Source organism: Schistocerca nitens, chromosome 6, assembly GCF_023898315.1.
Source record: "Schistocerca nitens isolate TAMUIC-IGC-003100 chromosome 6, iqSchNite1.1, whole genome shotgun sequence".
NCBI classification, from domain to species: domain Eukaryota; kingdom Metazoa; phylum Arthropoda; class Insecta; order Orthoptera; family Acrididae; genus Schistocerca; species Schistocerca nitens.
Window position 1 is genome coordinate 574,499,355 of NC_064619.1, and position 288,358 is coordinate 574,787,712.

At 39.2% G+C, this 288,358-nt stretch overlaps 2 protein-coding genes and 1 long non-coding RNA gene across 3 annotated transcripts; 1 reads left to right on the forward strand and 2 right to left on the reverse strand.

Moving 5' to 3' along the window:
* Positions 1–55,802: 55,802 nt before the first annotated feature.
* Positions 55,803–223,747, forward strand: LOC126262854 (CWF19-like protein 1). The gene is made up of 12 exons (XM_049959721.1): positions 55,803–56,043; positions 68,143–68,303; positions 105,240–105,341; positions 133,579–133,799; positions 152,757–152,869; positions 159,069–159,282; positions 188,968–189,088; positions 189,179–189,246; positions 189,334–189,449; positions 205,640–205,784; positions 213,561–213,721; positions 223,540–223,747. Exons 1-12 carry the CDS (start codon positions 56,024–56,026, stop codon positions 223,676–223,678), a joined length of 1,581 nt encoding a protein of 526 aa, XP_049815678.1. The 5' UTR covers positions 55,803–56,023; the 3' UTR covers positions 223,679–223,747.
* On the reverse strand, positions 114,767–215,893 carry LOC126262857 (uncharacterized). The gene is made up of 3 exons (XR_007546769.1): positions 215,765–215,893; positions 151,179–151,390; positions 114,767–115,132 (listed from the first exon to the last, which is right to left on the reverse strand). It is a non-coding gene; the product is annotated as an uncharacterized LOC126262857 (long non-coding RNA).
* Positions 223,748–225,640: 1,893 nt separating the features above from the next.
* On the reverse strand, positions 225,641–236,492 carry LOC126262858 (uncharacterized). The gene is made up of 3 exons (XM_049959723.1): positions 236,352–236,492; positions 226,156–226,300; positions 225,641–226,064 (listed from the first exon to the last, which is right to left on the reverse strand). The coding sequence occupies exons 1-3, from the start codon at positions 236,415–236,417 to the stop codon at positions 225,928–225,930; spliced, it is 348 nt and encodes a 115-aa protein (XP_049815680.1). The 5' UTR covers positions 236,418–236,492; the 3' UTR covers positions 225,641–225,927.
* Positions 236,493–288,358: the final 51,866 nt, after the last annotated feature.

Here is a 288,358-nt window from a genome sequence, read left to right on the forward strand (position 1 = left end):
TGTATTATATCCTTTAGATAAAAATTCAGGAACGGTAACAATATATAAAAAGAGTTGGTTTTGATCTTGATCAAAAACTCGAAATTTTTAAAACTTCCTATACTGGTTGATCATATACCAAAAACCGAAGCTATAATTTATGTAACTATCAGTGTGTATTCGTTTGATGTAAAATATCAGGTGAATCCATTAAAAATAACGAAATGTAAGAAAGAGAATCTTGTAAACACACTCTATTTCAAGATAGAAAATAATTCACACAGCTGTTATATAAAAAAATACGTAGGCTTGTTTGGAGTCAAATTAATAAACGCTAAGAAGTAAAATTTATTTGTGGTATATGTTTACTCCATTTCCCTAGTGAAAAAAATTAGATAAATGTCAAGCCGTTTAGTTAGCAAACAACTGAAATTTGAAATAACAGAGAAACTTCATACACATTTATTAAAAGTTAACAACATACACAAAAAGTTCCATGTTTTATTTATGCTGAATTTGAGGTTAACAATTGAGAATGGACAACTGTCTACCAAATCCCGAAAATTCATACGAAATGAAATATCAAAAGCAAGGACATATGGTTTTTGTTGTTACATCAAATACATTAATTGACATTACAAAGATCCAGTTGTTTATAGAGGACCAAATTAACACAAAAATTTATTGAATGTATAAAAAAGAGGTTGGACAAATTGGAAGAATTTATTATGAAATTTAAGAAATGGAGCAATTAACTCCCCAAGAAGAATCAAGACATAATAAATCTAAAGCTTGTGTGCTATATAGATACATTTACTCGCCATCATGATCATTTAACAGGAAAATAAGTAAATGCTATATATAACAATAGCAATATAAAGAATCAATGTATTGTACATATTTATTTACATAATTTATCATGATATAATTCACATCTGTTTGTGACTGAACTTGGAAACGATAAAAAAGACATAAAGTTAAACCCCTACAATGAAGACAAAAATATTAGTTATGTTAAGAGGACAGAGAATTTGAAAATGAAATTTGAAATACAAGCAAATGGCAAAAAATAGGAAATTATTCTCACAAGAGTTATACAACTAGTGAACAGCAAAGATGGCTATCCTTATGATTATATGGATTCTTGGAAGAAATTTGATGAGACACATTTATAGCAAAACAAGAAATTTACAATAAACTGAATGACTGTGAATTAAGTTACAAAGATTTTAAACATGGAAAAGATTGGGAAAAATGTAGTATGTGAAATCATGGTCAATATCATGACCTATATCTTAAAACTGATTGATTTAGATCTTTCTTGATATTTTACTGCATCTGATTCTTCTTGGGACGTGATGTTGAAAATGGCTAAACATCCACTAGATTAATTAGCCTACATGATTATGTTATGATTTTAATGGTTGAAAAAGGAATAAGAGGTGGAGATCTCAGTGTTATGACTTCCGCAAGGCGTTCGATACAGTTCCCCACAGTCGTTTAATGAACAAAGTAAGAGCATATGGACTATCAGACCAATTTTGTGATTGAATTGAGGAGTTCCTAGATAACAGGACGCAGCATGTCATTCTCAATGGAGAGAAGTCTTCCAAAGTAAGAGTGATTTCAGGTGTGCCGCAGGGGAGTGTCATAGGACCATAGCTATTCACAATATACATAAATGGCCTGGTAGATGACATCGGAAGTTCACTGAGGCTTTTTGCAGATATGCTGTGGTGTATCGAGAGTTTGTAACAATGGAAAATTCTACTGAAATGCAGGAGGATCTGCAGCGAATTGACGCATGGTGCAGGAAATGGCAATTGAATCTCAATGTAGACAAGTGTAATGTGCTGCGAATACACAGAAAGATAGATCCTTTATCATTTAGCTACAAAATAGCAGGTCAGCAACTGGAAGCAGTTAATACCATAAATTATCTGGGAGTACGCATTAGGAGTGATTTAAAATGGAATGATCATATAAAGTTGATCGTCGGTAAAGCAGATGCCAGACTGAGATTCATTGGAAGAATCCTAAGGAAATGCAATCCGAAAACAAAGGAAGTAGGTTACAGTATGCTTGTTCGCCCACTGCTTGAATACTGCTCAGCAGTGTGGGATCCATACCAGATAGGGTTGATAGAATATATAGAGAAGATCCAACGGAGAGCAGCGTGCTTCGTTACAGGATCATTTAGTAATCGCGAAAGCGTTACGGAGATGATAGATAAACTCCAGTGGAAGACTCTGCAGGAGAGATGCTCAGTAGCTCGGTACGGGCTTTTGTTAAAGTTTTGAGAACATACATTCACCGAAGAGTCAAGCAGTATATTGCTGCCTCCTACGTATATCTCGCGAAGAGACCATCTGGATAAAATCAGAGAGATTAGAGGCCACACAGAGGCATACCGACAATCCTTCTTTCCACGAACAATACGAGACTGGAATAGAAGGGAGAACTGATAGAGGTACCAAAGGTACACTCCGCCACACACCGTCAGCTGGCTTGCGGAGTATCGATGTAGATGTATTAGATGTAGATGTTGTAAAAGATATTTGAAAACAAATAATAAATTTATCACAAACATTGATAAAAATGTTGTTGATGTTGTGGTCTTCAGTCCTGAGACTGGTTTGATGCAGCTCTCCATGCTACTCTATCCTGTGCAAGCTTCTTCATCTCCCAGTACTTAGTGCAACCTACATACTTCTAAATCTGCTTAGTGTACTCATCTCTTGGTCTCCCTCTACGATTATTACCCTCCATGCTGCCCTCCAATGCTAAATTTGTGATCCCCAGATGCCTCATAACATGTCTCTTTTTCTTGTCAAGTTGTGCCCAAACTCCAATTCTATTCAATACCTCCTCATTAATTATGTGATCTACCCATCTAATCTTCAGCATTCTTCTGTAGCACCACATTTCGAACGCTTCTATTCTCTTCTTGTGGAAACTATTTATCGTCCATATTTCACTTCCATACATCGCGACACTCCATACAAATACTTTCAGAAACGACTTCCTGACACTTAAATCTATACTCGATGTTAACAAATTTCTCTTCTTCAAAAACGCTTTCCTTGCCGTTGCCAGTACATTTTATATCCTCTCTACTTCGACCATCATCAGTTATTTTGCTCCCTAAATAGCAAAATTCCTTTACTACTTTAAGCGTCTCATTTCCTAATCTAATTCCTGCAGCATCACATGATTTAATTAGACTACATTTCATTATCCTTGTTTTGCTTTTGTGGATGTTCATCTTCTACCCTCCTTTCAAGACACTGTCCATTCTGTTCAACTGCTCTTCCAAGTCATTTGCTGTCTCTGACAGAATTACAATGCCATCAGCGAACCTCAAAGTTTTCATTTCTTCTCCATTGATTTTAATACCTTCTCCGAACTTTTCTTTTGTTTCCTTTACTGCTTGCTCAATATAGAGATTGAATAGCATCGGGGAGAGGCTACAACCCTGTCTCACTCCCTTCCCAACCACTGCTTCCCTTTCATGTCCCTTAACTCTTATAACTGCCATCTGGTTTCTGTACAAATTGTAAATAGTCTTTCGCTCCCTGTATTTTACACCTGCCACCTTCAGAATTTGAAAGAGAGTATTCCAGTCAACATTGTCAAAAGCTTTCTCTAAGTATACAAATGCTAGAAACGTAGGTTTGCCTTTCCTTAATCTTTCTTCTGAGATAAGTCATAGGGTCAGTATTGCCTCATGTGCTCGAACATTTCTACGGAATCCTAACTGGTCTTCCCCGAAGTCGGCTTCTACCAGTTTTTCCATTCGTCTGTAAAGAATTCGCATATTTTGCTGCTGTGACTTATTAAACTGTTAGTTCGGTAATTTTCACATCTGGCAACATCTGCTTTCTTTGGGATTGGAATTATTATATTCTTCTTGAAGTCTGAGGGTATTTCGCCTGTCTCATACGTCTTGCTCACCAGATGGTGGAGTTTTGTTAGGACTGGCTCTCCCAAGGCTGTCAGTAGTTCCAATGGAATGTTGTCTACTCCTGGGGCCTTGTTTCGACTTGGGTCTTTCAGTGCTCTGTCAAACTCTTCACGTAGTATCATATCGCCCATTTCATTTTCATCTACCTCCTCTTCCATTTCCATAATATTGTCCTCAAGAAAAACGCCCCTGTATAGACCGTCTATATACTCCTTCCACCTTATGCTTTCCCTTCTTTGCTTAGAACTGGGTTTCCATCTGAGCTCTAGATATTCATGCAAGTGGTTCTCTTCTCTCCAAATGTCTCTTTAATTTTCCTGTAGGCAGTATCTATCTTACCCCTAGTGAGATAAGCCTCTACATCCTTACATTTGTCCTCTAGCCATCCCTGCTTAGCCATTTTGCACTTCCTGTCGATCTCATTTTTGAGACGTTTGTATTCCTTTTTGCCTGCTTCACTTACTGCATTTTTGTATTTTCTCCTATCATCAATTAAATTGAGTCTCTCTTCTGTTACCCAAGGATTTCTACTAGCCCTCGTCTTTTTACCTACTTGATCCTCTGCTGCCTTCACTATTTCATTCTTCAAAGCTACCCATTCTTCTTCTACTGTATTTTTTCCCCCATTCCTGTCAATTGTTCCCTTATGCTCCCCCTGAAACTTTGTACAACCTCTGGTTCTTTCAGTTTATCCAGGTCCCATCTCCTTAAATTCCCACGTATTTGCAGTTTCTTCAGTTTTAATCTACAGTTCATAACCAATAGATTGTGGTCAGAGTCCACATCTGTCCCTGGAAATGTCTTACAATTTAAAATCTGGTTCCTAAATCTCTGTCCTATCATTACATAATCTATCTGAGACCTTCTAGTATCTCCAGGGTTCTTCCATGTATACAACCTTCTTTTATAATTCTTGAACAAAGTGTTAGCTATGATTAAGTTATGCTCTGTGCAAACTTCTACCAGGCACCTTCCTCTTTCATTTCTTACCCCCAATCCATATTCACCTACTACATATCCTTCTCTCCCTTTTCCTACTGTCGAATTCTAATCACCCATGACTATTAAATTTTCATCTCCCTTCACTACCTGAATAATTTCTTTTATCTCGTCATACATTTCATCAATTTCTTCATCATCTGCACTGCAGAGATAGTTGGCATATAAACTTGTACTACTGTAGTAGGTGTGGGCTTCGTGTCTATCTTGTCCGCATAAATGCGTTCACTGTGCTGTTTGTAGTAGCTTACTCGCACTCCTACTTTTTTTATTCATTATTAAACCTATTCCTGCATTACCCCCATTTTTGATTTTGTATTTATAACCCTGTATTCACCTGACCAAAAGTCTTGTTCCTCCTGCCACTGAACTTCACTAATTCCCACTATATCTAACTTTAACCTATCCATTTCCCTTTTTAAATTTTCTACCGTATCTGTCCAATTAAGGGTTACGACGTTCCACGCTCCAATCCGTAGAACACCAGTTTTCTTTCTCCTGATAACGACATACTCTTGAGTAGTCCCCACCTGGAGATCCGAATGGGGGACTATTTTACCTCAGGAATATTTTACTCAAGAGGTGGCCGTCATCATTAAATCATACAGTAAAGCTGCATGCTCTCGGGAAAAATTACGGCCGTAGTTTCCCCTTGCTTTCAGCTGTTTGCAGTACCAGCACAGCAAGGCCATTTTGCTTAGTGTTACAAGACCAGGTCAGTCAGTCATCCAGACTGTTGCCCCTGCAACTACTGAAAAGGCTGCTGCCCCTCTTCAGGAACCACACGTTTGTCTGGCCTCTCAACAGATCCCCCTTTGTTGTGGTTTCACCTACGGTAAGGCTATCTGTATCGTTGAGGCACGCAAGCCTCCCCACCAATGGCATGGTCCATGGTTCATATACTAAAATTGGATATATTTTCGAAGTTGACCTAGAATATCCAAAAAATTTATGTGATTTACATTAAGATTTACCACTCGCTCAGAAAATAAAATAATACTTGGAGCTAAAGAAGATAAGTTACTGACTGCTTTGAATAACAGACATAATTATGTAGGTCCCTCTCTAAGAATGAAATTAACAAAAATACATAGTTTTAACATTTAAACAATCTGACCTGTTGAATAAGTATGTGCATATGAATATTCAAATTGAGATACAGTTGAAGAATGGTTTTTAAACAGATTATATAACATTATCGGTTGTGAATATTTACCCATGAGATATGGAGAAAAAGTACATTTAAAATTCAATAATGAAATTAAAGTTGAACTGCCTAATAGATAGTAATTAGGAATTTCAATTTTTTTGAAAAAGGGATTATTAAATTGAGATATAAGCAAATGAAGGAACTTCAAAATAATGATACTCAATTTCGTGATATGGAATTAACTCTGTGAATAATTTTCAAAAATTTTTATTGTTTCCCTTCAAATATCATATCTTCAAATGGACAATGCCAAACAGCTAAATCAGTCTGGTTATTACTTGAATAAAAAGAATGTTAATGAATTTTGTAAAGATAAATATCGAACAGTTCGATGGTTTTGGGTTAGTAAATATATGTAAAAAGGAAAAGAAATCCGAGAAAGTAACATGTGAGGAAGGTATAACTGTGAACAAGCCTAGTCTCAAGAAAGATTTACAAGCAATTGTTCATAAAAATCTTGTGGCTGCTAAAGAAGAAACAATTAGAAAAATTTGGGGTGAGGTAATAGAACAAAAAAAAAGTTTTCCTTTTATTTTTATGTTCGTCTTTTGTAGTAAAATACACTGGAATAGAGAGCCAGTAAAATTTTAAGAAACATATAAAAAATAAAAACTGCTTTTATTTAGTTTCTTATGTTCAGCATTTCTCAGAATATACTCAGTTCATATTATTATGTGCACCTTTTGTCAAAAGATATTAAATTAATTTTTTTATGTGCAACTTTTGTGAGAAAAAATAATTTTCTATAATAACTGAACGTGATAAGAATAATATTCAATTTTCTTAATTTTCTAAGTAATTTTTAATAATATAGGCGTTTTTATAGTAAAAATAGGTGAGTTAGACCTGAAAATTGGACTATAGTAGAAAGAAAAGTGAGTGAAAAAGTGAGCTAGCTTGAAAAAAAGTGAGCCAGAACCTACATTTACCTGCTGCTCTTATAGGTATACATTTTATAACAAATGGTCAATTTGAAAGGTTAAGTACGCTACCCATACTAATAAAGAAGTGCAGTCAAATTCTTTGAATGCGTCAGCTATTTGTGTGTTCTGTGAAGGTTGCTTAAATTGGTTTTTGAAAACAAATGTGCAGCAAGGCAGTGATAAACAGATATTACTTAACATTTTCAAGTTTTCAGAAAAATATTGGCATGGTGCATCACTACTGCTTCCTAATTCCTAGTCAATGTATTTTCCACAGAGCTATCTGTGTTCAACCATAGGATGACTTTGCCTTGGGTAATTTTACTTACTTACCCCAGCAGAATGGTGGCTCATTCTGCTGCTTACTTCCACAGACTGAAATTGCATTGCATTGCATGTTCTGAACGAAGAAAAGCAAGTAGAGGTCCTTGGTTTAGCTGAACATTAGATGAACCCTGATTGCATTAACTTGACAGGCAGTCCAGATTTTAAAGTAGCCTCTTACTTTTGCCGTAAAGATAAGAAACGATATGGCTGTGCCATTTTAATAAAGAACCACCTGGTTTTTGAGCCACTACCTAGTGTAACAAATTTATCTGTGGAAGAGACTTTGAAATATCTTCCTGTTACATTGTGACTTATGGAACAGCCTTTATCTGTATTTACAGAAATCCAGTACTGCACAATAAGAGAGAATTTTTGAAAGGTTGGACATCTTACTAAACACATTGGTTTTTATGAAAGTTAATGTAATTCTAATGGCTGATTTTAATATTAATTTCAACTCCAGTACTTCTGACAACTTGGAAATAATAAATAGCTTAGTTAAAAGCTATGGGATGAATATCATGCTGAAGAATGTAATCACCAGACCTAGTAGTGTAAACATGGGTACTTGTATAGACAATATTGTTACAACTTTTCGTTCTTCAAAATACGATACAAATGTGATTGAAACTCTTCTTTCTGATCATCATGGAATTATTATTCATGTAAATATGGATGCAATGATTTTTAATGTCACCGAGCCTTCTGTGATTTATAAGACACAACGTACAATTAGTGACTGTAATATATCTGTTTTTCTAAAATGTCTCAGAGAAATTAAATGGTTCTGTGTGTATGGTAACACCACAGCAAAAAAACCAGTTCAACAACTTTCTTGAATTATTCATGTGGGCAGTTAACATTGGCCTGCCAATAAAGAACAAATGTGTTAAAATGAGCAGGGTATCGACTATCAATAAAAATAAGTGGTACACACAGGAACTACGAAAACTTAAAGATCAATGCAACAATTTCTACTACCTACCAAAGAATTCGTCTTGTCTGCATGCCAAAATAAGATATAAAGAATGGAAATATCAGTACAAAAACGGTATTAAGAAAGCTAAATTAGAATATAATTTCAAATTGGTTGCACAAGCTATTAATAAACCAAAAGAAATGTGGAAAATCATTAATGAGTATCTGGCATGAGGTAGCAAAGAATTTATATCTAAATCCAAAATTAGTGCTGATAGTTTTAATAATTATTTTGTAAACAGTGTAGATAGTGTAGTTACTAAGATACCTGATAGTAAACATGAACATAGCTACTATTTGGATATTGCCTATAAAAACCAAAATGCTATGGAAAATGTGTTTTATTTTGAACACATTTGTGTAGAAGATTTGCACTCTGTCATTCCATCTCTTAGCAAAAGTGATTCACTGAAAATTTACAATATCAGCTCTAAATTATTGAAACTTAGTAGTCATAATACAGCAGAGGTTCTCTGTCACATCCTAAACTACTGCTTTGATGAAAGTTGTTTCCCTGAAAAATTAAAAGTAGCTAAAGTAATCCCAGTCCACAAAATAGGTGACAATAATTTGCCTAGCAATTATAGGCCGGTTTCTCTTGTACCACTTTTATCCAAGGTCATTGAGAAACTCAAGAGTATTCAAATAATCAATTTTCTAGATTCTCATCAATTACTTTCAAATAGCCAGTTTGGATTTAGGAAAAATCTATCAACATGTGATGCTGTTATGAGCTACATAAGTAACTGTCTTGAAGCAAAAGAAGAAAAATTTATTGTAAGTACAAAGTTTTTTGATTTATCAAAAGCGTTTGACACTGTGTGCCACAACACTCTGCTGCCGAAATTAAAAACTGTAGGTTTCTCAGTCTCGGCTGTTAAAATTATTCAGTCACACTTATGTAATAGATTTCAAACTGTTTACTTCAATAACCAATATTCTAGTTTCTTACCCAATAACCATGGTGTTCCTCAAAGGTCAATCTTGGGCCCTCTCTTGTTCATATTATATATGAATGACCTACCTAGCAATGTAATAGATGACACTACAAACTGTTACTTGTATGCAGATGATATCAGTTTAAGTGTTACAGTGCCTACGAACAATAACGTAAGTAACTCTACCTCTCTCAAGGTAGATATACTTTCTGACTGGTGTAATGCCAATAGCCTGTCTATGAACGTAAATAAAACACAGGAATTAAACATTTCTTATAAGAATAGAATCACCTTAGAGACACTTCCTGTAAAGTTTCTTGGCATTGTTTTGCAAAATAATTTATGCTGGCAGACACATGTGAATTACGTAACACCAAATATTTCTAAAGGAATATTTATGCTCAGAAAATTACAAGTAACAGTAGATGAGAAAATTTTGCTTTCTGTCTATTATAGTTATATTCACTTTCATTTGACGTATGGGACAATCTTGTGGGGAAATAATTGCTACTCAAAATGCTTATTTACAGCCCAGAAAAAAGCTGTCAGACTGATATCTAAAGTACCACCTAGAACTCACTGTAGAGAATTATTTATTAAACTTAGTATTATGACCTTGCCATGTATATACATATTTCAATGTCTCTTGCACATTGAAAAGAAATTGTCTAGTTTTGATCTGAATTCTGATGTACATAGTTATAACACACGACACTGTAATGATGTAAGAAGACAGCTTCAAATACACATCTGTAAAGCTATTTAATAAACTACCAGAGTCAGTTAAGAGTCTGGAGCTGAAAAAATTTAAGATATTTGTAAGAACTTTATTAATTCAAAATTGTTTTTATGCAATGGAAGATTTCTGTGAGCATAATTTCTAACATAGATTAATTATTTGTGTATTTATTCTCATTGTTGTTTGTACATTTATTGACGTTGCTTATACAAGCTTTACATCCCTGTAAATGTTTTGTTTTGGGCAATAAAATCAATCAATCAATATTATTTTCTTTGTATGTTTATGAAACACAACATTACATACCAAAAATAATACAGTAATGTTACAACCAGTTTTGGTTAGCATAAGCCATCCATTTTGTAAAGTTACATGAGATTATTTATGACGTTTGTTCATGGGTAGTGTGAGTCAGATACATAAACCTTAGAAGAAGTGATATTGTCAGCGCACATAAGGTGAGCAGGTGAGCACAGTACGGTTAATTGACAAGTGATTATTACCACTTCTCTTATGATTTTTGTATGTGACATATGCTGCTCATGTTCAGACATGTCATAAATTTTTCTCAAGTAACTTTTTGAAAAAGCTTATGCTTTGATTAGATTAGATTAGATTAGTTTTTCGTTCCATAGATCCGTGCTGAGGAGATCCTCGTGGATGTGGAACATGTCAATTTTTTTTCTTTTTTTTTAAGCTGAAATAACAATACTAATAGTATGAATATATACAATACATCATTTGTTTATATTAAAAAATTCGTCAATGGAGTAGAAGGAGTTGGCCACTAGTAAGTCTTTCAGGCTCCTTTTAAACTGATCTTTATTTGTAACTAAATTTTTCATGTTTACTGGCAAATTATTGAAGATGAGTGTTCCTGAGTAGTGGACCCCTTTTTGAACTAAAGTAAGTGCTTTTAAGTCCTTGTGCAGATCATTTTTGTTACTGGTATTGTATGTATGAACTGAGCTGTTTGTTGGAAAAAGAGATATATTATTTAGGACAAATTTCATTAATGAGTAAATATGCTGAGAGGCAGTAGTTAGTATACCCAGTTCTTTGAAGAGGTTTCTACAGGACGTCCGTGAATATACCCCACAAATAATACGTATTACACGCTTTTGGACTCTGAAAACTGTTGTTTGACTTGAAGAGTTACCCCAAAATATTATATCATATGACATTATGGAATGGAAGTAGGCAAAGTATGCAAGCTTTTTCATTTTTGTGTCGCCTATGTATGCTAACACTCTAATTGCAAATAGAGATTTGTTAAGGCATTTCTGCAATTCTGTGGTGTGCTCTTCCCAACTGAATTTATTATCAAGTTGTAATCCTAGGAATTTAAGACTGTCAACCTCTTCTATCTGCTGTTCTTCGTATTTTATGCATATGCTGGGTGGAAACCTCTTACAGGTTCTGAATTGCATATAGTGAGTCTTATCGAAGTTTAATGTCAGTGAGTTGGCTTTATACCATTTATTAATATCCATGAAAATGTCATGAGCAGATCTTTCTAGAACTACACTTGACATACTATTTATTGCAATACTTGTGTCATCTGCAAACAAAACGAACTCTGCTTCTGGCAGTGTAACTGATGAGAGATCATTAATGTAAACAAGAAAAAGCAATGGCCCTAAGATGGATCCTTGTGGGACACCACATGTAATTTCTTCCCATTCTGATGATGACTGATGACTTAATTCACTAGTCCCTTGCACTGACACCCTTTGTTTCCTGTTAGTGAGGTATGACTTGAACCATTTTGCAGCACTGCCCGTGACACCATAGAATTCTAATTTACTTAAAAGGATGTTGTGGTTCACACAATCAAATGCCTTTGACAAATCACAGAAAATACCTGCTACTTGTAATTTGTTATCTAATGAATTAAGTACATTTTCACTATAGGTGTAAATAGCCTTCTCGATATCAGAACCCTTCAGAAATCCAAACTGTGTTCTTGATAATATGTTACTTGTGGTCAGATGGTTGAGCAGCTGCCTGTACATTACTTTTTCTAAAATTTTTGAGAATGCTGGCAAAAGTGAAATCGGTCTGTAGTTTGATGGTATCTCTTTATCCAATTTCTTGAATAGAGGCTTAACATCTGCATATTTTAGCCAGTCAGGAAATGTCCCAGTTATAATTGACTGGTTACACAAGTAACTTAGAATTGTACTAAACTCACAAGAACATGCCTTAATTACCTTTGTTGATATTTCATCGTACCCATTAGAATGCTTTGTTTTTAAAGATTTTATTATGGAAGTTATTTCTTTTGGTGAAGTGAGTGATATATACATGTACTTGAAGCTATTTGTGAAGGCTAGTTTCAGATATTCAAGGGCGTTATTTACTGATCCTGAAAGTCCCATTCTATCAGTAACGGATATAAAGTACTTGTCAAATAGATTTGCCACACTATGCCCATCAGTTACCAATGTGTCATCTACCCTTAGCGCTATTTGCTATTGTTCCTTTCTGGTTCTACCAGTCTGCTCTTTCACTATATCCCATATTGTTTTTATTTTGTTCCCTGACATTGCTATCTTCTTCTCGTAGTGCATTTGTTTAGACGTCTGAATTACTTTTTTTAATGTTTTACAGTATTCCTTGTATTTAGCTAAATCATCAGCATTGGAGCTATTCTTGGTCGACAGATACATTTTCCTTTTTGTCTTACAGGAAATCTTTATTCCTTGTGTAATCCATGGTTTTATTATAGACTTCTGTTTAATTTGAGTAATTTTTAGAGGAAAACAGTTTTCAAACATGGTACTGACATTGTTCATGAATGTGTTATACTTTTCATTCATGTCATGAGCACTATAAACATCTTTCCAGTTCATATCTTTGAGCAGTTTTCTAAAACACTCAATTTTTGGTTGATTGACTACTCTCTTGTACTCAGATTTAGCAGTCTTGATAATCTGCTTAGAATTTACATCTAAAACAAGGAGCTGCATGTCATGATCTGATAGGTTTTATGATATGATTTTGTTCCTTTGATTTGTCTATAAAAATGTTATCAATGGCTGTCCTTGAGGATTTAGTGATCCTAGTTGGAAAGTTTACAGTGTGAGTTAGATGGAAAGACAACATTACTAACTGCAGTGAATGTTTAATGGAAGATTGCATTAGAAAATCTGTATTAAAGTCACCAGCAATCAAAATTTCTTTGTTTCTTCCTGTTAAATAACCCAAAAGAGCGTCTAGATGATCTAAGAATAGATTATAACTTCCTGCAGGTGCTCGGTAAATAGTTATTATTATATAGGATCTGCTATGGAACTCTACTTCTGTTCCACATGCTTCTAGATGCTGCTCTAAACAGAATTTATTAATGTCAATGTTCTTGAATTTATGGCAGTTTTTGATAAATGTGGCAACTCCTCCTCCATCCATATCTACTCTGCAGAAGTAGGAAGCTAGCTTAAATCCTGAAATGTCTAACATATCTATATCAGTGGTCACTTGATGTTCAGAGAGGCTGATTATGTCGATTTGGTTAGATGAATTCATTTCATCGATACAAATGAGTAGTTCGTCAACTTTATTTCTAAGTCCCGGAATGTTCTGGTGTAATAAAGATAACTGATACTGCATACTAATGGGACTGTAACTGCTTTGGCAAAGATGAACTGGCAGTTTCTGATTACCTTCTGTTAAACACTGTTTAAATGGAGGCTGTATGAAAAAATCCGACTCCTGTTCATCTGTTTTCTCAAACTGAGTGTGTCTGCCAATCTCTCTTAAAACTCGTTTTCTGTCCCCCTTCCCTATCCTAAAAAAGGCATCCCTCTGACACCTGTGACCACTGGTATTTTACCACTTGTGACAGTGTCCCCCCTTAAGTTTTCTGCAATCAACCCACACAGTTTTCCCTTCCCCTTCCTATTGAGGTGAAGGCCATGCCTAGTGTAGTCCCACCTATTGATAGCATCCACGGGAATCAAATCAATATGGGACCCTATATCCGTCCTAAGCAGCCACTCCAACTCTAAGTTCACCCTCCCTACGGAAGAGTTCAAATGAGGCCGATCATGGGGTTTCAACACAGACACAAATCCCACACCCGTGTGCTTCGTTGCTGATGCTATCTTCACCAGGTCACTCTCTATGGAATATTCAGAGTCTCTGTCAATGCTATTTCCCGGACCACCCACTATAACCACGGCATCCTCCTTTGTGAAATCCTTGCATAAAGCACCTACATCCTCTGTTACCTGACCCAGATCTGCACTAGGCTTGAAAAAGTTTGTGACCTGGTACTCTGGACCTAGATTTTCCTGCAGCAGTTGGCCAACACCTATACCATGGGAACTACCTAACAACAGAACTTTCTTTCTCTTTACAAATTTCCCTACATTTTTCAAGTCCTTGAAAGCTTGTTGTGCCCTTTCTACAGCTTCAGCTACATGAGGCTCATCCAATTCTGACTGAGGCAACAGGTCAAATCTATTTTCAAGATTTATGACAAAGCTGTCCGATGCTCTCCTTTGCCTGTTCCCCCTATTACCTGTTGCCACTTCCCACCTCTGTTCACCCTTCTCCCTCTTTAACCTGTCCAGATCCTCCCTTGCCTTGCCTAGGTCATCTTGAAGAGCTGCAATTTTCCCTTCCTGTTCCAGTATTTTCCCATCTCTACTGCAGATCCTACAGTACCACTGGTGAGCCTCATTTATGTCCCCATTTCCCACGCCACTACATTCGCCCCAATGAAAGAAACTACAGCACCCATCACACCATACCCCGGAACTAACGATCCTACGGCATGTCACACACTTCTCACTCATGGTAAAAACAGAAATCGTATAAGCTGATTTAAGTAGTGACTAAAACGTAAACAAAGGACCCTAGAAACTATTCAGGCAGATATAAATAAATTGAAAGAGTACTGAATAAAAAAAACTGGTGATTACATATAACTCACTGTTTACTTACGATACGCGCGCGTGAAATTAAGCCTAAAATCCGTGCTATAGGCGCGAGAAGGAAAATAAACTTATTACCCCGTTTAATCTTCTTTAACACTTCACTAACACTTCTACTAATGTAACAACACTTATATTATATTTATACCAACTGGAAACGTTTATCTATAAGTATAATTCACTGCTTACTTACGATTCGCGCGCGTGAAATTAGGCCTAGGATTCGTGCTACAGGCGCGAGAAGAAAAATACGCTTCTTACCCCGTTTAATCTTATTTTATACTTCACTAACACTTCCACTAATTCAACAACACTTATATTTATAACACCTGTACACGTTTAAAAATTGCTTAATAACAACGCTTTTTATAATAATTTAGTGCGGCAAATACTCGAAGAGTCCGCGTCGGCCTAGCCATGAACAAATTCCTTTTCGAGCACAACTGTGGCTGTATTTATCATCCTGAATTATATAGTAGTTTCTGAAGTGATGATGATCATGTATGTAATACTGACTTATTTTATTACAAATTATTAAGTTGTCCAATTCATTTACCTTGGTTTTAGTTTTTACAAGATATCTTTTCTGCTCTTTTATAACATCCTATTGAAATAACAATGATTTACTTCACATCAGTCACAGTTCATAATGATAAAAAAGTGGGAAATGAAACAGACAACAAAAGACAACAATTTTTGTGTAATCCTGACCATGTCATAGAATTTGAAAATAAAAACAACAGACAGGCTATTCATTACAGTCTGTCCAATCGTAAGTGAGCTCGAATGCTGAAGTTCAATTCTGTAGAAGTCTCTGTACTTCGTGCCTTCTATCACAGCTGCCAATGCTAGCGATCTATTGTTTGCTACAATTCATTCAGATAACAGTGGTGCGAAATATTGCACATGAACTGTCTGTATCGTTGTTGCTGCCATATAGCACCGCATTTAAGCGTTGGCGATTTTAAAATTCGCTTCCACAATTGTTCTATATCTGTGAGGCATTTTACCACAGCAGATGATCAGCACAAATTGTTGGCATTATTGAATGAGATTCTGTCCCCCACATGGCCAACACAGGCTTGTAGTAGATGTAGTCTTTCCCCTCTCCATGTAAACTCCACTGAGGTGAGCTCACTGTAGACAGACAGTTTATACATCTGTGTCACTAATGTACCTACTCTGGTGGTCTTGAACATGACGTTAATCAAACGAAAGAAATAATGTTCATTAGTTATAGCAAAAAAGATCAATTTCACTTGCATTTGGATGTCATCCTCTCATGGGTGGCGGACTGCCCCCCCCCCCCTACAGCTGTGCCACTGAATGTGTACAGGTAATTGGTTTGGATATGGGCTGCTGAAGTTCCTTGACAATGTTCACTTCCTGAAGGAAACAATAGACACTGTGAAAAAAGAGGTCAAAAAATTATGCTTACTTGTCTATATTTGTTTTTATTTTGTACTGTAACACTCATCCATAGTTATTTTGCGATGGTACACTTCCTTACGGACTTAAAAGATAATATGCAAACTCGTCTCTAATTTTTTGTTTGTGTTAGAAGCATTCCTTAGTACATTCCGGGGCACAGTAAAAATCAATGCAGTATCATCTTGTCTCCATATTCCAGGGATCACCTCACCTGTCTGTATATCGTAAGAATCCAAGGTCCCTCGTGGGCTATATTGATTCCTTGCCTCAGCATTTCGTCTTAAAATATTGTGGATACACGCAGTTGTAAGTGTGGTTGTTCATCCTTTTTTCAGTAACATATGAAAAATCGAAGCCATAATGCCAAATGTGTTCTCAACAACCTTTTCTGCCCTTGACAGTCTGTAATTAAAAACTCTTTCCTTTGAACATTCATCATGTCGTCCTGGGTATGATTGCATAATTCTGTCAGAAACATATGACAAGGGCTTTTTCCCTCCAGGTAAGCATTCAGCTTATGTTAAGTTCAGGTCCTTTCTGTCAGTTAATTCACTTATGATCGTGTCCTTGAACATCACCACCGTAAATTCTTCCTTGGCTGCCAACATCTATATTCAAAGAGTTGTTCGAGGCATTAATGACAGCAATCACCAAAATGCTGAATGACCATTATTTTGTAATTATAAAATTCGCACCCACTAGTAAAGTGCACTGTAGAACTAAGTGTTGCCTATCAATTGCTTCCGCACAATGGAGGAAGTAATGTATCTGTGAGAACACTCCTGCTGTTTCACGCCAGTCGTTTTGAGTTGTCATCATCTGAAAGAAATAAATTTGATTTCAGGTTTTGGCAGAAAAACATTTGGTTGAAAGAACTGGAGATGAAGAGGTCTTTGCTGGCCCTTCGATATCGACTATTCCACCTAGAAAAGTGAGACGATTGGTTGGGAAGCAGGACAGCTGTGCACATAATGCTGCCATGAAATTATTAAAGATAATTCTTGCAAGATAAGACGACCAGTAAGTGCAATGCCTATGGCGAGTATGTTGCAGCCATCCTGCGAAAACCTCCGCAATGGAGGTGACCAAGAGTAATGATGCAGCTAATGAATCTAATAATGCAAGAAGAAGAAGATTATTTAGAAAGTCTGGAGTCATCAGTGGGTGTGAATATGTCAGGGGAATCAACCTGAAGTGTTGATTCCCTTGTCACATTGTAAGTAGGCTGTTTAGGTTTTTATATTGGTAACGCCACGTAGCGCTCTGTATGAAAATCACTGGTTGTGCTGTGTGCAGTCTGTGGCTAGTTTGCATTGTTGTCGGCCATTGTAGCGTTGGGCAGTTGGAGGTGAGCCGCCAGCAGTGGTGGATGTGGGGAGAGAAATAGCGGAGTTTGGAAATTTGTAAGACTGGATGTCATGAACTGCTATGTATATTATGATTTTTCAACACTATTAAGGTAAATACATTGTTTGTTCTCTATTAAAATCTTTCATTTGCTAACTATGCCTATCAGTAGTTAGTGCCTTCCGTAGTTTGAATCTTTTATTTAGCTGGCAGTAGTGGCGCTCGCTGTATTGCAGTAGTTCGAGTAATGAAGATTTTTGTGAGGTAAGTGATTTGTGAAAGGTACAGGTTAGTGTTAGTCAGGGCCATTCTTTTGCAGGGATTTTTGAAAGTCAGATTACGTTGCGCTAAAAATATTGTGTGTCAGTTTAAGCACAGTCATGTACAATTTTTCTAAGGGGACGTTTCATACGTCGACCCTTAGCCGAAGATACCTCACTGGAATCTTCTGACTTTTTCTTGTAGTTTGTGTAATTAGTGTAGCTTTTGTTTATTGCTAGCTCGTAATTATAGAGAGAATTTCCTTTGTAGTTGTAGTTTTTCATTGTTGTACACAGTTGTGGCATGCATGTAGATTTGCACCAAGTATTTCGCAGCTGCGCTTGCAATTAACTATATATTATTTTCAATGCTATGTTAATGTTTTTGTTATTTTGCTCTTCAAATTGTGCTTTTCTGTGTTGTCGTGTGAAATATTGTGACAATAATGGCGTGTGAAAAACGTAATACTAGGCTCCAAAGTAAACTAAGAAATGACAGTGAAGACGAAAGCGTGTGTTAGCGCCACCGTGTAATCAATTAACTCATGTTCAACATAGTAATTTGGTAATTGTGCATAGGGAAATGGAGCAGGTGGCAAACAATGGCGTAGACAGTGAAACAAATAGTGAACAGGGAAGCATTATCGATCGATCGGCCGGCAACAGCTCGCCTCAGGAATCCGAAATGACAGGACACAATCTTGCAAATACTGCAGATTCAGGTTTTGCGTCCTCACCGTTTTCTCAAATAAGTCAAGACACATTTTCTGCTTTTCAAAATGCGAATGTTGCAGGTGAAAATGCACTGCCAAAAAGCATAGAGAAACACATTCCAGACACTAATACATTATTATTGCAATTAATGCAACAAATGGAACAAAATCAGAGACAAACACAGCAAAAGCTTCAAAAGTTAGACACAATGGAACAAAATCAGAGACAAACACAGCAAAAGCTTCAAGAGTTAGACACAATGGAACAAAATCAGAGACAAACACAGCAAGTTAGACACAATGGAACAAAATCAGAGACAAACACAGCAAAAGCTTCAAAAGTTAGACATCACACTTGAACAAACACGTGAAGATTTAACTACTGAGTTACATAACATTCAATCGAAATGTCAAAAAGCCTGTAATGATGTAAAAACACAAATTTGTGAGCATTTTCAACCTATTTGTTCATGGCATGAAAATGCATTACAGAATCACGAAGCAGCCATAAAAGAACTGCAAATTATTGTTCATGAAAATCATGACACCTTGCAAGCTAAAATTGACTCAGTTGCATCTACCGATTCAGTTACGCAACTTGCAAAAACTCAGGAAAACTTAAAGGACACAGTAGATACGATTTGAACACAAATGGACACTCTGAAACTTGGTTCAGAAAAACACACAGAGGAAATAATTTCACTATCAGATAAAGTAGCCGAACTTTCAGATCAGTTCACTAACTTATCTACAAAGGTGGATGATGATCTGAATGACACAAGACCTGTAGCTTTCACTGACACTGAAGAGTATGAACAAATTAGAAAATTCAAACAAAATAAAAAATCAAATCAATACACAGTACAAAAGAAAAATCCGGGAAGTACAAGATCAGTTGGCACAAGTAATACAAGAATTACATATTTCAGAGGACACTCGCGCTCCAGTACAGGAAGAGGGACATAGAAATACGGAGCAACCACAAAATAATAACACAGGACACTTCAGAAATTATGAAAGAAATTGGCAAGGCGCATTGAATTTTGAGATGGAACCGCCGAAACGAAGTAACAATGAGCGATGAGCGATTCGCCGACACGATGATTTTGACTATAAGCTGTTCATTACTACACGTAAATTCAAAACATTTAAGAATTCTGGCAATGACATTCATCCACGAGCATGGCTTCATCAATTCTCTCATTGTTTTCCTCCCAACTGGTCATTGCAGCACAGATTAGAATTTATGTGTGGCTACTTAGAGAATGAACCAGCTGTAAGAATGCGATCGGTCATTCACGATTGCCACAGTGAAGGAGAATTTTATCATGCCTTCCTCTCAGCATATTGGTCTCAAGCTACACAAGACCGAGTAAAACATAGCATCATAATGATGAAACATTTCGAACAATCTGAATTCTCCAGTCTTGTGAAATATTTTGAAGACATGTTGCACAAGAATCAGTACCTGTCAAACCCATACAGCCCCTCAGAACTCATCCGCATTTGCTTAATCAAATTACCTGAACATTTACGACATATTATTTTGGCAGGATGCTGCAAAGACGACACTGAAGCTTTTCAGGGACTCTTACAAGAATTAGAAATTGACACTGATAATCGCGGAACGCGAAAACAGCAACACAACAATTACAGGTCACATCCGTCGCAATTCCGCGATGAAAGAAATAATAACTGGACACGACAAGGCTATTCTCACAACACAAATTGTGACCAAAACAGACACCACCCGTATGACAACTGTTGGCAGAGTAGTAATAACTACAGGGAAAGATCACCTCTCCACAGTAATGACTATCACAGAGACAATCAGAGAAACAGACAATATGGGAACCAAAATAAATATTATCAAGGGAGACAGAATAACTTTAGACGCAACGGACCAGCGTGCAGTTACGATTCAGGGAGCAGTTCTCCACCACGTGACCGACAAGAAAGTAACTATGGAATCTACCGACATGACGACAGACGATGTGATTATAACGACAGACCTGAATTGCATCAGAACTGGCGGGATTCAAACAGAGCAGGGCCCTCTCGACAAGGTGAATTTGTAGAAGTTAGGTCTCCAAATCCCAATAACGACGCGCGCCAACAAAGAGACAATAGGCAATGACTCATACCGCTGGCAGCCACGAAACGTACGTATGAAACTGACGACGCAGCTGCCGTAGCTAGTAATTACGTAAAAATGGAAGACATTAGAGACATCTTACTCCAGGAACACGACGTAAAACATAACAACATTGCATATCCTGTGATTCACATTACAGTAAATGACGTAAGATTTACGGCAGTACTTGACTGGCAGTCCCATTTCAGTAATTAGTGAAACAGCCTTTAGCAAATGTAACAAATCGAACGATTGCCCCACACTTCCGTTACGTAAGATTAAATTACAAGGTGCAATCTTTGGAAAAAGTGTAGATGTACGCCAACAAACCAACTTAGAATTCTTTTGTCAAAGCCACAGCTTCTCTATGAACTTTCTTATTGTTCCATTATTGTCGACGGAAATTATACTGGGAGTAGACTTTTTGAATGAATACAAAGCAAACTTAAACTTTCACGATGCTGAAATAAGTTTAGAGAAAGAAGGTAAGTCAATAGCTTTGAAATTTGAAGATTGACTCTCAAACCATGACGAGGAAATTAATAGGCTTTACCTTCTGTTAGACAACAGTTCGGAATTTTCTACGGAACTAGACACTAACAATCACTCTGCAAGTACTGACAGGGATGATATCGACGGCATATTTGAAACTAATGAGTTAATTCAGAATAAAATTCAAACAATTGACAATTGTAATGACAGTGGTAGGCAGGACCTTTTTGAGATTTTACAAGCACATTCCACAGTTTTTACTCACAAAACAGGAACAATCAAGGGATTTCAATACCAATTTCGTGTTTGTGAGCATACTAAATTTTGCGTTAGACCATACGTAAATTTAGCACATTATACGGACCGTGTTAGAACAGAAATACAATCTATACTTGACGAGGGCATTATTGAGCCTGCAGTAAGCTCATAAAACAATCCATTACATGTTGTTGAGAAGAAAAATGGATCGATCAGGCTTGTCTTAGATTCGAGACAAATCAATACTATCATTATTCCTGAAACAGACAGGCCGCAAACGTTGGAAGAACTTCTTCAAAATTTTAATGGTGTAAAAGTGTTGTCTGGATCTACTGATTTATTTTTCTTGTTTGCTGCACATTGCCTTATATTAGTTGTAATGTTGCATTTGCTTTGCTAATTTATGCTGCTTGCTTTGCCAATTTGAAATTTTTGTCATTGCTGTTTGTGTTAATTTGTTATGTGCTGCTGCATTGCCTCATTCCTTGGTACATATATCTGAGCTCAGTAGATTTAAGTTAGCTTAAGAGGGGGTAGACTATATAAGAAACTAACTATGATGAATTGGAAGAAATGCATTGAGAAGCTATAAGAAAATGGTTTGGCCAAAAAAAAGTAGTGTACAGTGGAGAAAAACTATTTTTGAAAGAGGATGTGAACAGAATACAGAAAGCAGGCTTAGTTAGGACTTTTGGGAATAATGGTGAAGGAAGGGAGATCTCCACGCAAAATACTGCAGTAAAACAAACCCTGTCCTTTCCTTTTGTGTCATCCCTCTATGTGTTTGTGTACCCTTGTGTATTTGTGTTTTTCCTGTCTTTATGTGTTTAGCTGATGAGAGCTATGTTGTAGAATTTTTCTAATACTATGTTATTTACTTTGTAAAGATGTTTAGACATTATTTATTCTGTTTTGTTGCTCATATGTGAAGGTGATGTTTCAAAAGTTATTCTGATCTTTATGTATGTACTTATGTCATTATTTTTGTAACACTGATGTATATGTTTATTTCTATTCTTTTGTAAAGCCTGTGTTACTACAAATGTTATCTTTATTGTTATGTTCTTTAATGATGTATTTTGTACCTTTGTTATTGTATTTTTATGTTATCAAATTGCAACTGTTGCCAGTTCTTCAAATTAAATATCATTTCACTGCACACGTTTCTGTTGGTCATAATATATGCACAGTATGTGAGAAGTTGGGACTGTTAGTACTTGCACGTGTGTTGGTAATTCAGCAAGGGACTGGATAACAGAATTGCTGGTTCTAAAGACATTTCAAAAAAATTTTTTGTGAGTGCACAAGTGGTGGTTAATGGACTTGCTATATTGTCCGCAAGACTCTTCGATGGTGATTGTGCACCTGCACAGTCGCAACAGATGGTTGCTGGCCGTCTCTACAAGGACTACAGTGGGTCTACACCTTTGATGACTCACCAACACCATTATTTCTACAAGGACTGCGGTGGGTCTGCACCTCTGGTGGCCCACCAATACCATAATCTCTAACAAGACTACAGTGGTCTGCTCTGTGATGACCTACCTACCAATATTCTTCAAAACTTCGACTGACTCTGCTGTGGGTTTGCTCTGTTGTGGCCCATTACCTGTCTGCATGTCGAGAGTCAGCACTGTCTTTCCGTTGGAAGGACACCGTTACTTCTTCAAGACTGCATGGAAATCCACTACTTCCATGTGCATTTTCTTTTACTGCTCACACTTTGAGAAAAACACTGCAATTTTACTGTGATGAACGATCAGGACTGTCTTCATTGTATCAATAAGTTTGTGCATATGATTTCTTTGTTGTTGTAATTATGATAAATTTTTGAATCTTTTATTTAGCTGGCAGTAGTGGCGCTCGCTGTATTGCAGTAGTTCGAGTAATGAAGATTTTTGTGAGGTAAGTGATTTGTGAAAGGTACAGGTTAGTGTTAGTCAGGGCCATTCTTTTGCAGGGATTTTTGAAAGTCAGATTGCGTTGCGCTAAAAATATTGTGTGTCAGTTTAAGCACAGCCTTGTACAATTTTTCTAAGGGGACGTTTCAACATTCATTAGTAAATCCAACACTGGTGACACAGTACAAGAAATTATTTTTGATGATACATATGAGAATATTCCTAAAGAATAAAAATTACAGCATATCCATATATAACGATATTTTTCGTTTGCTGACCTTCACGTAATCCTCTCAGTACTACCACCAGTGTTCAATGAACTTCAGATACTGTTTGAGATATGGCTTGTTTCAAAATGTGAAACAAATAGGCTAGACTTTAAATGAATCTCCCATTGCCCAGAAACAAAGAAGAACAGAAGTCTTTGGTTGATTGTAATTGCTTTCCTGAAATTTGTACCTTTCTTTTAAACAAATGGTGCTTCCATGTTTACCAGAAATTGAAACTCGGTAGGTGACATCTGAGTAAAGTTACGGAAACCAGAGCAGTCTCTCAATCTCAGCTCCTGTAGTAAGTTATTCCCTCTAGTTCTTTTACAGTATGTTTTCGCCTTTTAGTATCAATAGTACAGTACCACACATCATTACAGTTTCCTTATCACTACCCATTATGGCAAACAAATAACATTGCTGATGATGCGAATGCTCTATGAGAAAAGTTTCCTGTCAGTATGGACAGAACTGGACAAGAAACATAGTCGAAAACGTTTGAGAAAACCATCAGGAAACAATGTTCCCAACAGTAACATTTGGTGGTGTGTACACGACTTTAGCTTCCTCCCTAACGACAGCCTCGGAAGTCACGACTTATCCGGAAAAACGGTCAGATATTGTGACAAGAAGATATATAAATGTCTCTGCTGCTTGTTTCACTCGCAAAAATTACATCTTTCGATGTTTAATCAGAGTGAAGTTACAAAATGGAAGGACCTCATTCCAGATAGAGCCTGCTCTTTTATAAAAATAACATCGAATATTGTAGAACCTAGTTCTGGTACATGAATGAGTAGCTCTGATTAATGTGTCACAGACGCTAAGATGAAAAAAAGGACATATTTGCATGTACCCAATTTCGAAGCTACTTTATTCCGCTCCATAACTGCACATCTGTAATCCCATAACCACAGGAAACAAACATCAGATAGTGCTTTAAAACTGTTCATAATAAATTTTCTTTGCCTTTTAGAAGCGAAGTTTCATTAACTGACAATTAATTACAATAAATAGCACCCATGGTGATGTATCTACATTGTGCCTTTGTCTTAAAACGGCATACTGTTATAACATACAAGTTATAATGTGGAAACAAGCGAAACATGACGAATCCATATGGTGGCTCACAATTAGCGAGCGAGACACATCACGTGACCGCTTTCCATTTTTAGCCGAGTGCTATACATACATATCGCCGGTGAAGAAACAATACCACACGAGTAGGAAAACACTAAATTTACAGGAGAGACAAAAAACTATATATAATCTGATATGTTTCACCAAGACGCTAAATTTGCATTGTAGCACTACAATGAAATTGCGGTTCATACCTAAAAGTGAAACAAAGGTCATATTTTTAGAGAACTTAAAACGGCAGATACGCGATAGTCTCTTGGCATATATGGCACGTTATGCTACTAATGCAGTATTTGTTAGTCTACTATACGACTTAGCTCTTTTACATTGTTTTTGTTGTTGTAAAATCGAGCAACAACACCAGTTTGGGGCATTAATTACTTTTTTATTGACATACTTCACGGAAACAACTTCAAATATACCTACTGTTCACATTGTTCTGACACAGTCTGTATAGTTATTCAAGAAAAAAGTACGAAACGTCAGCCTGGCAGCAAAGAAGAACTACAATGCACTCTCAGTCCTGAAACAGTAACCTTAAAGATGATGTCTGTTCATTAGGTATGTCTTCATAATAGCAATGACAATCTTTAGGAAGAATGGCTTTCAGTTGTTAAATGATCCAATTTGGCTTTCTTGATTTTCAGTCTTTGTTTATTACTTCCAGGAAGTAAATTTTACCAAGGAATTTTCCCAGGCATCTTAGTATTTCTTGCCACACTTCGTAGAAAATGCTCTAGAAGTAAATAATATCATTTGGATGTTACTGTATCGCCATCAGGTCCGTAACAGTACCCTCATTTTTACAGCTCTTTTTACATTTTCCTTACTTGTTTTGAATAGTTGTCCACAACACAAGAAACAAAACTTCATACAACCAATCTACTTTGCATTTTGTCGAACCAGTAATATACTGCATCACTACTTTCTAAATTATGCATTGTAAAGTTATGAACAAGTAATTTTATTTTATTTGAAACTGCACTTGCATGTAAAACAGAACTACTTTTACAGCCAGTGAGTCCATGGTGTCCACTGAGCAGAGCTTCTTCTGCTGTGCATCTTTCACGTCTATAACTCTTTGTACCCTTGCCTGGTCTTTACGTCATATGTGATGATTCCACATGTCTTCACTCAAGTGGGAAAAATAAGCTAAGGTTACCATCTTCGAAAATCAAGTTAAAGGTGGCCCAACTTAATGATGGAATCTTTCCCATAATACATTTTTCCTTGCAGAGTCCATACAGCTGATGTTTGCGTTGTACAACAGGGTCAAGGTAAAGCTTGGAAGAGGATTTCCTGCGGTAATTCGATAGCAGTTTTGGAAAGTGGTCCATGTTTCTGTCTCCTTTTTCTTCTTTTCATTTATTTGAGAACGTTACGATTTTGAATCAGATCTCATCCCCTAACTGGAATTATCCAGCCAATATCTGACCATCTATTCTTTTATCCTATGGGGACATCCACTGCTATTTACATTGCTGCCTTGCTATGATTGCAATATCTGTAACTTTACCAGAGACTTCAGTTTGTTCTTAGCGTCCATGGTGAACAGTTATGTGTGTTTTACCCACGTAGATGTATTCATCGAATAAAGTATAAATCTACTGTACTGTGGCGTACCTCTTTTATACAGTACCTGTACCATACCCAAATTTCACACTGGTGATCCTGACAATTCGTGATGACACTACGGCAATGTGATCTGTGTGTAACCGTCATGCGCCAAAATTTGTACACTACGCCGACGTTTGGACAATGTAGTGTTTTTCAATCGACACTTCGATCGTCTACAGTGATCAATTCAAGTGATGTGCTTCAATAGTGTGCTTCGACTGATGCCGTTAGTGCCAAACAATCGAAATCAACAAACGATCTACAGTGAGACCTCACTGGCATTCCAGCTCTGCAGAAATATATTCAACAGCTGAACTACAGTATTCTGGTACCTCAGATTCACCGTGTCTTCCGAACCACGTGAGAATTTGTTTGGTCCACCTTTGCTGCCAGTAATTGCCAGGATTTCGAATACTCACGGCGCATTGTGAACATACTCAATTTTATCCGGGACAAACTCAAGCCTGGTTCACGTATTTCGATAACTTATTTGTAATGATTGAGATCACGAATGAACAATTACATCAAGAAACATTCCTTGGAATACCAGCATGGTATTCACATTATTGACGACAATGCTGCATGGAATGTGCTGCAACAACATCCTTAGCACACTTACTTCCGCATAGTGGCTGAACCTGACTGACTTCGCCCAGTAGCTGCCTATTCTGACGTCACTGCATCTAGCTGGAGCAACGACCTTTGACCGCCTACGCTTGTGTAGAACATAGCTATCTGCAACTGGCCCAGACCTCCATAGAACGCTACTGAGCACACTGCGCACACGCCTGGACAAAGTGTCAGCATCTGTGTGAGGCCCGCATGGTGGCTACAAACGGCCGATTACGCCGCACCTAGGCAGAACCACTTCTTCTGGCATCAGCCAACATACATCATTGCTACCGCTCGCTGCAGTGGCCATCACACGGACACAATAAACGACTGTGCACCACACAGCAATGTCATCCATCTGTATGGGAGCAGTTCGCCAACACTGTGCGTGACTATCACCATATTTATGACTTTTCAATATTGCTCACGGTAAGTTGATCTGTTCGAGAGAAATATCCTAGTCGCCTCAGTGTTCCATACAACAGCGAATTTTGCCTAACTCCACTGACAATGATTGCTGATTGCTCTGGACTTTAGATCTCCGGTTGTCCTCATGAACGTGAGCTTTTCATCGACATCGATTCTGACGAATGTTCCATAGGGCTTCCACCTCTGGTGCTCCCATTTCGGATAATGCATTTTCAATCACACTGCCTGTTTCATCTCCTCAGATGGATCACATTTCGGCAGATATCAGTTCTGGCATCAACTCTCTACCACTTGACCGCTCATCGACAATGGATGAACATATGACATTGCCGCTGCAAGAAGTTGTCAGCTTGTCGATTGTAGTGCATAGATTCATGACCTGGACCATACAATTGTCTGTGTCTCACCACCTCACATGGACATTCTCTGTTAAGGAGCTCATAAAACCAGACCTAGTGATAGATATTTTACGCCAATTCCATCTCTCTTTGGTCATACGACATATGACACTCCTGCACTTTGACACAGACTATTGCATCCCAGGATCTTTTGCCCTGGCGACTCCACCCCTACATAGTACGTCAACCATTCAAGACAAACCACGAGAAGGCAACTGTAATTCCATCTACACATTCATGCAGTGTGCCTCCTCAGCTGATGAGCTCTTGGTGATACACCAACACTGTGCTTACTGCCGTGTATCATTGGATTCACTCTGTACGAAGAACACTCTGCTCCCACAACATAATAATGACATCACTGCTGCCCTTGCCCTGCTGTGTGAGCAGCTCACTACCTTGACACATAATCATCTTGATTATGAGAGTGGGAGCACATGGGCCTTGCCCCACTGATTGGTCAAGCACACATACATGCTAGTACACTATGCCCCCACCTTGCCACCCTGCTACCCCATCACAGGTATCATCATGCTTGCCCTCTGGCTCTGCTAGCATACTGTCGCCACATCTCTTCCGTCTGACTCACTGCCATGCAGACCAACCACCGTCCACTGCCGATCACCATATGATGAAACAAGCCTCAGCTGCTACATTCACCAGGTTCCACAGTCGACTACTATACACCCACCACAGGTTGACAATGTTCTGCAATACAATATCCAGAACATGTCAGGGGAACTGATCATAAGAAGACGCTTTTTCGATCAGTGTCAGTTCCACAGTTCATCTCCAACCATCACTGTCAACTTCGACATCTTTTCCACACTCGAGCTCAACACAACAACGCTGGACTCTACAGTTGTATCTCTGTCGATGTTGACTTCAACTATGACACCAAAATGCTGTTGCTCCCCATGCACATGCCTACCTATTGCCCCAACTCTACTGCACAGGCTGTGTTCATTGAAGTTCACTCCCATAAATAAATTAATGGCTCATGTGAACCCACTGCTCCCTCAACGTACGCTGTCACTTCGATCAGATCAAAGTCTCTCTGGCCTGCTTAGCCTCCACATACCGACGTCTTTGCCATCTAAACGCCGTGATCACCTTTTTGGTGGCACCACCAGTGTCCCTTGTGGACACACTGGACACTTCCCATGTCAGCCACAGCTATATCACCTGTTCAACACTCACACCACATACACTGTAACTTCGGAAATAGTCTTGTGAAATTACCAATCACAGCACAGCTGTGCGCATGTCCACAGCATAACTTCAAGAAACGACTAAGTTGTGTCTTGTGAAAATGCCAGCCTCATCATGAACCTGTCATGTACATCTGTACCTACCATTTCCGCAGTGGCCGGTCCCACTCTCGTCTTCCCTTCAATGCTCTGCACAGTGGTGACCTGTGTGGAATATCCACTGTGATATGTATCGCTGACATACCTTGAGTGCAATATCTGTGACTTGACTTCGTTCATAGCGGCCATGGTGAACAAAAATGCATTTTTTGCCTGGTGTATATTCGTCCAATAAAATGTAACCCTACTGTACCATGTCAGGCCTCATTTATATTGTACTTGCGCTGTACCCAGCTTCACAATCCCAATAATATTGAGAAACATCTTTTTGCATACTATATGTTTTCCCACTTCATTTCTCAAATCATAAATCAGCATGCACTTTATCCTGGATTTGCCAATGATTTTGCCCAGACGTTTGGTTGGGATTATGTCCACAAGACTGATTACTCAAATAATCTTCTGACCCCATGAGATAGTTTCACAGAATGTGTTAAGGATACAGGGTATTTTTCCAGCTCAATATTATGTACAAATCAACACCTATTTCTTTCAGGCACTGTTTATAATACATATGTTTTACAGATTTTTTGTTGATATCAGGTATTGGAGCACACTTTCTAAACAAATTAGAAGTATTTTGAATATTTTTGAACCCGCTTACCGTTATTAAAGAAATTATAAAGAAATTCATGCAATTTTTTTTCCAAAATGATTCCTCGAATTGAGGTACCATTTAATCCAATGTTAAACATTTGAAGGAGACCAAATTTTTACCAGATATGCATGACATGAGGGCTGAGGTACTAGACCTATTTAATTCCACCTATTATGTATACTACAAGGATAAAAAATATCGTATCTTACATATTAATTTTTATAATTTTTTTCCTAATAAAATTTGGTTGGTTCTGCAATAAAGCTCAGGTCTACTACATAAGTATGGACTGTTGGAAGTTACAGAAAAAATAGAGCAATGCTTTATAAACTTTGGGAAATATTTGTATCTGAATTCTGAAAAATACAACTTGCTGGAAATTGTGAACGAAGATATGAGTCCAATTAAACTGTATCTCAGAACATTCCTGAAGCATAGTCTTCATTCTGCAACATTTCTTCATCTTCAAGCTTCCTCTTGGCCTTACTTTTAGGAGGTCTGGCTTCTTTCGTAACTTGAAGAGCGAATCTCTCAGCGTCATGCACCTGTTGTTTGTCACATGCAAGCAACTGATCTTCCATATTAGAGCCACATTTTATGCCTAAATTTCTCAGGACTTCCAACCTTCCTATCACTCCATCACTGAAACATTTCTCTGCATGTAGTACACCAAATTTTAATGTATCTAGTCCTACAAAACATTCTTGGGTAATCTTTCCCATACACAATGGTTGAAACTTTCATTTTTATTCTGAGTGCCCCCATGAAGACATTTACTAAGCAAAACAGGGTCACTCAGGTCCCTAAAAACTGGTTTTATTTAATTCATAACAGGCTCAGGAAGAGATTGCTTACGGTGGTACATTTGACCACTTTATTTTGCTTTTTAGTAAGCACACCAAGAATCTGCTCCTTTAGGGCGAAGTCCGTGAACAGGGTGGTCATCTGTGGACAACTTATGAAAGTAGGTGACCCATACAGCTTTTCTCATTGCTGTAACATCATTCAGAGGTGCAGTTCTTCTAATGGCCAGTACATAATAACTCTGAAGGGGATCTATTTCAGTTTCTGTCAATCTGCCTCAGCCAGACAGAGATTGTCAATCAGATAGCAACTTTCGTTTCATTTCTTTTTCTAGCTTCCTCAGTCTAGCATTCATCCTCTTTTGCACATGTCCACAACACTCCAGTTTTGTTACCATGGTATCACCATAAACATTGAACTCATTAATTTTATTGAAAACTTTAGAGTCCCCATCGCCTAGGTACTTCGTACATCTAATGTTATAAATGGGCACTGACCACAGAAATATTTTTAGAGCTTCATCACACTCCATACCTCCACTGTAACCATCATAATTCTTAGAACACTGATGTTCAATATGTCCTTCAGTGTTACCATGGCAGGTGTGGCAGTACTTAGATAAACACTCAACATCAACATCTTTTCCAATCTCCAGAGAAGTAGCACTTAAAACACCATTCCAGGAACGATGTCTTCGACGTTGCCATGTCCCATAAATTGCAACAGCAATGCCCCTGGTTCCGCTGATATTTACAGTTTCTTCTACTGCACATTTCAAAGATCCTTTAGACACAACCGTCAAGGCACCTAAAAGTATTTTTATGTACTTGCTGAAGCTACTGGGAGGAGGAGGAAGATATATCAAACCACAAAACTTTTGAGTAGCCTGTTTTTTTTTCCTACTGTACGCATTGCAAACACTAACTTCAAATTCACATCATATGAATTATGCACAATGTTCAAAGTCATTTTCGAGGTAGATTTATTGCAGGATCTTCACAGAACAACTAATTTTGACACTAAACCCTTCCTACTACTTTGTTGTTCAGTTATTTCCAGACAGCCTAAACTATCACATTGTTTGCATTTCGCCACTTGCTTTATCAAAGAAGATAAGATGCCCACATCAACAACAACAAATCCACTACAAACAGCGTCACTGTTAACACAAAAATTTGAATCACCAAGGGGCGTTCCATGTAGGAGTTTCTTCCCCCAAAGATACATAGGTTACTTTCAACAGTGTGGCTTGCGTTGCTTGTGAACTGGTTACCATGGAATTTCCTATTATTGAATTTCTTGATGCATGGCATAGTTCGTATTTATTGCACACTAAAAGTTATGTACTTCCACAAATATATGTAGCACTTAGGCAATAAACATTCAGTAACACGTGAACAAAATGCTTCAGCGAAACAACAGTAAATCCTAGCAAAGATAATGATTTACAGACACTAGAAACCAGCACTGTTACCAACATATACAATGTATCATACATATAAACTTTCTGTTTCCAGCTCTTTTCGAATTAATACAGGTTTATGCAACAGAAATAAAGAGGGCATGGCGGCATACATGTCCGTAACTTTAAAATTTTCTATATATAGGTCATTTTTCGTTTGAAACACTATAATGTATGTATCAATGTAATCAGGAAAGACTATAGAATTTAATGAAGTCATAAAAACGTTCCGATATTTCCACCATTTATAAATACCATGTATCCTTAAATACTGTCTGTCTACCACCAGCAGAAAATTGATTACACTCCCTTTCATAGGATTTCTGATACATCCTCGAAGTAACGTCAGACATTATTTTGGTGCCTCTCTTGAAATATTGTGAGTAATTTTGCGTCTTCGGGTTTTCTCATACCCAGTATACACTTGTCCACGTATTCTCAGAATTTTATTAGCATTTTCCTTCCAATTTTCAGGGCAGCTGTATATTTCCTTTTCCTGTCACTGCTTGCGTCACCATAAAATTCTTGGCCTCCAATTTCGTGATCTTTCGATAAGTTGTCTGAATTTTTTGGTAAAAAATGAGCACCATCGCATAGTAATGAATGTGAAGAAGTAGTGTCGTCTCCAGAGGCAACTGTGACTGCTCTATCGTTCTGGACACTCTTGAATGCAGCCAGATAAGTTCCTAGATAAAAAAATTTGTAAATCAACTTAAGAGGCCCAAAGCTGAAACTCAAATTCATGTATTTACAATAATGTTGATATCAATAACATTATTATTATTAATTATAATTACTAGTAAACTTACTTTTGTCATTAGATGGTGTACGAAAAGTAACTGAGAACCCTATATACGAAATTAATCCTCCTTCTGTGCACATAAGTTGACAGTTTCTACTGTTTTCACCTGTTGTTCGTTCTGCATTTACAATTAAGTAGGATTTATAAAAATCTTTGGCAGAAACCAAAGCACAGAATGACTGAAGTTGTACGATCTGATTTACATCAGAATAAAGCAGTTGTGGCACTACTAAGTTTTTATTGTTTTAGTGTATTGCTGTTAATTGGAGGTAAATAACAAAACAATTTTATTACTGCTGTCAATCACTCTCAGGAAGGAAATTCGACTTTCATATGCTAATTTCAGCCAAGAAACAATTTCTTCCTCAGTAAAAAGAAAAGACTTGTAAAATGCTGTCCATTTCCATGAACTGAGTCTACAACCAAGGAACACTGGGAGATTGGCAGTACGCAATAACCATATGTTGTAGCTGCAAGCGCTTTTGCCTTTACCACATCAAAAACACGCTGTTATGGTATTACACTGTTTGCAGCTCAATGACAGTTCCATCTCTTTTTTTCTCTGTACCACATATGCGGCCTTGTGTTACTCTATTTCCTTTGTAAATAATTAAAATTTCGGCATTCTGCCAGTAAGAGCATCTGCGGAATCAAAGATGCCAACTGACTGAGAAACGCAAAATCAACAATTTGTCAGTTAAGCAGTGTTGTTCTGTCAGTGACAATATAGAGATAAGGACATGAGATATCGCTAGGCTGAACGAAAAATTCTTCCCTGTTGGCGGACTATACCAGCAACACCTCAGCAATATGGGGACAACTACATGCAACAGCCTGTTCCCCCAGCAACACTGCCTAGATATATTATTATTATTACCTAGTTATTACCAATTTCATGCCGTTCACCACCCATGGCTGTACAGACAGCGTCAAGATTACAGTAACATTAGCACAAGGAAATTAATACAAAATTGCAATTTAAACTATAATACTAAAATGGTTACTATGAAGTCCAAGGGCCATTGTATGCTGGACGTCAGGGCACTGACACATAACAGTAGCATCAGAGCAGGGTGTATTCAAACTAGCCATCATGTCATATAACGTCAAGTCAATTCAAGTCACGTGATCTCAGCCTGCATAGCTGTCACTAACTGTTTTCAATCTATAACAAACAATAAAAAATAATAAAGAACGAATAAAAGAAACAAAAAACAATTTATATCAGCCACGAAGAATATGAACCAATCAAAGCACAATAAAATGAAGTATGAACGATGAGAGCATGGTGGTGTATCAGGAGGAAATGAACTCGGGGTCACGTGATCCACAGTGGATGATGACGTCAACCATCACAACTTTGTTCCCCTAGAGATGTTGACAGTACCGTGTAGTGACATGATGGCCACTGTAGAAGCCGCCAATAGAAAAAAACTGTGACATGTTTTGACATACCATAACGTCACATCGGAGCATTCCACAATGCATTTGAAGTGGCAGCATCCACACTGGTGATCATATATGTCACATCATGTCATAACACTGTCAACGTTTCTTGGGAAAAAGTTTTCATGGCTGACATAATCGTGCATTGTTGATCACATGAACTCCAAGCTCATTTCCTCCCGATACTCAGTCATGCCCTCATCTTCCACAGTTTGATTCAATGTGCTTGTCATGGTTGATACCAGCTGTCGATCTAAATCTTTGTTATTCATTATTTGTTACTTGTTAATTTTGTCATTTGTTATAAATCGCTTAGTTTTGTTATTTCGTCTGTCAAAATTTATGCATTTATAATGAATGGTAGTAGATTAATTGAAAAAGTGAGGCAGCTGTCTCAACAGTATGACATGAGCCATACAGATACTCAAGATCAGTTTGGAAAGAAGCTTTGTGGAATAAAATAGGAAAGGTGATTTTTGTGAAATGTACATCAAGTAACATGTTAGAATTGTTTGTTTAAATGTTGTTGTCGTTGTGGTCTTCAGTTCAGAGACTGGTTTGATGCAGCTCTCCATGCTACTCTATCCTGTGCAAGCATCCTCATCTCCCAGTACCTAATGCAACCTACATCCTTCTGAATCTGCTTAGTGTACTCATCTCTTGGTCTCCCTCTACGATTTTTACCCTCCACGGTGCCCTCCAATACTAAATTGGTGATCCCTTGATGCTTCGGAACATGCACTACCAACCGATCCCTTCATCTAGTCAAGGTGTGCCAGAAATTTCTCTTCTCCATAATTCTATTCAATACCTCCTCATTAGTTATGTGATCTACCCATCTAATCTTCAGCATTCTTCTGTAGCACCACATTTCGAAAGCTTCTATTCTCTTCTTGTCCAAACCATTTATCATCCATGTTTCACTTCCATACAAGGCCACACTCCATACAAATACTTTCAGAAACGACTTCCTGACACTTAAATCTATACTCGATGTTAATAAATTTCTCTTCTTCAGAAACGCCGCCCTTGCCATTGGCAGTCTACATTTTATAGCCTCTCTACTTCGACCATCATCAGTTATTTTGCTCCCCAAACAGCAAAGCTCATTTACTACTTTAAGCGTTGTGGGGCGGCGAGTTTGTTATAAATATTGTTGTTGCTGTATAAAAGTTTGAATGTTGAATCAGTTTCTGGCTTTTAGAATGTTGTTAATGCTGTCTTCCGCCGTTCTCAACACTGGCTCTCTATTTACTTTTTAGCACTCAGAAAGTGATTTAACAAAACGTGAAGCCTGTAATTAGGGTTCCTAGTGCCCACTTCATCTGAGAATACAATTATAGCTGCAGCTTATAGCTCTGAGAAATTAGGAGATTGTCCGGGATTTATAATCAAAAACGATATTCCAAAATAGTTGAGTATATTCTGAAAGTCACTGATAAAAAACACAAGTATCCCTACAACCTAACTAACAGAGCAGTTCAGAGTCTAATGCGCTGATGCAACTATAAATGTCCGAATTAAATGTTAAAAAGAATGCTCGCCATAATTTGATGAGAGTATTTCATCAAACGCCACGCTAAATAATTGGTAGAATGTCTGTCCCGCGACGGCACGTGAAAATACGACAATACGCAAACTGAAGCTAGATAATGAAAATCATCCCAGAATTAACACTTCACTTGAAATGATTTCATGGTTCCGCGTATCTCTAGTAACTTAATACGGCACCCGAGGCTGTTTGTCGCAGTGATACCGATGCGACGCGACTCCCGACACAGATGGCGTGTTATTCAGCGTCTGGAGAGAACTGGGGCCTTGCTTCCTCGCGCAGCGTTCTTATATATAAAGCCGCGGTGCGGACGGCTAAGGGAACGCCTGATCAAATCGGCTCTCCCGACTAGCCGCTGGGCTAGTAACGCACCACTTCAAGTTACATAATAAATTATAGCTTCTCTTGCTGATGGCCGAAGAAGCTCCTAATTTAAATGTGCATTCAGCACGCAGGTAAGTATTGATAATAAAATTTTGGCGTGGCCAAGTTAAATATTTTGGGCGAGAGAATTAATTTAATTACATTGCACGCAGTAGATGAGCTCTGAACTGACCCTTTTGAGATCCGCTATCGCTATAATTTTATAGGTATTCAAAAGAAACTTTTCACATCTTCATAGTCATAGCGGACCTCCAACCTATTTAAATCTAAACGTCCTAGCCTTATTTATTAGCCTACTTAATCTATCTTGCTTCCTTCAGTTTTGAGACGAAAACCAGAAAATCATGAATTTCCACTAAAATCTTAATTTGTGAAATCCAAAGTACTGTTTTTATTAAATCATTATGAAAGATGAATCTAAATATAAATTTTGAAGTCTCTAGCTCTTTTCTGTTGCGCCAATGATTTTTACAGAAAAACGTCCAAATTTCGGAAATGGCTTAAGTTATCGAACTGATATTCAACACACATTAATTTAGTATTACTTCTGACATGCTAGAAAAGTTTTAGGTCATTTGCTTGATTTTTAAGGTATTGCGCAACATTTATGATGTCAGAGCTAGTTACAGCAGAGTGGCTGGCACACAATGGAAACTGATGTGAATTTACTACAGCGTGAGTAGGCTGCTTCCCTACATCACCCTCTACTTAAATTTTTTTGTTTATGAATGTTAATGAATAAAAAAAATTTAATTACAAAAAGGGAAGCAAGAGTATAGTTTTACTCCCTATGAAAAATCAAAATTGAAATGTAAACATGTAGAAACATTAAAAGAAAACTGATTACCTACATTAATTATTTAAATTGTGGGCATGTTCACTGCCTCTTAAACAACATCACTCAAATTTCAAGCAAAGTCAATGAAACACTTTGGCATACATATTGCCTTAGACAAACAAACACATAAAATTATGTAAAATTACGAAAATCTTAACTCCATTAAATACATTTTTACATACACAAATTCAAAGAAAATAACATGATACATAAACAGATGATTATCTCTTAGCAATCTTTTCTAAACCTGAAAGAAAAGTTCACAAATAATTTGTTACACACGTGGTTGTAGCCGCTTTGGCTGGCGTCCTACACTTCCATTCACAAGGGTAGAGGAGGGGAAGTTGCTATGGTGTCCGTCCTTCTCGATCACTCTACATTACATGGGGAAAGGGGAGGGGTCACTGTGAGTTGTGTCCAAGTCACTCCACGCTTTCACGCAGCTACCAGGCTGCCATTATCTGGTTTGTCCTGTAGAACAAACAAAAAGAGTGCCTCAGACTCTGTTCACTTAATATCTAAGGGTTGGTCACAATGAAATGGGGATATATACATTTTATCCTTTAATATGTTGCTGGAACAAAGTTAACAGAACTTTTTCAGTATTACTCTCGCGGTTACTTAATTGTCATAAAATCGTTAAACAAATGGCTCAAAACGCCTTTAGTCATGTACTAGAGAAAATTTATGCTCCTAAGGCATAAAATCATAAATCATATTTAATCTGAATTTATTATTTCTGGGCCGGAACACTGAACCAATGCTCGGCACATTCCTGATACATTTGTATTTTAAGCACTTAACTGACTCATCTTTGATTACCTTATTCTTAGAGATAGTATGAGTATGATTAGTGGTTGTTTTCTCAGCTTCTTTGTACATGTGAGTAACTTTTGGTAATAGTACAGTTATGAGTGTTCAAAACACACTACTTTTAGTTGACTACTAAATCCACTTATTGGTCCTCTGCTGTTGTCAGTTCCACATCTGCAATTAGGTACTTACTTACTTTGAAGTGTATTTATGCTGAGCTAAAATAATGTTTTACGTCTGCCATTATGTTACTTATTTACTTTGCTAGTGTATGTACTTATTTAACACTCACTCTGTTAATATTTAAAGCATAGGATAGCACATTTATTTCATATCTTTAGTGTATTGCAGCTGATCAGTTTGCTCACGTGGCAATCCATTTCCACTCGATCGGACGCTGAAACCACAGGTAGTCTCTCTCAGACCTACCACTAAAGTGCATCAAGTAATTATGGACGAGCGTAATGCTAATTTCCTTAAACCTATAGGACACCATGAGCCGCTCTGTCTCATCTAACATAAGGGTACCTATGGTCGCATTCACGCCTCCAACTCATAACCTCAATACGTGTAAGTGTATCCTGTCACACATTACACCAAAATAATGGCCAGCTCCAACCTTATAAATACATCAGGGACGTGTCCTTCACGTCTCAACCACAAACACTGCTCAATTCTATTACACTGCCATTTCTTGCTACAAAAGGTGAGTCTATTCTTACAACTTATCTGCATAATTTTCCATAACACTAAGCAATCTCTTTTACTATTAATTAGTTAGCTCTACAGCATACAATAGGTTTCACTGCCACTTCAGATCCTGCTTGTACATGAATTTGTACATCTTTTTGAAATATTATTGTGGGACCATTTCCAATAAAACAACACTTTGTACTTACTATATTACCAGGGTTCTATACATACTTGTTACTCAAATACATTTTACCTTAATTATGTCATACTTCTCTATTGTTTGTCACTATTAGGTTTGTCACATCAGGTATTTTTCTTCACTAATCGGTAGATAGAATGGTTCCAGAACTCATGGCTTGATAGCCATGACAGAAAATTTTCGTATTGGAAAGAAGAGATCAAAATTTTTGTGGATAGGAAAGATGAAGAATGAGTGAGACCTGAAATGGAAAGAAGATCTCACACAGCTGGGACTGCACAGCTGCCACACTGTGTAGAGGTTACAGAACAACCTCCTCCCTACAGCATTCATTCATAACCTTTGACCACGCCACGTCGATCTGAAAATACTTTATGATGCCTTTTTAGAACCTGTCTCAGTTCTTCCTTCTGATTAGCGGAAATTTTATCGATTTCCTGCAATTTAGCTTCTATTTTGTCCACAATAATTGCTTCTTCTTCTGTGTTTAGCTTACTGTTACTAAGATTAACACTTTCGTACCAATACCTCCTATTTTTCAGAACTCGTATAGGCAGCTCCCAACTTACATCATCAGTTACTACATGTTTATCACTAAAAGGTACTATAATTACTTCGGTTATTGGCAAGACCATTTTTAACTGGCTTCTTTCAAAGTCAACAACACTCTGATATTTTGACAAGAAATCTATGCCAATTAAAACCTCAATACTGAGATTGTTTACAATTAAACATGGATGATCAATTAAATTACCATTAATGTTAAAGGGCAGTAAAGCTTCTTGCTTTACCGTTTTTGACACCTTGCCAGTAGCACCAATTATTCTTAGTCCTGATACCCTCATTACTGTAAGCTTGTTTTTACCAGGTAATGCATCAAAGAAGGTCTGAGATATTGCACTCACCTCACTTCCACTGTCTAAGAGACAACGTACATTGATACCCAACATATTCACTATTATTATAGGGTGGCTTATTCTAGGTTGTACAGGTGGTTCCTCAAATTCATCTAATAATTCCTTTTGGATTTGTCTCCAACTAAAGTGATCAACATCTGTCTTCATTAAATTTAGGTCACAGTGTGTAGGGGTTTCCTGAATTACATTTTCAGCTGCCTTTTCCAGTCGGTCTATTAATTTTAAATCGAAACAGCGCACGACTTCATTACATTTAGTTTGCTGAACATGACCCAAATTACTGTAGTCTGGGCGATTCTGCGCTTCCAGACCGGGCATAACACTAATTACAGCTAAACCACTTTTACTATTATCGCCGGTTTCCTTCTCAAGTGACAACTGGTCACAGCTACTGGGTTCATCGACCCCCAACAGCTTACCCTCTACATTCTCACGTATCGCCTGTCCTAAATCTATTAGTACATTATCAACATCCTGCACAGGCACTTTAGATAAGAGCACATCATCTTCATCGTAAATATAAGCATGAATGTCTTCTGCTTCTTCACCTGACAATTCAGTATTTTGTAGCTCTTCCCTACCATTACACTGCTGCGCCTTCTCTTTCTCTTCCCACTTAGAAAGCGTCTCTAACACGGTATCTATCAAATACTGTGAGTGATCTAATATTTCTGTTGTATCCTTAGGTGCTACCGACTCTTCATCCACATGTTCAGTTTGAGTATTCTGATCTGTCTTACCAATTCCCTTAACTACTGGCTTAGGAAAAGTAACCGCCTGGTGAGCGCCAGTGTCCTCATAGACGGGAACTAGTTTTCCTGCCTCGGCCTACTGCTGTTTCCTTTAGTTTCATTATAGTTAGCTGGCATAGCATTGCTTTCCGCGCTGTTGTTTACCTGCATAATTCTGTTTGGAACAACATTACTGTCATTTAGCTGCCATTGTTGGTTCTGATAATTATTTCTCCAATTCCTACCTCTCTTAGGATGGCGAACACCTACTGTTCTGATGTTTACATTACCATTTTGCTCGTTCCTAAAATTACTACTATTGTTATTAGCATTTCTGTTATTACGTGCTTGCTCCTCATTGGCAGCAACACGTTCTACACGTTCCAAATACTCAATGAAACGATCCAGATTGTCTCTAGGGGCAGATATAATTCTAGTTTGGCAATACCATGGCAGTTTGGCTTCAAGACCTAGTATAATCATTTCAGGTTTCAGCTTTTCGGCCAAATGTGACAAACGTGAGATCCATGACCTAGCAAACTCTTTAATTTATTCCTTGCCTGCATTGAAGCGTTTTCCACTCCAAAATTCTCTCAATACTTCATTTTGCTTATTGCCAGACCAATACTCATTAATGAAAGCTGTTTTAAACTCCGCCAATGTTTTACACTTCAACATAACATCAGCTGACCAACGCATGGCGTCACCTGCTAAATGGCTTCTAATAAATGAGATTTTCTCTCGTTCAGACCAAGTTGGTGGAATCACATCTTCAAAATCGTTCCAGAAATCTAGCGGGTGGATATTTTTATCTGGATCAAACCGCAAGAACTGCCGACACCCAATAAAAGCGGCGTTTGCAGCTACAACTTGTTGTATACTACCATTACCAGAAGTTACTGAAGCTACTTTACTCTCAATGTTAGCAATGTTAGTACTGATATTTTCTACTTTCATTTCAACATTATCTACTCTTTGTACAATATGAGTAGTATCAGTTTTGATTGCATCTATGTCAGCTTGACATAGGTTTACTTTTATATTAACATCTTTAAATCTATCTGAGCACAGTTCAGATTCCGCCTCGATCTTTTCTGTTAACTTGCGCTCCAGCTTCGCATCTTCCATTTGGAAGTCTTTGCGAACCTCAGCAACTTCGGATTTAACTGTTTTATACATTTCAGAAAACTGTTGAGCAACCTTTTTCTTAATATCCTCATGATTGTAATCAATTTTACAATTCAAACTGTCTAGATCCTCTTTCAACTTATTGCAACCAGCCTTGAAGGTATCGTCCATTACCTCCAATCGTTTATTAAAATTAGTTTGACTGGCCACAATCCTGTTATTTACCTCAATTATATCAGATTTTAATTCAGCATTACTGCTTTTGACCTGTTCACTTATTTCAGACTTTAATTCAGCATTATTGGATTCTAATTTATTGTCCATTGCCTCAAACCGTTTATTAAAATTTGTTTGGCTGGCCACAATCCTGTTATTTACCTCAATTATATCAGATTTTAAATCAGCTGTCATTCTAGCATTACTGGCTGACATTTTTGCATTACTGGCAGCTATTGCTTGTAATATAACATTTAAATCAACAGCCCCAGCATCTTTGGGTTGCTCACTAGCTGGCTTTTCATCACACTCAGGTGACGAAAAACTAGCTCCAATACCAGAATCATCAAAACTAAATGAAACTTCAGATTGACCAGTTATATCTAACTTCTCCTTCTTAAACTCTACCATCTCTGATGACTGTTTCATTATTAATTCATTAGAGAAACTATCATCCAATAAATTTACAATTTCTGCTTTCTGCTTTACTACAGGGGTCTCTATTATAGAATCATTGCCCCTTCGCACACTACTGTCAGGAGACAATACTTCATATTTCACTTTAACATTACTACTTTCATGCATGTTTATACTTGAAACGTTGTCTGAATTTACAGTTCCCTCAACAGACATAGGTTCTAATTTAAGTTTAAGCTCAGTTTCTTTTGGCGGTTCCATCGCCGACAGTCTTTTAGTGCAGGTTAGTAAAATTTTTAACAGCTTTTCACTTAACTTAGTTCCCTCTGCACGACGTTGTCGGCGCGGCGTACCAGGATTACTGATGCGACGTGGCACGTTGAACTGCAGACGGCACTCCGACGGCTGTTGTGTGTTTGCGTGGCCTGTAACTGCAGGCGCGGCTCCGGCTGCTGCGGCGGACGACTGCGGTGCGGCAAAACTGGTTTCTCGCGATGCCGGCAGCACTGCTAGACTCAGTGCCAGCTCCGTCAATCCAGATGCGTTGTTAATCCAATTGCGTCATCCACATGCACACGTAACACTTTCACTGTCTATTACTCAGCTGCGTGTCGCATTTCACTCGCGAATCCGAATAGTTAAAAATCACTTTCACTTCAGTATTTCCCGGCCGATGCACCATATGTGGGGCGGCGAGTTTGTTATAAATATTGTTGTTGCTGTATAAAAGTTTGAATGTTGAATCAGTTTCTGGCTTTTAGAATGTTGTTAATGCTGTCTTCTGCCGTTCTCAACACTGGCTCTCTATTTACTTTTTAGCACCCAGAAAGTGATTTAACAAAACGTGAAGCCTGTAATTAGGGTTCCTAGTGCCCACTTCATCTGAGAATACAATTATAGCTGCAGCTTATAGCTCTGAGGAATTAGGAGATTGTCCGGGATTTATAATCAAAAACGATATTCCAAAATAGTTGAGTATATTCTGAAAGTCACTGATAAAAAACACAAGTATCCCTACAACCTAACAGAGCAGTTCAGAGTCTAATGCGCTGATGCAACTATAAATGTCCGAATTAAATGTTAAAAAGAATGCTCGCCATAATTTGATGAGAGTATTTCATCAAACGCCACGCTAAATAATTGGTAGAATGTCTGTCCCGCGACGGCACGTGAAAATACGACAATACGCAAACTGAAGCTAGATAATGAAAATCATCCCAGAATTAACACTTCACTTGAAATGATTTCATGGTTCCGCGTATCTCTAGTAACTTAATACGGCACCCGAGGCTGTTTGTCGCAGTGATACCGATGCGACGCGACTCCCGACACAGATGGCGTGTTATTCAGCGTCTGGAGAGAACTGGGGCCTTGCTTCCTCGCGCAGCATTCTTATATATAAAGCCGCGGTGCGGACGGCTAAGGGAACGTCTGATCAAATCGGCTCTCCCGACTAGCCGCTGGGCTAGTAACGCACCACTTCAAGTTACATAATAAATTATAGCTTCTCTTGCTGATGGCCGAAGAAGCTCCTAATTTAAATGTGCATTCAGCACGCAGGTAAGTATTGATAATAAAATTTTGACGTGGCTAAGTTAAATATTTTGGGCGAGAGAATTAATTTAATTACATTGCACGCAGTAGATGAGCTCTGAACTGGCCCTATTGAGATCCGCTATCGCTATAATTTTATAGGTATTCAAAAGAAACTTTTCACATCTTCATAGTCATAGCGGAACTCCAACCTATTTAAATCTAAACGTCCTAGCCTTATTTATTAGCCTACTTAATCTATCTTGCTTCCTTCAGTTTTGAGACGAAAACCAGAAAATCATGAATTTCCACTAAAATCTTAATTTGTGAAATCCAAAGTACTGTTTTTATTAAATCATTATGAAAGATGAATCTAAATATAAATTTTGAAGTCTCTAGCTCTTTTCTGTTGCGCCAATGATTTTTACAGAAAAACGTCCAAATTTCGGAAATGGCTTAAGTTATCGAACTGATATTCAACACACATTAATTTAGTATTACTTCTGACATGCTAGAAAAGTTTTAGGTCATTTGCTTGATTTTTTAAGGTATTGCGCAACATTTATGACGTCAGAGCTAGTTACAGCAGACTGGCTGGCACACAATGGAAACTGATGTGAATTTACTACAGCGTGAGTAGGCTGCTTCCCTACAGCGTCTCATTTCCTAATCTAATTCCTGCATCATCACATGATTTAATTAGACTACATTCCATTATTCTCGTTTTGCTTTTGTTCATGTTTATCTTATATCCTCCTTTCAAGACGCTGTCCATTCCGTTCATCTGCTCTTCCAAGTCCTTTGCTGTCTCTGACAGAATTACATTGTAATCGGCGCACCTCAAAGTTTTTATTTTTTCTCCATGGATTTTAATACTTACTCCGAATTTTTCTTTTGTTTCCTTTACTGCTTGATTAATATACAGATTGAATAACATCAGGAATAGGCTACAACCCTGTCTCACTCCCTTCCCAACCACTGCTTCCCTTTCATGCCCCTCGACTCTTATAACTGTCATCTGGTATCAGCACGAATTGTAAATAGCCTTTCGCTCCCTGTATTTTACCCCTGCCACCTTCAGAATTTTTAAGAGAGTATTCCAGTCAACATTGTCAAAAGCTTACAAAAGTTTACAAATGCTAGAAACGTAGGTTTTCCTTTCCTTGATCTGTTTTCTAAAATAAGTGGTAGGGTCAGTATTGCCTCACGTGTTCCAACATTTCTATGGAATCCAAACTGATCTTCCCTGAGGTCAGCGTCTACTAGTTTTTCCGTTTGTCTGTAAAGAATTCATGTTAGTATTTTGCAGCCGTGGCTTATTAAACTGATAATTCGGTAATTTTCACATCTGTCAACACCTGCTTTCTTTGGGATTGGAATTATTATATTCTTCTTGAAGTCTGTGGGTATTTCGCCTGTCTCATACATCTTGCTCACCAGACGGTAGAGTTTTGCCAGGTCTGGCTCTCCCAAGGCCATCAGTGGTTCTAATGGAATGTTATCTACTCCCGGGGCCTTGTTTCGGCTTAGGTCTTTCAGTGCTCTGTCAAACTCTTCACTTAGTATCATATCTCCCATTTCGTCTTCATCTACATCCTCTTCCATTGCCATAATATTGTCCTCAAGTACGTCGCCCTTGTATAGACCCTTTATATACTCCTACCACCTTTCTGCTTTCTCTTCTTTGCTTAGAACTGGGTTTCCATCTGAGCTCTTGATGGTAAAACAAGTGGTTCTCTTTTCTGCAAAAGTCTCTTTAATTTTCCTGTACACAGTATCTATCTTACCCCTAGTGAGACATGCCTCTACATCCTTACATTTGTCCTCTAGCCATCCCTGCTTAGCCATTTTGCACTCCTGTCGATCTCATTTTTGAGACGTTTGTATTCCTTTTTACCTGCTTCATTTACTGCATTTTTATATTTTCTCCTTTCATCAATTAAATTCAATATTTCTTCTGTTACCCAAGGATTTCTACTAGCCCTCGTCTTTTTACCTACTTGATCCTCTGCTGCCTTCAGTACTTCATCCCTCAGAGCTACCCATTCTTCTTCTACTGTATTTATTTCCCCCATTACTGTCAATTGCTCCCTTATGCTCTCCCTGAAACTCTGTACAACCTCTGGTTCTTTCAGTTTATCCAGGTCCCATCTCCTTAAATTCCCACCTTTTTGCAATTTCTTCAGTTTTAATCTACAGTTCATAACCAAGAGATTGTGGTCAGAGTCCACATCTGCCCCTGGAAATGTCTTACAATTTAAAATCTGGTTCCTAAATCTCTGTCTTACCATTATATAATCTATCTGGTACCTTTCAGCATCTCCAGGATTCTTCCATGTATTCAACCTTCTTTTATGATTCTTGAACCAAGTGTTAGCTATGATTAAGTTGTGCTCTGTGCAAAATTCTACCAGGCGGCATCCTCTTTCATTTCTTCCCCCCAATCCATATTCACCTACTATGTTTCCTTCTCTCCCTTTTCCTACTTTCGAATTCCAGTCACCCATGACTATTAAATTTTCGTCTCACTTCACTACCTGAATAATTTCTTTTATCTCATCATACATTTCATCAATTTCTTCGTCATCTGCATAGCTAGTTGGCATATAAACTTGTACTACTGTAGTAGGCGTGGGCTTTGTGTCTATCTTGGCCACTATAATACGTTCACTATACTGTTTGTAGTAGATTACCCGCACTCCTATATTTTATTCATTATTAAACCTACTCCTGCATTACCCCTATTTGATTTTGTATTTATAAGCCTGTATTCACCTCACCAGAAGTCTTGTTCCTCCTGCCACCGAACTTCACTAATTCCCACTATATCTAACTTTAACCTATCCATTTCCCTTTTTAAATTTTTTAACCTAGCTGCCCAATTAAGGGATCTGACATTCCACGCTCCTATCTGTAGAACGCCAGTTTTCCTTCTCCTGATAATAATGTCCTCCTGAGTAGTCCACACCTGGAGATCCGAAAGGGGACTATTTTATGTTCAGAATATTTTACCCACGAGGACGCCATCATCATTTAACCATACAGTAAAGCTGCATGCCCTCGGGACAAATTATGGTTGTAGTTTCCCCTTGCTTTCAGCCGTTCGCAACACTAGCACAGAAAGGCTGTTTTGGGTAGTGTTACAAGACCAGATCAGTCAATCTTCCAGACTGTTGCCCCTACAACTACTGAAAAGGCTGTCTCAACAGATACCCCTCTATTGTGGTAGCACGTAAGGTACGTCTATCTGTATCGCTGAGGCACACAAGCCTCCTTACCAATGACGAGGTGCATGGTTCATTTGTTTCAATATGGTACATAAGCAATTATGGTACAAAATGTTTGTGAAAACTAGGCAGTCATGGTACACACTCTATTGCTTTGATAAACTTTTGGGAGGGATTGCTGTATATAAATCTGCTTAGTGCTGGCAGCTTTCAGCTCAGTGATAATCAAAACTTCAATTTGTGCATTGCAGACAGTTAAGACATTCCTGTGTTACTTTATATGCTCTCAGAACCACTTAATATTTCATAAACTTTAGTTTGTTGTGGAAGGCAGATCTATAGAAAATAATTCTTAGATTTCATTTTTCGAAATTTGTAAAACCAGCAAGCTGAGCTGATTTTCACTGGATTTTTAATACAGGTAATATCAAGGCATGGCTGAATCAGGATGGAGGCAGGATATGGCTATCTGCTGTTGTCAGGAGGTTTCTTAAAATGAAGGCCATAACCAGATGACTAGCTGTCACAACTGGAACTTATCGCCTCAAAATCTTAGTGTTATGTGGTACAAGTCACGTATTCTGCAGCATCATGGTTTTGCCACAGCCAGACTGAAGTCGTCCCTCTGTCCGCAATGCCTTTATTATATTTATTGTAGTGTCCCTGCTCAGCAGTACTTGCTGTGGGAATGCTACCTATGTGAACTGAGCATGGGTAGGTGTGAATCTAGTAACATCTGGTACTGCACCAGCCCATGCCCAGCAAGACACTCTACCAGAATCATAGAATAGAATGGAATAAAAGTTTTGAAATCCTTTAGATAATCTACTCTATACCAGCAGTGAGGTGTCAGTATAGAGGGGTTTACAGATAATTGTGGCACAAATTGTTTACGGTAGTAGTTTTTAGTTTTCTCTCAACGTCTTAACGACAAATGTTTATAAATCTGAGTTGGTTACTAACCTTCGTTTTTCTTCTACGTTTAAATCGTATACAACATTAAGAGTTGCCTATGGAATCCTACTCCTAATATGGGACATCACACTGTTGGGAGTTGATCAAGTGTAGAGGAGTACTCCCATATTATTACATCCCCATTATACAGGGTGTTACAAAAAGGTACGGCCAAACTTTCAGGAAACATTCCTTACACACAAAGAAAGAAAATATGTTATGTGGACATGTGTCCGGAAATGCTTACTTTCCATGGTAGAGCTCATTTTATTACTTCTCTTCAAATCACATTAATCATGGAATGGAAACACACAGCAACAGAACGTACCAGCGTGACTTCAAACACTTTGTTACAGGAAATGTCCAAAACGTCCTCCGTTAGCGAGGATACATGCATCCAACCTCCGTCGCATGGAATCCCTGATGCGCTGATGCAGCCCTGGAGAATGGTGTATTTTATCACAGCCGTCCACAATACGAGCACGAAGAGTCTCTATATTTGGTACCGGGGTTGCGTAGACAAGAGCTTTCAAATGCCCCCATAAATGAAAGTCAAGAGGGTTGAGGTCAGGAGAGCGTGGAGGCCATGGAATTGGTCCGCCTCTACCAATCCATCGGTCACCGAATCTTTTGTCGAGAAGTGTACGAACACTTCGACTGAAATGTGCAGGAGCTCCATCATGCATGAACCACATGTTGTGTCGTACTTGTAAAGGCACATGTTCTAGCAGCACAGGTAGAGTATCCCGTATGAAATCATCATAACGTGCTCCATTGAGCGTAGGTAGAAGAACATGGGGCCCAATCAAGACATCACCAACAATGCCTGCCCAAACGTTCACAGAAAATCTGTGTTGATGACTTGATTGCACAATTGCGTGCGGATTCTCGTCAGCCCACACATGTTGATTGTGAAAATTTACAATTTGATCACGTTGGAATGAAGCCTCATCCGTAAAGAGAACATTTGCACTGAAATGAGGATTGACACATTGTTGGATGAACCATTTGCAGAAGTGTACCCGTGGTGGCCAATCAGCTGCTGTTAGTGCACGTACACGCTGTACATGGTATGGAAACAACTGGTTCTCCTGTAGCACTCTCCACACAGTGACATGGTCAACGTTACCTTGTACAGCAGCAACTTCTCTGACGCTGACATTAGCGTTATCGTCAACTGCACGAAGAATTGCCTCGTCCATTGCAGGTGTCCTCGTCGTTCTAGGTCTTCCCCAGTCGCGAGTCATAGGCTGGAATGTTCCGTGCTCCCTAAGACGCCGATCAATTGCTTCGAACGTCTTCCTGTCGGGACACCTTCGTTCTGGAAATCTGTCTTGATACAAACGTACCGCACCATGGCTACTGCCCAGTGCTAATCCATACATCAAATGGGCATCTGCCAACTCCGCATTTGTAAACATTGCACTGACTGCAAAAACACGTTCGTGATGAACACTAACTTGTTGATGCCACGTGCTGATGTGCTTGATGCTAGTACTGTAGAGCAATGAGTCGCATGTCAACACAAGCACCGAAGTCAACATTATCTTCCTTCAATTGGGCCAACTGATGGTGAATCGAGGAAGTACAGTACATACTGACGAAACTAAAATGAGCTCTAACATAGAAATTAAGCGTTTCCGGACACATGTCCACATATAATCTTTTCTTTATTTGTGTGTGAGGAATGTTTCCTGAAAGTTTGGCCATACCTTTTTGTAACACCCTGTATGTAGTTAAATCAATTATCCAGCATAGAATACATATAAATTGAAATATTTCATTTAAAAGAAAAATAACTAACTGCAGTGAACAATTAATTTCTAAATCTTAAAACTAGAAAGGAGAAGCATGCCTGAAAGGTACCATGTTACTGCGTCAGGCGATATTCACTAACAATTAAAATATATTTGGTGTTTCTGAGCAACTGTACATGCAATTTGGAGAGCGTGGAGATGGTAACATTCCAAGTCACATAAATGATTCATGTTACTAAGTGTTTTAACCATGATATTCACTGGATAACTGCTGCTCAGGTATGGCTTATGGTTGTGATTCACAACATCTACAGTGACATTACAGATGTATAACCCATATAACAAACAGATAATGATCATCATTAGAGGAACAAACGTTGCACCAGGAATAATTACTCTGTGTAGGTAATCCTTAGTGTTCCAGTCATCAATATGGGCATTTGCATGGTCGAGAGTAATTTGCCCTTATTCCTGAACTAACAAATCACTGATAGACTGCAACGAAGGAATCATGGTGTTATTTTGCAAGACAGGGAGGCTGTCTGTGTGTGGCAACACAAGGAGTGTTTCAAGTGGTTAAAGTTCAAAGGACTTGATACTAATGTTATGTGCATATGCTAGATAGGTAGATAGTCTGGCAGTGTCCACTATTAGCCAAAGTGACCTAATAGGTCTCAGACATAATTGCATGATTATAGCAGAGTAGAGTCTCTACAGTGGGTTGTGGTACAAAGTATAGTCGACTGTTAGTGACATGGACGAAGCAGGTTTTATGTATCACAACGTTAGTATGGGGCAAGGAGATACTTTAGCTTCCTCTAGGAACAGTGCGATTTCACAGCTGCTCACGTTAGTACTAAGGGATGAGGTAGGACACATGCATTAATTGGAAAGCAAGATTGATAGGTATCAAGTGGCGTAGCTGAATGCGTCAGGCGATCTTCGCTAACAATTAAAATATATTTGGTGTTTCTGAGCAACTGTACATGCAATTGGGAAAGCGTGGAGATGGTAACATTCCAAGTCACAGTTTGCCCAAGTGACAGGCAATGATATTTGCATTCAGGGACCATGAGCAGTTGCTCGGCCACCATTGACCAGACGTTTTCAATTGGTGAGAGATCTGGAGAATGTGCTGGCTAGGACAGCAGTCAAATATTTTCTGTACCCAGAAAGGCCCGTACAGGACCTGCAACATGCGATGACGAATACACGCTTCCAATGTGCGTTCACCGCGATGTCACCAATCACTGACGCGACCATCATGATGCTGTAAACAGAACCTGGATTCATCCAAAAAAATGGCGTTTTGCCATTCGTGCACCCAGGTTCGTCGTTGAGTACACCATCGCAGGCATTCCTGTCTTTAATGCAGTGTTCAAATGGCTCTGAGCACTATGGGACTTAACATCTATGGTCATCAGTCTAATGCAGTGTAAAGGGTAACTGCAGTCATGGTCTCCGAGCTGATAGTCCACGCTGCTGCAATTGTCGTCGAACCGATCGTGCAGATGGTTGTTGTCTTGCATACGTCCCCAACTGTTGACTCAGGGATCGAGACGTGAGATAAGATGTCTGTCATCTCGACTGCTATTGACACGAGGCCGTTGGGATTCAGCACGGCGTTCCGTATTACCCTCCTGCACCCACCTATTCCATATTCTACTAACAGTTATTGGATCTCGACCAACGCGAGCAGCAATGTCGCGATACGATAAACCGCAATCGTGATAGGCTACAACACGACCTTTATCAAAGTCGGAAACGTGATGGTACCCATTTCTCCTCCTTACACGAGGAATCACAACAACGTTTCACCAGGCAACGCTGGTCACCTGCTGTTTGTGTATGAGAAATCGGTTGAAAACTTTCCTCATGTCAGCACGTTGTAGGTGTCGCCACCGGCGCCAACCTCGTGAGAATGCTTTGAAAAGCTAATCATTTGCATATCATAGCATCTTCTTCCTGTCGGTTAAATTTCGCGTCTATAGCGCGTCATCTTCGTGGTGTAGCAATTTTAATGGCCAGTAGTGTATTTACCTGTGTGTTAATATGTGGCTAGTGGTTCAAAAATGGCTCTGGGCACTATGAGACTTAACTTCTGAGGTCATCAGTCCCCTAGAACTTAGAACTACTTAAACCTAACTAACCTTAGGACATTACACACACCCATGACCGAGGCAGGATTCAAACCTGGGACTGTAGCGGTGGCGCGGTTCCAGACTGTAGCGCCTAGAACCGCTCGACCACTCCGGCCGGCTGTAGCCAGTGGGAATGGTGGTGTTTGCACTACACTGGAGTGGTATGTGAAGCATTCGATTAGTAACTGAATATTTCAAGTTGAACAACATTTGTAAAATGGCGGCAGAAAACTGAGTCAGTTCAAGAGTGGGGTAGAGTAAGTAGGAGGCATTGTGTTGCCTTGAATGCTTACGAATCATACGAGTCAGCACATATGTGGATGCAGGTGTAATGTGACACCTGAAGTTTTTTTGTCTTATGAGAAAAGTGCTCTGTCAGCAATGTGGACCGGGTGGGCACTGATGGCCCGAATCCTAACACAAATTGGATATCTTGCAATAGAGTTAGAAATGGTGGTGTAGCTGTAGCCAAGCACAGGATCAAATAATGGTACTGTCAGACTCATAGATAACAGTAAAAAGTAATGGAGTCTAAAGTAGCATAATGTAAGAAGAATTCTCTTGGACGATCTCCCAAAAAAGCTTATGAACTTTTCAATGGAACAGGGCGATCAGTAATATAGACATACGTGTAAGTGTAGATGAAAGTGTAAGTAGTATCATGTTTAGCTGTGTAAAGTTAGATGATGGAAAAGTCAGGTCTTAGGGTTTAGGACATTGCTCATCATTGAAGCAGGTTCAGTTGCTGAAGCTTTGTGTAGATTACATTGTGTGCAAATCGAGCAAAAACTATGGGATGACACTGGACTCACATTTGGGAGGACGATGATTCAATCCTGCATCCAGCCATCCTGATTTAGGTTTTCCATGATTTCCCTAAATCGCTTCAGGAAAATGCCAGGATGGTTCTTTTGATAGGGCACGGCCGACTTCCTTCCCCATCATTCCCTAATCCAGTGAGACCTGTTTGGTCTCTTCTACCAAAACAACCAACCAACCAACTATGATATGATATTGCTCAAGAGCAGTAGAGCGATTGGTCCGAAACATGTCATAGGCAATGGCAGATAGTGAATAGTATAGGAGTGCACATGTGCAAGATTTGTGTATTAATAGAAAAACTATGTGACACTAAGTCTTATTATCTAAACAGTATACATTACTCAATATGGTTCAAAGTTTTGATATGGTACTGTATTTCCTCTGAGAGAACAGGACATGAACATGCTACCATATATGTTTTGTCAGTAGGGACTTCGCATTGCTCGTATCTAAGTTTCTTTTGAAGGATTGCATTAATTCCAATCCAGAACCTCTGATTCAAAGTAGACAGCTACACATGTTCATCTTCATAAGTTGAAGTGTGTGGCCCGATTTCGGTGAGTCAAATACGAGACACCAAGAGAGAGAATAGAAGAATACATGGTGGGAGAGGCAGTGGTACTTGAATTAATCTCGCCATCAAGATGAGTTGAATTTAATAATTTATGCATCGTATTGTGGAAACATATGGCAGTCCATTGCACAGTAGAAGACTCTACCAATAATATGAATATCTTTTATGTTGTGACCAGGCGAAACTACTTTTATCTGGCCAGAACTGGGTTTTCTTTGACTGCTCCTGGGAGAAGGCTCATTTTTAACTACAGCAGATGAAATATTAGTTCATTTTACTACATAAATGAATGAACGATTTACTTAACTTTGACACATTTTTTCTCCACAGGATTACTGGATAATTTACATCTGTCATTGACCAGTAAAACATCACTTGTTGAAGTAATTAACAAACTATTTTCTTGAGGTACAAAATAGAACATTTGAAAAGTAAATTTCATCATAAACTTTAACGATCACTGTCCTACTTGATGATGTTGAATGCTGTAGCTGATGTCTCGAAACTGTGGCAGCTATCTTGCTGGCTCGACACTATACTGACCTCAGCATAAGAGCGCCACTATGCTGAGAGGAGGGTGTGGTCTTCAGGAGCTCTACCATATGTCGCAGACTGCAGCGAGTCATCACTAATATCTGTGGTACCGATTCACATTCCCAGAATCAGTGTGTTAACATCGATCTCTCTACGAAACCACGTTTTCCAAATGAAAAGGTGGTATAGATTACATGCATTGTGACAAAATCAAATGGCAAGTGAATGACAAAAACGCGCATAATGTAGTCAGATGGATAGGAGAATGGAAGTAGGGATAAAATCAGCTGGGAAAATGGTTGCTACCATATGTTGGAGCTCTCAGCGCTCTGAGCATACTGGAGCATTGCGCACCACAAACACGTCATTTGTCATGTCAGGTGCTCACGGCTAGACACAAGGTAATGTTACTGGCGCTAGGTTGGGATCAGAGAAGTGAACCAAAGGTTGCACCTTCGCAAGAATATATGCCAGAATTAACTAGATCTGACAAAAAGAACAGCAGGCAAAACACCATGATAGGGCCGGTTCAGAAGACTCAAGAAAAGCGAAAATGGCTAGTAAGTAACGCAGCTGTAATGTAATTCTTACACTGTATGGATGGACCCATGAAAGAAAACAAAATACAGACATTTTATCCCTCAAGAGGGGCTAGGACGATGGTAGTTGGAGGGGATGTGTAAGTGTAATGTGTAAAACGCAAACTGTAGAGTTCAACAATGACCTTACGACATACAGAGTATAGGTCGAAGTCATCAGACTAGATGAGGAGGAACCTCCTGATGTACACCAAATTGTACTGTCGAATAGCATCACTTCATGAAGTCTTTCTGGTCATTATTCTTGTATTGCGTCTGCAAGATGTCTCAGTTGTTAACCATAAATGACAGCTGTGAAGGTTAGACCTCAGGGGAGCAATTTGGAGTACACCACATTGTCACTGTTTCACCAGATACATAACATTATCTTTTGTAGATGGACACGCGTCTTTGTACAGGGAACTGCTGCTTTGTTTGGGTCAGCCTTCCTTTCTTCTCCTTATGTTAGCATAAAACCCAGCCAGTAACGGTAAAGGCAGGAATGGTCGGTGCTGTTCATGAGCTACTTATGATGAGCAAGTAGATGTAATCACCTGCCGATATTTGTGATTTTGGCTTAGAACATGTGGTACACAAACAACCGATTTTTGAACCTTCCCCATTAGTTGCAAATGTCGCACGATGATGGAATAATCACAGGTCACCACTTTTGCCAGACCTCGAGGAGTCTGTTGTGTGTCATTGTGGACTAATGCGTTTACACGATATTCATCAAACTGCGAAGGTCTTCCTAAACATGGAGAGTTATTAATGTCAAAACGATCCTCCTTAAAACGAGAAAACCATTTTCTTTCCGTGCTCTGCCCAAAGGCATTATCACTATACATTGCGCCAATGCTTCTGGCAGCCTCCTCTGCCGTCAACCCTCTATTAAACTCAAATAGAATAATATGCTGGAAATGTTCAGGTTTCTTTACTTTCTAGTGTCCACAACTCCACTCACTATCTCCAAATGACAATTTGTAAACTCAAATAGCAACAGTGAATTACAAATAAAAATGACAATTCATAAATAAACCCATAACGCCTGGAACATAGATTGGTCTTTATCCCAGAAACCAACACGCAAAAAAAAAAAAAAAAAAAACGCTACGAACTTACGTGCCAACCTAAAATTTGCGACAACGAAGCGAAGACTCGCAGCCACGTACAAATACGAGAGTTGAAAAAGCATAAAGCATAATCATTGCTAGAGCTGCACTATTCGCCAGTGTGACTGTGCAGACAATCAAAATACTGTAGCAATTTTGAAATTGTAATTAAATTAGTGACAGCGGATTGGCCTTATGCGATTTCCCCCCCAAACTCTCGATTGATTTAGTTACCTATCGATAGTTATATCGTTAAGGGCATTGTGTTTGTTGGTAAACAGATTAGCGTCAACCAAAAGGCAGACGGGCGTTTGCGTTATCTTACTTACTAGTGATGTTAGAATGTCTTTCTATAGAGAAGCACATTGTTTCGAATTATTTCAGTAATTTTAACTGGTCTACTGACCCTAAAGTTATCGAATCATGACTGAGAAGATAAAAATGTAAGTATTTTTTATGTGTAATGTATTTGAACGTTCGTTCTTTCTGACAGGCTTCAAGTATTGCAGTGTCAGATATGCTGTCTGAGACTTTACTGACGTGGTAACTGCTTCATTGGTTCACAGGCGACGCAACGGATAATGTTGTGGAAGCTGCTCGTTATCTTCAGGAGCATCTGGAGATGATGATTAGGTGTCTTGCTGAAATATTGTGCATCTTCCACAACATTATCAGAGGCGACCACTAGCCATTGAAGTGTCTGGTTGAAGATCCCCTGAATTCTCAGACAAAATAATTGCAGTTTTGTTAAATGAAATTTGTTTTTTTTTTTCTATGCCTTTAAGCTTCTTCAAGTGTGTAGATGCCCACTTTGCAGTTTGGGTACACTGGCTGCTATCTCCATCTCTACCTTTCTGTTTAATGTTGCAAAGTGTGTACCGCTACTGCCTGCAGCGATGCCGCACAGGTCTGGAATTGCTACAGACTGGCTCCAGGAACACTCTGCTGAGTTAAAACACTCCTGCTGGCCACCAATCTCCCTGAATATGAACATTAGTGACCATATCTAGGGTACCTTGCAACATGCTGTTCAGAAGAGATCTCCACCTGCTCGTACTCTTATGGATTTACGGACAGCACTGTAGGATTTATGTTGTCAATTCCCTCCAGCACTACTTCAGACATTAGTTGAATCCGTACCACGTCGTGTTGCGGCACTACTGCGTGGTCACAGGGCACCTTCATGATATTGGGCAGGTGTACCAGTTTCTTTGCCTCTTCAGTGTGTTTGTGCTTCCAGTAAGTGCTTTCGTCTTGCCTTACCCATCAACACTCAAAGTTGATTTCTTAAGACAATATTACAAATGACTGAGAGTGTATAGGCTGTTCTTGGTTAAGCATATGGAGATCTAACTCCCCCCCCCCCCCCTCCCACACATAATTGCCAACTGTCTATGTTGAACAGGATGTAAGAAATATCAGAACAGTGACAACTCTTTCCCCCTCTTCTCTATTGGTCTCCTTTTGCTCTTAACATTTAACATTCTCTTAGCAGTCTTTTACATTTCTGATAAATAGTTCCATTATATACTTGTGTGACACAACACCACTGTATGAGTTTAGTGTGAGACACAGATCAACTGTAGCTGAAAAACATTTTAACATTTTGAGTTTAGTCTCCCCACCCTCCCACAAATTAACTTTATATGAACACCAGCTCAGCCATTTTCTGTCATTCTGTCAACATTGAGATTCTCAGTAAGTCATGTTTGGCAAATTAAAATGTCTATAATAGCAGTGACAACGTGACATGACATCATGCTATCCATTTCCCAACAGGTCACAAAACTTGAAACAGCAAAATTGGGCTGTCACCTGTGTAAATGAGGTGAAAGTAAAACTACATGCTCATTACTCTTCAGTAATGTGCACTATATCCCCAAATTGTGAACATGGCAGTGTCATTTGTGTGTGCTATTCAGCCTGTCAAAATGTCTCAAAGAATCCTTTTAAACTTAGGCTGTATGCACCGTGTCACTTTTCACAAAAAGTATTACCAGCATAGGAAGATTCCGCCGAATTGGCATACAACAGTGACATCATTTGAATATTCACCTACTACTGTGAGGCATAAAACATTGAAGATCAGCCTCTTAGTGATTGTCCACAGCCCCCCCCCCTCCCCTTCCTCCCTTTTTTTCCCCTTGAGACAACTGGGATGGCTGTGTGAATTCAAACAGTATACAGTCATCTCCTCTCAATCAATTTTGCCTGAAAGTGTACATTACAAACAACAGTACGAAACCTCCAGTGCCTTGCTGTGCAAAGAGGTGGGTAAGAGAGACCAGAAGTGAAACTTAGATCAGTGGGTCTTCACTGATTAGTCCAAGATTTGTCTGCCATCTTATGTTCATCGTTGAAGGGTGTCGATTGGCTGGCTACCAATACACTTCTCTGGCATGCAGTCTTGTAGGCTCAACAAACATGTTTTGACCTGTAACTGAGTATGGATGTCAGTTGCCTCTCGTTGTTATCAAGCGTAATTTGAGGGCTTTGTAGTATCAGGACAGGATCCTACAACTTATTGTCCAATGCTGCCTTCAACATTATGATGGTGCTTAAGTCTTTCAAGAAAATAATGCACAAGCTCACCACGTCTTGTAAAGACCTTCCTTCAGCAGGCAGGAATCATACAAGTGGACTGGCCTGTGGTATCTGCTGGCTTGAAGCTAATTTATCGCACTTGGAACCAGTTACAACAGTTTATTGAACACTTGGTGGACAGTCTTGTATCCCAGCAGAAGCAAGAGACATACATGTGAGCTAGATCTGGAGACAGACTACAACAACAAAGAGGGTACTACACAGGCAGGTTTTCAGCCAGCTAATGTAAACAAGGAACTGATCACAGAGCTTGTGGAAGATAACGCAAAGGATGCCTCCCATCAGATTTTAGTTCCCAGACTATCTGAACGCAGCTGAGAAGACTTTGTTGTTCTTCAGCTGATCTCTGTGCCACACTGATGGTGCCATGGACTGGGCTGAATCAGCTACAAGCACAATGTGTTTGATTCTCACTGTGCTCCATCTTTGTTTTGCACTCCATTGTTGACATTGCTGTGACCTGTACTCTGCTTGCGGCTTAACCTTTGGATGTGAGTGACTGCTCACTTGGATTGCCTTCTGGAATCTGTGGTTTAATGAGTGATTACAATGTATTGGACTCTACCTCAGATAAAAGAAATCAGAGAATGATCTTGGTGTCATTTTTCACTTGTGCTACTCAAGAGTGGAATTGTCAAGAAATAACCTGAAAATGGTTTTATGAACCCCCTGCCAAACAGTTAGACACGTATAGAGTAGTCATGTAGATGCAGGTTGCCTTACAGGCAACCCATCTAACTTAGGAGTTAGTTCTGCTCCTGGAATCTGCTTTGGATTGCTGCCAGACTCTACATTTGTTTGTGCTCTTTGCTAATGTGAGTCTGGAATAAATACTAGTGGAAATATAAAAGACAAAATGCCAAAGAATATCCAGACATTTCACGATGCACAGTTTGGGGCAGTGTGGTATTGAACATTATCCAGTAGTAGATTGTAATGGCATTGACACTGCTGGGTAGTGTTGACCCCATTGTGTGGTGGTTGGGGGCAGGGAGGGGGGGGGGGCAGGAGAAGAAGACTATTCATCATTGAAGGTTCCACTCTGTCACCCCAGATTCCGGTCTCTTAGTGGAAGCAGATGCAAATCCAGTCGCACTCAGATTTGAACTAGTTATCTCTTAGTTTTGCTATACACCAAGATCCAGTGCCTTTGTACAGCCGATGGGAGTGGGCTTGAACCTGCGATTCCTGATGGCAATGCATTGTCAGTATCCTGGCTGCAGCTTGTAAAGCAGTGCAGTGTGGCTTGAAGCAGTGTGTGTTTGCTAGTCAGGTACTCCGCACAATTGATGCTGAGTATCTGGCACTGTGATGCAGTCGCCCCTTACTTTCTAGCAGTGGCCGTATGATATTGCTGCTTGGCTGGCGGCACCTTGCAGAGAGGGCAGTGTCATCCAGGGAGCAAACCCTGGCTCCCAACATTTGAATGGCTGTGGCTCTCAATAGTAAACATCAAGTGAGTTGGTGACTGTAAGGACCTTGGTCCAATCCTACATCTACATACATACTCCGCAATCCACCATACGGTGCTTAGCGGAGGGTACCTCGTACGACAGCTAGCATCTTCTCTCCCTGTTCCACTCCCAAACAGAACGAGGGAAAAATGACTGCCTATATGTCTCTGTACGAGCCCTAATCTCTCTTATCTTATCTTTGTGGTATTTCCGCGAAATGTAAGTTGGTGGCAGTAAAATTGTACTGCAGTCAGCGTCAAATGCTGGTTCTTTAAATTTCCTCAGTAGCAATTCACGAAAAGAAGGCCTCCTTTCCTCTAGAGACTCCCACCCGAGTTCCTGAAGCATTTCTGTAACACTCGCATGATGATCAAACCTACCAATAACAAATCTAGCAGTTCGCCTCTGAATTGCTTCTATGTCCTCCCTCAATCTGACCTGATATGGATCCCAAATGCTCGAGCAGTACTCAAGAATAGGTTGTATTAGTGTTTTATAAGCTACATGAACCATGGACCTTGCCGTTGGTGGGGAGGCTTGCGCGCCTCAGTGATACAGATAGCCGTACCGCAGGTGCAACCTCAACGGAAGGGTATCTGTTGAGAGGCCAGACAAACATGTGGTTCCTGAAGAGGGGCAGCAGCCTTTTCAGTGGTTGCAGGGGCAACAGTCTGGATGATTAACTGATCTGGCCTTGTAACACTAACCAAAACGGCATTGCTGTGCTGGTACTGCGAACGGTTGAAAGCAACGGGAAACTACAGCCGTAATTTTTCCCGAGGGCATGTAGCTTTACTGTATGGTTAATGATGATGGCGTCCTCTTGGGTAAAATATTTGGGAGGTAAAATAGTCCCCCATTCGGATCTCCGGGCGGGGACTACTCAGGAGGACGTCGTTATCAGGAGAAAGAAAACTGGCGTTCTACGGATCGGAGCGTGGAATGTCAGATCCCTTAATCGGGCAGGTAGGTTAGAAAATTTAAAAAGGGAAATGGATAGGTTAAAGTTAGATATAGTGGGAATTAGTGAAGTTCGGTGGCAGGAGGAACAAGACTTTTGGTCAGGCGAATACAGGGTTATAAATACAAAGTCAAATAGGGGTAATTCAGGAGTAGGTTTAATAATGAATAAAAAAAATAGGAGTGCGGGTAAGCTACTACAAACAGCATAGTAAACGCATTATTGTGGCCAAAATAGACATGAAGCCAATGCCTACCACAGTAGTACAAGTTTATATGCCAACTAGCTCTGCAGATGACGAAGAAATTGAAGAAATGTATGATGAAATAAAAGTAATTATTCAGATAGTGAAAGGAGATGAAAATTTAATAGTCATGGGTGACTGGAATTCAGTAGTAGGAAACGGGAGAGAAGGAAACGTAGTAGGTGAATATGGATTGGGGGGAAGAAATGAAAGAGGATGCCGCCTGGTAGAATTTTGCACAGAGCACAACTTAATCATAGCTAACACTTGGTTCAAGAATCATAAAAGAAGGTTGAATACATGGAAGAACCCTGGAGATAGTAAAAGGTTTCAGATAGATTATATAATGGTAATACAGAGATTTAGGAACCAGGTTTTAAATTGTAAGACATTTCCAGGGGCAGATGTGGACTCTGACCACAATCTCTTGGTTATGAACTGTAGATTAAAACTGAAGAAACTGCAAAAAGGTGGGAATTTAAAGAGATGAAACCTGGATAAACTGAAAGAACAAGAGGCTGTACAGAGTTTCAAGGAGAGCATAAGGGAACAATTGACAGTAATGGGGGAAAGAAATACAGTAGAAGAAGAATGGGTAGCTCTGAGGGATGAAGTAGTGAAGGCAGCAGACGATCAAGTAGGTAAAAAGACGAGGGCTAATAGAAATCCTTGGGTAACAGAAGAAATATTAAATTTAATTGATGAAAGGAGAAAACATAAAAATGCAGTAAATGAAGCAGGCAAAAAAGAATACAAACGCTTCAAAAATGAGATCGACAGGAAGTGCAAAATGGCTAAGCAGGGATGGCTAGAGGACAAATGTAAGGATGTAGAGGCTTATCTCACTAGGGGTAAGATAGATACTGCATACAGGAAAATTAAAGAGACCTTTGGAGAAAAGTAAACCACTTGTATGAATATCAAAAGCTCAGATGGAAACCCATTTCTAAGCAAAGAAGGGAAAGCAGAAAGGTGGAAGGAGTATATAGAGGGTCTATACAAGGGTGATGTACTTGAGGACAATATTATGGAAATGGAAGAAGATGAAGATGAAATGGGAGATACGATACTGCGTGAAGAGTTTGACAGAGCACTGAAAGACCTGAGTCGAAACAAGGCCCCGGGAGTAGATAACATTCCATTAGAACTACTGACGGCCTTGGGAGAGCAAGTCCTAACAAAACTCTACCATCTGATGAGCAAGATGTATGAGACAGGCGAAATACCCTCAGACTTCAAGAAGAATATAATAATTCCAATCCCAAAGAAAGCAGGTGTTGACATATGTGAAAATTATCGAACTATCAGTTTAATAAGTCACGGCTGCAAAATACTAACGAGAATTCTTTACAGATGAATGGAAAAACTAGTAGAAGCCGACCTCGGGGAAGATCAGTTTGGATTCCGTAGAAATATTGGAACACGTTAGACAATACTGACCCTACGACTTATCTTGGAAGCTAGATTAAGGAAAGGGAAACCTACGTTTCTAGCATTTGTAGACTTAGAGAAAGCTTTTGACAATATTGACTGGAATACACTCTTTCAAATTCTGAAGGTGGCAGGGGTAAAATACAGGGAGCGAAATGCTATTTACAATGTGTATAGAAACCAAATGGCAGTTATAAGAGTTGAGGGGCATGAAAGGGAAGCAGTGGTTGGGAAGGGAGTGAGACAGGGTTGTAGCCTATCCCCAATGTTATTCAATCTGTATCTACATCTACATTTATACTCCACAAGCCACCCAACGGTGTATGGCGGAGGGCACTTTACGTGCCACTGTCATTACCTGCCTTTCCTGTTCCAGTCGCGTATGGTTCGCGGGAAGAACGACTGTCTGAAAGCCTCCGTGCGCGCTCTAATCTCTCTAATTTTACATTCGTGATCTCCTCGGGAGGTATAAGTAGGGGGAAGCAATATATTCGATACCTCATCCAGAAACGCACCCTCTCGAAACCTGGCGAGCAAGCTACACCGTGATGCAGAGCGCCTCTCTTGCAGAGTCTGCCACTTGAGTTTATTAAACATCTCCGTAACGCTATCACAGTTACCAAATAACCCTGTGACGAAACGCGCCGCTCTTCTTTGGATCTTCTCTACCTCCTCCGTCAACCCGATCTGGTACGGATCCCACACTGATGAGCAATACTCAAGTATAGGTCGAACGAGTGTTTTGTAAGCCTCCTCCTTTGTTGATGGACTACATTTTCTAAGCACTCTCCCAATGAATCTCAACCTGGTACCCGCCTTACCAACAATTAATTTTATATGATCATTCCACTTCAAATCGTTCCGCACGCATACTCCCAGATATTTTACAGAAGTAACTGCTACCAGTGTTTGTTCCACTATCATATAATCATACAATAAAGGATCCTTCTTTCTATGTATTCGCAATACGTTACATTTGTCTATGTTAAGGGACAGTTGCCACTCCCTGCACCAAGTGCCTATCCGCTGCAGATCTTCCTGCATTTCGCTACAATTTTCTAATGCTGCAACTTCTCTGTATACTACAGCATCATCCACGAAAAGCCGCATGGAACTTCCGACACTATCTACTAGGTCATTTATATATATTGTGAAAAGCAATGGTCCCATAACACTCCCCTGTGGCACGCCAGAGGTTACTTTAACGTCTGTAGACGTCTCTCCATTGAGAACAACATGCTGTGTTCTGTTTGCTAAAAACTCTTCAATCCAGCCACACAGCTGGTCTGATATTCCGTAGGCTCTTACTTTGTTTATCAGGCGACAGTGCGGAACTGTATCGAACGCCTTCCGGAAGTCAAGAAAAATAGCATCTACCTGGGAGCCCGTATCTAATATTTTCTGGGTCTCATGAACAAATAAAGCGAGTTGGGTCTCACACAATGGCTGTTTCCGGAATCCATGTTGATTCCTACATAGTAGATTCTGGGTTTCCAAAAACGACATGATACCCGAGCAAAAAACATGTTCTAAAATTCTACAACAGATCGACGTCAGAGATATAGGTCTATAGTTTTGCGCATCTGCTCGACGACCCTTCTTGAAGACTGGGACTACCTGTGATCTTTTCCAATCATTTGGAACCCTCCGTTCCTCTAGAGACTTGCGGTACATGGCTGTTAGAAGGGGGGCAAGTTCTTTCGCGTACTCTGTGTAGAATCGAATTGGTATCCCGTCAGGTCCAGTGGACTTTCCTCTGTTGAGTGATTCCAGTTGCTTTTCTATTCCTTGGACACTTATTTCGATGTCAGCCATTTTTTCGTTTGTGCGAGGATTTAGAGAAGGAACTGCAGTGCGGTCTTCCTCTGTGAAACAGCTTTGGAAAAAGGTGTTTAGTATTTCAGCTTTATGCGTGTCATCCTCTGTTTCAATGCCATCATCATCCCGGAGTGTCTGGATATGCTGTTTCGAGCCACTTACTGATTTAATGTAAGACCAGAACTTCCTAGGATTTTCTGTCAAGTCGGTACATAGAATTTTACTTTCGAATTCACTGAACGCTTCACGCATAGCCCTCCTTACGCTAACTTTGACATCGTTTAGCTTCTGCTTGTCTGAGCAAGCAATGAAGGAAACAAAAGAAAAATTTGGAGTAGGTATTAAGATCCATGGAGAAGAAATAAAAACTTTGAGATTCGCCGATGACATTGTAATTCTGTCAGAGACAGCAAAGGACTTGGAAGAGCAGTTGAACGGAATGGACAGTGTCTTGAAAGGAGAGTATAAGACGAACATCAACAAAAGCAAAACGAGGATAATGGAATGCAGTCGAATTAAGTCGGGTGATGCTGAGGGAATTAGACTAGGAAATGAGACACTTAAAGTAGTAAAGGAGTTTTGCTATTTGGGGAGCAAAATAACTGATGATGGTCGAAGTAGAGAGGATATAAAATGTAGACTGGCAATGGCAAGGAAAGCGTTTCTGAAGAAGAGAAATTTGTTAACATCGAGTATCGATTTAAGTGTCAGGAAATCGTATCTGAAAGTATTTGTATGGAGTGTAGCCATGTATGGAAGTGAAACATGGACGATAAATAGTTTAGACAAGAAGAGAATAGAATCTTTTGAAATGTGGTGCTACAGAAGAATGCTGAAGATTAGATGGGTATATCACATAACTAATGAGGAGGTATTGAATAGAATTGGGGAGAAGAGGAGTTTGTGGCACAACTTGACTAGAAGAAGGGATCGATTGGTAGGACATGTTCTGAGGCATCAAGGGATCACCAATTTAGTATTGGAGGGCAGCATGGAGGGTAAAAATCATAGAGGGAGACCAAGAGATGAATACACCAAGCAGATTCAGAAGGATGTAGGTTGCAGTAGGTGCTGGGAGATGAAGAAGCTTGCACAGGATAGAGTAGCATGGAGAGCTGCATCAAACCAGTCTCAGGACTGAAGACAACAACAACACAACAAGCTGTCTCCTTTACAGATGAACCACATCGTCCCAAAATTCTTCTAATGAACCGAAGACGACTATCGTCCTTCCCCACAACTGCCATTACGTGCTTGTCCCACTTCATATCGCTCTGCAATGTTACGCGCAAATATTTAATCGACGTGACTGTGTCAAGCGCTACACTAGTAATGGAGTATTCAAACATTACAGGATTCTTTGATTGTTTTTCCTATTCATCTGCATTAATTTACATTTATCTATATTTAGAGTTAGCTGCCATTCTTTACACCAATCACAAATCCTGTACAAGTCATCTTGTATCCTCCTACAGTCACTCAACGACGACACCTTCCCGTACACCACAGCATCATCAGCAAACATCCGCACATTGCTATCCACCCTATCCAAAAGATCATTTATGTAGATAGACAACAACAGCGGACCTACCACACTTCCCTGGGGCACTCCAGATGATACCCTCACCTCCGATGTACACTCACCATCGAGGACAACGTACTGGGTTCTATTACTTAATAAGTCTTCGAGCCACTCAAATACTTGGGAACCAATCCCATATGCTCGTACCTTAGTTAGGAGTCTGCAGTGGGGCACCAAGTCAAATGCTTTCTGGAAGTCAAGGAATATGGCATCCATCTGATACCCTTCATCCATGGTTCGCAAGATATCATGTGAAAAAAGTGCGAGTTACATTTCGCAGGAGAAATGCTTTCTAAAGCCGTGCTGGTGCATGGACAGCAACTTCTCTGCCTCAAGGAAATTCATTATATTTGAACTGAGAATATGTCCGAGAATCCTGCAACAAACCAATGTTAAGGATATTGGTCTGTAATTTTGAGGATCCATCCTTCTACCCTTCTTATGTACAGGCATCACCTGCGGTTTTTTCCAGTCGCTCGGGATTTATGTTGGGCAAGAGATTCGCAATAAATGCTAGCTAAATAAGGAGGCAATGCAGTAGAGTACTCTCCGTAAAACCGAATTGGTATCCCATCAGGACCTGGCAATTTATATACTTTCAACCCATTCAGCTGCTTCACAACCCCAGGGTTGTCTATCACTATTTCCATATGGGAATCTGTACGAGACTCAAACGGCGGTATGTTTGTACGATCCTCCCACGTGAAAGATTTCTCAAATGCTAAATTTAAAATTTCAGCTTTCATTTTGCTGTCCTTGGCCCATTGGAGTTGGTACTGGACTGTGTAGTAGGCAGTCCCATAGAATGGTAGACATTGATGATTCCACCAGCAGAAGATGGTAGAACAACATTGCTTCTATGGGCTACATGGCGATAACTTGCTCCACAGCGGTCGTCAGTTTAATGCCTCTTGTCAGCTGGGTGGCCAGTACTTATACATGCTAGGGTAGGGATATTGACATGCAGGTGCCCCAAGTGTCACGTAACTCTTGTGTTGCAACACTGCAGGAGCATCCAGGACTTTTAAGAATACTGCTGGTTTCCAACTGAGTGGTTATACCAATATACGGAGATCAGCCATGATGGCAGTTACAACAGCTGTGGTTTATGCCAGTTAGCACTGCTAAATTATTTTGATTTCACAGATGTGCAAAGAGATATTCACTTGTGATCAGACTGTCTTTAGCTTGGTTATTGTTTGGTTTTGGTATATGCCGAAGATCCGTATTTTTTAGTTTGATAAGGCTTATTCTTTCATTCCCTGTTACCCTTGAATCACAGCCCACACACATTTGAGATACACAAGTACCGTACAGCTTTTTTTTTTTTTTTTTTTAATTATTTGCAGTGCCACTATGGTTGCTGAAGCACTGTCAGTGCTTTTTTTTTTTTATTAGGGGACACTAATGAACCCTAATTTACAGCCTGGTTTGATTTAGCTCTCTGTGTGAGGAGCATGTAATTGAGGGAGCACTGCAATTGTGATGATTACTGCAACTCTCCCTCTTTTTAAATGCCTTAGTGTAGTCACGGGATAGAAGTAAAGTAATCTGAACTTGAAAAAAAAAAAAAAAAAAAAAAAAAAAAAAAAAAAAAAAACTGTCTGTTGTGTATATGCATATCTTTTTAATGGTGTCGCTTCCTTTGTATATTGCACAATTTGAAATTCCAAATTATGCTTTTACACCATATGTATATGTAAACAAGTTTGTCAGACTCCTGTTAAGTTTGTGTTAATCAGTGTTAAGTATCACCACTTTCTTAAGTTTGACTGTAGATACAACCTTCAGAATTTCAAGTATTTTCCTCTTTATTGTTCATTTTAATTTGTTATTTTCTCTTCCCATTTAACATGCTGATCTCGCCTGTCTAGTCCCTACTACATACTGTAGTTATTTGTTCATTCTAAACTCCAGAACTCTTACTTATTAATCAGATTTTGTAGTGAGGGATGCCTTGTTGAATATTTTGATGTCATAACAGTTTTTCATTTGGACTCTTTTAGTATCATTAATTTCATTTCACCCTCCTCCCATAGATAGCCACAGATAAACAATGCCATGTTACACTACACTCTTCTCATCTTATAGTTAGAGCTTCAGGATTGTATATTTTTAATAGTAAATTTATCATATCCCATTTGGAATTTTTCTCTGTCACTAATTTCAATGCATTTCTTCATTTCTCATGCTTTCCTCGTAGACACACACAAGTCGATAAACAATATCATACAGTTAAAGTTCTCCTCCCCCTATCCTGTGAATGATTCATCTGTCAAAGTCTCACAACTAAGTTTTTGTAAATATGTAATCACAAAATCGTTGATATTGTGATAGAATACTATCTGAAATTACTGTCCAGTGGCTTTTGGTGTGTGTGTGTGTGTGTGTGTGTTTGTTTGTGTGTGTGTTACTTTTTTGTTTCTATGATACAAATTGTTTTTACAGTTTAGTTTGTGGCAGTGTGGATGGAGATTTCACAACTCTCTTTAAACGAGTGGAAATTGTAAATAAAAAAAACGGACCCTTTGAATTCCTTCTGTGTGTTGGAAATTTTTTTGGGCAATCAGCTGACTCATGGCAGCCATACAAAGCAGGAATGTTGAAAGGTAAGCAGAGTCTCTAAGTATGGATGTTGGTACTGTTAAAACATTTAGTTTACTAATGCTTATCAGGTTGTGGAAATATTTACTGTATGTGTAATGGATCATGGAACTTCCGACATTTCATAGCTGTGCTCTCTTGTCCTTTCCTAATAAAGAAAACTGCTATTGTTAAACAGTATAGTGATTGTGGTTGCCTTTTAAGGGCACTCAGCAGCAAAGTCGTTAGTACTTGAAGAATTGGAGAATAGAATCAGTATAATAAGTCTCAAGAGACAGGGGAACAAAGAAAAACACAAGCAGAAGTGCAATGCAGAACAACAGGCGTTGAAAGGTAGATTAGCTTCACAAAGCTCTTCAAAATAGCAGGAAATTTTGCTAAGCATTATGACTGTTCATAACTGTGATTCTTGTAACAGTTTTGGTATAAGTAAAATAGAAGCAGCATCCAGTGAATAGCTGTTTTAAGTTAATTGATTGGACATGTAACCCATGCCCTAGTCCATCCAAAATGTGTTTGATGGCTCCAAGGAGAGATTTTTTGCCAAATTGCCCATCAAATCCATTCTGTTTTCTGCAAACCATGATGCAATGAAGCTTCATTTATGAAAAAGACCATTATCATGCTGATTTGGGTGGGGCTAGACCCAAATGATTGCCACATTTTAGGAAGCATGATTTCTCCAAAATGTTTCCATAGGCATCTATCTTCATATTGCCACTAAACAAAACTAAAGGCATGAAGCCATACCAGAAACCATTGACCTTGACAATCACTCTGAGCCCAGCTCTGAAGTACTATGGAAGTCCTTTACAATAGATGATAAGGAGATATGAAGATGGTTCATACGATAATCTTTAGAATTAACATGTCCTCCTAAAATAATTTTTCTGATATATCTGACCAATAAACAGGTTTAATGGTTCTCTAATGTTTTTCACTTTACATTAATTGGCAAACACTGAATCTGAGCACATATAATGCCTGTGAAATCTGCCTGACATAAGCGTGAACTTATGGGCCTCTGCCTTAGTGCCTTGGCTGAACCCAGTCAGTTCCCTCTTTGTAGCAAAAGAGACATATATAATATTGTCTGAAATTATGTACCTTAGATATACATGCTATGGAAATAAAGTTTCAAAACTGATTTTTTCCTGAGTAGCAGTGCACGTGAAGACCGGTGTCATCACCTGCGCCTGGTGGTGGTGGTGGGGGGGGGGGGGTGTTGGCTAAGTGAGCCAAGCATTGGCATTCACTGGCAAAATGCTGGAGTGAAAACATTGCGAGTGCAGGGAGTGTTTGTTTTGAAACATCATTGAGAAATCGGAGCGGCCAAAATGCAGCGTCTCTTGGAGCAGTGGTGTTCGATAAAATTTTGTGTAAAACTAAACAAGACCTGTATGGAAATGATTCAAGGGGCCTATAAAGAATATGCCATGTCATGTGCCATGGTTTTCATGTGGCACAAGAGATTCAAAGATGGCTGTGAAGACTTGGAGGACAATGAATGCTCTGGAAGATCTTCTATGAGTAAAACTGGTGAAAATCTGGCCAAAGTGTGTCCAGTTTTAAACAGTGACAGACGTCTCAGCATCAGAATGATGGCAGATGAAGTGGGTTTGAATCACTAAACTGTGTTTCAGTCAGTGGCAGAAGATCTGACGATGAGGAAAGTGTGTGCAAAACTTGTTCTTAAAGTGCTCTCTGGTGAACAGAGGGAGCAGCGCCTGGCTGTTTTGCAGGAAATACTTCAATGTTTACAAACTGAGCCTAATTTTTGGGACAGAGTGGTCACTGGTGATGAGTCCTGGGTCTTCGAATACAAGCCAGAGTTGAAGAGGCAAAGCTTGGAGTGGCACATCTCCGCTACACCAAAGATGAAGAAAGCCTACAGGAGCAAGTCAGGTGTGAAAAGCATGCTCATTGTTTCCTTTGACACAAAAGGAATGATACACAAAGAGTTTGTGCCTGCCGGACAGACTGTCAATGGTCAGTATTATACTCGAGTAGTCCTCCGTTTGAGGGATCGAGTCCGCCTGGAGAAGAAAGACGACTGGGTGCTCCACCATGACAATGGGACCGTTCACACCTGCTTCGCCGTCACGTAAGTTTTGACCCAGTTCAATGTGGCAACACTGCCGCAGCCTCCCTATAGCCCCGACCTCGCCCCCAGTGACTTCTTTTTGTTTCCCTGGATGAAGAGAGACCTGAAACAGAAGCAGTTTGATAGCATCACAGTGGTCCAAAAGGCTTCGACAAGGTTTTTGAACAGCATTCCAGTTAAGGAATTCTAGGGAGTTTACTAGCAGTGGAAATCTTGTTGGGAGTGGTGTGTGCATTTTCAAGACACCTATTTTGAAGAATTTTATTCTGATCTATGAAAGTATTCAATAAATTTTGTGTTCTGAGACCAGTCTTTAAACTTTATTTACACACCCTGTATAACCCAAATGGCAATTTCAATGAAGAAAACTAACAAATTATGGGACAGAAACGCTGGCCAGTAATTAACTTCAGGAGTCAAAAGAGTCAATATATGTGTACAAATAGAATGTGGAAGTATGTTGTTACGATGATAGGACATGTGGTTGGCTGTAGCTGTGCTCCAGGAACCATCCCGGTGTTTGCCTGAAATGATTTAGGAAATCTGGGTAAAGCTAAATCGGGGTGCCAGATAGAGCTAATTCAATCCTCCTGAATATGAGGACAGTGTCTTAACAGCTGTACTACCTCATTTGGTTTGTTCCTATTAAACAGTGACATTTTGATCACACATAATTTGCACCAAGGATATTATAATATAAAACATAATTTTGCACTGCACCACTGCACACGGTATCTACATATACATCCATAATCTGTGAACCACTGTGAAGTGCATGGCAGAGAGTGCATCCCTTTGTACCAGTTATTAGCATTTTTTCCCATTCCATTCATGTGTGGGGTCTTCATGATGTCAACGGCCTTGCTGCTGTGGTAACACTGGTTTACATCACATCACCGTAGTTAAGCACTGTTGGGCTTGGCTAGCACTTGGATGGGTCACCATGCGGGTCTGCCGAGTGCTGCTGGCAAGAGGAGTGCACTCAGCCCTTGTGAGGCCTAGTTGAAGAGCTACTTGATTGAGAAGTAACAGCGCTGATCACAAAAACTGACAGTGGCCGGGAGAGCAGTGTGCTGTCCACATGCCCCTCCATAATTGCTGCATCTGGTGATACCCAAGGGCTGAGGATGACATGGGGGCCGGTCAGTAACATAGGGCCTTCATGGCCTGTTTGGATGGTGTATGTTTTTTTTTGTCCTCACGATCCATATGTGAGTGATATAGAGGGTGTTGTTGTATATTTGTAGAATCATCATTCAAAATATGTTTTTGAGACTTTGTTAGTAGACTTTTTCAGGAGAGTTTATCTCTATCTTCAAGAGTCTGCCAGTTTACCGTATTTACTCGAATCTAAACCGCACTTGAATCTAAGCCGCACCTGAAAAAATGAGACTCGAAATCGAGGAAAAAAAAATTCCCGATTCCAAGCCGCACCTGAAATTTGAGACTCGAAATTCAAGGGGAGAGAAAAGATTTAGGCCGCACCTCCAAATCGAAACAAAGTTGGTCCATTGTAATATGACACCCAGTTTTGGTCGAATGAATGACGATACAGCTACAGTAGTTTGGTTCGAGTCGTAAGCTTAGCAGTTAAGTTTTACTAGGTAGCCGTTGCTATGCGTCAGGTGCTCCGTCCGTATTTATACGGGTACCCTCCCTTTTTCACGTGCTTCGTCTGGTTTGAATTGATTGCTTATTTTTCTTTGATCTGATAAGTGCCGTTCTCTTTGTTATAGGTGTTTACGTCACTCAAAGCTGAAAATGCATTACTTTACTGTGTCATGCATTGTTTGTCGCATTCTGATAATGAGTGTTTACGGCCTGTCGCCGCTCGCGGCATGGCTTGCTTTTGTGCGCGCTACCGCCACTTACAATTAAAAAAAAAGAGAGAGAAATTGTCTCATTAGCGAAACAGTGGCAAGACACTGCTATTTGTTGTTACTTACACTGCTGCTTTCTTTGATAATGATCAACAAGAACCAAATAATAGACTGCGTATGATAGAAGATGTGAACGAGAGTTTAGCGAAAATTTTTCTCCGTTTGGAAATCTTTGCAGACGCCTCTTTAGTAAATTAAATTCAGCACAGAAATTAGAGTCATCTTAGATTTAAAAAAAAACTAGTCAATTGCCGTGCTTCATTTCTGACTGTATCACTATTAGGCATAAGAATAAGACGAATACAAACATGACATGATACGTACATTCTTCCACGTTTGCTGTTGTCTCACTCTAGTTTCGTAGTTTATTAGGCAGACAGGATTTAAATGAGATAGCAGCAAACACGAAAGAATACATGGCAAAATGTTTATATTCGTATTATTCTTATGGTGAAGAGAATACTGCCGGTGATTCATAATTCATAAAAGTTCCTAGTAGCAACCATCTCTTCTCACAGGTGGGAAAAAATTCAGAATGCAGAGTTGGCCATATTGACAAACATCCCAAACTGTCTTTCCAGTCGGATTTTCGTAGTACATTGCAACGCTGCTACATTCCAAGATGAACAATACGGAATTTGTATTTACTTCGTTGGATAATGTATGAAAATGCAGTGGTCGAAACTCGGGGCGGAGAAAAAAGCTCGTCTTCCACCTTTTTTTTAAATTTATTTACTGACGCAGAGGTTTTGGCGCCAGTATTTATCTTTGTGCATGCATGCATAGAGCTACATATATTCGACGACAGAAGTTAGTTGTGGCGGCATCTACCAACATTTTTCAGAACTTCCGCTTACTTTGCACTCGATTCTAAGCCGCAGGTGGCTTTATGGATTACATAAACCGGAAAAAAAGTGCGGCTTAGATTCGAGTAAATACGGTACTTTCTTCAGCATTGCTGTAACATTCTCCCACGTGTTGAACAAACATGTAACCATTTCTGCTGCTCTTCTCTGTGTACATTCAATATCCCCTGTTGGTCTTATTTGGCATGGATCCCACACACTTCAGCAGAATTCTAGAATGGATGACATGAGTAATTTGTAAGCAATCTTCTTTGTGGACTGATTGCACTTCCGCAATACTCTACCAATAAACCGAAGTCTACCGTCTGCTTTACCCACAACCATTCCATTTCATATCCCTACGAAGTGTTATACTCAGGTGTTTGTGTTAGTTGGCTGATTCCAGCTGTGGCTCATTGATATTATAGTCATAAGATACCACATATTTTCATTTTGTGGAGTGCACAATTTTATGTTTATGAACATTTAAAGCAAGGTGCCAGTCTTTGCACTGCTTTGAAATCTTGTCAAGATCAGACTGAATATTTGTACAGCTTCTTTCAAACAGTACTTCATTATAGTTAACTGCATCATCTGCAAAAAGACCAAAATTACAATTAATATTGTCCACGAGGTCATTAATGTACAACATTAACGGCAAGAGTCCCAACTCACTTCCCTGGGACACACCCTAATTTACTTCTGCATCTGACAATGACTCTCCATCGAAGATAACATACTATGTCCTGCCCACCCAGAAGTCTACAATCCAGTCACATAGTTCACTTGATACCCCATATGCCTGAACTTTTGACAACAAGCACTGGTGTGGTACCGAGTCAAATGCTTTTTGAAAATCAAGAAATACTGCATCAACTTGAGTGCCTCGATCCAAAGCTTTCTGTATGTTTCAGAATCCATGCTGGTTGGCATGGAGGAGATCATTCTGTTGAAGATGCCTCATTATGTTTGAGCTCAGAATATGTTTTAAGATGCTACTGCAAATCAATGTCAAGGATATTAGAAGGTAGTTTTGTAGATCACTTCTACAATACTAACTTTCTTGTAGATGGGTGTTACCTGTACTTTCTTTGAACTACTGGGAACGGTTTTTTGTTTTAGGGATCTGTGATAACTTTTAGTTGGAAGAAGGGCTAACTCAGCACAGATTTAATAAAGAACCTGTTAAGGATTTCATTGGGCACTGCAGCTTTGTTCAGTTTTAACGATTTCAGTGGTAGGAGCAATGCTTATGGATTTTCCTATGTAAAAGAACATTTGAAAACAGAGTTAAGCATTTCAGGTAATGCTTTGTTACCGTCAATTTCAGTTTGCTAGGGACTGGACACTAACTTTGGTGCACTGTAGATCTCTGCATATTTGCTTGTGAAAGCATAACATCATAATTACGTTTTGCGGTGACCCCTTTTCTATGTCATTCAGACAATTTTTAATTGTGAAGTGTGTGCTTTTTTAAATTATATTTTAGCTGTCTTTTTAAATATGTGGATTTTAGTAATGTTTTTTGTCTTCGTGGGCAATTTATTACACAGTTTTATTCTCTGATATAAAATGCTGTTTTGAATTTTTGATTTATTTTCCCTTGTTAAATGTTGAGTCCTAACTGGCTCCTGTCCCATGATTGTGTATAAAAGTATTAGTGAAATACTTACTAATGTTTGCCCTGACATACACAACTGAATGGCACACACACACACACACACACACACACACACACACACCAAAAGGCACACATGCCCTGTAGGGCCTCAGGCATTTGAGTGGTCTTCTTTACCCTTAAATTATTCAGTTTTTTGAATAGTTCTTTGCAGTGAGCCTGACTGCTACTTATAATTATTATTCTTATGACCCTTTCTGCAGTTTAAAAATTGTGTAATTGTGTCCATGTTTTTTGCCTTTGATCCCCAGGAAAGAATTTAACAGCTAAGAATTGAATGTATGTATGAATAGTAAGTCACCACAAGACATGGGTTGTTGTTTGTTTTCTTTACAGTTACTGTTAATTGATTACATACTGTTCAATAATAAACATGACTTGAGATTTCATTTGCCTCCTCTATTAGGAGTTCTGGTCTTTTATCAGTGACTAGGATGTTGCTGTCATCAGCAAAGAGAGCTTTTTCACCAGGTTATATGCTCTCTGGAAAGTCATTGCTGTACAGTGTGTAACTAAATTCCCTTTACAGTTTTTGAGGACAGGTTACTTAACACCAAAACAAGAAAAAAATTCTAGTAAACAAAGGCTCTCAAATGGATGCCTTAAGAGCTGTGAGTACTTGCTCGTCTTTGATTCTGTGAAATACATCTCTTCTACTGCAAGCTCTTTGCTTTTCATATTTTGAGGGGAGATAGTATGCACCAAAACAAGAAAAAATGTCCAGTGGACAAGGGCTCTAAAATGCTTACTTTAAGAGCTATGCGCACTTGCTCATCTTCACTACTGTGAAACACGTCCCTTCTATTGAAGAAGTGCTCATAGCTCTTCAGGTAAGCATTTTAAAGCCCAAATTTACTGGTCAATTTTTTTCTTGCTTTGGTCCATGCTACCTACTCCAAAATTTGGAAATCAAAGAGCTTGCAGCAGAAGAAATGTTTCACAGTATCGAAGGTTAACAAGTGCTCATAGCTCTTAAGGGATGTATTTAGAGCCCATGTTAGCTAGACTCTTTTTCTTGTTTTGGTGTAAGGAACCTGTCCTCAAATTGTGTAAAGGGAATGTAGTTACACCATGCATATTAAGAACAGATTCTGATGCAATAGACTAACCTGAGGCACACCTACATTTATATATTTCTTATCTGATAATTTTTATACTAAAAATTTTATCATCAACAGGCAGATGAACAATCTCTACCTTTTACGTCCTGCTTTCCAGGTAAGACTAGAACCACTTATTTGCCGTTATTCTTACACCTTGTGCTTCTTCTTTATTTAGTAGCATTTTAGGTTCAGCAATGCCAAAAGTCTTGGACAGGTCTGAGAATATACCTGTGCCATAGTCATCCTTGTCAAGAGCTTCAAATTCCACTTTTGTGAACTCTGTAATAGCTAATATTGTACTTCTGCCACTGCGGAACCCAATTGTTCTTCATTAAACAGGTTGTTTTTATTCATGTAACTCATTACTCTGTTTTTGATGATTGATCCAGTTATTTTTTAGAATGCTGACAGTAGTGAAACTGTCCTGCAGTTTTCTGTATTCTCCCTGTTCATTTAATTAGTAAGGGCACAACTTGGGCATGCCCGTTGTGCCTTGGAAAAATACATAAACAAAAGAACTGATTAGATAATTATATGTTATGTTTGTTAATGGAATTTGTATGCTGTCTGTGTGCATCTTCAGAACAGAGACCAAAATCTCATCTATGCCTGCTGACCTCTTATATTTTCAATCTCTATATTGCCTTCCTGACTTCAAGACCTGTTGTGGGGATCATCATCATTCTTTCTGCTGTGTAATTCATTGTGAAGGCTATATGTCTCGAAGGCAAATCATGGTGTGCAACTTCTTCACAATACTATTTAAAAAATTTGTCACTTCATGAGGTTTTTCTATTACTCTGTACCAATCTTTGATTTGTGCGCTCTTATAAGTGTTTGTGCATTTTTCAACTCCATGGTCTATGACTAAGATGAAATATGTGGGTCAGTTCCTCTCCAAAATTGTGTAGACTTTATGATTTTCAGTGTTGTGATACCTTGATTTGGGAATGCTCTGCTCATGCTTTTTGTTCAGCAGTCCCAAAATGTTATAAATTGTTGGGCCCAGCTGATGTAACAGTTTTTAATTTCTAGACACTTTTCATTCAGTTTATTTCCTCAGCCCTCTTTAATAAAGGAAATGTGCACTTATGAAATATTAGACCAGGTATGTTAATGGACTGATGATTGTGTAGCAAACATAACTCATTACATCACTGTCTTTGAGGAGACATCATCAAAGGTGAGAATTTGTTGTGACTTACGAGAATGTGATAGCACCATTACTGTTTGCACAATAAAGGGTTATTCTAAATGATGGACCCATTTTCAAAAATTTGTATGTATTCAAGTACAAATCCAAAATTAACAAGCTTTATACCAATGAAAAGAGGAAGTTTCAAAGTTTTTGGCAGGCGGTGGCAGGCAGGCAGGCGGGCGGTGATGGTTTCAGAAGTGGTTGGTAGAGTTCGCACGGCAATAGGGCCGTCATTCCATTTCACTGTCAGTTGTGAGTGTGATGGCGACTGTGGAGCACGAGGTTTTCTGCATTCACGAAAAGTGAGTCGCAAATTGCAATGCAGTGGGCATTTTGTACCAAATTTGGAGTTCAACCACCAACTCGCAAAAGCAGTAGCTGTTGTTTTAAGCAATTTAAACAGACTGGGAGTGTGTGCAAAGGAAAAAGTACAGGCTGATTGCATGTGTTAGAGGACAGATTTGAGAAAGTTTTGTGTGCAGTCCCAATAAGTCTACCAACAGAGCCAGTCTAGAACTTGGATACCCCAACCTACTGTATGTAAAGTTCTGAGACGGCATTTACTGTGCAAGCTCTATTGATTACAACTTGTGCAGGCACTCAACACCAATGACAAAGAGAAGCATCTCACATTTTGTGGTTATGTGCTAGCAAAGATGGAGGATGAAGCCTTTCTACAGCGTGTAATTTTTAGTGATGAAGCGACGTTCTGCCTTAGTGGAAAAGTCAACAGACACAATGTTTGCATATGGGGTTTGGAAAATCCACATTCACCATTGCAACATGAAAGAGACTCACTGAAGACCAATGTGTTCTGTGCCATATCCCATACAAAGGTTTATGGATCATTTTTCTTTGCAGAAAGAACTGTAATGGGAATCACGTACCTGGACATGTTGGAACAATAGCTGTTCCCTCAAATTGTGGAAGGTTCCCAGGACTTAATTTTCCAACAGGATGGAGCTCCACCCCATTGGTACCGTGATGTACAAGGCTTTTTGAATGACTTCCTTCCTCAGCGCTGGATCGGTCGCAGGGGACTTGAGGACCTGGCTATCCAGTTCCAGCCATGGAGATCTCCTGATCTCACACCCTGCAACTATTTCTTATGGGGTTATGTGAAGGAAGCTGTTTACGTCCTGCCTCTACCACTCACTCTGAATGATCTGCAGAACTGGATCACTGCTGCCATGTGCACAGTAATAGCAGGTTGCTTTCGCATGTGGGATGAGTTTGGCTGTCGTGTCGATGTTTGCTGTACAGCCAACTGTGGCCACATTGAACATTTATAAAATTCATCACATTTCTAATTATTAAATAATTATTAAAAACTAATTAATTACAAATTATTTCAAATTATTAAATTGATATCAAACATTATGAAAACAAAACTTTGAAACTTCCTCTTTTCATTGATATAAAGCTTGTTCATTTTGGATTTGTACTTGAATAAATACGAAGTTTTGAAAATGGGTCCATCATGTAGAATAACCTTGTATTATTATTATTATTATTATTATTACTGTTAGTTTGTTACACAAACTGTAGGTTTGTCAACTACGCCTAATGAATCAGAGTTGTTTTCCTTCTTTACATGCTGTTTATTTGTGGTAGGACCATTACTGTTTGCACTGTATTATTATTTTTATTATTATCGGTGAATTCTCCCCAGAAATGGAATACGTTAAGCAAATAACTCAATCAATTCTTCTTTGAGTTCTTCTTGTTCTTCCAATAGAGTTTCATTCTTTCCGAAAAGGCTTGTTTACGCAAATCTGACCACTTTGGTCATTACTGCTTTTCTTTTGGTTGCTGGGATAAAACTTCATTTGTCTACTTTGTGTCTGATGGTGTCTCTTTCTAGAATGTTGGCTGGTCTTATGTTTGCATTATTTAGGTCCTTTCGAATTTCATCTAACCAAGGTGTGGAATTCTTAAGTGATGTTACATAATCTATTATTCTCTTCGTCAATCAGTTTTCTGGTAGTCAGCTGAGATGACCAGAGAATTTCATTTGCCTATCCCTAATATTAATTTTGATGTTTGAAAACATTTCTGTTGTTTTAATTGATTGTTAATTGATTCTACCCTATAACCGTTTTGGGTATGTCTTCCTCGTAGAATTTTCCTGATGATCTTTCTCTCTTCTTTTTTAATGTCTTCAAGTTGTTATTTTCTGTTCAGGGTTAGTGTTTCACTTGCGTAGAGGATTGCTGATTTTGTGAGAGTATTTTAGTGTCGAATTTTTGCCCCTTTTGACTTTTTTGTTGTTGTCTTTTTTAACTTTTTGAAGGCGATGTTGCTGCGAGAGTTTTTCAATATATGTCAGTTCGATGAATTCTCCAAGGTATTTAAAGTATGGGACCCTATTAATTTTACCATATTTTGTTTTCAAGCTTGCAATTTCTGTTTTTGAACAAAAGAATTCAGTTTTCTCAAAAGAAATTTGTAAACCTACTTTTTCTGCACATTCTTTGAGTATTTCCAGCTGTTTGATTGCAGACTGCTCATTCTCTGTTAGTATTGCCAGGTCATCCGCAAATGCAAGATATGGTATATAGAGGTTGTTTTTGGCAATGCCCAGTCAGCTTGGCTTCCAAACCCCACATTTCTTGAGTTCTTTCTCCCATCATTCCATGACTTTGTGTAGAACTAATTTGAACAGAACAGGAAAGAGTCCATCACCTTGTCTCACACCTGTTTTAATGTAAAGGGTTCTGAGATCTCCACCACAGTTTTTACTTTAGATTACATGCCAATTAGTGTTTGTTTTATGATTTCTCATGTTTTAGGATCTAATTCCCTCTCTTCTAAAATTTGGAATAGTGAGGACCTGTCTATTGAATCATATGCTTTTTTGAAATCTACGAATGTGCATACTACAGGTTTTTGTCTGAAAGCTCACATTTTGAGTATGGTTTCAAGGTTGAAAATTTGCTCTGGACATGATCTGTTCAGTCTGAATCCTGCTTAACATTCTGCTACTTTGGGCTCTAATTGCTGTTGTGTTCTATTCAAGAGACAACCTGATAAAATTTTGTAGGCATCTGGTAATAGAAAGATCCTCCTATAGTTGTTTACATCTGATTTATTATCTTTTTTATGTAGTGGATGAATCAGAGCAATCTTCCAGTCATACGGGATTGTTTCGGTTTGCCAGATTCTCTCTCTCTCTCTCTCTCTCTCTCTCTCTGTCTCTCTCCCCTTATCTCCCTATCTCTTTTTCTCACTCATTTTCTAACTTAAAAAAAAAAAAAAAATAGAAAGTCCATATCACAAAGTTAAGCCGACCTCGGGGAAGATCAGTTTGGATTCCGTAGAAATATGGGAACACGTGAAGCAATACTGACCCTACAACTTATTTTAGAAGCTAGATTAAGAAAAGGCAAACCTATGTTGCTAGCATTTGTAGACTTAGAGAAAGCTTTTGACAATGTTGACTGGGATACTCTCTTTCAAATTCTGAAGGTGGCAGGTGTAAAATACAGGGAGCAAAAGGCTATTTACAATTTGTACAGAATCCAGATGGCAGTTATAAGAGTCGAGGGACATGAAAGGGAAGCAGTGGTTGGGAAGGGAGTGAGACAGGGTTGTAGCCTCTCCCCGATGTTGTTCAATCTGTATATTGAGCAAGCAGTAAAAGAAACAAAAGAAAAATTCGGAGTAGGTATTAAAATCCATGGAGAAGAAATAAAAACTTTGAGGTTCGCCGATGATATTTTAATTCTGTCAGAGACAGCAAAGGACGTGGAAGAGCAGTTGAACGGCATGGACAGTGTCTTGAAAGGAGGATATAAGATGAACATCAACAAAAGCAAAACGAGGATAATGGAATGTAGTTGAATTAAGTCGGGTGATGCTGAGGGAATTAGATTAGGAAATGAGACGCTTAAAGTAGTAAGGGAGTTTTGCTATTTGGGGAGCAAAATAACTGATGATGGTCGAAGTAGAGAGGATATAAAATGTAGACTGGCAATGGGAAGGAAAGTGTTTCTGACTGAGAGAAATTTGTTAACTTCAAGTATAGATTTAAGTGCCAGGAAGTCGTTTCTGAAAGTATTTGTATGGAGTGTAGCCATGTATTGAAGTGAAACGTGGATGATAAATAGTTTGGACAAGAAGAGAATAGAAGCTTTCGAAATGTGGTGCTACAGAAGAATGCTGAAGTTTAGATGGGTAGATCACATAACTAATGAGGAGGTACTGAATAGAATTGGGGAGAAGAAGAGTTTGTGGCACAACTTGACTAGAAGAAGGGATCGGTTGGTAGGACATGTTCTGAGGCATCAAGGGATCACCAATTTAGTATTGGAGTGCAGGGTGGAGGGTAAAAACCGAGAGGGAGACCAAGAGATGAATACACTAAGCAGATTCAGAAGGACGTAGGCTGCGGTACGTGCTGGGAGATGAAGAAGCTTGCACAGGATAGAGTAGCATGGAGAGCTGCATCAAACCAGTCTCAGGACTGAAGACCACAACAACAACAACAATCATGAAGTTAATTAATTTTAATTTACAACAAAGTTTCATCAAGTGCTGGAGTACAGATTTGTTTAAGGGTTTGTGATCTTTCTCATTATGGCTCATTCATTTTGCTCTCAGGGTGGGATATTATTTCACTATGGTTTGGTTATTTTGTATATGTGCTCCTGCATTTGTTCAAATCTTGAGGAAAATTGCAAGAGGGAACTTCACCATGAGCTGTCAACTTGCAACATTCATACAAAAACATGAGCAATAAATTAAGTAAGAACTTCATGAAATTGAAACTGTTTTAAAGCACTTGTTTATATGAGAAAACATAAGTCAATACCCTTAATCATTTTTTACCAACTGCAACTGGAAATCGAGAGGGATTCAGGAGACAGCAGTCTGTGATTCAAACATAGTAATTCTATTACATACATGTATCACTTCTTGCTAATAGCAGACAATAGTCTGTTGAACATGTCTCTGAAAAACTGTTTACACACTCATAAAGCGTTCTAACTGGGAATCTTTATGGTGCATTGATTACAGCGTCTCACAGGACATATTTTAAAAGCCATAATACTCTCACATAGCACAGTACTAAAATACTGTCTTGGAAGTGATCATTGTCGACAGTCAGTTCAGTTCAACAATGTGCCTAGCATGTTACAGTACACTCCCATGGAACTTCTTGCATGTTGTTTATGGTATTGTACTACTTTATTTTCATGATTTAACTCTCATACATCATACTCAAGATTCATACGTTCACACCATCAGGTCACCAGCTGTAGGTAAGTGAATATTCACAATTAACTGGTTTGTTCAACTAACAGGTCGTCCATAACTGAATCACTCTGTTACTGTATGAATGTGAATATGGTTACCTTTGCACAATTAAGTCAGTATGATTTACATCATTCCTCACTGTACTACATTTCACATTGCTGCCACATCTCACACAAATTCACTCTGTACACATGAATCAGCAGTACCAAATATAACCAGCATAACAATAAAATCTCCATTTACTGTCAAATAACAAATGAAAAACCTGTGCTTCTGGTATTGTAATCATGCTCATGCCTGATACCTGTCTATGTGCACTTTTTTTTTTTTTTTTTTTTGCAAGTGGTTCAGGCATTGACAGATTACACCATATTATTACTTATCTCCATGGATAACCATCAGTAATTGGACCAAATTCATTAGGTCTGAAAATTAAGGAACATCAAACTGACAACCACGAGGGAAAGTTGCCAAAACAGACTTGGGAACTCGTAGGAAATTGACTCTACCTAGTCCAGTGTAAACTGATTAACTATGATCATTCAAAATCAAGTTTCATATCATACTGGTGAGAATTGTTTTCACAAAAGTTCTATACCTAACGTGTCAATAAACCCATGTTGCTAATATTGTTATCTCCCACATGAACAAACAACACAACTTAGTTTTTCTGCAAGTGCAGTTCATGTATCTTGCAGTTAATGTAATATATCTCTTTAACACCCATGGGAAAAAATATCCCTTTCTCTAGCATTGACAGATTCTAAACTACATATTTATACCTCTTGACTAATATCGTTTGCAAAGTAAGTAAGAGTTGACTGCCGCTGTTTCTATTTACAGAAATCATAAACTACTATCATATGCAAAGAAAGTTAAATAATATTCCACAGTACATCCTCACAGAAATGGTTTTGGAAGAAACTGTGATGAAATTATTTCATTGACACACATGTGCTGTTATGACATTTACATATTAAAATACACACATATGTAATATTCATACCCATAGTCCACTGGAGTATTCAATCAGAGGCTATGTAAATCTACTTCTTACTTTGAATTAAAGTTCACACTAATACATATACACCACAGTGCCAGTCTTTATGTGTCAACAGATGTTTGCTGCTAACTATTGATATATACACTTCTTTAAATCCTGATGAGGGTAGTGTCCTTTTATCTTGTTGCTCCCAGGATAAGAAAGTAAGTTTTGGATCCTTGTGATCACAAATGAACCTGTATACAACAGTTACCAGTTCCTATTCTTTGTAGGTAATAGTGTTGGTTTAGGGATGATCCATAATTAGAACTGTGTCACCATCGGTAATCTTTTGTGGTCTAGATAATTTCTTGTCAAAATACTTTTTTCTTATATTTGCTTTGTCTGTCAAAGTAATTCCCGCTTCTTGAACCTTCTCTTACCAAGAATCTTTGTTCATAGAATCTGATGGGGTAAATTTACCCACACATTCTTTTCTTTTTTCCTTACTATTAACTTTGTCGGTGTACAATTAGTAGACATGTGTTGAAGGTTATTTATAATCTCTTCAAACGCTTTCACATAATAGAGTCAGGTCATCTGCTTGATGTGACAGTATGTCTTTATGAATTTAGTTACTTCCTGAACATCCATTCAGCACAGTATGCTTCCAGGTGGTATTTTGATATGGGTATGTGCTTAATCTGTTGATGTTTTAGAAAATTCCTGCCATGGAAACTAGTGAAATTTTTGGCTTTATCAGGCAGTCGAGCAAGTGATTTTCCTACTTTAGGGATATAATCATGCACTAGCTACCTGAATATAGGTGAACTTGTAGCATTTTTATGGGATACTGTACTGTATAATGTGTAAACAAATCATAAAAAGCTACAAGGTACTTGGCAACTGAACATGCTGTTGGGAATGGGCCACAGTCGCCCACTGGTAATGTCTGAAATGACTTTACAGGTAGTATGGTGTGCAACTTGCCTTTACAACACATGTCTTTTGTCTTTTGGCAAATAGTGCAAGTTTTCGGTAATTTTTGCACTTTCCTGAGCATGTATAACAAATGACCATTACTACAGATTTTCTAGGTACATTTTATGACACCAAAGTTTCCCTATGCATGATGGGTATACCAAATTAATTTATTTTCATAATCTGTATGGATGAAAACACCAATGATTAGATGCTGGAGTACAGTAATAGAGTAAATCTCCAGTTACTATTGTATAGTGCTTAGTAAGCCTTTGATTTTGGTTTTGTTGCAATTGCCGTGTAACATGATTTCATTAAAATCTGCATATTGCAACATTGGTGCATTTCTGGATGAATCTAAATAATATTCCCTATAGACTTAGTCTCTAATTAGTAAAACCTTAAAATCTGAAGATTGATCATTCATGTCTGAGTTTTCGTGTATACCTTTAAGGAGGTGAGGTAAAGCATCAGCTAGTACATTGCCTTTGAGATGAATAACATCAAAGCTACACTTCTAGAGTACTAGAGACCATCTACCAAGTAGTGTGTATAATAATTTGCAACTTAATAGAAAGCTTGGTGCCTGGTGTGGGTTCCAGCAAGGTAATAATGGAACTTTTGGAATGTGGACGCAATTGCAAGCACCTCTAACTCGGTGGTTGAATAAGCCTTTTCACAGTTGGACAGGATCGGGGTCTCGGAAAGCAGCTGACATGTCTGGGTAGTATAGCATCTTGGAGTAAACAGTGCTTGTTTAATATTTTCAAATATCAGATAGCAGTTGTGTGACCAGTGCCACTGCACATTTTACTGCACATTTTTTGTGATAAGCTTAAAAGCCATTCCCACTTAACAACTGCAAGACTGATGAAGCGTTCAGTTACTTGCTTGTACAAGAACCAGGAAAATTGGCTATTGCATCAGTTTTGCACCATCAGGCAGTATAACATGGGATATAGTTAGATGATCTAGGAATTTAATTTTCTTGTGTCAAAACTTAGATTTCTGCAGGCTGGCAGGTGCATCAGCTTGCAAGAATTTTTTTTAACACCTTCTGTATCATGTCAGTGTGATGTGACCAAGTTTGTGTTGCTGTTAGCAAATCATCCATGAACAATGCCACCAAGTCTTGGATCTCAGATCAGTAGAGACAGTCAGGTGCTGTTACGAATGTGCCTGAGCATACATTAAAACCAAAAGTCAATGCTTGGTAACTCCTCCTGGCACATAGAAACAATGTATACTTAGACGATTTCATTGCCAGGGCAATCTGCCAATATGAAGATGGAGGTCAATGCATGTTAGGTATTTTACTTCATATAACTTCTAGATTAAATTGTCTATGTTCTCCAGTCTCATTACTCTGATCTATATCTCTTGTATCTGAAACTTATCTGACATTTCCACAGCCACTGCAAGAAATGGACTACAGTATGGTTTGCCTGATGCTATGTTCCATTCAAGCATTTTCCTGATCTCTTTGACTACAGCAGGTCTCTTGGACCATGAAATGGAATATAAACTTTTGCAGAATATTTTGTGTGCATGACATTTTAGTCCACTGCAGAGTGAAAATTTCATTCTCGAAATGTACCCCAGGCTGTGGCTAAGCCCTTTCTCCACACTATCTTTCTTCCATGAGCGCTATCTTATGTGTTTTGTAGAAGAACTTCTGTGAAGTTTGGAAGGTAGGAGGTGAGCTATTGTGGAAGGAAAGCTATGAGGATGGGTCGAGAGTGATGCTCAGTCAGTAGAGCACTTGCCCGCAAAAGTCAAAGGTCCCAAGTTCGAGTCTCGGTCTGACACACAGTTTTAATCTGCCAGGAAGTTTCATATCAGTGCATACTCCACTGCAGAATGAAAATTTCAGTCTGAACCTGGACATTCTCAATACCACACCTATGATACATGGCTTCTTGCTCTGGCAAAAGCACTTTCCAGTGTGTGGTCTGTGTGGCATACTGATCACAGTGTGCCATACTTTAGTAGACTGTATTTTATTTTCAGACATGAGGGTAGCAGGTAATTTAACGACAGATTTTCCCTCTATTTTAATTAACAATGATATGCATGTGCCACCACTTCCGTGCAATATTTGACTTGCTTCATGTTTTTTAGGGAGAAGTTTGATGTGTTGTCAGGGTGTCTGGGCCATCTATGTTTGTTGTAAGTGGTCAGCCAGCCATATAGTTCTTTGTAATTGTTTTAGGTTTCCTCTTGCGTTGCTTGTGTTTTAATTGACATTTGTGGAACATATGACCATATTTGTGCTGTCTTAGTGGATGTGGGCTAGTGTGTGTGTGTGTGTGTGTGAGAGAGAGAGAGAGAGAGAGAGAGAGAGAGAGAGAGAGAGACCTGAATGAGGTTGGGAGGGAATGAGCCCATCCTTCATTTCTGCATCATTATATTGTAAGTCGGGCTGAGTGTGGGCAGGAAAAGTGAAGTCCCCTAAGTCCCCTCCCCCACAGATATTGTCCTCAGTTGTGGCTGGATGTAGGTGACCCAGTATTGTTTCTTCATGATTAATAAAAGTGTCCAGTTCTTTACTTTACTGCTCCCGTATTGTTATAGCCTGATTTCCCTGTCTCTTATTGTTATTTCTGGTTGGTAAAGTTAACATTTATCTCCTGTTCGTTATTGTGTGTTAATTCCCTGTTCCGTGGGTTTTTTGTATCTGGGTTGCATTGGTCATAGGGATTGATTGCTGTTGGGCTTTTTATATAGCGTCAATTAGCACATTGACTTTGAAACCTATGTTTTGTGTGAGTTGACTGGATAAAACAGTTCAATTATCTCTCTACATTTATCCCATTGTGCTTTACCTAGCAGGATGCATCAGTCTGTGATCTGGTGATTATGTGAATTGCATAGTGGTCATTGAGCATTGTATTTAGTTTTACTTCCCATGTTTGTTATAGTTATGTCTGTATTACTATGAAACCTTGTTCTCCCATTACATGTTGCCAGTTGTTTCTCTTCATTCACAGTGAATAGGATTCATTTATCTAGTAATGTGTTTGTCTTTGTCTTGTGGCCTTTGCTGTCAGTTATATTAGAATGCCAGGATACAGAATGTGCTTTAATATCTGCCTTTATGATTAGATTTTTCCTCAGGATTATAAGGTTACGCACCTTTTCATGTCAGCATAGGGTTTATTTTTCTGAGTATTGTGCCTTTAGAACTTCAGTCACTTGTTAAGCATGTTGTAGCTCTTCAGTAGCAAGGTGTTGCTTGCATAACAGGGATTTTTATCACAGTTACTTTCGGCTTAGTTATTATGAAAGCTTCCGTGGGTTTCCTATGTCATGGTGTTATTCTCATGTCTGGTGTGAAATATGTCAGGCAACCTTCCGGAGAATGAGGTTCCTGGAGGGCCACCACTCCTGCATATAGCTCCATCATAAGTTTAATAATTTCTGCATTCACTGCTATGCTTGTATGAGCATTTAGTTGTAAGATTTTTACAGCTGTTTACTATAAACATAGCAGTTTTTCCTAGTTTTTCTTGGATCAAAGCACACACAGCCATATACCCTTACTAAATATTTGTAGATTTTTATCTAAATTTGGCCTTTCGGACCTTATGGTGTATACTCTTAGTAGCAAAACACACAATTCCCCTGTAGTGGTTGAAAGAAATTTATCATTCAATATGTTTGTTCAGTCAGTGGGAAGTAGGTTGATTCACCCTCTGAATGAGTGAATCATATGATAAATCTCTGTTGTGCTTGTAACATGTCCCCACACTGATTTGCTGAATCATAGATTTGTATCTGTTTCTGTATAGTTCAGTGCAATGCCTGGGTTTAGAGTATGCATGTTTGACTATGGGTTGTGTTTCGTATCTGAGACTGATGATTTTGTGTCATGCACGGAAGTGTTTTGTGACTTTTGTGTGAGAGCATGCGAGGACTGAGATACAAGCACTGCTTTATTGTGTACTATATATCTTTGTGTTTGTTGTATTTTACTGATGCACAGTTTGTCTTTTTGTGGCTCTTTTGCTTGCAGCCTGAGCAGACTAATTCAGTCCCTTTATAATTATGAAAAGGATAGATTGCTACTCACCGTAAAGATGACACATTGAGTTGCAGATAGGCGCAACGGAAAGATTCTTACACATTTAGCTTTTGGTCAAAGCTTTCTTCAGAAAAGAAAGGAAAACAAGCATATGTTCACCCAAGCAGGCACAACTCAGGCACTCATGACCTTTCTCTCTGGCTGTGACCGTGGCTGGATATAGTGATCATCTGTGCCTGAGGTGTGCCTGTTTGTGTGAATGTGTATTGGAATGTGTTGTGGGAACCTGGCGTACAGCTAGGAGTGTTTGTTTTTTCATTGGTTCTTCACACATAATGTGTGGCAGCTCAAGCATAGTGTAAGAAGCGTTAAGCATTTTGCACATGATACACATATTTACCAATGATGTGCTAGCTGTATTTAACCCATTGATAATTTGCTGCATGATCCAACACTGAATGTGTCACTGCTAGATTCAGAGCAATACTTGCTTGATACAATCTTCTAGAGTGCCCCACCATATCAAGAGATGTATACTCCACTACTTTCTTGAGCAATAATGCTTGCCACAGTCATGGCATCTGATAAGCCACATGTTGTGCCAAATGGCAAACACATGAGAGAGCTCAGCTTTTGACAGGGAACAGATGCTGTGATCCAGGGGTTTGTGAGCTGGGCATTGGAACGGTTGCCATTACTCTGTAACTATAAGCTTTGTTTATGCTTCAGCACCTAGCAATGTGACATTGAAATGTTGTGTATAACAGTTACTGGGGATTTCAGCATAACTACCTATATTACAAGAACAGAAGAAACATCAATAACCTTAATATTAAGGCACACTATGTACGGATGTTAGGATGGTTGTTGAAGCAAAACTGTAGGAGCTGCTGTTCAAATTCCTGTCGCTGTTTGAATTGTTGATCCAGTAGTGACTGCCATAGTTTGAGAAACGGTTCAAGTTCTGTATACTCACATTAGGATTGTAGTCCACATTACCACTTCTGTATCCTGTGACACAATTCTTTATTTTCATAGTACAACAAATAGGATCATTGCATGGTTTCCCAAACTGATAAGTGGGATGGCCAAATTGTCATGAAGTGAATGAGGCAAGATCAGTTCTATCATAAACGTATATAGGCAGACAAAGGTTGGAGTAATTACGATATTTATACAGGTTCAGTGACAATCTGGTAATTAGTTCACCATTTGAAGAGACAAGTGGGACGTTATGTAGATCCATGTGACAGTGTGTGGCACTGTTCAAGCTCAGACCTGGCTGGTTTGTGGAACCTGTGGGCCAACTTAAGAAGAGCAAATATGGGACACCAGATCAACCCATCTGATTCTGTATGAGCACCACACAGCATTCAGAGCAAATAGTGAGCAGTACCTGGTGGTGCTGGCTAGGACGAATGCTATCAGTGTCCATTTTGGAGTCATGCTTTATCTCTAAGTGAGACACAAGACTATCTTACTTAGTTTCTGTTCCCTTCAACAAGTTATGTTTGTACCTATGGGTTACTGATCAGTGTACACAGTTTACTGTGGAAGAATATGTTTGCATTAACTAGCCTCCAGCTTATGGTCTTTCATTTTGATAAATTGCCTCCCATCTTAATCTGACCAAGACTCTTGAAGGTGTTGGCATTTCACAACACTTACGAAGTCTATGTAGCTGGCTCGTCATGGAACTTGGGAAACTAGTAACAGCTAGGTAGGTTTGTAGTTTAGGAAGCTGGCAGTGCTATCAGTCCTCTGTTGCTGTAAGTTCTGGTCATACTTCAGGGCTCACTCTTGGTAGTGGGACACTGAGTGATTAAAGTAACTGTGACTGTGGCTGAATGTGTAGACGGTGAGGATGGTAGAATCTTCATCTACTCTGCAAACCACAGTGAGGTGCATAGCAAAGGGTACATCCCCATTGTGCCAGTTATTAGGTTTTCTTCCTGTTCTATTCACATAAAGAGTATGGGAAGAAAGATTGTTGGGATGCTTCTCTGCAAGCAGTAATTAGCCCAATCTTATCTTCACAGTCCCTATGTGAGTGATATTTCTAGAGTAATCATTTAAAGCTGGTTCTTGAAATTTTGTTAATAGACTTTCTTGGGATAGTTAACATCTTTCTTCAAGTGTCTTCCAGTTCAGTTCCTTCAGTATCTCTGTGACACTCTACCACAGATTAAACAGATGTGTGACTGTTTGTGCTGCCCTTCTCTGTATATGTTCCGTATCCTCTGTTAGTCCTATCTGGTATAGATCCCACACACTTGAGCAATATCCTAGAACTGGTTACACAAGTGATTTGTAAGTGATCTCCTTTGTAGGTTGATTGCACTTCCCAAGTATTCTACTAATAAACCACCTGCTTTACACACAACTGAACTCATATGATCATTCCATTTCATATTCCTACAGAGTGCTACACTCAGGTATTTGTATGAGTTGGCTGATTCCAACAATGACTAATATAGTCATAGGATGCTACATTTTTTTGTTTTGTCAAGTGCAAAATTTTACATTTCTGAACATTTAAAAAGAGCTGCCAATCTATGCAGCACTTTGAAATCTTATCAAGGCCTGACAGAACATTTATACAGCTTCTTTCAGAGAGTACTTCATTCTAGATAACTGCATCATCTACAAAAAGCCCAATTTTCCTATTAATATTGTTTGCAAGGTCATTAACATATGACATGAACAGCAACACACTTCCCTGGGGCATACCTGAAGTTACTTTTACATCTAACAATAACTCTCCATCCAAGATAACATGTTGCTTCCTCCCTACCAAAAAGTCCTCAATCCAGTCACTAATTTCACTTGATATCCCATTGATCATACTTTTGGCTATAACCATAGGTGTGGTACTAAGTGAATTGTTGTTTGGAAGTCAAGAAATGTAGCATGTACCTGGTTGCCATTATCCAAAAGTTTCCGTATGTCACGTGAGAAAGTGTGAGTTGAGTTTCATGTAATTAATGTTTTCAAAAGCTGTGCTGCTTGGCATTGGGGAGGTCATGCTGTTTAAGGTACCTGATTGTGCTTGAGCTCTGAATATATTCTAAGATTCTACAACAAATCAGTGTCAATGGTATTGGGCAGTAGTTTTATGGATCACTTCTACTACCCTTCTTGTAGACGGGTGTGACTTGTGCCCTTTTCCAAGAACTAGGCATGGTTTTTTTGTTCAAGGAATCTACACTAGATTATAAACAGAAGAGGGGCTAATTCAGTAACAAATTCACTCTAGACTTGGACAGGGATTCCATCATACCCTGAGCTTTGATCATTTTTATCGATTTCAACTGTTTCTCATTGAAGGCATCAAACATTGCTCTCTTGACAGCCAAATGCATTTCAGTCAGCATCTCTTTGTCTGTATCCCAACACTTTGTTCTACACCTATTATCTGTTCCTTCAGAAGTTTCTTTATAGTGACTGTATACAGTGGTGTTTCCCTCCCATTATGAACTGTTCTATGAGGTACATATCTATCCAGTGCATGGTCAACTATTCTTTTAAACTTGAGCCAGAGTTCCTCTACATGCTCCTGCCCTGTGCTGAAAGTTTTAAAGTTCCTCATTGAGATATGACACTACTGATTTGTTATATAGTTTACTGAGCATATGTATCTTTCTGCTTTGTTTAGTTGTCCTTTGTACTTTGGTAATCATTGTTGCCACAGCCGCATCAGTGATACCAGTTTTGATGTGGACATCCTCAAAGAGGTCAGGTCTATTTGTTGCCATTAGATCCAATATATTTCCATTGTGAGTGTTTTTGCTAACTATTTGTCCTAGGTAGTTTTCAGAGAAGGCATTTAGTAAAGTTTTACAGGATGTCTTATCATGCCCATCACTAACAAAACTATAACAGAAGGATGCAATTATCATTTTATGCCCACCCCTGACACTGAGTCTTGCCCAACAATCTCATGAGCAGCTTCAGTTTCTACCTCAATGGCTTGGAGTTTCTTGTTTACTGTGATAAATACACCACCTCAATTTCCCATTTGGCTGTCCTTTTGATATACACTTAAATTTTCCCCAAAAAATCTCAATGCTATTAATTTTTGGTTTCAACCAGCTTTCTGTACCTGATATTACGGAGCTTCACTGTTTTTTCATGAGCGCTTCAAACTCTGGCACTTTGTTGAATGCTTTGACAGTTTACCATTAGGATTTTAATACTCTCACCTATGAGAGGCATTTCTTTTGATCTTACACTGATACTTCTGGGCTTCCTACAGCTATTGTTATCTGGATTGGATGTAGGGTCACCTAATCTAAAAAATCCTTGTGTACATCCCACACACAGTCAGCTCTGGTTCAGTCCTTCCACTCAACTAGAACCAAAGGGTCACGATCTGTTCTGGGGACAAAGCTGCAAATTGAGAGCTTCGTTGAAACTCCATGCTCAAGGCTTGTGTTCTCAACCTTCTCTGCCAGTCGCTGGAATGGCCCAAGAATTACATCTCTCTCTCTCTCTCTCTCTCTCTCTCTCTCTCTTGATCGGCTGGTCGAAGATTCCTGGAGTAATTGAGGTAGCAATGTAACTTGGCCATCTCAGTCACCTGACCTCAAACTAATGGTATTGAGAGAGGTGGGATAAAATCAACACTTGACCCCCTCAGCACAAACACTCCATGTTTGAGTTATTTGGCTGACTGCTTATTGGTCTGGTAAATTTGGTAGTCCCAATTCTTAATGGTCTTTTTCTGTTTAGACAGTGGAGAAAAGAATGGCAATCGATCGCAAAATTCATCACTTTATTACAGCAGATCTAGATTTCAACTATTACATAGTCAGCTTCAGTGCTAAAAAGCACAAAATAGGTGAATCAGGGACAAAAATAATACAGGGTGATTCAAAAAGAATACCACAACTTTAGGAATTTAAAACTCTGCAACGACAAAAGGCAGAGCTAAGCACTATCTGTCGGCGAATTAAGGGAGCTATAAAGTTTCATTTAGTTGTAGATTTGTTCGCTTGAGGCGCTGTTGACTAGGCGTCAGCGTCAGTTGATGCTAAGATGGCGACCGCTCAACAGAAAGCTTTTTGTGTTATTGAGTATGGCAGAAGTGAATCGACGACAGTTGTTCAGCGTGCATTTCGAACGAAGTATGGTGTTAAACCTCCTGATAGGTGGTGTATTAAACGTTGGTATAAACAGTTTACAGAGAATGGGTGTTTGTGCAAAGGGAAAAGTTCTGGACGGCCGAGAACGAGTGATGAAAATGTAGCACGCATCCAGCAAGCATTTGTTCGCAGCCCAGGAAAATCGACTCGCAGAGCTAGCAGAGAGCTGCAAATTCCACAATCAACTGTATGGAGAGTCCTACGAAAAAGGTTAGTTATGAAACCTTATCGTCTGAAATTGGTTCAAGCCGCCAGGCAGCCCGTGACAGAGCACTTCATCCCTGGCCTCCAAGAAGCCCTGATCTTACCCCCTGCGGTTTTTTCTTATGGGGGTATGTTAAGGATATGGTGTTTCGGCCACCTCTCCCAGCCACCATTGATGATTTGAAACGAGAAATAACAGCAGCTATCCAAACTGTTACGCCTGATATGCTACAGAGTGTGTGGAACGAGTTGGAGTATCGGGTTGATATTGCTCGTGTGTCTGGAGGGGGCCATATTGAACATCTCTGAACTTGTTTTTGAGTGAAAAAAAAACCTTTTTAAATACTCTTTGTAATGATGTATAACAGAAGGTTATATTATGTTTCTTTCATTAAATACACATTTTTAAAGTTGTGGTATTCTTTTTGAATCACCCTGTATAACTGTCACCATATGTGCAAACATAAGAATCACACGGTTACATACCATATAACAGGTGAAATTTTTCTGTTTGTTTTTGCCAGCTGTGTCTCATAATTATATTTTTCAAGAATGTGTGAATCTGATGTGTTAGCCTGTTTGGATCCATTCTCTCTGTGTGCTCCACTAGTTGAATTTCTTACTGTGTGTCCCAAGAAATGAATGTTTCACATACGCGTTGTAACTGTGATTTGAGGGATTTACCTTTAGATTTCTGAATTAAGCTTTGGGTGATATATTCCATCTTATATTCTTGGTCCTAAGCTTTTTCTCATAATTTTACATTTTTTTAATTGCTGTTTCAACCCTCTGGCTACTCCAGACAAGGTTGCTACATGCCGAATTATATCATTATCACCTAATGCCTCTGCCTGCACTAAGTACATTGGGCTTCTAGCTGGGCTGGGGTTACCCAAGTGGCTGGTCACTTGCTGTACTCCTGTGTCCATTTTTAAGTCTATGCTCAGTTCTCCCGTACATTTTACTTTTGTTCCAATAGTATATAATACACAAAAATAGACATCTGTATTCTTGGCCTTGGCTACAAAGTAAATTGTAATGCACAGTGTTGTGATCAGTGTCAGCTCATTGAGATGTTATGCAATAATGCCCAGCAGCAGGTGGATGGCTGCACTGTCATCAGTACTAGTTCAGGTGCTCACTTACTGAGTAGCACAACAGATTTGCATGTCACATAACTTTCCTCAAACATAATCAGAAACCAAAAAGACCACAATCTAGCCTAGATAACGAGGTACAAAGAAGCTAAAACAAGACAATTAATTTGTACCTCTTCACAGCACAGCTCAAGACTTGTTCCTATGATGATTACAGACTCACTCTCTTGCTAGGCCCTGGATGCCTAGGATGTCTGGCACAGTGTCTGTGGAGCCCCTGCAAAAGGTCACGCTCAATCCGCAGGGATAGTGGTGCTCCTAGTGGCTAACTGTAGATTTCATTAAATGGTGATGGTATCTTTATACCTTAGAATTGGCCTCTAATTTCGTGGTGAATGCCTTTGTTTTACCCTTAAAAGTAAGTGTGTTACTTAACGTCACCCATTGTGTGAGAAGGTATTTCAGAAGCCTGCTTGTCTTCCTTACTGCTGCCTATTGGTGTTCAAGAGCGTTTGTGTTGGTGCCAGATGCCTCTAAATGGCTGTCAGTCTCCTGGCAGAGAACTGTACAGAGGAAATGTCTTCCCTGGTGGTGCTCTTGATAATTAAGAGAGCATGGTCATTTAACTGCTGTAGTTCACTTCATATGGCAATAGTCATGCTCCAATACACTTCAGAGTTATGTGTGGCTACTACATAAGGTAAGAGTTCACACCAATTATTATGTTGGGCACTTATGTAATGGCTGAGCATTTTCTCGTTGGTTCAGTGTACCAGATCAGTATGACCATTTTATTTGGCCCAGTAGGGGTTAATTCACAATTACTTGATTCCTGTGAGTCAACGCAATTGAGTAGTCATTTCTGACATGAAATTTTAATTCTTTTCCATGACAAGAGCATCATGCATCCTGGATTCCAACAGCTGTTTGGGTATCAAGGAATGAGTGATAGCCTTGGCTCTTTGATCCAGTATAACTACCTTTGCTAAAATCATGTGAATGGTCAGTTAGCTTTCATTTTTAGTGTGGGCAGGGTCTGTACAAAGGGACTATGAATGTCTAGTTTTGTTGTCTAGAATGGTTTATCTGTTTGTGGTAAGTGCAGTTATGTTGCTTTGTACTTCACGGGTTATGCAAACTGAGCGCAATATGTTAATTGTTTTTTGTAGTGCTTAACTTTCTTACTTCTGTCTTTCCACCTGTAAAAATCTACAACATAACAAACAGTAATATACCATCCACCAATTCGAGTAAGGATTGCATTGTGTGTGTGATGTAATACGTCACCTTGCAAACTCTTCGGGATGACAGTTCTCCTGTGGAGGAGTTCATCATGTGCGGCGAATTGGGATGTGTCACAAATTGCTGATGTTGTGTGTCCTTGTGCTGCACATTATTTCATTGTTGCTCACTTACTTGGTAACGGCTGAAGATGGCTGACCTTTTCAAATTAGTATGCCAGTATTTGCGCGCCAGAACATGCAGACTCTGGATGACATTTGGCAGAATTCAGATCAGTTTGTTTCCTTTGGCCAAATCATGTGACGTTCCCACATGCAAAGCATGAATTGTAAGAATATTTTAAGTTTAGTACAAGAAAGAATGAGTTTGTGGCAGGCTGAAGATGAGGGATATTGTAGTGATCCGAGGCTTAAAAGTTCCTGTACCTAGTGATATCCGACAGAGAAGAAGTAAAGAGATTTTCCAGAAGCTGACTATCCCGCAAAGAAGAGGGGCTGTAAAATTCCAAGTAAGTCACCTCGTAAAGAAGTGGAATGTGATTTGGGTAAATAAATCAGTATAACCCACACTCACACGTTAAGTCGTCATAACATTAGAATATGTCTTGAAATCTCTGGTTTTTATTGGAAACCCCAAGTCTTAAACAACTTAAAAACTTAATAATAATTATCTTATATTACTTTTGCATGTTCTGTGGCTGTTTGTCCATTTCAGCCGTATGTGTATATTTAAAATTCACTATGTCATCTACAACACAGGCAAATCTATACAGGCCTAGATTATAACCTCAAAAAATTATTACTCATGTTTTTATGGCAGTAGGTTGGCATTCTGTTATATGAGGTTTTTTGAAAATGTGGTGTATATACTTCCACTTTTCAGTGCTTTAGGTGTTCAGAGTATCGTATTCTAAAATTCATATTTGTCTTTCTCACATATGCCAAATGACAGACATTGATGTGTGTGTTTTGCTGACGTTACTTGAAGTTGTGCAGAGTGTTAGTAAACTTGCTTTCCAATACCACTATGAATGGTCTCTAGTATATAACAGGATGTTCCTCGCTTATCTCATATATAGCTATTCTCCACCATGAAGTTGAATTCAATGAGTCACACCTTTTTGTTATGTTATACTGTTCGTTGGGTCTATGAGACTAAGACTTCATTTCAAGGCCAGACAATCAGTAATTATTCAGAAAGACTGCTGTAAGTCAGTTATTCTGTATACCCTGCTCCGTAATTTTGGAGTGTTTCTTTTCAGCTTTGTTCAGGTGATTCGACGCATTTATGACACGATGTTCTACTCCAACTACTTCACGTAAGAGCACTGACCTGACTGCAGAATTACTGATGTCACATGAAGGTTTTTCGTAGCCTGGATATTCATGAATGGGGTTAGCCCCACGAAAGCATCACAGTCCACAAACTGCTTCAATTTTATACTCTTTTTCAGTGATTGTGTGAGGGCGCTTGCAATTTTTTTGTAGTCAGGCACAAATTTCCAGACCAAGAAATGATCGCACTCTTATACTGTATTATGTATTGGGAAATTGTGTGTGGTTTCCACAAATTGTGGATTGGATTTGATACCTATCCAGCTGATGATAGTACCTAAATAGAATTCCTCTTTCAGAACAAAGTGAGGTTACTCTAGACTCAGTTTAAGGCAAGTGATCCTGAATTGAAATAGGGATTCCACGGCTTTACAACATTGTCATCAATGTAACTACAGAAAACAATGATGTTATCCCAGTGGACAATACATTGTTGGGGTCTGAGTCCTTGTAACACAATGTCCAGTAGACATTGGAATGTTATCTGGGCATTTTTAATCAAAAGGTAGGAAATTATATTGATAGTATCCCATGGCGACTGTAAATTCAGGTTTTGGCATATCAAAGAGGTTGGGAAAAAAAAAGAAAAGAAAAGAAATCAGCCAACCAGTTGCAACCTAAGGGTTGATTTATCCCTTGACCTCAGCAGTTGAGTCCCATAGTGCTCAGAGCCATTTGAACCATATCCCTTGACCAAGCTTTCAATATTTATAAAAATATCTTATTCGTATTTGATGGCCAATTGTTTTTCAGTCTCTCCAAATTTATGCAGTTGCTGAATCACAGCCATGTTTAAGATTTTGGCACATTCTCAGTGCCACTTCTGTGTGGTGATATTTGTTGCCTAAGTACATAGTAGTGAAATACTTGTACTGCCTTACATTTTTTGGGATGTGTGATGTTTGGTAATGGGTATACAGCATCTACTGTGAGTTAATTCAGCAATCGATAGGCACAGTAAAACTGATATGTTCTGCCTCTGTCCATGCATTTCTTAAGCCTTATTTACTCCAGAACAAACGGAAGTGAACGTAAGCACCCACATATTCACAGCCAGCTCTACAAAGTTTATTACGATTTGCTTGTACCTGTGAATGTGTGTTTACAATGGAATAAACAGAAGATAACACTAGAGAAGCATAGCATGCCAACCCAATGACTTTTGTGCCATTGTTTGAAATAATCGGCGTATGGTTTCCTCTCAATAAAAACTATTTACAGCCAAGATGCAAATCCGTAATATTCAGATGGAATGATTTTATGTGTAATGCACACTGCTTTTGACGAAGTGAGCAAAATTGATTAGGAGGAGAAAATGTTGGTATGAATTGCCTGGGGTGGTGCGTTTATCATTGAACTGCAGCTCCAACCTCCCTCAGCATTATTCCAAAAAATTATTAGTATGTTTGTTGGTGCTCTTTGCTAGCTTTTCATTGGAACTGAGGGGGGAATCTAAAAATAGGACACTGATTGTTGACAAGCAACATACTCTGAAGAAAGACTAGCATTTACACTCCAGTTATTAGCAACCTGGGTACAGTTACATTAGTAATTTTTTTGCATTTCCGATGTTGGTCAATCTCGGATGGTTACTGATGTCTGCACGCTGATAAATGCAAAGCACGCCAGCATTTTATCAAAATACATACAAGGAAGATACATTAATAAAGTGTGATTAATGTAATAAAAATATTCCAAGTGACCTGTTACATAGGCTACATATAAAATCTTCTCACTGTTCGTTGGAGGGAAGGTAATGTGATTGAGGGAAAAATGATTTTTATTTATTTGATTAATACATCTACATCCAATCTAATATATCTAATCTGCATGCACTTATAACAACAATGATAGGCCTGTGATGTAATTACACCTACCTTCAACGTAAGCCACAAGAATGATTGTGCCTACTATGTCACTTTTGCATTGAACATATCTGTATTTCTTTACTTTCAAGGAATTTCATTGTGCTGTTCATTTTTTTAAAGGAATCTGAAACATGTCTTGCCAGTTTCTCCCCAACTGTTGGAAGAAAGAAATGATGAATTGTCTTTCTCACCTTTGACTGCTTTGGCAATTTTGTACTGAGCATACTTCTTTTCATCCAGTATTTTGTGCCGATGATTTGTTGGACACCACAAATACTTACGGTATCTCTAAATTTTTGTTAGCAGCATTACATTTCTCTAACCACTCCATTTGTTACACAAATCACATTTAACAACAAAAGTACTTCATGAGCAAAATAAGAGACAAATTCTCACTGTACTGTGAGTGCTGAAATGGAAAGAAAGTGAAATTCCTGTGATGGTTCACTGAAAGACCAATAACAAGCAGAACATGACCAAGCACCTGCAAATGTGAATCAAGCACAACCAAATGATGCTTGGTCATTCTTGCATATCAATTACACCAGATAGAATGCTTGTTCACTGACACTTGTGTTCACTCTGATCTAAACCAGGCTTTAGTTATGATAAATGTACATGTGGTCACAGGGGCTCCTGGTCATCTGTAAAATGTCATCTTATTTTTGGCGTTTCATCAGTTCCTCCACTAATGGTTTAAGATGGGGCAGAATACCATATAGCTTTCAGTACACTGGGTTTTCATCCTCAGTCGAATTTCAGGCAAGCTTTGCTGGAAATGATGTATGACCACTTAGTAATTCTATATACTCACTGAATAACACAGACATTTTGTCCTGTTTATCTTTTGACAAATTTGCAACTTTTGCTCATCATGTGAGTTTGTCAACAACTTTCCCTTACTGCAAGCTACATAAACTCACTTCTTTTTCCAACAGCTTTTTGTCTAATGTCTGAAAGATTTCGATCAGCATTCCGTGACCATATTTTGACTTCCACTTTTAAAAAAATTTCCATGCTGACAGGAGTTACCTAGATTTGTCATGCTTTAGAGTATACGGCATACTACAGTGTACTGAACATATTGATACCCTATTCATTTCATCATTTTATTATTGGGTTTACCAATACAGTCTGAAAATTCTTCATGCCCCTCACTATGGTTCATCAAAATGTTATTAAGCAATCCGTACATCTACATCTACATCTACATCTATACTCCGCGAGCCACCTTACGGTGTGTGGCAGAGGGTACTTATTGTACCACTATCTGATCCCCCCTTCCCTGTTCCATTCACGAATTGTGCGTGGGAAGAACGACTGCTTGTAAGTCTCCGTATTTGCTCTAATTTCTCGGATCTTTTCGTTGTGATCATTACGCGAGATATATGTGGGCGGTAGTAATATGTTGCCCATCTCTTCCCGGAATGTGCTCTCTCGTAATTTCGATAATAAACCTCTCCGTATTGCGTAACGCCTTTCTTGAAGTGTCCGCCACTGGAGCTTGTTCAGCATCTCCGTAACGCTCTCGCGCTGACTAAATGTCCCCATGACGAATCGCGCTGCTTTTCGCTGGATCATGTCTATCTCTTCTATTAATCCAACCTGGTAAGGGTCCCATACTGATGAGCAATACTCAAGAATCGGACGAACAAGCGTTTTGTAAGCTACTTCTTTCGTCGATGAGTCACATTTTCTTAGAATTCTTCCTATGAATCTCAACCTGGCGCCTGCTTTTCCCACTATTTGTTTTATGTGATCATTCCACTTCAGATCGCTCCGGATAGTAACTCCTAAGTATTTTACGGTCGTTACCGCTTCCAATGATTTACCACCTATGGCATAATCGTACTGGAATGGATTTCTGCCCCTATGTATGCGCATTATATTACATTTATCTACGTTTAGGGAAAGCTGCCAGCTGTCGCACCATTCATTAATCCTCTGCAGGTCTTCCTGGAGTACGTACGAGTCTTCTGATGTTGCTACTTTCTTGTAGACAACCGTGTCATCTGCAAATAGCCTCACGGAGCTACTGATGTTGTCAACTAAGTCATTTATGTATATTGTAAACAATAAAGGTCCTATCACGCTTCCTTGCGGTACTCCCGAAATTACCTCTACATCTGCAGATTTTTAACTGTTAAGAATGACATGTTGTGTTCTTTCTTCTAGGAAATCCTGAATCCAATCACAAACCTGGTCCGATATTCCGTAAGCTCGTATTTTTTTCACTAAACGTAAGTGCGGAACCGTATCAAATGCCTTCCTGAAGTCCAGGAATACGGCATAAATCTGCTCGCCAGTGTCTACGGCACTGTGAATTTCTTGGACAAATAGGGCGAGCTGAGTTTCACATGATCTCTGTTTGCGGAATCCATGTTGGTTATGATGAAGGAGATTTGTATTATCTAAGAACGTCATAATACGAGAACATAAAACATGTTCCATTATTCTACAACAGATTGACGTAAGCGAAATAGGCCTATAATTATTCGCATCTGATTTATGACCCTTCTTGAAAATGGGAACGACCTGCGCTTTCTTCCAGTCGCTAGGTACTTTACGTTCTTCCAGAGATCTACGATAAATTGCTGATAGAAAGGGGGCAAGTTCTTTAGCATAATCACTGTAGAATCTTACGGGTATCTCGTCTGGTCCGGATGCTTTTCCGCTACTAAGTGATAGCAGTTGTTTTTCAATTCCGATATCGTTTATTTCAATATTTTCCGTTTTGGCGTCTGTGCGACGGCTGAAGTCAGGGACCGTGTTACGATTTTCCGCAGTGAAACAGTTTCGGAACACTGAATTAAGTATTTCTGCCTTGTCTTCGGTCGTCCTCTGTTTCGGTGCCATCGTGGTCAACGAGTGACTGAATAGGGGATTTAGATCCGCTTACCGATTTTACATATGACCAAAACTTTTTAGGGTTCTTGTTTAGATTGTTTGCCAATGTTTTATGTTCGAATTCGTTGAATGCTTCTCTCATTGCTCTCTTTACGCTCTTTTTCGCTTCGTTCAGCTTTTCCTTATCAGCTATGATTCGACTACTCTTAAACCTATGATGAAGCTTTCTTTGTTTCCGTAGTACCTTTCGTACATGATTGTTATACCACGGTGGATCTTTCCCCTCGCTTTGGACCTTAGTCGGTACGAACTTATCTAAGGCATACTGGACGATGTTTCTGGATTTTTTCCATTTTTGTTCCACATCCTCTTCCTCAGAAATGAACGTTTGATGGTGGTCACTCAGATATTCTGCGATTTGTGCCCTATCACTCTTGTTAAGCAAATATATTTTCCTTCCTTTCTTGGCATTTCTTATTACACTTGTAGTCATTGATGCAACCACTGACTTATGATCACTGATACCCTCTTCTACATTCACGGAGTCGAAAAGTTCCGGTCTATTTGTTGCTATGAGGTCTAAAACGTTAGCTTCACGAGTTGGTTCTCTAACTATCTGCTCGAAATAATTCTCGGACAAGGCAGTCAGGATAATGTCACAAGAGTCTCTGTCCCTGGCTCCAGTTCTGATTGTGTGACTATCCCATTCTATACCTGGTAGATTGAAGTCTCCCCCTATTACAATAGTATGATCACGAAACTTCTTCACGACGTTCTGCAGGTTCTCTCTGAGGCGCTCAACTACTACGGTTGCTGATGCAGGTGGTCTATAGAAGCATCCAACCATCATATCTGACCCACCTTTGATACTTAACTTAACCCAGATTATTTCACATTCGCATTCGCTAATAACTTCACTGGATATTATTGAATTCTTTACTGCTATAAATACTCCTCCACCATTGGCGTTTATCCTATCCTTGCGGTATATATTCCATTCTGTGTCTAGGATTTTGTTACTGTTCACTTCCGGTTTTAACCAACTTTCCGTTCCTAATACTATATGCGCACAATTTCCTTCAATAAGCGATACTAATTCAGGAACCTTGCCCTGGATACTCCTGCAGTTTACCAATATTACGTTAACTTTTCCTGTTTTTGGTCTCTGAGGACGGACGTTCTTTATCAACGATGCTGATGTTCTCTCTGGTAAGCCGTCAGTATTTTATCGTTTCGCCCAAGGGGGGGGGTAAAAAACCCCCGTGTGCACGCCACACGTACTCTGCTACCCTAGTAGCTGCTTCCGGTGTGTAGTGCACGCCTGACCTGTCTAGGGGGGCCCTACAGTTCTCCACCCAATAACGGAGATCGATGAATTTGCAACCATTATAGTCGCAGAGTCGTCTGAGCCTCTGGTTTAGACCCTCCACACGGCTCCAAACCAGAGGACCGCGATCGACTCTGGGCACTATGCTGCAGATATTAAGCTCAGCTTGCACTCCGCGTGTGATGCTGGTTGTCTTCACCAAATCAGCCAGCCGCCGGAAGGAACCAAGGATGGCCTCAGAACCCAAGCGGCAGGCGTCATTCGTTCCGACATGTGCTACTATCTGCAGCCGGTCACACCCAGTGCGTTCAATAGCTGCCGGAAGGGCCTCCTCCACATTACGGACGAGACCCCCCGGCAAGCACACCGAGTGCACACTGGCATTCTTCCCCGACCTACCCGCTATTTTCCTGAGGGGCTCCATAACCCGCCTAACGTTGGAGCTCCCTATAACTAATAGGCCCGCCCTCTGTGACTGTCGGGACCTTGCCGGAGAATCGGCCACTGGCCCAACAGGCGAGGCATCCTGTGGTGGCTCGGAAACGATGTCATCACCACTAGGAAGCACCCCGTACCTGTTGGAAAGGGGTAAGGCAGCTGCCACGCGGCCAGATCCCACCTTCGCCTTTCGGCCAGGCACGCGCGAGCCCACCACTGTCCGCCATTCACCCTGGAGTGATGGCTGACCGGTAAGATGCTCACTGCCGGAAGACGCAGCGACATCAGGGGTTCCATGTGATTCCAAGGCCACCGAAGTAGGCATAGGTCTCACCACAGTTGCCCCAACGCCACTACAAGCCGACGCCTGCGCCTCGAGCTCGATGAGCCTAACAGACAAAGCCTCCACCTGCCCCCGAAGAGTGGCCAATTCTCCTTGCGTCCGCTCACAACAACCACAGTCCCTACACATGACTATGTTTACCCTACTCTATACGGTGACAAATTCCCAAGATAATCTTCTGATGAGCTACTCTGATAATCAAGAAACACTCACTGAAATACGAGACGCGAAAACTACGCTAGGTTTTCCCAGAAACAGTGACAAATTTCAACTTGTAGTGCTCTGGATTCCTGAATGAATGAATGCTTGTATGCTGATGCTCATTCACTAGTATTCACTCTGGTGTAAACCTGGGTTTAGGTACGATGACTATGCCTACTTATCAATGTCTTGTGACTACTGGCTGTGTGTCCTGTAACAAACTCTGAAGAAGTACTTTACCAAAAGCCTGAAACTGTTTTCAGACATGTTAATGTGCTTATCAACAATTTTTGTTTTGAAGCCTGGTTTAGCCATAACAATTAAGGTTTCAAGTATTTATTCTAATCACTCCACATAGTTGTCAGAATAGAACTTTAATCATTACTCACTTAATTTCATACTAATTTTCCTTTTCCATATCACATCAGAGCAGATGCTTACAAAAATAGGTTTTGTTGACTAAACTCTAAACTGCAGTAATCCGGCATATTAAATATGAATGGTATTGTTTATTACTGGACTTACATTTCGAAGAAAGAGGGTTCAAATCCCTGTCCAGCTGTTCTGATGTTGGTTTTCTGTGGTATCTATAAATTGATTAAGATGAATGACAGGATGAGACCTCTGAAAAGAATACAACCAAATTTTCTTTGCCATTTGTGCTCGGTCCAAACTTGTGCTCCCTCTTAATGACTTTGTTTATAAAAGAACACTAATCAGTCATCCTTTTTTCATGATTTTGTCCTGCAATGAAAATGAAAGTTGTTTTATTGTCTTCATTTTTCCACCACATTGAATTTGGTTTTATGGTCCTTGTGATAAATACTCTTTTTTTTTTTCAGTTCCTTTGCCTGCTTACATCTTGGGACCCACCAGTGAAGATCAGCTAAGTAATTATGATAACTTAGATGGATGTGAGCTGTGCCCAAATGTAAGCTACATTGGTAAGTATTCATGAATAACGTCAGTGTTATGTGACAATGCAGAAATGTTATTTTACACTACTTAACATTAACAATAATGAGGAAATCGCATCTTTGGAAACTTGAATTATTGGCTATTTTCTGTAGGGAAGTGCAGTGATTTACAGACACCTAATGCTTTCTTTGAAACATTTATTTTATTTCACCTCACATTCTTCTAGAGATGAACCATGTTATTTCTCCATTCTGGATGATATTCTTAATTTCTATCTCCATACTGCTTATCATCTTATTTCTGTCTTTTCATTGTGGTTATGTAGATTTAATACTCTTTCTGTTAATCAGGTAGTTCTCAATGTAGCAAACTTTGTAATAGAAATATCACTGTGTTCACTGATAACAGGATTGGGAACCAGTTGATCTAAAAACCTAGTTACTGTGTTTGTGGTGGACATTGCATAGGTAACAGCGCGAATAAAAAATCATAATTTTACTCTTACCATGAGACAATTACAGTAAAGGCTTACTTTAGCTTAATCAAAGAATTTCAGATTTTATGTTCCGAATAAGTATTTAACCAATATCATCAGGGTAAATTGATATTTTTTCTCTCTCTCTCCTGAGATAACCTTTACCTTCAGCAGAACATTTTCCCCTGGAATTAGATTTTTGAATTTAGGAAACAGAATGAAGTATCTTGGAGCCAAACCTGTGGAATGAGGTGATTGTAGAACTTCTGTTTCAGAGCCCAGATAATGACTGATGTGTGAGCATAAGTATTTCTGGGATAAGAGAGCATTTTTTACAGACTAATCTGTCGTTTCTGTTCTGCATACTTTCTGTTAGTATTGCTTAAGTCATTATGACACTTCATGTGTCGCAGAAACAAATTCTTTTCTTGACTGTAGCTCTATCCCCAGGATATAATGGTTGAACCACATTCTGTCCACAGTCATTTAAAGATGCCATACAATCTTTGGATTACATTACAGTTTTCCAAATTTGATTTTGTTCTGTCAAAGACAACCACTGTGCACTAAATTTCTTCATATACAAAAATTCATTCAGCTCCACATTCTTTCAAAAATGAATTTCATTGACCACATACTCAGAAGAAACTTCAGTTGCACATAGAGAATTTGACAAGTAACTGTATAAACCTTATGAGAAGGGAAGTTGCTATTCACCATATAGCGGAGATGCTGAGTCGCACAACAAAAAGATTCTCACAATAAAATTTTTTGGCCATTGGCCTTTGTCAACACCACACACACACACACACACACACACACACACACACAGGAATGCAGTCTCAGGCATCTGAAACCACACTGCGAGCAGTAACACCAGTTGCAACTGGTGTTGCTGCTCGCAGTGTGGTTCCAATTTCCTGAGGTTGCAGTCATGTGTTTGTGAGTTGTATGTGTGTGTGTGTGTGTGTGTGTGTGTGTGTGTGTGTGTGGTGACTCAGCGTCTCCGCTATATGGTAAGTAGCAACTTTCCTTCTCATAATATTATTCCAAGTAACTGTATGTTCAGTTTAAGTTCATTTGTGTGATTATAAACAGTCATGAGCATTTGTGTAGAGTACCCCTAAATTTAATGTAGCAATCATTTAATGATATTTGCTGTTTCAAAAATCTATAGGCTTCAATGATAACTGCATTTAAACAAAAAAAAGCAACCATGTGCTGATGCAATAAGTTTATTAATGTTTAAGATGAACAGTGGCAGCTTGTGTAAAATTTTACCAATTTGCTGCAGTATTACAGAAATAAAGAGGTTATTTTTCGCTATGTCTCATGAAAGGTGCGACTTCATGTTATTGCAATATTGGTTTCACCTAATGCATTATGTTGATGATTTCTGCATTTAAAAAAAAATCTCCTAGATTTTGTGCTTCCACTGTACTCCAAACATCACTGTTCTTGAATGATCGACATGGCAAGCAAAAAAGTGTGTTGTGAAGATCACACCCACAGCTCTTTTTGTACACTTCCACACTAATTTTCCTCGTATACTCACTTTTTTTAACCACCTACCTGTAGCATTTTGACTTACAAGGGTAATAATCATAACTAAATTGAATATAATAATTTTATTGTAGAAATTGAACTATTTAAATATATTTAAATTTTAAAGTTAATAGTTTAACTTAGCAAGGAATGTATGAGAATGGTTTGAAAAATTCTTGGAATCACCATGAGAGGTCAGTGCTAGTGCAATGGGTTGTTCACGTGATATTCATTGCCCGTAAACACATGCCATGTCAGTCCTCTTGGAAGAGAACTGTGGCAGTGACGTGGCTCTGATGTTGTTCCCACATAGTGATTTGCGAAGATGGAAAAAATCGAAATTCGAGCAGTGCTTAAGTACTTCGTAAAGAAAGGCACGAAAGCAAAGGACATTCATGCCGATTTCCACATTACACTGGGGGGACTCTGCTCCTTCATATTCAACTGTTGACAAGTGGACAAATCAATTTAAATTTGGTCGGGAGAGCTTAGATGATGATCCGCACAGTGGTCGGCCAAGATGTGTCACTACTCCAGAAATCATTGCAAAAGTGCACAAAATGTTCATGGAGGATCGCCGATTGAAAGTCCATGTGGAATTACTCAGGCTTGCCAAATGTCATATGAAAGGGTATATCACATTTTAACTGAAGAATTGGAAATGAAAAAATTATCTGCAAGATGGGTGCTGCGACTCCTGACGCTGTATCAAAAACACATGAGAATGGACATATCGGAACAATGTTTTGCCTGCTTTAGGAGAAACAAACAAGATTTTTTGCGCCAGTTTGTGACCACAGATGAAACTGGGGTGCGCTACTATACCCCAGAGACAAAACAACAGTCAAAGAAGTGGAAACATGCTGATTCTCCGCCACCAAAGAAAGCATAGACAATTCCTTTGGCGGGAAAGGTCATGGATCAGTGTTCTGGAATGTGAAGGGGATTCTGTTTGTATATTATCTCCCCACTGGGCAAACAATTACTATGCTAACCTCCTGGACAAATTGCAACAAAAGATACGTGCAAAAAGGCCAGGTTTAGCAATGAAGAAAGTCATCTTCCATCAAGACAGTGCACACCCGCGCACCCGTGCCTGTGCCATGGCAAAATGAATTGTTGTCACACCCGCCTTATTCACCTGATTTGGCTCTGTCAGACTTCCATTTCTTCCCAAAACTTAAAAATTTTCTTGGTGGACGAAGATTCACTTCATACTAAGAATTGATAGCTGGAGTTGATGAGTAATTTGTTGGCCTGGAGGAAACTTATTTTCGAGATGGGATTGAGGTACCGGAACATTGTTGGACTAAGTGCATTAATCTACAAGAAGGGGGAGGGGTGGGGGGAAAGAAGAAAGAAAAAGGTGGTAACGGAAGAATAGAAACCGAGTTGGCACCGATACATCAGCTGTTGCTCAAAAATCCCTCATACTGCACTTCTAAATCTTTAGAGAGCATTTTATCTTTTTCTATAGCCCACTCAGGTGAAATATGCTAGAAACTTGAAAGGGGCATCTACCTGCTTTCATTCACATAGTTTGAGCCGAGTCAGTGAGCCCTGACCCCTACCCCCCTTGTTAGATTTAAATTTGGTGTAGGTATTTCTAACTCTTTAATTTTCATTTTCTTCTACAAAGATCTACTGCAAAAGGACCTCTTGAGCAGATCGTCGGTAGAATTCAACATGTTGCAGAATACTTTACACACAATTTCAAAGATGCTGTGAGCAATGTTGCACCCTTAGTGCAGGCAGGGGTGATGCCACATCAGAGCATTCACAGTTGAAAACCGACAATTGTATCCCTCCACTGAGTTGAGCGTAGTGTGGCTGACAATCATTTCAGCACTCGACATTGATTTCTTGTCATTGTGAAGAGAGTGCTACAAAAAATGTTTTCGTCCATTTTATGTGCATACCGTCATGCATTTGAAGAGAAGTGGCTTCATTTTAGTGTGATTCTGATTCACATTTGAAGAGAAACGGCGTCATTTTAGGGTGATATGTACTGTGCACATTAGCACATAGTCACCAGCTGCCACAGTAGATGAGTATTAAGGTATTCAGTGAAAATATTACTATCCCATCTTGGGACTTATAGATTTGCTAAGTTATTGTTAAAATATTTTGTGATTAAAGGTCGTACGTAGTTATATGGTGTAAATCTCTTGAGATGACATTAGCAAAGTTGAATTTGAGAGTTCAAATATTGCTTTGACTGATATAATGCAAGTTTTCAAGAAATCTAACAAATTATAGTTCCTAATTTTAAATTGACTCATATTCTCAAGTGTTCAATATCTTGTGTTTGGTGTCATATCAGACACCTTTTTATTGATAAAAGTATACAAGCACCATTGGGTTTAACATGAACATAAATTTGTATAGCAATCCAACCAACATTTCTGGTGGCAGATGTGAGTTTTAAAAACTTTCCAGTGAAGGGAATATTCAAAAAAAATTTTGCTTGCATTTAGTCATCATATACTACACTCCATGATATTTTGATCAGGCACCTGTCAGTCATACCCAGATGGGTTAACAAAGACTGCGAAAGACTTCTGCCTTCCACACTTTATTAAGAAGTAGAAGTAATCCACTGAATTATAGAACTATATCACTAACTGTGATTTGCTGTAGGGTTTTGTAACATATACTGTGTTTGAACATTTTGAAATACCTCAAGGAAAATGATCTATTCCCATGCAGCCAGCATGGTTTCAGACTATGTCATCCTTGTGAAACACAACTTTCTGTTTATTCACATGAAGTAATGAGTGCTCACAGCAATGAGTGCTCACAGCTTAGAATGTTTGCAGATGATGCTGTCATTTGAGCAAAATTCTTGTGTTGTACTTCATTGAATATTTGGTGGAGAGAGAATTTTCAGGTAGAAATTCAAAGATATAGTAGCAACAGCAATTGAGAGATTCATACCTCATAAATTGGTAAGAGATGGAACTGATCTCCCATGGTACACAAAACAGGTCCGAACGCTGTTGCAGAGGCAACGGAAAAAGCATGCGAAGTTCAGAAGAACGCGAAATCCCGAAGATTGGGTCAAATTTACAGACGCGCGAAATTTGGCACGGACTTCAATGCAAGATGCCTTTAATAGGTTCCACAATGAAACATTGTCTCGAAATTTGGTAGAAAATCCGAAGAAATTCTGGTCATATGTAAAGTACACAAGCGGCAAGACGCAGTCAATACCTTCGCTGCGCAGTGCCGATGGTACTGTTACCGACGACTGTGCTGCTAAAGTGGAGTTATTGAACGCAGTTTTCTGAAATTCCTTCACCAGGGAAGACGAATGGAATATTCCAGAATTTGAAACACGAACAGCTGCTAGCGTGAGTTTCTTAGAAGTAGATGCCTTAGGGGTTGCGAAGCAGCTCAAATCGCTTGATACGGGCAAGTCTTCAGATCCAGATTGAATACCGATTAGGTTCCTTTCAGATTATGCTGATACAATAGCTCCCTACTTAGCAATCATATACAACCGCTCGCTCACCGATAGATCTGTACCTACAGATTGGAAAATTGTGCAGGTCACACCAGTGTTTAAGAAGGGTAGTAGGAGTAATCCATCGAACTACAGACCTATATCATTGACGTCGGTTTGCGGTAGGGTTTTGGAGCATATACTGTATTCAAACATTATGAATACCTGGAAGGGAACGATCTATTGATAGGTAATCAGCATGGTTTCAGAAAACATCGTTCTTGTGCAACGAAGCTAGCTCTTTATTCGCACGAAATAATGGCAGCTATCGACAGGGGATCTCAAGTTGATTCCGTATTTCTAGATTTCCGGAAAGCTTTTGACACCGTTCCTCACAAGCGACTTCTAATCAAGCTGCGGGCCTATGGGATATCGTCTCAGTTGTGCGACTGGATTCGTGATTTCCTGTCAGGAAGGTCGCAGTTCGTAGTAATAGACGGCAAATCATCGAGTAAAACTGAAGTGATATCAGGTGTTCCCCAGGGAAGCGTCCTGGGACCTCTGCTGTTCCTGATCTTATAAATGACCTGGGTGACAATCTGAGCAGTTCTCTTAGGTTGTTCACAGATGATGCTGTAATTTACCATCTAGTAAGTTCATCCGAAGACCAATATCAGTTGCAAAGCGATTTAAAAAAGATTGCTGTATGGTGTGGCAGGTGGCAGTTGACGCTAAATAACGAAAAGTGTGAGGTGATCCACATGAGTTCCAAAAGAAATCCGTTGTAATTTGATTACTCGATAAATAGTACAATTCTTAAGGCTGTCAATTCAACTAAGTACCTGGGTGTTAAAATTACGAACAACTTCAGTTGGAAAGACCACATAGATAATATTGTGGGGAAGGCAAGCCAAAGGTTGCGTTTCCATTGGCAGGACACTTAGAAGATGCAACAAGTCCACTAAAGAGACAGCTTACACTACACTCGTTCGTCCTCTGTTAGAATATTGCTGCGCGGTGTGGGATCCTTACCAGGTGGGATTGACGGAGGACATCGAAAGGGTGCAAAAAAGGGCAGCTCATTTTGTATTATCACGTAATAGGGGAGAGAGTGTGGCAGATATGATACGCGAGTTGGGATGGAAGTCATTAAAGCAAAGACGTTTTTCGTCACGGCGAGATCTATTTACGAAATTTCAGTCACCAACTTTCTCTTCCAAATGTGAAAATATTTTGTTGAATCCAACCTACATAGGTAGGAATGATCATCAGAATAAAATAAGAGAAATCAGAGCTCGAACAGAAAGGTTTAGGTGTTCGTTTTTCCTGTGCGCTGTTCGGGAGTGGAACGGCAGAGAGATAGTATGATTGTGGTTCGATGAACCCTGTGCCAAGCACTTAAATGTGAATTACAGAGTAATGATGTAGATGTAGAACTGATGGAGGACATTGAAAAACAAAGGAAGACAACTCGTTTTACATTATTGCGAAATAGCGATAATGGCTGGTTGCAGCATTCCTCCATAGGCTGTGTGGTTGTTCCTTGTAAGCCATACCACAATGGCAAGGTATTTTGTAAATTCCAGCTTCCCACAATAACAAATGATCCTCCGCTGATCCCAATAGGTCTGCAGTCTTAAGTAGGGGATGCAAATAGACTTTAACGTGAAATTCCGTGAAATATTTTCGACAAAGGGAAGAAAAATTATGGAATTTGCCAGTGTGCTCTCTGCTGTATCCACTTCCTGGTTTTTGGCTTTAACTGACAGTGTCATGTTAATCTGCCGAGTAGAATATCCATTTTCTCTTAAAACTGTTTTTAGGTGGGCTAACTCTTTAGGCAAAATATCTAGTTATAACATTGCGTGAGCTCTTTGTGAAAATGTTGTAAGCACATTATAGTTTTCAATAGGTAATGAAATCTCAGCAATTGTAAATACAAATAGGAACGAGTGGGCTTATAGTTAACTGAATTTCCCAGAGAGCCATTGTTCAGTGTTCTTCTGTCTAATCAAAATGTCCAGGAAAAGCAGACAGTCATCTTTCTCCTTTCCATAGCGAATCAAATGTTCTTATGATTGGAGTTGTGGTGATATAAAAAGTAAGGTATTGCCCACATGCTTCCAAAATCAGTTTTTGAAGGACTATTGTTTCCAGTACTTTCTCAAATCAATTTAAATTTGGTTAGTAGAGCTTAGGTGATGATCCACGCAGTGGTCGACCAAAATGTGTCACTACTCCAGAAATCACTGCAAAAGTGCACAAAATGTTCATGGAGGATCGCCAATTGAAAGTGTGTGAAATTACTCATATGGAAGGGTATATCACATTTTAACTGAAGAATTGGAAATGAAATAATTATCTGCAAGATGGGTGCTGCAACTCCTGATGCTGTATCAAAAACGCAGGAGAATGGACATATCGGAACAATGTTTTGCCTGTTTTAGGAGAAACAAACAAGATTTTTTGCGCCAATTTGTGACCACAGATGAAACTTGGGTGCACTACTATACCCCAGAGACAAAACAACAGTCAAAGAAGTGGAAACATGCTGATTCTCCGCCACCAAAGAAAGCATAGACAATTCCTTTGGCGGGAAAGGCCATGGATCAGTGTTCTGGAATGCGAAGGGGATTCTGTTTGTATATTATCTCCCCACTGGGCAAACAATTACTATGCTAACCTACTGGACAAATTGCAACAAAAGATACGCGCGAAAAGGCCAGGTTTAGCAAGGAAGAAAGTTATCTTCCATCAAGACAGTGTGCACCTACACCTGTGCCGTTGCCATGGCAAAATTGTATGATCTAAGTGATTGAGCTCTGCCTCACTCCTACCAGGCAGTGTTCCTTTTTTGGATATGGTAAGTTGCTTGAGTGTGCTGCATTCCTCTGCCATATACCAATCTGTCACTCACAATCATAACACCTCCAGTATGGATGCCGCTTTACCTTTGTTGATTCTCTCTCTCTCTCTCTCTCTCTCTCTCTCTCTCTCTCTCTCTCCCTCTCTCTCTTTCTATTTCTTTCTCTCTGGTCACACTCATCATCCACCATGTCTCTTCCATTTGATAAGACACGTGTCCACATGTGCTTCCTGGGTCATGCCAAATGACAAGAACCTCAAGGTCAGTCTTTATTAACTGGGAATAGGTTTGGTGAATTCCTGAACTGGTAACTGTAAGCTCTGTGCAAGCTTCAGTGACCACTGTGCTGTGTGGCAGTGCGACATTTTTGGCCACAGGGAGTTGGGATTTTGGCTTAGCAGCTCGGATTACGAGATTGGTGCAAAAATTTACATTTGAAAAAAAAAAAAAGAAAGAAAAAAAAAGAAATTACAGCCTCAAGTTACACAATACACTGATGGGGTGAATGACTGTTGAGACAAAACAGTCATTAGTGGACAACCTGGGGAATCTGTCATACTGCAATTGTGAAAAGTTTACCCATGCAATTGGAGCTCTGTCTGGATGGACCTTTAGCTCCATACCTACTAGTGAGACCATGATGGAGAATTTGAAGACTGGCTCTTGGGTCCCAGAAGGAAGGGTGAACTACTGGTGGATATCAACACACAACCTAATAAGTGGCTCATTCAGCCAGACCTGAAAAATGTGTAAAAAAAATTCAGGTATCAGTGGAAGAACACTTACTAGCTATCAGAATGTGTTGCGTTGAAAGAGTGTCACTATTATACATTCCGAAAGATCTGGGGCTCATTGCTTCTAATCTACTAACTACTTAAAGTGTGAGTGTGAATCTGGGTTATATTGTTTTATTACCCCAAACCATCCTCCACTTCTTTATGAAGTGACTTGGAACTTGCAGCCACTCTTCTTTACTGGCTAGCTGGCTGCTGGAAACCTTCTTGACTTCCTCTCTGTCAAATAACGCTGGTTACAGGGATTACTAGACTCTTTCTACTTATGAAATAAGTAGACGTACAAACTTTACTTTTTGTCAATTAACGATGTATTTGACCTCCATACACAATAAAACTCCCACTTTCCACATAAATATGTAACTTCCTGTAAGTCTCTCATATAGCCGAACGTCAGAAACAAATTGAGTTACAATTAAAAGAAAGTTGGCTTAGATACCATAACTTTTCTTAACATGAATCAAAAAATAAGTCTTGCTAATAGCGAGCTTACGTCAAGAGTTCTTAAGAGTTCTTTTTCAACTGTACTCGTTTTAATAACAATAGTCAATGACACAAAAAGCACAAAGCTGCATATAAACTCCGTGGTTCTTCCTTACACACTCACTAAAACATCTATGGATTGTGCGACAGGTACTTGTCGGTGCCATTCGTCCGCCACCTCTACTTTCTTCCCGCGACTGATTATAAACCTGCACACACACAAACAAACATGTCACGCACAGTAGGTAGGATTCTACCATCCCACACTCATATCCAGAATATCGTGAGTTTGAGACGGTAGAAGACTGATTGGTTCTAGAATTTATACATAAATTCTCAAATCACTACATGCTGCCACTTTAAGATCAGGAAAGCATTTGTGAAATGGGTCATTGTTGGTTGAAAAATCCACTTCCTAGCAAGCTAAAAGATCAAAGCAGCTAAATGTACAGGAGAAATTTACGCTAAAACAAAGCTGCATAACACCGTTAACTATAGCAAGGGTGTTGTTTCATGAAGAGATTTAGTTGGGATACCAAAAGAAGAATTGAAAGATAAATGGGCACAAGAATGGTTTATTGATGTGCAAAGGGTTTATTCATGTACAAAACTTAATAAAAAGAATTAGATGGTGATCTCATAAAAACAGTCACATTTATTCTTACATTTAATGGAGTGATACTTCCAGAGAATATAACTCAGGATTCATATGCCTAAAAGTCCTTCACACTGGAAGTCACAGAGTAGCATGTCAAAACATTCCAGATTGCATTTCAAACATTGACATTCATACAAACTGTCAAAAATTGGATGGAACAGAACTTCAACATTAAAGATTACTGAGAATAAATTTTTGACATTGATGTTAGGGGGTGGGGAGACAGTGGTGTCATATGCTAACACAAACCAATGTATTTTTTCCATGCTTACTCATGTTGTAGGAGTGGACTTTGTTTGCGTTGCTTTCATAACTCATTGAGAAGATTGTGTGAGGATTAGGAATTTTTTCTGTGAGTATCCTTCCACAAAAGGAGCCAAATATTTGAAAATGAAAAGTTTATCAAACAGTGGAAAATCCAGAATGGAATGTAACAATACCAGAGAAGGAAAGTTGCTACTCACCATATAGCGAGATGCTGAGTTGTGACAAGCACAACAAAAAGATTCACACAATTATAGCTTTCGGCCATTAAGGCCTTTGTCAGCAGTAGACACACATAAATGCAACTTGCACACACGATGCACGTGAGTTGCGTTTGTGTGAGTGTGTCTACTGCTGACAAAGGCCTTAATGGCCGAAAGCTATAATTGTGTGAATCTTTTTGTTGTGCCTATTGTGACTCAGCATCTCCACTATAAAATGAAAAGTTATTTAGTTTTTACAGTACCTGGAAAAAGAAAAAGCCTACACTGTGTGTAAACAATAATGTAAATAGCTCAAACAAGTTCAATTAAAAAAACCCTTTTTAACAGTGAAAAAGTGAGTTCTGTTGAAAGAGGAAAATATAGTTTCCTCATGTAGTTTGGAAATTGGAAAGAAAACAAAGCACAAAAGATAAAGTACAAAGGCACTTATATTGCCTTCTGAATATTGTCTGATGTGTTGTATATATAAGCTATATTTTCTTGAACAAGTGAGTGTTGATGTTTCAGTATGCTTTGGAGACATTTGTCCTATTTTTTTGCTTCTGAGAAGTTTGAAAAATCGCCATACTGTCTTTGTCAAGAGCATCCTTTGCAAATTTTATTTTGACTATTTATAAAGTGCCCTGTCACTGATAGTACTTTTGATGATTTCCGTAATGTTTCCTTCATCACCTCTGTAGTTTTGTATTTTCTGTATTTTTATAAGACAAGTGGTCTCTCAAAGCTTCACTTTTGTTGTTCAGTACTAGTATAAGTAACATGACATTGTGCTGATATTCCATTTGTAATGAACTAACCAACATTTTACAGAGATATTCCCATCCATTGATGTCCACTGTGACTTAACCATAAATGTGAAGCCTTACATACTTAATGTGATGTGCTGCTTTAAATACCACTAAATTTCCTAGTAGTTTACTATCCCCCTTTTTTTAAAACAAATCATCTGATGATGACTTGCTACTTGCTTACTAGTTTCAATAAGTTGTGGTACCATTTGTGTGACCTAGGGCTGAAAGACATAATATAAAAAAAGTTCAATGCCTGCTTTATAATTGGTGCCATATCGATCCCCCTTCTCCATATCACCTTCAATAATAACTTCTCTGAATTGGGTATTTGAGTTTTGACCCATCAACACATCCTTCAGTCCTGCAGCTCTCTGGCCCCTATCCTACATCCACCCCAACTCTTTCCCCATGCCGTCCACTTCACTCATTCTATAGTCACAATCTCTTCTTCACTCTCTCTCTCTCCATGTGTAGTATCTGTCTTTCTCACTCTACCCCTTCACTTAACTTAGTGTCAAGCCCAACTCTCCCAACCTGCAGCAGGGTTGGCTCACCATGCCATGTGTTTATCCTGTTCCTTTGCTCTCTCTCTCTCTCTCTCTGACCCCCTTCTCTCCCCCCCCCCCCTTCTCTCTCCCACCTCCCCCCCCCATTTTTTTGCTTTTGTCACCCACTGCACAACACAACAACTTACCCCATTTGAGTCGCAGTGCTGGGACAATGTAAGCAGGGATGTACACATGCTGGTGTGTGTGTGTGTGTGTGTGTGTGTGTGTGTGTGTGTGTGTGTGTGTGTGTGAGAGAGAGAGAGAGAGAGAGAGAGAGAGAGCACATATAGAAGGAAAGGAGACAGATATGTTCGAGAACATAGACATGTACATCTGTATGGAAAGCTGGACCCGGAAAGAATTCCCACAGTGATAAAATTTAGTTGGTCAAATTATGTTCACTCAGCTAATAGTGCTACATAAGTCACTGAAAATACTGTTGTATGCACTTCATGTTACATATGTACTTAAATCCATGGGCTAGTTATTGCTATCCTCTCACTTCTCAATCCTTTACCCATCTCACTGCTCTGTCCCTTGCTGAAATCAGTTGACATGTGCACTTGTGTATGTCCAAACTTTTGTAAAATAACAATGAAAACAATCATTTATTGACAAAATTATTTAATTGGACAGATAAAAAATCTACACACCAAGCAGTAGCAGAACACATACGCATAAGAGACTATTGTAATTGGCAAGCTGATTTCCTTCTCCCCTGACCCGCAGTTCTGAATGACTTTCCTGAAATCTACACACAAGCTTTTGAAACATGCACATATTATTGTATTCTGCTATGTCCCAAGTTAACTGTTATATCGTAAGCATTAAAGGAGGTTATTAAATAGTGAAAAGTCTGGGATGGAATAACAACAACATGAAATGGATGGATTCTACTCACTACATTGAGGAGGTATTAAGTTGCAGGCAGGTACAATGAAAAGACTGCTAAATATTTAAGTTTTCAGACAAGAAAATCCTTCTTCTTTAAGTAGAATGCACACATACACACACAGAGAGAGAGAGAGAGAGAGAGAGAGAGAGAGAGAGAGAGAGAGAGAGAGAGTGTGTGTACAAATTACATATGGCTATTGTCTCCGGACAGTGGGGTGCGACTGTGGACTGCACCTCCATCTGATGTGTGCAGTGTGTGGTAATCTGGAGTGGGTCATCAAGGTAAGGAGCAGGCATGGGGTGGGGAGTGGGTGGGCTAACAAGGTAGAGGTAGGGGAAGAGAGGGAGTAGAATGGGCTGCTTGTGGGAGAGTGCAGGGATGTGTTAGGGACAGGATAGGCTGTTAGGTGTAGAGTTTGGAGACTGTGCCAGGTGGGGAGCGGAGGATAGAAAATGGAGGGAGAGACATAGAGGAGGGGAAAAGACAGGAGGTGCATTGGTGGAATGTGTAGTGTTGGAGAGGCCTCAACGTTTGCTAGTCCCTGTCCTGCCCTTACCAATTTCCTTCCATCCCCAGCACTACGCGTTCCACCAATGCTCTTACAGGCTTTTCATGTTCGTTTCTCTTCTCCCCTCTCCCTGTCCCCTATCCTGCCCCTCCCCCCTCCCATTCACAGTCTCCTGACTCTATACCTCTCGAAGTCCATCCTGTTCCCTCTGCGTTCTTGCACACTTTCACAAGTAACACATTATCTTCCCTCACCCGTAGCATACTGTCCATCCCATTCCCTGACCCATGCTTCCTCCTTATCTCCCCATCCTCACCCCATGCCTTCTCCTTACCCCCATCCCCACCCCAGATTACTGCATACATTAGATGCAGGCACAGTCCGCAGTTGGACTCCAGCGGCTGGAGACAGTAGGCGTGTGTGCGTGCGTGCGTGCGTGTGTGTGTGCGCGCACACACACTTGTGTATGTATAAATAGAGAAAGTATAACACCCTCCTGAATAAATGTTTTTTGCTACTTGATATTAGGAAGAGTCATGTACCATATTGTGCTGACCCTCGTAGATTTGCAGATCTTCAGAAGATCCACACAGAAGGAACTCCTCTTACGCATATTGTCGGTAATATTGATGCTCCAAGATACCGTGTAGTAAAACACCTTGCTTCTTTGTTGTACCCACTAGTATTTCAGTGTGTACATCACATTAAGAATCTGATGATTTCATATGGTGATTAGAGGAATCGGGTTTGACTAGTTCTGATATGTTAGTGAGTTTTGATATGATAAGTACAATTTTCTATATGATTTATTAGATTTTCAACAATGAAAAATCTAGAATGGAATGTAACAATATTATGAAAAGGATAGTTGCTACTCTCTATATAGTAAAGGATAGTTGCTACTCTCTATATAGTGAGCGGAGATGCTGAGTGGCAGATAGGCACAACAGACAGGCTGTCAGAAAATGAGCGTTTGGCCATCAAGGCCTTCATCGGAGATAGCGCCCCCCCCCCCCCCCCCCACACACACACACAAATGCAACTCAAACACACATGACCGCAGCAGTCTCTGGCTGCACGTGCGTGTGTACGTGCATGTGTGTTATGTCTTTGATGAAGGCCTTAATGGCTGAAAGTTCATTTTCTGACAGTCTGTTTGTTGTGCCTATCTGTGACTCAGTATTTCCGGTATATGGTGAGTAGCAACTATACTTTTCATAATATTGCTTTTCCTCATCTCAAGAAACCTTGTCATGTAATTAAGGCTTTGTTTCGTCACTCCCAAGTGTCAGTAATCAACAGAAACTTTTCTTTCCCCATGAGGCATCAGACAACCATTAAGGAAGTTGATGTGCAATCCTGTTGTTAGCTTTCCAGATTCTGACATCATTACAACATTTGTATATTATTGTGTTTACCAGCTGCTTCTTGCAGACAAACAAATTCTTGGGGTAGTAATTTCCTAAACATAGTTAGAGAATATTGTGTGGTGTATGTCTGTGTAACATTATTCATATCATGCCTTTGTATAAAGATCGTTTTCGTTCCTTTTTTCACTGGAGTTTTTTGTAGACAGACTGATACTGACATCCAGGAAAGGGAAAAGAAGATAAATTAAAATATAATGTATGGAGGGTGAAAAAAATAAAGTGAAAATTTTAAAAGCAATGTGTGATAATTTACCTGTCTGGTCAGTGTTCATAACAAAATTATAGTTGTATTTTTTAAATGGATTTTGTCATTTTTCACTGACAAATCCCACACTTACATTTGAACTTCTTGACCAATCTGTCAGAGAATTCCAATTCAAAATCTGCAGACTGCCCTGCTGTTGCCAAGGCCCACTTTTGCAAATTTCATGTAGTCAGTTGTTGATAACATTCTCTAGCTTCCACAAAACAATCATGTGTCTAGGAATCAATGATAGCATACTTATCAAATTGGTTCCCACTTTTTTTTAGTTCTTCTTCCCAATTTGGATGTACATTCCTTCTTTTTTTGACTATCTCCCCCCCCCCCCCCTTTCCGATGTTAATAGATTCAGTGTAGGACGAGTTTTTGCAATATTTACAACTTTTGTTTTATAATCTAGAAAGATATATTCTGCCTCTTTCTTTCCCCGTTCTAGTTTATATTCATCTGATGGACCTTTGAAAGGTTCCTCAACACAGTTCTTATTTTTGTCAATGAGTTCCTCATCAGTAACAAATATTTTTTCAGTCAGCATGTCCATAGTACGTGCATAAATTTCCTCAGCTATCAGTATTGCTTCGTGGGAAATCAAAGTTGAAGATTTCGGTGCTATCAAAATGTTATGTCAGCAAGCCTGTGTGATGAGCAATGCCAACTCTCAAGAGTAACATCAAGTTTTAACTTTATAATGAGTCTTGAGTAATTTCATCTCCAACTTCTGATGCATTCATGGTTTCCTTATTGACAGACGTATTCACTTCAACAATCTTTACTGGTATAAACACTCCAACCTCAACAATATGCCAGAAAGAAGTAGCATGTGTATTTGAGTTTCTTCAATACAACCAGTTAAAATGTAGACTGTGGCAATGTACTGTAGTTTATAGGTACTATTATCTGAATAGTTCCCTTGGAATCCTGGATATTCTGAAACATTTCCCTATCAACAACAGATCAACAGCTATACTCTTCCATGGAATAAACACGTTTTAAAAAAAGTTTAATGAACAACATATATAATAATACTTAAAAAAGCACTGATAACTTTTAATGACAATAGTACTATATTAATATTTACCTCTCCTCTAAAAACATGGGTGTACTATTATTTAACCATTTTAAAATAAAATATTAATTTTAAATCATTTCATTAGGTCTAACAAACAGTTTGAAATACAACTACATCTACATCTACATGGATACTCTGCGAATTACACTTACATGCCTGGCAGAGGGTTCATCGAACCACCTTCACAATAATTCTCTATTATTCCACTCTTGAACAGCGCATGGAAAGAACAAACACCTATATCTTTCTGTGCGAGCTCTGATTTCCCTTATTTTATTATGATGATCAAATTCTCCCTATGTAGATTGGTGTCACAAAAATATTTTTGCATTCGGAGGAGGAAGTTGGTGATTGAAATTTTGTGAGAAGATCCCGCCGCAACAAGAAATGCCTGTGTTTTAATGGTGTCCACCCCAAATCCTGTATCATGTCCATGTCATTCTCTTCCCTATTTTTTGATAGTAAAAATATGCTGCCCTTCTTTGAACTTTCGCAATGTACTCCATTAATCCTATCTGCTAAGGATCCCACACCATGCAGCAGTACTCCAAAAGAGTATGGACAAACATCGTGTAGATGGGCTCTTTAGTAGATATGTTGCATCTTCTAAACATTCTGCCAAAAAATCGCAGTCTTTGGTTCGCCTTCCCTGCAACATTTTCTGTGTGCTCTTTTCAATTTAAGTCATTCATAATTGTAATTACTAGGTATTTAGTCGAGTTTACAGCCTTTAGGTTTGACTTATTTATCGTGCAAGTGAAGTTTAACGGATTCCTTCTACCAGCTATGTGGATGACCTCACACTTTTCATCATTTAGGGCCAGTTGCCAAGTTTTGCACAAGACACTTATCTTTTCTAAATCATTTTGCAATTTGTTTTCATCTTCTGATGACTTTATTGGACAATAAATGACAGCATCACCTGCAAATGACCTAAGGTGGCTGCTCAGATTATTTCCTAAATCATATATATAGATAAGAAACAACAGAATGCCTGTAACATTGCCTTGGGGAATGCCAGATATTACTTCTGTTTTACTCAATGACTTTTCATCAACTACTAAAAACTGTGATCTCTTTGACAAGAAATCACGAATCCAGTCACATTACTGAGGCAATATTCTATAAGCACACAATTTTACTATAAGTCGCTTGTATGGTACACTGTCAAAAGTCTTGCGGAAATATAGAAATATGGAATCAATTTGAAATCCCTTGTCAATAGCACTCAACACTTCGTATGAGTAAAGAGCTAGTTGTGTATCACAAGAACGATGTTTTGTAAATCTGTGTTGACTGTGTCAATAGACCATTCTCTCTTAAGTAATTCATAGTGTTCAGTGCAATATATGCTCCAGAATCCTGCTGCATATTAATGTTAATGATATGAGCCTGTAATTTAGTGGACTACTACTATTGACATTCTTGAATATTGGTATGACCTGTGCAACTTTCCAGTCTTTGGGTACGGATTTTTTGTTGAGAAAGCAGTTGTATATGATTGTTGTCAATGGAGGTATTGCACCAGCGTACTCTGAAAGGAACCTAATTGGTATTCAGTCTGAACCAGAAGACGTGCTTTTATTAAGCGATTTAAGTTGCTTCACTACTCCGAAGCCATCAACTTCTAAATTACTCGTGTTGGCAGCTGTTCTCGATTCCAACTCTGGAATATTTCTGTCATTTTCTTTGGTGAAGGAATTTCTGAAGGCTGTGTTTAGTAACTCTGTTTTAGAAGCACTGTCATCGATAGTATTTCCATTGCTATCAAGCAGAGGAAGCATTGATGTGTCTTGTCACTAGCATACTTTACATATGACCAGAATCTCTTTGAATTTTCTGCCAGGTTTCAAGACAAAGTTTGACTGTGGAAACTCTTATAAGCATCAGCATTGAAGTTCAAATTAATTTTGAACTTCTGTAAGAAGATCGCCAATCTTGAGGATTTTGCGTTCATTTAAATTTGGCATACTTTTTTTTCTGCACCAATGTTCTGATCCGTTTTGTGTATCAAGGGGGGATCTCTCAATTGCTGTTGATACTATTTCTTTGAATTCAACCCATATTTGATCTGCACTTACATTGTTAATTTGGAAGGAGTGGAGATTGCCACTTAGGAAGGTGTCAAGTGAATTTTTATCTGCTTTTTTGAATAGGTATATTTTCTGTTTATTTTTGGAGAATTTGGGAGCTAAAGTATTTAGTCTCGCTACAACAACTCTGTGTTCACTAATCCCTGTATCCATTCTGATGCTCATTATTAGCTCAGGATTATTTGTTGCTAAGAGGTCAAGTGTGTTTTCACAACTGTTTACTATTCAACTGGGCTCATGAACTACTGCTCAAAATTATTTTCAGAGAAATCATTTAGCACAATTTTGGATGATGTTTTATGTCTACCTGCGGATGTAAACATATGTTTTTGCCAACATGTCGAAGATAAATTGAAGTAATCACCAACTATAAAAATAATCAGTAATGTTTTCATTTATGATAGTTACGGTTATTCATTTTGTTTAAAAATTCTTCTGATTATAACTAAAGAAAGAAAAATTCTTTTGGCATAAACTGATATTGAACCCTGATCAGCAGATTAAAAATTTAGTGTGCTGCCAATGAGCTGTTTTCAAGCAAGTTCCACTGTTCATTAAACTAGTATATAAAGTGCAGGTAAAACTTTGAAACCTTCCTCCAGATTCAATATGTGAAGATATTTCTGCATCTGCTGCTTTGTAACATTTTTCCTAATTACCTCTCTTAATATTCCCAATGCATGAACTATAATTTCGATAATGATTCTTGCCATTGTCATACTGGAGATATGTTGGAAAGTGATCCTAACCTCCGTAGTATTGCAGAGCCTCCGATATGTCAAGGTGGCAAGTTGAATAGATGCTAGAACCACATCTACTGCAGATTGAGCTTTGCATAATCTTGATGTTCTAGTGGGGGAGCCATCATTTAGAATTATCAAGTTGTTTTTCATCTTCTGCACCAAGCAGGAGTGCATCTCCCTGTCAATTGTAAAACTTCCTCATTCCATATTATACCCACTGAAATCACCCATGATAACTACTGGATGTGGAATCCTACACTAAAGAGAGTGGCAAGCATGTCTGCTTCTAGCAGCACTTGGGTCTCAGTATGCTGTAGCAACAGACATCTCGTTGTTCCTTACTCATGTTCCAATAGCACATATTTCACAGGGTTTATTTTCATTAACTAAAAGTAAATGGCACACCATCTTTGATAAGATAGCAACCTCCCCAAATCTGTCATGTTTATCTGTACAGATCATTTTGTGACACGTAGAATTTCTCTTCCCTCCACAACCTTGCCTCTGCCACCACATTGAATGAATTTTATGATTTTCAAACATAGTTCTGACTCTACCTGTTAGCATAAGCTGAGAATATGTTCTAAAAAATAACTATGTCCCATTGATTACTTACTACCCATTGTTGTTTGTGGGGAAATTTTCTGCTGCATGCAAACACTTCTCGATGTCCGTGAATGTAAAGAAGACTCTGATTATGCCATTAGATTAAATGGCTCCTTGTCGCATGTAGTCGACAAATTCTGCTACCTCGTTTTGCTAGTGTCAGAAGGTCTTTCTCTAGATGACGAAGTAAATACAAGAACTGACAAAGCGGCAGACACTTTTGGGAAGCTTTGCACAAGAGTATGGGATGACAAACACCTTTCGGTGACCGCAGAAATGTTCATCTATCAAGCATGCTTGCTGATGACCATCTTGTATGGTGCTGAGACCTGGATGTCATATGTCAAAGAACATAATCACAACCCCTTTTATCTGCAGTGCTTACAAAACATTCTAGGCATAACATGGAGGGATCATGTGACAAATGAAATGGTCCTGAATGCTGTGAATCTACTAGCACTGCCACTCCTGAGGAACGTCACCTGTGGTGGTTAGGACACTTACATCATATGGACCATACCCACCTTTCCTGATGCACACTGCTTAATGAGATAGCATATGCCAAGAGACCTCCTAGAAGACCTGCTTTGTGCTTGAAAGATTGTGCCAAGCATGATATGAAAACATTTAATATTGGCTGTGACAAGTGGGAGGAGCTCACTGGAGACCGCAGCAGATGGATGAAACTCATCAAGGACGGCAGCAAGTTCCACAACAGCACCTGGCTCAGCAACTTAGCTACAAAACTAGTGCACAGAGAAGCACCTCTGATGAACCACTCTTTTGGTGTGGTATACACTTGCCCACATGTGGACACTAGGTGGGCTTTGCAATTGGACTCATGAGTCACCAAAGAAAGTACTTGTGTAATGCTGCTTGAAATCTTACTTTAGGAAATATAGACCATTGGTTGGTTGGTTGATTGATTGATTGATTTGTAGCAGATTAACAAAATATTCCTCAATCACCCTCACAATATAATTTTTCAAGTCCTTTGGGATTGTATTTGACTGAGCCATATTAATGATGGACATACACATTTGACTTAAACTGTGACTAAGACTTGCACTAACAAATGACAGCTGGTGGGAATAGGTTCTGTACAGTTTGGGAAGTAGGGACAGGAACATTATAGTACAGGTTGTAGGGCACTATAATTGCCATTTGTAGTCACTGGCTCTGTCTAACCTGCTGTTCTTGTGTTGGTTTGTGGTGAGTGTTGCTGGGCTAATCATATCTTGGAGCCTGCCGGATCAATGTTTACTATGCAGCCAATGAGCAGACCAGCGACACCATGGTGAGCTGGAGTTGTGCGCTCTGTACTGGTGTACGATAATACAATACACTGGCAACATTGAGGCCACTCACCAGTTTCTATGCAGGATGTTGGTGAGTGTTTCTGACAAATCATGTTGCAGTGGTAAAGAGGTGGAAGCAATGAAAGCTGGGGGAAGGGTTGCAGCATGTCATGTGCAGGCTACACTACTTATTGGCAGTAACGCCTGTTTCATGTTCACTTTATAATATGCCGTATTGTACTTAATATACTTCCGCTGTAGAAATTCAGTGCAATTTTTGTCCATTGTCATATAGGGATCTCAGCAGTGAATCATTTTTGACTGATTTCCTCCAAATTGCATTCATTATTTTGTTCAGACTGGCACATTTTGCACATTGTACACCACCGTGAAACCGTCTCTGGGCATATCCGTGTCAAAGACATTTATGGCACAGTATGTCATTCTGTACACAGGGTCTACAGCGCACCCCGATTTATAAATTGTACAACTGCTGGAAGTCTCTGCTGCATCAAATTCAGATTTTCATAATTAAATAAACAAGAACAGTATCACTTGAACGTAAAGGAGTGCTGTCTTAGCAACATAAAAAGAACAATGTCTTGAATTGCTCTATACTATTTTACCAATTTAAGACATTTTAGCTGGTTTTCTCCCACTCAGACAGGTATCAACTTCAGCTCTTCTGTCGAGTGTGTGCTGAAGAAGTCAATGAACACAAGCTACTACTTTGTATAGCCTCTGTCTAACCTCTGTCGCAACAAGTTTGTAGTGGAGACAACACTCAGTGACTGACAACAGGTGTGTGCATGTGATAACAGAGGACATTTTATACTAGACTTTTGTTATGCTCAGTGTGTGTGTGTGTTGTACCTCATCATACACAATAAATGGACAACACTCTTCTTTTCTGGATTTGTGGGAAATTGATCAGTTACCTGTATCATTCATCCTTATTATTCTTTAATTTGTTGTTTCTGGACTCATTTATGAGCCATGGGTAGTGTAAATTATTACTACCAGAGTTGCCGACATTCCCTCCACTGTCAATGTCTACATTTGTTGCCAAACTAACTAAATTGTTAGATTCCCCTTCACTTACTACTGCAGTCTTATATGCTCCATACACTAAGTTCAGAAATATTTCTTACAATGAAACATTTACCTTTCTTGTCAGTTTTCAGTGCCATTTTTAACACAGTGTGGATTCGTTACTCTTACTCACAATCAGACCAACTGGTTTCTTTGGACTTTCATTCAAATGATTTTCTGCTAATTCACTGTCTTTGTTTACATCTATTCCTGCAGTGGTATCTTCTGTTCGTGTATTGTTCTGATTAAAGTGACAGTGGTTCAAGGCATGAAGACAAGATTGCCCATTGTTGACAATACATTATCCCATGTGAATTCATTTAGCTCCTGTGCTTCAGTGATGGGAGCAGCCTTAAGGGCTTAAACCTCATCACAGTTTTCTTATTTTGTTCTAATACTATTGTATATGTACTAAGTTTATTCTTCAACAATTAAAGTTCAAATAAAACAATTACATGTTTCAGTCACTCTTTTTATTTCATCATTTGTGGGATGAAATAAAGAGAGTGACTGATGCAGATAATTCTTTTATTTGAATTTTTACTGTCATAAAGTCACAGTTTCTTACAACAGTCCAGCATGGTTGACATAAGATTATTCTTTTACCCTATTAATCCCTACAATACATCACATGCACCCAATTGTCAGTTGGAATACTGTTTCAACTATGATTTTGTTGTGACAGAAGTTAGACCCAGTTATGACCCAGGACAACCGGGAAAAACCTGGGAATTTTTTCACCTGGGAGAAAACCAGGAAAAACCCGGGAATTTTTTAGAATTCTGGGAATTTTTCATTGTTTTAGTTTTCAGTCAAATTTTTGTAATTTTGACTGGCAAGAACGAATACTGTACCAAAGGATATTACTGTATCCGCTTACTGCAGAATAATACTTCAACAATAAAACATAAACAAGGGAAAAAAACTAAAATAACTTAAATTGCAAGGGAAATGCGCCATATACAACAACAATACACTGTGCTCATGCAAGCGTCTGCTAATAGCAAAATGTGTCAAAGGCTTTAGGAAGACTCCTCTGATGAGTGTGAAGAGACAACTGTTTACATTAGATTCATTTTAGCAGTTACGAGTGGGCTCATGCGCATGCGCAGTTGAGTCGCGTTTGAGTAGTAGATTCACCTGCTTCTTGCTACAGGAATGTGGCTTTTGGGCTGTGCAAGCGGTCGCAGCAAGCAGCTAGATGCTAGTGGGAAAAGGGGGCGCCAAATTCATATTCTTGAGGGATAAAACTTGTCTCACAAAGTGCCTAGCATCCAGCACACATTGGTCTAATGATTATTCATATAATTTTGAACGCATCCCTGTAGGTTTTTGAACATTTTTTAACACATTTTAAGTTGATTTCTGAATGAATCATAAGTTGATTATTGAATGCGTGCATAGTGTACGGGATGTCTCTGTCAGGAGAATCCTTGTTGCATCTAGAAATAAACTTTCCGCAGACAAAAGGGGACGGGGCTATACGAGCTGAGCGGAGTAAAGCCGAACAATTGTACACCAATCGCTGTCTGATTATGTGGTTGATTGGATTTGCAAATGTTTAGCATTGTTATAATTACTAGCGAAATCCATAGATTCAGACTACCAGAATGGAAATAAACGGCTAACAACAATAACAGGTGACAAAGATTACGTATTATCTTCTCGGTGTATCGAAGAAAATGAAATTTTGACAGAAAATTTTTGGCCAGATCCTGTACTAGTAAGAACTAGTTGTACACTCCCCGGCTAGCAGCCGCTTAAGTTCTATTCTGAAAGTAACTCAGAAAATGTATTGTATGAATATGTGACAACGCCTAACCGTAGAATAATCGCAGGATAACTAAACCTGTGATTCTGGCAGGGTTTGTGAAGTTAATCGACGAACGAATTTTGACAATGGCAGGAATAGCTAAAGAATTCTTGATGACAAGATTGTTTTTTAGAACGAGGAAGGAGAAGAAACGGGGACATCACGCAAATTATGGAAAAATAAGAAAATTCCAAATTTATATAAAAATTTCGTATTACTACTTTTCTATTTCATGCTTGAGAAACTGGTGCGTACGAATGAAATGTGAAACTATTTCCTAACATAAAGCTTTTTGCTTGTAGTTGGCCTTATAGGCATTTGATATTGGTACTCTCTGTCTGTTGTGTTATAAAAATGACCATTTGTGCCAAAACAGTCTCGTTTATTTGGTGTGTGTTACAAAATTTCGGCAATATTAGAAAGGCCTATTTTGTTTTATCTAGCAGACAGTGACAGAATAGATGTAATCATATCAAGAAACCACACCAGTCTTGGGTATTATTTGTATTAACAGCTTTTTCAGTATTAGATAACAACATTTCGATTTTTCATGTAGCAAAACATTTGACGAACCGGCTGCGGTGGCTGAACCGTTCTAGGCGCTTCAGTCCAGAACCATATGACTGCTACAGTCGCAGATTCGAATCCTGCCTCGGGCATGGATGTGTGTGATGCCCTTAGGTTAGTTAGTTTTAAGTAGTTCTAAATTCTAGGGGACTGATGACCTCAGATGTTAAGTCACATAGTGCTCAGAGCCATTTGAACTATTTTGAATTTGAACTTTGATGAGGTAATAGATTCTTTCACCGAAAGGAAAGCACTCCATATAAAGCTGTAGCAAGATTAGAGAGAAAAAAATGTTAGGAGCTAATGATTGAAGAAATGTGTAATTTCTTGCTTGTCCCTTGTTGTTATTGGTTTTATGTATCCTATATTTAATTTTATGTCACACAAAACAGCAAGTTATTAGCTAATAGACAATAAAGAGTGCAAATTTTCTGAAGAGTTCTTGTTCTCCTGATACAAATCATCCTATTCGTTATTAATTGCAAGATTTTTTTTTTAAACAAAAAGAGGGGCAGGCTGTCAAATGGGCCAACTAGGAGCAGAAGAGGCAGTACAGGACATTCAAATTTCCACTGTCCTGTGTAGGTTTGATGGCATCCATTACAAAATATACACTTTTCAATTCCACAGAGCGAAATACAGTAACATGCTATAGAAGAATGCTATATGAAGAGGCATGGCACTGCACTTTGGTTTGGAACACTTAGACCAAATAACATGACTTACATTTCCTCGAACACATATGTTTTATGTTTCAGACTTTTCAGAAAGATGTGTGCTACAAGATGAACATATTTTTGAAAATTCGATTTTTTTTAGTATTGACCCGGCTCACAAATATCGTAGACCTGGGGCTGATGTGCAGAGCAGTCTGAGTTATAGTGGGTAGTCTCCACGTGACCTGTGTTTACATTTAGTGATTTTGCCGTTTCCCCTTCTTTTACTCTCATGTCAAATGAAAGCAAAACGGATATCTGTGGCCGGGAGCTATGAAGTGAATTAAAATACATTCACATAATTACTGAAGGCTAAAATATGTTATTAGTTTCAGATTTTATTTCATTTCCACCTTTCTGACAGTCAAGCATTAATCGCCTTGCAGAACACTGAAGTTGCGCTGTGTCACTAATTGCGTGGCCCCTCCCACAAGAGATTTGAGTCCTCCCTCGGGCATGGGTGTGTGTGTTGTTCTTAGCATAAGTTAGATTAAGTTAGTTTAAGTAGTGTGTAAGTCTAGGGACTGATGACCTCTGCAGTTTGGTCCCTTAGGTTTTCACACACATTTGAACAACACTGAAGTTATTTTTGTCTGTTTGCTAAAGAAATTTGACTTTTATTAACCTTTTCCACAGTGACAGTCAATGTATTTGAAACTAAATGTTTAATTCCACAGTACTGGCTAGTTTCAACTGTTTGCTGCATTTCAAGTGCACATTTTCATCTCCTAGCACGTATGGCGTTATGCCACAATGAAGAACCAAACATGATATAATACAGAACTGATGCTCCAAAAAAACTTACATCCCAGAAACCACACTGAAAAGCTTAATATCAGGTCGAGGTCTACTTCGTTGGGAATCTGGACATATGAATGTGCTCTTTAAGTATGCACTTTAAATGTGCACATTTTAGTATGGCTCACGAAATTCCAATGCTCTTGCAGTATCCTCTGATGTCTTGTTTCTTTTATGACGTAATGTATGATCTTTTAATGTTTTACACGTACGTACATACGGGCTTCCTATGTCATGGTAGCTGCACAAGCGCAGTGTCGCCTGTTATCTGTGCTCTCTGGCAACTGCTGAAATGAACCTATTTCTAACAGGTCTTGGGAAAATATTGCGAATGGTGGTTTGAAAAGTGTTACTTTCAATGTAAATATCCTTTTACGTAAGTTGAACTATGTGCGAGAATGTACCATGAATTTCTTAAATCAAAGAGTGTTTGATCCTCATTTTAAAATCAACTCTTTGATGATGAGCCATTTAGAAGAATTTTGAACCCTGAAGATCAGACATTTATGTCATTATTAAAAATTTTACTGACACATTTGTGTGATATATCTTAAAGTGTAACATACGCAAAAAAGATCAACATTGTATGCGAAAGCTTAGCTTCTCTTGCAGCTTATTAACCTTAGAGACCAATTTTATATGTAAAAGCTTTGCTTTTCTTGTAACAACACTATGTATATTAATTTAAACTATTAACTTTGCCTGTTTGTGTGTTTGTGCTACTTAATAGTGATGTTGCTGTTAGCTGACTACGTCACGTGTCGAATGTTCTGAATATCCGCTGTCATCAGCTGGCGAGATCATGTGACATGAGCTATGACTGGCTTACAAAAGTGCATCGCAATCTCGATTTCAATGATTTGGAAAGTAACATGCGGTGTTTGGTGGAATTCCAATGTATACTTTCATAATACAAAAGTATGCATTGTACATGTTGCTGCACATCAAAGATATTTCCAAAACGTGTTCTTTTCCCTAAGTTTTGCTTTCTAAAGTGCTGGGAAATTCTACGCCCGTGTATAAAACCATAACCATTCAAAGGATTGATAAGTTTTGAGGGAAAATATATTGTCACTTAACATGGAAAAAATGTGTTTTCACCCGGGAGAAAGTGTATTTTATAACTGAGAAATGCGGGAAAAATCCGGGAATTTTTTTTCCTTCCCCGTGTATACACCCTGACAAAGTAATATTCCATGTTTATTGGTTTGAAGCCACATTTGGCCGGAGGTCTGCACTTAACACATGCCTGAGCAGGAGAAAACTAGCTACAATGTCTTGAATTGGTGAAATAACATAAAAACCCCAGGTAGGAATATCAACAATGTAGGAAAAGACAGATTGCTGCTTATGTAAAGAAGATGCATTAAGATGCAGACAGGCACAGGTAAAAGACACTTACATAAAGCTTCCAGCCACAGCCTTCATCAGTGAAAGAGACACACATCATCATACACACAAGCAAGCACGCCTCATGCACACATGACCGCCAACTCCAGCATCTCGGTCCAGAATTCCTTCCCGCCCAAGATGCTGGAGCTGGCGGTCATGTGTGCATGAGGTGTGCTTGCTTGCATGTATGAATGGTGCGTGTCTCTTTCACTGATGAAAGCTTTATGTAAATGTCTTTTAATGCTGTCTGTCTGCAACTTAACCTGTATACTTTAAAGCAAATAACAATCTATCTTTTCCTATACTGTTGAAATGATGTAGAGTGATTCAAGACTTTGTCCATGTTTATGTTGCTAAGACACCAGTACTCTACGTTCAGACTATAATGTGCTTGTTTATTTATTTATGAGGTGATTCCAGTATTAGTACCGCAGCTGCAGCCTTGCACCCACTGAGAATACTGTGCGTTTGCATAATGGTTCTGAATATGATTTTTGTTGTTGTTGGCAAATACTTCTATTATCCTACAAACTGGAAAACAATAGTCCATACTATATATCTGATTTTATGTTCAGGATGGACATGAGAAACGAGAAACAACACTACAAATATTAAAGCTCTCAGACAAAGTCCATCCTCAAAATATAATCTCATACAGTATGTGATAATTTACTTCCGAGGAAGAACTTAGCCTAAAAACTTAAATATTTCTAATATTCTTCCTCATTGTTCTTGTCTGCAACTCAGTGCTTCCTTCATGTGATGAATAGCAACCTATCCTTTCCATGTTGTTGATATTATGTCAATTATTTTTCGCCCCAAATTAACAATTATTGCAGAACAATCTACCATTATAATAATTACAACACTATACTGAATCGCTTTCAGGTAGACGTGGTCTCTTTAGTGCAATGTCAGGCCTGAAGCTAGCTTATGTGGGTGGTACTGAAGCAGAAACAGATGAGAAACCAAGAGGGTATAATTTTACAAAAGCTGATGTAACTTCAGTTCGAGATGTGTGCCTTCGAGGAAAGCCAAGTTTCAGAGGAATTGACATTTTAGCAACATCGTCATGGCCGAAAGATGTGACTCGGTTCGGTCAAGACAAGGTAAGCTTCAAAATAAATATGTGCCACTTTAATACTGAAAACTAATAATAAATAATTCAAGTCTAAGACCATATTTGCTGTTACAATTTCTACGTAAAACAACTCTAAGTTTATTGATAAATATTTCCTTTGTGTGTGATCCACAAATATTAAAACATCTACATACATACTTTCCAAGCTAACATACAGTACAGGGCAGAAGGTACCCTGTGCTATTCCTAGTCATTTCCTTTTCTGTTCCACTCAAAAATAGAGCAAGGGAAAAACCAATGTGTACATGTGTCCATAAGAGCTCTAATTTCTCTTATCTTTTTTTTTTTTTTTTTTTTTGTCCGTATGTGAAATGTATGTCAGCAGAAATAGAATCATTCTGTCCTCTCTCTCTCTATTCGTTTAGTCGGTTCCGACTCTTCGTGACCCCATGAACCAAATCACGCCACTTTTTCCTGTCTTGCACTTTCTCCCATAGACCTTCCAGGTTGGAACACATTGCTTCTGTGATGCCATCGATCCATCTCATCCTCTGACGTCCTCTTCTTCTAGTTCCTTCAATCTTCCCCAGCATTGATGTTTTTTCCAGCGAGGCATGCCTTCGCATTGTGTGTCCAAAGTAGGTCAGTTTTTGTTTTAACATTAGACCTTCCAGGGAGAAATCTGGTTTAATTTGCTCCAATATTGATCTGTTGGTTCTCTTTGCAGTCCATGGAACTCTAAGAAGTTTCCTCCAACACCACAATTCGAAGGAGTCAATTCTTCGCCGTTCAGCCTTTCTAATGGTCCAGGTCTCACATCCATACATCACAACTGGAAAGACCATAGCCCTCACAATATGGATCTTTGTTGCTAGTGTAATATCTCTGGACCTTATAACCTTGTCAAGGTTTGACATCGCCTGTCTACCGAGCAACAGGCGTCTCCGGATTTCATGGCTGCAGTCGCCGTCAGCAGAGATCTGGGAACCGAGATAACTGAATGTGGTCACTACCTCCATGGTTTCTCCTGCTATATCCCACGAATTGGTAGGTGTAGTTGCCATAATTTTCGTTTTCTTCACATTCAGCATAAGACCGGCCTTTTCACTTTCGTCTTTCACCTTCAGTAAGAGTGTTCTCAATTCTTCTTCACTTTCTGCACACAGGATCATATCATCCGCGTACCTGAGGTTGTTTACATTTATTCCAGCTATTTTAATTCCTGTTTCTCCTTTATGTAGCCTCGCATTCCTCATGACATGTTCTGCATACAGATTGAATAAGTACGGTGACAGTATGCAGCCTTGCCGGACCCCTTTCTGAATCTTTATCCATTTTGTTGTTCCATATATAGTTCTCACCGTGGCTTCTTGGTCAAGGTATAAACTCCGTATCAGATGAATGAGGTGATCTGGTCATTCTGTAGTAAGCATTAAATGCCGGTTCTCTAAATTTTCTCAGTAGTGTTCCTTGAAAAGAACTCCACCTTCCCTCCAGGGATTCCCATTTCAGTTCCCAAAGCATCTCGACAATACTTGCCTATTGTTTGAACCAATCAGTAACAAATCTAGGAGCCTGCCTACGAATTGCTTTGATGTCTTCCTTTAAACTGACCTCGTGCAGATTCCAAACACTTGAACAGTACTCAGGATGGGATCACACTAGTGTCCTACCTGCAGGGCCTTTGCAGATGAACCATACTTTCCTAAAATTCTCCCAATAAATTGAAGTCGACCAATAATCTTCTCTGCTACCATTCTTATGCGTTCATTCAATTTCATATCACTTTGGAATATTACGTTAAGATGTTTAATCAATGTGGGTGTGTCAAGCAGTACACTGCTGATGCTGTATTTAAGCATTACAGTAATGTCTTTCATAATCATATGCACTAACTTACATTTTTCTACATTTAGAGCTATTTAACATTCATCACAATAACTAGAAAGTTTATCCAAGATATTTTTTATCATCCTCTAGTCACTCATCTTCAGCGCCTTCCCGTACATCACAGCATCATCAGCAAACACCTACAGATTGCTGCTCACCCTGTCCATCAGACCTTTTATGTACATAGAAAATAAGAATGGTTCTATCCCACTTCCCTGGGACACTCCTGATGATACCCTTGTCTCTGATTAACCCTCACTATTGAGGACAACATACTGGGTTCTGTTACTTAAGAAGTCTTCAAACCACCCGCATACTGGGAACCTGTTCCGTATGGTAATACCTTTGTTAGAGTGTCTAGTGGGGCACGATGTCCAATGCTTTCTGGAAATCAATGGGATCAGCCTGTTGCCCTTCATCTACAGTTCGGAGGATAGCAAATGAGAAAATGGCAAGCTGAGTTTCGCAGGAGTGATGTGTTCTAGAACCATGCTCATTCAAGAACAGAAGCTCTTCTGTCTCAAGGAAATTTATTATTTTCAAACTGAGAATGTGTTTAAGAATTCTGTAGCAAACCGATGTAAAGGATCTAGAATGAGATTTTCACTCTGCAGTGGAGTGTGCGCTGATATGAAACTTCCTGGCAGATTAAAACTGTGTGCCCGACCGAGACTCGAACTCTGGACCTTTGCCTTTCGCGGGCAAGTGCTCTAACATCTGAGCTACCGAAGCACGACTCACGCCCGGTACTCACAGCTTTACTTCTGCCAGTATCTTGTCTCCTACCTTCCAAACTTTACAGAAGCTCTCCTGTGAACCTTGCAGAACTAGCACTCCTGAAAGAAAGGATACTTGATGTAAAGGATATTGGTCTGCAATTTTGTGGGTCTGTTCTTTTACCTTTCTTATATACAGAAGTCACCTGCACTTTTTTTGAGTCACTGGGGACTTTACACTGAATGAAAGATTTGTAAGAAATGCAGGTTAAGTAAGGGGCTAATATCATACAGTACTCTTTGTAAAACCAAATTGGGATTCCATCACAACTTGGCAAATTATTTGGTTTCCACTCTTTCGTTTGTTTCTCTATGCCAGGGGTGCTTATTACCATGTTATCCATACAGAGTGTGTTTGATAGTTGAACAACAGTATGTATGTCTTCTCCTGTGTGAACAATTTCCTAAATGCAAAACTTAAAACTTCTGCTTTCCTTTTGCTATCTCCTACTGCCACACCAGACAGGTCAACAAGTCACTGCATACAAGCCTTAGACATGCTTAGTGATTTTAATTAGGACCAGAATTTTCTCACCTTCTCTGCAAGTTCTTTTGCTAATGTATGGTGGTTATAGTTACTTTGCACGTCAGTCTTTTTACAGAAGCTCGAGATTCTATTAATTTTTTTCTGATGTCATTTGCGTGTTCTCTTTCATAGCAAGAGTGCAACGGCCTTTGCTTCCTCAGCATTTTCTGAATTTCTTTATTAAACTAAGGTAGGTCTTTACCATCCTTAATTGACTTACGCAGCACACATTTCTCCAGAGCTCAATTTACAATCCATTTAAAATTTGCCTGTAATTCCTCTAAGTCCATCCTATTGGAACTAAATGATGTCAATTCACTGCATAAGTGGCACAGCAACAACTGCTTATCTGCTCTTTCTAGCTGAAATATACTCCTAGCCTTCTTGATAGATTTATGAACTTTAGCAACCATAGTTGCTATGATGGCATCATGGTCACAAATCCCTATCTCTATACTGATTCCATCGATAAGGCCAGAACAGTTTGTAGCTACAAAGTGTGAAATGTTTGTACTGCATGTGGCTGTCAAAGTAGCTGCTCAGGACGGTTTTCGGAAAACATGCTCAAAAGTACTTCCAAAGACTGTGCTCTCTGTACCCCCGGCAGTGAATCCATAGGTTAAAGTCACCTGCAACTAATATGGGGTGATCTGGGTATTTCCGTGTTATTGAGCATAGAATTTCTTTGAATGAGTATAAAGCTGTTACAGCAGTATTGGGTGCCAGTAAAAATATGCAACAATTTACTTGGTTTTATCTAGACCCGTTACATGTAACTAGATAACTTCACAGTCGCACTCAAACTCAACCTATTTCTGTCCATTGCAATGAACTCTCCCCCTCCTTTGGTGTCTAATCAGTCTTTTTGATATACATATGTTCCATGACCACCCCCATGAACCATGGACCGTGCCGTTTGTGGTGAGTCTTGTTTGCCTCAGTGACACAGATTGCCGTACCGTAGGTGCAACCACAAAGGAGGAGTATCTGTTAAGAGGCCAGACAAATGTGTGGTTCCTGAAGAGTGGCAGCAGCCTTTTCAGTAGTTGCAGGAGCAACTGTCTGGATGACTGATTGATCTGGCCTTGTAACATTAACTGAAGTGGTGTTGCTGTGCTGGTACTGCGAACGGCTTAAAGCACGGGGAAAACTACAGCCATAATTTTTCCAGAGGTCATGCAGCTTTACTGTATGGTTAAATGATGATTGCATCCTCTTGGGTAAAATATTCCAGAGGTAAAATAGTCCCCCATTCAGATCTCCTGGCGGGGACTACTCAGGAGGACGTGGTTATCAGGAGAAACAAAACTGGCTGATGAATTCTTCACGGGTTATCAGCCGAGTGGTGGCGTCATCTTGTCGCAAAGTTTCAATGAGTTTCATACCCATTATCTTCTGGCGAAGTGTCGGAATGCTGTGTTCTGCACATCTATATAGCTGCTTGGCCGTTGTCCGCTACTGTAGGCTGACCAGTCACATTCCTCTGGAAGGAGGTACCGTGTCGGTAGTGGTGGAGGCGGCTGCAGTGCTGCCCGGCATCGAGACCCAGTGGTTATGTCTGCAGATGCCGCTGCCTTCAGATCGGAACGTTCCTGACGTATTTGGTCAATTGTGGGATTCCACGCTGCACTGAGCTGAAAACCACTATCCCTGTTTACTAAATTGTTGTGCAGACGTAGCTCCACTGCCTCTTTGAAGATCCAGTCCCAGAAACCATCGGCGCTGCACAGCTTCTTCCTTTTCCTGAATTCAAAGGTGTGTCCCTCGATAATGCTATGTTCTGCTACTGCGGACTTGTTTGTCTGTCCTAGTCGTACATTTCTGATGTGTTCAGTACAGCGCTGGGAGATACATCATTGTGTCTGCCCGATATATTCCATCCCACATTCACACTCAATACTGTAATAGCGCGGCATCTGCAACCCCAGCTGGTCTTTGGTCGAGTCAAGAATATCTTTGAATTTTTTTGGTGTGCGAAAGATGGTCGTTATTTCGTGCTTCTTCAATATTCATGCGATCTTGACTGTTGGTGGTCCAGCAAACGGCAGAAACACCACATGTTTTGCTTCGTCTTCTGGTTTCTCCTCTCACCTCTTGTCTGCAAGCAAGGCATGTCTTATTTGTGTCTCGGTGTAGCCATTCTTATGAAAGGTTTCCCGCAGATGTGCTAACTCATGCGGCAAACTCTTGCTGACACAGATCGACCTGGCTCTTTGTACTGAGGTGTTCAGTACTGAGTTACGTTGTGCTGGATGGTGGCAGCTCCAAGCATTGAGATATACGTCCGTGTGCGTCTTCTTCCTGTAGACCGAGTGTCCCAACATACCGCAATCGCATAAACAAAACTGGCATTCTGCAGATTGGAGTGTGGAATGTCAGACCCCTTAATCGGGCAGGAAGGTCAGAAAATTTGAAAAGGATGATGGATAGGTTAAAATTAGATATAGTGGGAATTAGTGAAGTTTGGTGGCAGAAGGAACAATACTTCAGGTTGGGTGAATACAGGGTTATAATTACAAAATCAAATAGGGGTAATGCAGGAATAGGTTTAATAATGAATAAAAAAAAAAAAATAGTAGTTCAGCTAAGCTACTACAAACAGCATAGTGAACGCATTATTGTAGCCAAGATAGACAAAAAGCCCATGCCTAACACAGTAGAACAAGTTTATATGCCAACTAGCTCTGCAGATGATGAACAGATTGAAGAAATGTATGATGAGGTAAAAGAAATTATTAAGATAGTGAAGGGAAATGAAAATGTAATAGTCATGGGGGACTGGTATTCGATAGTAGGAAAAATAAGAGAAGGAAAAGTAGCAGGTGAATATGGAATGGGGGTAAGGAATGAAAGAGGAAGTTGCCTGGTAGAATTTTGCACAGAGCATAACTTAATCATAGCTAACACTTGGATTAAGGATCATGAGAGAAGGTTGTATATGTGGAAGAGGCCTGGAGGCACTGGAAGGTTTCAGATCAATTATATAATGGTAAGACAGGGATTTAGGAACCAGGTTTTAAATCGTAAGACATTTCCAGGGGCTGATGTGGATTCTGACCACAATCTATTAGTTATGAACTGTAGATTAAAACCGAAGAAACTGCAAAAATGTGGGAATTTTTAAGGAGATGAGACCTGGATAAACTGAAAGAACCAGAGGTTGTAGAGGTTTTCAGAGAGAGCATTAGGGAACAATTGACAAGAACAGGGGAAAGAAATAGAGTAGAAGAAGAATGAGTAGCTTTGAGAGATGAAATAGTGAAGGCAGTAGATGATCAAGTAGGTATCTTTTGACTATCTTGACTGTAATACTCTCTTTCAAATTCTGGCCGTGGCAGGGGTCAAATACAGGGACCAAAAGGCTATTTACAATTTGTCCAGAAACCAGATGGCAGTTATCAGAGTCGAGGGACATGAAAGGGAAGTAGTGGCTGGGAATGGAGTGAGACAGGTTGAAGAAACAGTGAAGGATACAAGATAAAAATTTGGAGTTTGAGGTTTGCCGATGACATTCTAATTCTGTCAGTGACAGCAAAGGACCTGGAAGAGCAGGTGAATGGTATGAGCAATGTCTTGAAAGGAGGACATAAGATAAACATCAACAAAAGCAAAATGAGGATAATGGAATATAGTCAAATTAAATCAGGTGACTGTGAGGGAATTAGGTTAGGAAATGAGACACTTAAAGTAGTAGATGAGTTTTGCTATTTGAGGAGCAAAATAACTGATAATGGTCGAAGTATATATATATATTTTTTTTCATCTTTTGGTCTCCCTCTACGATTTTTAGCCTCCACACTGCCCTCCAATACTAAATTGGTGATCCCTTGATGCCTCAGAATATGCATGCTTTTCACACATGACTTGCTCCTGCAGGCTTTCTTCATCTTTGGTGTAGCGGAGGTGTGCCACTCCAAGCTTTGCCTCTTCAACTCTGGATTGTATTCGAAGACCCAGGTCTCATCACCAGTGACCACTCTGTCCAAAAAATTAGGCTTAGTTTGTAAACATTGAAGTTTGTTGTTGTGGTGGTGGTCTTCAGTCCTGAGACTGGTTTGATGCAGCTCTCCATGCTACTCTATCCTGTGCAAGCTTCTTCATCTCCCAGTACGTACTGCAGCCTACGTCCTTCTGAACCTGCTTAGTGTATTCATCTCTTGGTCTCCCTCTATGATTTTTACCCTCCACGTTGCCCTCCAGTACTAAATTGGTGATCCCTTGATGCCTCAGAACATGTCCTACCAACTGATCCCTTCTTCTAGTCAAGTTGTGCCACAAACTTCTCTTCTCTCCAATTCTATTCAATATCTCCTCATTAGTTATAGCTTCTATTCTCTTCTTGTCTAAACTATTTATCGTCCGTGTTTCATTTCCATACATGGCTACACTCCATACAAATACTTTCAGAAATGACTTCCTGATGCTTAAATCGATACTCGATGTTAACAAATTCCTCTTTGTCAGAAACGCTTTCCTTGCCATTGCCAGTCTACATTTTATATCCTCTCTACTTCGACCATCATCAGTTATTTTGCTCCCCAAATAGCAAAGCTCCTTTACTACTTTAAGTGTCTCATTTCCTAATCTAATTCCCTCAGCATCACCCGATTTAATTTGACTACATTCCATTATCCTCATTTTGCTTTTGTTGATGTTCATTTTATACCCTCCTTTCAAGACACTGTGCATTCTGTTCAACTGCTCTTCCAAGTCCTTTGCTGTCTCTGACAGAATTACAATGTCATCGGCGAACCTCAAAGTTTTTATTTCTTCTCCATGGATTTTAATACCTACTCCGAACTTTTCTTTTGTTTCCTTAATTGCTTGTTCAATATACAGATTGAATAACATCTGGGAGAGGCTACAACCCTGTCTCACTCCTTTCCCAACCACTGCTTCCCTTTCATGTCCCTCAACTCTTATAGCTGCCATCTGCTTTCGGTGCAAATTATAAATAGCTTTTCGCTCCCTGTATTTTACCCCTGCCACCTTCAGAATTTGAAAGAGAGTATTCCAGTCAACATTGTCAAAAGCTTTCTCTAAGTCTACAAATGCTAGAAACGTAGGTTTGCCTTTCCTTAATATTTCTTCTAAGATAAGTCGTAGGGTCAGTATTGCCTCACGTGTTCCAACACTTCTACGGAATCCAAACTGATCTTCCCCGACGTCGGCTTCTACCAGTTTTCCCATTTGTCTGTAAAGAATTCGCGTTAGTATTTTGCAGCTGTGACTTATTAAACTGATAGTTCGGTAATTTTCACATCTGTCAATACCTGCTTTCTTTGGGATTGGAATTATTATATTCTTCTTGAAGTCTGAGGGTATTTCGCCTGTCTCATACATCTTGCTCACCAGATGGTAGAGTTTTGTCAGGACTGGCTCTCCCAAGGCTGTCAGTAGTTCTAATGGAATGTTGTCTACTCCTGGGGCTGGAGTTATGAATACTTCAACAATTTAATGATAAAATTTTGATACTCAAAGTGTTATTTGTTTGAATGCAGTCTGATTTCACTAATTGCTTGTTGTCTGGCGAGTGTACATCAGAATACCTCAAACTACCGCCTAGCCTAAAAAAGCCCTTGCGCATTCCGTAAGTACTCTGCTGCCTGAGGAGATGCTTCCTTTTTGTAGTGCATACCTGACCCATCAACAGGATTCCTACAATTCCCCACCCGATAATGCAGGTCAAGAAATCTGCAGCCAGACCGCCACAGAGCCGATCAACCCTTTGATTGAGACCCTCCACTTGGCTCCAAATCACAGACCCCACTCAACCATGGGAACAATACTGAAAAGTGCGAGCTCTGCTTTCACCCTACGTGTGAGGCCAGCAGCCTTCACCATCTGTGCCTGGATGAATTGACGATGGCCTCAGAATCCAAGTGACAGGTGTCAATAGCTGCAGGCAAGGCCTCCTCCACATCTCAGTCAGACTGAATGCACATTGGCTTCCTTTCTGGCCCTGAATTCTATTTCTCTAAGGGGCTGCAGAACGCATCTAATGTTGGAGCCCCAGATAACTGGCAAACCCCTGCCCTCATATGCCTGCTTAGACCCAGCTGAAGAAATGGCCACCTGTCCACTCACACAGTGAGCAGGCAAGACAAGACGGCCCGTCTCCACATTGGCCCTCTCACTCGAGCAACTTGAAAGCTTTACCAGATGCCTCTCATCCTGCTATGAGGGCAGATCCACCACATTGGGTACACTAAGAGCTGCCTTGGCACAGAGACCGTGGGCAAAATGAGTGATACCTGAGGTGTCCCAAGTGATGTCAGTTTCTCTGCCACCTCTATGCCCCGAGGCAGCAACCTGAAGACAACTGACCTTAGCCGAAAGCAGTTCAGCTGTTCACGAACTGCAGCCAGCTCCTCCTTTGTTCGCACACAGCCTGTGCACGTCCTACCCATCCTAATATTACTGCCTTAAGAATTGACTACAGCAATACAGACAGAAATGTAGATATTCAACTTAATAGCCTCCTGATGTGTCACCAATGGAGAGTGACACCTTATGAGCTGTGTCGTTAGCTGTTCAGAAGAAATGACAACTTTGCTGCAGATTACTTGATTACACACTTTAGAGCTACTCTGCAGTTGAGTACCAGGTGACATGTGGACAGCACTGTCAAATCCACAGCATTCCCTAAACGTCGTAATTTGCTCCCTGCCTTTCGTCATGCAGTACTCCTGATGCATGATGAAGTGACTCTTCTTTGTATGTTCTCTATCTCCTGTATTAGTTCTCCCTGATAAAGGGTACCAGACTCTACTAAGAAACTGGCCAAGCAAGGGTGTTGTAAACTACTTCTTTCATGGATTAATTAAATGTTCTTAGGATTCTTTCTGTGACTCTCAATCATGACATCTGCCTTTCCTACAACTAGTTTTATGTAATCATTCCATTTTGGATATATACTCCTCAATACTATTATGAAGAATCCAGAACATAATCAGTTACAGTAGCAGGGTTGTCAACAATAAGTAATGCTTCATAGTGAAAACACATTTATTCAGCAGGCACAGAAGTACAGATGGAGCTGAACTGCCCCCTTTGCAGAGTGCACTCCTACTATACATATACAGGGTGACGCAGATAAAAGTAGCCAATGTAAGCATAAAGAAAATGCAGAGAAATTGCAGAAACTAAGAGCTGAAATGGACTTACCATTGTCGTCGGGGCCGTCACCTTTAAATACCGGCTCCTCGACCAATGTTCCAGCTTTACTGCCGAGCTTCTTGCTCTCCATCAGGCCATTCAGTATGCCTGCCGCCATCGCCATTCATCGTATGTACTCTGCTCTGATTCACTCAGTGCTCTTCAGAGCCTTGGAGCTCCATATCCGGTCCATCCCTTGGTGCAACGGATCCAGCAGTCCCTCCATTCTTTTGCTGATGATGGCTCTCCTGTCAGCTTTCTGTGGGTTCCCGGCCATGTAGGAGTGCCTGGGAATGAGGCTGCTGATGCTGCAGCCAAGGCTGCAGTTCTCCTGCCTCGGCCAGCCTCCCATTGTGTCCCGTCATCTGACATTAGTGGGATTCTTTGTAAGAGGCTTGTGTCGTTGTGGTGGGATACTTGGTCATCACTTCAAGGAAACAAACTCCTCCTCCCGACCATCTCGGCGAGAAGAGGTCCTTCTGACCAGGTTGCGGATTGGGCATTGCCGGTTTAGCCACCGCTACCTGCTCTCCGGTGACCCAGCCCCGCAGTGCCCTTGTGGTCATGCCTTGACAGTGCGCCATGTTTTATTGTCGTGTCCGCTTTTTAGTCAATCTCGTGCTGTCCTGTCTCTGCCATCTACTTTACAGGATATTTTAGCTGATGACGCTCGAGCAGCTGCTCGTGTTCTTCGTTTTATTACTTTGACTGGCTTGTCCAAAGACATCTAACTCTTTCACTTATTTTATCTGCATCTTTGTAAGAACTTTCTGGTGTCCCCCCCCCCCCCCCCTTGAGTTTTACTAGCTTCTATGTGCTCTAACAATTGTGACTGGGCGCTAATGACCTCAGTAGTTGAGCGCCCTTAAACCCCACACCAAAAAAAAAAAAAAAAAAAGGACTTGCCATTGATTCACAATTAAAAATACTGTGAAAAATAATTTATGGAAGGTGTTGAAGGTGACCCCCCTGCAACATCAATACACAGCTGTGAATGTCTTAAATATATTCAGATACACCCTGAGTAAAGTTTGGATATGGATGATGGCAACTTCACAGCTGATGTTGTCTTTCAGTTCCTGTATTGTACGTGGATTTGTTTCATAGAGTACATGGATTTCTTTCCTAGATTTTGCTCTTCAAGTGTCCCCACAGGAAAATAAAAATCATGTGTTGTTAGATCTGGCGAATGTGGTGACCATAAATGTTTTCTGCCAGTTCGTTCCTCAGTGAAGACATGGACTCATTCCAGGGATACCTAAGATGTGTGGTACGTTGTCCCATTTCGCTGGAAGAAATAGTCTTGCCTTTCATATTCAGTGTGTTGAAAACAAAAGTATAAAAAATTTCCATACATGCAACTGTGTTGAGGGTAGTGTCAAAAAATATTGGTCCAATGATGCATGTTCCTTTTACACTGATTTTTTCATCAAGGAGTGGTTGTTGACACACAGTGTCAAGGTTCTTTGTTGCCCAGTACCTCGTGTTATGTTAATTCGCATGAATGGATACATGAAACCATGCTTCATCAGTCATGATGTAATGGAAGGAATCTAACAAACCATCATTGATGTTATTCAAAAGCCACATGCAGTAATCTACACATTTCTGACTGTCATCCTCCCGTAATTGCTGCAGGACTGTCACATGATATAACTTCAAATTAAGACTTTTCAATATCCAGTGGCAACTTCTCTTATTTACTTGCCCCTGTTGGACCAATTTATGTGAAGACTTCTTTGGGCTCTGAATAATTCTTCAGCAAATGTCTGCAACAACTTCTGGTGTGTGAACTGAAGAAATTCTCCGTTGTCATACATTTTGGACTGATCCATAGGTGTACCAATTTTAATACAGACAGTATTGCCCTCTTTCTGGTAGTCCTCTATCTGGATACTTGACCTTGAAAATTTCATGAGTTTCCTTAATCGAACCTGTTTTCACATATGCTTCCACTGTGTCAATTCTATTTTCTATCAAGAAAATAATTTTACAGACCACAAAGAGAAACATATAACTTCACTGATGAAATAAACTGAAATGCTGACAGAAGAGTGCGAACAATCAGTTATTGCATAAAACTGCCCATTTTTGTAGCTGTTTACCCTATTTCAGAAGTCAAAATATTGTGTTCACATTCAAAGGGGAGGCAGGCTCCTTTTAACTGCACCAGACTGTAGAATGTTCTAGGAAATTTTGATATCCCACAAATAAGCAGGTCAAAGAACCTTCCAGAAATACAAACCTTAAATGATAAATAATTGCAGAAGTGGAGATCAAACCAGTGATCTTTATGTCGCCGGGCAGTGTCTGTAACTGCTACAACATGATGGTCTGTCCATAGCACACCCAATATTTTACAGTTAAGAGTTTCTTGTAACTGGTCAGCAATCATATAATTATACAGTAATGAGTCTTGCTACCTTTCTATACACAGTACGTTAGTCTGCCTATATTGAGAGGCTTTAGTAGATGCAGTCATGTTATAGGTGGTGTGCCATTGGCTTCCTCCAACCTCTGCACAGTTTTATCCAGCCATTTATATGGGAACTACAATTTAATGTAGAGTCTTAACCATGGAGAAACTCGTCATTGCCAGAGGTGACAGAAGTGAAAAATGCAGGTGTATGTTGGTGTCATTAATCAGTTACTGAATCATATAGCACATTTTATGCTCGCATAGTATGTCCAAAAATCTTGTATATATGAATAAACATGGAATCTACAAATGGTGATCCTGTGAAAGTTGGATTATTGTATTTGTGCATCAGAAAGAGAAGCATGCATCCACTGTTTGGACTGTTCCTTAGTTTCAGAGTTCACATTCTGCTCCCATGCCTTGCCCCAGTCCCGATTTTGATAGCACTGAAGGAATGTAAAGACCTAACCCATTCTTTCAGTTTACTGAACATTGGTTTGAAATCTTGGTACCCACCTTGCACAAAACCTATGGTAACCTAACTTGTTTGTGACAGTGTTAAAGAGGACTGTCCTTGAAATCTGAGACAGGTCTTCAAAAAGTTCGGAATTTGTGAACTGATGCCTCACTTGTACAATTTTGTCTACTTTTTGCTTAAGATCATCAGTTATATCTGAGTATCTTCCTCGACCACTTGAATTTTTCACACCTTGTTCTCATTACACCATGACTTATAATCCGAACCCCATACACACGGCACAATCGATGATGAATCTCAATGGCATTGACTCCTTCTGCTTGAGGGAGCAAGTGACAGAATGTAGCTCACAACTGGCAGGAGATGCAATAACACCATCCATTTCAGTTGCTTGCTACTTACACACTGCTGAACACATCAGATTGCTGATGGACACAATGCAACCTTCAGAGTCACCTTTCCTATAATGCAGGCGCCATGAAGCTATAAGCATTTGCTTATTTTTAATAGCCACTCAGAGATTAACTTATGAGTAGGTCTTGTGTTTGCTAACACTGTTGCTGAAACGATGATACTGTCATGGTGAAAGCGATAGTCAGATGGATGCCATCAAGGACATTTTTGGTATATGTGCTCTGTAGGATCCTCAACACTTAATCACAATGTGGAAAGGTTATCAGTATGCATAAGTGTCTGTTATGTTGACATTTCATTCGACAGCAGTCAAAAGAAGCAATTGTCATTAACTTCCAAACAGACCAAATTGTGAATTTTAGATTTTGCTTGCATATGTGTATATGGGAAGAAAGTTTTGATGGCTGATATCACCTGTTCGTTGTTTGTCACACGACTCCAAGGCTCATTTCCAACCAATGCACGGCTATGTGCATCTCTCCATCTTTCATTTCACCATGGGTTTTGTGGTTGATATCAGTTGTTTGTTGTTCATTATTTGTTATAAAGTTTTTCATTATTTCTCTTGTCAAAATTTATAACTGTGTAACAAATGTTGAATGATTAATTGAAACAGTGAGGTAGCAGTCTGAATTGTATGACATGAGTGTACTAAATTACTCGCCCTCTTACTACATGTATTAAGTTCATTTTTATACATACCAGTACCCTACTCAATATTTTACAATGCAGTGCAGCCGCAACTTCATGTAAAAAAGGTACTGTGGGTAGAATCAGATCCATTAGTAACAATTTTTTTATGTGTTGTCAGCATTTGTGATGTTTTGTAAAGAAATGGTGTGGAACCTTCTGGAACTGCAGCAGTGACAAAATACTTTATTTAAAAATATACATCAAAAAATGTATTAGAGTTGTTTGTTTAAATATGTGTTCATGGCAGACTTATTTATTGTTAAGCAGCTCTCTGGAATGTGTGTGAAACAGATTTGCAAGCACCAGTGGTTTCACTAGCTAATCCCAATACAAATGAGGCACTTGAACTATTAAAACCCAAATACAGTATGTAAGAAAGAGCCCTATAAATCTTGAAGGGAAAGGTATTCTGCGAGGTATGACTGTCGCATAAACATTTGCTCTGCACTGGCAGCCCTAAATTTAATCTTACACAAACCAATTTTTGTGGTATTTGATGGCAGCTCATATCACTGTGTTTTTTATAGTAATTCTGGCTGCTATTTGATGTAAAAAAAAAAAGAAACAACATTTGCTTCAACTTTCTAAAATATTTATTAAATGCAGATTCCTCTTTCTTGAGCTCCTTGTATACTATGTGAAGTTCCCCTTCTGTACCACGTAATGAAATTTTTGGGACCTACATTCTTTTTGTGTTGTTTTGCACTTCTATCTTCCTTCTGTAATATACAAACTGTATCTGTAAACTGCACTTCACATGTAAAAGCAGTTGCAAATCATCTTGCCAAGCTCGCAATTCCCACAAAAAAACAGTTACGGACAGCCAAGCAAATTGAGATCACTTGACATGAATTGACTTGTGACGGACAATGGGAATACACCTTGACGTGATGGTACCATCACGGCCAGTGTGAATTGCCCTTAAAACTTCCAGCAGACCTCTGATATACCAGCTCACGTTCAGCATTTTTACTTGTAGCACACATCACACAAGACTTGTGCGTGATCTGGCAAAATCGCAAACACACTACTGCTGACCTTCGTTTCGTGTGTGTTCCGTGCCAGTTATCTTCTTGTACACTGGCAGCAGTTTCGTTGATTCTGATTTATTTCACTTTGGTAGTGAAAGTGCCTGTGCTAATTTGTTTTCAAGTAGAAACATATCCTCCTTAAACTGCTCAAACCACAGAAAAATGGTTAATTGTGTAATATGCTCCACTGTATGCTTACTGTAACATTGTAAAAGCTTTCATGTCAGGTTTTGTTAACAAAGTAAAATTTTAAATTTGAATGCAGATTAATACACACATCAAAAACAGTTTTGCATCACCTCAGTTCCGAGAGTTCCCGAACCTGTACAGAAAATTGGAATAGAGATCAACATAAACATCATTTCCGCCCTTTTTATTGCTCATAAAAACCACACATTGCATGTTGTACCATCATACAGCGAAACCTTCAGAGGTGATGGTCCAGATCGCTGTACACACCGGTACCTCTAATACCCAGTAGCACGTCCTCTTGCATTGATGCATGACTTTATTCGTAATGGCATGCTATCCACAAGTTCATCAAGGCACTGTTGGTCCAGATTGCCCCACTCCTCAATGGCAATTCGGCGTAGATCCTTCAGAGAGATTGGTGGGTCACATCGTTGCAGTAAGAATTTTTTTGTATGTTGTCAGCATTTGTGATGTTTCATAAAGAAATGGTGTGGAACCTTCGGGAACTGCAGCAGTGACGAAATACTTTATTTAAGAATTCAATCTATCCCAGGCATGTTCGATAGGATTCATGTCTGGAGAACATGCTGGCCACTCTAGTCGAGCAATGTCGTTATCCTGAAGGAAGTCATTCACAAGATGTGCACAATGGGGGCGCGAATTGTCGTCAATGAAGACGACTGCCTCACCCATATGCTGCTGATATGGTTGCACTGTTGGTCGGAGGATGGCATTCACGTATGGTACAGCCATTACAGCGCCTTCCATGCCCACCAGCGGTGTATGTTGACCTCACATAATGCCACCCCAAAACAGCAGGAAACCTCCACCTTGCTGCACTTGCTGGACAGTGTGTCTAGGGCATTCAGCCTGACTGGGTTGCCTCCAGACATGTCTCCGACGATTGTCTGGTTGAAGGCGTATGCGCCACTCATTGGTGAAGAGAATGTGATGCCAATCCAGAGCGGCCCATTCGGCGTGTTGTTGGGCGCATCTGTACCACACTGCATGGTGTTGTGGTTGCAAAGATGGACCTCGCCGTGGACGTCAGGAGTGAAGTTAACGCATCATGCAGCCTATTGCGCTCAGTTTGAGTCATAACACAACATCCTGTGGCTGCACGAAAATCATTATTCAACATGGTGGCATTGCTGTCAGTGTTTCTCCGAGCCATAATCCGTAGGTAGCAGTCATCCACTGTGGTGGTAGCCCTTGAGTGGCCTGAGCAAGGCATGCCATCAACAGTTCCTGTCTCTCTGTATCTCCTCCATGCCCGAACAACATTGCTTTGGTTCAGTCTGAAACACCTAGACAGTTCCCTTGTTGAGAGCCCTTCCTGGCACAAAGTAAGTATGCGGACGCAATTGAACTGTGGTACTAATCGTCTAGGCATGGTTGAACTACAGACAACATGAGCTGTGTGCCTTCTTCCTGGTGAAATGACTGGAACTGATCGGCTGTCGGACCCTTTCCGTCAAATAGGCACTGCTCATGCGTGGTTGTTTACATCTTTGGGCAGGTTTAGTCTGCAATACAATATCCACAGTCAAAGTCTGTCTTCAGGAGTTCTGGGAAGTGGGGTGATGCTAAACTTTTTTGATGTGTGTAATATCAACACTGTTTTTTCACAGGTGACTTTTCCTGTCATATTCCTCAGGTATTTTTATCAGATACATATTGTATTTTATGAACCATAAGACGCAATGGGCTATAAGATGCACCTTAATGTTTAAGCAACTTTTTTAAAAAATAATAACCCTTTTGCCATTTTTATTATTAGACGGAAAATACAGAATAAAAAAAATTCTTAGATTATAAAACTGAACTCACCTTTAAAATCCCTGAAAATTGTCACCTTCTGGTTTTGGCTAGTTTCCATTCTATCCTCTATTTGCACATTTAGTCTTTCTCTTTTTTTTTCAGTTCTTCTTTACTAGCCTGCCATTTGCGAATGGTTTTTTACCTGTAGATGGAGGGCCAAAATGTCACTCAGCTGCTGTTTCCATGCTCTTCTGCATATGCTATTACTTTCAATTTACAGCCTGCATCATATGAATACCTTCAATTGTTTTCCATTACAAAACTAGCTACTAACAAAAATATCATACTGTTACCAATAACCCAAATCACTTTCAATTCAAGTTCACTGGCACCATAGACTGCAATAACGCATTGTGGGCTACATAGCTTTCTGGGTTTGTGATGGCAGGGCGGGAGGGAAACATGTTAGCAAGCTTGTGAATCCCCACGACTCATATTTGTTGCATCAATGCACTGCTGCTGCCAGTTGAATCCAATGTTGCTGGTTAGAGATAGGTTTCCTGCAACATTGAATATATGGCCATTTTTAAGACTGACGGGAATTTTAAATCAAACACTGGACATTTTTATATTAATTTCGAGTATAAGACACTCCTGAATTTTGGAAGAAATTTTTCAAAGAAAAAAGTGTGTCTTATAGTCCGTAAAATATGATGTGCACAAGCCTTTTGTTTTTTCCAACCCAGTATAACAATTTCATCTTATGAAATACATTTTAATACTACATATGATGTACAAGACACAGGAAAATTCATACTCTCTCATTGTTGTCTTTAGTTTGTGCTTTATTTTATCATTCATCTATCTACAATTTGTCAGTTTATCTTCTGCACTTTCCTGTTCTTCCCAGCTATTCTTTTCTTCTTTGCTCATCCACTTAAGCTCACTAGAGATTAAGCACTTTTTCATAACTAAGTGTAATTACAGAAGAAACTACCCAAGGGTACACTTAAAATATTAGAACACCTGAATCAAGAGAGTCACATGGGAAGAGGAGTGACAGTCTTCTCAATATATAGTATACTTATTAGTCTAGATATTATTACTGCCATTTAAAATGATAATGCTTACAGAGAACTATCCATGCTCTTGATTTTATGAATTCCAATTCTCAACTTGTGATAATCACTTAAAAAAAAAAAAAAAAAAAAAAAAAAAAAAAAACAGGAAACTTTTTTTAATCATTTCACGTGTTCCGTGTTCTTTTGGGACAGTGAACTCACCTCATGGTTACATGGGATGTTATTGTAATTCACATGTGGCGCTAGCTGTACAGTGATTATTAACTTATTTGCAATGAATTCTTGTAATGTAAATTATTTTCCCATGCCCACCTTAGCTATAACAGTATTAATGAAATAACACTATTTAATTGTGTTGAAAATTAGTTGAAGCAAATCAGTCATTGGATAAAAAACTGAATTACCAACTTTCTCATCTGTTTAATACTTATTTGACTGAACAAGGATCTGACAGCTTACATACAAAATGCATTTGGTAACCGTTAAATTACCTCACCATTTGTTGTAAACTGGTTGCGTAATACAAGGCTTATTAAAATACAGATGCACTATGATTTTTTTACAGACTGTGAAGATTTCCAAAGAATCACATTTACTTTCATGGTTAGCAGTACAGTTGAAGCCCCGTTATCATTTCTGTCCTGCTGATGAACAATACTATGAAAGAAGACCATACAGGTTTGTGTAACTGCACTCATTGCCTTCTGTAATGAAATCAGAATTCACAAACTTGACATTCTACTTACAATAAATGTCAAAATGAAGGTCAGAAATGAATGTTATCAGTGTTTGTGGTAGAAGAGGAGCATCTACATATGTGTTGCCAGTACAAGAACACAAGAGATTTACTTGACAGAAACACAAATATACACAGTTGAGTCTCTGGCTGCTAGAAGCTTCTGCCATAAGGGGAACGTGGAAAGAAACAGGATGAAGATAAAAGAAACATAATAAAATAATTAAAATATAATTACATTATAAATGAATTTTTAGGGAATGCTGAGAAACCAAATAATATTGGTTGAGTCAGGTAAAATGGAAGGGACATTTAAAGAAATCCAGAAAGAGATGGTTGCACAGAAAAGTGATGTACATGGAGAAGGTGAGAAATGTCTGTTACATGCATAATAAAGGGCAAATATGTGGCAAGAGTGTATTGAGGTCTGTATAATGGAGAAGATCTGCCCCAAAGTGTCATAGAAGAAGAGAAAGACATGGAAAGGAGAAGGAGGAGAAAAGTGGAGAAGGTTGATGGGTGATCCAGTAATGTGGTCAGCGTTGGACAGAGCATTGAATGATCTTAGCTCAAATAAATCAGCTTGAGGTGACAAGATATTTTCAGACTTAGAAATATCAATGTGACTTATAGAAAACAGGTTATTTGATCTGTTCATCAGGACTCCTGAAACCAGAAACTTACATTCACAAGTACAGAAAAGATTTATTATCACACTACCAAGAAAGGCATGACCAGATGGGTAATAAAGCTGTGCATTTTTTATTGTATTTAAGAATATAAAGTAAAATTGAAGGGATATTGGGATAATGAGTAATCGGTCTAGCTTCAAATAAACGAAAGATGCAACAGGAGCAAATCTGGTCCAATGCTTGATAATGGAGGAAAGAATAAATACAAATAAGCATACCTTCATAGCATCTGTGGAACCAAAAGGAGGTCTGGAGCACTATAAGGCATAATAATGTATTCAGAATCCTGAGGTGAAATATAAGTAATCTACTAGAACCAGATTGAAGTAATAAAAGCAAAAGTTCTAGAAAGAAATGTTCAAGTTAGTAAGGCTGTGAGGTAAGGCTGCAGTGTATCGCCAATTTTGTTTAACTTTCATATCGAAAAAGCAGTGAAGCAAGCCAAAGAAAATTACAGGGGAGGGATCAAAGTATTTTGCTGGAAGAAGAAAAAGATTAGTGGTACATCTAGTACAGCATAAAAAAACTAGTTATTTGGGCACCAGAAGCAGCAGTAGCAGGGAAAAACTAAAAGGGCAAATAATATAATATAATGCAAAATAGCTTATCAAGGATAAGGCAGATGACTGTTGGGAAGAAGATCCCATATCTGTTTCCTTTGCCTTTTGTTTCCCCTGATGAAAGATAAAAAGAAAAAGAAAACTAGAATCAAAGTTGTTTTTTAATTTCAGTTTATCTTAGCTTCATTCCATTCGTTTCTGTTCTGGAAACTGAAGAATAGACATTACCCTTTTGTTTTTAGCATTGTTGTTTTAACAGTATTTATTTTTTATGAATTATATTACAATAGTTATATTCCCTGTATCCTGCAGACAGTGAGGAAAGATTTCAAAGATGTAGATTTTATTTAAGTACAGCCCAACATTATTAAATATTGTTGTAGTACAGTGCTGATTTTTACTGTAAAACAATCTAAAAATTGTACCAAAAGGAAAATACTCTCCATAAAACTATAAAATTACGAGATAGAATTCCTGGATAGTAGTTATCTTGAGAAAGGTAAACATTAGTATTGCCAACAGGCACATATAAATGTAAAAGAGACAGTACTTGGCTTTCAGAAATAATAGTTCCTTCAGTGGAGAGGTGAGAGGAACAGGATGTGTCTACAGTGGTGCTGACATTTCACCACCTAAAAATTTAATTTTAAGAGTGCCAGTGAAGATATGTTTCATTGAAATCCAAGGAGTTGCCCAAAACAAAGTTCTGTAATTGGTTCCTTAACTCCACATTGTCTACAAGTCATTTCATATGCTCAAGCAGGCTATTGAATAAATGTTTACCCATGTGTCTGACTCCTTCCTCTACCAGTGTTAACCCCTTGAAGTCTTATAGTAATTATTTTCACCATTATTTTTCAGAAAACAGTTATATCAAATTTCAAATGTTCTGTTAGAACAGCTGGGAATATATCTCCACAAAACCACAAAGGCTGATGACTGCCAACATTAAAACTTTAAAAATGTCCTTGCTTGACTCTTTTTTTAAGTTTTCAGTTTTATCATCCTTTTTTTGTTACTTGATCCATGTATTTCAAGATTAACATTTAACCTTTTCACAACAGGAACATGCATTTCGCATCACCTTCACTCAAGAGCAGATGTAAATAGTATATTAAAATAAAGATGATGTGACTTACCAAACGAAAGCGCTGGCACGTCGATAGACACACAAACAAACACAAACATACACACAAAATTCAAGCTTTCGCAACAAACTGTTGCCTCATCAGGAAAGAGGGAAGGAGAGGGAAAGACGAAAGGATGTGGGTTTTAAGGGAGAGGGTAAGGAGTCATTCCAATCCCGGGAGCGGAAAGACTTACCTTAGGGGGAAAAAAGGACAGATATACACTCGCACACACACACATATCCATCCACACATTACAGACACAAGCAGACATATTTAAAGTTAAATATGTCTGCTTGTGTCTGTAATGTGTGGATGGATATGTGTGTGTGTGCGAGTGTATACCTGTCCTTTTTTCCCCCTAAGGTAAGTCTTTCCGCTCCCGGGATTGGAATGACTCCTTACCCTCTCCCTTAAAACCCACATCCTTTCGTCTTTCCCTCTCCTTCCCTCTTTCCTGATGAGGCAACAGTTTGTTGCGAAAGCTTGAATTTTGTGTGTATGTTTGTGTTTGTTTGTGTGTCTATCGACGTGCCAGCGCTTTCGTTTGGTAAGTCACATCATCTTTGTTTTTAGATATATTTTTCCCACGTGGAATGTTTCCCTCTATTAATGTATATTAAAATAATCTGCATCTGATGATGGACTCACAGGATCGAAAATGCATCATGTGATTCAATAAAACATGAAAAAATTGTGACTAAAAGCATTATTATTCATACTTCCTGTCAGTGAATAATTGCACAGGTTTTCTCAGATAGTTCTTCATTGTAGATAACTGCATCATCTACAAAAATCTGAAGTTACTGCCAGGTCATTAATATATAACAAGAACAGCAAGCGTCCCAACACACTTCCCTGGAGCACACATGAACTAATTCTACATCTATTGATGACTCTATCCAAGATCAAATACTGTTTACTCCCTACCAAGAAATTCTCAATTCAGTCACAAGTCTCATTTGAAACCACATATGATCATACTTTGAGTAAAGTGCGATTTGATGGTTGCCTGACTGATGCTTCCAGAATCCATGCTGGTTGGCGTGGAGCAGATAATTTTGTTCACGGTACCTTCCACATTTGATCTCAGAGTATGTTCTACTATTCTACAACAAATGGTTGCCAAAGTAATGGAATGGTATGTTTTCTGGATCATTTCTGCTACTGTTCTTGTACATGAGTGTGACATTCTGTGCTGAGCCCTTGCACTTACTCAGCCAGCAACCAACAGCACAGAAGGGTTATGTGGGCACGGCCCTCGCAGGGGACAGCTCTTCAGACAACAGGCAAGAGATGTCCACACTCCACCTCACCACCAGGCAGTAACCCAAGTGCTACCAGAGATCACTGGCCCCGCAGATCTTTTCTTCTCTGCATACTGCATGAGCAAAAGTAGTACCTGCAGTATCCTGCCACCTGGGCATTATTTAGGCTGGCAACTGGGTTATGCTTGAGCAGTTGACTCCCTGTTAGTTTCCTAGGCCAGGTGCCAATTGCAAAATTTTTCCCCACAATCAGTATCTTACTTTGGAGCCACTGATATGATGATGATGCTACCCATGTCAACCTTCACCTCCAGGAGCTTTCAGCTACAGACCTACACCATTTGTGGCCTCTACACCAAAGAGACGTGGCCTCCAAAGCCATGACCAGCTATTGGACATTGTACTATCTGACTTCGTCTTTCATTGACAATATGCTAGATTTAAACTTTTGTGCATCCCTTCAGGACTTTAACTTTTGCTTGTCCTGTCGGGACTTTAACTTTTGCTCATCCTATCAGGATTTAAATTTTGCACATCCCGTCTAGACTTTGGTTGTGGTGATTAGTGTATGGACACTGTATTGTGGAACTTTCAGTTTACTGTGACATTTTCAAGCCAGCAGTGTTCAGGCATTATTATTATTCTCTCGTCAGAGAAGATAGATTGTGTGTCACGAAAAACTTCGTATTTATTTTCTACCTGGGTATTTCTCCTGTGTTGCCTTCAGCGGACATGTCAGTTGACGATAAGGTATTTTTTTCCGAGTCAATGTCACACATGTGCTCGAATCCAGGTAGACTGTGTTTTGCCATTTGTTCTTCTACTGTCAAGTGCACTTACTGTCCATTGCTTCCAGCAAGATGAAACCTGTGAAATGAAACCCCACGCTTGGCACTATGACAGGTTGTTGTCCAATTTTTTAATTTTATTAGCTGTCATAAACTTAGTGGAAAGTGTTATTGCAGATGGATCACCCACCTCCTGGGTTTGTCTCATGACTGCCATTTCTGGTATAGTGATCTTTAGTGTAAGCAATCCATTGTGGCTTCCTTGACCCGCTGCATGAATCTCGCCTGTCCCTGATCTCACACAGATCTCCTTAAATTGAAGGATCCTTCTACAGAAACAAGTCTGCCCATTATCAGAACTGTTGAGCAGTCTCTCAGATCGTCAGCAACCTTGCAGGACCCACCAAGAGTGTTTGCCACCTGAGCAGTTCACCACTCTCATTCCAAGTCATGCCCCTGCTCAGTCCGGATTCACAAAACTCAGGCAAAATCTCAGTGGCCAGGCACTACTCTCAACAATTTCCTTCCTGCAACCAGAGTTTTAAGTCACCATAGACACCAGTGCCACTACCAGCACACTAAAGGCATCTGTTGTGTTAAATCCAGACATAGCGCTGAAGGTTGGATGTGCAATCTACGCTTTCCCACTCAATGTACCCATCGAGCTGCAGACAGACGACATGGGGTCCTCTGTGACAATCACAAATTGGCAGTCTTATTATCATGTGGCGTCCCGTTCCTTTCAGCCTTTTGACACTCCACTGCATAGATACAGTAGTGGCATCATTTAAGTCAACAGCCAATTTACAGTCCAAGTTCAGTACTGTTCAACCACCTTCACAGCCAGGATTTTGATCATTGACACTCCTGGAGCCATCTGTCTCTTGGACCTGGATGTGTTCAATGCTCTTAGCTTGGAAATACACCATGCCACTCACAGACTATATTAGATTAGATTTACTTCCGTTCCAATGGATCTGTAGTGGGGAGATCCTCCAGGATGTAGAACATGTCAGAAAAACAATAACACACAACAAATATTTACAACTAAAACAAGTAAGTTAATGTACCTTCCACAGGTCCCAAGTGAAATGAACATTTTTTTTTTAAATGAACTATCAAGTCACTGGATACCAACACCTACCTAAAAGACCTCTTGTTCCAAATTCAGCTTCATGTTCACACAACCCTCTTCAGGTGTCAGAGATTGGCAAAGATTTCAAGGCACAGTGGAGATGAGGGTAGGCAGAAGTGAGGGACAGACATCAGAGAGATCTAATCCAGCATTACTTACTAATGTAGTATCTTTGACCTCGTACTCTCTTTGATGCCTCCCTCTGCATCTTTACCTACCCTCATGTCTACTACTGGCGGATCCCTGTCATCTTGGGTATGAGTGACCGTAAGCATCCTCAGTCTACCCTTCTCTCCTCCCTGAGGAAGAAACTTCTAGATCAGAAAGCTAGGAAGTGTGTCACCTTTAGTTTTATATGTGTCTATCAGCTATGCTACACATTTTGCCTCTTGTTGGTAAGCACTGGCCAGCTATTCTGTCTCATGATTTATGAACATTTTATTATGTTTGTCACATTTTTTTACTGACAGGAGGCTGTGTCATAAATATGTTGATGGCATTTGGTGATTTTATACTGATAGTATTTCATAGTGTAGTTCTCAGACATGTACAAGTGTAAAATTTGTTCCAGAAATCATAGTTCTTCTGGTGATATTACACACACTACAAGATTTATTGCCTTAGCCAGAGTTGGAAACAGACAAAAAGAGAAATGGTTATATGCACTGAGTATTGATCCCATTGAAAAAATGAGAGCAATGGAGTTGTATCAACAGACAACTGACCAGACTGAGTGCCCTTACAGTGGAAGTATGCTGTTACCAAACATCACACAGAATAAAGAAGTGAGTGGCATCTTTGTAAATATGTAGTCTATCTCATAAATCTAGTAAGAAAAGCTCTGGCAGAATGAAAATAATTTAGGAGTTATGGAAACCATTCATCAAATAGCATAAGCGTTGAGTCATCAACAGGCACACACAAAGGAGAATGAAAACTTTGTTAGCTTTTGGAAGAATACCTTTGACGAGCTAGAGTAAAATATACACACAAAAACAAACACATATGCCTGAACACTTACATTATTCCAGTAATTTTCGGGTTTGCAGTCGGATCCCATCAACATTCTGCCACGATATTTTGTCCCCGAGATGTCCGGCCATCCTCAGGTGAGCAGACGAAGTACTGAAGAGACCTGATGAAGTGCCGGCCGCGGTGGTCTCGCGGTTCTAGGCGCGCAGTCCGGAACCGTGCGACTGCTACGGTCGCAGGTTCGAATCCTGCCTCGGGCATGGATGTGTGTGATGTCCTTAGGTTAGTTAGGTTTAAGTAGTTCTAAGTTCTAGGGGACTGATAACCACAGTAGTTGAGTCCCATAGTGCTCAGAGCCATTTTGAGACCTGATGAAGTCATGGTATTTATAGCGAATTCCGCACATGCGAAACGTACTGGCAGTTTACAGCATATGCATTAGTAGGTGACATGCGCGAGGCAGCCAAGTAGAGTGTGCTGCCCTCAGTGGTGAAGTAAAAGCAGTCTAATCACTGGGTATCAACTGAGCTTGCTGATTCCACTGTGACCGCATAATGTTAATAATTGGATTCCAATTTTTATCCAGCTGAAAGCCGTTATCACAATTCATTAAATTGTCAGCAAGACGTATTTCCACGGATTCTTTGATTACAGAGTCCCAGAAGCTGGAAACCAGTGCTAAAATTTTGATATTATTGTATTCCATTGAATGTCCCATGGAAATGCAGTGTTCTGCTACTGCTGATTTTAAGGGTTGCCGCAGATTGGGGATGTCTTTTGTGTTGTACACAGCGTTCGTGTAGTCTGATCTATATATGCCGAGCCACACTCACAGGGAATTTTATAAACACTTGCCTTCCTCAATTGTCAATCATCTTTAATGGATCCGACTAAGGTTCTGATCTTTGCTGGTGGATGGAAGATGACATTGATGTTATTCTTCCTAAGCAATCTGCCTATTTTAGAAGATACGTTGCCAGCAAATGGAAGGAACGCAGTTGATTTATAGTAATCAGTCTCCTCAGAACGTTGCTTCTTATTATTATAACTGTGCATGGCCTTCCATATTTGATATGAAGTACAGCCATTCTCTTTAAAAACCTTCTCCAGATGCACTAATTCTTCGTGAAGGCTATCAGCATCCGATATTACATGCGCCCGATGAATTAAAGTACTCACCAGTGGTTTGTGCAGGGTGATGGCAGCTGGACACCTGAAGATATAGATCTGCATGTTTGAGTTTTCTGTACACCGTATGTCCCACAGACCCATCATTCTTATGGCGTACTAACACATCTTAAAAGGGTAAAGTCCCATATTTTTCAATCCCCATAGTAAACTTGATGTTCTCATGTAAAGAGTTTAAATGACAAAGGAGTTTTTCCAGTTCTTGTCTGCCATGAGGTCATACAATGAAAGTATCACCTACGTAAAGCCAAAAGACCATCGGCTTAAAGGTGGCAGACTGAAGAGCTTTCTCCCCAGGGCCTTCCACAAAAAGATTGGCCAACACAGGGGACAAGGGACTCCCCATGGTGACACCGTCAGTTTGTTCAAAAAATTCGTTATTAAATAAAAAGTAAGTTGAGGAGAGACTATGTTCGAACAAAACCATCAAATCATCACTGAGCAAGTTACCAATAAGATGTAGTGAGTCAAATAAAGACACTTCGGTGGAAAGTGTGACCACATTGATGCTAACTAGTAAATCCGAGTTGCTCAGTTTAACAGTCTTCAAATGATTGATAAAATCCTTGGAATTACGTATATGGTGGCAGCACTTACCCACATACGGCTTGAGCAAGGAGGTCAGATGTTTTGCAATCGAATAAGTAGAAGCACCAGTATTAGTCACTATCAATCATAGTGGAATGCCATCCTTGTGAATCTTCGGCAGTCCATACAGTCTTGGTGGAACAGCAGTGTGTGGTCTCAGCCTCTCGATAATGTGTTTAGGTAAAGAACTATTGTTCAAAACAGTAGCAGGTTTTCTGGATATGGCTCATTGGGTCCTTATTGACTTTGTGGTACATAGAATCACTTAGTTGACTATATATCTTCTCATTGTATGCTTCCCATGTCAGAAGGACCATAGCATTACCCTTATCAGCATAGAGTACCACTGTACCAATATCTTCACGGGGGTTGCGAAGAGCAGCTCTTTCCGCTGATGAAAGATAAAAAGAAAAAGAAAACTAGAATCAAAGTTGTTTTTTAATTTCAGCTTATCTTAGCTTCATTCCATTCATTTCTGTTCTGGAAACTGAAGAATAGACATTACCCTTTTGTTTTTAGTATTGTCGTTTTAACAGTATTTATTTTTTATGAATTATATTACAATAGTTATATTCCCTGTATCCTGCAGAGAGTGAGGAAAGATTTCAAAGATGTAGATTTTATTTAAGTACAGCCCAACATTATTAAATATTGTTGTAGTACAGTGCTGATTTTTACTTTAAAACAATCTAAAAATTGTACCAAAAGGAAAATACTCTCCATAAAACTATAAAATTACGAGATAGAATTCCTGGATAGTAGTTATCTTGAGAAAGGTAAACATTAGTATTGCCAACAGGCACATATAAAAGTAAAAGAGACAGTACTTGGCTTTCAGAAATAATAGTTCCTTCAGTGGGGAGGTGAGAGGAACAGGATGTGTCTACAGTGGTGCTGACATTTCACCACCTAAATATTTAATTTTAGGAGTGCCAGTGAAGATATGTTTCATTGAAATCCAAGGAGTTGCCCAAAACAAAGTTCTGTAATTGGTTCCTTTACATTGTCTATAAGTCATTTCATATGCTCAGGCAGGCTATTGAATAAATGTTTACCCATGTGTCTGACTCCTTCCTCTACCAGTGTTAACCCCTTGAAGTCTTATAGTAATTATTTTCACCATTATTGTTCAGAAAACAGTTATATCAAATTTCAAATGTTCTGTTAGAACAGCTGGGAATATACCTCCATAAAACCACAAAGGCTGATGACTGCCAACATTAAAACTTTAAAAATGTCCTTGCTTGACTCTTTTTCAAGTTTTTCAGTTTTATCATCCTTTTTTTGTTGCTTGATCCATGTATTTAGGTAAAGAACTATTGTTCAAAAGAGTAACGGGTTTTCTGGATATACGGCTCATTGGGTCCTTATTGACTTTGTGGTACATAGAATCACTTAGTTGACTATATATCTTCTCATTGTATGCTTCCCATGTCAGAGGGACCGTAGCATTACCCTTATCAGCATAGAGTACGACTGTACCAATATCTTCACGGGGGTTGCAAAGAGCAGCTCTTTCTGCTGGAGAGATGTTGCTCCATTGCGGTGCACATTTCAGCAAGGTACGACATGATTCCCATCGAATTTCCTCTGCAGAATACTTTGAAAGAGGTCTAATAGCATCCTCAATAGAACTGATGAAATCCATTAAAGGAGGTGAAGAAGGTGTAGGAGCAAAGTTTGCTTTGACAGGTGGCCCTGACACTGATGGTATAGGATAAGCTGTAGCAAGACTGGAATAGGATATGCTGGGGTGGGTGAATTGGGCAGTTTTTATGCCTGAGTGTTCCACAAGAGTATGACCCTTGTGGCAAGAGGTTGTGATTGGGAATAGAATAAGGCTGGATCAGGTTGGTTGGGTGTCATAATATCACTTTAGGAGGGGTGAAAAGGATCTATGGTAGGATGTCCATCATTCTCAGATGTGATGATCTTTATTTAAAGCCCTGGTGAAGGATATGGTTCAGTTGCTCCAGTCCAGGATGGTATGTGGTGACGAGCGGGGTGCTCCCATACAGCATAGCTACCCATGAGTGGTTTATCTGCAGTGATGAGAATTCCCTTGCCCAGTATTCTGAAGTTATCACAGAGACCTTCACAGATAGGTACTTCCCCCAAACCTGGCCTACAAACAGATCTTCTGTGCCATATCCGTACACACTCCAGTCCTCCCACCACCCTCAAGAATCAGCTGTAAGGGAGGCACCCACTCATCACCCAATATCACCCTGGAATGGAACAACTAAACCATATCCTTCACCAGAGCTTTGATTATCTGTCATCAAGGCCAGAAATGGGGGCATATCCAACCTTTCCCACCCCTCTGAAAGTTATATTCTGTTCCCACTAAACATATCCATCATCCTTGTCCATCCTTGTGTAACACCCAGGTGCAAGACCTGCGTGATTCGTCCACCCAGCACATCATACTCCAGTCCTGTCACAGGCTTACCCTATCCCATCGAAGGCAGATCCAAGTCTCAAAGCAGCCATGTCATATACCAGCTCTGCTGCAATCACTGCACAGTCCACTATGTGGACGTGACCACCAACCAGCTGTCCACCAGAATGGATGGCCACCACCAAATTTTGGCCAAGAACAGAGTTGACCACCAAGTTGCACAACACAATGCTGAGCAGAGCATACTTGAGTTCAATGACTACTTCACAATCCATACCATCTGTATCCTCCTTCCGAGCACCAGCTTTTCTGAACTACATAGATGGGAGTTATCCTTGCGACACACCCTTCACCCCTGCAATTATCCTAGCCCCAATTTCTGCTAACTTGCTATATCCACACCCTCTACCCACCAGTTTCCCCTTCCTCTCTCCTGTCACCCTCTCCCAGTCCATGCTTCCATGTCATCTTCCTCGTGCACCTCATGTTACCAGCTCCAGTAACTGTGTGCCACATGCCTAGCTCCATGTACCTGCCACACTTCCTCCTGTGTTCCTAGCCTGCTCACCTTCTGTCTTCCTCTGAACTGCTAGTTACCTGCCCTCAACTCTCCCAACCCCTTCCATCGTGCTTCCAGCCTCTTTCTTCCTCTACTGACTCCACCCGACACAACACCCACCCCTGAACACCTGCCAAACTGCAACATCGGCATTTGTGTGTGTGTGTGTGTGTGTGTGTGTGTGTGTGTGTGTGTGTGTGTGTGTGTGCGCGCGCGCGCGCGTGCGTGCGTGCGTGCATGGGTGTAAGACAAGGATTCCTATTCCCTATTATAATGTGACATAGTTGGAAACTTTATAATAGAAGAACTGTAAGACGTATTCCCAGAAGACAGAATATATCCAGTCTCATTATTCAGCAGAAGTAGAATGGTAGAAAACATAAAGAGTTTCTAATGATAGTATCTGATACTGGAGAAAGTCTAAAGGTTTTGATGAAACTAACATTAATGAAATCTCTTGTGAATAGAGTACTACAAAAAGAAAATACTTGGAAATTTTGTTCAGGAAGAGTGAAGTGTTTAGATGCAGTTTTGTTATTGAAAAATTGTCAAGCCACCTTCACGGTTTTCAACTGAGTAACGTTTTACCATTATTTCATTTTAATAGATGTATGGCACTATCAATAATTCAGGTAATTACCAAGTTGCTCTAACTATTGTCAATGATAGTACCTCATGTCTCAGTCAGAAAAGCAAACTGGATCAGTTGCTCTTAATTTGCGACTTCTGACTCTTTTTCAGAGTTTTATTGTATTGAACTGTTTGGGCTCTGGATTTGTATTTGGCTGTAGATGATTTCAGATTCGTATCTGGCCATCATGATGTAAATTGCTGACACTAACATTTATTGATCTTAGGTAATAGAGACAAAGCTTGCTTACTTCACATCTTCCCATGATCAGCTGAGTGTTGGTATGATGTAAAACTTTTAATTTCTGTATTCCTCATTCTCTTCATCCATCATCTCAGTAATCATTTACATATTTTAGCTGCCAAAGACAGAATCTTTGATTGTAAATATCTAAAATAAAGTCAAACATTTTTATTGCTGCTACCATTCATTCTATCAATTGTATCTTCATAAATTAAAGAAATTCCTTATACTTTATGATGATCTTTATTAAGATATGCCTAAAGTACCATTTTGATATATGTGTTAACAAAATGTTCGAGTGGGTATAGCAATAAAAACTCAACGTTTCAAATTGTTGGTCTTCTTAAATGACTACATCTACATTTTCATCTCCATCTACATAGATACTCTCCAAGCCATGGTATGGTGCATATCAGAGGGTACCCTGTACCACTACTAATTGTTTCCTTTTCTGTTGCACTCACAAATAGAGCAAGGGAAAAACAACTATCTGTATGCCTCCAAATGAGCTCTAATTTCTTGTACCTTATTTTTTTGGTCCTTAGGACCAATGTATGTTAGCGGCAGTAGAATCATGTGCAGGCAGCTTCAAATAGTGTTCTTTAAATTTTCTCAATAGTGCTTCTTGAAAACAACGTCGCCTTCCATCCAGGGATTCCCACTGGAGTTCCCAAAGCATCTTTGTAACAATTACGTGTTGTTCTTAGCTACCAGTAACAAGTATAGCAGCCTGCCTCTGAATTTCTTTGATGTCTTCCATCAGTCTGACCAGGTATAGATCCCAAACACTCGAGCAGAACTCAAGAATAGGTTGCACCAGCATCCTATATGTGGTCTGTAACCTCCCCCTCACTTATCGACCTTAATGACAGTGAAAAATTAAACCGCGTGTACCTAATGGAAATTTGGGAAAAGCAATCGTCACCGAAGTTAATCTGTCAGTAAAGAGGGGGCGCCTTCTTCTCGACACGGTCACCAGGCGAAATGGGCTCTTGATGTGCGCCAGCTAATGCTTCCCGTCCGTGACACCGTGTCAGAAACTATCATAGCAAGTCGAGCGCAATTACATGCTGCCCAACCCCGAAAGCGCGGCAACTCGCGGGAGTGTCACACAACACACCTGCTCCACTGCACTACTCCAGCCAGACTCCCCCTCTGCCCGCGCTCCATGCGACAGAGTTAACACTACCAAAGATCCTAAACACTTTGGTTCTCCACACGACCTATCGATGTATTCGTTCGATAGCATAGTTTTTCCTAGGCCAGACCCAGCGTAAAAATACAAATAGTATTTACAAAACATCGACATAAATGCATAAATATATATATACAAATAGTAAAACAATTACATTGTATAAATACACAGAAATGTCATATCTTCAGGTAACAAAACAAGGAAAAAAAATTATAGTACAATAGATGGAAATAGGAGGATATGCATTTCCGGCGTTACACGTGCCTCACATTGTCTGAGGATGTTCGTGTAACATAAACAGACTCAGAAAATGTCCCAAAAAAGAAACAGTGGAAATGCATATGCTCAAAACATCAACAAAATTTAGCATTCGTTTAATTAACTATAAACCAATTTTTAGTCCATAATAATTGAGTGGAGACACTCCTAATCTTATTCCACTCTGTCATCTTGCACAAAATAAAACAGGTTGACAACATATTAAAATTCATAGAAAACATAGAAAATGGTTTAGCTATTCCAAAATCATTAAAATTCGTAACACTATCAAGAAATGGAATACTATTTACAAAATTAATCAGAGTACATGGTCATAAAAACAGGTAGATCAAAATATGCAAATTAATTATTAATCACACAGAATACACATTTTTTTATATACCTTTTCATAATTAATATTCTCGTCATGAGAGTCCACTTAACGCTAAACAAGAAAATAATATACAGCAGATCGGAAAAAAAAAAAAAAAGAAAAACATAAATATTGACAGCAGAATTCGTCCACATCAGCTGTTCGGGAAGAAAAACAACTCCGCATTCTGTACCCGCAAGTACAAAGAATGCCGAGAGCGGCACAAGAGCCGACAGCGGCACCGCCTCGCCAGTATTGTTGCGCCCACCTGTGCGGCATGCTTGATCTCATTCGCCTGTGCAACGGCATTTCCAGAACGTCCGTTTCACTGAATTCTTTCGGAAAATCTCACTCCCGAGTAATCTCAAGGAGTCCATTAACACTATCACAGTGGATAACTCAACACTGTCCATCATCACACGCATGTACTAGCCTGAAACTTAAAACAGTGCCTAAGTACATCGGCAATGACTAGTAAAACACATATTCATGAAATCTTACAGCTAGTTACAAAATCATATTTACTTTGCTTAATCTACTGTGACTCAGCTGAAAACTTAAACTAGCAGCTTGGATTTTTCAATTGATAAATAATCACTCTCATTTAAATAATTTAGTAAAAATTAATTACTTATTAATTACAACTTCTTTAATGTCCTCTTGGTCAGGCAAAAGCATGGCAATCTAGCAAATCGTTTAAATCTTACACTCTATATTTACATAATGTACAAATTACCCATTCCGTGGTATTAATCAATCCTAGGTTGATACAATTTCAAGTCTACAATGTTCCGTATACCTAATAGTTTTCCAGAGCTTGGATACTCTAAGCAATAAGCATTTGTGTGAGGTATACCAATGACTTTATATGGTCCATTATAAACAAACTTAAATTTAGAGATTTCATTGTCTATCTTGCTCGATTTCTCATGAGCTTCTACAAGTACTAAATCTCCGATTGCAAACTTAGCAAAACGCACTTTAGCGTCATGACGACGTATGCGCGCATCGGCTCTTAGCTTCATTACTTCTCGCAAACGATCTTTTTTCACACCAATATTAATGTCAATCTGTGGAGGGAATTTGATTATCTCTTCCACAAGTACCGGTTTGTCTGAAAACACACTCTTATTCCTCATTATTACTTCATACAGGGCTCGTCTATGTTCGTGTGTTACGTTTGACACACCGTCTACAATACTTTCCAATTCACTTTCTACACTATTGTCAATGCCGAGATTCCTCACTTTACAGTAGTTCAAATTCATACCTACGTCAATACCATCCGGCCAGTTAACAATGTGTATAGGCTGGTATTGCCTATGCGCACCGTCTCCTGCCTCGTCAAAACTAACTACTATTGTTTTATCTTGTGACGTACATGTCAAAGTTTTGGTTTCCCAATTAATCACTGCTCGGTACTTTAATAGCCAATCTAACCCGATAATTACTTCCGTAGTTAAGTCTGGCACGACAACAAACTCTTGTTCAAATCGTGCCCCACATATCTCGAAGTTCACAAAAATCTGTTTTGTGACCGGTTTACTGGCCTTCCCAGTAGCACCGATAATTTTCACTCCTGTTACTGGCGTAACTACGATACCAGGTCTGTCTTTCAGTAACTCAAATATTTTCCCAGATACAGCACTCAATTCTGCACCAGTGTCAATCAACACGTTTAGTTGTAGGTCGTGCATATTAACAGACACTACTGTCTGTCTACACTTGTCTTCGACTGTTTCTTTATTTTCCCACAGTAAATCCTCGTCTATATCCAGGTCATTCCAGAAAAAACCATCCGGCTTCGATCCTAAATCCAGCTTATCTGGCGGCTTTTTCAGCCTGCGTTCACATACAGTGTTAATTTCAACACGTTTGTCCTGAGGCTTAGTCTGTAGCTTCGCCTCCAATACCGAAACCTTTTCCTGTAACTCGTCAACTAGTGAGTGTTGCTTTGCTATCAATTCACTAATTGTCACCTTTGTTGATTCCTCTTTGGCCAGATTGATCTCATCTGCCAATCTACCTGGAGGTATGTGCCCAGTAGTATCTGAAATTACTTCCTCTGGTCCTGCGCAACCCACACTGCTACCATCTGACCATATAACGTCAGCTCTAACCTCATACACACTGTAATCTATGTGCTTTCCTACCAATTGTGTCCGGCTATCACTAAAATTTTCGTAATCTTTCTCCTTAATACTCTCGCAATGTTTAAACTGGAGGTTGGCATCGGATGGGTCGGCTACTTCTACCACTATAACTTTCGGTAAAGTCTGCCGGTTAGGACCAGAACTTTCCGTTACTACTTCAACCTCCAACCCCTGCGGGACGAAACACGACGAATCTTGCTCGTGCTCCCCATTAACATCAACTATATCTGGTAAAGTCTGCCGGTTAGGGCCAGAACTTTCTATCACTTCACAAACACTATCTTCCTGCGGGACGAGACGCGGCAAATCCTGCATGCGCTCCCCATAAACACTTCTCCCATACATGCCCCTATAATCTCTTAGTTCGTCGTTTAAGCGACCGAACTGCCTTAACCAGACCTCATCCCCCTCTGCATCCCCTCGCTCGATGACGGACGTGTTATCCGATATCTGATCTTCTCTCAACAATTGCGAATCATTCTTAAACTCAATCTCCAGTTCCACTGTGGGTGTTACAGCTGCCACTTTATAATCTATTTCCGGAACACTACTTACATTGTTCTCGCTGACAGTGAATGTATTTTCTACTGCCGTGTCTACAGCTGATCTACTACTCGTGGGCACACTCCTTTCTCCTAACACTGGCACACTCTCCCACCGTTGATTATTCCACACGGAATTTTCATAACAACAACACCTGGGTTTTCTCCTGTTATTGGGCCTCCAAAATTTCTCCACGCCCGGTCGGCCCCTCACCGGCGCGGCTAATGGTTTCCCTGTCTCGTCCCAGCAGATCTGCTCCCCATATGCTGCTGAGGCGGCTTATCGCACCCTCTGGCGTTATTACTATTCTGTGAAGCCCGTATCACGTTAGTATGATACTGGTTTCCGTCATTCCTGTTATTATTTGCATTGTACCGATTGTCATCACGGTCCGAACCACTGTTGTTATTGCTGCCAAGGTTGTGGTATGCATTATTCCCATGGTTATCATTGTTGTTGTTGTTGTGGTACCCGTTGTTGTTACCACGGCCTCTACCACTATCGCGATTATTGCGCCAATTGTCCTCGTCCTCAACTCTTTCCAGGAAATCATTGATTGTCCTGTAATTGCTTCCTATGTAGCATTTTGTATCATCTGGAAGCTTCCTGTAGAGTTCCCATACTATTTCAGATTCCGTGCGGCGATCACGCAAATATTCCAACTTGCGGATCCAGCCCTCACAAAACTCCTTCATCGAGCCACGGGAATTCGCATCGAAAGGCCTCGATATGACAAATTCGCGCCAGACACTTTGTTGTTTTTGCTCTGACCAGTATTCAGCCAGAAACAAATTTTTAAACTCCTCAAAAGTCAGGTTCGTAATGTTGAGGTTGAAGCCCCAACGCTTGGCATCACCAGCCAACACATCAATAACCGCATTAATTTTTCTCTCATTAGTCCATGATCTGGGTAAAACTCTTTCACAATTTTTAATGAAATCCGTCTCGTGTATACCGCCTTTTTTCAAGGGGTCGAACCGCTCCTCTTTCGTCAAGAATTCCGAACTATGTGCACAGATTGGCACATAGCTCTGTTTTTCGTCAAGTTTCTTTTCTAATTCTGAAACTCTCGTAATTACTTGGCAAGTGGTTGTCGCAAGCGTTTCTACCTCCCTTTTTTTCTCTTCGCAGGTATTAGCCTGCTTCGTCACTTTAGCATCAACCTCGGATACTAAAGCCTTTAAAGTTTCCACCTTTTGTTGATCCTCTTTTTTTCACTAATTGAATTTGTTCCATCACTTTATTCTCGATGATCGGAGCAACTGCTTCTCCTACACTTTTCTTGATTCTGCTAATTTCGGAATTAAAACGAGTATTTATGCTCGCAATTTCCGCCTGAACGCTTATCATTTCCTGTTTAAGATTACCGATGTCGGTATTAATTACAACAATATCTTCTTTGATTTTATCAACTTTTGTGTTAACAACTCCAACATTGTTGTTAACAACATTAATAGCTTTGTTCTGATTGTCTAGCTTTCTGTCAATTTTTTCAGACTGAGCTTCTTGCTTGGCAGCCTGAGCTTTAATTTCTGCCGATTGACTCTTGATTTCATTAATCAAAACATTCAATAAATCAGTTAAATTCCCGGAAACTACCGGTTTTACTTCCGTAGCGGCTTCCTCTTTAATTGTTCCCCCGTATTCGTCATCAAGGGGTTCAGATTTGATTTTCACTTCGGATTCCGAAACATTTTCTAAAGTTTGGAATTCCATTTCTGCTCTTTGTTGCGTTTCGGCAATCGCGTCTTTCATGCTAGCCGCCTGCCCCTGAACAATGGGTACCGCGGTGCGCGTTTCCCACTGTTCAACCGATTGTTCCGTATCCAAGTCTACCAAATTTTGGTAATTGTTGCCTTCACTCATTTTAATAATTTTCAATATAAATGACAAATCTCAAATCTAATTAGGATTCCTTCCACTACTTAATCACACTGACGTAACGACCTGTTCGTAACCAATACTTTGTTACGACATTTGCACCATACAAAATTCGTGTCCAGAACAACCTCAAATCTGAAGATTGTCCTGTCACCAGGTTGCCACGTGTAACCTCCCCCTCACTTATCAACCTTAATGACAGTGAAAAATTAAACTGCATGTACCTAATGGAAGTTTGGGAAAAGCAATCGTCACCGAAGTTAATCTGTCGGTAAAGAGGGAGGAAAGGGTTACATCTAAATGAAAGGAAAACTGCAAATTAAACAGGTGGAAATTAATTTTGAAAAGGGGTAAAGTTAATAAAGAAAGTAAATGTGCGGCCGTTACGTTAACAATTAACTAGCGGTAATTAGATATTTGAGATTTGGGGGAAATTACGGTCGCCAGTCCTAAGGACAATTACTATAGTAACTGAAAAGGAAGGTTATTACACATATAATTAGCACTAGAAGTGTGGCAGCTGAAGGTTGACACGTGTAGTGTGAAAACTGAAAGTTTGTCAGAAGTAATAAATTTCGCTACACTCTGACTTAATTTAGCAAAAGAATTAATAAAACCGGAAAATCGAAAGTTAATTTAGCGACTGAAGTTAATAGTGAGCTTTCTTTCTGAAGCACATCGAAATTCAGTAAAATACGGTTAGTCTTGGACTACCTCAACAATCATTTATAAAGTTACTTGAATCTACGCAATTTAGAAATAAGAGATTTAACTTTGCACTTGAATTAAATGATTCTGAACAATTAACAATAGTAAAATTTAGTACGTACCAAGCTGAGCTGCAGTCACAGGTAAGCTAAAATAGGGTAACAAACTCGCACTCTTAATTTGTGCTTGTGTAATCTAAATATTGTAGCCAGCTATGAATACCTTAACTGAACTTTGAAATTAAAGCAGTGAAATCGAATGATGCAGGCGTTTGAATTTCAACGACACTCGGGTTCATTCCGGAAAAGGAAGGGACCCTGCTTGGTAATGCAATTGGGACAATGAGCAACAAAGGTTCATGCTACGTTGCTGTAATTTAGTTATGAAAATGGAACAGTTTGAAAAGCTGAGGTCTGCCATACAGTTCTAAAACTTTACGTGCTTCCAGTCTTCCTTGTTGCTTGATTGAAGGTTTGAAGCCGTCGATCGAGGAGGTGGCGACAGTCACTCATTGTCGGCCGTCGCTGTTGCAGAAGCTGGATGTTGGCGCGCCTTCTTCTCGACACGGTCACCAGGCGAAACGGGCTCTTGATGTGCGCCAGCTAATGCTTCCCGTCCGCGACACCGTGTCAGAAACTATCATAGCAAGTCGAGCGCAATTACATGCTGCCCAACCCCGAAAGCGCGGCAACTCGCGGGAGCGTCACACAACACACCTGCTCCACTGCACTACTCCAGCCAGACTCCCCCTCTGCCCGCGCTCCACGCGACAGAGTTAACACTACCAAAGATCCTAAACACTTTGGCTCTCCACATGACCTATCGATGTATTCGTTCGATAGCATAGTTTTTCCTAGGCCAGACCCAGCGTAAAAATACAAATAGTATTTACAAAACATCGACATAAATGCATAAATATATATATATACAAATAGTAAAACAATTACATTGTATAAATACACAGAAATGTCATATCTTCAGGTAACAAAACAAGGAAAAAAAATTATAGTACAATAGATGGAAATAGGAGGATATGCATTTCCGGCGTTACAGGTCTCCTTTACAGGTGAACCACTCTTTCCTAAAACCCTCTAAATAAACTGAAGTCAACCATTCTCCTTCCCTACTACAGCTCTCACATGCTCATTCCCTAACACTTTGTAGTGTTACGCCCAGATATTTAAACGACTTGACTGTGCCAATCGGGACACTAGTAATACTGTATCCAAATGTTACAGGTTTGTTCTTTCTACTCATCCACGTTAACTTACATTTTTCCACATTTAGAGCTAACTGTCATTCATCACACCAACTAGAAATTTTGTCTAAGTCATCTTGTATCTTCCTACAGTCAATCAACTTCGACACCTTACCATACCACACAGCATCATCAGCAAACAACTGCAGATTGCTGCCTACCATGTCTGCCAAATCATTTATGTATACAGAGAACAACGGTGGTCCTATCATGCTTTCCCGGGCACTAGAAGATGATACCCTTGACTCTGATCAACACTCGCCATTGAGGACAACATACTGGGTTCTATTTATTAAAAAGTCTTTGAGCCACTCGCAGAACTGTGAACTTTTTCCTCACGCTTGTACCTTCATTAACAGCCTGCAGTGGGGCACTGTGTCAAATGCTTTCTGGAAATTTTGAAAATGTGGAATCTGCCTGTTGCCTTTCATCCATACTTTGCAGTATATCATGAGAAAAGGGCAAGTTAAGTTTCGCATGAGCGATGCTTTCTAAAACCATGCTGATTCATGGATATAAGCTTCTCAGTCTCAAGAAAGTTTATTATATTCAAACTGAGAAAAAGTTAAAGGATTCTGCAGCAAACCAAAGTGAGGGATATTGGTCTTTAATTTTGTGGGTTCGTTCTTTTACCCTTCTTATACACTCGAGTCACCTGTGCTTTTTTCTAGTCACTCAGGACTTTGTGTTGGGGGAGAGATTTGTGATAAATGCAGACTAGCTAAGTTGCCTGTGCCATAGAGTACTCTTTTTAAAACCAAATTGGGATTCCATCCGGACCTGTTGATTTATTTGTTTTCAGATCTTTCTATTGTCTCTCTCTTCCAAGGATGCTCATTACCATGTCGTCCATATGGCAGTTTGCCAAATGGTCAAATGATGGCATGTTTGCATGATTCTCCAGTGTGAACGATTTCTTTAATGTGAAATTTAAAACTTTGGCTTTCGTTTTTCTATCTTCAACTGCCACACCAGACTGATCTACAAGGGCTGAATTGAAGCATATCTCTGGTAAAAGTAGATTTTGGAGAGGAAAATGTCAAATAATTTGCTCATTTGGCTGATGAACACTTAATAACATTTCATTGTATAATTTCTTGGGGCAGTTCTTCACTAGGAAAGAAAGTAGTCAGGCAGCAGCAGCAGCCAGCGGAGATAGATGCAGCAACAGGGAACTAATCGATTTTGTGACATTTTACGAGTTCGTAACCAGGAGCAAATTGTATAGTTTCATCTGTATGCTTTGGCAGTTAAGTTTCTTGATTTTTTGCATGTTAATTTAATATTTAATAGACACAGTTCTTGCGTTTTTTGTAGCATCGGAAAGTAAACTGATTTTGTTGTATTTACAAGTTCCTAATCAGGGACGAATTATTTGGTCTCACCTGAGTGCTTTGGTAGTTCAGTTTTTGAATCTGTACATGTTAATCTAATTTTTAGACAAAGTTCATGCATTTTCCTCCATTGTCTACAGTAGGGTTCTCTAGCGCGTGTCGATAGGCCTTGTTTGTCGGTGTAGTGTAGTTTTCCACAATCTTTATAATGGATGGGGACTGTGATTGCTGTGTGTGGATGTGAGCCGAGTTGGTGTCACTTCTCTCTCAGCTCCAAGCTGTGATGGATTTGGTTACACAACTTGAAGCTGCAGTGGATGTGCATCACTGTTGTGGATCGTTCGTGGGGTTCCCACAGACATCCAGCATGTCTGAATCTGCTCTTCTGTCTGCACCAGTGGCCAGCCCAGTTACTACTCTGAGGTTGAGCCCTCACCTGTGGTCGAGTGGGATGTCACCTTAGGGCATGGCAGGCAGAGAAAGACTTCTGAGGGGCCACACCTAAGGCCTTCCTGGGTAGTCTGACAAATAGGTTACAGGTGCTGTCTGTAACTGACACTGCCAGTCAGCCAGATTTAGTGGCTTGTCCTGTTGCAGAGGAAATGTCTCTGCCTGCAAGATCTGGGCAGTCACAGAGGATTGGATTATTGGTAGTTGGGAGCTCCAGTGTTAGGTGTGTTACGGGATCCCTTAGGGACATCGTTGCCAAGGAATGGAAGAAAGCCAATGTGCACTCAGTGTGCATACTGAGTAGAATCATTCCAGACATGGAACGGTTTCTTCTGGATGCCTGAGGAGCTCATGGTGCAGCCAACCGTGAGTGGCGGCTTACGTCACTACCAATGATGTGTGTTGCTTTGGATTGGAAGAGATTCTCTCTAGTTTCGAGCAGGTAACAGAAGTTGTAAAGGCTGCCAGTCTGGCTTGCGAGATGAAAGCAGAGCTCACCATTTGCAGCATGGTTGACAGGATCGATTTCGGAGTTCTGGTACAGAGCTGAGTGGAGGTTCTGAAACAGAGGCACAGATTGTGTAGGCTGCAGATTGCTCGACTTGCACCATAGGGTGGTTGGGGTTCAGGTTCTACTGAATAGGTCAGGAGACCACTACATTCAGGAGGTGGCTACACAGATAGCAGGGGCCGTGTGGCAGTGATTGGCCAATTTTTTTAGTTTAGATGGCCTCTGGGAACGCAAAAAAGCCCTCAGTCTCAAAGGGAGCAGGTTGAAAACAGGAAGAACATAGATACAGGAACCATCAGTATAACATTTGTAAATTGTTGTAGCTGTGTTGGGAAAGTACTGGAGCTCCAAGCACTAATACAAAGCACTGATGAAATCATTATAGGCCTGAAAGCTGGCTAAAGCTGGAGGTAAGTTCAACCGAAATTTTTGCGAAGCACCTAATCATGTTCTGAAAGGATAGGCTAAACACAGTGGGTGGTGGCATCTTTGTTGCTATTAGAAGTGGTTTATCTTGTAGAGAAATTGATGTAGACAGTTCCTGTGAGATAGCATGCGCAGAGGTCATTCTTGGCAACTGAAATAAAATAATAATTGAATCCTTTTACTGACCTCCCAACTCAGATGATACAGTTGCTGAAAGGTTCAAAGAAAATTTGAGTTTAATTTCAAACACATACTCAACTCATACAATTATACACTCCTGGAAATTGAAATAAGAACACCGTGAATTCATTTTCCCAGGAAGGGGAAACTTTATTGACACATTCCTGGGGTCAGATACATCACATGATCACACTGACAGAACCACAGGCACATAGACACAGGCAACAGAGCATGCACAATGTCGGCACTAGTACAGTGTATATCCACCTTTCGCAGCAATGCAGGCTGCTATTCTCCCATGGAAACGATCGTAGAGATGCTGGATGTAGTCCTGTGGAACGGCTTGCCATGCCATTTCCACCTGGTGCCTCAGTTGGACCAGCGTTCGTGCTGGACGTGCAGACAGCATGAGACGACGCTTCATCCAGTCCCAAACATGCTCAATGGGGGACAGATCCGGAGATCTTGCTGGCCAGGGTAGTTGACTTACACCTTCTAGAGCACGTTGGGTGGCACGGGATACATGCGGACATGCATTGTCCTGTTGGAACAGCAAGTTCCCTTGCCGGTCTAGGAATGGTAGAACGATGGGTTCGATGACGGTTTGGATGTACCGTGCACTATTCAGTGTCCCCTCGACGATCACCAGTGGTGTATGGCCAGTGTAGGAGATCGCTCCCCACACCATGATGCCGGGTGTTGGCCCTGTGTGCCTCGGTCATATGCAGTCCTGATTGTGGCGCTCACCTGCACGGCGCCAAACACGCATACGACCATCATTGGCACCAAGGCAGAAGTGACTCTCATCGCTGAAGACGACACGTCTCCATTCGTCCCTCCATTCACGCCTGTCGCGACACCACTGGAGGCGGGCTGCACGATGTTGGGGCGTGAGCGGAAGACGGCCTAACAGTGTGTGGGACCGTAGCCCAGCTTCATGGAGACGGTTGCGAATGGTCCTCGCCGATACCCCAGGAGCAACAGTGTCCCTAATTTGCTGGGAAGTGGTGGTGCGGTCCCCTACGGCACTGCGTAGGATCCTACGGTCTTGGCGTGCATCTGTGCGTCGCTGCGGTCCGGTCCCAGGTCAACGGGCACGTGCACCTTCCGCCGACCACTGGCGACAACATCGATGTACTGTGGAGACCTCACGCCCCACGTGTTGAGCAATTCGGCAGTACGTCCACCCGGCCTCCCGCATGCCCACTATACGCCCTCGCTCAAAGTCCGTCAACTGCACATACGGTTCACGTCCACGCTGTCGCGGCATGCTACCAGTGTTAAAGACTGCGATGGAGCTCCGTATGCCACGGCAAACTGGCTGACACTGACGGCGGCGGTGCACAAATGCTGCGCAGCTAGCGCCATTCGATGGCCAACACCGCGGGTCCTGGTGTGTCCGCTGTGCCGTGCGTGTGATCATTGCTTGTACAGCCCTCTCGCAGTGTCCGGAGCAAGTATGGTGGGTCTGACACACCGGTGTCAATGTGTTCTTTTTTCCATTTCCAGGAGTGTAGTTGGTGGTAACTTTAATTTATCCTCGATATGTTGGTGAAAATACATGTTTAAATATGGAGGTATACATAAAACATCATCTGAAATTGTCCTGGGTGGATTCTCTGAAAATTATTTCGAGCATTTGGTTCATGAGCCCATGCAAATGGTAAATGGTCGTGAAAACATACTTGAACTTTTAGCAACAAATAATCCTGAGCTACGAGGATGGTTTGAAGAGTTCTCAGAATCACCACGAGAGGTCAGTGCTAGCGCAATGAGTTGTTCAAGTTATATTCATTGGACTGTTTCCTATAAACATATGCCACGTCAGTGTTCTTGGAAGAGAGCTGTGACGATGACATGGCTCTGTTGTTGTTCCCGTGTAGTGATTTGCGAAGATGGAAAAAATTGAGATCCAAGCAGTGATTAAGTACTTCGTAAAGAAAGGTATGAAAGCAAAGGACATTCATGCCAATTTCCAGAATAAACTGGGGGACTCTGCACTTTCATATTCAACTTTTGCCAAGTGGACACACCGGCCGCTGTGACCAAGTGGTTCTAGGCGCTTCAATCCGGAACTGCGCTGCTGCTACAGTCGCAGGTTCGAATCCTGCCTTGGGCATGGATGTGTGTGATGTCCTTAGGTTAGTTAGGTTTAAGTAGTTCTAAGTCTAGGGTACTGATGACCTCACATATTAAGTCCCATAGTGCTTAGAGCCATTTGAACCAAGTGGACAAATCAATTTAAATTTGGTTGGGAGAGCTTAGATGATGATCCATGCAGTGGTCGGCCAAGATGTGTCACTACTCCAGAAATCATTGCAAAAGTGCACAAAATGGTCATGGAGGATCGCTGATTGAAAGCGCATGAAATTTCTCATGCTTGCCAGATGTCATGTGAAAGGGTGTATCACATTTGAATCGAAGAACTGGAAATGAAAGAATTATCTGCAAGATGGGTGCCACGACTCTTGATGCTGGATCAAAAACGCCTGAGAATGGACATATAGAAACAATTTTCGTCCTGTTTTAGGAGAAATGAATAAGATGTTTTGTATCAGTTTGTGATCATAGATGAAACTTGGGTGCACTACTATACCCCAGAGACAAAACAACACTCAAAGCAGTGGAAACATGCTGATTCTCCGCCATTAGAGAATGCAAAGACAATTTCTTTGGCAGGAAAGGTCATGGCATCAGTGTTCTAGGATATGAAGGGGATTCTTTTTGTAAATTATCTCACCACTGGGCAAACAATTACTGGAGAATACTATGCTAAGCTCCTGGAAAAATTGCAACAAAAGATACGTGAAAAAAGGCCAGGTTTAGCAAGGAAGTAAGTCATCTCTCATCAAGACAATGCGCACCCGCACACAGGTGCCATCACCATGGCAAAATTACACGAACTGAGGTATGAATTGTTGCCACACCCGCCTTATTCACCTGATATGTCTTCGTCAGACTTCCATCTCTTCCCAACACTAAAATTTTTCTTGGTTGATGAAGATTCACTTCAAATGAAGAATTGATAGCTGGAGTAGACAACTGTTTTGCAGACCTGGAGGAAACTCATTTTTCATATGGGATCAAGGCACGGGAACATCATTGGACCAGGTGCATTAATCTACAAGGAGACTACATTGAAAAATAAAAATAGTTTCAATGATGTATGTACTTTTTTCCTATTTCATTTCGAGAACTTTTCAAACCACCCTTATAATAATGAGCTTCAAAGTGAATGCTGGGATTATTAAACACAGGGTTGTCATAGCGAGATTGAATATTATCACCCCCAAATCCTCCAAAAATAAGCGAAAAATATACCTATTTAGAAAAGCAGATAAAAATTCGGTTCCTGAGAGGCAATCTCCGCTCCTTCCAAATTAACAATGAAAGTGTAGACTAGGTGTGTCTTAAATTCAAAGAAATAATATCGACAGCAGTTGAGATATTTATCCAAAATAATTAACAAAAGACTGAGCTGATCCCACATGGTACACAAAACAGGTCACAACAATGTTGCAGAAACAACGAAAAAAGCATGCCAAAATTAAATAAACCCAAAATCCCGAAGATTGGCAATCTAAGATCGAGATATAACATGGATTTAAATGTGAAATGCTTTAATAGTTTCCACAACGAAACTTTGTCTCAAAAGTTGGCACAAAATCCAAAGAGATTCTGGTCATATGTAAAGTTTGCTAGCAGCAAGGCACAATCAGTGCCTTCTCTTTGCAATAGAAATGGAAATATTATCAATGAAAGTGCTCCCAAAGCAGAATTATTTAACACAGTCTACTGAAATTCCTTCACCAAAGAAGATAGAGTAAATATTCCAGAATTCGAGTCAAGAACAGCTGCCAACATGAGTAACTTAGAAGTAGATATCCCCAGGGTAGTGAAGCAACTTAAATCACTTATTAAAATCAAGTCTTCCTTTCCGGACTATTCAGAGTATGCTGATGCAATTGTTCCATACTTAACAATCATGCAATCGTGTTCAACTGCTCGCTTGATGAAAGATCCGCACCCAAAGACGGGAAAGTTGCTCAAGTCACGCCAATATTCAAGAAAGGTAGTAGGAGTAATCCACTAAATTACAGGCCCATATCATTAACGTCGATATGCATCAGGATTTTGGAGCATATATTGTGTTCAAACATTATGAATTACGTAGATGAGAACAATCAATTGACACATAGTCAACATTGTGAAACACAGCTAGCTCTTTGCACACACAAAATGGTGAGTGTTATTGACAAGTGCTTTCAAATTGATTCTATGTAACTGGGGTTCCAGAAGGCTTTTGACAGTGTACCACACAAGCGACTTGTAGTGAAATTGTGTTCTTATGGACTATTGTCTCAGTTATGTGACTGGATTAGTGATTTCCTGTTAGAGATGTCACAGTTCGTAGTAATTGATAGAAAGTCATCAAGTAAAAGAGAAGTGATTTCTGGCATTCCCCAAGGTAGTGTTATAGGGCCTTTGCCAATCCTTATGTATAGAAATGATATAGGAGAAAATCCGAGCATTTTGTTAGTGTATATTTTTGATAGAACTGTTCATAAAATTATTGGTCATTGTTTACTAGAAGCTGATGTTTAGTTGTGCACTTAAAAGCAGTATCTGTCTGCTTTAGCAGCAGTAATTGTTTACTCGCTTCACAGAACAGCTTACATGCTAGTCAGGATCTACATGTTTGTCTGCACATATACTCTGCAAATGACTGTGAAGTGCATGGCAAAGGGTACTTCGAGTTCTTGGAGTTTCTCCTCATTCCATTCACTTATGGAGTGCATAAGAATGAGTGCTTAAATGACCCTTTGTGTGCTGGAATTAGTCTAATCTTCTCTTTGTGATCCCTAAGTGAGCAGTAAGTAGGAGGTTGTAGTACATTGTATTCCTAGAGTCGCACAGGCAAAATGCAACAGCAGTGCGAGCTGGGTCACCATACAATACACACACATTTTTCAGTTGCTATCTGCGGACCACATGGGTCGAGCTTAACAACACCTACAGACGTTTGTTTGGTGCTCCGTATTTGTTTGCACTTTTGCTTCATCGCTTCCGTGAAATACACAGCACCCTGCAATCATGAAGAGGTTCTCCTATGGTCACGCAATTGGCCGAGGCACACATCTCTGAGGAGTGTATACCCTGCAGAACAATGTTTGAGCGAAGATACGGTGTGACACCATTACTGTTATCACCAGCTACTAGACAATGTAATCAGAATTTATTTGGACAAGTTTTCATGTGCTTTATCATGTAGAATAAATGTGTTTACAGCAAATGTGTACTTTATGAATTCTCGTCCTCCTAGACTACATATGGAAATAGTGTGTGGGTGCAGCAGTAAACCCAGCTCACTGCACAACTGACACATAAGTGGTGGTACCCAAATGTTCCTTCTTCACTAGAACCAAATCTGTCACTTGCTTTACTTATGTGATTGTTTCATTTCATACCCCTACACATCGTTACACTTCGGTAATTGTACAAACTGACCAATTCCAATTATGACTCATTGATATTTTAGTGATGGAATAATTTTCTTTTCATTTTGTGAAATGCACGATTTTACGTTTTTGAATATTTAAAGCAAGTTGCTAGTCTTTGTGCCACTTTTGAAATCTTATCAAGATCTGATTGAATTTAGTGTAGTTTATTTTCAGATACCGCATCATTATAGATAACTGTTGAGTGAATGATCATGCAGTGAAAATGTTTTTCAAATACAGTAACTGCATTGTAAGTAGGTATCATTTGCTTTAGCAACAAAATGAACAAGTTGTGGCATAGAAGGGGATATGATGTTGGTCAGGTAGTTTAGAACAATAGAATCTGCTGAGCGATAAGACACCTGATCAGCTACTTGTTCTGCATCCCAGGTAACACTGTAGTAGTAAGTAGCAAAGTCAAACTTGATTAGTTCTTCAGCTTTCACAAGTGTTGTATTCACAGAAACAAGTCAAGTGCCCAACATATGACGTAGCAGGAAACAGACCTCCTACGACAGAATGTTTGTTGCTGCACGAGGTACCTGGCTTGTACGCTTTGCATTGAGATCACAGGGCATAATCTCTACAACAGCTAATATGCGCAGCACAAAATGAAACATGTAATAAACATTTAAAAACAAAAAAGTTGTCCTTGTATCAATGGTCTGTGTGACAGTTGATGGAACTAGCAGTGGATGGGTCTGACTCTGAAGGTTTAGTGGTGAAAGCAGAAATTGGTTTCAGACTGTGAGTGCCATGTAGGTAACAGCAGGTCAAAACTCAGTGTTACACCAAGGCTTGAAGAGTGTCTATTCGATAGCACTCTATTGTGTTATTGTTGTGTACCATATGGCTATGTGCAGAGCAACAAGTCATGTACGTGTTAGACAGAGGTGTATGATAGGTGTTGCATCTGGATAGTAAGTTCTTTCCCCAAAAGATGCAACTTTTGCAACAGTTACTAACAGAGATCTGGAGGCATGTTGAAATTTCTGCCCACAGCTTCCGGAGATGATAAACAAACAAGTCAATTTTCTGAACTGTTTCGTGAAGTCTGAAAGGCACATTTTCAATTTCTGTGGACCATATTCTTTGTAGCTTTTGAGGATGATGCAAGCAATGCTGTCACAGTCACAGGAGATCATTCATCGTATTGTTGCTATTTTTGCTTTATTTATCAGCATGTGATCTATTTCTGGAAAAGGTGAAGGGGGAAGAGGGGAATGTTGGTATCCAAAGTGTGTGCCTGTTGCCAATAACTATCCAGTAGGTGAAACACAACATTTGTATCAAACTGGAGGCCATAACAAGTGTTTTCTTCAAAAAGTTAGTGTGTGTGTGTGTGTGTGTGTGTGTGTGTGTGTGTGTGTGTGTGTGTGTGTGTGTGTGTGATTGAGTGCCCGCAATCATGCCAAAGATTGCTTTGCAACCAATGATGGACACATGACAAGCATCATTTACAAAAATGTTATATATGTAATGAATGTAACAACAAAAAAGTCAATTTTTGATAACATAATGTTGTTCTTCTTCTTCAGTATCACTACAGCCCTTGGTGAGCCTTAGCTTCTTCAAAGATTTTCCTTCACATTTCTCATTTGTTTGCTGCTCTTTTCCACCCCTGGACTCCCATACCGGTTAGATCCAGTATTACATCGTCTCTAGGTCTCCCTTTTCATCTAGCTGAATGGATCACACCTTTCATCATTTTGTTTGGAATTCTATCCTTTGCCATTCTCTCTGTGTGTTCTAGCCATCATGTTTGCCATGATTTCACAAATTTTATTATGATCCTACCTTGGAATAACACTTGTAATTCGGCATTGTAGTGTATTCTCCAACCTTCTTCCTCCCTTATTTGATCATAGATTTTGCATAGTATTTTCTGCTCAAATCTTCTTAGTGCATTTTTGTCATGTTCTGTCAATGTCCATACCTCTGATCCATATGTGATTATTGAGTGGACTAGTGAGTTATATATTAGCAGTTTTGTTTTTCTTGTAACAAGGCTATTTTTGAAAAGCTGCATATTTGCAAAGTAAGCTCTGTTTCCTACTTGTATTCTTTCCCTTATAGCTTTACCAATACTGTTATCATTTATTATTAGGGCTCCCAAGTAGGTAAAAGAGGACACTCCTTTGAAGAATTTCCCATTGATGTTTTAAGTCTTAGTGGCTTCTTCTGGTGTCAGATTGTGACATTACCATATATTTTGTTTTGTTTTCATTTACTGTGAGGCCAATTTTTAAGGCTTCTGTGTCTATTGCCTGGTATGTTTCTTGGATTGTACTGATATTTCTTCCTACTATAGCAGTGTCAGCTGGCCGGGATGGCCGAGCGGTTCTAGGCGCTACAGTCTGTAACCGCGCGACCGCTACGGTCGCAGGTTCGAATCCTGCCTCGGGCATGGATGTGTGTGATGTCCTTAGGTTAGTTAGGTTTAAGTAGTTGTAAGTTCTAGGGGACTGATGACCTCAGAAGTTAAGTCCCATTTGAACCATAGCAATGTCATCAGTGTTTGCACATATCTGGCTAGTTTTCATAAATATGTTCCCTCTTTTGTTGATTTTATTTACTAAAATATTCAGGTCTATATTGAATAGGACAGTGGATAGGCTATCACCTTGCTTCATGCCTTTATTAAAATCAAAGCTTTCATGTGTTCTGCTAAGGACCTTTACTTTTGCTCTTGTCTCTGTCATTGTCATTCTGGTTAGTCTTATTAGTTTAGCATATATACCAACTTCTTCCAGTACCCTGTATAGTTCTTGCTGGTTTATGCTGTCAAAGGCTTGTTTGAAGGTGATGGATAGGAAATGCAGATCTCTATCAGAAGAGAGATCATTCATCATATTGTTGCTATTATTGCCTTATTTATCAGCATGTGATCTATTTCTGGAAAATGGACGGCGGGGTGTGGGAGAGAATGTGTGTGTGTCTGCTGCCAGTAACTATCTAGCAGGTGAAATACAACATTCTTATCAAAGTGGAGGCCATAACAAGTGGTGTTTTTTCCATAAAGTTAGGACGAGTGTGTGAGTGATGCCAAAGATTGCATTGCAACCAATGATGGTCACATGGTGACCATCATTTACAAAAAAGTTCCATATGTAATGAATGTAACAATGAAGATAGTCAATTTCTGACAATAGAACGTAATTGGAGAGTGTGACATCCCTTCCCTCCTTCTTCACTCGCCGGGAGGAGACCCGACACACAACGATGTTCGTCTCCGTCGGTATGACATGGAACAGCACCTGTAACTCTCGTAAGAACACAACTCCTCGTGTGGTTTAGAAATATTCTGTTATCTGCCCACAACAATCTTCTCAGCTTGTGCAAACTGGTAAACTGCAATCGTTTATTTTTATTTTTATGCTCGGTCAGTTCCGTGATGAAATAAAATCTTGATTCTTGATTTCGTCATTATGGTCGTTTTTCACATCATACTTAGCGAGGATGAAATTTTGCTGTCTACTATGCTGTTGCTATGTCAAGTTATTAACAATGGACCGATGTAACTCCAGAGACAACTTATGCTGGAGTAAATGGATTTTTAATACACCGTGATACTTGTTTAAACTAATCACTTTTCACTGTCCATTAGTCATATACTCACTTACTCAATTAAAGTGTTTAAAGAGTCAATCAACTTGCATTAATACACGTTGTATTGTCCATGTAATGAGTTAGGCGACATGTAAGATTTGTCTTTTGACTCAGATTTTATTGTTCTTTCTGTACTTAATTGTTTGTCCCTACAACACACGCACACCGATATATCATTCAAGATTAACTTCTGTTCAGTTCAGTAATTGTGACGCTGATGACAACTTTTGACTAATTGGCGTACAAGTCTTTCTTCGTTTCTTCATTTTATTGTGTCCTATTCATGACTATGAATTGTTTTTCTGTGTTGATCCATTGCTCTCGAGGTTTGTAACTGTTCATCAGTACGAAGGCTGAGTCCGATAAACCAATATCACTCAGTTGAAGTCTAACATTCGTCTTACTATACCGTCGCATTGAGAACGGTAAAGATTAACTTTCATCAGTCGAATGACTGAGCAATACTTTAGTCTCTACCTCACGAATTATCAAACTTCCAAAACTGAAACAATCTAATGGCGTTTGGCTCGTCCAGACAACTATTGCAAAAGTACTCTAGAGTGACTCAAGAGCAACTACCTAACTAAACATTTCCATATCCGAGTTGCATTGTAGTCGCATTGAATTTCCTTTTCGATGCGGCTACAACTCTCTTCCATGGTAAATGTTATCTCGAGTGAATTACTTCCTTGGATTTAACATTCGTTCATATGATTTTGAATTTATTCTATACGTGTTTGATAAAGAATCTATGATAATCCTTTCCTTTTATCTTCCCTTTTTGTATGCTATTTTCAGTATTTGAATGATATAGGTGTTAATCAAAATATTAACAGTGTAGATTTTATTGTCAATAGTTGCCATCACTGTCAAGATGACTCACTTCCTTACTTTAAGTTTCCACAAAGTTTGTTAATTGTGGTTTTCTGTCCTTGGCGTGTTACAAGAGACAAAAAATTTACTCACCAAGTGGCATCAGCAGAACACCACACACAGAAAAAGGTTTAACTTATGCAAGCTTTCAGAGCCAGTGGCTCCTTCTTCCGACAGAAGAGTTGAAGGGGAAGGAAGAGGGGTGAAGGAAAAGGACTGTAGAGGTTTAGGAAAAGGTGTATGGTTTGGAAGTCACCCTGAACTGCATGCCAGGGGAGACTTAACGGATGGGATGAGAAGGAAAGACTGATTGTCAGGGACTACGCCGGATGAGATTTGAAAACTGAAGAATTTAAAGGTGGAAGACAGGGTAATAGGCAAGACAGAGATTACTGCTAAAACATTGTACATGAGTTAATAAGAGTGAAAAGGTATGTGCATTGCATGTAACAGACTTGGGAGGGCGGGATGGCAAAGACACACCCTCTGCCTATGCCCATTCATCCAGACTGTAGCTAGGTGGAAGTCACGCCAATGTAAAAGTCTGACTTACTAAAATCATGCCCTGAAACGAGATCCATTCTATCTGAGGTTTTGCCCACCATACCTAGAATAGCTTTTCATCACCCTCCCAATCTCTGCAATATTCTTGTCAGACCCTATGCTCCTTCTGCACCCATCTCCCCACACCATGGCTTCTACCCATGTGACTAACCCCACTGCAAGACTTGCCCTATGCACCCTCCTACCAGCCCTGCAAGTGGCAAAACACGTACTATCAAAGGGAGAGCCACCTGTGAAGCAACACATATCATATACCAGCTGCTATGCAAACACTGTTCGGCCTTTTACATCGGCATGACTACCACACAGTTATCAGTCAGATGAATAGTCATATTCAGAGGGTGTAGATCGAAAACAGACAATATCCTGTTGCAGAGAATACTCTGCAACATAACAGTCATGACCTTGGTGCCTATTTTACCACATGCAATATCTGGATTCTTCCCCCAGACACCAGTTTCTCAGAACTCCACATGTGGGAACTAGTGCTACAGTGTGTCCGTGGTTTTTGCCACATACTTGGCCTTAATTTATGTTAATTCCTCACATCTTAGCATTTCTTCACAGTAGCTACTCATTTCTTCACTCTTATTTTATAAATTTTCTGACCTGCCTATTTTTTGCCATCACCCTCCCAATTCTGTTAAATACAATGCACTTAGCTGTTCACTCTTATTAACTCATGCACAATATTTTGTAGTAATCTCTGTCTTGCATATTACCGTTGTCTTCTTTTAAGCTCTATAGATTTCAAATCTTGTCTGGTGGACTCCCCAACAATCAGTCTTTCCTTCTCATCTGTCTGGTAAGTCTCCCCTGACTTGGGGTTCTGGGTGACTTTTCTGAACTGTACCACTTTTTCCAAGCCTCTCCAGTCCTCTTCCTTCACCCCTCTTCCTTCTCCTTGAATTCTTCTCCTGGAAAAAGGAGCCACTGGCTCCAAAAGCTTGCATAAGTTTAACCTTTTCCTGTGTGTGTGTTCTTCTGATGCTGCTTGGTGAGTATATTTTTTATCTATCTATTTACATTATATGTAATGAATAGTATGAAGTGTTCCTTCAAACAATAGACATTAATAAAATGTAGTTCTAATTGTTTATGTTTAGATATAATGTAGGTGAATTGTAGTATTTACTACTCAGCTTTAGCATGGAGTAGAAAGAAGTGACACATAAAGGAAAAATTAAGTTAAGTATAAAAATCTTTGACCAACCACGCACAGAAGGGCCAAGTTACTATAATTTTGTGGCAACTTCTCCAGCTTCACAGAAGAATTTATCAATAAGTATTATAATATATAAGAATATGTGTGTTGTTCTAAAAACAGAATATCATTCACTGATGATGTGAGTTGGTAGACATGGAATGTCTGGAGAGATTTTGAATCTCGAACTTATTGACACCACTTTCAACATAGTGATACTCATGGTGTGTTAACAGTAGGCGAGTAACTAATTAACCTACTAACAGACCCGACTCAGTTGTATTGATGACTTTTACAGACTAATTGCTGAATAGTCTGGCATTCTGCTGTAATACAAACTGTGTCAGTTTATAGTCTGATTTAAGTTACTATCTGTCATTTAAAGTCCAGAGTTGCAACAGTGTCACACCAAGTATTGTCTGACATGGTGATAGAAAATTGCTTCAGACTCTATCTTCTACAAAAATCACATAAAAAAATGAAATTCACATATTGTATAAATCCTTATAATGTCTCAAAGCACTTCAAAATATGTTCTTAATTTTAATTAGAGGAGGAGTTTTGTCTTTCCTGCAATTTTCATGTCCAGTGAAGTTTCTACTTTCAAACTGGCAGTCCCAGTGCTTCTTGAAGTGGTAGTAGCAACAAAGTGGTATTACATGCCATTACTGCAGTTATCACTAATCAGAATTCAAAGATTCAGTAGAGTTGCATTGGAATCTTGCTAAGGGTATGCCCCTGTGGAAAGCAAATTGTCTATATGTTTGTACATATCTGAAATACTGAGCAGGAAAGAAAGGGATCTGCATTTATACATGACATTTATAATTATTTTTCATAATTTAATATTTGGATTTTGTCTCACAGGAGAAGTCAAACCAGTACTTTTTCGACATGGATGCGCCAGAAGATCATGGCAGCCGCAAGAGAAAGTCAAGAGGTAGTGATGGGGGACCAGAACGAAAACAACCTCCTGTCTTTGATCAAGGTATGTTGTTAATTGTGGTGGTAGTTTAGGGCAGTAGTTTGTGAAACTATGACAGATAAATTCTATGATTACACACTCATGTGATTACAGGTACTTGCTGGTTTTGCTTAGCCAGTCCAGAAGTTGAGAAACATCTTGTGATTAGTATTGGCACAGAGGTAATCAAGCCCTAACCATAGTTATTGTTTGTACACAGTTAGTTTTAATAGAGTTTAGTGCAGTGTGTTGATGTTAATTCTTTTCAGGCTTATCTGGCATTGGCCAAAGGAGGTCTTGTTGCTGATCACCTGTTGATTCTTCCAATTGGCCATCATCAGTCTCTTGCAAGCTTGCCGGAATCTGTGGCAAAGGAAATTAAGAAGTATCCTTTTCATCATCACATTCCTCTTGTTGTGAACAATGTTAATTTTCTAATAAATGTGTAACGTATCTCACTGAATTAGTAATACCGTATTTTATGGCCTGTAAGACACACTTTTTTTTATTGCAAAAATTGTTTCCAGAATTAATTTGTGCCTTATACTTGAAATAATGTAAAAATTTCCAATGTTTGATTCAAAACTCCCACCATTCTTAAAAACGGCCATATATTCAATGCTCTCTCTCTCTCTCTCTCTCTCTCTCTCTCTCTCTCTCTCTCTGCCACTGTTGGATTCAACTGGCAACAGCAGTGCACTGATGCGAAAAACATGAGTTGCGAGGATTCACAAGCTCTGTAACACTGTTTCCCTCCCAACCTGCCATCACAAAACCAGAACACTATGTAGCCTATGGTGCGTTATTGTAGAGTACAGTGTCAGTGAACTTGAATTGAAAGTGATTTGTGTTATTGGTAACAATGCAATATTTTTGTTAGTAGCTAGTTTTGCAATGGAAAAAAATTAAAGGTATTAAAATGATGCAGGCTATAAATTGAAAGTAATAGCATATGCGGAAGAGCACGTAAACAGCAGCTGAGCGGCATTTTGGCCCTCCACCAACAGAAAAAAATCGTTCACAATTGGTGGGCTAGTAAAGAAGAACTGAAAAAAATGAGGAAGACTAAATGTGCAAATAGAGGACTGAATGCAAGATGGCCATAACTAGGTGGTGACCTATTGAAATGGATTCACGGACCTGTCAAAATGGTGCGGAAATTAATACAAAAATGATTCAAATTCATGCTTGTAAGCTAGTGCTACAGTTGGAACTTAACACACCTTTATGAAGCGTCTTGGCCTTAGCATGTGAACCAAAACCAAAATATCTCAGAAAATGCCACAAGATTATGAAGAGAGAATTTTTTTTCTGTATTGCTTTATTATTCAGCATCAAAAGAAAACTGTTATGGAACTAAGCCAAATAGCGAATATGGATGATACTTCTCTGACATTTGATGTGCCGAGTAACAGAATTGTTGCCATGAAAGGTGCTAAAAGTCAACTATAAAAACAAGTGGACATGGAAAAATGCACTGCATTGTTGTCAGTTCATGTTGTGCTGACAGTACTAAATGTAATCCAATGATCATTTTTGTGCAGTCCTAAAGCATCAACTGTACACCGAACAGTGCAGCTATGCGAAACAGCATCAAGAAGGCATTGAGATGTGTGCCAGTGGAAAGAGTGGGTAGTACCACAACTCCAGAAAGACAGAATTCAGCACCCTCTGTCAACACTGATTTAACCAGCCACCCATTGCTGGTTGGCCCCAATTTGGTTTCAGACTTCGAGAGCATCAGTACTGAGTATGAAGACTTTGCTTAGCCAGTGTTCTCTGAGTAGAAATAGTGAGTAAAGTACTTGCATGTAGGAGGCACAGAAAGTTAAGTTTCTTTTATTTTTAGGAAAAAAAGTGTCCAATTAATCTTCAAGTGTTATGTACAGATCTATTTGGATTCATGCCAGTGGGCGTAGCAATTTTTCTTCTTCCTTGTTTGTGTCTGTGCTGACTCCCACATTAGATGACACAACAATTTTCAAGAGCAAAACAATGCCAAAACTTTCTGAAATACTGCCAGGGATTGTTGGTCAAGTACGTGACAAGGATTGGATGGACGAGGCTGGTATGAAATTGTGGATTAACAGAGTGTGGAAGAGTAGGAAAGGTGCTTTATTGAAGAAGAGTTCTCTTCTTGTGCTTGATCAGTTTAGTAGTCATTTGAAAAATTCTGTGAGACAGGGAAATACAGAGCTTGCTGTTATTCCAGGAGAACTGACTTCACAATTACAGCCTCTTGATGTCTTGATAAATAAGCCGTTTAAAGTGTATATGAGAGTGGAATGGAACATATGGGTGATGGATGAAACCCAGCATGAATTCATACCCAAGGGAGCTTTAAAATAACCTAGAACCAAACAAGTGTGTCAGTGGATAAAACAGTCATGGTCTAGAATGAGAAAAAGCATTTTTGTTAAATCGTTTAGGAAGTGTGGCATTATAGATGAAGAGAACAACGATGATGATGAAGAGGAGGAGGAGGAGGAAGAATAAGAAGAAGAAGAAAGTAGTTCAGATTACATTTTTTCAGGGATTTTAAAGATCAGTTTGATTTTATAAACGAAGAAGTCTTTTATAATCTGGATTCCCCATCGAATAATAAAAATAGTAAAATTATTTTTAAAAAATCGTAGAAATACGGTGCATCTTCTAGTCCATAGCGTCTTATAGTCTGTAAAATACAGTATACTTATTTCTTCTAAATTAATCTAATGGGCTTTATGTGGCATGAACTTGTTCCCAGTAATAAATAAATTTACATTCTGTGGTATAAACACAAGAAGGAAAAAAATCAGTTCTTACCAGATATAAAAGATGTGGGATAGTTAATAGAAAAATTTGTTTAAATGTCATACATTCTAATAATTATGTAATATAATTATTATTTTTGTTGTTTTTACTATTATTGTTCATGTATTAATCGGCAAAGTGACCAGATGACAGTACTATGTGATTACACCAAGAAGCAGAGAAAGCACTAGAATACATTCCACTTCCCTTACATGTGGAGTACTATTACACGCTATAGGTCTGCACACACCTTTGAATGAAGTTTCCATTTAGAAGAAGAACAGAAACAGTATGTATAATATGGCTCACCTTCGCTGCTCACAGTACTTTGCTGGCAGTATTTGTAAAAATATCTTCCCCATTGATGTTGCTATTTTACGCAACTGTGTCTGTTGATTTGCTGCCAGCTGTTTCAGTCACAGATGAGAATGCTGACTCTTTGTTCAAATCTATACCAACTTATTTTATTACATTTTTCAGTCTCCACATCTCACCCACTGTCTGTCCTCCAGTAGTCATCACACACTTTTTTGCTGTGGTACACAGCATTTCTAGTCTTCTAATGGCTCAACAGTAAAAGCTAATGTCACAGCAATAAAAGCAAATTTACCATATGGTCTAGTGGTTAGCATTTCTGGTTAGTAATGGTGAGGTCCTAGGTGTGATTTTCAATGACACTTCAACTTCTTCTGTGGTGGATAGTCTGGAAGGAGGTCCACCAGTCTCGTGTGGTGATAGGAGGTGCATTGTGTTGGGAATGGCAAGGTGCTAGGTCACAATAACAATAAATATTCAGTTTAATAAACTGTAGTTAATTTATTCAAACAACCACACAATTTGTAACTGAAAAGTGCCAGTGGAGGGCAACCAATATGAACATAAGAAAACAGTTAAGGTCAAAATCCAAAGACACTACACTGAACAGAAGCAAGTATACAGTTAACAAAATTAATCTCAGTTCCAGGAAACCCCCAGAGGCTCAATTTGTAAACTGGACCACAGTGATAGTAACATAGTGGCTTTAACAAATTACAAGGATTATTCAAAATAATTCCTGCAAGAAAACAATCTCTCTTCCACATTAATAAATGCTTCACAATGTATCAGAAAATGTAACTTGAATTTTCTTTGTTGCACAGAGCACTAAGTCAGTTTACTTATATCTCAATGTACTTTAACATCCCCCCAAAAGTGGTATGCACACAATATCTGAAATTGAAATTCCCACTGAAGCAGGCAATGTACATCAAAATAAGTTATCTTTGGCAGAACTGTTAGCAAGTTATACTTCCATTTAGCATGCTCCACCAGTGGGATCAAGTAAAAATACGTGGTCGCCACACAGTGAAGAAATACAAAGGCAAAATATTATTACTCAGGCTGCAAGAGATAACTAAACATACTATCAAACAATGTTCAGAGCAGCGTTCCATCTAGAACAATTTGGGTTATATTTGCATAGTATTCTGAGCCAACTAGTCTAGCAAGTCAAGAGGCATCAAAAGATTATCTCATTTAACTTGTCTCTGTAATAAATTAATCATGTTCTGTATGCATTATTTTGCCAAAAGTAACTTCAGTCAAGTCAGTCACATTGATCCTACAAATAATACAACATGAACTGCTCCCTTTTCTGCGCAACTAGTATTTATGAGGAAGGCAGAAATTAACTTAACCAAACAATTGCTCTAACTTGACCTACTTAACAGGAATTTTGTTTTCCTTCTTCCTTTTTAAACATGGGTAGAAGGACACCCAACAGTCAACAATGTTCCAAAGATTTCAAACAGCATAAGGTTAATGCTATGCTGGATGGTTGTTGGAAGCTTAAAACAACAATCAAGCTCCCTAGGCATGCAACTAAACTAGTGCCGACCAGTGAATAATTTTAAAAGAAAGGTAACATACTCAAATACCTTGATTATGGTTCAAACACAGAATCAGTAATTCTGGGTGAGCAGCATTACATAGAATAGTACAGTTCTAAACCTAAACTCTATGGGATTTGATTTTAAAGAGTGCCAGAATAAACAAGTCATTATGAGTGGATGACATAACATACTTACAGAAAAAAAAAGTCATGGGACTCCTAATATAATGTCAGACCACCTCTTGCCTGGCGCAGTGCAGGAACTCAATGTGACATTGACTCAAGAAGTCGTCGTAAGTCCACTGCATAAATTTGCGCCATTGCCTCTATAGTAGCCATCCATAATTGCAAAAGTGTTGTCAGTGCGGCATTTTGTGCAGGAAACATCATTTCGGTTACCTCCCATAAATGTTCGATGGGATTCATGTTGGGCAGTCTGGGTGCCCAAATCATTTGCTTGCACTGTCCAGAATGTTCATCAGACCAATTGCAAACACTTGTAGCCTGGTGACATGGCGCATTGTCATCCATAAAAATTCCATGATTGTTTAGGAATATAAAGTCCATGAATGGCTGCAAATAGTCTCCCAGATAATTGAACATAACCTTTTCTAGTCAGTGATCGGTCCAGTTGGACCAGAGGATCCAGTCCATTCCACATAAACATAGCCCTCACCATTATGGAGCCACCATCAGCTTGCAGTTGTTAACAACTTCGGTCTGTGGTTCATGGGGTCTGCGCCACATTCAAACCGTACCATCAACTCTTACTAACTAAAATCAGGACCCATGTGACCAGGTCATGGTTTTCCATTTGTCTAGGGTCCATCCAATATAGTCACGACCGAGAAGAGGTGTGGCAGGTGATGTGCTATGAGCAAAGGCACTCATGTCGGTCATCTGCTGCCATAACCCATTAACGCAAAACTTTGGTGCACTGTCCTAATGAATATTTTTGTTATGTTCCACATCGATGTCTGCAGTTATTTCACACAGTGTTGCTTGTCTTGTAGTACAGACAACATTACTCAAATGCTACTGCTCTTGGTCATTAAGTGTAGGCCGTCAGCCACTGCGTTGTATGTGGTGAGAGGTAATGCCTGAAATTTGGTGTTCTTGGCACACTCTCAACACTGTGGATCTTGAAATACTGAATTCTGTAACGATTTCCAAAATGGAATGTCCCATGTGCCTAACACCAACTACCATTCCATGTTCAGAGTTTGTTAATTCACATCATGCGGCCATAATCACATCAGAAACCTTTTGACATGGATCACCTGAGTACAAATGACAGCTCCACCAATGCACTGCCCTTCTCTGTGTGTACTCGATAATATCGTCATCTGTATATGTGCATATTGCTGTCCCATGACTTTTGTCACCTCAGTGTATATTAGATTTCTTTTTATGAAAAAGTGAAGAAGTGTAATTAATGTGACTTCTGGCTTATTAGACAAACCACTGACTCATACACATTACCCTGAGAGTAAATGTTGCAAAATACTGCCAGGCACTTATTAAGAGTGAACTGCAGATGTAGGTGACGTGACAGTGTGTGAAGATTATTGTCAAACAAAGTGCCAGGCAACATTTAATTGTTGTGAATGCTTAGTTTTGTTACTTGATCACTTCCTCTCCATGTCTATAACAGGAAAATTCAGACTACAATACAAAAATGGACAAAAACTTTTTAAAAAAGTTGAGAGAGAAATGTCAAACTTATGGTATTAATTAAGGAGCACCAACCTACTCATCTTTCTTCCACTGACAAAATTTTGCAAGAAAATGTTTTTTTTTTTCCTATTGGTGCCATACCATGCAAACCTAATTCCTGAGCAATTGGCCTGAAATCGTACAAATAATAATTTTTTTTTTTTCTCGGAGTTTCTGTGCTAGTATGGAAGTCCGGTTCTGTACGACAAAAGCTGTGAAGTTTTTGTTCACAATACTCCAAAACTCAGCATTCTCTGACTTCATCTGTAATCTGCATACCATTGACTTATCTAACTTTTGTGTGTCAATATTTGCTTGCACCTTCCTTTGCCTTTTCTGTCCCGGCAATGTCTCACCTTTCTCATTCTCAGTATAAATAAAATTAATGACATTGACAACCAACTTTTCATGGCTACCCACAAAGGGTAGATTCTGCAATCCTGTTGCGTGATCACATTGCATCCTCAAACTGTGAGGTAACATCATGGTGTACTCTGAAGTGGAATGTGGATGTATGTAGTCATGTAACCATTTAGTTCCCACTGCAACTGGGTCACCAGTTCACCTTGCCAAGTAATTTCATATCTCAACAGTTTACTATTATATTTTGAAATAATCTCTAAAATAATGCTGTCAAATAAATTGTAAAAACATATTGCACAGTTCTAAATAGAGACTGCATTTTCCTAACTAATTGAAGAATATTGCTAATTGCAGAAGTTCTAGAGCAGAAAACAGTACTTAACTTGAACAGTTTGAGGGTGATGTTCATTGTGGTTCATATTATTTATTTATTTATTTATTTATTGCTGCTGATATCCCATCTTCATTACTATTTTGGATAATACTGAATTCTTTTGCAATTCTCACTGGGTAATTTTTTAAATGAAAAGACTCAACACAGCTATTGATAAATTTTCTTCAGTTATTCATTCCAACTGACAACTGAGCAGAACTGCACTGACTGACAACTGACTTGAATGCACTCACAACCAAACAGTACTGCTCATACAATGAAGGCTTTCACAACCGGATATTTCAGCTGCTGAGAATTCTTCCGAGTTGTATGGCCGTGGTCCATGGAACTCTTCTATCCCTAAACAGTACTGCCCTTTGCCATCCTCATGGTTACAGCTGCTGTCACGTATTTATTATCTTGACAATACATGATACTTACAGTGTTGTTATAATTAATGTTTTGTAATATTTACACTGGATAACACCTTATACAAAATTGTATTTTGTGTGATAGTACACTCAGCAGAAAACAAGAACAATTTTCCATAAATAGTTTCGTAAAATTCATGGTCTTCCAATGTTAAATTTTGGTAAATATGATTTTTAAAAAGTTACTTCAAAAAAATGTAAATTTCTACAAAATAACTTTATAACTTTGATTACTCGCATTTATATATGCTCTAAAGTCACATTTTTTCATGTGACAGGTTACTTTGTACATTATGGTATACTTTACTAAAAAGTGTTGGTGTTTTATTTTTTTTTTTTTTTTTTTCCAAGTATAGTTTCAGAAAATTCCTAGGTCATAACTTCACACAAAAGATAACTGTGTTCAAATTGAGTTATTACTCTTTTAAATCTGACATTTTTGCGAACAGCTTGGTGTATTTAACATTAGTACCCATATAATCTTCAATTGTTCCAAATAATGTTAGGTAATAAATAATAAATGTGAAATATAGTCATAATATAACACAATGCTCAATACAATGTATCAAGTAAGACACTAAAAACTATGTATTGTGCACTCCTACATGTAACCCAAGGTTGTTACATTACAGTGGTTAGAGGCGACTTTCTCTTTTCATACTCAGGACTGTGTAGATGTCTGCCATTTCTTATCCAAACCTCCCTCCAGGAACAGTGCTTCTTACATCGCATTGGTGATGCCTTGTCTGTTTGCTATGTTCAGGAGAATGGGGTCCCCCAAGACAGTGTACTCTGTGTCACATTGTTAGCAGTCACTATCAGTGGTGTCTCCTTCGTAGTCAGGAGCTCCATGTTTGTAGATGACTCTGCAATCTTCTAATCTTTCTCCAATGTTACGACAACAATCAGACAGCTACAGCTGGCCACCAGGAAGCAACAAGTATTTGCGCCAATTTTAACCATGCTTGCCGAAGTTTTAACCAACCAGAGCTCACAATGGGGGCAATATTTTACATTTTAAGGACAGTGTGCCCTTTTTGGGTGTACTATTGAATCAGAATTAACCATTGTCCCACACCTGAAAAACCTGTGACCAAAGAGCTTCAAATTGTTGAATATTTTGAAATGCCTTAATGGAAAAGTGTGGAGGACTGGCAGTACCACCTCCTGCAGTATTATAAAGCATTTGTCAGACCACGGTTAGATTACAGCAACGTGGCTTATGGATCAGCCCATATTTCCTATCTCAAGATGCTGGAGGCTGTCCACCACGAGGCATTTGGATATAGAATACAGCTTTTTGGGCCTGCCCTTTTCAAAATCTCTGGCAGAGGCTGGTAAACTACCACTCTGTATTTGGTGGCACCTCCTTCTGGCTCAACAGGGCCTGAAAATCTTCGCATGCCATCAGTCATTGGCATTCAATGCAATGGTCCAACCCAACTTTGAGCAACTGTTCAGGAATCAGCTACAAGCAACCAAGCCATTTGGGTCATGTGCTACTGACGGTTTCAAGGATCTGGATATATGAGACCTCCGAATGCACAGCCAGGGATAGATCAGATTGCTGCCTTGGCATTTTCAAAGGCCAGAAGTGATTTTAAGCTTGATACAGTACAAGAAAAGTTATACTCCAGATTATGTTTTTACAACTCTGTATCCTTTCAATTTAAGTATGAACCACAGCTTTATCGTTGTTTATACAGATGGCTCCCAGAAGACAATGGCTTTGGTCATTCAGCTGTTTTCCCTGGTTGGGTGTTTAGAACAATTTACAAATTATGATGCAGAGTTACATAGCATTATGAAACCATAGGAGTGGATTCACAGGCATCACAGTACAAGGTTCTTGTACCGTCTTCCGTCTTTCCGGAGATCACAATATCGTCCAGATAGTTTGCTGCAGTAGGGACCGATGCACAAACAGTTTGGAGATATTGCTGAAACAATGCAGGGGCGGATGCACACCCGAATGGCAGTCGTTTGAATTGATACAAACCAAGATGCATGTTAACCACCAAAACGCGCTGGGATTCTTTGTCCACAGGTATTTGCAAGTACGCATCTGCTAGGTCCAACTTCGTAAAATATTTACCCGGGCACAGTTTGTCAAAAAGATCTTCTGGGCGGGGTAAAGGAAAAGTTGCAATCACTAGTTGTGGATTCACTGTTGCCTTGAAGTCCACACAAAGTCTCAATTTTCCGGAAGGTTTTGGCAAAATTACTAAGGGTGATGCTCAGAGAGAAGCTTGCACACGTTCAATTACACCTTGTGATTCCAAATTGTGTAATGTTTTTGCGACCTCATCACGCAGTGCGTGGGGAACATTGTGCGCTCTGAAAAATTTCGGTTGCGTGTTGACTTTCCAAATGTGCTTTATAGTTTGTAGCGCAACCAAGGCCCGGTGCAAAAATGTCTGCAAATTCTTCACATAGACGAGAAACACTGTCTGAAGGCACAGTCTGGTTCACTGATAGTACCTGATTTACTATAGACAAGTTAAACAACTGAAATAAATCAAAACCAAACAAGTTCACTGCAGAAGAAGAACGAAGGACGTAAAATGACACAAGTTTTGTTTGTCCTTTGTATGTTGCAAGAATGCTGCACTGTCCTAACACAGGGATCTTTTGACCTGAATAGCTAGTTAGCGTAACATTTGCGGCACGCAACGGAGGTGTGCCCAGCAGTTTGTAAGTGTCGTGATTGATCAGTGAAACTGCAGCTCCGGTATCGAGCTGGAATGGTATCACTTTGCCGTTAATGTCCAAGTCTACAAAAAGTTTATTGTCCTGCTGACGACGAGAGCGACTGTCTCGTGCAATGTGAACTGACACTGGTACATAATCACTTGTGACTTGACGGGATTTCCGGTGATGTCGACGCACACTATTTGTGGGACGGACACAGTCACTGTTAGAGAGAATGGCACTGAGCGGAGTGGAATGAACTACATGAATTTCCATGGGCGAAGTTTCACAAGCCTGAGTATCCTTGGTTCGAATTCGGCATGAAGCAAAGGGCCTGGAATGGATGTGAGTTTCCGATCTGAGCTTTTTCTGGCAAACACTCTGAACATGTCCTTTTTTATTACAGAAAAAGCAAATAGCCTGGCGTGATGGGCAATTCTCACGCGAATGTCTAGTAGCACACCGCGGGCATGATTTTAGCACTGCATTTACTTGCCTGCGCGGCACACGTGGCTGAGAGCCTAGCGGCAGCGGCGCGGCCGGGCGTGAGGGCTGTTTACTGCTCCGTGCAGCTCGCCCAGCGGGCCGGTTAACCTGACACACGGCTGGTGAAGTTTCAAATGATTCCTGAGCAAAGTCAAGTGTGTCCTGCTGATCCAATATGTCCATCACTTGTTGAAGGGAGGGATTGACTAGTTTCAAAATCTGTTCCCTTATACGAACATCAGAAACGTTCTGTGCAATTGCATCATGTACCATAGTATCTGAATAAGGGAGCCCTCATTGACACTCAAAAGCACAATCCCTAGTAAGGCCCTGCAAGGTTGCAACCCACTCTCGATTAGTTTGACCTGCCGTACGTTTTGTACGAAAGAAGGTATACCTTTTGCAACTACATTGACTGATTCTTTGAAATATGCATCTAATGCAGAATCGTTACCATGAATTCTGTAGGCGGCGAGATGGAATCCAAATTGGCGTGACCACTCCGTCCAGCTTTCCAGTGCAGCATCAAAAGGTCGAAAAGTTGGTGCAACAGCGTGTTGTGGCTGTGTTAGCGGTGGAGCGGCGGCTGCCACATCGTTTTGCATTGCCCATTGACCCTGGACGAGCTGTCCAAGGGCATCCAGTAAGGCCTGCGTCTGCTGATTCTGTAAGCAATAAAATTCGGACAGTACATCTGGAGATTGTGGCGAAGCCATTACACAAGTAAATCAGGGCAATATTGATAAGAACGCGGAATTGCCTCGTCGCCAATGTTTTGGTTGGCAGGAGAGCCAACACCGTGTTACTAGAGGAGGCCGAAAAGCACGCGTTTTAGCTCACGCAGGCTGGCGTGAGGTCTGGAACAGGACAAGGAAGTTAGAATTTAGAAAACTGGACATAGCTGGTGGAATACTTAACTTTAATCCATTAATGAAGAACATGGTCTTGACGGTACATGAATCAATATCAATAGTAACTGATAATGGCGCCTTGCTAGGTCGTAGCAAATGACGTAGCTGAAGGCTATGCTAAACTATCGTCTCGGCAAATGAGAGCGTATTTTGTCAGTGAACCATCGCTAGCAAAGTCAGTTGTACAACTGGGGCGAGTGCTAGGAAGTCTCTCTAGACCTGCCGTGTGGCGGTGCTCGGTCTGCAATCACTGATAGTGGCAACACGCGGGTCCGACGTATACTAACGGACCGCGGCCGATTTAAAGGCTACCACCTAGCAAGTGTGGTGTCTGGCAGTGACACCACAGTTCTCTTCTGTTCTGACTTGCTCAGTGCACTACTAGCAGTCCACCAAATGCGTCCAGTAGACCATTTGATTCAGCGCATGCATGACTTCTTACAGTGGCTCCAACCATGTGGCAATAAGGTGATCTTTTGCTGGGCACTTGGGCACTGCACATCAGGATGCAAGGAAACGACATAGCTGACAAAGAAGCATTTTGGGATGGTGTTGTATGTCCATGTGCCATCCTCTTGCACACTGTCATCTCATTTCTGATTGACAAATCATGTGTCAGTGGGAAACTGAATTGCTGGGGTTGATGGAAAACGAATTCAAGATGACCACTCAGGCATGGTGGGGTTCATGACAACCTCACTGATAGCAGGAAGTGCTACTCATCAGACTGCACATAGAGCATAGTCCTTTAACAAACGGTTTTATCCTCCAGTAGGAGGATCCATCACTCTGTGAAGTTTGTGGCGTACCACTTTCGGTTCAGCGTATTTTTGCAGTGTTTTGTGTTATATACTGACATCATGTCAGCTCTCGGTTTGGCTGGAGATCTGCCCACCATCCTCACTGGTGGCACTGATGCCACTGTTACACAAGTTCTGAAGTTTCGTGAACTGTTGGGCTGGGGAGGAGAGGCAGATTTTAATGCCTATCATGGTGCCAATGACCATGATGTTGAGTGCCCTGCATCCGCAATCATCACCACATCATCATCATCATCATCATCACATCTTCTTTTCATACTGATAAATTCATTGTGTTTTTTCGGCTCTCCACAGAGATAATACTCATTATTTATTTCATTCAAGTTCATGAAGCAGGGCTCCTCTTCACCACCACCACCACCACCACCACCACCACCACCACCACCACCACCACCACCACCTCACCATCATCATCATACCCATCATCAGCAGCAGCAGCATCAGCATCATTATCTTTTCATACCAATAAATTCATTCAGTGTTTTTCAGCTCTCAACATAGAAAGTACTCATTACTTATTTCATTCAAGTTCATGAAGCAGGATTCCTCTTCTGATTACTCTAAAATTTAAATATTATCACCACTAAAATGAAAGACCATGATTTCTAATTTATTATATATTTTATAATTTTTATTCTGCGGGTTCTTTCTTTTCCTAGTACTAGCAAATGTGAATATCTCTTAATGTGCAGAAGTAAATTTTGTTTCAGTAACTACAGATTTAAAAAAATCAAAGATGGTTTTCTTTATTCCTTCTTCATACTGCATTGCATGTTCATTTATTACTCATATAATGTGAACAAAAACAATTAACCTGAAAACTCTTTCGTAATTTGATGTGTTTGCTACATGGGTTCAGCTGTGATTGATGAACATCGGCTACGGTTGAGAGATAAGACAGTATATCAGTTACAGGAATTTCTTTTAACAATAAAAAAATCTAAGTTAGAGTTTGACAATCACTAGAGACACCTCATCAACAATGGACTGTGAATTGTGCATATGTTGCAGTAAAATTGCACTATCCAAAATAGCAGTGCCAAAAGAGTTTATCTGAGACAATTTTGCTAAGGCACAATATATACATCAAAATTGGCTGAAGTCATTACATTCACATAAATATGTAAGTTTATGTTCCCTAAAGAAGTTACTACACGTTTCACTCAGTTCTCATACGGGCAAGCATTAATGCATATTCTTTCAGGCACAACTTTTGTTTTATTTCCATGTATCAATATACAATGTTGAACTAACTGTGTAAACATATTGCAAGGGTTGTTTGCTCTCCACCAAATATTTATCATAACTTGATACCATTGTATGTTAGGTATTCACGGAGTCCCATCTATTCATGAGCACATCTGTTGGCTACCATCAAGAACATGCTTCTTATCATGCAACAACAATGTTTATAAAAATTAACAAAATAAAGAAAAGATAGACTGCTACTCACCATAAAGGTGATGTGCTAAGTTACAGACAGGCACAATGAAAAGACACACATATAGCTTTCGTTGTCATTTTGTTGTGCCTGTCTGCAACTCGGCATGTCATCTTTATGGTGAGTAGCAATCTACCTTTCCTTTGTATTGTTGATATTCCCACCTTTAGCTTTTATTGTTCGCATAAAAATTAATATTGTCTCAATGATATTGCCAAGAAATGCAGACTTGCTTGTATCATTATGTTGGTCAGTGTTGACTAATGGAGTGCCCCTTTTTTAAAACTTTCTAATGTTTCCTTTGTTGAATGATATTTCAGTGAATTAGGTCCACACTATAACTGCAGATTTTCTCAGGTGGATTTGTATTTCATTGTAAGACTTTGATACTGTAAATTGCATTTGTGCTGTGAGCTCAGTTGCCATAGATTGATAGATTTTGTGGAAATCAATGTGGGATAGACATTTGTACGTTGAAACAAAATAATTTGAATATCTGAAGTCTGTTGTTTGATTCTTATTTGAGAATTCATCAACAGGGAGCTTTTTGAGTCAAGCAGATTGTGAGTCTGGTGTTAGACCAAGTTAATTTAAAACAAAGATGTAGAAATTTTTTCACAGTTCAATTGCTTAAGTCTGTCATGAATGTCTTTACCTTTTTCATCTACAAAATTCTACATTATAATGTAATTTGTTGTTTTCCTTGCAGCCATTAATGCTCTATTTGTGCCACACATAAGTTTTATAGTTGTTGCCCCAACCATCCAGGAGGCTCAAGATTCGAATTCCCATCCACGCCATCCTGATATAAGTTTTCCTTGGTGATTCTGGGTGAAAGTGTGTATAATTCCTTCCACAGCCAATTTCCTGCCCCATGTCCGACCAATCCAAGTATGATCTCCATCTCAAATGATCATGCCATCATTGTTACAACAAACCCTTAATATTTGTTCTTTACTATCATTATTGCTTTCATTTTTGAGTTCCTACACCCTTGTCATCATTGCCATAGTTTACCATTTATATTTTCCCTTTCCTTTCTCTTTCTTACATATATAAATGATAACTAACTGTATCTTTTCTTTCTTTGCTACATCTTCTTCATTACGTCTGTTACTATTGATTATTATCTCCTCATTTTTTAGCTCTAATTCTCTTTTTGATCTCATCAGCTCCCTGCTCTGCCGATTCTAATTTATCAGATTTCACATTTTATGTGTAGCTTGTTCTTGTGTGTTTTATTTAGTGAGAAAGAGAGAAACCGGTCTTTGAAATGTATCTGGCTGTAAGGACAACTTCCATCAGTTGTATCTCAAAAGCTCACAGTTCTTAAGCGTATGCATTATTGCAGCATAAAATTACAGATTAGCATGGCATCTTTTAAAATATCACTCTTTTTTATGTCTGTGATCACTTTCGGTATAAGTGTGTGGATGGTCATACTTCAGGAGATGAGACCTACCCAAATCCTTTGAATGATGCAATGGATCTTTATTGATCTCTGGTGCCAACTGAATGGCATTGTTAGAGATTTGTGAAATGTACCCAATTAAGTTCCAGACAAGGAAGTATGCAAAATATTGATAATCAAAAGGTAAAATAAGTAAAGCTAATGAATAAATGTTTAACTAATCACTAACATGAAAGCTCGAAACACATGCCTGTGGGATAGTCGCAGTATATGAAAAACAATGTATTGTATTCTATCAAACATCGAGAAATGTCCAAAAGTCCTTTTAAAATGGTGATTCACCGACCATATCTGGATTAACTTTGTAGATTCAATAAAAGGAGCAACAATAGAGTCGTTTGTGAAGGAATTGTAACAGCTGAACACAGAGTGATGCAGTGCCTCAATCAAAGCATCACAGTCAATGAAGAGAAAACTAATTTATGAGATTGTAATGTATACAAAATTACTTCGAATGAAGAAGCATGTGCTTCCTTGGATTACCTAGTAGAATTTTCCACTTGGTGAACATTCCAGTGATAGTGTTTACATTATGTATCCTACCTCTAGAGAGAGGAAATACAGCATGTTATCTGTGTCTGAAGTGCTAGACAATGGAGAGCATCACAATCACAACTAGTGAAGGACGCTTTATGAGCCAAGGGATTAACATTCTAATCTCCCTCCCCCAATCACCCAACTTCAGTCTTATCTATCTCTTCTCCTCTACCATTCTTCCTCTTTTACATAACTTTCTCTCCATGGAAATCTGGGCAACAGTTAATAGGGTTTGAGGCCATGCAAAAATTAGGCATAAAATAACAAAAATTGTCTTCATCTACTGTGGATGAAAAAAATTCTAATGAAACATGGTGTCCAGTAGTTTCTAGCATGCATATCATATGTAGAAAGAGCAATCCATAAATAAGTAAATAATAAATGGTCTCACATGATCCGAGATCTAAATGCAGTAGTCCTGTTTTTTTAAATTCTTTTCTTTGTTGTACTAGGTGAATGAACATTAGATTCAATACATAGAATTTTTGATAAATATCACTTTATGATTATTATAAATTTTATAAATGTGTATATGTGGGGCAGGGGGTGGGTCGATGTGTGAGTGGGCAGGCGAACAGGAGCATACATGTGCACATGCAAGCATATGCACAATGCACTTAAAATGTTTTTGTTTGCTTTTCTTTCTGTTTTATTTTCCTCAATTTTACCATGTTTAAATCAGCAATAAAGAAATATTTCAATAAAAGACAGAAAGCTCCTGTCTTCTTTGAAAGAAATTACAAGACTTCACATCTGCAAGTTCAAGTTGTGCCAGTAAATTTGCGTGTGGTTAATATGCTTAAGGACATATTTCAGGTAAGTGATACCTGAAGCATGGCAATCATTTTGAAACTTATAATTTGCATAATGTTGATTCATAAGTAACCAAGACATTAGAGATTATGCTTTGAAACTCTCATGATATCTCAAAATTTCCACTCTGACACTGAGTTTATAGCACAGTATGCTGTTATGCTTGTAAAAATATGTAAACAGTAACCACAATAGTCCATGTATATTGTCACTGTCGCATCCTTTCAATGCATGTAACATTCATTTCTTATATTAGAAAGATCCTCACATCTGTTTTCATTTTCTTAGTTGTGAAATACCTGCCCACTACATTGTGCCTTACACCCGTCATTCATAGAAAATATTTGATCAAAATGTATAATATAAGGGACAGTGAAATGAAAGCAAGACAGATGGAAAAACAGTAAGTAAACTGTTTATCATTTCAAAAGTAATCACCATAACTGTTAGCACATTTATCCCACTGTGACACAAGACACTCAATGCCTGCATGGAAAAATGTTTCTGGTTGCCTGTGGATAGTATCCAGGGGTGCACATCTTTGTCCATAGCAAATCAATAGCCACGAATGTCTCTCTTCCGGGCTCCAAAAATACGTAAATTGCATGGCGAGAGGCCAAGACTGTATAGAAAATGTGTAAGGGCTTCCCAGCAAAACTTCTGCAGCATAGTCAAAATAACGTTGGCATCAAATCTCCCCATGCAGTTTATAAATTTTTGGAGTCCTGAAAGTCCTGAAGGAAGGCATTTGTGGCCATTGATTTGCTCCAGACGAAAAAATGCTCGTGTGTGTATAATCACGGTTCCATAGTCAAACCACAAACATTTTTCCACAGGGGGACACATGTGTCAAAAGTTACAGTGATTATCTTCCCTGTTTTCTTTTGACTGCTCCTTATACCAAAGAATGGTAGTAGATTAGAAAGTAGCTATTACATTTATAATGACCTGTAGCAGACCGATGCATGGAACACAGGAACAGAAAACTAGATTCACACTAGTTTTAGAGCTGTTGCTCTTTTTCTAGCAAAAGTACAAAAAGAACCACACAGAAACCCAAATATGCAGTCCTGCAGGCTTGGCATGACTGATTATTGATACTCGATTATTGAAAGCAGTTACCCACACTTATGGAGATGGGGAGGGGGTAGAGAAGGAAGCAAAGAGGGGGCAGTGAGAAAGAGGCAGGTCTTTGGATAGATGACTTCGCAGCTGCACAACCACCTTCGTACCATTTGTCTTGTTGTGTGGCTGCAGTGTCATTTGTCCAAAGACCTGCCCCTTTCCCTTTATGCACTCTTTGCATCCTTCCCTACCCCCTCCCCACCTCAGTCAGCTGTTTTCAGTATCAATAATTAGTCCCGCTATGACCACAAGAGAGCACATTTGAGTGTCTGCGTGGCGCACCATGAAGATGACATGGATTGGGAGAGGGTGACAGGATATAGGAAGGGGAAATTGTTAGGTGGAGGGTGTGCGAAGTGGGTTAACTTATATTGAGGCCAGGAGGATTATGGAAGGAAGGATGTCTTGCAAGCATAACTCCCATTTGCATAATTCAGAAATGTTTTTGGTGGTGGAAAGAATCCAGATGGCCCAGGTTTGAAGCAGTCATTGAAATTGAACAGGTGTTGAGCTGCATGTTGTGCCACTGGGTGGTCAACTGTGTTCTTGGCAACAGTTTTGTGGTGGCCGTTCTAAAAAGCTGTGCAGTGATTGTAGCAGAGTTGCTATATGTACGGACAGGAAAAATACGTTTTATTTTATGGCCAAATTCTGTGTTTGTTTTGCCAAAGTCAGTGTTATTTTTTGACGAATTTGGTGTTATCTTTTGCAAAATTCTTGCTTTTTTTGCCACATTTGTCATCATATTTTGACAGAGTCTGTGTTTTTTGGCCAAAATTGGTGCTGTCTTTTAGCCAAACTCTGTGTTATTTTTTGCCAAGTTCGGTGTCATTTTTTCACCAATTTAAGCTTTATATTTTTTGCCAGATTTGGTGTCCTTTTCTTGCCAAAGTCTGTGTTGCTTTTTGTCAAATTCAGTGTAATTTTTTTTGCCAAAATCAGTGTCATCTTTTTGCTAAGCTCAGTGCTTTTTTCCAAAATCCATGTTATTTTTTGCCAAATTCTATGTTTTTTGTCAAATTCTGTGTTTTTTGTCACATCCACAATTATTTTTTTGTCAAATTCAATGTTATATGTTTACCAAATTTGGTGTTATCTTTTTATTGAATTATGTGTTATTTTTCTGCAAAATTCCGTGGAATTTTGGAGAGTACAGTGTTTTTGTTTCCAATTTTGGTGTTTTTTTGCCAAGGTCAATGTTGTTTTTTGCTAAATTTGGTGCTATGTTTTGCCAACTCTGATGTTATGTTCTGCCAACTGTGATGAAATTCAGTGCTAATTTTTTTGCCAGTTTCATTGTTGCTTTTTTTTTGTCAAACTCTGTATTGTTATTAGCCTTTTTCTTCCAATTTCAATGCTATTTTTACCCTCACATCAAAGCTCACTAAGCAAGAAATGAGCTGTCATTTCAAGATTATACAAAAAAAATTACAGATATTGTGATCTCTCATAAAAATTGCCAATTTCTTGTTATTTTTGTAAAAACCACAAGTTATGCATTGTTTTTTGTTCATTATTTTTGTGAAATTTTCCTGTCCCTGTTTATATGACATGGCTGCTTTTACAGGTGGCACTGACTTTGATGGGGTAGGATGAGCATATGACGGACTAGAGAGGAAGTGCTGGGTGGGTGGATTGGGTCTTCCACAGGTGTATGACTCTCCGGAAAGGGGTTGGGAGTGGGAGCGGCATAGTGATGGACTAGGGTCTTTTGTAGATTGGGTGGGTGATGGAATATCACTTTAGGTGAGTGGGAAGTATCTTGGGTAGTGTGTCCATTTCTGGGCTGTATGGTAGATAATGGAAGTCGTGGTGAAGAATATGCTTCACTTGTTCCAGTCCAGGATGAGATTGGATGATGAGGATGGTGCTCCTTTGTAGTTGATTCTTATGGGTTGTTGTAGGATTATGGGTGTGAGAGGATATGGTCACCTGAATGTGGAATAGGTTTGTGGCGTAGTGCCTGTCCGTGAAGGCCCTCATGAGACCATCAGTATACCGGTAAAGGGAGTTCTCGTGACTGCAGACACGCCAGGCTGTATGGGAGTGATTTTTTGTGTTAGAGCTGACAGCTGTAGAAATGCAGATTCTGTTGGCAGGTAGTTGGTTTAATGTGGACAGATGTGCGGATGGACCCATTGGAGAGACAGAGGTCAACATCTGTGATGATGGCACGTTGGGTTGAAGAGGACCAGGTGAGGTGGGGAAGTCGGTGGGAGAGAAGGTGTTGAGGTTTTGCAGGCATGATTCCAGATGATGAAGATGTCTCAGTGAACTTGACCTAGATAAGGAGTTTGTTCTTTTGGGAGGCTAGGAATGTTTTCCTCTTGATGACCTATAAAAAGGTTGGCATATGAGGATGGCATGTAAGTGTGCAAAGCTGAGCCATGGATTTGTTTGTATACATTCCCCGCAAAGGAGGAGTATATGAACAAATCTGCACCATATCTACAAACGAGCGCCCATTTTGTCACCCTGGACTGGAACAACTGAAACATATCTTTCGCCAGGACTTCGATTATCTACCATTTTGGCTATAAATGAAGGACACTCTACCCAAAATCCTTCCCACCCTCCTAAAGTGGTATTTCATTACCCACCCAACCTACACAAGATCGTGGTCCATTCCTATGCCTTTCCCACACCCAACACCTTGCCAGATGGACCACTTCCCTGTGGAAGACCCAGGTGCAAAACTGCCCAATACATCCACCCATCACTTCCTACTCCAGTTCTGTCAAGGGCTTATCCTACTCTATCAGAGGTATCCTACTGCATCAGAGGCAGCCATGTCATGTACCAACCCTGCTGCAATTACTGCACAGCTTTTTTATGTCAGTGTGACAATCAACTAGCTGTCTACCAAAATGAATGACTGCTGCCCAACTGTGTTCGAGAACAAAGTTAACCATCCAGGTGCACAACATGCAGCAGAACTCAACATGTTTGATTTCAATGGTTGCTTCATAGCCCGTGTATCCGGATTTCTTCCCTCCTCCACCAGCATTTCTGAACTGCACAGGCGGGAGATATTATTGCAACACATCCTTCACTTCCGTAACCCTCCTGCCCTCAACCTCCTTTAACCCACTGTCCTCACATGCTCCAGCCAACAGTTTCCCCTTTGTTTGTTCTGTCATCCCCTTGTCTTCATTGTGTGCCTTCATTGTAATCCACACCCCACCACTTACAGTACTTGTGCTTCAGCTGCCTAGCGCATGTCCCTGCCACACCTCCCTCCCACATTCCTAACCAGGAAACCAGCTGCTTCCTTCTGAACCACTAACTACTCACCTCACTCACTCTTCCTGTCTCCCATCTCCCTGTTCCTCCACCCACACCATCCAACACAATCTTCATGTGACCCCTAGTCCACCTGTCAAAATGCAATCCCAGCATTGTGTGTCCAGCTGGCACAATGTAGGGACAAGTGTGTGTGTGTGTGTGTGTGTGTGTGTGTGTGTGTGTGTGTGTGCGTGCGTTTTTACTCTAGCTTGACAAAGGATTTATTCCAAAAGCTAGCAAATTTTCTTTCCATTTTGTGTGTGCACTGTGGCCGACCGGTTCTAGGCGCTTCAGTCCAGAACCATGCGACTGCTACTGTCGCAGGTTCGAATCCTGCCTCGGGCATGGATGTGTGTGATGTCCTTAGGTTAGTTAGGTTTAAGTAGTTCTAAGTCTAGGGGACTGATGACCTCAGATGTTAAGTCCCATAGTGCTCAGAGCCATTTGAACCATTTGTGTGTGCACTGATGAACACAAGGAGACACAATGTCAGCAATATGGGGCCACAGGAACAGCACACACAATTCTTCCTAGTCAGATAACTACTGATAGCTTAAGTTATGATACTTTTTTCCTTCTTAAGTGCAGTATTTTCCATGACACTGTAACATTCTGAGTTTTGACAAATCTCAGAAAATAACAAGACCTGTAATTTAGTGTTTGATAAATGAAACACCTATGACTTTTTTTAGGCTTTCTGACAGATCTATTGCAAATGTCTTTCTCAGATATTATTGAATAATGCAACTGTTCAATATCTGCAGGTGGTGCGGTAGCCACAGCTGCAAGATACTACTGGTGTACATCTACATCTACATACATACTCTGCTAGCCACCATATTGTGCATGGCATAGAGTGTCTTGTACCACCACTAGTCATTTCCTTTCCTGTTCCAATCAAAAATAGAGTGAGGGAAAAATGACTGTCTATATGCTTCTATATGAGCCCTAATTTTTATTATCTTATCTTTGTGCTCCTTACACGGAAAGTATGTTGATATCGCCAAGCCACAACCAAGAATTGCACGTGTGCAGAGAAGCTCTTACAGTTGGACAAAATTCTTGATTTACCTCCCCAGATTCAAGGGACTTACACTGGCAGGCTTGCTGTAAGTGCAAATACCATCAGAATATTGTAACTCTAACTGTGACTGGGAATACATATTAATTGAGGTTAGGTGATTAGGGCACCACTTGATGATGATGATGATGATGATGATGATGATGATGATGACGATGAGGTCCCATACTCCGAGGAGCGTAGGGGACGATGCGGGAGACCCACACTACTGTACTAGGCAAGGTCCTAGTGGACACCCAGTCATCTCAAGGCAGGAAAAATCCCTAACCCCGTCGGGAATCGAACCCGGGACCTCGTGCGCAGGAAGTGAGAACACTACCGCAAGACCACAAGCTGTGAACTAGGGCACAACTTAATATAATTTTTTCTGTGATTTTTTAGTTTGCTTCAAAAGTGAAATTCGATGGAAGTTTGACAGAATTTCTTTACCCTCTTTCTTTTGTGTAGGCTTAACTTCAACATGTTTCAGCTAATTAGGAACTGTTCCAGTTATAAGCAATTGGTTATACAAGTAACTTAACAGGTTATTAAACCTTTAAATATGCTGAATGATCACCAAAGTTGTTTGTGACTGAGAGATACAATTTATCTTTAACCTACCAGATACGTATACACAGTAAACCATTAATCACATGTATAGAAAGTGCAGTCTTTAATAGGAGGCTTAGAATGGGCATCAGTGTGCATTCCAGCTGTATGATACTAACAAAAGGATATATTATTGCAGTATTAATGACTTTACTTTGTGAGAGCACAGGGAAATACCTCTTACCTACCACAACTCTGTCCACTGTTTTTCTGCATTGTAGCACAATTCTGGGCGAGGAAAAGTTTCTCGCCTGGCAGTAATATATCCACCTATAGTTGTAACATTTTCCAACCACATAATAAATGGATGGGAATCTTAGGATGCTCAAACTGATTAATAAGATGGATGTTTTCACACCAAACTATTTTCTTTTCGCTGTTGTGGGTATGTATTTTATATTGGTGCAGAACACTTTCATACTATTCACCAGTTATTACTTTACACTTTGGATGGTAATCAGCAAGGGAATCCCTTGTGTGTCTGAGTAAACACCAGCCATTCTTATTAGCCCTCCTTTTAACATTCATCTCTGTCTACAAATTCATTGTGTTGCTGTTTTTCCAATTTCATTCTGGTCTGCATTTTTGTTCGCTCTCTCCAGTTAGCTTTTATTTCATCCCTCTCCAATACTTCAAGTTATACGTAGTTTCTGAATTCTTGTGAGTACTACCCTTTTCACACAATCCATTATTTCTCAGCAACTGAAGTTTTTTCCTTCTTAATCGACCACTTATCTGCCTCTTTCTTCCAAAGTGTATATTACTCCCTTCATTGGAGATTTATTAGCAACATTTATCTGTTTGGATTTTATCCTGTTATGAACTGTCTCTCTTGAAAATGAGACATGATGTATCCTTTATTTTGAGAAATCATTCTCTGAAAATTTATTTTTCTGTATTTGTTTCTTTAACTTCCAAAATGGGAAACATTAAAATTAAACCTGTCCACAAATGAAAGACTGGTTTAAACACCATAGGTCTTTACTGGACAAAGCCCTAACGGAGGAGCTACACCCATGCTTACCTCTGGCTTTTGAGCTGACATACGCATCCAGTTATAGAGGGATGTAGTTGTGGACTTTGAACCCATAAATCTTATCACAGATGCAGGTAGTTTCCATTCCTACCTCCCTTGTGTCAAATTTTAGTGTGAATAGCAAACATCTCTATCAAACTCAAAGATCAGTTTATATACTCAGTAAACACACACACACACACACACACACACACACACACACACACACACATGTCAAACGTATCGTCTTCAAATACTAAAGAGAAAAACAATTAGGAACAAATTCTTATGAAGACAGAAACCTGGGCGAGATGTATCACGTACCATGAAATGGCAGATCAGTATGTTATGTTAATGAAATTCCTGCAACTCGTAGTTTTCATCATTGCCACTTCGTCTGACTTTAACGTGAATTTTGTTTTGAACTGTGTCTCAGATGTTATTAAGAAATATAGTGGATAATAAAGGAACAACACCAACATGCACAGATTGATTTATAGTTCTTGAACCAGAATGTGGCTCATTGCTTCAAATAATTACATTGTTATTTATGGTAATAATAGTTTCTAACGTGAATGTTACAAAGACAGTTCATTTTATATAAACAAAAAGTGACAAAGAATGAAAGGTCAGCCTCATAGTTGTAAGACATTTAGCTATAACACTGCATTTAATTACTTTTTAGGATTATGCCGAAGGTGAAGGAATACAACTGGATGAACTTCCAGAACATGCAAAATTAGATCAGATAGCACCTCCAGGGACTCCATACTTTTATGCTGAATTGCCTTCTGGTGAAAAGCTTTTCCACAGAATCAAGAAAAACTTCCCATTGCAATTTGGAAGGTAATTATGAATAAAAGTATCCTGTTTATACAGTAAATAACTTTAACATTAATAAAGACATTCTTTTATTTGTATTTTCCTACAGGCAGCATCTTATAATTTCCATATTAATGTGTGCTTTTGCAGCCTCTAATCATACCTACTTAGCATTTTGCACTTTCTATCAATTTCACATTTTTACGTATCTGTATTCCCTTTTGCCTACTTCGTTTTTTATATTTTATGCTTTTGTTAGTTAGTTCAATATGTGCTGTGTTATCTCTTGATTCCTAGTAGTCCTTGTCTTTTTGCTTATTTGATTCTTTGTAGCCTTCACTATTTTCTCCCTCAAAGCTAACCATTTGTCTCCTGCTGGATGGACTGTAATCAAATTATAACACTTTTTCTTTTTAATAAAAAGGGCACTAAAACACAAGACACTAGCAATTAACAATGGTACACATTGGAATAAAAGACCATGGAACCGCTAGAAGTGAAAACAAGGGGGGGGGGGGGGGGGGCATGGAATACACTGAAATATTATACATGCACACAGCCATTCAGATGCAATCAGCACAAAAGCTATAGTACATAAAATTTTCTGTTGTATTTCTATTTCCATCTATTGCTGCCTAACGTTCATCATAAAACTCTCAGTGACCTCTCGTTCTTTCAGTTTATCCAAGTTGTGTCTCATTAATCTTCTAGCTTTTTGCAGTTTCTTCAGTGTCATTCTACAGTTCATAATCAATAAATTATGCTCAGAGTCAGTATCTGCCCGTGGAAATCTTTTTCAGTTTAAATTTTGATTTCTAAATCTCTGCCGTACATATAGGAGCAATTAGAAAGTTATTTAACATCAATCAACATACAACTTTATTTACACAGAAATTACAGAACATAGAAGTTACATAATGCCTTTACCTATAAATGCACAGATATAGAAAAAAATCTGTGATTACATTTGGCAATCTCCCGCATCCTCCCCATGCTGGTCTATCTCTAGGGGTACAACCAGCTGGGCTGGCCTAATGAGAGGTCTTCCATCAGTAATGCCAAGGATGGCTGTGCATCTCTTTCCTTTTGCCACATGCCCCATAAGAGGACTTCATCTTGGTGAAGGACTCTGTCTCAGACTTGAATCTTCACCAGTTTTTCCATTTAGGAATTTGGCTTGGAAATCACACAATAGCATGAGATACTCTTTGCTCCAGAAATCTTGTGCTGTTTTCCAATAAAATCTGAATTCTCTCATCATGTCTGTTACGATAGGTGGCTCAGGTCCTGTTGGCAATGTTGAGAGTCTCTTGATTTGTAGTTCTTGAACCAGAAAGTGACTCATTATTTCAAATGATTACATAGATATTTATTACAATAATAGTTTCTAATGGGAAAGTGAGAAAGAGAACACTTTGTCTTCAGTGTGGGAGATTGGCTTCACGTTGATGGTGGCTTCCTTTTCTGCGCTGAAGTGCCCAAGTACTTTTTGGACACGTCTTTTGGTCATCAGCAGAGATGACCATCTGTGGTTCTGTTATCCCTTTGTCAGTTGCATAAAATTTTTGGACGTTTTATGCTGTAGGTAGTATGTGGAATGACCATAAATCTTTGTAGTGCCAACAAAAATTGATTCGTTGTTGCATTGTGGGCTGTATGTAGGTGATTGGCTCTAGTCACAGCACAGACGAACAGTAAAACAGCCGACAGATGAACAGTAAAACATAGCCGTGCTGGATAGCCTCGTGGTCTGAGGTGCCTTGCCACAGTTCATGCTCCCCCCCCCCCGCCCCCGCCCCCGCCCCCGCCCCCTCCCCTGGGGATTTCAGTCCTCCCTCAGGTATGGATGTGTATGTGTGTGTTGTCCTTAGTGTAAGTTAGTTTACATTAAATTAAGTAGTGTGTAAGCCTACAGACTGATGACCTCAGCAGTTTGGTCCCATAGGAACTTCCAACAATTCAAATTTTAACAGTACAACATAGCATTTCGTTGTTAGACAAAAATCAAACAATGGAAAATCCAGAATGGAATGTAACAATATGATGAAAAGGAAAGTAGCTACTCACCATATAGCAGAGGTGGTGAGCTGCAGATAGGCACAACGGAAAAACTGTCACAAATAATCTACTGGCCAACAAGGCCTTTGTCAAAAATATACCACACACACACACACACACACACACACACACACACACACACACACACACGCGCGCGCGTACGTGTGTTAGTAGTAGTAGTAGGAGGAGGAGGAGGAGGAGGAGGAGGATAGGGACAGTGAAGTGCTGCTGGGGAATGCGCAGGGACGAAGTGGAGAGAGGGTAGGGCAGCTAGACGCAGTCGGGAGGTTAGACGGTGGGCAGGGGTGAGGTGGGGATGGGGGGTAGTGGAAAAGGAGAGAAGTAAAAAGACTAGGTATATTGGTCGAGTGAGGGCTGTGTAGTGCTGGAAGGGGAACAGGGAAGGGGCTGGATGGGTGAGGGCAATGACTAGTGTTTAAGTTTGAGTCCAGGGTTATGGGAACGTAGGGAGAGTTCCCCCTGCGCAATTCAGAAAAGATGGTGTTGGTGAGAAGGATCCATATGGAATGAAGGATGTCGTGTTGGGCAGTGTGCTTAGCAACAGCGTGGTCCACTTGTGGCTCCATCTCCATGAGGTTGTCGCGCGGTGTGATGACACCCTCTGGCGACTGCTGTTGCCACGCTGCCCTCTTGACCCGTGAATCTGAGGGAAGAGAGACTGAAATACCATCGTGTATGTGACATAAGTGAAGTTGATTTTGATGGCGGCGCTGCAAAACCTTCTGGACCTGAAAGAAGATAATGCAAGCACCAAGTCAACAGATGATCTTGCCTTGCACCCACTGTCTGCTGCTGCTAAAAACCCTGCAAAAGACAATATCATGCAGCGCCAGATGCTGAGGAGGGTGGAGCAGTGTGTTATGGCGGTGGCTGTGAAGCAGTTGTGCCAGCAATGGTGCATCTCATGGGTGCGAACGATATGAGGTGAGAAACAGTTGCAATGCTTGATCCCTGCTGTGTACAGAGCAAAATTTGGCCATCTGCTGCTTGAATGTTCTGACTAAACATTTGCTTCACCATTTGATGGTGGATGGAATGGTGCACTAGTTAAATGCAGTATGCCATTGTTTTCACAGAATGTTTGAAATTCATGTGACGTTGACTGAGGCCCGTTGTCGGACACTATTACTGCAGGTAAACCTTCTGCGCAAAAAATCAGTGATAACACTTGAACTGTGCTACATGACGTCGTCGAGATCAATGGCCCAGCAAATGAAAACTTGCTATATGAGTCAACCACAGTTAACCAGCGAGTGTTCCAAAAGGGTCCCGCAAAGTCTATGTGCACACGTTGCCATGGCGATAAGACCAAGCAGAGAACTTTTGTGGCAGAGCAGACTGATTTTCCGCACATGCGTGACACTGTGGCACATCTGTTCTATTTCGGCACCCATACCCTGCCAAGTACAGTTGACAACGCGCTGTTTCAAACAAACAATCCCCCAATGTTCTTGGTGAAGTAACTGCAACACTTCTTTTTGCAAAGGATTAGGGATCAACACACGTGATTGGAAACTATCATTCTCAACAAGAATTACACCTTTCTGTACAGCAAGGCTATGCTGACGTGCAAAGTATCAACACACTACAGTGTTCTTTATGCGATTCAATGAGGCCAAGATGTGTGAATATAATTGAGCAAAATGTTCAAACCTGGATCAGTGTACATGGCCTGTGCATTTTCCTATAGTTCAATGGAAAAGACTGAAGCAGTTCAGAACAACAAGATGCAGCAGAAGCATCAAAGTCTGTATCAGGGCCAATCGGATGGTGTGGAAGTGCGTCCACATTACCATGCTGAGCTGTCGGATGATACACAACCTCGTAATGGTATTGAGACAGCAACAAAGTCCACCTTTGCAAGTTTCGAGCAGTTCGTATAGGAACTGGTTTTGTCCAATGAAACAAGGAGTGCAAAGGCCTGTGATCTGTTACTAAGTAGAATTTTCTGCCATACAAATAGTGGTGAAATTTGGTGACACCATACAAAATAGCCAAAGCCTCTTTTTCAATTTGTGAATAGTTACACTGAGCTTTGGACAAAACTTTTGATGTGAAAGCAATATGTCTGGCTTTATTGCCAATTCTGTGCAAAAGCACTGCACCGATTCTGTAGGAGGAAATATCACCTTGCAATACAACTGGTTTCTCAGGATCAAAGTGAACTAAGCATCGATCACTGAGCAATGCATCTTGAAGTTTTTGAAAAGCTACTTAGCACTCATCTGTCCAAACAAAGGGGACATTCTTGTGACGCAAGCGATACAGCATTCGGTATAAACCAAATATAATAGTTCATTTTCCCTAAAACTGACTGCAATTCTGTGATATTGCGAGGAACTGGCAAGTCTTGTATGGCAAACAAATGTGACTGAAGAGGATGTACACCTTCACTGTTTATGACATGACCAAGATACTGCAACTCAGGTCTAAAAAAATTACACTTGTCCAGTCTGTACTTTAGTCTTGCCTCAGATAAAACATGAAATAAAACATGTAAATTTGCAATATGTTCGCCAGGTGTACAACCTGCTACTACAATACCGTCCAAATAGTTTGAACAGTTTGGCACTAGTGCAGTCAGCTGTTCCAAATACTGTTGGAAGATGGCGGGTACGGAAGTGCTGCCAAAAGGCAAATGCAAATTTTTAAACAAGCCCAAATGAGTATTCAGTACACACACTTTTTGAGAGTCTTCATCGAGCGGTATTTGAAAATACGTGTTGTGCAAATCAATTTTTGAAAAGTAGCGTCTAGCACCTAATTTGTCCATGAGATCCTCTGGGTGTGGCAGTGAATAAGTAGCAATGACAGTTTGTGGATTGACTGTAGACTTAAAGGTAACACAGAGGCGGATACAACCTGAAGGTTTGGGGAGCAAAAACAGTGGACTTGCCCATTGACTAGCTGATAAGAGAGCAGTTACTCCCATTATCTTGCAGCAGCAACTTTGTCTCGTAATGCAATGGGAACAGTTCTGGCCCGGCAAAATTTTGGCTAAGCATTGTCTTTCAATGTAATATGTGCAACAAAATTGTTAGCTTTACCTACACCTTCAGAAAAGAGTTCCGGGAATTCTTCTACCAAGCTAGCTACACTGTCCTTTGCATTGAATGCAGACACTGACAGCACATTGCCCTGAATATTAAAGCCAAACAAATCGAAAGAATCAAGACCAAATATGTTCTCGCACTCGCGTGATTGTAGCTCTGTAAAGTCACTGTCCACATATGTGAGCGATACTTAGCAGGCAAAGTACGTTCCGAGAACGGAAATGTCTTGTCCATTATAAGCAAAGAGAGTACATCCTGAAACAGATGGAGTTCTTGTTAGAAGAGATAGGTGGGGTCCTGACAGTGCAAAAGACTTGTGGGGAAATTTGCAGACTACCTAATAATGTACTACCCACAGCAGCCCTCTATGTTCAATCAGTTAGGATGTACACCGTTAGTCAGGATGTACAGTGTTCTGGCATAACCCCAAGTGCTGGAACGAAGATGCGGAACGCAAGAGCAGAGAAGGCAGTGAGGAAATGGCAGCTAATGGTGCGCAGAATTGGACCGCGCTGCACCAAGAGCGACACCTGGAAGAAGTGAACTTAAGCACCACTCCTGCTAGCCTTGGCCACTCAGATTGGCACCAGTTCATGGACATTAGTTATCAGTGACACATGGAAAGTTGCCTGAACAATCACATATCAAGGGCTCTAAATTATATTGCAAGTCACCCCTCATTTGTGACTACTACTTGTAAATCTCCAAAGTTAAGTATTGTCAATTTGTTTTCTATAAATAAAACTACTAATGTTATTTGTTTGAATTGTTGTATAGCATTCCAAGAATGCAACATCCTTTAGGCACCCTAGAAGCAACGAGTTGGCAAGACCCCACAACTGGTGACGAGTCCACACACGGCCTCCGTGCCTGATGGCCATGGACTTTTTTTGTTGTTGTTGCTGGTGCCTTAATCTTCTCTTGTCTTTCCTTTGCAGGGGCGCATATTGCTTTAACAATTTCTTTTCCTTTTGGATGATCAGTGTTTTCAAGTGGGCATTGCAGAACATTTCTTTGTACATCTTTTTGTCTATGTGTTGCATTTGTGTCTTCCAACATGATCCCCCCACCTGTCCCGCCCCCTGCTCAGGCACTGCAGCCCCAAGCATTAGATGCCACACAACTCATGCAGATAATGGTAGGAAGTGCAGTGTTCAAACTTATCCAGAAGTTACATCCTAACACCACTCAGAGTGAACTGTCATAAGAATGAGTACTTGCTTCGTTAACTAACTATTATGATCAACAAGTGAATGTGGTAGAAGCTAGGTATCAGTTTTTCAATTGCAAAAAACGGTTAGAACAAACTTATCGTGAGTGGGTAACAGATTTGTAGGGTATGACCAAGAAATACAAATTCAAATGTGCTTGTGGTGCTTTATATTCAGATGTTATGTTGCATGATGTGATTGTATACAATGTGCCTGATGTCAAAATCAGAGAACAAATTTTGAAACAGTCTGATCCATCATTTCAGCAGATAGTGCAAATACTTGATCAGTATGATTCCGGTGCCTTGTCGGCTCATATACTTTAGCAGTCAGTTATTTGTTGGGTTGAGTCCCTTAGTTGTGATCACCCCATTCTGCACAGGCAGTGTACACTAGCCACACCGGTCAAACAACCTTCCACACCGCCTAAGCAGTTCGCTAAACAGGTGGCTACACAGGCGAACAGAATTAAGTCTTGCCCTTGCTGTTGTACATGGCACAAATGCCAAGACTGCCCCTCCCGACAAGCTTGGTGTTATGCTTGTGGTAGGAAAGGACATGTGCAATCTGTGTGTTTGCAACAAAACAGACATAAGAATTCGGCCTACTCACAAAACTATTATCACAAGGCCCATGTGATTAATGCAGTATATTCCAATCTGCAACTAGCAAGCGTGCAGTTTTGTCAGTGATACGTCAGTCAACAAACTTTTTGTTCATTTGCTTATTTGTGGGAAAAGTGTGAAATTTCAGTTGCACACAGGTGCCCCTCTCACATTGCTAAATCGTTACACATGTGAACTGTTAGGCTCCCCACCCTTGTCTAAAAAATAGATGTTTGTCGAGAGTTGCCAAGTTTGGACTGAATCAGTAGAGGATTTGAACTGTTCCAATAAATGAGCCCAATGCTGAATGTCACTGGAAAATGGCTCTAATGTGATTAGTGGCAGCTGAACACTGTGAACACACAACTGTGTAATCCATGGTATATCAGGCTTCTACTGTTTTTCAATCAAGAGTGTTGAGTGACTTCTGTTATTTTGGAGTGTTGTGCAGGAACCAAATTACAGCATTTGTGGAGTACACTCAGTACCACTGTCACATTGGAAGATAAAATTGCCAGCCGCAGTGGCCGAGCAGTTCTAGGCGCGCGACTGCTATGGTCACAGGTTTTGTTCCTGCCTCGGGCATGGATGTGTGTGTTGTCCTTAGGTTAGTTAGGTTTAAGTAGTTCTAAGTTTGAGGGGACTGATTACCTCTGATGTTAAGTCCCATAGTGCTCAGAGCCATTTGAACCATTTTGAAGATAAAATTATTTTTGTTTGTGTCTATACTCTGCAAAGCACAGTAAGGCATGTGGCAAGAACTGAATTGCCTTCCTGCTTTATGGCTTCAATTGTGGTAGCCACATGTTTGGGCTTCAGCTTTGTATGTGTTAGATGTAAAGGTAAAATCATTGTACTATTATTACCTTTTATGTACAAAAAATTTCATTCCTTTCATTCCTTTCATTACGAGCTGAATTAACCACTGTCTCACATTGTTTACTGATCATATAGCAAAAAACGTTTGTTCAAATATGCAATTTATTTTCCTTTTACTTCAGCCTCCACACTGAAGTCAGTGTTTATGATTCCTGATACTAAATTTCAAACGAAGAAAAAGCATATTCTGATGCATTGGAAGAGCAGATACAACCTTGTTCAGTGCAAAACAATGAAAGTAGTTTGTTCCACAACACCATCCAAATTGGGCATTGTTCCGTCTTGATTTTTGTAAAGAAACTTGTTTTCATATTAACTTAATATGTTACAGTAGATCAACTGAAAATATGGTCATTCAAGTATACATCTGACTTTCAAAAAAAAAAAAAAAGTTATCTTGTTCGTACACATGTTCACAATGTATGTTTGCATTTTCAGCTGTTTTCAATATTTAGTTTATTGTTGACAGTTATTTCTGAAAAATATGGATTAAAGAGTTTGCATTAAATTTTTCGTAAAAAATGGAATAAAATACAGCACAGCATTTTAAGTGTTTTCTGTGGCTGTTGACGAATCCACTGTGAGTGAGACAAGAGTTTACAAGTGGTATAAATGTTTCCATAGAGGGTTGAGAAGATGTTGAAAAAGACGACCACTGTGGATGTCCCGGCACATCAGTTACTGACAACAATGTGGAAGAAGTAAAGAAAATGGTTCTGTAAAATTGCTGAATCACTATCAGAAAGGTTGCTAATAATGTCACCATATCTCATGCTCATGCCAAGCAATTTTTTCACATTTTGGGCATGAAAAGTGAAGCAGCAAATTTTGTTCCAAAATTTTTGAATTTTGACAAAAAACGATGGATGTTGGTAGACATTGTTCAGGAATCCTGAATGAAGTTGACGATCTACAACTTCTAAAGAAGGTTATAACAGGTGACGAAACATGGATATATAGGTACGACGTCAAAACCAATGCCCAATCATCCCAGTGGAAATTGCCTTAAGAGCCAGTACCAAAAACAACCAGAATTGTGGCAAAACCACTTGTGAAAATTGCATCATGATAATGCTTCCGCTTAAACCTCAGTGCTTGTTCATAATTTTTTGGCAAAAGACAAAACAATTACATTGCCTCACTACCGCATCGCACTCGACATGACTCCTTTCTATTCCTGAAGCTGAAGAGAACCATGAGAGGATGTGATTTTGCGACCATTGATGAGATAAAAACAGAATCACCGAAGGAGCTGAACACCATAACGAAAAGTGAATCACAGAAGTGCTTCCATATTGGAAAATGATGATGTTGAATAAATAAAGATTCTTTAAGAAAAATCCTCATTACTGTTTGATCACACCACGTATATCAACAGACATGTAACTGTTTGTTTAGTATTCATAACTCCACTCCTTTCCACAGTGGCTGTAGATTACGCTACAGAAAGTATTAATTTAATGAATCTAGTCATGAAAATTATCAGTCTTGTTTTGTTTTACCAGACCGAATTTTTATCGTGGACAAATGACTCCGAAAGAGTGCAGCCACCTGTCTTGCAGTAAAAGAAATGAACAGCCCACTTTCAAATTCTCTCTCTCTCTCTCTCTCTCTCTCTCTATCTCTCTGTCTGTCTTGTCATTGACTATATTTTTTGTTGCTTGTAGCATTGCCAGTTTAGTGACACCCCCAATCCTCCCATTTCGCTGTAGATATTAGCATAACTATGTTTTTCCTTTTTTTTCCAAAGGGAGTAAACTCCAAAAGCTTCTTTTGGATTAGGGAAAATTATCCTCTTCTTATCAGCCAGAAACAATTTTTGGAGGATGACTTGAAATTATTTTATTCATAGTTTAAGGAATTTTTCCGTAAATTGACACCTGATTATAACTGTAGTGCAGAGTCATTATATACTGTTATTGCTTGCTCAGTTTATTATTTTTCAATCATATATAATAAATTCACACTATGCGGTCATACCATGTGGTATTAAATCATTGGTTTTGGTGTTCCAGAGATGTTCTGGCCAGTGAGTCAGTACTGAATATGGTGGATCGAGCAGATTGGAGAGACTGTAAAGTTTCTAAGGAAGAAGAAACCGAATTGACGAAAACTTTTAGGGCCTCTTTTCAGCCATTTGATTTTACTGTTTAAACATAATTTTATAATGAACATTTCAAGAAAATTTTTATTGTTTGAATAAATAATTAAGTTTATAAGAACAAAGTACAAAATGAACTTTATTTGGTATAGAAGAGAAGTGCCTACTTACCACTCAATATCCCCGTTTCTTATAAAAATACCATTATCTCAATAAAACTTGTAAAAGTGAAAGTTTATCCTCCATTTTACTAACTAATGTTAAAATATTTAAAATTATCACAAGGAGTTAAACAATAATGAAACAAAACTTCCATTGTTATATGTTGTATCACTCAAAGCCTATGTATACACTAGTGTGTAATATACAACAATACACAAATTATCTGCTGATGGACTATGTGAGAAGCAAAGTAAGAAACACAATCCAGCTGCTATCAGAAGAATGGAATATTTAACACAAAACTGCATTTAAGTAAATCGGATGTTTTCCAACCAGATTTTGCCAGGCACACCTGGCATTTTCATACTATTTACATCCAACAGATATTATTTTCCAAGAAATGTTGTATTTTCCCACTGTTACTATTTTGGAGTGGCTTGCAAAATTTCTACTTAGGAAGAACCTGAGTTTACACTCTAATCTCTATGGCTAAGTGCCAAAGCAACAGTTATATATATATGTAATAATTATGGTTTCAGTTTTTGTCAGTGTGGTAACTCTGTACTAATAATTTAATGTAGACCTATCTTAGCAAAATAGTACATAGACTTTTTTCACAAAAAGAGGTGAACTCAACTGTGTGTGTGTGTGGGGGGGGGGGGGGGGGGGCGCATGGCGCGCGCACGTTAGAAGAAGGCCTTTTGGCCGAAAGCTCACTTCTTTAGCAGTCATTTTGTTGTGCCTGTCTGCGACAACAACATTATTCTACACACAAATATCAAGCTTTCGCAACCCACGGTTGCTTCATCAGAAAGAGGGAAGGAAAGGGAAAGACAAAAGGATGTGGGTTTTAAGGGAGAGGGTAAGGAGTCATTCCAATCCGGAGCGGAAAGACTTACCTTAGGGGGAAAAAGGGACAGGGACAGGGACAGGGACAGGGACAGGGACAGGGACAGGTACACACACACACACACACACACACACACACACACACACACACACACACACACACAAGCAGACATATGTAAAGGCAAAGAGTTTGGGCAGAGATGTCAGTTGAGGCGGAAGTACAGAGGCAAAGATGTTGAGTGACAAATGATGAACGAGGGGTGGCAACTTGAAATTAGCTGAGGTTGAGGCCAGGTGGGTAACGGGAAGAGAGTATATATTGAAGGGCAAGTTCCCATCTCCGGAGTTCTGGTAGGTTGGTGTCAGTGGGAAGTATCCACATAACCCAGACGGTGTAACACTGTGCCAAGATGTGCTGGCCGTGCACCAAGGCATGTTTAGCCACAGGGTGATCCTCATTACCAAAAAACACTGTCTGCCTGTGTCCATTCATGTGAATGGACAGTTTGTTGGTGGTCATTCCCACATATATACTTAGGCTATTGTGTAAGATTCAATTAGCAAGCATTCCTAATGGGAGAAATCACACAAACAAATGTCATGTAAAAAAAGAAAGAAAAATATATCTAAAAAGAAAGATGATGAGACTTACCAAACAAAAGCGCTGGCAGGTCGATAGACACACAAACAAACACAAATATACACACAAAATTCAAGCTTTCGCAACAAACTGTTGCCTCATCAGGAAAGAGGGAAGGAGAGGGAAAGACGAAAGGATGTGGGTTTTAAGGGAGAGGGTAAGGAGTCATTCCAATCACGGGAGCGGAAAGACTTACCTTAGGGGGAAAAAAGGACAGGTATACACTCGCACACGCACACATATCCATCCACACATACAGACACAAGCAGACATATTTAAAGACCACAAGATATATGATAGTTAGCAGGAACTGAAAGGTAGACAGATAAGCACATTGTCCAATAATTTGAAGAACAAAAAGAAATGGTAGCTCAGAACTTTATTACAATTAAGCTCCATTATTTTTATATACAACATATCAGGTAAAACTATGTAATAATTGTAGTCTCATTGTTTTATCTAAGATGAAGTTCATTCATCTTCAGCAATGAGCAACTCCACAGCTTAAGACATTTTGTATTCACCTAGTTTTTGTTTTAGAAATAACTGGAGAGAATGCATGCAGCTATTAAACCATAAATCACTTAACTGACACTAGCAATTCTCTTTCATCTCAGTTGTCTTTGTATTTGCTAAATTATTGTGTCACATTTATTTTGAAAGGCTTGACGGTTGAGGTATACGGTATTTCAACATTTCAATTTCAGCTTCAAAATATGAGGTATTGTGGTATGAGTAATATTCAGGATTTTTATATTCGCCGTCTTTGGATGCCCCAGGTCCTACTCCTAGAAAGAAAAAAAAAAAAAGAGAGACTTTTCAATTTTTAAGCTTCATTTCCTGAACATACTAAATCTGTGATTATTGTTTTGTGTATACCTCCTGAAGGTACTTGGTAAACTGCTGCACTTAAACCAGGAACGTCTACTGATGTTATACTTGGTGGTACTTTACTTCCAGTTCCACTTGGTTGCTTGGGAGAAGCTGGTTTGCTACCAACACAGTAGCATCTACTTCCAGATACCTGCAAAATTTTTTTGTTTCAGTGGTAAACCTTTTAAGATATGTATATCAGCATTCTTTATGCTCAATTTGGACACGAGTCTACATGTATTGAAGAATATTTCATTGTTAGGTAAAAGTAAAATCATCATCAGTACTAGTGTAATATTACCGTAAAAAATAGCTCCACAAAATGATTATGTCAAAAGAACTTTAGTTGGATTGTAATTCTCTATTGCTTCTTATTTTGAAATGTTACTTTTTATGGCATACTGTGCTAATATTCCAAGGTTGTTATTCTGTGGTTCTGATCTGCATGTCCCAATGGTCTTATTTCTTCTTTCAAAATAAACTTGCTTTTGCCACAAGTTATGTTATTGCAATTCCCTTTAATGAAGAAATGTTAACCTAATGCATTTCTACATCAAAACTATTATCAGCAATACAGTCGCTGTGCAAATAAATAATTGCATAATACAGAAAATTCAGCTGGTGAGAACCACTATTGTGTGAAAAAGATTTAACATAAAATTAGTTTTCAGAGGTTAAAGTGATTCTTCAGATCCATAGTGCTGCAATTACACTAATAAATTAAAATTTCCTCTTGCCTCACTATTGGCTCCCTACAACTCAACCTGACAAGTTTTAGGTATTACAAACTTGAAATATATCTCACATACCAGGTGTGTTGTTGCCGATATACATCTGTAATTCACAACTTTATTGTGTGAAAGAGGCTACTAACATGTATCATTTCCCATTTTCTCTTCCATTTGTGTATGATACTTGGGAAGATTTACCATCAGTAAGCATCTGTATAAGCTTTAATTTATCTTATTTTACCATCATGGCTATTTCACAACAGACATGTAGGAAGAAGTAACAAGTTGCTCGAATTTCCTTCTAATATACTTTTTCAAAATTATTAAATTAACCTTTGTGTGAGAATGCCTTTCTTGTAGCAGCTGCCATTGGAAATGGGTGAGCTTTTCTGTCGACACACAACTGCCGAACAAACTTGTGATGAATTCATTTAGGCGAACAGCTCGTTGGTGGTCATTTCCACATAAATGCTGTGCAGAGATCCTCTGATGGGGTAGAATAAGCCTGCGAGGGATTGGAGTAAATGTGTCTGGGTGTGTGTATTGAACACATCTTACATTTGTATCTTCCACAGACCCATGTGGCATGGGGCTGGAAGTGAATGTGGCATTAAGATGAACCAGGATATTGCATAGATTGGTTTGGAGGCAGAATACAATTTTGGGAGTGAGTGAGAAAGATTGTGAGTAAGATGTTCCTCATTTCCAGGCAAGATGGTAGATAGTTGAAGCCCTAGCCCTGGAATTGTTTCTGTCCATGCTGATATTGGGCTATGATGAGGGTGCTCCTTCACAGCTCATTTTTGAGGGTGGTCTGAGGGTTAGGAGTGTGTGAGGGTATGGTGTAGAAATTATGTCTGCAGACTAGGTTTAGGGGGTAGTGCAGCATATTGGGCAACGTAATTCTTATCACTGCAAATGCATTGTCCATGGCTGGCCCAACTATATGGGGGTGATTTTTTGGTGTGTCAGGTATGGCAGCTACCAAAATGCAGGTACTGTTGATAGTGAGCTTGATATGGACACAGGTGTGTGTTGAGACAGAGGTGGGTGTCAGTATCCAGGAAGGTGGCATATTGGACGCAGGATGACCAGGTTAAGAGAATGGGAGAGTAGGTGTTGAGGCTATGGGGGAATGAGGATAGGGTAGACGAGGGTTTGTGGTCTAGATGATCCCAGTCTTCTTCGTTCACCTCCCCCTCCCCCCTTTCCGATGACTCAATGCCTCTATTATTGAGTTGTTACCTGACTCCTAAATTATTTACATTCTGTAAAAGTCTAGATCTGGCATACTTACCTGTTTCATGCAACAGTGTTGTCAGTGCTCACTGTAAGGTATGATGGGAAAGAAAAAGGGTGTCAGCTACTGGGTCTAGGCACCCAATTAGAGAGCAGCTGACAGACTACATGTTTCAAAGGAATATAGTCACATTTTCACATCAGTAATCACAGCCTTCAAAATCTTAACACATTCAGAAGAAATATGCAAATATTTTTAGAACCAAGATATTTTTAGAACCAAGATTATTAATTTAATTTTAGCTTTGCTTTTTGTTCCCAACCAACTGCAAACTTGTTATTCTTCACATATTTGGAAGAAACAATGTATGTTACAACAAACATTATTAATTTAATTTTTATATCAAAGTAATCAGCAACCAGTTGCATAAAAGAAATTTAATTTCTTAACCAGTTTCAGGCACTTGGTGTCCTTCTTCAGGAAGTTATACCTATTGCCTTACTTGTGACTGTCAACAATAAAATGCATACAGCAAAGTGCCGCGGTAAAAGAAAACAAGAGCAATAATAACTGATTACTTATTACTCCGGTATTTTTTTAGTACTATGGCATTTTGCTGTATGCATCTTTCTGACGACATTCGCAAGTATTGTGATAGGTGTAACCTTCTGAAGAAGGGCACTAAGTGCCCGAAACCAGTTAAGAAAGTAAATTTCTTTTATGCAACTAACTGCTGATTATTTCGATATGTACAACTGCGGTTACTGAGGATGAATAAAATATTAAATTTAACTTTTGCAAGTAAAACCATCATATTCCAGCCTAACCTAGGCCTCTGGCTAAGCTACAGATCAGTGTCATCACAACCAGATATTTTAGCTTTCACATTTGTTGGCTTTGCCAAGTCACAACCAAACTGTCACATTCCAATCTCACCACAACCTTGCAATGTGTGACATACATAGAAAGAGTGTCACATATTCATGACAACAAAGATTATAAGTTTAAACAGTGCTCTTGGGTCCCAACCTAATTGCAGTCTTGGAAATTGTGACATATTTGAAAAATAAAAGTAGCTGAACATTTGTGACAAGCCAAATTATAAATTTTACCACTGCACATGCACAACAATGAAATTTATAACCTTGTTTGTCACAAATTTTTCGCTATTGCTGTAAGAGCTTTGCTATCGGGTCTCAACCAAATTCATGACATATTTGGGGAAAAAAAAACCACAGTCAAATATTTGTGACAACACTGAATAACTGAACTGTATCTATTTCAATCCTAGAAATTCATTGCTCATTTCCTCGCCTCTCATTGGTATCATCCCATTGGGTATGTGAAACTGACATGTTGCCAACCAATAAACAGTAGAGGAATGCTGCCATTACTGCTGCTGGCCCTGATCTACACTTCAGCTTTTACATTACACTAGGATTTTCGACTGAAATGTTTCCTTGGGATTTTTCCAATAAACATATTTATTTTAGTCAGAACTGTTTCATCACCAAACTGAGCTTTACTGCTGTAGCAGGACCAGTGGGAAATAAATGCCATGTACAAGTAATAAAATACTATGGTAAGCACTTGAAGATGGGCTTTTAAAGCACAATAAGCATCATGGTTTTTACTCAAAACCTTGATTGTGACTCAAGTCTACTTCTTACTTTATGAGTGTAAAACAGTCACACCTCCAAAATAGGCTCTATATATAAAATAAGTTTTAGAACTACCTTCTGAAAAAGAAAGTCAAGAAAGTAAAAAATAAATGGTACAGAACATCACACAGTCGTTTTTTATTTTTATTCAAATGTCATCACAGCTACATTAGCTCAAAGTGTACTACTTCTTTTCCTTCAGCGTTTGTCCCGCGTGCCTGTGGGGTTCGCTACATGGGTCCGTTGTCTCCATTTCACTCTATCATGGGCTGCATCTGGGTGAATGTTCATGCATTTAAGGTCTTTATGAATTGTATCAGCCCAACGTTGCTTAGGTCGTCCCTTGGTTCTACTGCCGACGATTTCAAGTGTGTAACCCGCCTTGGCAATAGAGTCATCACCGGCCTGTAAAACATGCCCAAACCATTGAAGACTACTCTCATGCATCTTGTCTTGGATCAGTGCAACACCAAACTGTTCCCTAATGCTGTCATTAGAAACGTGATCTAACTTAGTGAGGCCGCTGTCCACCTTAGCATCTTCGTTTCCATTATGCTTAGGCGGCGTTCTGTCTCAACTGTAGTCGGCCAGCACTCACAACTATACAAGGCAACCGGTCGGATGACAGTGCGATAGAGTTTTGATTTTAAATTATCTTTCCTCCTGCGGTTGCAAGTGACTCCGGTTGTTGTTCGCCACCTCATCCAGGCTGCCTGAGTTCTGGTGTTGACCTCTTCAGTGAGTCGGCCATCAACGGTGATCGTGGAACCAAGGTATTTAAACTTACTCACATGAGTCAGATCTTCACCATTAATCATGATGGTTCCAATTTCACGTCTGTCTGATGTCATGTACTCGGTTTTCTTCAAATTAAGGTGCAAACCGTCCATTCGGTGTGATGGGAACACCATAACTGCTGGAAGGTCATCTGGGCCAGTGGCTTTCCCAGGCTTCATTTTGCTCAAAGCAGTCTTTACCTCTGCGACTGCAAATTCTCTTATGGGCCCTTCAACAGCATGGCCAATGGGTATTGGTCGATGGGGGAACCCTTCTGTTGAGATCTTCTTGAAGTAGCTGCACCATCGTTCTTTGGCCTTCTTCCAGTCAACTAGCAGATTACCGGTCTCATCATTGACTCCGTAGAACTGATGAACATCATATGAATTGCAATGTCTTGCTTTAGTGAGTCGATATAAGTCCCGCTCTCCTTCACATGTGTCAAATTTTGCATATAGATCATCATAACGTGAGGATTTGGTTGCTGCTACAGCCTGTTTTGCATCTCTTCGGGCTGTTCTGTACGCATTCCATCGCTCTGGTGTTTTATCGGTGACTCATGATACAATCGTTTCTTTGTGTGTACCGTGTCTTTGACGGTGTCATTCCAAATCCACGCATCTCTATCAATCCCCCGTCGTCCTCAAAGTGTAAAAAGCAATTATAATTGCAACACAGTAACAAAAGGGTCCCCTTCTGCTTTGACTATTGACATCACCAATGAACTTTTGTACAGGTGTTGTGACAGACTGATATGTAGGACTGCCCCAGGTCAGGGTTATGTAGGAAGGTGATGCCAACAAGTATGTCAAAAATACGAAGCTGCCACGCTCCCTCCCCCTAGGTATTTTTGACATTTACAGCAACAAATTGAAACATAACACATCCCAATGACAGGTTGTAGAATCTTAGTTTGTTTCAATTGAGAGAAGCCAATGAATGTGCTTGACAATACTCTTTTATATAAATTGTGTATTCCATAGTTATCTTTATATTCTACTTTCTCAATTTGATCTGATATTTTAAGGTAATATCCAAATTCCGAAATACCAAGCAAGATAGCACAGTCATGTCACACTGGACTCGCATTTGGGAGTACAATGGTTCAAACCTGCGTCCGACCATCCAGATTTAGGCTTTCCATGATTTCCCTAAATCACTCCACGCAAATGCTGGGATTGTTCCTGTGAAAGGACAACCTTTCCTAATCTGAGCTTGTGCTCCATCTCTAATGGCCTCATTGTCAACTGGACGTTAAACACTAACCTTCTCCTCCTCCTCGTCCAAATTCGCAAGGGGTTTCGATACTTTGTTGAAATACATGATTGTATGAAACCATCACTGGTCAAAGCTGACTGGTTACATAGTATTTCTCAATACCTCCACAAAAATAGTTCCCACTATTTAAAAAAAAAGAAAAAAACTATTGCTAACCAAGACTGCACAAAAAACTGTACATCTGATATGCTCTACATCATGTTCTTTTCAAACGAACTTAATTAAATCTCTAATCACTATTCTGTGCGTGAACATCCAATAAGATAAGTACAAAATTATTGTGCAGTCATTAACAGACCAAGGAAGGAAGATTGGGATACAATATCCTGCTGAGATGGAGCTCAAACTGGGCAAGGGTGGGGAAAGAAAACCACTGTGACCTGTTCAGACACATCTTAACCTTTCTAAGTAAAGTATAGAATTCAAACAATGGAAAATCCAGGATGGAATAATGATGATATTATGAGAAGGATAGATTGCTACTCACCATTTAGCACACATGCTGAGTCACAGACAGACACAATAAAAAGACTGTTAAACACGTAAGCTTTCAGCCAGAAGGCATTCTTCTGAAACAGACACCACACACACACATTCACGCAGATGCAGCTGACACGAACATGACCACTGTGTTTGTGCGAATGTGTGTGTGTATGTTGTCTATTTCAGAAGAAGGCCTTCTGGCCGAAAGCTTACATGATTAGTAGTGTTTTCATTGTGCCTGTCTGCGACTTAACATCTCTGCTGTATGGTGTGGAGCAGTCTCTACTTTTCATAATATTGTCTTAAAGTACACCTCACTCTTTTAATACACTGATGCACTGACCAGCCACATGACTCAGATTTTAAGCTTCACTGATTGAACAGACTGTGTTATACTATCATCAACTGGACCTACTTCTATACAATTGATTATTAGTTTTATTTTTACAATTAAAATGAATTCCATGATGCCCCTTTAATAATTTCACAAATACAGTTTTCTAGTTGAGAGGAATTCACACAGCACTTTCAGTGTGTTAGAGGGTTCTCAGCATATGCTGGTCAACGATTTACTTTTTTGAAATCTGTGGCTAACTAGTACCAAGTTGCTGGTACACTGTGCCAGATAGCTGTTTTTTTTTTTTTAAACAATGGTTATTTTCATTGTATTGGGCCAAAGAAACCTCTCATATAAATAATTATGGTGACAAAGAAACCAAACATAGCATTAGTCTAAGGAATAGGGGTTTACTTCTAATAGCACATTAACCTTGATTACTAAACCCTCACAAAATGTATGAATTCCTATGGGACCAAACTGCCAAGGTCATCGGCCCCTAGACTTACTACTTGATCTAATTTACGCTAAGAACAAAACACACATCCATACCTGAGGAAGGACTCAAACATTCAGTGGGAGGGGGCGCACAATCCGTGACATGGCGCATCAGACCGCACGGCCACTACGTGCAGCACAAATTTTACAATTGCAGTTCCTACAATCTGGACATGTGGTTTTGAGTACCTTGATGGCAAACATTGTTTTTAACAATGGCTGAATTATTTACTGCCAAAATCCAGCACTAAGCTGAAACTTGTGCTTGCTTTGTAAACGTTCTGAATGTTTACTAATGGTGTGCCTGTTTGCTGATAGTCAGCATATTTGTTTCGTGGCTTAGAATTTATATTAGTATGGCATCTTTGATGAAATATCAACCAGTCACAGTTAGAAGAGTGTGAATTTACATCACATTTCCCCCTTCAGTGCTGATCTCATCTTTGATGATGATGAGGTCCCATACTCCGAGGAGCGTAGGGAATGATGCGGGAGATCCACACCGCCGACTAGGCAAGGTCCTAGCGGAGGTGGTTTGCCATTGCCTTCCTCCAACTGTAATGGGGATGAATGATGATGATGATGAAGACAACACAACAACACCCGGTCATCTCGAGGCAGGGAAAATACCTGACCCCACCAGGAATCAAACCCGGGCCCCCATGCGCGGGAAGCGAGAATGTTACTGCAAGACCACGAGCTGCAGAATCTCATCTTTAGCTACTAAAATTTGCACAACATACATGGTGCTGAGTTTGATTTTGACACTAACATACTGGGTGGTTTGCTCAAAGAAACTGACAAGAATAGATAATTTAGCAAAGAGGATGATGATGATGATGTGTGTACAGATGACAGTGATGTAGCCCCACACTTTCAAGCAGCAAATGAGGAAAACGAGGAATCAGAAGAAGGATCCCTGAGTGGCCATGGAAGACTGAGCTAGGTCATGCTTAGATTATAATAGTAGTGTCTAAAGTAGAAGACTACTCATTTTGTGTGTAAAATACCTTCGCAGTTATGATGATGATGATTATTTATAACCAATGGATAACAGTTATGACTTATTTTCCAATAAGATTTTGAGCAGTAAATTTGTCAAGTTATAAGGTGTAAAACATGCCATTTTGTACTTATTTTGTATGTAACAAACCACTGGAGATCTAACAATTGCAATTAACTAGCACTTAGCCTATATATGACTTCCTTTGAATAAAATCTATAGTAGTAAAATTTATAACGATTTAGTAGCAATGTAATATTTTCCCCTCTTTAGTGTTCAAGGGTTAATTGGAAAAAATTCATTAATAAGCTGGTGAGACATAGTTTGGCATGCAGTAGACCTACATGTATGTGCCCACTGAAGGCAGGAGTCTACCAAAACTGTAACCAAAAGCAGTTCACAGGTCCAATAATTATTAAATTCTATATTTTCTACATCGGCACATTTTTTAGTGAAGCTGCAAACCATAGCACTCACAGTCACCAAGGTTGAAACCAAAAGAGGAGATTACAAGGGCCTATCAAACGAAACCTGGTAAGAAACTGAATAAAGACTCAGCATGGAAGAAGGAAGGAAGATATTAGAGTTTGACAACTCATTGAGGTCACTAGAAGAGAAGGAATGAAGATTTGGGTTTAACATCCCTTCGACATCAAGGTCATTAGAGACGGAACAACCTCTGTATGGATTGTCAGGCATGGATTTGAACTGTCGTCCTCCCGAATGCGAGTCCAGTTTGCTAACCACTGCACCACCTCGCTTGGTATGTCAGACTGGAGAAGAAAATTAACCATGGACTTTCAAAGGAATCATCCACACAGATGCATTAAGTAATTTACGCAAATCATGGAAAACCTACATCTCGATGACTGCACTAGGGTTGGAACCCCCTTGCCATTGTCCCAAGCAAAAGCTCTGTGTATTACCTCTCTCAGTAACACCCATTATGGGACTGGGTATTTCTCACAGTGCCAAGTCTATATATGGAGATGGAAATCAGCAATTGGTACAGCTGTGGTAACTACAATCATTCAGATCATTTCGTTTTGACTGCAGAAAACACTGTTGTTGGGGAAGTCAGAGAGATTAAAAACTCCTGAATGGCATTGCAGTAATATTAGTCATAGTTAACTCAACCATATCATTCATTCATGGTGCGGCTCACTTCACGAAGTGTCTGCCCTGGAAAATGACTCCCGAATCGAAATGACGTTTATCCAAATGAACAATTTTTGTGGTATGCTGAATCTGGTGATGCTTTCCTTGATAAAATTGTCAACGGATGAAACTCTTAGGTGCACTTCAGTTAACAATAATAATGGGGGGGCTAAGGATTTTTTTAAGAAATTCATAATGGTTTCACAGAACATAGACAGTGAACGATTAATATTTTCTGAATAAAAGCTTGGCTGTCTGCATATTATAACTAACAATTCGAAACACACTTAATACATAGGGAATAAGTATGGAAGTCAGTTCTCATCACCCCAAACCAAACAATTTCCTATCACCAGAAACAATTAGGCCTATCTAGCTTAACTCTGAGCAGGGGATTCCGAGTTTCCATATAACAAGACCATCTCCAACCTCCCCTTTCCAAAATTGACGCACAATTTAGATACATGTTAAAACCTTAAGAACCAACTGGTAGCAATAAGTCCTATTCTGCACAAGCTCTCATCCTTTACTAAATAAGTTTTGTTGAGTGCTACAGGACTTATACTGTGTGTGGGGAGATTGAATCTAAATGCAATAAAGCCATGTGTATGAGGGTCCTACAGAAAAAAATTAATCTGTATCCATTAATATTTTTTTTTCCATTCACATGTAGCTGCATACAGTAATCTTTCGTGAGTAACTAAGACGAATGTAAAAGTTTTACTTAACAATTTTTTTTCTTACAAAAGGAACAACTGAAGGTTTTAAATGAAACAAGAACGAACTGTACCTCATCGTTTCTCACGCAGTAATATTACTTTACGTTACTTCCAACGTCCTCACTGCTACGAAATCCTTAATTATGCAGTAAACTCATTTCATTAGTTACTCTTTCGTTTCTGGATATGGAAACAATACACAGTATGTACTCGTTCTAGATTTGTGTGTGTGGATAATTCACTATTAAGCAAGTTCGACACATTTCTTTTAACATATTCACGATTGCGTACGTCACCAAATCCACAAGGTGCGATACCTTTCGATTTATGTTGCTGAGGAATGACAGGCGTATTATACTGCTGGCCATTTTAAAATACTTCATTTATTTACAATAACACAGCCGTTCCCTTAACTTTGTCCGCTGTGGCCGAATTCCCTTATGAACTCGTCAGAGATGATACGCACATGCTTTTCAAAGTCACAGGTACCAATGCATATGCAACAATCTATCTGCGTAGATTTTTTTTATTTTATTGGCTTCTAGCATAATGACTTTTTAGCCATCACAAATTAAATGTATTGATACATATACACATAGCAAAGTAACATTTGTTCTTCTTCATTCATATATGTCCTCAGACACAATTGACAGTTAACCACTTAGTTGTTAATTCATTTCTTTAGTTAAGTTCACTGGTCACAATTCCGTTTAAATTTTTATATCGTCTTTAGCTAAAAGTCTGGATATGGCGTTGTAGAACCTCCTGGTTGTGTCTTCGAGAACTGGGATCGTGCACAGTGGTTTAAGCTCCCATACAGGCGTCTAAAGGCCCGTCCACACGCAACGATCTGTCTGCGCAAATGTCTGCGCACATCACATCTGAGCAGACAGATCGTTGCGTGTGGACAGAAGATTTGCACCAACCTGAGGTGTGTGCAAACCTGGAAGTTGGAGGTTTGAGCGAAACCTCTCAAATCTGTGGGTTCAAACCACATCTGCGCAGACAAGTTGGAGCGTGTGGACAGGAGATCGCCGCAAATCTGGCGCGAAACAGCTGTTTGCTCAGTCTAGTGTTTGTAATTGTGCGCACAGGGCATTAAAATGGCTGATACTCTTTAGTGTTCTCGAGAGCTTGTAAGTGAATTCATTGAAATATATAGAAACCACCCATTTTTGTGGAAGATTTAAAGTAAAGAATATAGTGCCCGAGACAGCAGCATACAATGTTCTAATTGAAAAATTGCGGGCAGTTGACGCTTTGGCAAACAGAGAAACAGTAATATATATTTTTAAAAAATTCGTTGCGAACTGTTTACAGAAAAGAGTTATCCAAAGTTCAGAAATCTAGATCTGTTGTAGGAGTAGATCAAGTATACCAGCCAACGTTATGGTATTTTGATCTGCTTGGCAAGCCGTTCGTGAGGAGCAATTGTCCTTCTCATACACGTATTTTTTCTCATAATATAAGGGGTTACAAGTGTCGACATCCATCCGCAAAGAATTTCGCCAGTCGTTAGGTTCGCCCAGCAACTCTCGCAGTAAATTTACGTGAGAAAACTGCTTTCGCTTTATCAGCCACTGTCTACACCATTTTGACCGCTTTCTCTGTTTCCTGCGGTTGGTCTGAATGTTTTTTCCAACACAAGTTGCGAACACAGACCACAACAGAACTTTCTCCATTTCTATAATTCAAAATAACTGAATTAATTTTTTGACGTTTACGGGGAGCGTAGTCGCTTGCAACTGATATTTCTTTTCTACACCGACAGATGGCGGGCGAGTAGTAGACTGGGGTTTGTGTCGTGTGAACACACCACATTTGCAGCGATCTTTTGCATGTACAGACATCTGCGCCGATGTCTGCGCAGACAGATCGTTGCGTGTGGACCGGGCTTAAAGCTAGCAAAATGAGGGATGCTCAACTACCGCACCTACCGATAGATGGCTCTACCAGCTGATTACTGTCGTCTGTATTGCCCGCCATATTCGAATTTGGCATGAAGTTTCTCTCGGTCTGTACGGTGTATAAGGAATTACGGACTATCGAAATGGTGATTTCTTGTTCCGCTTTCAATTGTACGAAGCGATGGAGTAAGGAGAGTGACTTACCATTTCACAGGTAATACGACTACCGATACAATACGATAAAAATACAGACTTAGTGTGTTTGCTAATTCGATGTTTTTGAACAGGTTTCCTCTAAAGCACCCAGAGCTACTAAAGACATGGATTACTTCCGTGAAGCGGAAAGATTTTAATCCTGCGTCTTGCAGTTTTCTTTGCGGAAACCGTTTCCGACAAGATGATTACGTAATGAGCCCTGGAACGTGGGAGAAACGTTTCAAACCCGAAGCAGTGCCATAGTTTTTGACTTTCCGACACATTTGATGCACCAAATAAACAGCCACGACGACATGTTGTTAGGATTTTGAGTGACAACGATGATTCTCCATTTGAGGTAGCTAATTACTTTCCTTGCTGTGTGTGCGCGCTTTTTACTTTTGTGAATTTATTTCGTACGCTACATAGGTCTAAGCAATGTTGTAATACAGGTCCATATTTTTGTTTTTAGCGTTCTGTCATGAAATCCGTGCTCGATTTGCCCATTGTAGACGCTACTGATTGCGTGGAGAATGTTGTCAATGAGAATTCTTCCGTGGAAAGCATGTCCCACTTATCCAATGCAGAAGCTGCGAATTGTGTCGAAAACGTTAGTATAAGGATGTTTACACACCCCCAACGTTTTCTTATAATATTTTTTCATCAAAACTTGAATTATTTCAATCGTATATAACGAAATTATTTCCTTATTTGGAGTGCAGTTGGTTCTTCAGTAATTGATTGTGGTATACAGTCGAAAGTATAAATGGAAGACAAAGCGACCGAAACTTACATTTTTTTTTCTCAGACATTGTGCACGAATTAAAACGTAAACTGAAGTGTGTCCGTGAAAAAATTCGAAGAAGAAAGTGTTTTCCGTGGATGACATCATAAGTTCATTGAAGGAGAAGGGGCATCTTCCTGAGAAGTTACATAACTTCCTCAATCATCAGAAAGGAACACAAGTGGAATTAGTGTGCAATTTAGTGAACAACTCTCTCTCATCAAAGGGTAATAGATACACAACAAATGTGAAAATGTTTGCGATGACTGTGTACTTTTATTCACCAGCAGCATATGAACACCTGAAAAAATTAATGCCTCTGGCCCATTGATTTCAAAATGGGTGGCAAGTGTAGACTGTGAACCTGGCTTCTTAAAAGATGTTTTCAAGTACATTGTAAGGGACCAGTTCAGCGATTCATGTCTAATTGTAGACAGTATGGGAATTAGGAAGCAAGTAGTTTGGGATCAAGGAACTAAGCAATACACAGGTTTTTTAGAGTTTGGTGGGGAAGTGCCTCAGTCAGAAGAAGTAATAGAGGCATCTGAGGCTCTGGGTTTCATGCTTGTCTCTATTAAAGGCAAATTTAAATGCCTGATTGCATACTTCTTTATCAACGGTGTACAGGCAAATAATCAGGCCACACTGATAAAATCTGCTTTAGAGAGGCTGCATAGTTCTGGCATTAGGGTTTGGTGTGTTACATGTGATGGCTGTAAGGTAAATATAAGCACTTTACGTTCACTTGGCTGTACTTTAAATTTTTACAAGGGTGATTTTAAAAGCTACTTTCCTCATCCTGTGGAAAAATACAATGTTTAGTGTATCTTGGACATGTGCCATATGATTAAGTTTGCCAGAAATGCTCTAGCAGAAGTATCTGCTATTGAGTCTCCAACTGGCATTATTAGATGGCATTTCATTGAGCAATTGAACAAGGTACAACAAGAAGAAGGTATGACATTTGCGAACAAACTGTCAGGACAACATATAAGTAGTGTAAATAGAAAAATGAATGTTTCATTAGCTGCACAGACTTTGAGTTCTAGCGTGGCAGATAGTATAGAGTTTTTGAGGAGAGTTTGTGATCCAAATTTTAAAGGAAGTGAAGCAACAGTAGAATTTTTGTATTATACTGATAGGATTTTTGATATTCTGAACTCCAGAAATCCATTAGGTAAAGGGTATAAGAGCCCCCTGAGACTTAACAACAAATCTTATTGGCTTGGTATTTTCAGACACTGAAAATTATATCAAAAGCTTAAAAATCATCGGTGTTCAATTGCTGCTCCATGCAAGAAACGTTAAATCTGCATTAGAATGTATTTATCTCTATGCTTTTCCCAATATGGCCAATAAAAATGCATTTGTAAATTTTGTTAACTGGGGAAAAATGTTTAAAACAAGTGACTGCGTGTACTCTGTTGTAGAATACTCAGAAACTGTTTGAGATTGCTGGGGATATGCGACAGAAATATATACAGGACAAGATTTTGCATTGTGTTAAAAATAAATTCGTAGATTACCCATTTCCTGCTCCTGCTCTTGGTCATGATTACCATTATGAAATTTGGATCGAGGATTTACATCAGACTCAACTTGTTTGTGAGATTACATCCCTGTACTCCTGCACATGCTTAAAAACATATGGAAAAAAAAGCCCGCTGAGAAAATTTTAAACAACAAATCACGTATAAGGCAGAAGTTAAATAAACTCATATTGTTTAAACATGTATAGTGCTCAAATTGAAAAGATTATGTATTGGGACATTTCATGCAGATGGGTGTGACATTTTGACAGATTTTTTAAAACTATTTTGTCCATAGATTTGTTGTTGTATAATGATGAACTTCAAACGATGAATCACATTGAAGTAAAATTAACTCTTTACATCCTGTGCAGATATTGTAACAAAATTATAATTATTTATTATATAAGCTTATTTTAAGATGTTAGGTGTTACAAAATATGCACTTGCATTAAAAACAGGTGATTTGTGTGAAATTAATGAAAAAAAAAGTTCTGAGACTTATTTGACAGATAGCTTTCAGTGTGAGAAAATATTTCCCTCAATAACTATGTTAACTTGAATTTTTCACTTTAAGAAAACAGTTTAATCACAGAATGGGTGCGATCTAATGGAGTATGCAGTGGCCCTATGTTTCAAACAGTAATGTTTGTGGATACTCTGCAACATAAGAGCAATAAAATTGTTGCTCTCTTAATTCTTGTTTTAATACTTAGAATGAACACAATGTTCCAATTGATCGTAAGCATTCTTATTACTTTAGAACCATTCTAGAATAAGGGGGCCTGATTCAGGCAAAACCTAATTTTCTTAATTTTGTCTTTATATTGCAAGGAGGTCTTTCTATTATATTTTCCTGTGTTGAGGGAGGGGGGAGGGGAAGAGAATGCAAATAATCATATAGAATTATCTTTCTAGCACTACAAAGTACTGAATACAGTGATTACAGTTACACTTGGAAATCTAGGAAATTTCAAAAAATGGTTCAAATGGCTCTGAGCACTATGGGACTTAACATCTATGGTCATTAGTCCCCTAGAACTTAGAACTACTTAAACCTAACTAACCTAAGGACATCACACAACACCCAGTCATCACGAGGCAGAGAAAATCCCTGACCCCGCCGGGAGCCGAACCCGGGCGCGGGAAGCGAGAACGCTACCACACGACCACAAGTTGCGGATTAGGAAATTTCAGTATTCATGTTACATGCCTAATTTTCATCAACATTTACCTTAATTATACAGTTACACTTTTTGCTGATTTGAACTGTGTACTATGTCCCATATGGAACTGAAATTATCAAGTTACAATGACAAAGGAAGGAATTAACATTAAGGAATCTTACGTCACAGAAATTATGTAACAATGGTTACACTTTTTGCAAGTTAACTTTAACATAAACCATTTAGTTTTCCATTAAGAGTGAAAGCAGTTGCACGAATCAAGTAAAGAACAAAGTTTCCCATAGGGAACTAAAGTATTTTACGTTTGACTTATTGCAGACCCAAAGTATTGTGATCTTCATATTTCTATTTAAAAAAGTTTGTAACTCAAATTCATAGACATTTTGGAATCTGTACATACATGTGTGTAACAAGGTACTTTTCACGTGTCATGTGGAACCTTTAATTTTCTGGTTTAAATATAATTTATTTCATGAATTACCTTTAATACCGACAATGTCTGAATGCAATATTTACCATTTAGAAGAAGAAATATTAGTGTACAGAATAACAAACCTCATGAAAAATGCGAGAGATTGTAATGTACCGAACTTGGAATGGCTCTTTATCAATAGCAGGTAAAATAAAGGCTTCTATTAAATGTTCAACGAAACCAGTCAGTACCTCTTAATTCACCATAGAGGTGATACAGTAATAAAAGAATTTACTTTTTTAAGAATTTCTGCTAAGTATTAAAAGTGTGAAGACCTATTCAATAAGTATTTGCTTTACCAATAACCTGTAGTACAAGCACATGTATAAGCAGGTAATTAAGGGAGTCAAGAGTTATGTTAAAATTAAAGATACTGACTGTTATTACTTGCTCACAAAACACTGTAGTTGCTGTACAGTTTATGTGGTGTACCCAATGTGATTCCTGGAGGACATAATATTCTGTTATCCTATGGGAATGCACCGCTACCACACCTGTTGAAAGTAAGTTTTGCTGTGGAATAGTTGTATCAGACGTCTGTATCAGAAAATAAATCTCCACTGTGACACCCTCATGTTCTTGGTGTGCTATTAGCTATAATTACAGGAATACTCTTCACATGGAGGGGAGGGAGGGAGGGAGGGAGAGAGAGAGAGAGAGAGAGAGAGAGAGAGAGAGAGAGAGAGATGGGAGAAAATCATGTTCTTAGGAGAAGCAAGCTTTACAGCAGCATATGCTGTTAAAAGCATAGTGAGATTTTCTTTTTCATCATTTCCAACATTGTACACAACTTTCTTGCACTTTTATTTTATCACATTTTTCCCTTGAGAATGGAGAAGAGAGAGGAAGAAGAAAAGAAAGAAAAAATAAGCGAGCTTTCATAAGAACTGAAAACTCTACTTGTGTCATTTGTTATTTTCAAAATGTTACTCTCTTTCCAAATGCTGTTCTATTTCTTCAAACCAATTCTGAATGTCTCAGGTTATTACATGTTATTTAATGTACATAGTCCAGCAATACTTCTGTTGTTACTGTATAGTTTGTAATTTGGCACTACCTTTGTAACAATGGAATTGTCTAATGTACTTTTGCAGATAAGAAAATCGACTGGACTAGAATGTCCTGTCAGTATAGGACAAATTCAGACAATATGGACCTTTTTACACTAAATTTGCAATATAATGTCACCCTTGTCTAACACAGATTGTAGCAGCTATTGGGGTGCCTGTCTGGCCAGCTTCTACAGCTTTCGCTTTCAGGTTTGTTTTTTGCTTGGGCTATATCATGACAACCAGTCATTCCAGTGATTGACACCATGTCAAAGACTGGAACCAAGATTCACAGAAATAAAATTCCATGGTTGTAATTCATAGTCTAATTAATTTTGCTCACTGACATGTTTTGAATTCAATTTTAAAATAAAACCATGGTACCAGCCATTATTTGGGCATCAGACTGGAAAATTACAGTTTTAAGACACCCCAACCTTAAAATTAACAGCTGTGATCGATGTTATTTTCAACAAGTTCCTTCACTTCCTACATCATCATGGATCAGTCCAATATAATATTATTACTACACTTAACATCCAAATGATACGAGTTATGCATTTAAGAGGAGCCTTAACGTTGGCCTTTGTGTTTGTCTCATTTAAATGTATTTCTTGTCTCGTATCGAAGACTGAAGCACTGTCAAAAACTGGTGCTTCTACCTTATCACTCAGTTAAAATACACTGTGTCATGTACAGGCGTTAATAAAATTATGGCATTTAAATTTCTGATCAAAGAGAGAGCCAAATTCGTAAGTGAATGTTGCAATTACAGTGTCAGCATATATGCAGATCGGTAATGCATCACTTCAGATAAAGAAAAATAACAGTTTTTCCGTTTATAACTAAGTAATACTTTAATAGTTCAGTTGTAATTTCTGTTGTCAGTAAAATACCCCTAAGCAAAAGATGTCAACTTTTTTTCAAGACACGTCTTCACTGTTTTCCACACTTGATTTTCCGAATTATACCTGTAGTTAAAAGCTTTGGCAACCAAGGTAATTTGTTGAGCTCCATTGAATCTTAAATAGTATTTTAAAACGGGCAAATAAGTAAAGCACTCATAAAATTAATAGTAAACAATTTATAGGTCAGCTTGTCAAACTTCCAAAACACACTCGAATTTAGGAATTTCATAGCAGAACTGTCACTGTTTTTTCTCACTAGATAAGAAACACTTCATTATGTTGATGTGTAGATATCTAGAACATCAAATATAAAAGACTTATCGGGGCGCAGAACGAAAAACATTTTCATCCGTGTTTTGACACTTCGTTTTTCGCCAAATTCAGATATGGCGGACACTCAATGATATAATCTTTGGCCGGCACGCGCTAGAGCCATCTATCGGTAGGTCCGGTAGTTGAGCATCCCCCATTTCGCTAGCTTTAGACGCCTCATCACCTAGGAAGGCGCATCCGCGCAATTGGGGGGGGGGGGGGGGGGGGAGAGGAAAGGAAGCGTGAGGGGGATGAGAACTGCTCATACGCGGCTGCATAGAACGGGCAAATAAAAGTCCACGCTGCGAACTGCATTGCTGAGGATAACACTCAGGCTCGTTTGTCTACGGTACATTGTATTATACGTTCAAATCTATGAGAGGAATAATAATCATTAAAAACAATTTCGAACAATCGTCATAAGAGAAATATTAACTAACGTCATTAACTCATGTCCACTGCTCCACAGATTTACTCTGCGTGGCGCCACTAACACGTTCGATATTCCAGTGGGAGACCACATTTATATTACATTGAACAAGCAAACAGTTAACCGTCATCCGCGAATAACTCCACGGAATCTGACCGATAACATCGTAAACCACCGATATCTCGACAAGTAACAGCTACTGTTATTTTAGGGCCTTATCCAGTTTGTGCCTTGAAAATGACAAAGGTGGGGGCAATATATTGAACATTATAGTATGCATAATTAAAATGATACAAAGTCCTAATCAAAAAGGCTAGGAAGTTCTTATTATTATGTATGTAACTGATAAATACCATTGCAGACTGGGAACACCGGAAGGCACTGTGCAAATGGTGGACAAATTTAAATATGTGGGAGAATTTATAACAGGAAGGAACAGGAGCAAGGAGGGAATAACAGAGGACAAAGAAGATGAGGTCAGCCTTCTGCATGACGAGAGAGATATACAATAAAAAGAATATATTCACAGAGGCAAAGATAAGCACTACAAGGCAATGGTGAGGAATGCAGTATTATATGCTGCTGAGACGATGACACTTGGAAGAAATGTGGCAGAACAACTACAGAAAGAAGAGAGAAAGATACTGAGAAAAATACTAGGTCCCAAGGTGGAGAGAGGTGGATGCGAAGACCTAGGGAAGAATTTTACCGGAACATGAGAACAATATCTGAGGAAATCAGACTCAAAAGGACAAGGTTTGCTGTGCATGTAGTTAGGATGAGCATGGACAGAATGCTGAAGAGAGTGTGGGAAACAACAAGGAGGACAAGGGGAAAGACAGGAACCAAGCGGGTTGTTGGACTTTGGAAGGACTGGTTGGAATTGGGGATCAAGGTCGAAGGAAAGGAAAATTGGAGGAACAAATATACACCGACCAATATGTCGGAGATCAATGACAGACAAGAATACAGGAATAGATTAGAGTGTCACTAGTGGAGCCGACAGGAGAAACGGACACTCAAGATCTCGGAAGAAGAGCGGGAGAGAAAAAGAGAAAGAATGAAGAGGTTCTGGGAGAATAAGAGGAAAATGCAGTCCACGAAGAGGCAGTAGCGCAAGAAGAAGAAGAAGTAACTAATATGTTGACAAACACATTTTTTAAACCACGAGTCTTAAAAACTAATAAATATTATTAGTTTGTTCCAAAGTCTACATTGTAATACCATCGTCACTTCTATTTGAGTCTGTTTCCAAACATTCTGATTTTAGAATTACGATGATAGGTTCAAGGCTTATATCCATCATCACTTCACTGTCAAATTCTTCTTTCTGAAGCTTTTCAGCATACCACACAGTCTCTGCCCACGCTTCAGGTGGGATGTTCTCTGTTGCCTCATTGTCTATTGCTTCATGCACAAGTGATTCACTGTATGTTATCTTGAATGTTTTGTTTTTTTCTCCCACATGGCCTTAAATCCTTTGCCCAAATTAATTCCATGGGGCTACAATGACATGACATGTAGGTAAACGCAGAACTGTGTGATCCAATTTATGTGCAAGGAAGTCAAGTTTGTATGTTCTTTCACGTGACTTGTACAGAATAAATTAACGAGCTGCAGGAGATCGGCACGAGTCTGGTGCTTAATATTTTTATTTTTAAGCCATGGAAAAATATCCGCTTTTCTGGTGTTTATACTTGGTGTTTCCTCTGTAACTGTTGAATTATAACTGGCAATGGCCGACTTCGAAGCAAGGTATGACAAGAATTGTGAACCTTGTCACGAAAGTGACAGTGGTCATTGCCGAATGGTAATCACTGCTGTTTTTTTCACATAAATACAAGTTTTATCTCAGAAATAAAACCAGAAGAAGAGTCAGCATGCAGAATAATTATCAGAGAACCTATCCCTATGAGAACTTTAAATCCGCCACTACCATCACTCATTTTCCAGCAGATCTTCTTGGAATGATTCTAACTGACCCATGTTTCATCAAGGTAATACACTGTTGAATTACCTCCTTCTGTTGTATCATGAATCTTTGTATGGGATATAGTTCATGCTGCACCTAGGTCACTTCTTTGAACTAAAAACTCTCTTCTTCACAAATCTGGAATCAATGTTTTTTAAAATTCTTTACCTTGAAGAAGTGCTTACCATTGAAGCCTGCATAACTGTAACACGTTTTTGTTACGTCGGGCATTCGTCATTCACATGGAGAACTTTAAAACATCGTTGATAAAACTATCCATTTGTGTTACAAATTCCTCGGGATTTCGATGCTCTCCAGGCGACACGAAACCATCTGTTTCCACGGCTCCTACAGCTCTGACACTTTCCTTTACAATTTTCTTTACAGTTCTCTTGCTGACATCACATGGTTCTGTAGTCCATTCTTGTGTTTTCCAATGTGAACAGTAGGAGACCTGCTTTTAATTTCACGTTGTGAAGCACTTCACGTTTACTGCCGTCACCTGACTTCTTTTTATCGCCCTTAAACATTTACAAGATACACCTTCACGACTATACTGCTACAAGAAAAAAGGAAACAAAAAACTGATAGTTGAATGAATAATTCGGTTGTCGCGAAGTGCGGCAACAGTGCTGCATGTAGATGCGAGATTCTCGCTCTCTAGCTGTAACTCCCTGCTAGGCGTTCGGAAAGAGAATGAGTATTTTGGCCGCCAGTGGCTAGTGGAGGGGGATGCACAGAACGGCTGAAAATTGGGCGTCTTCTTACACGACGCGAACAATAGCAGTGACCAAGTCTTAACAGCTCCTTTAAAAAGTTGACTCTGCCTTTCTCATAGAGTCTACACTGAAATAAGACGTGATTTATATCAACAATTGTTTTCTCAGCACACTGACAGTAGGATGTCTCCGATACGTCGGTTCTATGTAAACAGGCAGGGAAAAAGATCCATGACAGACACATTTTATCTGCGTAGATATCTGTGTACGCAATAAATCACCACAAATTTCGTTTCAAACTGCTGCTAGTCGCCCATCTGTCGGTCCAGGAAAGAACATTCACGAACGATTGCAATTCAGGAGAGTAACTCGTAACACAGGAACTTCTACTGTGAACTGTGTTCGCAACTAGCTTCAAGAAATGTCAACGAAAAATCAGAGGCGGGAATAACGATCTAAATAACCAAGATGGTGTCTCCTTAGGTGATGGTTGTTTTCACATATTAACCAGTATTTACTTCGCGAGCTACACTGCAAACTCGATAAAGAACTTGGTAGAATTATTTTCAAATGTACAGTAAGAAACTTAAATATCTATTGAAGCTTGTAGCTCTTCATGTAACATGGCTAAATACTTGTATGAGGAGAGTGCTTTCACCATAGATGATATTGCGATTTGTGGCAACACGAAGGAGTTAAAAGGATTTACCATTTTCGACACTAACGTCCAAACAAGCATTGAATGAAATAATATCTGACACATGAAAAACTACATACACTATCCTGACAAAGGATTTCATGAAGACGAGTACCTCATTGCATAAAATATCAATCGCGACACATTACAGACAACATTTTCATTAAAGTTTTGTGTTGTAAACTGTTTTATTCAATAGCTTGAATGACATTTAAATATCTCTGTTTTAGCAGACACAGATTCACATATTAACCAGTATTGTTTTGGACACAGGAGCGGCTGTCATGGTTTTGTCATATAATTTCTATAAGAAAATAATTGAATTTGAACCTGTGCAGAGTTTCCTGTTCAAAAGTGTAAGATTTTAAGTGCCATAGGTAGTAAGTCTAGTAGAGTTACGAAACAGGTTTTTGTGACCATTTAGATAGGTAGTGGAACAGTACAATGGCCATTCCTCGTGGTCCAGAATCTAGTTACTAATTGTATTATAGGTTTAGAGATGTTATGTGAGAAGGACAGTATTATTGACTTCTAGAAATGTAAATGTTACCTTAGACATAAGGGCAGTGAAATCACGATTGGTTTGGATAGCAGGACTCTCAAACATGACTAGTATTATACAGGGTACAAAATTCAATTTTTGGTAGAGAGCGACGAAACAAACGTACAGACACTCGCATCTGATACGGAATATGATGACTTGAAAACACTGATTAGCCATAAGTTAAGTGAAACCACTGCTATTACTGGTGATGAACACAATGAGCTTTAACAAGTACTATCTAAGTATATACAGGCCTTTACTAAACGACTAGGTGTCATTAAGAAATATGTTTATAATACTGAAGTCAAGCCTCAACAAATTTTGTATCACAAAACCTCTAATGTATAACTATCTCAACGACCTGTGGTGTGGCAAGAACTTCAACAGATGTTAGAGTGGAAGATCATCGAACCTTCCACATCTCCATACTGTAGTCATTTACTTGTTGTCAAGAAACCTATCGGAAATATTAGAGTAGTGTTGGACGCATGTCCCATAAATGAAATTATAAATTTTTAGATGATAAGTACTTTTCCACCATCGACTTGACAAATTCGTTTTGGCAAATCGCAATAACTCCTGATTCCAGTAAATATACTGCTTTCATATTTAGGGGGCGAACATATCAAGTCTGTGTTTTTCCTTCCGGATTGAGCCTCAGTTCAGGCGTATTTATTACTGGTTTGGATACTGTGATTGGTGACAAGTTAGTTGAGACTGTTACACATAAAGTCGATGAGCTTTTGATAACTAGTAACACTTTGAATGAACATCTTGACACTCTGAAAAGATTCTGGATAAATTTTGCACAAGCTGGTGTAATAGCTAACCTAAAGAAGTCAAAATTTGCTTGTAGTGAGATTAGGTATCTTGGACACACGCTATTAGGAATTTTCCTAGTCCTTGCACTAAAAACCAATTGAAGTCATTTCTAGAACTCTGTTCTTTCTTTCGACGGTTCCTGTCGTAACAACTATTGAACAACAAGCGTCTCCTAAATTTACTTAAGAAGAATCAGGTATGGATCTGGTTCGAGCAGTGCCAGCAAGATTTTTATAACATTAAGCACTCACTGGTGAATGCAAACATTTTAGACGATTCAGACTTTAGTTTAGATTTTTGCATGACGTGTGACGCTTCTTGCAATGGCTTGGGTTGTTGCCTATTTCAAGTAGTTAAGAACTGAGAAGAGGAACAGGAAAAAATCACTGGATTTGCAAGCCATACTTTAAGAGAATATGAATGTACTTATTCAACCACTGAATTTGAAACTCTTTCTTTTGTGTGGGCTTTCAAAAAGTTTGACTATTATTTGTATGGTAAACACACGAAAATTTATACAGTTCACCAACATTCTTGTTAACATGTGAGTTAGTTCATCCTAAATTATCAAGCTGGGCTTTATTTCTGCAGAATTGCATTTGATATTGTATACATTAAAGCAAAAGACAATATCATTGCTAATGCTTTGTCCCATCTTCCGCAAGGTATGGATGATTGTAACAGTGGTCTTGATAATGTGAACGACTACAGAAGTCTCCTAATGCAGGATAAACAATATTACCAATATTACATTGCTTTGTGTAGAAATATGGCAGCTTTACAAAACTCTGATACGCAGTAGAACAAGGTAATGACTGTAGAAATAGATCAACATGACCATCCACTGTCTAGCCATTATCTGATATATGATGACGTCTTAGTCTATCGTCATCATCATGATGGCTCTAACTGGTGTGTATGTATTCCCGTGGACTTGGAACAGAACTTAATCTGTCACACACATTTAGTTGGGGGACATTATGGAACGAAGAAGTGCCTTGCAAAACTTAACACATATTGTTATTTCGCTAATATGAGGCGAAAAATTCACAATGTACTTAAAACATGCATATTTTGTCAGAAAATCTAAACCTCAGAACCTATTTTCAAAGACAGATCTACATTTCATGCACCCGACAAACCTCTGGAGACTGTAAGTATGGAGATAAGTGGTCTACATCCAGCAAGTAGTGTTGGTGTGAAGTAATTTTAGCATTTTATGACATATTTCCTAAACATGTTAAGTTGTACGCCGTAAAATCTGCAACTGCTAACGCCATCATCAGACGGTTCTCACGTGAGTACATTCCTCACATGGGAAAACCCAAGGCAATTTTATCTGATAACGCCACAAACTATACAGGGTACAAATGGTGTAAATTCTTAAAGGACAATAGCATTAAGAGCATCTTTATCTCGAAGGATAGCTCACAATGAAACCCTCCTGAACGAATTTTCAGAGAACTGAACAGATTCATGAGGACTTATATACCTACAGAGCATTCTAGTTGGGTAAGTTATTTGTCACTATTTGAAGAAGTTCTCAACAACCTGAATGTATATTACACAAACTATACACCTAACGAGCTTATGTTCGACCGCAAAGAATCAAATGAGTGGAGCAATCCGCTGTCAAAGATTTCATCTCGACAGCTGTCGCGTGATAAAAAGGTGAGAGATGTAATAACCACACTGACGCAGCATGCTAATGCAAGAAACAGATACTACTGGTGTACTGGTAAGCGAAATCAGGAATTCAAGGTAGGTATGCAAGTACTATTGCGTACTCATCCCCAAATCTTCTGCTCTAAAGCGGCGCAACGCGAAGTAACGTCTGCTGTACGACGGTCCATATGTAATTGTCAACTTACCGCATCCTGGTGCACACCTGTTGCAGAACACAAAAACAAATAGAATCATTGGGCTTTACGCTAATCGACATTTAAGAGTATTTCATTCTAAACAGTAAACGTATATCTATTAGTAGTGAGTAAGAACGCTGTATATTTGTAAAACACACATACCTCTCAGTATTGCTGCAGGGAAATTAGGTATCATAAGAAATCCAGCCAGCAGCAGGTGAAGAAAGAAGAGATTTCGACTTCGCCGAACGTACATAAACAACATCAGCATAAATTTTAATGCAAATGTTATGATGACATTTACGCAAGTGTGATGAAAATTTTTTGAGACAACATATTTGACTAACTATAGCGTCGGTCAAGGACTATTCATGGCTGATTGACGTATACACAAAACAACATGACAACCAAATACTATCACCTAGGAACGGATTAGATTCACTTCATATTGCATAACACATGTCTATATGAAGCCAAGGCCATATACACACTCTACACATACTCATAACAAGAGAATTCTGTAGGTTTGATTTTAGTGTGTTTCTTTAGATGTCTGTCCGTTAGTAAATGTGTGATTGGGCTTCTTTGCTGATGTATCCAGATGTTGTGTCTAATCTTTCCAATTTCAGGTGACATCATTGGGCGAATGCAAATTTTTGGCTCAAAACTCTGTAATGTCTGTAAGATTATGTAAACACTTCTACTCCACATAAAGTCAAAATGTAATGTATTTACGTGTAAGTATCTATATTGATGTAAAGCAAAATGTAATATGTTGGTGCGAAAATGTGAGCAGAATTTGTAATATGTATCAAAATGTGTCAAACCAGGAGATTTATGTGAAAGAGACTGCTTTAAAGACATTCTACATACATCGCAATGCCTGTAATTGCGATGAAGTATGTGTGCAAAATTGTTAAAACTATTCTTCATATATCACTATGAGAATGATCGCAATGAAATATTTATCTAAAAAAACTTGATAACAAACATTCTTTGTACGCCGCGAGATAAACTGAGAGCGCGATGGAACTGTGCATGTAAAGTGCAACAACATTTGTAGTGCATCACCGAATGACATTTACCACGATATAACTGTGCAAAATAAGGAACTGGTAAACCACTGGACCTACGGTCGCGATGCACAAAAGCATTGAATACAACTCCAGGAGTGAAGGAATTTTGGATGGGACTCCAGGGACTGTAATGTTCTTTGAATACGACGGCCACTCTTACATGGACAAATCGAGGATCGCGCCAGCAGTTTACCGTCTGAAGTTTTGCATCCATGCCTTCACGGAAATTATGTTGTAAAATGGAAACCAACTGGTCTTCAATCACGCGACGCATGACCTAGGAAGAATAGTGTTATCAGTGAAAACACACAGTTCAACGAGTGAACATGCCCACATATCGATTGTCAAATCTGTGAACAGTGACGTCGATATGCAATAACATTTACGTTTGGCAACTACCAAAACAATGCTCACCTTTGCGTTATCATTGTATGTATTGCATATATGAACTGCAAAGGACGACATACCCTACAAGGACAGCTAATCTGAAACAGAAAGACATTTTAAAAGCTATACTTTCCATGAGAGACAATGACCAATAATGAAATGTATTTTCCTTCAACATATGTAGTTCTAAGATTATTCTACCTGTTTTAGATGTTAGTGCATATTTTTTTGTATAAACTTCTTGGAATGTCCTGTCACAGTGATGTCTTGCGCACACGCACATACGGACTGTCTGTAAACTGTGATCACCATGTCGCGAGTTCGACTAATGGCTACTGTCACATTGAAATAAACTCGACAGCGCATGCACGGCAGCCGCAATAGGAACATTGAAATGTTCTGGGCGCACGCGCCTCATTCAAATATTGTATACCATGAACTGTATTTTAATATGTAGGTAAATATTGTACTGCCTCGTAATTCATGGGGAAATTTAAAGGCACATTTACAGGATGGGCGTGGATATAAGTTTACAATATAACTAAAGAATTACATAATATATTAACTAGTATACGTGGTTGTATCGATTGTAGCATGCAACGGCTGAAACATTGGAATAGTTACGCAGTTCAGCTGTCTTGCCAAGAAGACAGCACTTTTTGGTTCTGTAAGCCGTCCTGATCAGACACATATCTGCCATTGCTGCAGATAATTGTTTGGCACATAGCCATTATTATATATATTGAGACGCAATCTCACCAGGCGAACTCATAGTTGGACACAGCAACAGAATTAATGTAAGTGACTATGTTATTTAATTTAATTCATTTATTTTGCAAGCTATTGTGCCATTTAAACAGCGTCTTGGCAAGGCTAAAGGTTCCAAGTTACAAATTATATCATAGGTCCAGTGCGAACCAAAGCTTTAGAACTATTCAAACAACGAAGTCTGATAAAGAAAAATCACTCACAGTCCAAATTATAATGAATGGACCTTACGCAAAAAGCCATTGTCAAGTGTGCGAAGTTTGTATAAACTGATCACATACTATAATCATTAATTATTATTATTTGCTTGTCCTTCGATATACTTAAACCAGAGAAGAAAAGCCATGATAAATCAAAAGTTGTAGGAGGTAGTGAAGCAGTAAAAGAAATAATTTGGATCAAGAGATTTTTAACTGAACTTCGCCAGCAAAAGGATTCGAAACTTTGCCTATGAGTGGACAATGAAGCTGCTTTCGACTCACACTGATTCCTGAGTTCTCCAACAGACAAAACATTTTAGTTTTGGACATTGATTTGTTCGATAGTTAGTTGCAGCAGGTGAACTTACAATTTCAAGAGTAAATACAGAAAACTAGCTTGCAGATTTATGAAAAAAATCATTAATTGCTGTTCTACTACGACAGCTGTGCAATAATATATACTTGTGTAAGTTATAAATAAGGGAGAGTGTTAAAGTTTTGTGTTGTTAACATATTTACTTCTCACTTGAATTATATTTAAATATATCCATATTATCAGACACAGATTGTTTTATGCTCTGCCATAATGGAAGTAACTGTTATCATTGTTAAACGTTAATGTGTAGACTTTTAATAACTCAGTGCTTTTGAATGAAGAAGAATTTGTTTTATTTCTAAATAATCAAATATGGAGAATCTGAATACCTATCGACGTTGTAACTCCTCATGTAACATGGTAAAATACTCGTAGGAGCAGAGCAATTTCACCACAGTTTTGACACCATGATTCATGGCAACACAAAGAAGTTAAAAGGAATGTTTTCGATTCTACCATACAACCATTGAACGAAATAATGTATGAGACATGAGCAGCTATATACACTACCCTGAAGAATGATTTCATGAAGACAATTACGTTAGTTGTAAAATACGAGGATTGACTGAAAAGTAATGCCTCCACTTTCGTAACTCTTCAACAGTTGGCACCATTGATATGCGGCAGATACTGGCTTGTTCTAATACCTCTTCCCTACAGCTCCAGTTGGGGGGAAGCCTTAGCATTGAACGGTTGTGTTGTTACAGTGTAAAGTATGGAACCCTGCGCAGTCGGTCGGTCAATGCGATTTAAGCAATGTGCAGTCATTGAATTCTTGACAGCAGGGGGTGTCACCCCAAACGATAGTCATCAGAGAACGAAAGCAGTCTATGATGATTGTGTTGTGAGTACTGTGCGTCTTTGGGAGAGTAAGTTTAAAGATGTTGATGTGGGAACATCTGACATGCGTGACAAACAAAGAGTGGGACGTCATGTGAAAGCAACTACCGAGTTTCACAACCAAAATGTTGACAGATTGATTCAGGACGATCGTTGTATCACTCAGAGAGAAATTGCAAGCACAATCGGCATTTCACAAGAACGTGTGGGTCACATTATTGGTTTACTTGGCTATGGGGAGATCTGTGCACGACGAGTACCCCAGATGCTCACTCCTGAAATGAACTGTACAACATCATTCATAGAGTCCAAATTTAACACCATAAGACTTCCATCTCTTCCCGATAATGAAAAACGATCTGCATGGACACCATTGTGCTTCTGATGAAGACGTTGAGAGAACTGTGAGACTGTGGTTGCGGAAACAGAGTGTCGACTTCTTCCATGATGGCTTCAGAAAACCGGTTCATCTTTGGCAGAAATGTATCGAATTGGCTGGTGATGATGTGGAAAAGTGAAAATTGGTAATTAAAGATCACATTCTAAGGATTATTTCTGCATTTGATTTATTAAAATATTCCCATCCAAACCAAATTAACGAAGGTGGAGGCATTACTTTTCATTCAACCCTCGTATATCAATTGTGACAGGTTACAGACAACAGTTTTTTCTCATTAGATGTGTTGTGGACTCCATATATTCTAATAACGATAGGAGTGGCCAATAAGGTTTGTTTTGATTTGCTTATGAGTTTCTGGAGATTTTTCTATTCCCTGACCACCAGCAACTTGTAATAAATTTTTGAACCAAAATGTAAAGTTCCTTTCTTGGCTCATGGTAAGAATTCATGGTCTATATTGGATGTTTTACCTTTAATATTGTGATAATGTATTGCACAGTTTTTCTCGAATTCAGTCTTGTTATGGACCAGATGTTCCATAGCGAGGAAATGTATTGACACACAAGGGAAAGAATTCCTGTGCTTTTGGAGACACTGCTACAAGATGTTCCTTTACCAGCGTATCACTTGTCTATAGAATAAACACTTTTTTATTTTCTCTGCAGTGTCATGAAAGATTTTTGCATTGGATAGTATTGAGTGCAGGTATTCTAGCAATCTCTTATTCAGATCGTTATAGTGAGAAAATTCCTAAGTTCATAACAGGTAGAACTGACCATTTTGATTAAATGCACAGCAATTTCTTTTAAAAACTAGAGTTCCTGTGTCTCCTGTTGGGTCATCACTCTTCTTTCTCTATTAAAGAATTATAGACAGCCACCTTCTTAGGTCTTTCACCCTATTGTTTTTCTTAACTTCCACAATAAATTCAGCAATAAACTACCCAGATCACTTACTTTTTTATCAACCATTTTATAATTCACTGTGCACACAAAGATGAAAAACATGACACTAAACAAACAGCTGACTTAAATAAGTTTTGCGCACCACATTTGCTGCAATAGACTGTACAAATTATCTGATTTGTCTGCATAAATATGATTTGTGTTCACAGAGTTGAGTAATTTTGCACAAACCTCCAACTCCAACTTCAAAGTTTGTGCACGTTTCATATCTGTGCAGTCCTCTCTGTGCAGATTTGATATGTGCAAACATTGGCGTAAACAAATAGTCAAATGTGGACTGGCCTTGACACTCTTGAGCGTCGCCTTAAGCTTTCGTTTCATCAAAGCGAACATAAGCGAACGAGAATTCTCCTTGGTGTAAATGCAAGGCGCTCGTACACAAAAGGCGTTCGGTTCAGTGAGGGTTGCATTTGCAGGTGTTCACTTCTAAACCGCTGGTCGTCGGTTTTAGAGCTAAATAAAACATGAAATTCGTGTCCTTTCTGCTTCAGTGTCATAAACAGAGCGCACTCATTCTGGCACAATATACTGTTTTTTGTGCATGAACTATTAGTTATTATTTTTTGAAAGTTAGTTTCGTGGTGACAGAGTTACTGGATGATAGCGCAGGCTGTTTCTGTTGACAGAAGAGTACAGATGCTTGTGGGATCCTAGAGATCCACAGCATAAAATTCTGAACAAAAAGAATGATGCTTGGTTTTGTGTTAGCAGAAGAGCCAACACCGTGTTACGAGTGGAGGCCGAAATGTACGCGTTTTAGCTCATGCAGGCTGGCGTGAGGAGGGAAGAACTATACTGACGTGAGGTCTGGAACATGACAAGGAATGAGAATTCAGAAAGGGGACGTAATCAGTTTCATACTTAACTTTAATCCATTAATGATGAACGTCGCTCTTGACGGTACACGATTCACAATATTATCTGTTCAGAACACATTCTTGAGGATAGTAATTATAGTAACTGAATATGGCGCCCTGCTAGGTCGTAGTAAATGACGTAGCTGAAGGCTATGCTAAACTGTCGTCTCTGCAAATGAGAGCGTATGTAGACAGTGAACCATCGCTAGCAAAGTCGGCTGTACAACTGGGCGAGTGCTAGGGACTCTCTCTAGACCAGACCTGCCGTGTGGCGGCGCTCGGTCTGCAATCACTGATAGTTTCGACACGCGGGTCCGACGTATACGAACGGACCGCGGACGATTTAAAGGCTACCCCTAGTGTCTAACGGTGACACCACACTTGGCAAGAAATCATCAACGTGCTGACAATGACAACACAGGAAGTGAAATAGAAAAGGAACTCCATACAGTCTTCTTCTAGGCGAGAGAGGTGTAAAGAATGTACAATCCAGGAATGGGTGCAATGGGAAAGTATAATTCCAAGTGTTTTGCTTTCAAATTGCTGTCTTTCCTCCTTGATTAATATGAAGGGAAGAAAAGCAGATTTTCAGAGGTTAGTAAAATCATAAACATGTAGTAGCAGTATTCTGCACTTATTTAGTGTAACGAGAGCTGTCCAAACAAAGTACTTATTCATTTTTAGAACATTTATCCTGCCATTCAACCGAATCATTTTCCAATTCAAAATAATGAACAAATTCATTTCTTATTTCTGTAGGAAATCTTGTTCCAGGCAGGTATGGGCAATTTCAATTGCTCTTATCAAGAAGGCCTGTCTAGTGACATTACGTACCCCTCTTCCCCCACAATATCTATACGTACTGTATTACTGACAGATAATGTGGTACACAGTCTTTTCGGTTTCTTTTTTGTTCTGTTTTTTCGTTTACTTTTGATTTGTATCTAATAACAGCTATCAGAAAAATAAATATGATCCAAATAAACAGGTAATGTCGACTGATTAAAAAATATACCAAGTACCAGATCAACCCCATGGCTTATGTTCAAGGTGTATGTGTATATAACACATTTTAACTACTATTTTATGAAATTTAAATAAGTATCAGAATAAACGCAAACTGTTTTCTCTCAGATAATAACGTGTCCTGCCCAAAAAACTGTATTCCAAAAGTTATGAAATAGCTTATCAGGCTGGTCTTTTGTATATTTTTAGGTTAGATAACTCATTTTTACTGATGGCATGTTCCCTACACTTACTTTAATAAAATCCACGACTATTTGCTTATGGCACTACTTAGTTCAGGAATTATTTTAAAAATAAATGCAGTTGATATACGAATACATACTTCAGGCTAGTGTAACTGTCATCCTTTGTTAAGAAACACTGCCTTTTGTTAGTGTCAGCCTCTCTTCCATTGATATGGCTCAACGATAGTTCAGTTGCTGCTAGAAGAAGATGAAAATTTTATATTGACACTCTGGTGCAGTTTTGGAATAATGCAAGCTATGGCTGCAGCTGTAAATCATTAATCATTGTTAATGGTAAATCATTTATCAGAGTGAGGCTATTAATCAGAGCCAGACTTCTTTCACACCTGCACAAAAATTAAAATACTCTCATTTTTCTGTATCTACAAAGTATAGCTTACATGACCAACAGCATGGACACCGTACAAGATATATCAAGTTGTATTTTTCTGTTCCCCATCCCTCTATAAAGAAGAGATGTTAAGCAACTTTACTATGACAATGTTTAGCGCAACAAAAAAAATACGTAAATAAAAAATGCATAGAATGTCTTCTCTTGCTTTTGCTCAGGTATATTTGCTTATTTGCAGGTCTAATTCAGTGAACAGAATTCAGTGAACCTTCTTTGGATTGTTTGTGAAGTCACATTTGTTTGTGATCACTTTGGTATACAGGGGGCTTTGAGAGTGTCACACATGAGCAACAGAAATCAGTGATCTGTCACCAGATCGTGCAAACTGTCCACCAATTATAGCTATGGAATTCCCATGCAATTTGATGAATTGCATGCAATGAGTGCTCCATCAGTACCTGGCTGTTACTCTTTTGTCTAGTTGTTAAGTGTAGTTGTGTAGTTTTGCTTCTTTTCACTTTGCCCACACTTGATAAGAACTTTAAGTTGGAATTTATATTTATTCTGGAAGTACAGACCACTCTGAGAAGTGAAGATGAAGTTAGAATTGCCATTTATATTAAGAAATAATACAATGATAAACACATTGACGCTCTTATAGCCTTGACCGGCTAGCATTTTTTAGTTAGCGCTATAGAAGTAGAATTCATGGGAAGTTCATAGTTATATTCATAATATACTGGGCTCCATTAGTAATTTTACTTTATTTATGAAAGGATAACATTTAGTTTTTTACCTTCCTCGGATCATCTCACAATGACACAGAATTATCATTTTAAAACATAGAAAATAAATAGTACAGAATGAACACATACAGAAGCAGTACATCTAAGGGCCTTCCAGCCGTTTATTACTTAAAAGCGGTATTGAATTGTGTGGTAACATCGCCACAATCCAAGATGGCAGCCAACTGACATTGAAAATGCAAAAATTAGTGTGGGTTACCTACATACAGGGGCAAACCTTTCAGCGATGTCATTATCTTTATCAGTGACACCATCAAGCTATGGTCCCTTTTTTCCCTCCCCTCTACAGCCAATCAAGCTCCAAGATGACAAACTAAGCAAAGTATTAAAATGAGACAGTTAATTAGAGAATAATAGCCCTAAGTTCAAAGACGTACTGTAAAGAACTATATAACCTTCACCTGAACAGGTGCCACAGACAAAGAAATGCATTATTTCTGTGAAGGTCAAAGATGTAGTAGTAGCAGTAGTAGTAGTAGTAACTTTATTCATCTGTAAATCCCTATTTACAACAATATAGGACATGTCAAAATATTTACAAATTGAGATCAATTTAAGATAAGCTAATTCGTGTACTCATATATTTACAGACTTCTAGAGACAATAATTATATTTACTCCTGGTATACAATACTTTTTTTTACAAATAATGTATTAAATTATGTAAGGCCACATTGTTCACTCATATCTCACTATCAGTCACTGCACACACTATACACACATTGTTTCATAACACATTACTCACTACACACACACACACACACACACACACACACACACACACACACACACACACACACACTAGTGATCTCTGGGCCATTTTCTATACCGTAGCTTTCCATTTGGTATCCTGAAAAACTGAGTGAGCGTCCATCCATAATGAGTGAGATGTTGAGCTCAGAAAGAGGAAGAGGTGTTAGTATTGTGCTATGAATAGCTTGCTGGTAAGTATCTCTAGAAAGGAAAAAAGAAGGAAAAAACATTAAATGAAGGTGTTATGTGGAATGTGGGATATTTTATAATCATTATTATTATTATTATTATTTATTTGTATAACATTTTTTATCAAACCCCTACTCTGTTTTAGCTAAGTAATCCTTCAATGTATAAAATGTATTGTATAACAGGTACTTTTTAGCTACCTTTTTAAATAAGTGCATTTTTGCAATTTCTTTAATCTCTTTTGGTAATTTATTGTACAGTTTTATTCCTTGGTAGAAAATGCTGTTTATAGTTTTATGTTTATTTTTTCTTGGTAAATGTAAGTTGAGTCTATCTCTTGTTGCATGCTCATGGACAGAGGTGTTTGTGCAGTAATTACGAATGTTATTTTTGATGTGTACAACTGACTGGCAAATGTATTCACATGCAGCAGCTAAATCCCCAGTGTTTTTAACAGATCTTTACAGTGAGCTCGACTAGTATTTGTGGTTATTATTATTATTATGGCTCTTTTCTGGAGTTTGAAAATTGTGTTCATATTTTTTTCCCAAAAAAGAATTATGTAGCTAAGATTTGAGTCTACAAATGATTAGTATGTATCTAAAAGACACTGCATGTTTCACACTGATGACAGGATTCTAAGGTCATAACATGCTGATGACATTCTGTTTGCAAGTGCCTTTGTGTGTTCACACCACTTCAACTGAGAATCAATATTCATTCCTAGAAATTTGGCATTTGTTACACAGTCTGTAGAGGTGCCATCTAAATTTAATTTAACATTGTCATTTTTCCTCTTCAAACTGAATTTCATGGCATTCGTTTTTTTTATGTTCAATGTCACTTTATTGCTTATTGACCAATAATAAACTTCCTTAAGAGTTTCCTTTGCTTTCTTGGCAAGGAGTTCTCTTGTTTTCTCAGTGACTATAATATTGCTGTCATCAGCAAAGAGAATTTTTTCACCATGAGTGACGCTACTGGGAAAGCTATTGATGTATATCAGGAACAGTATTGGTCCTAATATGCTACCCTGTGAAGCACCTGTATTAATATATTTAGGTTCTGATAAGTGTTTTACTAAATGTTTAGATCTATTTGAAGTATGTTTTATCTCTAATCTTTATACCCTATCTGTTAGGTATGATCGAATCCAGTCATTAGCTACCCCTCTTATTCTTAAGCTATCTAATTTATTTAATAGAATCTTATGATCGACTGTATCAGACGCCTTAGAAAGATCCAAAAATATGCCTGTGACACACGCATCTTCATCAAGAGCATCAAGTACAACTTTTGTGAATTCTGCTATGGCTTAAAAGATTGTGTTTATTCACGTAATTCATTAATCTGTCTTTCATAATTGCTCCTATTATTTTTGAGAATGGTGACAGCAGGGAAATGGGCCAGTAATTTTCTATGACTTCTGCATTACCTTTCTTAAGCAAAGGTACAACTCTTGAATGTTTTAACTGCTCTGGAAATGTCCCTGATGTGAAAGATTTGTTTATTATATTTGTTAAGGGGCCTTGTATAATCCCCATGCATTGTTTCAATACATACATTGGTACTTCATCTAAGCCTACTGACTTTTCATTTTTTTTTGAAGAGTTTTATTGACTTAATTCTCTGTGGTTGGAATTAACATCATTGTATTTAGTGCAACATTATTTACATGTGTTATATTTGTTTAGGGGAATTTTTGCTGTAACTTCTCTGCAATACTTTAAAATTCTCATTTACATAGTTTGTTAAGTGCTGTGGATCATTTATTAGCTTCTCCCCCTCCCTTAGTAGTATGTTATTCCGCATTTGTTTGCCTCTCCCTGTTTCCTTTTTTATAACATTCCAGACTGCTTTCCTATTATTCTCTGCATTATATATTATTTTGTCATTAAAAGGCAGCAGTCAGCGCTTTCCTATAGATCTTTTTGTATCTATGATAGAAATTTAAGAATTCTGAATCGTTATGAAACTTTTGCATGGAACTGAGGTGCTCAAGTGTTTGGAAGGACTTCTTAATAATTGCTGTTACCCATCTGTTTTTGTGAGATGTTGATACAGACATGTATACTTTTGGAAATGCCTTTTCAAAGTTCAATTTCAATAATGTGGAGTATTTAGAGAATTTCATATTCACATTGGTTTCCTTATACACTTCATACCGGCTTTGTTTTCCTAGTTCTTTTGAAAAATCCTTTATTTTGATTTCTGACAGATGTCGTTTGTAGGCTTGTAGTTTAGGGAATGATTCGATGTCTGATTTCACTGTTGTTATTTGACAGAGATGCTCTGATAGTCTGAGATCTTTTATAGCTACATCACATTTTCCACTGTCCATATTTGTGGCCACATGGTCAATTACTGATGAAGTCGTTGTAGTAACCCTTGTTGCACTGTTGACCAGTAGAGACATGCCAAAACTTTGAAGGATGTTTATGAAGGTGCTGCTGGATTCCTTTACGATATTAGTGCTGATGTTAATGTCCCCACACAGAATTATGTTGACCCTTGTACTTGAGACTTTATCTAGAACTTCTGTTAACTTATTGAAAAAAGTATCCACACTACCACTGGAAGATCTATACGCACACAAAATGATTATTTCTTGGTGATATCAAGCCCTGATAATTCAATTGTTGATATTTCAAAGTGTTTGTCTTCACTTACTGTACTGAGGTCATGTCCTAATCTGAAATGTGTGATATAAATGCATGATCCTGGTTCTGTAGTAAGAACTGGTTCTGTAGTAAAAGTTTGTCCTTTCATTCAATGATAATAATACATGTTGAATTTCTGTGTATCTACATCAGTGCTCATTAATAGAAACTACAGTGCAGTTCAAAGACTGGAGCTCAACTTCTATTAGTTGTATTTTATTTTTTATTGATTACAGGTTTTGATGGAGGATTGTTAAGTCCCCATGCTACTTTTTCCAATGGTTTGTTTTTCTTTGTGACAACTGGTATATGTGATATTTGAGATGTTAAAATTTGTCTTGTGAGTGATTGTTTCAGTATTTTTTAAAGTGCTGGAGATATTCTTTAGACAGGGGAACCTGTTGTCTGGATTTACCCTAAAAAAGACCTACTTTTCCTACCTGTGACAACAGGTATTTGACCATGTGTAGCCTGAGATCCACCACCTATACTTTCATGAATCAGTTGTACCAGTCTTCCCTTCCCAGTCCTGTTTAGGTCGAGGCGAAGCCTAGTGAAACCCCATCTGTTGATAGTCACGACAGGCTATACAAATCTTTAAATTTATACAGCATAATATTAATATGATGCAGTTAAATGACACCAGGTTTGCATCTCTGAATAGGTTACTCCTAAAAAAACCAAACGTGTCACAGTTTAAAGAAATATGTATGTGTCATCGTTTAAAGAAAGAGAAATAGCATGTTAAAGAAAAAGGAACAGAGTACCATTGAAAGAAGTAGAATGGATCACCTAAATGGCCAGCCATGTAGCAGCAAAACTGCAAAAATTGCCCTGCATGTTACAGCAAAACTGTCAACTTGGTTCCAAAAGTGTGTTAACTTGCCCCAAAAAGTATGTCAACTTTCCCTCTCCAAAAGAGTATCAACTTGTCCCCAAACTATAGCAACTCGTCCTAAAATTGTACCGACTTGCTCTCTGAAACCAGAAGCAGTTACCACATGTTACAGCAAATCTGTAACAGATTTTCTGAATACTGTAAAAAATTGCACTCCATAAACAGTGGAATTGCGACAAATTGTCCTCTATTTAAAATTCTGTTATGGATAAGCTTCAAACAAAATGCTCCACACATCATTATATCACATGAAATTGTGACAAATTGATCCACAATGTTGTTCAGTGGACAGTGATAGGCAGTGGACAATGATAGTCAGTGAACAATGCTGGTCAGTAAACAGGGCGACTACCATCACTCTTTGTACTGCTGGGTGGATCTGTGACACAGACATACCTCTGTAAACATTGTAGTGCCTTGTCATTTAAATTTTATATCACAAAATTATGTGTGCATAAAACATATTTTCACATTTATACTATTCATACACCATAGTAAATTTCACATGTCTCTCTTTTTTGACCTCTGCCTCCTCACTAAATATCATCTCAAATTCTTGATCACAAGTGCTATAAACGATGCTCCCAGTAGCTGACACATTGTTGAGGCAAGTACTGACTCAACTTTTTGCATCATGTACAAAACTATATAAATATTCAAGTTTTACTGTTAATAAAACACACACACACACACACACACCTTAACTTTGTATCATGTTCACAAAAGTATTGATCTGAATGTTTTTAGCATCATGTTAAAAAGACTATTAATATTTGATCTTATTCATATGTAGCACAAACATGTTATAGACATGAATCCTATCACTTGCTGGAAGAGACAAAAGTTCTGGGGCCATTTTGAGAGTTTTTTCCATAGATATCAACTCTATAATGTTATGATGCATGAATTAGATTAGATTAGATGTACTTTTTGTGCCAATAGATCGATAATGATATCCTCCAGGTTGCAGATCATCTCAGAAAACAAGCATACACAACAAATATTTACAAAGAAAAATGAATATGCTAATGTATGTTCCATAGATTCCAACTGAAATGTTCCTCAAGGACGAGGAATAATTCAGAAAATCTTAAATATAATTTCAGTTAAACATAATAGCAAATTTATCAAAAAACACGTAAATCTTTATTACACTAGGGTGTATATAACAATTCTTAGCCTTTTGTAGCAATGCTTAGTCAAACATAGCAATCATATCACAACATTTATCTATGATGATCACATTACTGTACTGAATTTGTACATAAATCATATTGTACATGTGACCCACCTTATTTGATATTATTAGTAAATACATCTCAGATGATTCTACTAAGAAATTCATCAGTGAAGCAGAAGGAGTTGGCCACCAATAAATTCTCATAAACAGAACTTCATTAGTAATTAAACTTTCTAATTCCTGCTGACAAGTTATTGAAATCTGTGTACCTGAATAGTGGGCACCTATCTGGATTAAAGTAAGTGACTTTAAACACTTGTGAAGATTATTCTTATTTCTAGTATTGATTTCATTAACTGAGCTGTTGGTTTGAAGAACATATATATTTTAAATAACAAAATTCCTTAAAAATAAGAATGAAGCAAACAAAACAAGGGCACGGGACAGCCAAAAAATCACTCAAACAAAAATACTCTAGACATAAAACGTATTATAATTCAGTTTTTATGCATTGTTTTTAAATTCAATGTTTTTTCACTGTCTGAGCAGTTATGATGGATTTCTAAATTTCTGTTGGAAAGTACACATTGAGAAACTGATTAAGGAATATGCGAATTCACGTTACTTACACTTTCTACAGGTGTCTACAGTAAAATCAATCATCATCATTTTTCATGAACTGATGACCCTATGCCTATGTATTTACCTTATCAGGAAGTATCAACCATTTGTAACTGTGAGAAGATGAACCAAGTTTGTATTGTTTAGTACCAGAAATGCATTACATTGACTGGATTACAAACTGCACAGTGGTTTTCACTTCTGAATACAATTTTCTGTGCATTATGCATCCAGATTCAGTCTTGAGCGCATATATTTAACCTACAGACCAACAAATTCTGTAATAGGTTCTTCTTCAAGTTGGTCTTTTACTTAGGCAAACTCTTTTTTTTTTTACCAGCAGAGTATTGTGTCTGTTATTTGCAGGATATCCCAATGTTTCACACCTTGTAAGCACGTCACTTCTGATATCCTCATAAATATTCGGAGCTGAAATGTGGTGGATTAAGCTATCGGTGTCAGTGCAGTACAGGTTTACATTATTTGGCAGAAACATGTGTAACAGTTATCCTAGGTGAAGGTCGATTAGAAAAATATTCGAAATTTACTAAATAGGCAATTCCTACTGCAATCTATTTATCAAAGACTACATTAAACCTATTCAGTTCAATGGCGACTACATAAAAAATAAAAATAACTCTCCTCTGAAACTTTCATTTGGCAGTTAATCCAGCTGTCCCAGATTTGGTTTGCCATAATGCTGCTAGTCTTATGTTTCATACCTTTTTCATGGTTTTTTTCTAAATTTACCAATATTCATAAGTTTGAAAAAGTTCTCCAATCATTGCTTGGACTCATGTGTGTTTGTGCATTAATCTCAATGTGTAGTTTCATGTATGGAGTTCGCCTAAATGAAAATAATTCGATGAATGTTTCTTAAAACCAATTTATGTTGCAAACATTGTTTCTGATACACATAACGAACAATATAATTTTTTGTCATATATTTTCTAAACAAATGACTTTTGTTTCTTTGTATTGGATGGTAATAACATTTTTTTCTAGACATAAATTCAAATATGTATGTAAATCTTAAATACTCGTGCGATATTCGAGATCCACTTCTATAATGCACCCCATGTCGAAATTTTCAACACAAAATTTCGACATTCTGTGGAAGAAGCCATGCAAAACTGGACACTGGAAGATACTGTAACATCACACAGTTTTACAGGCTATTCACATCAAGACAGATGACGTAGAAACATCAATTTTCTCATTATAATTGGCCATTAATCTGTTGTTAACAATTGCTTGCCTAGAAGAACAATGGACATTACCGCCTATAATGCCTCTTTCGTCAACAGCGGTACTGCTCAGGACTTTTTGTCATCTATTTTACCATCTACGACCATCCAATAATAATCAGAATATTGAATGCCCTGGACATTTACAGAGATGTCCATGTCATATTTCTCGAAAATCTGAACATGTTTCTACTCTGCAGCGAATGATATGTTGGTAGGTTTTAATTTGCTTGCATATAGAATATATTTAGACATATGTTGCACATTCTGATTTACAGAATACATTCCTGCTAGAATTGACAACTGAAAAGCGTCATTATCTTTTGACTCAGCATTGATTTCCGAGTTTTTATCTACTATCACTTTGGACAGTTTCATGTGTTCTCCTGCATAAAATCTCATGTTTTCATTGATGTTAATGAACAATTGAATTACTTCCTTCAGTACCCAACTGGAATCTCTATCTTGAAAAGTCTCGATTTTCCTTAACTGCTTATCAGTAATATTAGTCGAGAATCAGTATTCATTAATTTTGTATGATATTAAATTCGCATGCTTTGTATTCAGATACATTTGTTTTTCCTTGACCGACTTCGACAAGGGAAACTTGCAGACTAGCGATAAATTAATCTTATGAAGTTGGTTAATCAGGCAAATTTTGTTTTCGACAAAATGAAAGACATCCAAGAAATTTCTAGGTTCCTTAAATCTATCACACCAATATATATACTATTTATATGTGCAGAACCGACAGCAAGCCATTCTAAATCGTCTAATTTAATGTCTTTTGCTGCCTGTTGACCCATTATTGCTAATACAATAAGTTCAGCCTACCGAGGTTTTCTCTACATCTACATGACTACTCTGCAATTCACATTTAAGTGCTTGGCAGAGGGTTCGTCGAACCACAATCATTACTATCTCTCGACCATTCCACTCCCAAACAGCCCGCGGGAAAAACGAACACCCAAATCTTTCTGTTCGAGCTCTGATTTCTCTTATTTTATTTTGATGATCATTCCTACCTATGTAGGTTGGGCTCAACAAAATATTTTCGCATTCGGAAGAGAAAGTTGGTGACTGCAATTTCGTAAATAGATCTCGCCGCGACGAAAAACGTCTTTGCTTTAATGACTTCCATCCCAATTCGTGTATCATATCTGCCACACTCTCTCCCCTACTACGTGATAATACAAAACGAGCTGCCCTTTTTTGCACCCTTTCGATGTCCTCGGTCAATACCACCTGGTAAGGATCCCACACCGCGCAGCAGTATTCTAACAGAGGACGAACGAGTGTAGTGTAAGCTGTCTCTTTAGTGGACTTGTTGCATCTTCTAAGTGTCCTGCCAATGAAACGCAACCTGTGGCTCGCCTTCCCTACAATATTATCTATGTGGTCTTTCCAACTGAAGTTGTTCGTAATTTTAACACCCAGGTACTTAGTTGAATTGACAGCCTTGAGAATTGTGCTATTTACCGAGTAATCGAATTACAACGGATTTCTTTTGGAACTCATGTGGATCACCTCACACTTTTCGTTATTTAGCGTCAACTGCCACCTGCCACACCATACAGCAATCTTTTCTAAATCGCTTTGCAACTGATACTGGTCTTCGGATGACCTTACTAGACGGTAAATTACAGCATCATCTGCGAACAACCTAGGAGAACTGCTCAGATTGTCACCCAGGTCATTTATATAGATCAGGAACAGCAGAGGTCCCAGGACGCTTCCCTGGGGAACACCTGATATCAATTCAGTTTTACTCGATGATTTTCCGTCTATTACTACGAATTGCGACCTACCTGACAGGAAATCACGAATCCAGTCACACAACTGAGACGATAACCCATAGGCCCGCAGCTTGATTAGAAGTCGCTTGTGAGGAAAGGTGTCAAAAGCTTTCCGGAAATCTAGAAATATAGAATCAACTTGAGATCCCCTGTCGATAGCGGTCATTACTTCGTGCGAATAAAGAGCTAGCTGCGTTGCACAAGAACGATGTTTTCTGAAACCATGCTGATTACGTATCAATAGATCGTTCCCTTCGAGGTGATTCATAATGTTTGAATACAGTATATGCTCCAAAACCCTACTGCAAACCGACGTCAATGATATAGGTCTGTAGTTAAATTTGATTACTCCTACTACCCTTCTTAAACACTGGTGTGACCGGCGCAATTTTCCAATCTGTAGGTACAGATCTATTGGTGAGCGAGCGGTTGTATATGAGTGCTAAGTCCTTCGACTGATGCAGATTCTTTGCTGCCACTGCAGCTTGCACATTTTCCCTTGCTCATTCAGAAGGGTACTAGACTGCAGATTCTCTGCTGTTGCTTGCAGATTCAACACTGCTGCTTGCAGATTCCGTAACATCGAATGAAAACAAGTCTAACTTGCAGTCATAGATACAACAAATACTGACACGATAGACTGCATGAACACAAGAATTAATAGGTGAAAGATTCAGATTTTCATGTTATTGCAGGGACTAATATGCGTGTCGAATTTCAGTGTATTTTTCTGGGAACATCTGATCTTCTTCCATATTTTTACAGGAAGTGTAACACTAAATGAAAAGAAAAATAAAAGAGCAATCAGTAAGCTAAAAAGGTAATATCATTAGCAGTAAAATATATATCTATTAAACTTACATTTCTTTGGCTGCACATGAGCTCAAGATGTTGACCACTATGGTGCTGCACGACTTGAAGCTCTCCTTTTATACTCAAAGGCTCCTATACAACGAACAGCAAGTGCCTGAGCATTCTCAGAATTTTCTTATCTCGTGTGAAATGTCTACTCACTATGTTCCCACGAATTTCCAGTTTCCACCCACCTCTTGTTTCATCTTTCTCAAGCAACAGGAAACAGATAACCATTCTCTACATGTACCATGGACCATACCGTTGGTAGCGAGGCTTGTATGCCTCAGTGTGTAACCTCCCCCTCACTTATCGACCTTAATTACAGTGAAAAATTAAACCGTGTGTACCTAATGGAAATTTGGGAAAAGCAATCGTCACCAAAGTTAATTTGTCGGTAAAGAGGGAGGAAAGGGATACATCTAAATGAAAGGAAAATGCAAATGAAACTGGTGGAAATTAATTTTGAAAAGGGGTAAAGTTAATAAAGAAAGTAAATGTGCGGCCGTTACGTTAACAATTAACTAGCGGTAATTAGATATTTGAGATTTGGGGGAAATTACGGTCGCCAGTCCTAAGGACAATTACTATAGTAACTGAAAAAGAAACGTTATTACACCTATAATTAGCACTAGAAGTGTGGCAACTGAAGGTTGACACGTGTAGTGTGAAAACTGAAAGTTTGTCAGAAGTAATAAATTTCGCTACACTCTGACTTAATTTAGCAAAAGAATTAACAAAACCAGAAAATTGAAAGTTAATTTAGTGGCTGAAGTTAATAGTGAGCTTTCTTTCTGAAGCACATCGAAATTCAGTAAAATACGGTTAGTCTTGGACTACCTCAACAATCATTTCTAAAGCTACTTGAATCTACGGAATTTAGAAATAAGAGATTTAACTTTGAACTTGAATTAAATGATTCTGAACAATTAACAATAGTAAAATTTAGTACGTACCAAGCTGAGCTGCAGTCACAGGTAAGCTAAAATACGGTAACAAAACTCGCTCTCTTAATTTGTGCTTGTGTAATCTAAATATTGTAGCCAGCTATGAATACATTAACTGAACTTTGAAATTAAAGCAGTGAAATCGAATGATGCAGGCGTTTGAATTTCAACGAGACTCGGGTTCATTCCGGAAAAGGAAGGGACCCTGCTTGGTAATGCAATTGGGACAATGAGCAACAAAGGTTCATGCTATGTTGCTGTAATTTTGTGATTTGGACAGTTTTAAAAGCTGGGGTCTGCCATACAGTTCTAAAACTTTAAGTGCTTCCAGTCTTCCTTGTTGGCTGATTGAAGGTTTGAAGCCGTCGATCGAGAAGGTGGCGACAGTCACTCATTGTCGGCCGTCGCTGTTGCAGAAGCTGGATGTTGGCGCTCCTCCTTCTCGACACGGTCACCAGGCGAAACGGGCTCTTGATGTGCGCCAGCTAATGCTTCCCGTCCGCGACACAGTGTCAGAAACTATCATAGCAAGTCGAGCGCAATTACATGCTGCCAAACCCCGAAAGCGCGGCAACTCGCGGGAGCGTCACACAACACACCTGCTCCACTCGCTACTCCAGGCAGATTCCGCTCTGCTCGCGCTCCACGCGACAGAGTTAACACTACCAGAGATCCTAAACACTTTTGTTCTCCACACGACCTATCGATGTATTCGTTCGATAGCATAGTTTTCCTTAGGTCAGACCCAGCGTATAAATACAAATAATATTCACAAAACAAACCAACATAAATTCATATATATATATATATATATATATATATATATATATATATATATATATATAATGTATGGAAGTGAAACATGGATGATACATGTTTTGGACAAGAAAAGAGTAAAGGATTTCGAAATATGGTGCTACAGAAGAATACTGAAGATAAGATGGGTAGATCACAAACTAATGAGGAAGTACTAAATAGAATTGGGGAGTCGAGGAATTTGTGCCACAACTCGACCAGAAAGAGGGATCGGTTGATAGGACATGTTGTGAGGCATCAGGGGATCACCGGTTTAGTATTGGATAGCGGTGTGGAGGGTAAAAATCGTAGAGGGACACAAAGAGATGAGTACAGTAAACAGATTCAGAAGGATGTAGGTTGCAGTAGGTACTGGGAGATGAAGAAGCTTGCACAGGATAGAGTATCATGGAGAGCTGCATCAAACCAATCTCTGGACTGAAGACCACAACAACAACAACAACATATCTGCTTCACAATTCTGCTGTATAAATGCGGTAAAATAATATCTAACGCTCTTTAAGATGTGCAAGGAAATCTATTTAAGAAACATGAACGAATATCTCATAACACCGCAATTTATCCCACTCAGGTAACCAGGGGAGCACTGTGGCGGCCATCAGGCGGTATCTCCATGCGCCAATAAAAATAATGGGATCAAAATAACGGCATTTATTTGCGTTATACACAAACCGCACTAAATGCACACGAGTGATTCGCCAAGGCAGAATTTCAGAGGGTAGGGTTCACGTGGATTCTAGAGTCTAACGAGCCTTCTTTACACATACAAATGGGAAATCTCCGTGTAGGCGAGCGCGAACGAGCTTCATTTCGCCGTGCGCAGTCCACATTCGCTTGTGTTTCGGTGTTTGTCGGTGTTTAAAAGAATTTCACACCCCTAGCAGTACAGAGAACTTTCATATGCTATCTTTTCTACCTCTGTTGTTTTTTAAATTAGCTGGTGAGCGGTGCAGAAAATGTAATGTTTTTGACAAGACAATATAAGTATTGCAGGAAAAAAATATAATTGGTACAAACTTGCTGAGGCACTCAAAAGTCCAAAGTCAAGAAAAACCTGAGATGTTTTCATCAAGTGGGAATAGGCAAAAGCTTTGTATTGGTTTTTGTTAAAACCGAAAAAACATTAACTTTCATTGAAAGTATACAAATACAAATGTGTATCTGTTAATGCTGATTAAGAATATATGAAAGATGTTCCTGTGTTCACACTAGCTGATGTAACACTGTTGTGGTAGAGATTTTTTTATGGAAAATAAAAATGGTTTACGTGGGATCAAGCTGTTTGTCTTCTAATAAACCGTATAACAGATTTATCACATATCCTATGAGACAGGACATACGAATATTTCATTTAATTGATGTTATCTTCCTGCGTAAAATTCTTGGAGTGCAGCATCAGAAACTGCGATATAGCAGCTATTGAACTGCTAAACCATCACTACTGTTAATGCATCCAGTTGTTAATAATCAAAGTGCAAATGCCAGTATTTTGATTTTTAATTTCCTTCTCGTAATGAGAAGTGTCAACCGAAATATGTTTAAAGTTTGGAATTAATGCAATGGAAAGCTGGAGCTGCAGTTAAGCGGTAAGTGCACTTTATCCACACATTTCACTCTTACTTAGAAATTCAGACAAAAAATTCTTCTTTCCTAGTCCATCATGCTTATTTCGTAGTTTTGCAACGTGGCTCTAACTATATAGTTTCCCTTTAATTTCTGACAGAATAAAACAATAACACAATATTCTTAAGTTATGCACGTTTTCTATTCCTTTCCTTCTAGTGTAAACAGTTGCACAAGTGAATTATGGCAAATTGTTTGTTCGTGCACTTGAGTGAAAACCACACTGAATGTTTAGGGGAGCTAGCTTTGTGAAGCATCCATAATTGTTTGAAGTTTACCTGTTGCTGTCGAAAATGAAGTAAAAATCTCAACTGAAATTGTGTATGAGAACGTTCCTTCAGTTGAAATAGACGCCCATATTCGATTTTACAGAGGAATTGAAATTAGGCCAAGCCAGTATTACGTCTACAGTGCATGCAAGCAAGTACACCCATCTGGAGGGCGGGGGTCTATCTTATCGCAGGAAACAGCGGCAACTGTTGACATAGTCTTGTGGTGTCTTATGATGCACGGAATATTGGATTATTAAACTTGCCTTAAAACGCGAAAAACTTGGTTGTAACAATTTACTTGTTGCAAAATCATGGTCCAGAGCTTTAGAGTACTCTTAAACTACCTGTTTTCAGAGCTGAAGTTTCCAAGTATCTAGGAGCTTTTATCATGATTCTTACGAGTATGGGAAACCTTTGAAAGAACAACAAGAAGACATCTTGGTGACTAATGCCTAGTTATCACATTTTTGCCTGCTGACTGACCATGGTGGCACGTTATGGGAGTGGGAAGTCTCAATGTATGAGCTGCTCCATCAGAGACTTCACAACTATCATCACAGTCACCATCACCACAAAATTTAAGAAAACTAGCCATTCTACTAACAGATTATATATATCTGGCCCATCAGTTACTTGTTGTAATATATGGAGCAGGGTTCCAAGATACAGAACTTGAAGTATGAGACTGAGGGTGGGAGTGCAGCACACACTGTAAGACTATTGACCTTGGAGAAGGAGCAGTACCATCCAGTTCGGAGCATGAAACACATCACCAGTGTTGGTTCATCTGAAAAAATGCGAGATATATATGCTGCCAAAATTCTCGGCCATAATTTGTACAGGAACATGATGAAAGACCCCGAAGATGCTGCTAACTTAATATTTATTTAAGAACAAACAAGGATAAAATACCGATTGAAAGTAAAAAGTCGGCAAAGACATTAATTAGGAACGTGTAAAACAACAAATTAGTTTTTTCACATTCATCTTTTGATGTACTGTTTTTTTGTTTTTAGTAGTAGAACACAGTCAAGCTTTTTTCTCTTAAGAGAAGGATGTGCATTTGTAGAGCAAAACTACTGCAGTCTAAGTGTATTTAATGTGCATGAAAAATGCAATATAGAAGACCAATATAAAGCATTTTTATTTATGGAAGTGTGTGAAGTGAATTTTTGTGTAATTACGACAAGCGCCAGTGGCCAGTGCCCACAGAGTCCTTTAGCTGCCTGTATCTTCACCAAAATTGTTGGGAATCTCGATGCAAAAGCAGACTTTTTAAACAAATTCAATTCATATTCAGTTACTCATATTCAATCAAGTAATTATTAATTCATTTATATTTTTAATATATTACAAATGCTTCCTGAATTTGTTTATACCAACAGCAGTGCTGTGCACATCATCTATAATGGAAGAGTAAATAACATGGACACAGTTGATTTCCAAACATAGACACATAATTTATTTGTGCCTAGTACGAAAAAATGTAAGTTTCTACTCACAAAGTATCATACAGTGGAAGAATAAAAAATACTAATATTAGATCTAGATTGTCCTGGTTACCTGTTTAATTTGCAGTAGTGTTTAGTTCTCACATGTAGAATCAATGGCTATCTAAATGATTTTTCATATGTGAGTTGAAAGGTAATACACTCACCACATTGGGAGTACTTGGTAGACTCTGAACACTCTCTTGTTTTTGAGTGTATAACATGTGTGATTGTATTTATTACAGTGGACTGTTACTGTATCAGTACAACAAATCAGTACAACAAACTATTTGATTCCTACATTGAGGATATATTATGTATATTATATACAGTTAGATCACAAAATACAAAGGCAAATACAACAGTCAAAAGTGGATTGTCTAATGGAAATGGCTCAAATATTAACTTAAATTTAACAACCTACTGTTTACAATAGATACTGAACAGTGTTGAAGACAAAGATTAAATTTGTATGTTTCCACTCCCCGTGAGTGAGTGAAATGTAAAAATTCAGTTGAACACTTCTTATAATATTTATGTCTATTGTTTTTTCTTTGTATTTAATGATGAGGAAAATGTACAAATATTTTCTGGCCACATATATATGTTAATATCTTTGACTTTCAAGTGAAGATTGCAGAAATAATGCAAGATGACTCCATTTGTACTCACTAGTTTAATATTACACTGATTAAGTACAGTGGTATGTTTGTGTGCACAAATATCGTATCTTTGACCTTGGTACATATTCAGCTGAATGTTGCGTAATTTTTTACTGTATATCTTTGAACTTGGCGCCATTTTTGCTCAGCTGACAGTCTCATTTTAATACTTCACTGAGATTAGCGGAGAGAGGCAAGGGTAGGAGGTAGAACGAGCAACTGGTCTCATTCAACTGTCTTTGATATTTTCACCACAACCACAATTGGATTAGTTCTGCAATCATGGTTTAAGATTGAGTGGAGAGGAGAGGAGGATGGGGAAATGAGGAATGGATTGGTAATGTAATTGATAATGATATGACATCACTGATGAGATTACCCCTGCATTTGTACAACTGACACTTATACTTTTCAATGTCACAAGACCACCACCTTGGATTGTGACAGCAGTGGCATTGTGTACTTCAATACTGGTAATGCAAGTATGTGCAAAGTGTGCTGGAATGCCCGTAGATATACTACGTGCACAGTATATATATATAAGTACAGGGTGTACATGAAGTCTAGGAGGACTTTCAATGATTTATTGCACAAGAACTAAATATTGTACAGATGTCATACATATTGCATTTACAAGAGAAACTCTGAAAGTTTCTTTACAAACATTCTATATGCAAACCATGAGTCACCTGGCAGATGTCAATACAGTAATCGAATTCTTGCCATACCCATCCCAGCATGGCATTGTCGACTGTGGCACTGTGGCAGTCGCTTCCCATATTCTCTCCTGGAGCTCTGCTACATCACGCGGTAGAGGCAGTACGTACACCAGATCTTTAATGTGCCCCACAGAAAAAAGTCACTCGGAGTGAGATCTGGTGATTGGGAAGGCCATTTTATGTAACAGCTCGCTCCGCACCTGAGCTCGTCATGTTGGCCACCAGCACTGACTATCGGCAAATTACCGAGCTACAGTTTCTCTTCAAAATGACATACATATGATATCCCCACAATGTTTCCTTCTTGTGCAATAAATAATTGAGAGTGTTACCAGACTTCATGTACACCCTGTATACTTTTGTGATGGGGACAGGTGTAAGAACCACCCTAGAATTGGCCTGAAATGCTTGAAGAAAATCACAGAAAAGCTAAATCAGGATGGATAGAAGGAATAAACTACATCCTTCTACTTATGAAATCCATGTGTTAACAACTACGCTGCCTCATTCAATTGATCCATTTTTTATAATGTTCTTTGTCTTATGCACAATTCGTTCCAGATGACTTATAATATAAAAAAAGATTGGCACTTCATTGCCCGCCCCTTTAAGGACATCTGCTGGTGACTCCTGTATCATACACATGCTGCTACATCTCAGTCTGCCTGAAAAGAGTCAGTATTCCATATCTTCTCCTCCCCCCCCCCCGCCCCCATGCTAATCGAGATGCTGAGTTAAGGAGAGTGGCAAGACATCACTATCATGCACTATGGATTTTGGCATATGATTATCTTGTAACAACATTACACTGTGATTATATACTGTGTTGTACTGTGGCATATTGTTGTAGTTGTAAACTTTCATTGTTAAGAGTATCTGCCCTGAGATCTCTCAGTAATCTTTATATGTGGAGTATTCGTTACTTATGAATAATGTTTTAGGAATCCTTTTCAACCGCCTTTTTCAATAATCTTTATCATTTACTTCGACAATTTGTTCCAAAGTTTTATCCCCTGATAGAAAATTCTGTTTTCAGTTTTTAGTTCGCTTTTCCTTTATACGTCTTAAGTCCAAACTATCTTTTGTTCCGTGATCATGTACAGACCTATTTGCGAAATATTTAGTAACGTTTTCCCTATATGCATCACAGACTGGTAATGTACTCATTCAAAGCAGTAATGATATCCATTTTTAAACAGTTGTTTACAATGAGACTAACTGCTACTTATAGATATTACTCATATGACCCTTTTCTGCAGTTTAAAAACTGTGTCCACGTTTCGTAACTTGAATCCCCACAAAATATTCCATAGCTAAGACTTGAGTGCACATAGGAATAGCATCTGTCTACAAGACATTGGTTGTTACAGACTAATGATAGATCTCTAATGACAGCCCTTTTATCAGTATCTTAGTGTGTTCATTCCATCTTAACTAACGATAGATATTTCCTGATATAAAATACTGTTTTGAGTTTATTGTTGTTTTCCTTTGGTTATCGTATATCCAAAGGGACATTATTAAAGTTCTTAACTTCTATATAGAATAAGACGCAATAATATTAATGGGCATTTTAATTTAATTGTTAAGGGCAAACATATTTTACAGCTGTATTCAAGTACTTCCCATGTAATCTAACCATCCTTCATAAAATAAGAATCATGAAAATCAGCAGTGCTGCTATTGACAACATTTCTATGAACACACCGAAACTGCAAAACCACTGTCTAAATACTTGCAGACTAATGACTAAAGGAAATTAATACTAACAAACGAAAAACAAATTTTATTAGAACATTGGAAAAAAGTACATATCTCACTTGGCATCATTTAAAAAATGGTAATGTGTGGCTGTCGCTAAATTTTTAGGTGTCACTGAATTAATAGCAGCTCCATTATAGCCATGTGTTCAGAAAGCAGGCAGGCACAGAGGTGCTGATATTTAACTTCACAAGCGAGCCTGTTTGTACACAGCAAGGTCGCTGGGCCAAGCCAAGGAATCGTCGTAACATTTCAGAAAGGCCATGCAACTAAGAGCCAGCATGTCGAAAACATCCACGTCATGGAGACACAGGGCTGTTGATTTGAACATGTTTGGAAGCAGTACGTCATCACAGCAAGTGTGCTTTTAACCACTATAATTACCCTCTGATTTTTGAACAGCTATGCACAGTCTGACAGCACTCTCCATAACATCAAATTCATGGAAGTTTCCGTCAGGCTATGGGCCAGCCAACAGCTGACACCAATCAGACTAGCTCACTGATCTATGTCTGCACCCATGGCCTTAGAATGATACAAAGGGTGAGCCATCCCCTAGGTTCCATAGTAACACTGACCTTGGACGGCAGTGACTCACAGTCAGGTTGGTACTGATGCCATCCATATACACCAAGGTGATCTTCTAACCAAGTAGCAGAGGATGCTTACAAGAATTCAGTGGACATACCGATCGTTTGCACTGCTCACTCAGGACCATATAGTGCTAACTGAGGCACATGCTGTTGAATGGGGTAAAAAAGTGTCAGGAGAGCAGGATGCAGACCTCAAACAGCCTTCCTGTCGCCTTTGTCTTCCAGTGCTATCGGCACTACCAATCGATCAAGCGCCCGTAGAAGTTACATGTAACGGCGTCGCATCAGTCTGATATTGGAACTCAAGGAGAAATAAAATATGTTGTATCCTGTGGCGGAGTTTCCTTAGTTACCTTGGCGAGCACCACCACCTCCACAACCCGCCACTCGACTACCTCTGCGCCATAATGTGGCCACTCAACCTTGGTCGCTGAAGAGTGGTGTCAAAAGTACTTGTTGACGTCGTCTGACAACTGGTGCCAGCGTAGTTGACTTCGAGGCAGCATGGCTTCGCAACCACGGCATGCAGTTTCGTCAGACAGTGGCGTCAACGAGTAGACCATTGCCTTTGTGATTGTTTTTCCGGTTTCTAGTGTAGATGGCGTAGAGTCTCAGCGAGTGATGCACATGGATTTGAAGGTTGCATTTGTACTGTCAAGGGAACATAACATGATAATACGAGGGAGTATTATTCACGACCTGTAAAATGTGATCAATGTAATTTGCCAGGCCACTCTGAAGCTTGTATAGAGACAGTACAAGTAATCTGTGTTAACTGTTATCGATACAGGCATATGGCTACTCAGAGGTCAGAGTCATGACGGATGATGCTAAGGTGTAAATGTGTATCGCGTCATACGGCCTGTTATGATTATATTTTGTGTTCCTTAAAGTGTACTGTAGATGAAGGTTCCTCAATGGAAGAAACTCAAACACTGGGTGTCACTAGGCGGGTTGCAGTTCAAGCACTGCTAATGAAATGGCACTGATAGCAGACAATGCAGACTTGCGTGACAGGTTTACAGCTGAGAGGAAGAATAATATGAAAAGCTGAACGAACTACTTCTGTATTAGATCTAGCTACTGCCAGTTTGATCTCGCCTTCCTCTGGAAAGTCGACTGACGACATGTCGTCTTTTTGGATAATCAGCGGTTAGCAGTAAATATTGGAGGGTGGTCAAGGGATGAGTTATCACAGGTGACACAGTTATGGTTAGTAGGGGAAGCCAAATCGTATTACGAATGTACAAAGGGACTAAGAGGCACACAGACATTTTATGAGCTGAAAAAAAGGCTTGTTACAAAGGTACAAGAAGCAAAATAGAGTAAGATTTTTTTTCCGTAAGAATTGGGTGGTTCAGTCAAAGAAGCATGATCATTTGGTAGAAAATATTGCGGAGAAAATATGGTAAATGAATGTGCAGATATGAATTAGTGGGAAGTGATGAGGCAAATAGCGTTATACTCCATGAAGTGGAGCAGAGGGTGCATTTTTTAAGGTAATTGCCGTCTGATATGTGAAGAAGGGTGAAAATGGATGCCGCAAAGATTTTACTCTACTGTCAGACTATACATGGACTTTGAGAGACTGATGTAGTGGTAGGAACATGGGATAAGAGACAAGTATTCTCCATAAAAGGAAGTGTTATAGATGTGGGAGGATGGGAGATATCCACAGGCAATGTCGCCAATCTCATTGTGACAAATATGGTGTTTTTGGCCAGCGTCTACGTGATTGTAGAAATGGTAAGGCGAAAGGGAACGCATAAGCAGGTGTTAAACACAAAAGGGAACCACGAGTCTGCCGCACAGAGTTCCCAATAAATTGAAAGCAGCTAATACAGATGCAGAGGCAGAATGTAGTGCTGTAGGAATGGTTAAGGGTAAGAAGCACAAGTTTTTATTGGACACAGTGGTGCATGTGTTGTAGCAAGCATGGACCTTGTAGATCAGAGGCAATTAACCCCTCCCTCCCCCGTTATAATTTACTTGGAGTTGGATATGGCGATGTGTAGTCCTTAGCTTCAGCAATGGTAGATTTTCAGGTTTGGGGTGCAGCTTTTGAAGTCGTCTCCTTGGTAAGCTGTAGTTATAGCACGATCTTAGGATTACACTTTCCTACACCTCAGTGTACAAAAATTGACCTTAGGCATCTTGTAGCAGAACTTAGAGGGAAAACATTCCAGATGAGAGAGACAGTCACCAGGGAAGAACGGATGCAAGGTGCTTCAGTCCTAAGGCTCCAGGAAGTTGGTTTTGGTAAATGTGGGACCAGAATGGCCCGTTAGTGCCTTATGCTTGATAGAACCATTGGCAGAAAATGATGTATTGGAGACACCACATTGCTTTGTAAGAACAAGCATTGTGCTTGTATAGGAGAATTAAACATGAAAGTAGTGCCTGTGAACTGAAATAATTATGGTGCTGATGGATTACACTTCACCAAATGAATGCCGGTAGCTAATTTGGAAGTCCTGAAAGATGTGACTAAGGACTCAGTCAGTGTGTACCAGGGTAGTGTGCAAACCATCTCATAAAACCGCATTGCGTCGGAATTTGGAGCATCTTATAGGTATGGATAGGTCGGAAATGGAGAAATTATTGTTTGAATTTGAGGAGTTATATTTTCCTCGAGGGCCTTTACGAGCAAGACCTATATTGCAGCATATGGTTATCCTTTAGGTATGTTATCATATGGTTATCTTTCTATAGTTACTGCATAATGTTAGGTGATCGTTTTCGTAAAGACCAACAACATAAAGCTTCTTCCAAAAGCTCATTTTTCGTTTCTTCGTCACTTTTCGATGTGTACTCCCATCTTCACTATGAAATTTGCAGGCGTACTGCAAAACTGAATCCCTATTATTAATATTCCTTATCAGGGAAGTACCTACACCATACTTATCGTCTATCTTAAGATCGGTTTCTCCTTTTTTAATGACTCAATATTTATTTTATCTTTAACCGATAACATCATTCACTTGTGGTTTGACATGTTTAAGCATAGACTACAAACGTCACAGCAGGTTAGCGACTGGCAAGTGTGCATCCCACTTGTTTTCAAACTGTGAGGAGTCCCCCCCAACAGCCCCCCCCCCTTCAAGGGGTGTGTGGAGACGTATAAAAGGGGGCGCGAGCGATACCAACGCATTACGCTATTAAAAAAGTTGCTATTTAGTCAAGACAAATGTTTTAGTACGTAGGACGAACTGTCTACTAGGTACCAAGTATTTCGTGTATGTTCTCTGATTCATTTTCATCTTAGATCATTATCCTGAAAGTAAGTGCAGTAACTGCCTGTAGCCAAACCGATCACTGGAATTCATAATGTACAAACACAGCAGACGTGCGAAACCGGTCTTCTGCATAAGATTCCTCAAAGCTTCAACGATATGGCAATTGTTGCCGGTAGTGACTTCGTTTCTAAGCAGTGTTGGCGCTCGAACCTTAGGTGGACTGAGTTGTTCGGTCAGCATCGATCAAACAAGAAGTGTAGTCGTGAGAACGTTTGATGTGAAAGTAAACTGTCGGTTTGTAAAGCTATATTTTTCTTTACTTCGTCATGAGTTTGTCGAAGAAACGCAGATACAGTTATGATTACATTAAATACGGTTTTGTTGTTGTTCTAAACAATGGTGTCGACCAGCTTCATTGTGTTATTTGTTTTGACGTATTGAGCAATGATGCCATCAGACCTTGTAATCTCGAGCGGTATTTGTCGACAAAACATAACGCTTTGAAAGGTAAGCCGATGGAGGTTTTTTGCTGCAAAATGTGTGAATTTGGAACGTATGAAGAAGGACAATACTGGATCCTAGCTTTCTATGAGTTATTGCTATTCATCGTAAAGGCTAAGAAAAGTCTCATTATCAGAGAAACATTTGTGAAACCCTGCTTGTTGAAAGCAGCTGATATTGTTCTTGAACCACAAAGTGAACTAAAACTTTCACAGATACCGCTTTCTGACAACACTGTGAAACGTCGGATTGATGATGCGGTAAAAGACATAACAAATCAGGCAGTGAATTTGTCACAATACAGTTAGACGAGAGTACAGAATTTGCAATTCGTTGTTAACTACTATTTTTCGTTCGATACATACAAACCGAAACAATTAAAAACGAGATGTAATTTTCTGCAAAGCTAACAACTACTTCAAATTCATTTCATATAACGATGGCGGTATCTGAACTGTCATGGCAAAACTGATTTTTGTATAAGCAGATGGCGCCCCATCCATGCTTGGATCTCGCTCAGGAGTCGTGCAAATGGTTAGAGAAAAGAATCTCAGTGTTATTTCAGTTCACTGTGTCATACAGCGTCAAGCCCTGGCAGTTAAAACATTTCTAAACGATCTCAGTGACGTCTTTATGTTGTACACCAAAATTTTGAATCGTGTTAAAAAGAGTGCCTTAAATACTCGTATTTTACGGCCCTTTGTGAAGGTTTGAGAACAGAACATAAAAAATTGCTATTTCATATGGAAGTAGGCTACTCGAAAAACGAAATATGTTAGTTGGATTATTTGAACTTAGAGATGAAGTCATTCAGGTTTTTGAAATTGGAAACGTAACTGAGTTGTGTGTGGAACTCTGAAACCTGAGTGCTCAAGCTGTGTTGGCTTATCTGTCACATATTTTCGTTTCATTGAACTCCTACATCTTGTAACTTCAAGGTGAAGATACGAACTTAGGTTATCATCAGGATTCTATCACAGCGTATACTGATAAGTTGCAACTTCGAAAACGTAAAATTGTAGCCTGCAATTATTCCTGTTTTACCAAATTATTTGGAATCCTGGAAGACGCACTGTTTATGGAGGTTTTTAAGCAAACTGATACTACGAAAAAAATATTAAATCATTTGCAGAGTCTAACTGACGAATTCAAACGCTAGTTTCCCAGCTTGTGTGATAATAACTTTTACAGACTGGCAACAGATCCTATTCACATTGACATTGATGTTCTGTCGGATACAATGCAAGAACAAGCTTTGCTGCAGCCAAGTATGACTTTGAGAAGATGGATAAATAATTATATTGGTATAATATCAAAAAGTTTATTCCAGCATTGGAAAGCAAGCACTTCAGCTGTACTTACCATTTTCAAACACTTATTTGTGTGCAGGTGCGTTTTCACCACCTGTAGCAATGAAACGAAATATAGAAGAAAGATCACTTTTGCTAATGATTTACGTTATGCGTTTTATCTATTCAAGCAAGAACGGAAAATCATTGCTAAATATGCAAGCTTATCTGTCACACTGATTTATTTGTTTTATATTACCAAATACGTGCGTAAATCGTATATGTCTACAATAAAATATTTATACCACAAAGTGTATGAACTTCTTTTTGTTCTTATTAACTGAACCAAACAAATAGTTGTGTTCGGTTGTCCAATGTTGCCCCCATTCAAAGCACTTTGTGTGAGTTGTCTTTGGTTTAAGCCTCACCTATCTATCAGCAGTCGCTATTTTTCTTCTATTCATTGCGATATATTCAAACAGACTTAATTAGTTTCACAATATTTGCTGCAAACAAGCACTGCATTTAAAACTGCTCATCTATGTAACGAGTAGAGTCCTAAATTTCCTGCAAATGCATGTATTCACCATTTTAGGACAAATAATTTTCCTGGCTTCAATGGAAATGTAACAACCACTTGCTTAGGCATAATAGATACTCTGTTTTCTCATATGAATTAAGACCAAATTGACGATTATGTAAAATTTATGGTAATTTGGTTCAACTAATTATCATTTTAGAATTGAAAACTTTGTCGATTTTTGGAGCGCTTTGTTTCATAGAATTGTGTGTAAAATGCAACACAATAGGCCTAAACCATTTCAAAAATGGCTCTGAGCACTATGGGACTTAACTTCTGAGGTCATCAGTCCCCTGGAACTTAGAACTACTTAAACCTAACTAACCTAACGACATCACACACATCCATGCCAAAGGCAGGATTCGAACCTGCGACCGTAGCAGTCGCGCGGTTCCAGACTGTAGAGCCTAGAACCACTCGGCCACTCCGGCTGCTAAACCATTTCCTCCCCATGTTTATGTTACGATGTTAGTCGATAAAGCAAAAGTGTTTCCTTGTTACCCACGAAGGGAAATGGCAGAGGGAAGTACAGTTGCACATTTTTAGTTGTTCTTCCCGTGGCATGTCAGAAAGGGGTGGAACATTTCATACAGATACCTCTTTCTCCCACTGGCGCCATCGTCATAATCTTACTTTTGTGGCACTAAAGATGTGGAGGAAATGGTGCCATGTCATGGTGTATTGTCTGACGTTGGCAACTTAAATAATAAAGAAATGGGTGGTTAATTACTCGTAGTAATAATTGTATTTATATAAAATTACCTGTTATTGTTGTTATAATCTTCACTCCAAACACTGATTTGATGCAGCTCTGCATGCCACTCTATCCTGCGCAAGCCTCTTCACCTCCAAGTAACTATTGCAACCTACATCCTTCTGTATCTGCTTACTGTGTTCATCTCTTGGTCTCACTCTACGATTTTTACCCTCCAAGCTTCCCCCCAGTACTAAATCGGTGATCCCTTGATGCCTAAGAATGTGTCCTACCAACTGATCCCTTTCTTTCTTCTAGTCAAGTTTAGCCCCAAATTCCTCTTCTCGCCAGTTCTATTCATTACCTCCTCATTAGTTAGTGATCTACCCATTTAATCTTCAGCATTCTTCTCTAGCACCACAATTCAAAATATTCTATTGTCTTCTTGTCTAAACTGTCTATTGTCCATTTTTCGCTTCCATACATGGCTACACTCCACACAGATACCTTCAGAAAAGACTTCCTCACACTTAAATCTATATTCAATGTTAACGAATTTCTCTTCTCCAGAAACGCTTTTCTTACCATCGCCAGTCTACATTTTATATCCTCTCTACTTCGACCGTCATCAGTTATTTTGCTGCCCAAATAGCAAAACTCATCTACTACTTTAAGTGTCTCATTTCCTATTCTAATTTCCTCAGCATCACCTGATTTAATTCAACTACATTCCATTATTGTCGTTTTCTTTTATTAATTTTCATCTTATATCCTCCTTTCAAGACACTGTCCATTCCATTCAAATGCTCTTCTAAGTCTTTTGCTGTCTTTGACAGAATTACAATGTCATTGGCAAAACTTAAAGTTTTTATTTCTTCTTCCTGGACTTTAATTCCTACTCCTGATTTTTCTTTTGTTTCGTTTACTGCATGCTCTATAAACAGTTTGAATAACATTGGGGATAGGCTACACACCTGTCTCACTCCCTTCTCAACCATTACTTCCTTTTTGTGGCCTTTGATTCTTATAACTACCATCTGGTTTCTGTATAAATTGTAAATAGCCTTTTGCTCCCTGTATTTTACCCTTTGTCACCTTTAGAATTTGAATGAGAATATTCCAGTCAACATTGTCAAAAGCTTTCTCTAAGTCTACAAATCATAAACCTTAGTTTGCTCTTACTTAACCTATGTTGTATGAGGAGTCGTAGGGTTAGTTGCCTCACTTGCTCCTGCAATTCTATGGAATCCAAACTGATCTTGCCTGACGTCAGCTTCTACCAGTTTTTACATTCATCTGTACATAATTCGTGTTAGTATTTTGCAACCTACTGCGATCTTGAATCTATGTTTCTTCAGTGTCAAATTTATACAATTGCAGCTTTTTGTCATAATGTGCGAATTCACCAGTTGAACTGGAGATACATAAACATTCCCCTCTCAAGGCACTCTCACTACAGTGACAATGGTACGCTCTTGCTTCGTGCTGTAACAAATACTCTACAGCTCATAATCCAATGAATCCATTAACATCAGTATAAATTTGTGTAGAACTATGATGCGTACCCCTTGCACTTACCAGTATTGTGAGATTTGACCTTGTCCGAAAATGAACTGGGGAGAGACTTCATTGTTGTGGCTGTTATACATGCAATTTAGGTAGTGGCTTACCTCAAAAGCATGTATCAAGCAGAGAGAATTTTGTTTAGCGATCATGTTCGTGAGAGGCAGCATGTTTACATGGGTCCACATTGGTGCTGCTAACCCACAGATACATGCACTTGCTACAGCATGGAACTTGTGTCCATAGGCCAACGTTTCAGATAAAAGCATTGGCCAAAGTGAAGTAAAATAAAACTGAATTTGATACCGCATATTTTTATTGTTCTTTAGGTTCATTTTGCAATTTTGGTCTTGTGGCAGTTCATGAATGCATGCATGTTTAAGACATCATACTGCATGAAAATTGATGTTCTAATGATGAGTCTTCACGAATCCTGTTATGTCAGTACAGTATTTATACCATAGTAGCTGATCAGTACAAGGCCCTTGCACCACCTTTATTTTGGCAGTGGCGAGAGAGAAACTGATACATACGCCCTTTTCATCACTCTGTTCTCGCCAAGTTCTTACGATTTTCCTTCCTTCCCCCCCCCCCCCCCCCCCTACACAATGATCTAATCGCCCACATTTTCAGGCGCTTGCTGCAAGTAACACAGTATTATTATTGTGAAGGGGGCGCAAAGTTTCCATTTTTGGCATTAGAGAGATGCGACAAACAAAAGTTTGGGAATTCATGGTGTAACTCAAACAATGGTGAAACACAGGCTGTCTAACTCAAACAATAATTAAACGTATGGGCCAGAGACCGCGCGGGGCGCTGGCGAGTAGAGCTAGCGTGACATGTATGTGCACACATGGACTACACTGCAAACATCTACATCTACTGGATATTCTGCAAATCATACATAAGCGCCTGGCAGAGGGTTCTTCAAACCAACTTCACATCAATTCTCTCGAACAGAGTGCGGAAGAAACCAGCACCTATACCTTTCCATGTGAGCTCTGATTTCCTTACTTTATTTTGATGGTCGTTTCTCCTTATTTAGGTCGGCGTCAACAAAATATTGTCGCGTTCAGAGGAGAAAGTTGGGGATTGAAATTTCAAGAGAAGATCCCGCCACAATGAGAAAGCCTTTGTTTTAATGATATCCCTCCCAAATCCTATATCATGTCCTGACACTCTCCCATATTTCTTGATAACACAAACGTGCTGCTCTTCTTTGAACTTTCTGGATGCACTCTGTTAATCCTGTCTGGTAAAGATCCCATACTGTGCAGAAGTAATCCAAAAAAGGATGAACAAGTGTTGTATGGGCATTATCTTTAGTAGATCTGTTGCATCTTCTACGTGTTGTGCCATAAAACGTAGTCTTTGGTTCGCCTTCTCCACAACGTTTTCTGTGTTCTTTCCGATTTAAGTGGTTTGTATCTGTAATTTCTAGGTATTTAGTTGAATTTAGATTTGGTTGACTTTTCGTTTAACCGAAGTTTAACTGATTCCTTTTAGCGCTCACACTTTTCGTTATTTAGGGTCAACTGCTAATTTTCGCACTATACACATATTTTTTCTACATCACTTTCCAGTTTCTTTTCATCTTCTAATGGCTTTACTAGACAGTAAACGACAGCATCATCTGCATACAATGTAAGACAGTTGCTCAGATTGTCTCCTAAATCGTTTATATGCATAAGGAACAGCAGATGGCCTATAGCACCAT

Coding starts and splice junctions, on each gene's coding strand:
- LOC126262858 (XM_049959723.1), bottom strand. CDS start 236,417: ATGAAGTATTTTAAAATGGCCAGCAGTATAATACGCCTGTCATTCCTC. Junction 226,301..236,351: donor TCAGCAACATAAATCGAAAG/GTATCGCACCTT, acceptor AAAATTTTGCAG/GTATCTGGAAGTAGATGCTA. Junction 226,065..226,155: donor TTACCAAGTACCTTCAGGAG/GTATACACAAAA, acceptor TTTTCTTTCTAG/GAGTAGGACCTGGGGCATCC.
- LOC126262854 (XM_049959721.1), top strand. CDS start 56,024: ATGACTGAGAAGATAAAAAT. Junction 152,870..159,068: donor TATGAAAGAAGACCATACAG/GTTTGTGTAACT, acceptor AATTTGTTCCAG/AAATCATAGTTCTTCTGGTG. Junction 189,450..205,639: donor GTGGCAAAGGAAATTAAGAA/GTATCCTTTTCA, acceptor CAATTTTACCAT/GTTTAAATCAGCAATAAAGA.